Below are 288,358 nucleotides of genomic sequence, written 5' to 3'. Positions count from 1 at the left end.
AAGTTGGAGCTGCTCTTTGGACATCCTAATGGACCCTTCAGACCAGCAGTTGGGTGTGTGGGTCTGACTTCAGGGGGAAAAGGTTGGAGCTTAAGAATCATGAAGTGAGAATCATCAAGGTTTAGATGGGCCTTGAAGCCAAGGTGGGCTCAGCATGGAGTGCAAGGGGGAAAAGACAGAGGCCTGAGTCCTGGGGCACATTGGCATTTGGAGGTGGTGGGGGAGGAGGAATCACCAAAGGAAAAGAAGAAGGCATAGCCAGGAAGGAGGAGGAGAACCAGGGCATTGCGGGTCCTAAAAGACAAGAGAAGGGGGTGATCAACTATGTCAAATGCTGCCAATAACCTAAGACAAGGTTTGAGAATTGACTTCTGGATTTGCATTGTACTGGTCACGCAGGACCACTATCGAGTCCCTTTGAACAAATACTGGGAAGAAGGCGGCCCCTCCAGGGAGACCCGGCTACGCAGGCATACAAAAGGGAGACCCCTCAGTGTAAAGGAAAAGGTGTCTCTCTCCCGGCCACATGTGACTTTGTAGCAGGCACACAGCATGGCAAGAGGACAGCAGGCTGGATTTCAGCTCTCTCTCCACCCCTTTGTACCATGGGGGCCTTGTGCAGTGCCCAACCTGGACTTCTGTCCCCAGCAGCTATGCTGGTGACCTTGATGAGTGGTGTTGGTGGAGTGAGTGTTGATGAGAGGATGAGAGTTGGCTTGGAGTGTGCTCATGAGGGAATGGTAGAGGAACTGGAGAGCATGCACAGCTTTTTAAGGAGCTTTGCTGTAGCAGGCCAAAGAAAAGGGGACAGTGCTGGAAGGGGCTACAGGGATGAGCGGAACCTGCCAAGTGAGAGTGGGTGAAGGGGAATACATCCAAACCAGGGGACCCACATATACAAAGTGAGGTCATTAGGAGTGGTTGGGATGTAGCGGGATCCTAGAATGTCACATTTGAGGTGGCAGGTATCAGAAGAGGATGCTGGACTGGTGGGCTTAAGTCTCTGTCTTGGGGGCAGGGTTGGAGCACAGCTAGGTATACAGTAGGTGCTCACTGAGTGCCCTGGGATTTCTTGGGGAATCCCTTCCCAGTCTCTCCTCCAGGCCTCAGTCTCCCAGCTGGCAGATGGGACAGTTGGATGCTTCAAGTGTTCTATGAGCCAGGGCTAGACCCGAATGCCTTTCCCCAGTTGGTAGGTCTCAGGCCCTGGCCTCTTCTCCTCCCTGGATGCCACACCTTGTCCAGGCTGGGGAAGAGCAGGAGGCCCTCAGGCTGGAGGTCAGGTAGAGGCCTCGCAGTGGCAGAGGCTTTGGTGGGCTGGGTGGGCTGGGAACTGGGTCTCCTGCCCCATGCATCCTTTAGGAGCTGCCTTCCTGAGACTCCCACTCAGGAGGAGAGGGAGAAGTTGCTGATTCTTCCTTCCTAGAGGGATGTCAGGGAATACAGAGCATTTTGGCTGCTGGTTGGGGGGACGCTGACCTTGTTCTCTTTCAAGGTAAAAGTGGCTACAAGGAATAATAACAGTAACCCTCTCTCCATGCGCATGGCACCCAAAGCACTCTCAGAGCCCACCTGGGGCCTTGTGACTGTCCCTTGTAGCCCTTTGAGCTAGTCCCACTGAATGTGGGAAAATGAGGCTCAGGGAGAGGTTACAGCTGCCTGTGGCCACGCAGCCAGGAAGCAGCCATGGCCAGACTAGAACCTGGGTTTCCTGTCTCTGGCCAGCTCATGCCCCCTGCAGCAGGCACCCAGAGTTTGAAAGGTTGGGGAGCAGATTCCGCCCAGGGACTAGGTCCTGGTACCAATCTGGCCCAGATCAAGTGCAGAGACAGTGGGACCCTCCCTCTGTTTTCTCTTTTCACATGTAGTTATTAAGCCATACTGCGTATGAGGTGCTGAGGGTACACTGTGAACAAGGCAGACCTGTGTTCAAGGGGCTCAGAGTCTGTTTAGGTAGACAGAGATGAAATAATCCAATCCATGAGTCGTTCAGTCTCTCAGTTGTGTCTGACTCTTTGCAACCCCATGGACTGCAGCATGCCGGGCTACCTGTCCTTCACTATCTCCTGAAAGTTTCTTACTTTCTGTTAACATCTGTTTCTTTGCATGAGAAATAGAAATACTGATATCTATATTGCAAAACCACTGGGAGGGTTAGATGGGGAGTCACACAGGAGGCACCTAGCATCACAGTGCCGTCCGTGTTCCATAGACAGTGGCCAATGATTCTATCAACATGCTGTTGTTCAGTCTCGAAGTCATGTCTAACTCTTTGTAACTCCATGAACTTCAGTACAGCAGGCTTTCCTCTTAACTACTCAGCTGTGTCTATAGGATCAGACCTCCTGGCTTATGCTTTTGGAGTCTTATGTTTCCTCATCTGTAAAATAGGTTGTAGGACTGTTTTGAGGATGAACCATAACACGTGGAAAGCATGTAGTGTGGACTCTGGTACATGGGAGATGCACAGTTAATAGCAGAAGTGTCACCAGGTGGATGAAACCTCAGCTCCAGCTGTACCCCAGATGAAGCAGGAGGAGACTGATCGCAGCCCAGACTCTGTGCCTCTAATTGCTGGAAGCAGGGATTTGAGCATTGGGTAGGAGTTCGTTGAGCACAGTGGGATCAAGGCCAGAGGGTGGAATACTTGCAAAGATGTGGAGGTGGGAAGGAGTTGGGTGTAATGAACAGTCCTTGGGGGCTGGAGAGGAAGGAGAGGGGTGGAGAGTGACTTACTGTGGTAGGGCTGGACTATAATCTGATCTCCCTTCTCCATGGCACGGGGTCTGCTCACCCTCCCTGGCTTCTCACAGCTCCCGGCTCCCCAGATCCCTGTGGGGGGGCCTTTCTCACCCCTCTGAGAAGTGGAGTCTTGCTCTGCAGGAGGCTCACAGCCAGCATGTTCTTTTTAGTGTGTAGCCCAAGCACAATTCTGTCACCCACCTCCTCAGAGCTAGGGTCCTGGGCTGGGGGCGGGCTCCCCGGTGGTGACTAGCAGCGTCTGTGGGGCAGCACTGGGCTCCGGATTGGCACCGAGACTCTGCACTCCTCCCTCCCCCCAGCCCATCTCTCCCCTTTGTCCCTCTCCTGCACCCCTCCTCACTGCATTCCTTCCAGCTCTGTCGGGAGCCGCCTTCTTACCCCATACCCCAGGTCTGTCCGTCCCTCTGTCTGTCCCAGTAGGTCTGGAGGTAGGTAGGAAGGGCTCAGCCTCCCTCTCTCTGGGATCTTCCTCCTTGGTTCCTGCACTCCTCCTTCCTCTCTGTCCTTTGGGTCTCCCTGGGCATACGTGTGTGTGTGTGTGTGTGTTGTGTGTGTTGGGGGGTGTGGAGGGCGAGGAGTCAGGCCACAGACCAGGGGGGCGGGCAAGGACCCGCTCCCTCCTTCACCTCGAGGAGGGTGGATCCCCAGGGCTCGGGGTCTGGGGCCCCAGGGTCCTGCTGAGCGGCGGGTTGGCTCTGGCCGCCTGGCCGGGGTTAGCGGACCGCCGGAGCCGCCTGGGCTCGGAGGGGGCGGGACCTCGCCGCGCTCCCCTCCCCCGCTTTCTTAAAGGGCCGGCGCGGCTGGTGCGGGACGGGTCTGGCAGCCCCTTCGCAGCGGCGGGCCGGGTTGCGCGGTCCGGCCCTCGGTGCAGGGAGGCGGGCAGGCGGGCGGGCGGCCCGGGTGGCCGCTGTCGCGTCGCGGATCCGCTCCTCCCGCCCCCCGCCCGCAGTCCCCCCGCCCTTCCCCGCCCTTCCCGCTCCTCCCTCCCTCCTCCTCTCCTTCCTTCCCTCCCTCCTACCGTCCGTCCCCCCATCTCTGCTCTGCTTCTCCACGGCCTCGGCTCCGACACCTGAAGGGGTAGCAGTGAGCGCGGGAGCCCCGACAGGCGGTGGCGGAGCGGGACGGCCGGTCCGCGGTGGCCTCCTCATGGCCCCGCCGTGAGAGGCTGGACCCAGCGACCGGGAGCTGGAGCGGTGAGTGGGGCCGCGCGGGGCCACCTTGTCCCCAGGGCCGGCGTGTTCCCGGACCCCGCCCCTCCCGAAGCCGGGCTGGGGGCCGGGAGGGGCTGCTGGGGTTGGGGGGCTGCATGCTGGGTGGCGGCGCCGCCCTCCGCCCTCCGTGCCCGCCTGGGTCTGCTAACAAAGCTACATTGCGAGATCAATTCCGTGGCGGCTGGAGCATCCGAAGGATACGGTTGTCATGGAGATGGGGCCGAAAGAGGAAGCCCGGGATGGCAGAGTCTGGGCCAGGGAGAAAGGGCACCGCTAGAGAGCCCCAGGCCAGCCTGAAGGGAGGATTAGGGCCGTCAGTCCAATTGTCCCCTGATGCCCCCTCCCCATTTGTCTAATCCGAGTGTATATGTGTACCTTGATGGGGTGCCAGTGGGAGCTTGGTGGCCAGGGACCTGGGGTGTTCGGTGCCAGGCCTGCTGGCAGCCACCTTTACCACGGAGCAGCTTTGAGGATTTATTTCTGTTTCCAGTTTCCCAACTTTGACAGCCTGGCTTGGCGGCCAGGCCTCAGCGGCTCCCAGCTCTGCCTCTGGAGCAAGGCTTGTATGGGGGCGTGGCAGGCAGCAGCAGGCAAAGCCAGGAGGCACATAATGGCTATAGCAGCTGCAGGGAAGGAAGGGTCCTCGGAGTTGCTGGTGGGGCTGGGGTGGGGCAGGGAGTCCAGATGTGGGGACCCTCTGCTGGACACCCCCCCCTACACACACACCCCCAGAAGGACGTGTTCTAACTCTTGCTGTCCCTGGAGAACCTGGGGGCTCCCTGAGTCAGAACTGGGGGCATTGTCTATGCACCAGTCCAGGGGGCTGCTGCCTCAGCCCATTCCTTCATCTTAGGGCCATTGTGGGGGGCCCTGGGAGAGAACTGGGGGGCATCAGCCACAATGGAAGTGGGTCTGAGAATTCCTGGCAAGCTCTGGATAAACCAGGCTGAACTCGATGAGTGAGTGAATGAGGAGCAAGGAGAGGGCTCAGGGCTCGGCCAGGGTCAGTGGGCAGCCTGGGCTCGGGGAGAGGCATTTGGACTTTCCTGGGTTCTCCAGCTCCTTCTTTCAGACCTTGGAAACAAGAGCTGCTTAATGGAGGATACTCAGACAGCTCTAAGTAGAGTGGGGAAGGGGCATTGGGATCACCTCCAAGCCTAGTCTGTTGCCCTGGGCAGATATAGTCATTTTCCACCTCTTTCTTGAGAGGTTAGAAATACCGCCTCCCAACGACACTGCAAATTCTACGACCTGTGATCTCTGAATCAGCAAAATGGGCCAGATGCCCTCTTTACTCACCTCACATCTCTCACATCACACCCACTTTCCCTCTCAAGAGCCCCCTTTCCCCAGCCTGTGGTGAGACAGTGCCTTTTGAATGAGGCTACTGCAGAGTTTGGTCCTGGTGGAAGCAGGGCAGGTCCCCAGGTCATGGCTGAACCAGAGGGTTTCACACAGTGGGATGAGTGGGTGAGTGGTGGCCCAGCTCAAGAGACTAGGTTGACTGGGCCCTTGGAAGAACTCCCTTGCTGTTGCCTTTGCAGGGAGGGATTGAAACCGCAGTGCCTGGGTGGCTTGTGCCTTGTAGTCCCAGGAGTGCGCTATGGCAGCCCAAGGGGCTTCCCTCCTGCTGCTTGTCCTGGTCTGACAGCTATGGGTGTGTGCTCCCCAGCTGGTCTGACCCTGAGTGTTTCCTGAAGTGGGGGGTGGAGCAGTTAGCTGGAAAGAAGGACTTGCGGCTGCTCTTGACAGGACTGAGAGAGGGGTGGGGGGACATGATGTCACCCAGTTTCCATACTCGTGCATGGCCACGGTGCTCAATACTCTTATACACAGGGAAGAATGCCCATTGTTTCTGTTTCGTGGATACTTAGGCTCAGGAGGGCTTCCCAGGCGGCTCAGATGGTAAAAAATCTGTCTGCAGTTTAGGAGACTTGGGTTTGATCCCTGGGTTGGGAAGATCCCTTGGAGAAGGGAAAAGCTACTCACTCCAGTATCCTTGCCTGGAGAATTCCACAGACAGAGGAGCCTGGTGAGCTATAGTCACCTGGTGAGCTATAGTCCATGGGGTCACAAATAGTCAGCTCAGGAAAAGTTGCTTGTTCCAAGTCACCTAGTTAGTAAGTGACAGAATTAGGTTTTGCACTTGGGCGGAACTGATGGCTCAGTGGGTAGGGATTCCACCTTCAATGCAGGAGACACACAAGATGTGGGTTCTATACCTGGATGGGGAAGTGGTACCCTACTCCAGTATTCTTACATGGAAAATCCTATGGACAGAGGAGCCTGGCAGGTTACAGTCCATGGGGTTGCACAGAGTCAAAAACGGCTGAGCACAAGGCACACAGAACTGTTTGAAACTGGGACTTCTGTCCCTACTTTTCCTCTTCTTCCTTGGAGATGCAAGTTATGAGGGTTGTGGGACTGAACACTTTCTCTTCTGGAGCGAGGAGGTGAATTTGGAGAAAACTGAGGTGCTCAGGTGGGGTCTTCTAGAGAGCCAGGATTGAGGCATTCCCGTCCCGGACGACGTTGGCTTGCAGGAGAACGACACTGCCTCTCGCGACAGACGATGCTGTAGACATTCTGTGCCAGATGGTCTTTTCTAGGAAAATCTGTTTTGAGCGGCATCTTATGTCTGGGTTCCATATTTAGCCTGGCTCCTCACACAGGAGGATACACTCAGGCTGTTGCCCCTTGGGGGTTTTTTTTTGGGGGGGTGGGCCTGGGCCAGACCCAGCTCGTTGCTATGGCTCAGGCAGAGGTGGGTTAGGGCCCCTACTCAGGATAGCCTTGCCCCAGCTGAGGGCTGCCCTGCTAGTCTCCCTGGGCCCTGGTTGTTTCCCACAGGGCCTGTCCTTCTAAGCTTGTGTGCCCATATGTTAACTTGACCTCGTTTAGGGGGGTGAGTCGCTCCAGGACTGTGTCTGCTTGTCCCGGGTGACTCCAGCGTCCAGGCCGGGCCTGTGTCCAGTGTGCGGGCTACTGCGTGAAAACTGCCCTTTCCTGTGACCCCTGTCCCTCCACACTCAGCCCTGAGCTCCCCTCTTTAGAGTGTCCCCCTCCACTCCCTTCCTCCCCCGTAACTTTTTGTCTTGTCACACCTAATCATGCAGTGGACACTCACTGTATGAATATATATATTTACATCCGTATATACATACCCTTGCCTAGAGACCTCGATTTGTCAGTTATTGACATTTTGCCCACATTTGTTTCTCTCTCTCTGAAACTTGTGAAAGTAAGTTGCAGACATCATAGAACTTCAGCTTGAAGTACTCAGTATAAATTTCCTGAAACGACATTTTTCTACAATACATAATATTGTTGTTTAGTTGCTAAGTTGTGTCCAACTCTTGTGTGGCCCCATCGACTGTAGTCCCTCAGGATTCTCTGTCCATGGGATTTCCCAGGCAAGAATACTGGAGTGGGTTGCCATTTCCTTCTCCAGGGGATCTTCCCGACCCAGAGACTGAAGCTGTGTCTCCTGCATTGGCAGGAGGATTCTTTACCACTGAGCCACCAAGCAAGCCCAATACATAATGACTATGTTGTTAATCATATCCAAAAAATTTTAATGGTGCAATCTAAACTCATATAATTCCATATTCAAATCTCTCTAGTTGTCTCTGTAACGTCCTTTATAGGTTAAAAAAAATTTTTTTTATAAAGAATGGCACATTGCATTTAGTTATGTCTCTTTAGTCTCTCCTAACCTAGAACAACTGTCTGCTTTTTAAAATTTTTTTGAAGTCTCTTATGACAGTGTCAGTTTTAAAGAGCCCTGGTCAGTGTTCATGTAGAATGCCCCACATTCTGGATCTGTCTTACTGCTTCCTCATGAGCAGATTCAGGTTAAGCGTTTTGGGGTAAGAATATCCCATAGGTGATGTCGTGTCCTTCTTGTTGCCTCCCATCAGGAGGCACTTGTCATTAGCTATGCTATAATAGTGGTGCTAAGTTAGGTCACTTGGCTAAGGAGTCTCTTTGTTTCAATCCTGTTCCTTCCTCTTCCTTACCTCCAGAAGCTTCATCCACCTGGTTGTCTGCATTCAGACCATATGCTGGAGAAGGGTGCTTAGGCAGATGCTGACGGAGACTTCAAGGAGTTCACAGCCTCAGGGGTGTGGATGGGATGAGCCGCAGCTCAGGGCAGGTGCTGTCAGAGTGGGGAAGAAGCCCCAAAAAAGCAGCGAGGGGCACAGGCTGGAGGGACAGTGGAGAGCCTGGGGGGCAAGACAGGAAGAAAGGGAATGGGGCCTGGACCACTGCTGGCCTAGAATGTGGACCAACAGCTGGCTCTATCCCCAGGGTACCATGAGCTACTGAAGGGTTTTAAAGAGTGGAGCAAGGAGGCAGATGTGAGTGCTTGGAGAGGCACTTTGCAGAGGGTGGCGTGGATGGCAGGGCTGGCGTGGTGATAAAGATGGGCAGGAGGCCCTGACGTGGTCCAACACAAGATGTTGGTGCACTGATTTGAGGCTGCAGCGTGCATGGGGGGGTGGGGGGTTAGGGATTCGTGTGATGGCCCTGCTGGAATGGGGAGGGGGGTGGAAAAGAGATGGAGTAAGGAGAAGTTAAGAGGCAGAGTGATGAGCACTGGTGTTGGTGAGGGAGCAGTCATGGGATGGCTTGGGGAGGCTGTGGAGAATGCTGTTTTCAGTGTGTAAGGTCTGGGGTATTTTCCAGGTCAAAGGAACAGTGTGTGAAGAGCTCCCCAGATCTTGGTGGCCACCTGTTACTGCCCTCTTATGAGCTTGTTTGGGATGAGGGCGGAGGGAAGGCCACCCACAGCCCGCAGCAGGGGGCGGATAGTGGGGCTCTCAGGCACCAGCAGGGGTGGGCTTTTGAGGCGGGACAGGGCCGGCTCAGAGGCAGCTGCCACAATGAAAGTCAGGACAAACACTGCCTTGCAGGCCCCCCAAGTCCCTTACTTCAGTTTGCTTCCTCATACTTGTTGGCAGAGCCCCCACCCTGGTTAAATCCAATGCCTGGTCTGCCCTCCGCCCTCTGCACTGCTGAACAGGGCTAAGAAAATCCACTGCCCGACTGGGCTCACTTTTAGTTCAAATCCATGAACTTCAAGTGGTCCTTAGTGCTGCCGCCCAGTCCCACATGGATCCAGGCCCACCCTGGGCCCACACCTGGAGGAGTGAGGACTCCCTGCCTGGTAGCTGTTTCACTCTTTCTGTTCTGCCTTCAGCCCTAGCCTCTCTCCTGCAGTCCACCCTCAAAGCACAGGACATTGCCTCCTACTTCTTTGAGAAAGCAAAAGCAGTCTTCGGACTGCCAGTGCTGTGTTCATCCATCCATGGGCCTCTGCACCCATGGGTCTGCCTTTCCCCATCCCTGTGGTTGAAGGATCCCTGCTCCTGTTAGGACACCCTCTATTGTGCAAGAGATCCGGTCACCTTGTGGAGTAGAGGAGGACTTATAATGTGGGGGGCCCACACTACTCCAGCAAATGCCCCCTCCTGCTTTATAGGTTCCCCCTCGACTGGATCATTCCATCAGCAGATATCTTGTTATTATTTCTCCTGTCTTAAAAGATGACTCTCGTTTTCTTCAGCCAGCTATCCCTGCATCTCTGTGCTCCCCTTTACAGCAAAACGCCCCAGAATGGTTGTCCACTGACTGTTCTTCTCAAGGTCACCAGTGACCTCCGTGTTGTTGTATGTAGTGGCCTCAGTCCTCATCTATAGCATCTGACACCTTCAGTCTCTCCCTCTTCCCTGAAATGCATTTCTTGACCTCCAGGGCATCCCTTGTCCTGTTTTCCTCTGACCTCGTGGCTGCTCCTCCTCAGTGTCCTTCTCTCCCACTCCCACCTGATAACATTGGGGTGCCTGGGACTCAGCCCTTGAGTGGCTGCTCTTCCTCGTTTGCATTCATCTTGAGCTGACATCATCCAGTCCTGTGGCTTTACACACTGCCTATGTGCTCTCAGCTCCCAAATTTGTATCCCAAATCTTGATTTCTCTCCTGAGCTCCAATAGCTCACTCAGCATCTGGGCCGCCATGTCTGCTGGACACCTCAAACTCAACTTGTCCAGAACTGAGCTTTCTTCCTGATCTTCCTTCCCAAACTTGCTCCATCCAGTCTTCTCCATCTCGGGAATGGTGCCTCCATCCTTCCAGGTGCTTAGGCTCCAAACACTGGTGTCATTCCTGACTTCTCTTTTTCCCTCCTACCCTGTGGCCTGCCCGTCATAAGGTGAGGCTTTCATTAGCCCCCAGGTCTCCCATCGGTGGGCTCTGGCTGAATCGGAGGGTCAGTTTCAGAGATGGGGACAGGGAGGCGATCGTGCAATGGCCCAGCACAGACCCTTTCACACTTGCTGGCTTTGTACCACATGCTGCTTGTCCTCAGCTGGGCCCAAGGAGACCACAACCTTTGTCAGAGCCTGTGCCGAAGCCTGAAGCAGAGACAGGAGAGGACAGGAGAAGAGGGGAAGGAGGGGAGGAGGGGACTCAGCAAGGGAGGGGTTAAGTAGCGTGACATAGTTAGGTTGGGAGAGGGTGAGGAGGAAGGTCTCAGGGCAGAAGGCAGAGAAGAGGCAGGGTAGACAGAGAACAACACGAGGATCTGGAGGGTGTGGGCTAAGTGAAAATTGGGCAGGGAGAAGGGAGTTTCTTGGTTATCTCTTCTGGCTGTTGAATCAGACTGAGGGGAAGCTGCTCAGAGTTTGAGCCCCTGGAGTCTGCCCCGACCCAGCTTTTTAGCCAAGGCAGGACTTGTTGGGAGGACTTGCCCTTGGTCAGTCCACTGTAGCTTTTGGGGTTCAACTCTCAGTCTGCCGGCTCATGGCTCAAATGTGACTCAAGAAGCAGAGTGAGTTCCAGGTGCCCACAACTGAAGTTCCAGGAAGACAGGCAGCAGCCAACTTAACCAGAGCAGCCTTGTCCTCTGTTGCCCCTCATAACTGAGGGCTCACCCTGCAGGGAAAGTTGGCTGAGGGTGGAATCACCACCTATAAACATGATTTGGGGTATGACAGCAGGCGCTGTGAGGTTCATCAGTGTTGAGGGCTCTCCAACCAGCATGTAGATGTATGCAAATGCTAAGCAAATGAAGGTGCCAAGTGGCTGGAGGGTACAGAGTGAAGTAAGCTGGGGGATGTCAAAGAATGACCTTTGCAGAGCTGGGCCCAGGGGCTCCTAAAGTCCCAGCAGGCTGTGGGGCACATGCAAATAAGATGCAAATGTATACCAGCCCCAGGAACCTCTGCTTGCTGACCATGGGAAAGGGGGCCTTTTAGACCCCACAACCAAAGGCAAAGCTAGTTCCCCAGGGGCCAGGCTGAGAGGAGGAAAGCCGGGTGGTGCTGGGCTCCTGGTTAATCCCAGATTGACATCACCCGTAGGGGATGGGCACCTTTTAAGGGAGGTTCAGGCTTCTGGCCCTTACCCTGCACCCGATGTGGCTTTTGTGCCTTGAGATGGAAAGATTGGAGGGAGGCTGGCCTAGGGCCAGGACTGTAGGGTCCTCACCTGCCTCAGGAACGGGAGGGGCACCCTCTCTGTCCCACCCTCCTGGTCCCCCCAGGAGCCATTCCCCTGCTTTCACCATCAGGCTGTTTCTGATGCCGCTGCCTCAGTACCTGTTCTGACAGGCTGTCCAGGGCGAATGTCTGCTGGGATCCCTCGGTGTCCTGGACTGCTCTCCTGTGCATTCCGCCTCCAGCATGAGCAGCCAGCTTGCTTCCCTGCAGACCTGAGAGATGGTTCTGGAAGAGCAGTAGCTGCTGCCCATCCCCTGAGCGAGCGCTTGTGCCTGACTCTGAGCTGAGCCTTGCACCCACAGCATCTCCTCTGTCTTGCCTACAACCTTGAGAGGTGGATGTTATCACCCCACCCCCCATGTTGCTGAGGAGAGGTCTGAGGCTCAGAGAGGTGGGCAACTGTCCCGAAGTCACACAGCTTGTGGGATTTGAAGCTAGGTCTGTGTGACTGCAGGGTTAGGGCGCTGACCTACCCTCCTGGACTGTCCCTTCTGAGGCACTTGTTGCTGCACAAGGTGGTCCAAGCTGAGAAGACCAGGTAAGTAGAGGGATTAGGGTCACTTTGGGGAATAGAAGCAGAGCAGTTCTCAAGGCTCCTGGCTAGACGTGCCTATCCTGGACACCTATCCTGCCCTGGGCAGGTAGATCATGGAGGAAGCACACGCCCAGCTGACCTGTGCCTAGGAGTGTGCTCATAGCTTTGGGGCAACAGCAAGGACCAGGCCTCCAGACTCCTCAGCTGGCAGAAGTTATGGGGAAGCATGGTGAACTGTGTGATCCAGGGGCCCCCACCTCCCTGGTGCCTATGCTGTCAGCGGCTCCGCAGGTTCTTTTGGAGGCCTAGAGTGCACAGGGCTGGGCCGGCCCAAGCCCCGTGAGTGGTGTGGGGTGCAGCTGGCCAAGGTCTGTTCTGAGCCCTTACAGCACACCTCCCCTTTTCACTGATCACCTCATTTAACAGTCCTCGTGTGTGTGTGTGTGTGAGAAGATTCCGGCTCACGTGCTGGAATCTGGGTGAGCTGGGGAGTCAGTTAGTGTCACATAAATTTGGGGGAAGGGCAGTGGAACCACTGGGGGTGTTCGGCTTGGGTTCCCAGGAGGCAGAGAATAGAGCTGAGAATGAAAGTTTTCCAGCTTTTTTTTCTTTTCTTGCAAGTAGCCTTCAGGAAACTCTGAGTGGATGGTGTCAGAGGTGGAAGGTCCCTGGGGATTGTCCAGGTTGGGGTTCATGCCCAGTTTCTATGGATGGGCCATAGGGGTCCATGAGACTCTCAACACACACACAAATGTTGTGCACTGTATCAGTCTGTCTGGAGCAAGATCCAGAGCTCCTTCAGATGCTCAAGGAGGTCTCAGGCTGAGAAATGGTTGGGGATCTCTGATGCACACAGGGAAATGAGGCCAGAAAAGGGTTTCCTTTGCCCAAGCTCCCATAGCACCCCGAAGGGCAACACCTGAGTGCCTGGCTCCCAGCCCTGCTCTCTGGGACACTGTGATCTTACTGTTGCCTCTACACTGACATTCCAGAGTGATTTTCTCTGCTCCCGGCCCCCATATATATCCTGCCTTGGACATCCCACCCAGTCTTAGATTTGGCTTGTCCTGGGTAGTGCTCAGCACCACAGGTCCCCTATCCCAGCTCTGCCTCGTGTTCTTCCATTTCTATTAAGTGGGCCTGTACTCCCCCGTCTCCCAAATGCACTCAGCTGCCTGATGCCACCGGTGTGGCTGTGGTCACTGTGGGTGCCTGTCTTCCCCACCCCCTACTCTAGCCCGAAGCACGGGGTTGTCCCTTCCCTGCCCTGGCTTCTCCTAGAGCAGAATGGTTTCAACGCCAGCTGCCCAGTGATGTAGGTCTGACTGCCCTAGAGCTTGCCCCAAGCCCATGGACTCCTCATCCCACCTCACATTCCACTGGGGACCACCTTTTAAGTGGCTGCTGCCTCTCTCCGTGTGTGTTTTTGTGTCTCAGTGTGTGTGTGCGTGTGTGTTTGTGCCCACAAATGCTGTACCGTGTGCTTGCTCACAGACATGTGCACAGCTGCCTGCACCTTTGCATTTACCCTTTGTCTTATAGAACATGCTGGGTCCTCCAGCCCTTTTCTTGAGCTTCCCACATTCCCTGGCTTGGGTCCCAGCATGGAAGGCACTTTATGAAGTTATTCCTTTGACAGTTCTGTGTCATTCAAAACAGACACCAGCCTTGTCACTTTCCACCTTTGTGACCCTGAGCATGATCCTCAACCTCTCTCAGCCTCTGCCTATAGTGGGGATGATGGTAATCTCTAGGTTTTCATTTGCCAAATATTTAAAAAGTGACCACTGTTTCCCAGGCCCTGTTCTAGGCTCTGGGGGAGACAGCAGTAAACGTGACCTAGTTCCCACCCTCACTGAACTCACCAGCTAGTAAGGGAGATGGGCAGAAAATAAGGAAATAAATGGAAAATGGTGTTTCAGGTCTGCTAAGTGGTGCTTAGCAGACACAGTGCTCTATGAAGAAATGTGAAAGAGTGCTAGGTAATCAGGGAGGACCTCTCTGAAGAGACAGCATTGGAGTTAAGCCCTGAGTGACAGAAGAGGCAGTCATTTAAAGATCTAGGGAAGGAGCATTCTAGGTCAAGGGTACAGCTGGTGCAAAGGCCCTGAGGTGGGAATGAGCTCAGGGAGCAGAAAGAAGGCCAGTGTGGCTGCTGGGGTGGGGGATGGGCCGCGGGCCGTGAACCAGCTCAGGCAGAGCCTTTTTAGGCCATGCTGAGGAGGCCAGATTGGCGATGGGAGCCGATGGGGTTACCAGTGAGGGAGGGGGTGTGATGTAATTTGTGTTTTCACAACTCAATCCAGCTGCCATGGCGGGAGTGGGAAGGGGGCTAGGGTTGTCATAGGAACACCTGAGACCTGGCCCAGCCACAGTTCTATTACCATCCTGGGTCCCATCTTGGTTGGTGCTGAAAAAGAGGCTGCTCAGCCCAAGGTTATCCCAAGGGCAGTCCACAGAGCCACTGCCTGGAGTGGGACCTGGTTCTGGCTGAGGGAGGAAGCAGGGGATGTACCCACTGCCAGCCTGTCATTTGCAGGCATCTCCTTGGCATGGGTGCCCTGTGGCCCAGCTGTCCCCCATCCCCTGCTCTTGCCGACAGGGCTGGAAGTGGGCAGGGCCACTGCTTTGGGTAGATGCTTCTGGTGGAGGATTTGAGCCTGTGATCTCATGGGAGGGTCTGACGGAGAGTCTGGGAAATGGGGGCTCATCCTCTCATCCTGTACTCCCAGCCCATCCGGGTGCAGCGAGAAGTTGCTCTTGAGTCTCGAGGCAGCTACTCACCCTGTGACCTCAGGCAAACCCTTTCTTGGTTCCATGCCTTGGTCTCCCCATGTGTCAAATGCGGTAGTAGAGGGAGTGGGCTGTAGCTGCCTTTCTCCTTGACCTCTGTAGTGTGTTTGTTCTTCCTTGGATCTCAGCCCTCTCAGCACTCATGACCTTAAGTTCTCCCACCAGCCCTGGGGAAGGAGAGTGGAGGTGATGCCCCCCCATCTGCAGATGGGTTCATAAAGGTCATAAAGGTCAGACGGGAGAGTGATGAGTCCAAGGGCACATGGAGATTCAGAGGAAGGATTTGGGGCATCGTTTCACATTCTGCTCGGAAGAACCCCCTGTATGCACCCCTCCTTGGGTCCAGCAAGAGAGGGGCGGTCCTGGCTCAGCTCTTTCTGGACTCAGTTGGCCTTTAGCCCAGGCAAGGACTCTGGGCCCCTGCCCAAAGTGGAGCTCAATATGCCCCTTGTCTGTCCACCCCAGAAGCTGAGGACACGGCCCCGTGCCCGGTGTTGGCAGAACCTCCATCACGCTGTCAGCTGCAGGAGGACATGGCAGGGCAGGTAGGGCTAGAGCCAGCCTGAGGCAGCTGCTGGGAGTCGGGGGTGACACTGGGGCCTCCCAGAAGGTCCTTGATTTGTCCACAACCCTGGCTTTGGGGCTGGTGAAGACTGAGCACCAGGGGAAGCCATTTATGCTCTCGAATGTCAGGCTTCACTGGGAGCTCAGGCAGAGCCCTGGCCAAAGGGGAGGCACTGCACCCTGCTGGGCTTAGCCTCCCTGTGTGGCTATGGGAGCCTGAGGAATCCTGGTGGAATTAGGTTGATGCTCTGTACCCCAGATCCAGTGCTCACCCTTGCCTGTGGGCTAGAAAGCAGACCAGAGGACCAGAACTCAGGCAGCAGGCCCATAGACCTCGTTGTCCCTCCTCTTTCCTTTCTAAATGCTTCCCTTCCTGCAAGGAGTCTCAGCTGAGGAGATGACCTCCTGTTCTCCGTCCTCTGAGCACACAACCTGAGGGAATGGATTGAAATAGCAACTACAGCAAGGGATTTAGGGCAGACCAGAAAGAATCCCTCACTCAGTGCCAAGCCCCTTGGGGTCCCCAGCATCCTAGGATCAGGGCCCAGATAGTCTGGAGCCTGGCTCGTCACATTTTTTTTTTTAAGTCTGTGAAAGTTTTCTTTTTTTTAGAGTAAAAATCTTCTGCTCATACAGTCTTCAAAACTCTAGGAGGCGACACTCAGGGGTGGGTGGGCTGAGGCCCCAGATCCCCCATCAGTCCTGCTCTCTTCTCTATGTTTGAAAACCAAGGAGCACGTGAACCTTAAGTGGTCCTGTGGTGACAAACATCCCTCCAGTTGCTCAGGAGCCCCCAGAGTAGACTCACCTTTCTCTCTGGGCTCATCTCTATGCGGGAAGTTTCTCCTGGAGTCCAACACAGTGTTTTCCCAAACTTGCCGTATGATAAGAGTAACAGGTCACTATACCCATTCTCCAGAGACTCTGATTCAGGAGGCCTGGGGGAGGGCCTGTATTTAACAAGTTCCTCCAGGTAATGACCAGGTGAGTGTAGGAAGTGTGGGCCTTCCTTAAATCCCTGTTGCTTTACCCACAGCTTGTTCTGCTGCAGCTCAGAAGGCTGACCAGTCATTCTCCTCCTCCAGCCTCTTCTCCAGAGGAGAGTGGGGGTGCTGGGGGAAGCTGAGGCCCGAAGAAAGGAAGAAGGGAGTTCTTGGGAGGGGCTGGTCTGTGTCCTTGCTGGCAGAAGTCACTGGGGGTGGGGTGGGGCAGAAATGACCACAGACAGAGAGGGCTGAGGCACACAGCTCATCACTCCGCCTTCCCACCTGAGACTGGGCAGGAAGCCTCTGGGAAACTGAGCTGGTTCTGATGTGTTTTAAAAGGGATGGGGTGGAGGTGGCAGGTAAAATGGGTCTCCTCGTTTTACAGAGGAGAAACAGACCCGGAGCAGGTGGAGGGAAGGGGATGTTGGCCTGCGGGGCGCAGTGAGGAGTCCCAACCTGGACCCTCACGAGGTCACACAGTGAGTTGGGCTCCCCTGGAGGGCCCCATGGCAGCCTCCTCATGAGTCCCTCTTCAAGGCTGGGTGAGCTCTGGGGGCCAGGTGTCGACGGGAACCCCAGCTCTCCCCGCCCCCTCTCCACTTCCCTCTGGCACAGCCAGAGCGCTGGGCGCTGCGTGGTGGAGAAAGCCCCGCTCTCCGTTGAGTCTCCCGGGTGGCGCCGCCCCCGCTCAGCACCCTGGACAGCACCTCGTTCTGCGCCTCAGGATAGCCTCCTCCGGGCCTCACTTTGGCTTCTCTGGGATGGCCTCTGTTCTGATTGACGTCCTTGCCTCCTTTCTTAACTCTCCCTGTAAAGGCAGACCCTAATCCAGAGCTCTCCATGCACCACTTCTCTGGCTCCTGGACTGGCTCCTGGAGCCAGGGCCAGGGAACAAGGCAAAGTGGCTGCCTGCTGTCGGCCTGGGGTTTTGTTCCCTCACTCACCAGCAGGAAAGGAAGTGGTTTTGGAGGAGTCTTGGACCTTTCCCTAGTCCTTCCCAGCCCAGATATTCGTTAGAGGTTTTGGTGAATTCTGAAGGACACAGCAGAGATACATAAGAGGTAACAGGAAGGTAGGACTGGGGCACAGTGATGGCTGGGGGTGAGGGGAGAGGTGAGTAGGGCTGGCCTGAGCAAGGCAGTGAGACTCAGACTCCTCCAAGACTCTAGCTAAGATGGGAAGATCATCTGGGCCCACCTCTTTGTCCTCAGGCAGGCTGCCTGGTGCTGGCTCTACTGGGCATTCAACTCCCAGCACCTGTTCTTTCTGATCCACCCCCTTCTCTCTCCATCTGCTGCCAGGTCTAAAGGAGTCCCTAGAGTGGCCAGCAGGGGGAGAAGCAGTAGCTGCCATGGATGAGGATACGCTTCTGTCCTCACTGCCTGGGGAAGAAGGTGCCACTTGGGACCCCAGCCTGGAACCTGAGGAGGAACCTGGGGTCCAGAATGGAATGGCATCCAGTGAGGACCTGAACAGTAGCCACACCAGCCCAGGGCATGCAATGAGGGGCACCCTGGCAGGCACCGAGGGGCATACAAAAGGCCTGGACATGGCCCTCCATGGCCTCAGCCTTGGCCTCTCCCTCACCAATGGCCTAGCCCTGGGTCCAGACTCAAACATTCTGGAAGACTCTACAGAGCCCAGGCCCTGGAGGGCTGGTGGGCTGGCCGAGGGGGACGTTGCCTCCAGGAGCCTCTGTCCAGATACTGAGGATCCTCCACTGGGGTAAGTGGGAGTCTCGGAATGGGGGTCACCACATTTGCTCCAGTGCTGCATGGCCTGGGCCTTGCCACTTAGCCTTTCTGGTTCTTCTTTTCCTCATACATGAAATGGGAATTTGATGTCCCTGTTTTGGGAGGATAGAGCTATAAGAGAGATTTCAAAGGCCAACATGCCTGTTGTGTCCCCACTCTCAGTGCCCCTAATCACCAGGGGCTGTTTCTTTTAAAAGTTTAAAAACTTTTTTCTTTTCTTTTTCTTTTCCCTTATTGCTTATTACAGATATTGACTATAGTTCTCTGTGCTCTACAATAGGATGTTGTTGTTTGTCCATTCTATATAGAATGATTTGCATCTGTCATCCCAAACTCCCAGCCCATCCCTTCCTCACCTCCCCTTCCACCATGGGCTGTTTCTATGTAGAGCTGGAGGGCCACACTCCCTCCATCCCAGGCTGGGCATCAGAGTTCCAAAATGCCTTGATGTGGGAGGTCATCTGGCTAATCCCTCTGCTTCCTGGAGATGAGAATCTCCCAATTTCAAAACTGACCTAAAGAGAGTAGGCTTTGTAGGTTAATCTCTGTCAGCTATTCCTCCTTGAGTGCCATCTGGGAATTTGACGAGGTACTCCTACTTATTGGAGTAAGTCCTACTTCCTGGAGTTATAGCCCCATTTCTATTATCTCCAGCTGCAGGTGGAGAGGCTTGGCATCTTAGAGGTGCCAGTTGGACAAGGAGGGTAGGGGTGGTTCAGGGGAATGTTTAGAAGCCCCCAAGGTGAGCTGAGACAAGAAAGCATATAGAAGGTTTAGTGTGTCTTGCTGCAGGGGCTTCCCTGGTGGCACTAGTGGTAAAGAACCAGCCTGCCAATGCAGGAGACATAAGAGACACAGGTTCGATCCCTGGGTGGGGAAGATCCCTTGGAGTAGGGGATGGCAACCCACTCCAGTATTCTTGCCTTGAGAATTCCATGGACAGAGGAGCCTGGCGGGCTGTGGTCCATAGGGTTGCAAAGAGTCAGACACGACTGAAGGGACTTAGCCTGCACACACTGCTGTAGGCCCTGCTCTGGGCAGGAAGTGTGTAGGAGGTGTGTGAGCATGTGTGTGGGGGACATGCATGTGTATGCCTGGCCTGTGTACTGATGCGTGCATGACAGTGTGTGAACCTGTCGGTGTGCCTGGCCTGTGCATTAGGGGCACATTTGGGTGTGCATGTGGATGCATGGAGCTGGAGTGTGTCTAGGTCTCCAAGACAGGATCAGATGCCTGCATGTACTGGGCGTGCCATATGAGGGTTTCCACCTGGGCAGGACCTGGTGTGGTGTGGGGCCTCATGAGGTGTAGGCAGGGGGCTGGGACTTCTTGGAGCTGCTGTTTGTGTTTAGGTGGTATAGTTTTGGAGGCTGGCTGAAGGTGGGGCAGATGGGAGTCTGGAGACTGGGCTAATGGTTTTCAAGCCCTATCAAAACTGCCTCACAAGTGTGCTCATGTGCATGAGAAGGTGGGGTATGTGGGGGAACCATTCATAGTTCTGACATGGGATGAGCCTCCAAGGGCAGAACTCTGTCTTATTGTTCTAGGACCCCGTACAGGCCTGGCAGAGAGAGCTGCTGGGCAGATTTGGGGTGTCTGCCCTGGCGGCCAGGGCAGTGGCCCTTCTCTTCCCTCCCATCCTCCCAGAGGTCAGTAGAGGCAGCTTCCACCCCAGCCCCCTGCTGGGCAGCCTACTTGTGACCCAGTGTGACACTTTCCCCTACTTCCTTTTCTAAATGAGGCTGCCCTCTCAACTCCTGTGGGACTGGAGTGGGTGATGGCTGTGGTCTCAGCTTTTCACTCTCAGGTCAGTATTGCTCCAGGAAGCATGCAGGAATCAAATCTCAGGCATGGTGGAGGGGGGGAGCGGTGTCCAAGGAGTGCCTTGAGGGGGTGGAGCACTGCCCCATCCTCCTCATCCTACGACTCAGTCTCTGGGAGGCCGCAGGGGTTGGGGTGTAAGCAGGACATGGCCAGATCCTCCAGGGGACCAGGGTGTGCTTCTTTGCACATGGTGGGCCCTGATTTATCTGAAGTGGGCCGGGCTCAGCCTGCCTCTTTCTTTCGCTGTGTTTCTTCCTCGTCCTCTTCCTCTCTCTCTGTCTCTCTTTGTTTTCTGTGCTCTCTGTGTCTCTTTTCTGCCTCATGCTTGTCTCTTATTTCTCTGCTTTTCTCTCTCTCTCTCCTTGTGTCTATTTTGATTTCTTTTAGTCCCTTCCTCTCCTGACTTCCCTGCTTACTTGCGCATCTCCCCAGTGGGTAAGAGGCCTCGCTTCATCTATGTGCGTTGCTCTATTTTAGGTTCTGGAGATACATCAGTGAACAGAATATACAAAAACTCCTACTTTCATGGAGCATATGGTCTAGTGAGGAGACAGATAATAAATCATAAAAACAATAGATAATTACATAGCATGTTGGAAGGGGCAAGTACCTTGGAAAAAATGAAGTAAGAAAGAGGGATTGGGGGAGGGAGTAGGTCCCAGTTATAAATAGGGCAGTCAGGGTGAGAAAGGGATGTGGAAGGGAGGCTCCAGCTCGAGGGAAGTGCACTCTGGGCAGAGGAAACCACTGGTGCAAGGGCCTCTCTGGAGGGCAGCACAAGGCAGGGCTTAGGAAGCGGAGTGGGCCTCCAGGCTGACACGCATCTGCTCATTCACCCAGCGCACCATTTGGCAAGGCTTAGAGGATGAGAAGGAAATGGCAACCCACTCCAGTATTCTTGCCTGGAGAATCCCAGTGACGGGGGAGCCTGGTGGGCTGCCGTCTATGGGGTCGCACAGAGTCAGACACGACTGAAGCGACTTAGCTGCAGGAGCATCTGAGGATCTCCTATGTGCTGGGTGCTCCCCTGGCCTTGTGTGTGGCGGGGGAAACAGGTGTAAAGAGGGGAATAAACAGAAGGCTACAGGCTGAGAGAGGCTAGGAGGAGATAAAGGGGCACCCTGAAGATAGACACTAATGAGAGGCCACTGTGGTGGGTGGTCTGGACCTGCCTCCCTCAGTCTCTCTGAGGAGGTGACATTAAGGCAAGGCCTGGGCAGCCAAGCTAAGAACCATCCAGGCTGTGGGGACAGCAAAATTGTGACCCAGTGAGACACTAGCTGTGATGGGGAGCCTGGAAGGAGGAGCCCCCCTCCCCCTTTCCTGGGTCAGGCAGGAGCGAGAGTCTTACACTCATTCATTTAGATGAATGATGCCTACTGGGGGCCGGGCCTGGTGGGCACTGGGGATGGGCAGGACCATGCCTGTCCTTTCAAGCTGTACCCGAGTACCCAGCCCAGCATCTGGCACCTGTGCTCAGTAAGGGTTGGCTGAGAGAATAAACAGGACACGATCCCTGCCGGCTCCCCACACCCAGGGAGCTCCCAGACATGGATTGGTGCCATCCTAGCACCTGTAAAGGGCCATCTGGCAGGACGGTGACTGGTCCGCGCATCCCACAGGCCGGGTGGCCCCGGAGAGCCAGATGTGCGAGACGGCTTCAGCGCCACATTTGAGAAGATTGTGGAGTCGGAGCTGCTGCGGGGCACCCAGTACAGCAGCCTGGACTCCCTGGACGTGCTGAGCCTCACGGACGAGAGTGACAGCTGCGTCAGCTTCGAGGCCCCTCTCACGCCCCTCATCCAGCAGCGGGCCCGGGACAGCCCTGAGCTGGGCGTGGGCTTGGGCGCTGGGGACATGGGGTCGGAGGGGGACACGGGAGCAGCCGGTGGCAGCGCGCTCGGCAGCCCCCTGCGGCGCTCCATCTCCGGCAGCCGCTCCGAGAATGTCCTGAGCCGCCTGTCTCTCACGGCGGTGCCCAACGGCTTCCATGAAGACGAACCCCTGGGCCCACGCAGGGACGAGGAGGATGATGAGGAGGAGGAGGAGGAGGACACGGACAAGCTGCTGAACTCGGCCAGGTGAGGCAGGGCCCGGCCGAGAGCCGATAGAACCGTGGAGCAGATGGGGAAACTGAGACCCAGAGTGGGCAGAACAAGTCAGGATAAGCCAGGGCCCGGAGTGAACAGCCCTCTGCAAGGTCTCTGTGCCCGCCTTCTGCTCCCAGACCTCCCACCCCCAGCCTGAGGTTCCATCCTGCCCTTCCAGTTCTTTCCAGCCTGGGTGGGGTCAGGGAGCTGATCATCTAATGGTTTCCTCTGAGGGTTTTTCTGGAGGTCTAACTTGATTCTGTCCTGATGCAGTGGGGCTTCTTTCCTGGTCTTGGGAGACCTTCCAGCCCCTGCCCAGGGGTCTCTGACCCACTCATCCCCACCCCACCTTCCCTCTTCAGCGACCCCAGCCTGAAGGATGGCCTGTCGGACTCGGACTCAGAGCTGAGCAGCTCAGAGGGGCTGGAGTCTGGCAGCACAGACCCACTGGCCAACGGGGGCCAGGGTGTCAGTGAGGCTGCCCGCCGGCTGGCACGCCGGCTCTACCACCTGGAGGGCTTTCAGCGCTGCGACGTGGCCCGGCAGCTGGGCAAGAAGTGAGTTGCATCTCCATTCCCCACCCCAAGCAAACCCCGTATCTTCCTCAGCCCAAGGTGATGTGGTGACTTCCCTCAGGGGCACCTAGTGCTGGGGGCTCCCATCAGTCCCCAAGAACTGCTGCTGTCCTCATTCTGGGCCTTGCCCTAAATCCGTTTCCTTTCTGGGCTGCCTGGGCGAGGGCCCCTGTTCCTAGGGAGGGGAGGTAGGGTTGGGGGGCCCCTCGGGGCTGGGGAAGTGGCATGCCAGGCAGGGTCTCGTGGGTGAACTAATGGGGCCAGGGACGGAGGAGCACCTGGTCTGAACGGGGACCGCCTGGGACCCCACAGCTGGGGAAGGGGATCCTGACCCTCACTGAGCCCCACTCACTGTCTGTTGGGACCAGCTGAAGAGGGGGAGCTGCCTACATACAAGCCCCGGTCTTTGGACTCAGGGAAGGGAACTAGCCAGGTTGAAGTCCTGGGGGGTGGGGGACAGTTAGCTGTGAAGTCAGTCGGTGTGTCATGAGCAGGTCTGACCACCAGCACATCTGCCTGCCTTGTCTGCCTTGCCTTGTTCTCCAGAGGGGCCCCCACACCCACATAAGCCTTCAGGTTGCACAGAGGCAGGCCTGGCCTCCAGCAAGGGCTGCTCCCAGGCTAAGAGAGGCAGTCCAGACTCTAGACCCCAAGTTAGAGTTGACGGGGCCTTGGGCCGCAGGGAGGTCCTGAGGACCCCCACTTCTCCCCACTCCCGCCTCCTCCACCCTCTGTAGCCTCCACAGCACTCCTGCCTGGGCCTCCCCCTAAATCATGTTGCCCGCACCCTCACCTCTCTCACTGGACTACAGCTCCCCAACCTAATGACATCCTCCTTCATTAAAGTTGATCCCCACCCTCCCCTGTCTTTTCAACCACTCTGTCTTCATGAGTTTTCCCTTTAGCATTTAATTGTGCTTAACCCTCTTCCATCTGAAATAAAAATCCTTCCTCAAATGTACTTCCTCCCCCTGCCTCTTCACAGCCAAAATTCTGTCTTCTGCTCTGGGTGGCCTCTGTCCCCTCCCTTCTGCACAGTCAGCATCTCCAGGTTGGCTTCTTCCCCGTCCCCTGCTGCCCTGCACAAGCCCCTCTTGCTAGAGTCAGTAGCAGCCAGATCTCTTTGAATATGGTGACCTCAACTCTCTCCCCTTCAACAGCCTCGACACACCCGCCACTCCTTTCTTCTTCTTCAATTAAACTTTCAATGATGAAAATTTCAGGCATACACGAAAGCAGAGAAAGTAATACCTTAAACCTCCTTGTACCCATTATTCAGCTTCAAAGTTATCAACATTTTTCTATTCTTGTTTGATCTCTTCCCACCACAGCTTCCCCTCACACTTGCTGGAATATTTTAAACCATATTTCAGATTCTATCATATGATCCCTAAATGTTTAGTATGTGTCTCTAACTGACTAGGATTTTTTTTCAGTTCAGTTCAGTCACTCAGTCGTGTCCGACTCTTTGCGACCCCATGAATCACAGCACGCCAGGCCTCCCTGTCCATCACCAACTCCCGGAGTTCACTCAAACTCACGTCCATCGAGACGGTGATGCCATCCAGCCATCTCATTCTCTGTCGTCCCCTTCTCCTCCCGCCCCCAATCCCTCCCAGCATCAGAGTCTTTTCCAGTGAGTCAACTCGTCGCATGAGATGGCCAAAGTATTGGAGTTTCAGCTTTAGCATCAGTCCTTCCAATGGTCATAATTTCTGATAAAATTCCTTAGTATCTCTGACATTCAGTCAATGTTTAATTTGCTCTGGTTGTCTCAAAAATGTTTGTTCAAATCAGCACACAAATAAGGTCTTTGATTACATTTGGCCAGTGTTTCTTAGGTCCCTTGTAGCCAACAACTGTTGCCAGGCCCCCTCCTTTTGGTAATGCCATGTATTTGGTGAAGAAACAAAGCCATTTGATGATTCCATGTATTTGTTGATGAAACAGGAGGGAGAGCTTGGGGCTTGACTGGACTGAGGTAGAATTATGTTCTCTCTTTTGGCGAGAATTCATCACTCCAGTCTTGAAATTCTCTTCCTTGGCCTCCAGGACACCACAGCCTACGGCCGTGGCTACTGTCTGTCTCCTGCACTAGGTTTCTGTCTCTTCAGCCCACCCTGAGAGGGGCTCTCCTCAGGTCTCTGAGCTGGGTCTGCTGGCCTGTCGGAGCCCTTCCTCCAGGCTTGTCCCCCTTCCTACTCTTACCAGTTAGGGTCAGACAACTCTCAAGTAGGTGCTTCCAGACCCGCCTGTTGTCCTGGCCTCTGGGTACCACCCCAGGGGCTTCTTGGTCGTGTCCCACACCCACTCCATCCCTCCCCATGTCTTGTGGATTCTACCTTGGAAACATCCCTCTTCCCCACCCTTTCCGTCTCTCTCGTGGACTGCTCCTACAGCTCTCAGTAGGTCTCCATTCTGCAGGCAGTGTTCCAAATACAGATCTGACCCTCTCATTCACCTCCCGCTTCAAACTCTTCCAAATCAAATCTTGATCCTTGCCTTGGGCCAGGCCCAGATCCCTGCCTCATCTCTTGCTGCCCCCATTCCTGCTCTCCAGATCCTGACACATGGCCCTACTGGTAGCTTTCTGGACAGTGTCCTTTACTGGGGACACTGTATATTACCCCACATCCTTCACCTGGCTGGCTCTTACTTCCTGAAGGTATTTGATGAGACATCAGCTCCTCCAGGAAGCCTTATTGACCCTCTCACACCCTGGCCCACTGAAGAAGGAAGTGGAAACCTACTCTAGCATTCTTACCTGGAAAATCCCATGTACAGAGGAACCTGGTGGGCTATAGTCCATGGGGTTGCAAAGAGCTGGATACGACTGAGGGACTGAGCACAGCCTGGCCCAAGGTTGAACTGTCAGAGTCCAATTGGCCAGCAAGGGAGGCAGCAGAGTGATGAATGGACAGGTGTAGGTGGGTGGGTCAGGGTCCCCAGGGGTCCACTGCCCATGTGCCCCCACTGTTTGCTGTGCCCTGCTTCTAATGGACACCCCCTGCTCTCCTGGCAGCAACGAGTTCAGCAGACTGGTGGCTGGGGAGTACCTCAGCTTTTTTGACTTCTCGGGCCTGACTCTGGATCGAGCTCTCAGGTCAGTGTGGCTGGGCTGGGCGGTGCCCACAGGCGATCATCTGGATCCTCCTGCCAGCTCTAGTGTTGACTTGCCATGCAGCCTTGAGCAGGCCCTCTTGAGCCCTCTGGGGAGGCTGCGGGGAAGGGCCCATGAGAGCAGCACAGTGCAGAGACTCACTGAGTGCTGGCTCATGGGGGGCACTGCCAAGGTGAAGGTGGGAGTGCAGAGGTGACCCTTCCAGAGGCATAGCCTCGACACACCCTGCTGACGGCACCTTAGTGACACCCCTGTGAGGTGGGTGGCACTGTCCCATTTATAAGCGGAGAAAATGTGGGCCAGTTCCCCGAAATCACTGAGGGAGACATGGTCAAAAGGACATTGGACATGGTCAATTTGATCTCCTGTCCTGTTGGTGTTTGGACCCGGGGAGTAGCCCTCAGGAAGGGCAGGTGCAGGCCCAGGGAGCAGAGGCCAGGCAATGGGAGGATGAAGCCCGGTGCCAGTGGACCTGAGCCCAGGCCAGAGCCCTTGCAGGTAGGGATGGTGGACTCTGAGCCGAGGGATGGGTGGTCCATGTATGTTATATCTGTTTACCTCCCATGTGTCTCTCATCTTTTTAGAAACCGTATTTTCCCTTCATTTTCTCTGTTTCCGTTGGGATATTTTCTGCTGACCTGCTTCCAATTTACTTATTCTTCCTCTGTGTCTCATATACTGTTAAACCCATTTATAGAGTTTTTACTTTCTATTGTTTTCTTTTTCAGATCTAGAGATTATATTTTGTTAAAAAACTTTTTTGGTACGTTCTAAATCACTGCCTTATCGTGGTGAAGGGGCTTGCATAACTCAATGAAGCTATGAGCCATGCCTTACAGGGCCACCCAAGAAGGACGGGTCATAGTGGAGAGTTCTGACAAAACGTGGTCCATTGGAGGAAGAAATGGCAAGCCACTCCAGTGTTCTTGCCTTGAGAACCCCATGAACTGTATAAAAAGGCAAAAAGATATGACACTATCACCAATACAATGGACATGAAGTTGGGCAAACTCCAGGAGTTAGTGAGGGGCAGGGAGACCTGGCGTGCTGCGGTCCATGGGGTCACAAAGAATCGGACACGACTTAGTGGCTGAACAACTGCAACAATTCACTGGGGGGAGAAGTCCTCATCTTTTCATTTATTTTTACTTACTTTCTCCATCTTTCCCTCTCTTTTTGGGAACATATTAGTCACAGATAATATTTGAAAGTCCTTGTCTGCTTACCACGGTATCTGTGTCATCTGAATCATCTGTATCTGGTTCTATTGTTTTTCTCTTGGTTTTCCATCATCTATCCTATTTCTTTGTGTGCTCAGTAATTTTTTTATTAGATCCTGTACACTGTACATAGAGTTACAGCAGCTCTAGATCATTATGTGTTCCTCCAGGGGGTGTACCTTCTGCTTGTCTAGGCAGCTAGAGGAGAACAGGGTGGGTACTGTCCCAGTCTGTCCAGGGCTGAGCTGGGGAGCAGCTGCTCTGAAGTTTGGTAAGGCTCAGAGTTCAACCTGATCAGGGCAAGGGCTGCAGGGCTTTCCACTGGGAGCCTGGTGTGTTCACTGGGGCCTCTCTCTTTGGTGGGTCCTTAATTACAATTTTTTCACCTCAATGTGGCAAATCTGTGCAAAAACCAAATCCCTCTGCTTCTCAGAGAGGCTTTCTGCTTAGCTTTTCAGCGTACTGTCCCTTCCATCTTTAGACTTTGGTAAATATCTCACAGAGAAAACTGGCCACATGTTTATAGCCCCTGAAGTCTCTCCAGCTCTGTGAAGCCACTGAATGTTCTGCCTCAACCCTGTGTCCATAATAGGCAGTGTCCCCGGGGAGAACTGCAGATTGGCCCACCTCCCTGAGTTCTCTACCCCTTGGGATCTTGGTCCCATTGGTGTCTGTTGCATCAGCGGTTTTCTGATAGCTTAATAGATGTATTCTGTCTGGCATTTTTCACTGTTCTCAGTGGAAGTGTTTGTCGGCTGGCAAGCTGCTCTATCCTGAACTGAGTCAGGTTCACACTGGATGACCTGGCGGGGAAGGTGTTTGGTGGGTCGGCTTGCGATCAGAGGCCTGGGTGCTGGGCTGGAGGACCTTGAATATACAGCCCAATAGATTGAGGCTCGACTGCACAGGCCCTTGGGAGCCACAGCAGATCCTGGGTGTAAAACAGGGTTTTGGGAGGCAGTGGTGGCAACACTGTGTCGGTGGCCTTTGATCCAGAGGCTCCTGAAGAGGATCAGGTGGGAGAGGATGAGGCCTGAAGTTGGGCCACAGGGCTCGAGGAATGATTGGTGTGAGAAGTGCAGAGGATAGAACAGAAGGGCTGGTGATGCCAAGATGCAGAGAGAGAAGGGGGTGGGCAGCAGTAAGGCTGATCCTTGGGACAGCCTGAGAGTTTGGTTGGAGCTTGGTGAAGACCCCCAAGCTGGGATGCATGGCTGGCTCATAGGTCGGACAGGCTATGGTTGGGATGGGGGATGGTGTTAGTGGAGTGTGAGGAGAAGAGGGAGGGGCTGGATGCAAGGAAGAGAACAAGGAACAGGACGGACGGAGAAAGGAGGACCAGAAGGCAGATGGAATGTTTTTATATAGCTGTTGACTGACTGGGATTGAATCAGAGAGTGGTCTGCAGTTTTCCATGCTTTGGGAAACCTCTGAAGGTAAAGACTGGCCAAAATGGGGCTCATGGGTCCCAGGGTGCCTTAGAAGTAGTTTGAGAGAGGATAGAGCTAAGTGGGCATAACAGAAGCCAAGGGAACTGCAGCAAAATTGGGAACAAGCTAGTCTCATGAACCCAGGACAGATAGAGGCGCAAACGATCTCAGCCTCCTGTTTCCCCTCCCAAGGAGGAGTGTGCCTAGGCCCCAGGTGAGGGACCCCAGGCCCAACTCCCGGCCCCTCTGGTTTTGGTATTCTCTGCCAGGGACTGCTGAGTGCTGGTGACTTTTGACTTTTGGCCTTGAGGGGAACTCAGAGCTGCCCAGCAGAGGAGGCTCAGACTTGGGGTGGGGGAATAGAGGGGGCCAGGGTGGTTGGGCCTGGGGCCATCATGTGAGGGGTAGGGCATCAGGAAAGGGTGGAAAGAGCTGAGGGAGAGCGCTCCGGGGGAGCGGTGTGGGCGGTCTGGGCCTAGCCGTGGAGGAGGGAGTGGGGAGTAGAGCAGAGGCTGGCACTGAGGTGTTGGTCAGCCTTTGTTCTTCACAGTCTGCCCCCGTCTCCTTCCAAAAGCATCATGGAGGGTGATGAGGGTTGAAACTCCACACTCCAGAGGCTGTCAGGGGGCTCAGGGTTTCTTCCTGGGCCCAGATGCTGGGGCTCTGAGGGCTCAGCCCCCTCAGGCAGGCTTGGGTGGTGTGTGTGTGGGGTGGGGGCTCCTTTCTGGAGTGAGGATTCAGACGACTCAGGGGTCTGGGAAGCCCTCAGCACCCTTGCATCGCCCTCCAGAACTTTCCTGAAGGCCTTCCCGCTGATGGGGGAGACGCAGGAGCGTGAGCGGGTCCTGACGCACTTCTCCCGCCGGTACCGCCAGTGTAACCCTGATGACAGTACTTCGGAAGGTACGCCTCACCTGGCGCCCCGGACGCCTCGCCCCGCACCCCTGACGCCTCACCTCGTGCCCCTGACACCTCACCCCACGCCCCTGACGCCTCACCCTGTGCCCCTGCCCCCAAGTTGGGCACCTGCCACTTCTGTCCTGCTCGAGAAACAACAGTGAAGGCATGATGGCGTGTGGCAGGGGGACTGTCTGCTGGGAACGGTACCTCCCAACGGTCTGGCCTGTTGTCACTCCCTGCGCCTGAAGGTCCTCTGTGCCCTTGAGTCAGTCCTTTGTGTCCTTCTCCGTGGTTCCCTGTCACAGTGCTGATCGCTGGTGTGGTGGGAGTCCTGGGTCTGGCACCCTCTTGTCCCATGGGTGGACCTGGGTCCCAGGAACTGGGGGGCTAGGCTGGTTATTAGAGGAGACATGGGCCTTGGAAGGGTATAGCCTGGGACCCAGAGCCTTTCCTGGGTATGAGATTCAAGGTGAGTTTGGCCACAGGAGGCAGGAATCTCGGCTAGAACAGGCCCAGGGTGGTCAGGTCCCCCACTAAGGGAAGAGTGTTTCCTGACCTGGGGCGGGGGAGTGACTCTGATGCTGTAGAGGGGTGGGGCATGGAGTATCATGCAGGCCCTGGGCCCTGACATGCGGTTGGCAGGTGGCTGGCCTCTTCCAAGGCCTGGAAGCTGGCTCTGGCAGGAGATGAGTGGGTGGCTGCGGTTGAGAAAGAGTTGGGTGCTCACACTGGGGGTGCCTCTATCTCTGATCTAGATGGGATCCACACGCTCACCTGTGCCCTGATGCTGCTCAACACGGACCTGCACGGACATGTGAGTTGGGGAGGCTGAGCCGGGATGTGTTCTCTCACTGACTCATCCTGGGTTGTCCGAGGGCCAGCCCTTTCTCCAGCCTCCTTCCTGAGACCTCTCGCTTGCTGGCCCATGTTTCTTTAGCAGACCTGGGAGTCAGGCCACTTGGCTTCTAGACTTGGCCTTGCTCTAGTTTTATCCACTTGAGACCTGCCTGGGTCCTCACCCCCAAGCAGGGCCATAAGAACAACTGAAGTACATGGGAATTTAGGATGTGCTAAGTAAGATATGTGCCCCTAGCCGTATCCACGCTAGACATTGCTAAAAGATTACCTGCTCTTCCTACCCCTCATGCTGTAAGCCTGACTGCAGCCCTGCTGAAGGGCCATGCCCCAGGCAGCCCCTTCCCCTCAAATGGTAGGTTGCCATCAAGAGGCATTTTTGTCACCTCCATCCCCCACTAGGCAAACAGAGAAGTGATGGGGGGTACCCTGGGCTGTAAGCCTGTGCCTCTTCTGGGCCCTGGGCATCTCAGTGCTGCTTGTGGCTCAATAACTCCTTCTTCTTTCCTCTGTCTGCTCCGGGGACCCCCTCTCTGGGCTCTCTTGCCCTCCCTCAGGTGGTAAGTGTAGCTGGTGGTCTGCATGTCCTGTGAGCTTAGATCCCCCATCTCCATCCTCCCCTTCTGTGTCCCCCATCACCCCGTCTGGCCTCACTGATCACCGCCCCATCATTGCTCACCCTGGGATGGTCAGAGCACCTCTGCTGGATTGGGGATATTTCAGTGACTCATGGGAATAATAGGCCCATGAGAATGGTTCCAGAGGTCACCAGGTTCTGGTTCCGTCTCTTCTGGATGTAACCAGGAAAGTCCAGGACACTAAGGGTGGAAGAAGGAGCTGGGAGAGACCCAGCTTTGGATTCCACTCTTGCCTCCAGGTGGCACCTCTGTGACCCAGGGCAAAACTCCAGCACTCTGAGTCTCGGGTTCTACACCTGTGAGGTGTGAATGGTGATTTCCCCATAGTGTCCTGGGGAGGGCTGGGAGAGGTACCACCAAGTGCCAGGGTCTGGCACTTAGTAAGGATATTTATTATGAATAATATTATTACATAATCGTCACCATCATATTCATCATTAATATTAAAATTTAAATGATGGAGAGTCTGAAGGCCCAGCCTGCAGATCCCTGGAGGATCAAGAATATTAAGGACCTGCCCTGATGGCAACCTGAGCAGGCGTGGGCACACTGGGTGCCTGGCCTGGGGACAGCGAGAGCCTCGATGGCCTTGGCATGAAGAGTAGTTGTGTGACAGCTTCGGTTTTGTCTGCCAGGGCTGCCAGCCTGAGCATGGAACGGGAGAGAAGATGTGTGGACTCCATGGGAATGTCACCAGAGTTAATGCCCACTAGTGGGCTGATGCTCCCCCAAGACTGCTTACTGTTTGCAGAGAGCAGGTGTTGCTGGCGTACCCTAAAAGGAGCTTTAAGCACACATTCCTCTTCCCATCCCTACGCTCAGCAGGGCCGAGGGCCATCTCAGGACCCAGTCACTGCTGTGTTAAGCCCTGGGTGCCTCTTCCCCTGGTTGAGAGCTGCTAACAAGGGCAGCAGTCAGTAAACCCCAGGTCGAGAATATTCTTGAGCTTGGTGGGCACCACCTTCTGCCTGAAGTTGAAGAGAAACATTACTACCTTCATACATTAGATGTGGGTGCAGTAGGATTATTCATACTCGCAGCCAACAGACATTGAAGATCCATTTCTTTCTCAAGGTAGTATTGCAAAACACCCAAAGCATGATAGTGTGTGACCTGAGGTGAGTTACTGACTTCCCTGAACCTCAGCTTCCACATCAGAAAGTTCCTGTGAGATTCAAGGAGATAGCAGTTGTAGAGAGTTTAGCCCAGAACTGGGCCATTGCCATCACTGGGAGCTTTCCCAGAAGTGGCAATGCCTGCTTTGTGCTCACCCCATCCCTCTCTCTTCTCATGCTGCCCTTGTTCCACAGAGACTCAGTGCCTGGTGGAAGATGGGGATCTCAGGAGTGTGGGGCCTGCTAGGGCCCCCAGAAGTGGCTCTGGTCTGAGCGGGAGCCAGTACGGGGACTGGCAGAGGGAGTTGGTGCACAGTCCCAGATGGGCACAGCCTAGTGGGGGAATTGGGAAGGCTTCCTGTAGGAGGGGCATTTGGACTCTAGGGGCCGACACCTTCTGTGTTCCATAAATGAGAAGGAAAGAGAACCCCTGCCTGAGGGTGCCTGCTGCTGCTGCTGCTAAGTCGCTTCAGTCGTGTCCGACTCTGTGTGACCCCATAGACGGCAGCCCACCAGGCTCCCCCGTCCCTGGGATTCTCCAGGCAAGAACACTGGAGTGGGTTGCCATTTCCTTCTCCTTCTAGTTAAAGGAGATAGAAAATAAACAAGTCATCAAGTGATTGCAAATAGTGATAGGTCTAGTTAGTGGAGGGAATCAACAGGCAGGTGTGACGGTGGCTGGACTGGGGGTCAGGTAATGCCTTTCAGAGGATGCACAATTGGGGCAGAGACCTGCAGGATCAGCAGGAGCCAGTCACGGGAAGACCAGGGACCAAGTCTTCTAGGCAGAGGGACCAGTGGGACTGGTTTTCATCTTTTGGCTATTGTGAACAGTGCCTTTATCATTGGTATACAGGATTTTTAAATTTTCAAAATTATTTTTAAACTGAAAGATTGTTTAAATTCTATAGTGCTTACAATTTTCAGAAGTTTCCCATGCATGACTTCATGTAATTCCCTAATAACCCTTTTATCTTCCTACCCCTCTATTGCCCTCCCCCTTCTTGGTAACCACTAGTTTGTTCCGTGAGCCTGCTTCTTTTTTTGTTTTCTTCACTGGCTTGTTATATTTTTTAGGTTCCACGTCTAAGTGATATCGTATAGCGTTTGTCTTTCTCTTTCTGACTTGTTTTACGCAGCATAAGTTTTTGTTTGAGAACATGCTCTCAGTTCTTTTGAGTGTATACCTAGGAATGGATTGCTGGGTCCAATGGTATTTTTGCGTTTAACTTTTGGAGGACAGTAAAACTGTGTCATAGTGGCTGTTGAGTCCAGGAGGGAGGTGATGGTGGCTTGGGCTGACAGGGCAGTGAACATGGGTGGAAGGGACCGATGAGAGAGATCAGTAGAGGATGAGACGGGACTTGCTGATGGGCTGATCAGGGAGAGGAGGAAGGATGGCTTCAACATCTGGCTCGATGGGGGTGCTATTTCCTGAGATGAGAAGGGAAATTCTGTGGGTGGGTGGAAGGTGTGGTGAGTGGGAGAGCTGGGGCTCCAGTCCCATTTTTGACATATTGTGTTTGAGATGCCTATTGGACATGAACATGGGTGTTACCAAGGAGGTGGTGTTATAAATGAATCTGGGATGCCAGAGAGTGATGGGGTGACAAGGTCGCTGTCATCCTGATGGAATGAAAGCCACGGGACTGGCTGAGTGCCTCAGAGAGAGAGGCAGGTTGGTGACCTCGTTGTGGGTCATGGCATTATTTAGAGGTCAAGTACTTTTCACTTTCATGCATTGGAGAAGGGAATGGCAACCCATTTCAGTGTTCTTGCCTGGAGAATCCCTGGGACGGCAGAGCCTGGTGGGCTGCCGTCTACGGGGGTCACACAGAGTCGGACGCGACTGAAGTGACTTAGAAGTAGCAGCAGCAACAAGCAGAGCAGAAGGAGACACTTTGAAGCAGCCGTGGAGATGGGAGGAAGACCAGGAGTGTGTGGTGTCTCAGAAGCCAAGAGAAGAAAGTGTTTCAAGGAGAAAGAAGTGGCCAACTATATAAAAGGCTGTCATGAGGTCAAGAAAGACAATAACAGATAAATAGCCTTTGGGATTGGAATGGCCGTTGGTGGGTCATTGTCATTGGATGGTCAAGGTCATTGGAGCCCTTTACAAAAGTACTTTAGGTGGAGTGGGGAGGCCAAATGCCAGGATGGAGTAGGTGGAGGTGAGGATAGGAGGTGAGGAAGTGGAAGCTGTGGAGAATTATTTTGCAATATTTGGCTTTGAGTGGGATCCTGAAGTGAGCCACTGGCTGGAGGGGTCTAGCAGGGACTATTTTTTTTTTAAGTTGGAGTATAATTTCTTCACAATATTGTGTTAGTTTCTGTCGTATAATGAAGTGAATCAGCCATATGTGTATATATATCCTTTCCCTCTTGGTCCTCCCTCCTATCTCCCATCGCCTTCCTACCCATCAAGGTCATTGCAGAATACTGAGCTGATTCCCAGCAGCTATCTGTTTTACACATAGTAGTGTATGTTACTATGAGAAGGCAATGGCAAGCCACTCCAGTACTCTTGCCTAGAAAATCCCATGGACGGAGGAGCCTGGTGGGCTGCAGTCCATGGGGTCGCTACGAGTCAGACATGACTGAGCGACTTCACTTTCCCTTTTCACTTTCACACTTTAGAGAAGGAAATGGCAACCCACTCCAGTATTCTTGCCTGGAGAATCCCAGGGACGGGGGAGCCTGATGGGCTGCCGTCTATGGGGTCACACAGAGTCGGACACGACTGAAGTGACTTAGCAGCAGTGTATGTTAATACACTAGTAGTATAGGTCAATCCTAATCTCCCACTTCATCCCGCCCTTTCCTTCCCCCTCTGTGTCCACATGTCCATTCTCTATGTCTCTGTTCCTGCCCTGCAAACAGGTTCATCTGTATCATTTTTTTAGATTCTACATAATATGTGTTAAAATGCAATATTTGTTTTTAGGAGGGACTGTTTTAAATCTGACTAGGGTGTTGTGTATATGCTATTAGGATCTACTAGGCAGGCAAGGAGAAACTGATGATACAGGAGAGAGAAGGGAAAATCGAAGCTTTCCTTGAAATGAACAACAGGGCATAGATGGAGAATGGCCTCAGCTGGGAGTAGGGAAAGCTCATTCCTCATGACAGGGTGAACTGTAAGGGAAGGATGTCAGAGGAGGGTGAGCTTAGCCTCCAGACAAGAGAGGATGGGGGCTTGGGTTAGACTTGGAGATGGAGACAAGGAAAGAGATTATAAATATACTGTGCATGTGCAGTCACTAGCACTGGTTGATGGAGTCAGTGTCAAGGTGAGAGCAGGAGAAGTCTCTAGGATGAGGCCAGGAGAGGCGGGAGGAGACGGTGGGAGAAGCTGCGCTATGAACTTCCAAGCTGAAACAAAGATAAGTTGTTTTGCAAGAAAAGCTTAATTTCTCTCACACTTGGGCTGCTTGAGGTTTAGCAGTGGGAGTGCTGGGGATGTGGGTTGGGGCCGGATGGTGGAGGACTTGAGGGACAAATGCACGGGTCAGCATACTATTCTGAAGACCGGCAGCGGCGGGGAGGCCCTGCCCGTTCTCCGATGGTGAACAAGCCTCATATATTAGAGCTTGGAAGGAGCACTGAGTGCAACTCAGGTTTAGTCTAGATTTGCAAACAGTGATGAGGGTTTTCCTGCCCACGAGACTTTTGACTTGTCCCTTCCCTTGCTCTGAAGGATGACATCTACTTTCTTTCTGCCCGACCTGTTTCATTCTACTTTGAGAAGGGGGAAGACTTAAAGACAGGCTGGGATTGTTCTGACCTAAGGTAGGTCACACTGGACCTGCAGAGAAGGCCTTGGAATGGGGCTGTGGTTCGCCCAATCATAATTCTTTTCTGATTGGAGACAGAGGCTGTGGGAACAGATTTTCTGGTCAAGGACAGGCTTGGAGGCCCTTTTGATCCAAATGTTGGTGGGAGGAAGGGAGGAACTGAGAACTTGGAGGTCCCAAATCATCCACGTCAGTTTGGCTTTGGAGTGTTCTGGGCATGTCTCTCTTTCCATCTTTCTTTCTGTCCTCCCTCCCTCCCTCACTTCCTCCCTTTCTTTCCCTCTCCCCTCCCATTCCCTTCCCTTCTCTTCCATCTCTCTTTTCCCTTTCTGGTATATATCTTTTGGCCTGGTGGCTGTTTTTCATTTACCCGGTATGATTTTACTTCTTTGCAACTGATTGTCTTACTTTCCCATCCAGAGAGAGATTGATTTTAGTAGCTGTTTCATATAGACTTGAAAGTGTATTCTGCAGTTGTTTATTGTAATGTTCTATATGTGTTGATAAGGTCAAGCTTTTTAACTATGTTGTAAAAATCTTTTATATCCTTAATGATTTTTTTATCGTGGTAAAACGTGTAAGACATAAATTTACCCTTTTAACCAGTTTAAGTTGTGCGATTCAGTGGAATTAAGTACATTCACACAGTGTGCAACCATCACCGTTCTCTGGTTGCAGAACTTTTCATCACCCCAAAAGGAGACCTTGTACCCATTAGCAGTCACTTCCCATTCTCTCCTTCTTCCAGCCCCTGGCAACCACTCATTTGCTTTCTGTCTCTATGGATTTGCCTCTTCTGGGTATTTAATGTGAGTAGAATCATACAGTACATAGCCTTTCGTATCTGGCTTCTTTCACTTAGTGTAATGTTTACAAGGCTCATCCATATTATAGCATGCGCCACAATTTCATTTGTTTTTATGGCCAAATAATATTCCATTGAATGGAGATGCCACATTTCGTGTATCCATTTGTCCTTTAATGAATATTTGGATTATTTCCACCTCTTGGATATTGTGAATGTGTTACTCTGAACATTTGTGTACAAGTTTTTGTTTGAGCACCTGTTTTCAATTCCTAGGAAAAGACCAGCTGCATCATATGGTAATTCTATGTTTAACTTTTTGACGAACTGTGAAACTTCCTTAATGGCTGAACAATTTAGAAATCCCACTAGTAATGTATAAGGGTTTCAATTTCTTCACCTTGCCAACACTTCTTTTCATTCTTTTCTTTTTTAGTGATAGCTGTTCTAGTCAGTATGAAGTGGTAGCTCATTTTGGTTTTAATCTGCATCTCCCTAATGACTAATGATATTGAGCATATTTTCATGTGCTTGTGGCCATTTGTATATCTTCTCTGGTGAAATGTCTATGCAAGTACTTTGCCCACTTTGCGGGGGATATATAATTATTATTTAAAATTGTGGTAAAAATGTTAAAAATCATGGTAAAATATGCATAATATGAAATTTACCATCATTGCCATTTTTATGTATAGTTTACTTGTATTAAATCTATTTACATTGTTGTGCAACGAATCTCCAGAAATTTTTCATCTTCTTAAAAAGATTTAACTCTTTTTCTTTTTAATTTATTTTTTTATTGAAGGATAATTGCTTTACAGAATTTTGTTGTTTTCTGTCAAACCTCAGCATGAATCAGTCATAGGTATACATACATCCCCTCCCTTTTCAACCTTCCTCCATCTCCCTCCCCACCCACCCCTCTAGGTTGATACAGAGCCCCTGTTTGAGTTTCCTGAGCCATACAGCAAATTCCCATTGGCTATCTATTTTACATATGGTAATGTGAGTTTCCATGTTACTCCTTCCATACATCTCACCCTCTCCTCCCCTCTCCCTGTGTCCATAAGTCTATTCTCTATGTCTGTTTCTCTGTAAATAAGTTCTTCGGTACCATTTGTCTAGATTCTGTATATAAATACAATATTAATCTTTCTCTTTCTGACTCACTTCACTCTGTATAATAGATTCTAGGTTCATCCACCTCATCAGAACTGACTCAGATGCGTGCCTTTTTATGGCTGAGTAATATTCCATTGTGTATATGTACCACAGCTTCTTTGTCCATTCATCTGTTGATGGACACCTAGGTTGCTTCCATGTTCTAGCTATTATAAATAGTGCTGCAGTGAACAATGGGATACATGTGTCTTTTTCAATTTTGGTTTCCTCAGGGTATATGCCTAGAAGTGGGATTGCTGGATCATATGGTGGTTTTATTCCTAGTTTTTTAAGGAATCTCCAAACTGTCTTCCATAGTGGCTGTATCAATTTACATTCCCACCAACAGTGCAAGAGCATCCCGCTTTTCTCCACACTCTCTCCAGCATTTATTGTTTGTAGACTTTTTGATGATGGCCATTCTGACCGGTGTCTTTTGCTTTTCTTTAATTGGCCTGTTTGTGTTTTTGTTGTTGAGTTGTAAAGGTTATCTATTCTAGATACTATACTCTTATCAGATATACGGTTAGAAAAATTTTCCCTTTTTGCAGGGATCATGTGTTTTCTCCCTCTCTTCATTCTATTAATGTGGTGTATTATGTTGATAGATTTTTATATGTTGAATTACTCTTGTACTCCTGGGATACATTCCACTTGATCATGGTATATAATCCTTTTACTATGCTGCTATTTTGCTAGTATTTCATTGAGAGTTTTTACATTTATATTTATAGGGGATACTGTTCTATAGTTTTATTTTCTTGTGAATTCTTTGTCTGGTTTTTGTATCAGAGTAATGCTGGCTTTATAGAATGAGTGAGGAAGTATTCTCTCTTTTTCAGTTTTTGGATAAAGCTTAAGAAGTATTGTGTGCCCAGTTGCTCAATCTGTCTGACTCTTTGCGATCCTATGGACTGTAGCCTGCCAGGCTCCTCTGTTCATGGAGTCCTTCAAGCAAGAATACTGGAGTGGGTCGTCATTTCTTCCTCCAGGGAATCTTCCTGACTCAGGCACTGAACTTGCATCTCTTGTGTCTCCTGCATTGGCAGGCAGATTCTTTACCACTGCACCACCTGGGAAGCCCCAAGAAGTATTAAACATAAGTTGCCCAGTCACGTCCGACTCTATGACCACATGAACTGTAACCCGCCAGGCTCCTATGTCCATAGAATTCTCCATGCAAGAATACTGCAGTGAGTTGCCATTCCCTTTTCTAGGGGATCTTCCCAACCCAGGGATCAAACCTGGGTTTCCTGCATTGCAGACAGATTCTTTACCATCTGAGCCACCAGGGAAGTCGCAAGTATTGGTATTAATTTTTGTTTAAATGTTTGGTACGCTTCACTAGTGAAGCCATCTGTTCCTGGGCTTTTCTTTTGTGAGGTTTTTGATGGCTGAGTGTATGTCTACTTCTTTTTAGGTTTATTCAGGTTTCCTATTTATACTTGAGCCAGTTTTAGTAGTTTGTGTGTTTCTAGGAACTTGTTTATTTTATCTAGGTTATATAATTGGTTGGCATTAATTGACTGATATTAACAAACTAATTGCTTAGGATTCTTGTTCTTCTTGTTACCAAGAAAGCAGTGATAAAATTTCTAACCATGACAGTGAGTGTCTTTCTCTTTTTAGTTCAATTTTTGTCTTTTACTGTTTGAAACTATGTTATTAGGTACATACAAATTTAGAATGTTTATATCTTCTGGTAGATTGATCCTTTTATTATTATGAAATGTCTCTGTAGTAATGCTCCTTGCCTTCAAGTCTATTTGTCAGTTATTAGTGTAGTTATACTGGAGTTCTTTTGCTAGTATTTGTATGCATGTCTTTTCTATCCTTCCCCCAAGATTTCTGTCTCCTTATATTTAAGAGATGTCTATTAATCTTTGCCTTTTAATTTGATCATTTAATAAATTACTAATATATTTGAATTCAAATATATCAGGTTACTCTTCATTTTCTCTTTGACTCATCTGGGCTTTATTGCTTATTTTTTCTCCTTGCCTGCTTTTGGATTATCTAAGTATTTTTTTAGAATACCATTTTCCCGTTAGCTTGTCAGTTGTGAATTCTTTTAGAACTCATTTTGTGGTTTGCAATATATGTCTCTCACTTATTAAAGTACTTTAGCCATGGCCTAGGAAATGAAATAACCTTAAATGCCTTAATTTATTTGTTTTCTCAACTTACATACTACTATTATCATCCTTTTAACTGTTTGTATCTCTTTTTATATTTTATTCCCCAGAAAACTTTATTATTTTTATTTTTCACAGTCAGTAATCGTTTAGATTTATCTACCCTTTTTGTTGCTCTTCATTCCTTTCTGCTTCGCCAGGCTTCCATCTGGATAACTTTCCTTGTGTCTGAAGAATTTCCTTCCTTTCTTAATTTCAGGTTTTGGAGTGTGACTGGCATGTCCCCGGGGCCCCTTGTCATGGGTGGGCCCTGAGTTCCGGTTTTCACTTTCTAGTCCTTTTGACCACTCAGTTGCTCACTCTTTTGTCCACTGCTTGAGAACTGACAGATGCTTTGAAGAGGAAAGCTGCTGCTTGTCGGCCTCCCCTCTCCATGTTTCTCTTCTTTGTAGGACCTTTGCCCTTGAAGTCCTCATTGCTCTTATATTTCTCCAATGTCTTCGCCCAGATGTTTTATTAATACTTTGACCAGCAGTTGTTTCTGATGGGAAGGTTCATTTGCAACAAGAGAATCTGTTATTACTAGGATTAAAACTTTTGCCTGGTAATTTTTTGATTTTTGCACCCACCCCTTACTGATGGCTTGGGAATGTTCAGTGTGTGTGTGTAACTCAGACAGTATGATCAACATTGCCCTCATGTTCCTCAATTATGACTGTACACATAAATGACTGTATTCATATATACATACATACATGGATTTACATGTAAAATATGCACATAGACATATGAAACACATATTAAGGCATTTGTAGGATAATTTCTCCTTAACCCTTTGGAAAAGATGTAGAAAACTTTTGTTTCATCAGCTACTTATAAAACTTTCTATCATTGTTTTCTGAATTATTTCCTGTGGTGTGTGAATGTCCCACATAGTGTTAATAGAATCGTTGCTAAAATGGAGCAATTGAGAAACTACATGGAATCCTCTCCTTGGAGACTCTCAATACCACAGAAGCACACTGAAAGCTCTGAAACATATAAACTTATTTGATTATGAAATCCTTCAGGGGGAATTCCTATTCTCATCTGTAGGTGAATCTTGGGAAACACTGCCTTATAGCAAACCTAAATCCACCAAATCCTACACCAATAAATATCTAGTGTTCAAGGGACTTTGTCTTCTCAATGGTGAAGTGCTATCAGTGTTTCCTCAAACATGGACACTGCAAGGAGAATCTGAAAGTATGCACATCAGATGTTGGGTTTGGGGGGCTGGAGCCCCTCTTCTAATCATTGGTAAAAAGGCAGAAATTTGGGGTACAGTCGTTCCAGCTCTTTGTCTGTTAGTGCCTCCTAGAGTGAAACCATCTGCTCAGGTTCCCTTGGTCCCAGCGCAGCTCAGCATGGGGTACCCATGTGTGTTGGTGGAAATTGATTTTTGATTCTCTTAAGACCAAACTCTCCCTCACTTCACCTACCTCTTGGAGGTCTTGCCGCCCCTCTGTACAGGTGAGAGGGTGAGACAGTTGTGACGGAATACACAGAGCTTCTGCTCAGGAGTCAAGAGGCCTGGGTTCAAGTCCTGGTGCTGTGACCTTGGGAGAGTTAACCATGGAGTAGCGGGTGAGAGCACGGGCTTTGGTGTCAGAAACACTCAGCCCTTCTACTTCCTTGCTGTGTGATCATGGGCACGTCACTTCACCTTCATGCACCTCAATTTCCTTACCTTCGAGTGGGGATAATAATAGCACCCACCTAACCTTCTCTTTGTTGTGAGAAGGAAATAAGATAATGCATGTCGAGTATAATACCTGGAACGTGCTAGGCACCTGGCAAATGTCAGCTGTTATTTCATCTAACCTGACTCCTTCATCTGGGTTTGGGGAGAACCCCAACCTCTCATGATGCTTGAGGATCAAATAGAATCTTGAATGTGAAAAAGTTTTGTAAACTCTTGGAGAGACAAAGGGAAATTCAGGCAGTCTTTCTTCATTACTGCCCTTGATGCTGCCTCATCCCTTCTGGCCGGGCAGGGCAGGGTATGGGGATCATACCAGGCTCCATCCCTACTCTCAGGCAGAACCATTCCTCCATTACAGAACATTGGCAAGAAGATGTCCTGCCAGCAATTCATTGCCAACTTGGACCAGCTGAATGATGGCCAAGACTTTGCCAAAGACCTGCTGAAGGTATAACTTGCTAAGGGTCCCCATGCTCCCAGCTGTGTTCAGGGTGGGTGGGGAGGAGAGAGGTTTCTGCTCCACTAAATCCTGATGGTCCAAGTTCTTCATTCTGGGGTCAGGGTAATGAGGCTTTGGGACAGAAGTAGAGACCATCCAGCTCCACACACGACTAGTATGTGCTCCCTGAGTTAGGCAGAGGATAGGCTTTGTGAGTTTTGTTTCTAGTGCTCCACTATTATTATTTCTGTCAAGATAGTGCTCAACACTGCCACCCACTGTCACAGCTGCCACTGCCATCACCTTCACCTTATCATCCTTATCACCACCACTACCTTCACCACAATCATCAGTATCATCACCACAGGGAAAAGCTCACTCATTCCTTAAACATCACAAGGAATCTAGTTTTCTTTTGAAAACTTTTGAAAAGTTTCTTTTGAAAAACTCTGACTTTTCAAGTTTGGTCAGTTCTCCACCTTGGAGGAATAGGAGTGTGTTTTGGGGGATAGATGATGAGTTCAGTTTTAGAGGATGAGTTAGAGGGAACTGATGATATCAGGTGGGCAATTGGATAGTGAGTCTGGAGGTCAGAAAATAAACATTGCCTTCATCACTCTTCTTACCGTAATTATGTTCTTCACTGTCAGGAAGAACTAGTTAAAAGTGTATTTGTAAATAAAATGATCCCAGTCCCGTCACCTCCCTACTCTCCATCTACTCATCCACCCATATACCCATCCTCCCATATATCCATCCTTCCATCCACACACACACCCTGCAACTCAGTCATTCACCTGTCCCTACACCTACCCATTCATCCATCACCCACACATACTCTCCTACACAGCCCTCTATACACACCTATTTTTCGGCCCATTTACCTACTTACCAACTCACCTACCCACTCATCCTCAAGTCTATCCAGTCATCTAAACAATGCTCACCAACCCTCATTCATTCACTCACCCAATAAATAGGTGTTAAGCAAACACTCGCTTTGCCCCACTGGCTGAAAAGGTACTCCCTCACAGCATCCACATCGCTAGAGGTAGATGGACTCTGACTCTTCTTCGAACTCCTCTCTTTCCCCCTCTCCTAGACCCTTTACAACTCCATCAAGAATGAAAAACTGGAATGGGCCATGTGAGTAGTGCCCTTGAGCACAAATATGGGGAGAGAATTACCGGGAGTGGGGCGAGGGAGTGGCTGATGGTACAGGGAAGGCATGCTGGTTACTCTCCATGGTGCTGATTTCTCCCACCCAAGGCCCTGGTGACCCCTGACCAGCTGGCCAGCTCCTGCTGTTGAGTTCCCCTTTGGATTCATTTTCTGTCTTGATAAATAGTGTGCAGTTTTGCAGCTGTGGAATAGATTAAACTGTAACTTTAGTTTCATGATGTTCACAACAGGTTTTCTGTTCAGGGGATATTGCCACTATTTTCAGTGATGATATATATCTGTTTCCCCTTGGGGAGGTAGACAGGCATGAGTTCTGAGTCCCTTTGCAACTCTAGTAATATGACCAAATTTAAGTGGTGACTGCTCTTGGCAATGGGGAGAGGTGACTGCCCCCTAACTTCTTCCCCTGGGAGGGCAGTGAGACCTGGAGGTACCCAGCCATCTGGAAAGAGGTGTGGTGATCTTGCTGATTGGGGAGACTATAAGAGGCTCCTGGGGAAAGTTGCCACCCAACTCTGCTGTACTCCCCAGGGCAGCCTGTGTCTTGGGGTCCATGTGAAGGTCCCAGTCTGGGATCATTAGGAAGCCCAACCCAACTGGGGAGAGCTGGCATTTTTCTACCAGGGCTCCAGTGGGGAACCTAGACTTTAGGGGCCTGATCTACTGACCTTCTGTCCCTCACCATGTCTCTGGGACTTGGGCAGTCTGCCCATGGGTTACTTCTCCATAGGACTGGGCTTTCAGAGAGGTGAGGGAAGAGCAGGGGGTAAGTCTGAAGGTAGTAAGGTCTCCAACTTTGTGATCAAAGGTGAAGATTGGAGCTTGGAGGCCAAAAATCAAATTTCAGAGGACGAAGGTCAGAATTGGAGACTCAGGTCAAAGGTCTGGATCTATGGTTGGAGTTGAAACCCCCTTATCTCTGTTCCTCACCTCTAACTGGCTTCCAGAGGAGTGTTTTGTGGGGAGAGGGCATGTTGACATGGGGATGAGGCCTCTGTGAAGGTGGTACTCAGGCCTAGTACTTTCTCAGTGATGAAGATGAGCTGAGGAAATCACTGTCTGAGCTGGTGGATGACAAGTTTGGGACAGGCACAAAGAAGGTGACACGGATCCTGGATGGTAGCAACCCCTTCCTGGATGTCCCGCAAGCTCTCAGTGCCACCACCTACAAGCATGGTGTGCTGACCCGGAAGACTCACGCCGACATGGATGGCAAGAGGAGTGGGTGTCAGGCGGGGAAGGGGCATGGGGAGGGATGCTAGTCCAGAGAGGGTCTGCACCCCCTTGGCTGCTTCTCTGGGAATGCACATGCCAGCATACACGTAGGGGGACACAGGGGAGGAGATACTGGGATGGGTGTTATGGCCACACTACCCATGCCCCTCCTCCCTAGCGCCCCGTGGGAGGCGTGGCTGGAAGAAATTCTACGCGGTGCTCAAAGGGACCATTCTGTACCTGCAGAAGGTGAGAGATTCCCCCAGAATCTTTACCCAGGAAGGGCCAACTCAGCCCCTGCCTTCTGGTGCCTAGAGGGTCCTGGGAAAGGCCTAGGGCTTAGGCAGATCTTGGATCCTCCTAGGGCTTAGGCAAATCAAGGACCTGACTTTGGCTCACCGAGGGCTTTGGTGGTTTCAGAGAAGGGCCTTTTAAAGGGGGTTTCAGAGGAGTAAGGCCTGTTTAAGCTTCTGGGGCCAACTGGGGTGCTGGGAGGAGTGTGTGGTGATTCTTACTGGGGTGGGCATAGTATCAGAGTGGCAGCAGCTGAAAGATGTGTAGAGACAGAGAGAAGGAGAATGACAGGGAGGGACAGTGAGGGTGGAGGTATGGGTCAGTAAACCAGAGCCTGGTGATGACAGAGGCTTGCCCACCCCTGACCTGGCCTGTCCAGGATGAGTACAGGCCTGACAAAGCCCTGTCCGAGGGTGACTTGAAGAATGCCATCCGTGTGCACCACGCTCTGGCCACCAGGGCCTCTGACTACAGCAAAAAGTCCAATGTGCTCAAGCTGAAGACAGCTGACTGGAGGGTCTTCCTCTTCCAGGCACCGTAAGTAGGAGTGGGCGCCCCCTTGCTCCCACCCTGGGTTCAGGACCTGCCCCACATCCTTGCCTCATCTTCCTCAGGAGAGGTGCCCTTAGCTTACCTGGCACAGCAGCCATAAGCACGAGTGTAATTGTTTGGCACAAACCAACAGCTCAGGTCCGTCCTGACAGCAGTATTTCTCAAGCGTGATCCCTCAGCATCTCCTGGAAAACTTGTTAGAGGGACTTCTCTGGTGGTCAAGTGGTTAAGACTCTGCTCCCAATGCAGGGGGCACAGGTTTGATCCCTTGTTGGGAAACTAAGATCCTGCATGCTGCCCAGTGTGCTCAAAACTAGCCCCAAAACTCATTAGAAATACAATTTCTACGGTCCTACCTTAGACTTCCTGAATCAGAAACACTGGAGGTGGGCCAGCAGTTGTGTTTTAATAAGACCTCAAGGTGATTCTGATGTGCACTGAAGTCTTTAAATACAAGGCAGATGGACTCTTTGTAAATCATCCTCCACTTAAAGTTGGGGTGTTGGGTGTGGAAGACTCACCCTATGATTTCTCCATAAGGTCTTCTTTCTACGCCCCTGCACCTCATCCTTCTGTGACTTGAGGTTTGGGTTTCATGTGTCAGATGAACTTAAAAGGGGGGAGACTGGCAGGTGAACTCTGAGCATAGGAGTGGACGTGCCGGACCAGGCAGCGGGGCAGGGCCAAGAGGGTGGAGTCAGGGTGACCAGTTGCCCAGCTGCCTCTGATCTCCCCTGCTGGTCTCAGACTTACTAGCTCCAGGCCGTTAGCTCTGGACCTGGCTGGGCAGCTTTGTTTTCACACGAAAATCCAGGTCTTGTCTGGGAGCTGGGACAGAAGGGAACTCCCTACGCAGACATGACCAGGCCCATCAGCCCCCATCCTGCCACCCTCCCTCATCCCTTTGCCTGCCTACATGGAGGTCTTTGTGGCCTCTCTGTGCCTGGCTGTGCTGGGTGCTGGGTGGAGGATAGGGAGTCCTATTGTGAGAAGCCGGTGCGCCCTCCCCTCCCCTCCCCTCCCCAGGAGCAAAGAGGAAATGCTGTCCTGGATCCTGAGGATCAACCTGGTGGCTGCCATCTTCTCAGCGCCCTCCTTCCCCGCTGCTGTCAGCTCCATGAAGAAGTTCTGTCGGCCTCTGCTGCCCTCCTGCACCACTCGCCTCTGCCAGGTACAAGCTCCTGGGCTCATGACACCACCTCCCCCAGCCCCTCATTCAGCAGTGCCTACCTGGTGCCTGGTCCTGGGGTGAGAGACAAGCTGAAAGAACATTCTCTTCCATCCCCCCACCCACATCCCCACTTCCACATGGGGAGACTGAGGTCATACCCCACACAGTGACGTGAGTATGCCAATGGCAGCGTGTCCAGTGGATGTGGTGTGGTCTGTGGGTGTCCTGTGTGTCTGGGCATGAATGGTTGTGAGTGTGTGTGTCGTGGGGAGCGAGTGACAGGCGAGACTTGGAGAACCCTTCATCCAGCTGCTTCCCTCATCTACCCTTACATGTTTCTTTGTAATCCTTAAAAATCTGGGCTTCCCAGGTGGCTCAGTGGTAAAGAATCTGCCTGCCTGTGCAGGAGCCGCAGGAGACATGGTTTTGATCCCTGGGTTGGGAAGATCCCCTAGAGAAGGGAATGGCAAACCACACCAGTAGTCTTGCCTGGAAAATCCCATGGGCAGAGGAACCTGGTGGGCTACAGTCCACAGGGTTACAAAGAGTTGGACACGACTGATTGCACACACACACATCAATACTCCATTTTTCAGGGATTTTTTTGAGAGGAGAGGATAAATGCTGGGCTACTACTTGCACGCTGGAGAGTGGGTCAACGCCATGCTTTCCATCCTGTCAGGGCCCTTTCTTGATGGGCCAGTGTCTGGGGTCTTCTCTGTGGAGCCCCTGGGCTGCTGCTTATGTCCACAGCTGTGCCAGCACCATTGGTGCTGCCCACACAGGCACACTTACCATTTAAGTACATGCATGTTTGTGTGTATACACACACACATATGCAGCCCAGTGCCCATAAGGCACAAAGGGGTCTGGCTGTCTTGTGGCGGGTGGGGTGTACTGTTCACTTGTCTGGTAGTGACAGTGTCTCTGTCTGTCTGTGGGTGTGATCCTGAGTCTGTGGCCTTCAGATGTGTCTGGACATGAGTATGAGAGGCTGTGTGCATCGTATGAAGCCTGGGGAGCCAGGCTGAGTCTCGGTGATTGTGTGTCTATGTCAGGGAGTGTGCACACACAGGAGTCAGGGCCTCACATCTCCTGAGCCTGCTGGGGAGGCTCCCAGGGGAGCTGATGCCGATGGTGGGAGGGGACGAAGGAAGGCGGTGGAGGTGCACTCGTTCAGGCACAGACCTGGCTCTGCCCTTATGTGTTGGATGGCCCTGGCAAGGCCTTGGTTTCCCCTAGGGGAAGAAGCTCTCCTTTGGATGAGACCCACCCCTATGACCCCCTGAGTGTGGGACCTCACCGTCCATGACTTATCTTTGCAGGAGGAGCAGCTGCGCTCTCATGAGAATAAGCTGAGGCAGGTGACTGCAGAGCTGGCTGAGCACAAGTGTCACCCGGTCGAGCGGGGCATCAAGTCCAAGGAGGCTGAGGAGAACCGGCTGAAGGAGCATTATCTCACGTTTGAGGTGGGCCCATCACAGGAGGATTTGGAAGGACAGGGCTGGGGCAGGAGGAAGAGGCCAGCTTCTTCTTCCACAGCTTTCCACAGCCATCTTTCCTGCTTTGGGAGCATCCACTTTGGGGGCTCCCCTGAGGTCATGAACTGCAGTCACCTGTGGGCCAATCTCTGCACAGCCCAGCTGCACAGGCAACTGTGCCCTCACTTGTGTTTATACCAGAGACCTCCCTGGCCCTCTGCATCTTTCTTCAAGCCCCTGCCTCACCTCCAATTTCCGCATAGGCTCAGCTTTTCAGGAAGCTTCTACAACCAAACCACAGAGCTCACAAGCCCTCTGCACGTGACTTCCCCCACCTCCGACATCTCAGGTGCCTCTCTCAGTGGGTTTATCAAGCAGAGCACCTTGGTCTCTCCTTCTGAGCTCTCCCTTTCTTCTGTTTTGTCTCTGCCCCCTACTCTGCTTCTGCCCCACAGTGCTCTGCCTTCATTGTGTGAAGGATGAGGGTAGACTGAGAGGAGGAAGGCAGGAACCACTTGTCCATTTTGGACTGACCTGCACACGGGGGTGGACAGACACCAGAGGCCGAGACCAAGCCAGGAAGTCCCTGGAGTGGAGGGGCAGGGAATCGCCCATCTCAGTCTCTAGATTTCCACACTTTCTGTTGTGGTGTAGAGGAGAGAGGATAGATAAATCTGCCTTTTGGAAAAACATGATGCTTTGTAGCTTTTGGAAGCCTTCTCAGATCCACTGTCTCTGCAAGGTAAAAAATAACCATGCTGATTGCCAGGCATGATTCTCTTTACTTCCTTTATGTTGACTGATTTAATCCTCATATCAACTGTATGATGTGCGTTTGTTATCCCCATTTTACAGATGGGGAAATTGAGGCTTGGAAAGGTTGGATCATGTGCCTGTGGTGACACAGTTAAGTGCAGGAACCAGGATCCTAACCGGGCAACTGATTGTGCCTCCAAAGCCCTGGTCTTTCTCACCCCCAGCCTGGCTTAACTGGGGGGTGAAGTGGTAGGGCAGATGGACGGTAGGGGAGGTAGAGCCCAAAATGAAGAGCTTTTCAGTTTCTGTGGCAGAGCTGGGTGAGAACAGAATCTTATTACCCTTTGTCCCTGCTTTTCCTGGGACGATGGTGAGGGCCTGAAGCTCTGAGTCAAGACCTCAAACACTGCCAAACCTCCCTCCTAATTGTTTATCAATTTACAGTCCCTTTAATAGCTCATGAACACACCTCTCTCTCCATACCCTCACCAACACTGGACATAGTCTTTGTTAATCTGATAGGTTTAGCAAATGATGTCTTATTGATGTTTTAACTTGGTTTAAATTTTTCCAAAAAATTGTGATTTAAAAAGCATAGTGTAAGATTGATCATGGGTAAGGTTAAGGAACCATTTTAAGTATTATAGTTCAGTAATGTTAAGTCTTTTCATATTCTCGGGCAACTAATCTCCAGAACTTTTTCATCTTCCAAACTGAAACCCTGTAACTATTAAACAACAAACTCCTCAGCACCTTCCTCCTGGCCCTAGTCCTCGACTACCACAGTTCTACTTTCTGTCTCTATGAATGTGATTATTCTAAGTGCTTCATACAAGTGGAAACACAGAATTCATATTTTCGTGACTGGCCTGTGTCACATGACATAAGGTCTTCAAGCTTCATCCCTACCGTAGCATGTATCAGAATTTCTTTCCTTTTGCTCTTCTGTTGTATTTGGGCACCACGTTTTGTCTGTCCTTTCATCGGCCGATGCACGTTTGGGTTGCTTTGATCTTTCAGCTACTGTTAATAATGCTGCCATGAACATGGGTGTGCAAATGTTTCTTTGAGATCCTGCTTTCACTCCTGCTTTTATGTCCAGAAGTGGAATTGCTAAACTGTATGGTAATGTTATTTTCACTTTTCAAGAAATAACCATACTGTTTTCCATAGTAGCTGTATCAATTTACATTCCCACCAATAGTGTACTTGGATTCTAATTCTTCAACATCTTTATCAACGCACTTGTTACTTTATGTTTTATTTTTTTTTTTTGGATAATGGTTATTTTAATGCATGTGATGTGATAATCTCATTGTGGTTTCAATCTGTATTTTCCTGATGGATAATGATGTTGATGGAGAAGCTCTGTATAGTCAGCAAGAACAAAACCTGGTGCTGACTGAGGCTCAGATCATGAACTCCTTATTGCAAAGTTCAGGCTTAAATTGAAGAAAGTAGTGAAAACTACCAGGACATTCAGGTATGATCTAAATCAAATCCCTTATGATTATACAATGGAGGTGACAAATAGATTCAAGGGATAAGATCTGGTACACAGAGTGCTTGAAGAACTATGGACAGAGGCTCATAACATTGTACAGGAGGTGATAACCAAAGCCAGCACCCCCCAAAAGAAATGTGAGAATGCAAAGTGATTGTCTGAAGGGGTCTTACAAAAAGCTGAGGAAAGATAAATGAAAGGCAAGGGAGAAAAGGAAAGATACACCCAACTGAATGCAGAGTTCCAGAGAGTAGCAAGGAGAGATAAGAAGGCCCTCTTAAATGAACAGTGCGAAGAAATAGAGGAAAATAATAGAATGGGAAAGACTAGAGATCTCATCAAGAAAATTAGAGATACCAAGGGAACATTTCATTCATGTTGTGACATGACATTTCATGCAAAGATAGGTACAAAAAGGACAGAAATTGTAAGGACCTAACAGCAGAGGGAGAAGGCAATGGCAACCCACTCCAGTACTCTTGCCTGGAAAATCCCATGGGCGGAGGAGCCTGGTAGGCTGCAGTCCATGGGGTTGCTAAGAGTTGGACACGACTGAGTGACTTCACTTTTCACTTTCATGCATTGGAGAAGGAAATGGCAACCTACTCCAGTGTTCTTGCCTGGAGAATCCCATGGACGGGGGAGCCTGGTGGACTGCTGTAGGAAGCATTACTGTGAAAAAAGCTAGTAGAGATGACAGAATTCCAGCTGAGCTATTTCAACTCCTAAAAGATGTTGTTGGTAAGGTGCTGCACTCAATATGTCAGCAAATTTGGAAAACTAAGAGGTAACCACAAGACTGGAAAATGTCATTTTTCATTCCAATCCCAAAGAAGGGTAATGCCAAAAAACACTCAAACTACCATACAATTGCACTCATTTCACATGCTAGCAAGGTTATGCTCCAAATCCTGTAAGCTAGGCTTCAGCAGTATGTGAACTGAAAGTTTCCAGATATGCAAGCTGGGTTTTGAAGAGGCAGAGGAACCAGAGATCAAATTGCCAACATTTGCTGGATCATGGAGAAGGCAAGGGAGTTCCAGAAAAACATCTACTTCTGCTTCATTGACCATGCTAAATCCTTAGACTGTGTTCAGTTCAATTCAGTCGCTTAGTCGTGTCCGACTCTTTGTGACCCCATGAACTGCAGCATGCTAGGCCTCCCTGTCCATCACCAACTCCTGGAGTTTACCCAAACTCATGTCCTTGTGTCGGTGATGCCATCTAACCATCCCATTCTCTGTCGTCCCCTTCTCCTTCTGCCTTCAATCTTTCCCGACATCAGGGTCTTTTCAAATGAGTCAGCTCTTTGCATCAGGTGGCCAAAATATTGGAGTTTCAGCTTCAACATCAGTCCTTCCAATGAACACCCAGGACTGATTTCCTTTAGGATGGACTGGTTGGATCTCCTTGCAGTCCAAGGGACTCTCAAGAGTCTTCTCCAACACCACAGTTCAAAAGCATCAGTTTTTGGCACTCAGTTTTCTTTATAGTCCAACTCTAACGTCCATACATGACTACTGGAAAAACCATAGCCTTGACTAGATGGACCTTTGTTAGACTGTGTGGATCACAACAAACTGTGGAAAATTCTTAAAGAGAAAATTCTTACCTATCTCCTCAGAAACTGTATTCCAGTCAAGAAGATACAGTTAGAACCGGATATGGAACTGACTGGTTCCAAATTGGGAAAGGAGTATGGCAAGGCTGTATATTGCTTGTTTATTTAACTTATATGCAGAGTACATCATGTGAAGTGCCAGGCTGGGTGAATCACAAGGTGGAATCAAGAATTCCAGGAGAAATATCAACAACCTCAGATATTGGCATATATACATATGCCTCAGATATTCTACCACTCTAATGGCCAAAAGTGAAGAGGAACTAAAGAGCTTCTTGAGGAGGATGAAAGAGAAGAGTCAAAAAGCTGGCTTGAAACTCAACATTTAAAAGACTAAGATCATGGCATTCAATTGCATCACTTCACGGCAAATAGAAGGGGAAAAAGTGGAAGCAGTGACAGATTTTTTTTCTTGGGTTCCAAAATCACTGAAGATGTTGGCTGCAGCCATGACAAACCTTGACAGCATATTAAAAAGCAGAGACATCACTCTGCTGACAAAAGTCCGTATAATCAAAGCTGTGGTTTTTCTGGTAGTCACGTATGGATGTGAGTTGGACCATAAAGAAAGCTGAGTGCTGAAGAATTGATGCTTTTGACTTGTGGTGCTGGAGAAGACTCTTGAAAGTCCCTTGGACTGCAAGGAGATCAAACCAGTCAATCTTAAAGGAAATCAACCCCATATATTCACTGGAAGGACATTGCTGAAGCTGAAGCTCCAATACTTTGACCACCATTTATGAAGGGCCAACTCATTGAAAAAGACTCTGATGTTGGGAAAGATGGAAGGCTAAAGGAGAAGGGGGTGGCAGAGGATGAGATGGTTAGATAGCATCATTGATTCAATGAACATGAATTTGGGTAAACTCCAGGAGTTAGTAGAGGACAGAGGAGCCTGGTGTGCTGCAGTCCATGGGTTTCAAAAATTGGATGTGACTTAGCAACTGAACAACAGCAGCAAAATGATGCTGATCATCCTTTTTTGTGTTTATTGGTCATTAGTGTATCTTCTGTGGTGAAATGTCTATTCAAGTCCTTTATACATCTTGAAATTGGGCTGTGTTTTGTTGTTGAGTTCTAGGAGTTTTTTCCCCCTTTTAATATTCTGGATGCTAGACCCTTAGGAGATTAATGATTTGCAAATATTTTTCCCATTCTGTAGATTGCATTTTCACTCTGTTGATTGTGTTCTTTGATATAGAGGTGTTTTAAATTTTGATAAAATCCCATTTGTCTATTCTCACTCTCACTGCCTGTGCTTTTGCTATCATATCCAATAAGTCATTGCCAATTAATTTTGATTTTTAAAATTATGAGTTAAATTTCTCTGCATGCCCTTTGCCTATTTTTAAAATTGTTTATCTCCTTTTATTGATTGGTGAGAACTCTCTAAATATCAAGGAGATAGTCTTTTGTCATATAAGGTACAAATGTGATTTTTTTGCAATTTGTTGTTTATCTTTTGACTTTGTTTTTGGCCTTTCTCTGCTGTTTTCCCAGAAAAGCCGTTATGAGACCTATATCCACCTCCTGGCTGTGAAGATCAAAGTGGGCTCTGATGACCTGGAGCGGATTGAGGCCCGGTTGGCCACCCTGGAGGGGGATGACCCTTCACTCCGCAAGACACACTCAAGCCCTGCCCTCAGCCAGGGCCATGGAACTGTGACTGGCAGCAAAGCCCCGAGGGATACCACTGGGCCTGATACTTAGCTGGCAAGGATGGGCAGGCCTCAGAGGCAGGCAATGCCCCTGGTGGGGTCAGTGAGCACAATTCCAGCTAGGGGCCACTCAGACAAGCTGCGGACAGTTGTTAGGCAGCCAGAGGGGTGTGGAGAGCCTTGCGGGCTAAGGAGATGGAGATGCTATTCATGGTGTCAATCTTGCATCCTAGGGCTGCTCTGGGCCTTAGAGCCTGTCCCCAGCCCTCACCTCCTTCTCCACCCTGGAGCCTCAGTTTGTAGGTCAGTTGTGTGCATGCTCTAGACACCATCTCACTGGAGAAGCAGGAAGGGCGGTTGGCTTCCCAGGCTCTCCTCTTCTCACAAGTTCCTCCCCTCATCTCCCTTGTTTCTGAGGGCAGGTCTCAACCCCAAGTCTCAGTTTGGACTCCCACCCCTTCTACTCCTCCTTCCTCTGAGTTGACCAGCAGCAGGTCTGCAGACCACCAGCACTGTCCTCTTCCCCCTCTACTCAGCAGCGTTGGGAACTGCACCCTGTTCTCCTGCCTTGCCCGGCAATAACCCAGCTCTCAGGCCTATCCCTCAGTGCCAAGCTGTCTCCACTCAAGTCCACCTCATCTTCCATCCATCAAGACCACTACTGCTTTCTTTTATAATGACATAAATGTATATATATAGGAAATATATACATATATAAACTACCCCTTTAGAGATGGTTTTGGAACTGATAGCAGAGGATGAAATGAGGTATGGAAAACCTATCTCAGATACACTTGTTAGTGAGGAGGGCTGCTCTTTGGCCCCTGGAGGCTCTGACTCTCTGGAAGAGAAGATAGAGATAGTGTGACTTCCTCTCTGTTTCCCCTCTTCCGGCTGACCTGTGATTTAAATTGCTCTTACAGTTAATGCTTTGGAATAAATAGTGTGTGTGTGTGTGCTGCCCCGTCTGTCCCACAGGTGTCCTGGGGTGTGAGTGGGATGGGACCGTGGCCCTGCTTATATTTTGGTCTTCATGGTGGTGCTGCCAGGTCTCTTGGGCCCAGAGGTGACCTCTTGTACAGATCTACTACAGGAATAAAAGACACTCTGCCTTGCAAATAGCCACTTGTCAACAAACCCAAAGATGTTTGGTGGGGGAAGTTTATGGAAGCCATTAATTCTTGGTCTTGGGGAAATGTGGAATGACAAGTTGTTGATTGTTAGGCTGATATTTCTTACACTATTTGAGTGACTCAGAAATGCTAGTTAAGGACATGTCTGGAAAGGATAGTTTGCCACGTGATGATCACAGACTAGCATCTTTTAAACCCTGCATTCCTCAGACTGACAAGTGGTGGGGGTGATGACACCCTCAATGCAACTGTGATGAGTAAATCCTTTCTATTTTTTAAACAGATTACTGTAGTTCGGCCAGCAGTTTGACCTCAGTTGTATTATATTTAGATAATAAGATAAGCCAACCTTGCAACTAAGTACCCATTTTAAACACTAAGCCCACTCATGTTTGATGCAAGGGACCTGTGAATCTGTGGAGAGATGTAGTGATTTAAATCCAATTATTTAATTTGGATCAGCTGAGTGTATTTTATAACCAAACCATCTGGCACCTTCATTTTGCTGAGGGAAAGTTAATGTTCATTTAAGTGAAATTGAAAGAGCAATGTGGCAACATAAAAAGCTCTCTGTACTTTTTCTCTATGCTATCTCAAAGATCCTTTGAGTTTGGGGTCTGCTTCCCACCCTCCACCACTTAAGGGTGGGTGAGTGAAAGCAGAGGAGCAGGCTCCGTCCGCTGCAGACAGGTATGCTTCCCTGAGCACTAGGTGTGTCTCCCATCAGTTAAAAAAACTTTTAGTTCAGTTTCTTAATTGTATAATTATTTATTGTAAATTATATACATGTACTACTGTACTAAAATATTATGTACATTATAAAACATACACAAAATAGAAATTTTAAAAAGATGAGATGAAAATAAATCTAAAGCAAAGTTCTAATATTTTTTTTCTGCATTCCAATGGACCACATGTTCCCTCTGCGCCTAATATGTCCATTTTCCAGGACTGTCCAAATCCAGAGCCTTGGAGGACAGCAGGTGAGATGCAATAAGTGGTTTGCGCCACCTGGTGGTCCTGGGAAGTGGCTGCAGGCTCAGGGACCCCTGAGGGCTGACCCTTGAGGACAGCTTCTCTTGAGCCTCCATACACTCATTCAGTGAGATGAACAGCGCTGCACATTGTGCTGGGTGCTGGGGATACTATCGTGAGAAAAGGATTGACCAGATCCCTGTCCACACGGGGCTCACAGTCTAATGGGGAGGGAGATGGTCAGTCACCGTTCCCATCTGGGACTCTGGAAGGGCTGGGGAGACAAGACAAAAATGGCTGAGAATTGGAGGAGTGGGGAAGACTGACTCAGGAAGCCACCTGAATGTCCTAAGTGCTCCTGGGGGACAGGATGGTAGTAGTAAGGCCCTTCTTAGGGCTATACTTCTTCCTGTATGCCATACTGAAGATGCCCCAAAGTGGAACTGGAGAGGCAGAGTGAAAATGGGGCCTCTCTGGCCACCCCTGCTCCTAGGTTCCATTTCACACCTGTGAATGAACAGGTGGCTGATGAAGAGTCAAGGAAATTGATTAGGTTCTGGCCTTAGACTCTCAGCAGGTATTTTAGAATTAAGAGCAGATAATGAAGGTACCAAGTGGGATCATGTGAAGGTCAATGAGTTTATCACAAGGTTATTCAGAATTAATTGGGGTGACATAGAGACAGATGGATTTACTGCAATCATGGAGGTGGTTTCTGACTGAAAATTTAGAAGGTAAAAACTTAGGGCCCTCAGAAGGGTCAAGTGAGTGTACTAAGCTGGGTCATGAAAAGGGCAATGGGTTCATTGAGAGGTCATTCATAATTAGTTGAGGTCACAGAGAGGTCAGTGGGTTCACCAAGAGGTTGTTCACAATTGCTTGGGGTCATAGGTCAGTGTGCTCAGAGTTAGGGAAGTGGTTTCTGAGTCAAAATTTATAAAGTAGGTAATTTGGGCCCTCAGAAAGGTCAAATGAGGACACGAAGCTGGGTCATGAACAGGGCAATGGGTTCACTGAGAGGTCATTCATAATTACTTGGGGTCATAAAGAGGTCAGTGTGCGCACTGCAGTCAGCAAAGTGGTTTCTGGGTGAAAATTTAGAAGGTAGGTAACTCAGGCCCTCAGAAGGGTCAAATAAGGACATTAAACTGGGTCATGAAAAGGGCAATGGGCTCACCAAGAGGTTCATTCAGAATTATTCTGGGTTTTCATACAAATCAAATCACACAGATATTACTGGCTCTAACAAAATTTTTAAAGCCAATAGAAAACTCAGAGCCAGCACAAGGATCTGGATGAGATCATCAGATAGGGCTGGAGAAATCAATGATTTGCAGGTTTGTGTAGCACTTGGTTCATTACTTTTCTTTGTTTCTTTGTAGCAGGTCCTTATACCCCCCCCATTCCCCCACCCCCTTCCCCCACCCCCCATTTCCCCACATAAATACATGTCTAGTTCTTTACTTTTCTGTATCACCTCCCCTTCATCCAGTTTTTGCCACTCTGTGTGTGACTCAAGAATACAAAGCACAGGATATGGTCATCACCATCATCAAATTTGCCACTAATAGGCATTTATCACATGCCAGAAGCAATCCTGGGTGCTTTATATAATCTCTACAGCAATGCTTTGAGGTAGGTATTAGCATCACCATTTCCCAGCTGAGGAAACTGCAGCCTAGAGAAGTCACACAGCAGGGCTGGAATTTGTGAATTCAGGCCCTGTTGATACCCAAGCCGTTTCAACCCTAGGCCTCTCCATCCTTCCTATTGGTAGGTCTCTGAACTGACCTCACAAGTTCTGGGCTCGTTGCGTGCACCTTCACACATCAACCACCTGAACTCTGAATAGCTGACTCTTTTGTGTCTGGCTGGAATCTAATGGTTCCTAGTGCTGGATACTGACTTAGTAACATTAATCAATGAGGGAATAAGGCTCACCCTGGACCTCCAACTGCCTTTTCCATGCCTGAGATCATGTACTCTCCATCAGAGACTGCAAGTTTAGACAGGCCCCAGCTTTGAGGGGGTATAAAAAACCCCAGCACCTCCTGGAAGCTGAGGGTACCCATTATGCCATTTTCATGTCCAGACTTAGCCTGTGACATGCCTGAGGCCTGAAGGGTCATCTTGCCTCAGCTGCTCCAGTGCCAACCTTACAACCCTTCCCTTCTCACCCACCTAGGCCCGGAAACTCTTGCCTCATTTTGTCCCCTGGAGCTCCAGGGCAGGAACTGGGCCAGCGTTCTGAAGCTGAGCTCAAAGCAGAGTAATCTGCATCAGCCCCTTGGCCAGGTTCCCCAGAAGCCATGGGGTGGTAGGGGAGAGGCGTTGGGGGACAATTGGTGAATGTTCTCAGAACAGGGAGGAGGGATGGATCCCATTCTGGGAGCTGGAGCCAGCGAGATTGAAGGGAGACTCTCTTTCCCCGCAACTGTTTCAGACAGTAAAGAATCTGCCTGCAATGCTGGAGACCAGGGTTCAATCCCTGGGTCTGGAAGATCCCCTGGAGAAGAGAATGGCTACCCACTCCAGTATTCTTGCCTGGAGAATCCCATGGACAGAGGAGCCTGGCAGGCTACAGCCCATGTGGTCGCAAAGAAGACTGAGTGACTAACATACTTCCTCCCAGGAACTGCTCTGGCTCTCTCCAACCTCCACACCAACATCCATCCATCTCTATCACAGGTCTTCATCCTCTGTCTTCCCTCCTCACCTAGGGGCTAGGCACACACAGTCAAACATGAGTTATTTCTGATTTTATTTATAATATAAAAATGTTCAAGTGTCAACAGTCAGGTGTTTGGACATTTCAAGGGGCAGGGTTCCCATTTGTTTAGGATTTTTTTTTTTTAAACAATTACCTTTTTGACAAATTAGCAGTGGACCCAGTTTTGTGGGGTGGGGAGGTCAGGGCTGGAGAGGAAGTGGAAGTCATAGTTGGGCTGGGGGATGGGAGTCCGGCTGTGAGAAGGAAATGGTGTTACTTTATTGCTAAAAGGGGAATCAAATACACTGTTGAGTGGCTCTTCTCGGTCCCAGTGTGACCATGCATCCAATCTAAAGAATCTGAAATGCAAAGGACATGCATGCGTAAAATAGAAAAGACGACCTGTAAACGAAGGTGCTGCAGAGGACGGAGGGGTCCTGGAGGCCACAGGGGAGGAGGAGCCGCGAACACTGGGGCCCTGGCAGAGCTGCCCCCTCCCCCGCAGAGGCTGTTGGGAAGACCTCTTTCTCAGAGCCCCCTTCCTTAGCAGCTGTGAGGAGCGGGGAGGCCCCCTCCCCATTCTGGTTGCTGTCGCTGGGCCTTAGTCTCCCCCTGGACTTAACCTGATCCCAACTCTAGTTCCAAGCCTAGGATCCCCACCCACAGCTAAGGGGGACCAGAACTCCAGATCTTACGAGGGGGCAAAAGCTACTCCGGACCTCATTTTCTTCCTTGGGACCCCCCCTACCCTCGCCCCCACACGAACCCAAACACGTGGCCTCTTTTCTCTGCTTCCTCTTCAGCGCCCCCCACCCCTGCCCCCCGCCAGCTTGGGATCCTACATTCCCTCAACCCCACAACCCACACTTCTCCAGGAGCTCCAGATTAGCGTACAGCAAAAGGCACCACAATATAGGTTTCTATTAAAGAGTCAAAAAATTGGCCCATCTCTCTTTTTTTTTTGTTGTTTCTTTTTTTTTCCGAAGCTGTAAATCAGGATGTTACATATAAATAGTTTCCCTATAAAAACGTCTTTGCCGTTAGCTAATATTATAAGACAATTTTTGCTAAAATGAAAATAAAACATTTTGTTATACCTTTTTCCTTTTATAGAAAATAAAAATATTTTTATTTCTTTTTTTCCTCCTTTCTCTCTCCAGTCGGCGGTCTCTGTTCTCCTTAAAGACAGTGGGGCGGGCGAGGCGGAGGGAGCGGCGGGGGCCCTACAGAGGCCCCGAGTCCTGCTTGCCCCGTGGGGGCGGCCCGCGGCTGTGTCTGCTGCTGGCCCGCGTGCTGTGGCTGTCCAGGGAGTAGTAAGTCCTGCTGTCGGCCGCGGGGCACAGCGGCGGCGAGTCCGAGCGCAGCGCGTCGTGCGCCGCACGCAGGCCGAGGAAAGGCGTGCTCTCGGCAGCCAGCGCCCCGTCCGCGTCGTCCGCGTCGTCGTCTGAGGCCGAGGCCGAGCCGCCTCCTGAGCCGCTGCTCAGCGACAGCGAGTCCCGCGCCGCGCGTGCGCGTTGCGCCGCCAGCCCGTTGAGGCGCGAGCGGCGCCAGCGCCGAGGCCCCGCCGACGTCCTTCGGGACGCGCCGCGGGCGCGCGGCCGCGGCGGCGGCGGGGGCGCGCACTCCTGCGTGGTCTCGTACTCGTCGTCCTCGGGGATGCGGAAGGGGCTGGCGGGCAGGCTTCCCAGGCTGCCGCCCAGCGCGCAGGCCCCTCGCCGCGGCCCCGGCCCCGCTGTGGGGTAATAGTAGCTGTCGTAGCTGCGCTGCATGTCCGCGCTGGGCCCAGGCCCCGGTCCCGGGCCGGGGGGCGCCGGTTGCCGCAGGAGCGGCTGTTGCTCCGCCAGGCGATAATTGATGGGCGCGGCGGGAGGCAGCGACACGGCGTGCGCCGAGTTGGGGGACGTGATCTCAAAAGTCGGCACCTGCGTGGCCAGCGAGTAATGGAAGTCCACGGGAGAGAGGCGCGCGGGCGTGGTCAGGGCAGACACGTACCTGCGGGGAGAGGCAGACATGGGCCGGTTGCCAGGGGATGGGGCAGACCTGATGCAAAGCAGTATTCTAGCCCAGGATCCCTCCCGCAAGAGCCATGCTGGTATTCCTCAGTGACCCTAAGCAATTTCCTTAGTTTCTCTGAGCCTCAGTTTACTTATCTGTGAATCAGGAATAAACACAGCGGTCATTCCATAGCATTATTGGGTGATTCCATATACATATCAGTGGTCCTTGGTTGTGGGGGTGTTCACAGTCACCAGTGTTCCTGAATGGTTACTTTGGATCAGGCTTAGGCTGGGGCATTTTAACGTCTGTAAGAGGCTTCTGTTAATGCCATACTACTTCTTAGGAAACTGAGACTCAAAACATTGAAGTGACTTACTCAAGGTTCACACAGCCAGGAAATGGTCAAGCTGGGATGTGAACCCAGGCCATTCAGGTATGACCTAAATCAAATCCCTTATGATTATACAGTAGAAGTAACAAACAGATTCAAGGGATTAGATCTGATAGAGTGCCAAAGAATATGGAAAGAGGTTTGTAACACTGTACAAGAAGTGGTGACCGTAACCATCCCCAAGAAAAAGAAATGCAAGAAGGCAAACAGGTTGTCTGAGGAGGCCTTACAAATAGCTGAGAAAAGAAGTGAAAAGGAGACAAGAAAGGGAAAGATACACCTAACTGAAGGCAGAGTTCCAAAGAATAGCATGGAGATAAAAGAAAGCCTTCTTAAGTGAACAATGCAAAGAAATAGAGGAAAAATAACAGAATGGGAAAGACTAGAGATCTCTTCAAGAAAATTAGAGGTATCAAGGGAAAAATTTCATGCAAAGATGGGCACAATAAAGAACAGAAATGGTAAGGACCTAACAGAAGTAGAAGAGATGGCAAGAATACACAGAAGAACTGTATAAAAAAGGTGACCAGTGACCTGGATGACCACGATGGTGTGATCACTCACCATCACTCAGCCAGACATCCTGGAATGTGAAGTCAAGTGGGCCTTAGGAAGCATCACTATGAACAAAGCTAGAGGAGGTGATGGAATTCCAGCTGAGCTATTTCAAATCCTAAAAGAAGATGCTATTAAAGTGCTGCACTCATTATGCCAGCAAATTTGGAAAACTCAGCAGTGGCCACAGGACTGGAAAAGATCAGTTTTCATCCTAATCTCAAAGAAAGGCAATGCCAAAGAATATTCAAACTACTTCACAGTTGTGCTCATTTCACATGCTAGCAAGGTAATACTCAAAATCCTTCAAGCTAGGCTCCAACAGTAGGCGAACCGAGAACTTCCAGATATACAAGCTGGATTTAGAAAAGGCAGAGGAACCAGAGATCAAATTGCCATTTGTTGGGTCACAGAAAAAGCAAGAGAATTCCAGAAAAACTCTAGTCCTGTTTTATTGACTCTGCTAAGGCCTTTGACTGTGGATGGCAACAAACTGTGGACAATTCTTCAAGAGATGGGAATACCAGACCATCTTACCTGCCTCCTGAGAAACCTGTATGCAGGACAAGAAGCAACAGTTAGAACCAGACATGGAACAATGGACTGGTTCTAAATTGGGAAAGGAGTACATCATGGCTGTATATTGTCACCCTGCTTATTCAACTTATATGCAGAGTACATCATGCAAAATGCTGGACTGGACGAATCACAAGCTGGAATCAAGATTGCTGGGAGAAATATCAGTAACCTCAGATATGCAGATGATACCACCCTAATGGCAGAAAGTGAAGAGGAACTAAAGAATCTCATGATGAAAGTGAAAGAGGAGAGTGAAAAAGCTGGCTTAAAAGTCAACATTTAAAGGACTGAGATCGTGTGATCTGGTCCTATCACTTCATGGCAAATAGATGGGGAAACAATGGAAACAGTGACAGACTTTATTTTCTTAGGTTCCAAAATCACTGCGAATGGTGACTGCAGTCATGAAAAATAAAAGATGCTTGCTTCTTGGAAGAAAAGCTATGACAAACCTAGACAGAGAATTAAGAAGCAGAGACATCATTTTGCTAACAAAGGTCTGTCTAGTCAAAGCTATGATTTTTCCAGTAGTCGTGTATGGATGTGAGAGTTGGACCATAAAGAAGGTTGAGCACCAAATAATTGATGCTTTCAAACTGTGGGGCTGGAGAAGACTCTTGAGAGTCCCTTGGACAGCAAGGAGATCAAACCAGGCAATCGTAAAGGAAATCAGTCTTGAATATTCATTGGAAGGACTGATGCTGAAGCTCCAGTTTACTTCAGCCATCTGATTTGAAGAGCAGACTCACTGAAAAAAACCCTGATGGTGAGAAAGATTGAGGGCAGGAAGAGAAGGAGGAGACAGAAGATGAGTTGGTTGGATGGCATCATCAACTCAATGGATGTGAGTTTGAGGAAACTTTGGGAGATAGTGAAGGACAGGGAAGCCTGGTGTGCTGCAGTTCATAGGGCTGCAAAGAGTTGGACACAGTTGAGTGACTGAACAACAACAGGCAGAAACCAGGACTCACACTGCCCAATTCCTCATTCTAGTCCCTGCATTCAGCCACCCCTGTGACTTGGACTCCCCTTCCCTCAGGGACAGTTCATCCCTTGGCTGATGGCTACAGTGGGGAAATATTCCTTTTTAAGGTGAAGCTAAAATCTGCCTCAAGGAAGTGACTGCTCCTACCTCAAGTAGGAGCTCAGCCCAGAGCACAGTTACCAAGACCACACTGAAGCATCTCTGCTTGGAGCTAAAGAGCACCAGTTCCTTCAAAAGTTTGCCTTCCTAATATCTCCTAGTCTGGGTCCCAGGCACTAGTCCCTTTTCTTTCTCCACATTTCCCTTTCTGGGTAAACCAGCCTCTTGCCCAGCCATTGTCTACCTCAGGACAGGGACCCCCACCTCCTTGCCTCTTTCAAATGGTAGAGCTGGGCACCTGACTGCTTCCTCAAATCCCTATACTATCTTTCTGAATCATCTGACTCCTGGGTCTTCCCTCTTCCACATTTTCCACATGTATATCCATCAAGTCCTACCCATTCCCTTTCTCCTGGATCATACCCTCCACCCTGCCCTACTCCATCCTGGCACTGGATATTCACTCTGATCATGCCCCCACCCCAGGATCTCTCCTTGTTCAGCCTATGCACTTCCCAGAACAATCTTTTAAAGTCACATCTCTGCTTTAGGAGGCCCTTCCTGCTTACCCACCCAGGGCCACTGGCTGTCTGTCTAGCCCCAGCCTGCCTGCTTACGCCCAGCTCCCCTCTCCCCATACCTCGAGGCGCCTCACTCACCAGCTCTGTCCTTAGTGCCTCTGCTGGAACTGCTTGTGGTGTTCCCCTCACCCAGAAGTTCCTCCCAACCTTTCTACCTCCACCCTTCAAGGAGTCCTATTGCTCTTGTTACTGTTGATAACCACAGCTTCACCTAGTGAGCACCAGCTCCATGTCAGGTCTGAGACAAAGAGCTTTGTGCTTGATCTTAGGTAGCCTTCATAAGAGCCACGAGACAGGTGTAATGTTCACTGTTCTACAGCTGAGGAAACCAAACCACAGAGGTGATCAACGTGCCCCAAGTCACACGGGTGGTGGAACTGGGCTTGGAAAGGTTAGTATCAGAAAAACCTAGTTGCTTCTCAGAGCCTGCGGTCAGACTGGCTTTCTCTGACCTAGTGGGGTGATCTATGTTTAGCACTTTTCATGGGCAGCTGGGAGCTTCAGTGGTTTGTGCCCGTGGCTGGCATGGAATAGGCTGAGCTGAGCCTTCTCCACCCTAGCCTGGAGTTCCTTGTGAAAATGGAAGTGCTAGTCACTCAGTTGTGTCCGACTCTTTGCAACCCCATGGACTGTAGCCCTCCAGGTTTCTCTGTCCATGGAATTCTCCAGGCAAGAATACTAGAGCAGGTAGCCATTCCCTTCTCCAGGGGATCTCTCCTACCCAGGGATCAAACCCAGGTTGTCTGCATTGCAGGCAGATTCTTTACCATCTGAGGAGTTCCTAGTACCATGCCCCTTTTTCTGCTCTCCTCCCAGAGATCCTACTTGCCAAGGGGCCATTTAAGGGCGAGCAAGATGCAGCCTGGCCCCTGTGACTCCTGCCTGTGAGTCAGGGAAGAAGGGGATTTCCTGGTTCTCACTGCATTCACTGCTTGGGAACCCAGTGGCATCTTGATCCATGGGGGCCCAGTCACTGCTGCTTCCAGGGCTTCAGGCATTCTTGGCTCATTCCCATCCTGCACTGATCAGTTTCCTCACAGACAGCCTCTCTTCCCACTCTCTCATCTGTTTGATCTTGGTGTCTGTTTCTCCTAGGACATGGGGCCTCTAGGTGACACCAGCGTAGGGCAACCATATGTTCTGGTTTGTCCAGGACAGCCCCTGTTTGTTCCTGATGTTCCAGTGTGATTATTAATAACATTCTCTTCTATTCTGAAAAGTGTCCTAGTAGGACAATTAAATTAAATAGTCATAACACACCAGGGTCTACTGGCTGGAGTCCCAGCCTGTCATTAACATGTTAATGACCCTGAGCAGAACATTGAACTTTTCAGGGACCTTGCTTGCCCATCTGAAAAACGGGGATGAGGCTCTTTGGAGTGTTTCTGAGGTGACCACAGGATCGGCCCCAGGTCAGTGGTACCAGATGTCTGGCTGAGGTGGGCGCAGGTCACAGGGACTGACCTCTCACTGTGTGGGGAGTCACGCAGGGAGTCTATGGAGTCGTGGTAAGGTGGCACGGCAGCCCTGTGCCGCTCCTCCAGGCTGTAGGCCGCCGCCCGCCGTGCCCGGGCCTCCACACACGCTGGGCTGTTGCACTTGCTGGTGCCCACTGATGACAGCACGATGCCCGACTGGGAGTCAGAGGTCAGGCTCTCAGAACGGTCCAGGCTCCATGTGTGGCTCTCATGCCTGGAGAAGCCAGGTGCGAGTGACATGAGGGGACAGGAAGGGTCCCACGCCCACCCCTGCCCTGGTTCTTCACTCCTTCTCAGTCTCCCTTAGCTCACTGCCCTCTACTCTGGGCTGATGTGTAATGTCGAAAATGCTAAATCCCAATTTGGGGAGGAGGAGAGCTGAAAGCCTGTGGATGGGTGGGCTGCAGTTCACACAGCCGGCTGCAGTGCACACAGCCCTCTTCCTTTCCTCCCTGCAGCAACCTCCCCTTGGTCTCCTTGGCTGTGACCCCTTCCACTCCCGTGGTCCTGGGATACTTGCCGCAAGCACCCAGCCCCAGTGGCCAATATACAGGGACCCCACTCCCCAGAGGAGAAAGGGGTCAACCATATTCTTTTTAGAGCTATATGACTTTGTGCTTGTGTAGACAGGCCTCCCTACCTCTGGAGAGGAGGCTGAGGTGGATTAGGTTCACGTGGAAACCCCAGGAGAGGACATTGAATAGCTGTGGGTACTTGAGGGACCAGGCACTTTTTGCCAGAGGAAGTGGTGCTAATGACCTCCAAACAGAACTAAATGTTAGGTGGGAGCACAGTGATGCTGTTGCTTTTCTGGGGCTGGTTTAGACTAGAAAAGGGAATCCTGTTTCTTGACCTGGATGGACATTTGGTGGTGGATTCTGGTTTGAAGCCCCCCACCTCCATCCTCTGGCTCATTAGGACCCTTAATACAGAGACCAGCTTGGCTGGGAGTTGTGTGTGTCCCCAGGAAGGTGTGTGATGCGTGTGTGAGCGCCCTGTGGGTGTGAGCACAGGAGTCTGCAAGGATCTGCGGGCCTGGGGGGCGCCCACCTGTGGCTGGAGGTGGGCGTGGCTGTGGAGCAGTGGTGAGAAGGAGAGCAGGAGTGGCTCCCGGAGAAGGTGGTCTCCGTCTCCCTTCGGATGACGTGGTCTGTGGCTGGCACATTCTTGGAAATATACTGCAACGGAGAGTTTGAGGGGGGCAGTTAGCGACAGATGCCCAAGTTGGCCCTCTTCCTGGTGGGCTCGGGGAAATGAGACAGTAAGCTTCAGGTGGTGGGGATGGTCCACTGGATATGTGACTCAGTGTTAGGGCAGCAGTGGCCCCTGGAAGTCCAGCCCCTGACCTCCCTTGAGGAAGTGGGCCAAGCGAGGCTAAGTCGTCCTGGGGAGGCGAGGCCAGGCTACCAGGCAAGGCTGACCCCAGGATGGGCCGCTGCCTCCCTGGCGCATTCTTGCAGGGGGCATGAGAAGGCAGGCTCTACTGCGAGGGGTCAGAGTGCGGCCAGGGATCACCACTCACATCTGCCATCTGGATCTCCTCAGGGTCCAGTCGGGGGTGGCTGGGCCCGTTGGCCAAGCTCCGGTTCTGGTGGGCAGGGCACATGTTCTGTCGGAGGTGGTTGTGCATCTGCTTCCGCTGTTTCCTGCAGGAGAAGGTGCATTAGCCTTCTCCCCCATACCCCACGACACACACAAAGCATGAACTCCCCTAGCTGTCATTCCACGGAACTGGGCTTCCTATGCCCTGGACTGCCATGGCATCTCCTGCTACTGCTCTTCCTGGGCTCAGGCTGCCCTCAGCCAGGACCCCTACAATCAACCCCTACATCATCACTACCAGCCTGCATTCAGCAGTACCTGAGTGTAGTGGTAATGAGCTTTGGCTCTGCTGAGACAGTAGAACTCTACTTTCTAGCTGTGTAACTCTGGGCAAGTTACTTAAACTCTCTGTGCTCCACTTTCCTCATCTGTAAAATGGACTGATAATCTATCCATTTCAAAGACCACTGAGTATGAAGAGTAGATAAGATATTCAAGCACAGTGCTGACCCACTTGCTCTTTCATTCATTTATTTGGTATTGAATGGGTTTTTACTATGTGCCAGAACTCGCCTGCCAATGCAGAAGACGTGGGTTTGATCCCTGGGTTGGGAAGATCCCCTGAAGGAGGAAATGGCATTCCACTCCAGTATTCTTGCCTGGGAAATCCCAAGGACAGAGGAGCCTGGCAGGCTGCAGTCCATAGGGTCACAAGGAATCAGACGTGATTTAGTGACTGAACAAAGCAAAGAGGCAGTTTTGGAGCAGAGGAGACAGATATAGTTTCTGCCCTCATGAAGCTTGCAGGCCAGTAGGAGAGGCAGATGATAAACACATCATCTGCCTCTCCTAATAATAATAAAAATAAATAAACAAGTACTTTCAGTGAAGTGCTATAAAGAAAATAAAATAGGATGCTATGGTTAGGGAAACAAGACCTGTGGGGCCTCTTTCCTTTGGCACACGTTAAGAGCTATTGTCGGAGAAGGCAATGGCAAGCCACTCCAGTACTCTTGCCTGGAAAATCCCATGGACAGAGGAGCCTGGTAGGCTGCAGTCCATGGGGTCGACATGACTGAGCTTCACTTTCACACATTGGAGAAGGAAATGGCAGCTCACTCCAGTGTTCTTGCCTGGAGAATCCCAGGGATGGGGGAGCCTGGTGGGCTGCCGTCTATGGGGTCGCACAGAGTCGGACACGACTGAAGCGACTTAGCAGCAGCAGCAGCAGCAAGAGCTTTTGTAATCAACAAGTCTAATCATGTCACTTTCCTGCTACAAACCCTTCATGGGTCTTCAGCATCCTGTCCCTCTCCCTAGCACTGTCTCTCCACACCCCCACTCACTGCATCCTTGGAGGACTTGTTTCTGATCCGACACTGTGCCTCTCTGACCTCTGGGCCTTTGCATCTAATTGCAGCACATTCTATGCCCCTTCACCTGCTAACTTCTGCTCGACTCAGGCCCAGCTAAAATGAACCTTTTTCAGGGAAGTCCTTCCTGCCCTCCAGCTGAGGTTAGGCACCCCTGAAATATATCCCGTGATTCCGCACCTCTTGCTTAGAGCCCTGGCCATTTGCCTGGTGCAGGGCCTGGTGTCTGTTCAGCAGGCATTGAATGAAAGTTTGTTGAAATGAGTAAATGTAGTATAGGTTAGAACATGGTGCTTGTTTCCCCACCCCCGCCCCAGTTTTGGGCCTCGGTTTTCCTATGTGGGCTCAGTCTCCTCTCTGGGCTCTCTGAGCCCTAAATCTCAAGGTTGGCAAGGACTTTGATCTCATATATAGGGGCAGCAGTAACTAAGACCCCAGGGCTCAGCCTGCCAAATGATGGTCATGCCCAGATTCCTGCTTCCCAGATAAGAACAGATGTGACAATCCTCTTTCTGAACTACATCACTTTACAACCTGCAATGGCTTCCTACCATCTGTAGGATAAACCTAGGCTCCCTAGCTTGACATTCAAGGCCCTATGGTGCCATGCAGGCTCCAGCTGTTCTTTTAGACTCATGCACCTTATTTCTTGACCCCCACCCTTTGCTCCAACTAGCCTGGTCTGCACAAACTCCATGAACACAGTCAATACTCCCTGGCATTTGTCTTTTAGCTTGCTTTGTTCTGCTGGAATTGTCCAGCCCCATTCCTGCCCCTTGCTCCAAGGTTCTGATGTCACCTTTCCTCTACTCAGGGGTGCCCCAAACCCACCTTCTCTGTGTTGGAAAGTGTCTTGCCTGGACTGCTCCTAGGTGGGCCCAGGAAACTCCCTTTGAACTCTCTTTTTTCTCTGAGAAGGGGCCTCCCTCTCTGTGCTTCCCCACCCCCCACACTGCCCTAGTGTATGCCTACTTGACAGGGCAGATGCTCCCCGCAGGATGCTCTGAGGTACATATGAGGATCATGCCCATTTTACAGACGAGGACTCAGAGAGGTTTGTCAATTTCCATAGGGTTACAGGAAATGGAGAAGGAAATGGCAACCCACTCCAGTGTTCTTGCCTGGAGAATCCCAGGGATGGGGGAGCCTGGTGGGCTTCCGTCTTTGGGGTCACACAGAGTCGGACACGACTGAAGTGACTTAGAAGAAGAAGAAGAAGAAGACAGGAAATGGCAGAGTTGGATTTGAACCCAGATCTGTCTTCTTCCGATGCCTGTGCTTATGACCACTCTTGTTCAGTCCTCTGGGGTCTGTCTCTCCCACCCTCTGCTCCTGCTTCTTGGCTTGGCCCTTTGGCCCCATACCAGCTGCAGAAACCCCTAAGGGGCAGAGGGAAGAGCAAGGGGGAGGCCAGGCCAGGCATGTCGGAGTGGAGAGGAGAGCCTGTCCCCACAGAAGCAGCCCCTGGTTGGCCTGAGTGCCGACAACTCACTTGGTCTTGCAGTAGGCAACCACGCAGACGATGCCCACCACCAGCAGAGCCACGCAAATCCCAGTGATGGTCAGGACCCTCTTCTGGTACAGTTCCTCAGCTTCTGCAGGGGTAGAGGGTGTGAGGGGGCAGGCAGAGGGCAGACCCACAGAGGCAGGGGTGCAGACCCTCCCCTACCCCTCATACCTTGGGCTCCCATCCATCTCTTCCCTCCCTAGCCAGTTCCCTCCCTCCTGCTCTCCCGAACTCTACCCACCCACGGATCTGGTCACAAGTGACTACCCCTGAGTTCACTTTCCCAAACCCTGCACTCTACCCGATGAGTGGAAAATGCATGGGGGATGGAGGAGGTGGGATGAAGGTGAAGGTCCCAAGGTCATAGGGGAGGGCAACCCACTATGGCCTGGTGGCTGCCAAGAGCCTTGATTGGCTGGGGGAAACTAGTCTTCACAGCGGTGAACATGCAGGTCCTGGGCAGAGACCTGGCCACTTTGGCTTCCTGAGGAAGGTGGAAAGTGGCTTGTTCAGGGCTAGAGAACAAGCTTATTCTTGGGCTTGTTCTTGTTCTAGACACCAGGTCCAGAGCCTAGCCTTAGGAGGGGTGATGGGATCAGCGACAGAGCGGGCCAGGCCCGCAGAGGTGGGCATGGGGAAAAAGGCTTTGGTTTATCCCTTCGGCCTGGTCAGAGTTGTGGCTCTGGCCCACTCTGGCCCCCAGTCTCTGCCTGTGGGGAGCTCACAAGCGACAGCACAGCTCCCTAGGACAACCCTGTGCTCAGGAGTGACCTCTGCTCTTCTGAAGGAGCTGAGCTAGGCTGGGCCTCAGAGCCTTAAAAAAGACTCGACCAGACCCTCTACCCTCACTTTTTGGTGGGGCAGCCCCTACCCTTCTAGAACAGAGAAAGTCTGGAGGAAGAGAAGGAAAAAGGGGCTAGCACACAACATGGTCACCCTCACTCCCACTTGCATGGGCTGGCCGGCCCTTCCACATTGCTCCCTCCCAGCAGGACTGGGATAAGAGGGGACCGGACCCAACACCTTGGTGGAACCCTGGGCAATGTGCCTAGGCCGCCAGGCTTGCAGCACCTCCTGTGGCAAAGGTACACCCAGCAGCACAGACTGGGTACAGATGCCCAGACACACATACCTGGAGGACTACGCCTGGCTGACACACGGACCCTTCACAGGGATACAGGGATACACTCATGCACGTCCACCGTGCACGTGATCAGGCCCACGAACACACCATCATGCAGAGTCGTAAAACAAACAGCCCTTTACCCAAGATCCCCGCCTCTGGGCTCTGTGGTCCTCGTCCTGCCTGTGGTTCTCCTCCCCGGCCACCCCTCAGTCCTCTAGTCAGGCCTCTGTCTCCGTCACTCCTTTGAGACCACTCTGGTCATGGTCACCAACAACCCTCTGCTGCCAAACCTCTGGTCCACTCACTTCCCTCTCAGCGGACTCCGCCAGCTGGGCTCACTTCCCCAGCTGGTCTTCTCTCCTGGATTTCCTCCTCCTGCACTGGCTCATCTCTGTCTCAGTTGCTGCTCCCCACTCTTCCATGTGGGCTTCAGGGTAGAAAGGCCCAGAGCTCTCAGGCATCTTCCTCTCCCTACCTGCCCTCTCTCCCTCCATCATCTCACTCAGACTCACACTGCAAATACCACCTGTATGCGGCTAATCTCACATTTCTCTCTCTTGTACCAACTTCTCCCCTAGCTCCAGATTCCTACAGCCAAGGGCCATGGCCAAGCAGATGCACTGACCCCATCTGCCCACCCCCCCACACCTGCCCTCTGCCCTTCCCATCTCTAAGGTGGCAGCACCACTTTTCCTGCTGTACAGGCTCCAAGCCTCAGAATCATTCGTTCCTGATCTTCCCACCCACTCTGGTACCTGACCCATCAGCAGGTCTTCTCAGCTCTACCTCCCAAGTAGATCCCAGATCTGACCACTTCTTACCTCTTCTGGGGCTTCCAGCTTTGTCCAAGATGATGCCATCTCTCCCTGGACAGCTGTCCACCTTCTGACTGGTTTTTCTGATTCTATTCCTCCACATCCTGTCACCTTACCCAGTCTATTCTCTGCCCCAAAGCCACATTGATTTCCAATCATAAAGCAGATCATTTTACTCCTCATAAAGATCATAAAGCAGATCATTTTAAGGATGCTTAAAAACCCACACTGGCATCCCCCTGCAATTCAAATACAACCTAAAGCCTTACCGTGGCCCACAAGACCCAGGGTCACCCGGTCCCTTCCTTTAGATCCCATCTGTGGTCCTCCCCCGCAATATCTGCTGTGTTCCAGAGTCACTGGCAGTCCTTCCACCCACTGAACAAGGCAGGCCCGTCCACGTCTTCCCTAACTTGCTGTGTCCCCACCATAAACACTCCACCCCCACCTACTGTTTGCAGGGCTGGCTACTTTCTGTCAAGTTTTAGCCCAAACATCACCTCACTGGACAAGCCTTCTCTGATCACTTAGTTAGAGTCAGTCCCCACCCTGGCTTGCTGCTATCCCAGTCCCTTTTATTGGGCTGGTTAAAAAGTTAATTTGGGTTTTTCTATTACATCTTATGGAAAAATCCGAACAACCTTTTTGGCCAACTGGATATTTTCTGTATAGTGCTTACCACCACCTGATATCTTTCTTGTTTGCTTGTTCTGCCAGGAGGGCAGCAACTCTGCATGCTAGATCCCCAGGGTCTGGCCAACTCTGGGGCTCAGGAGATGTTTTTGAGTTGGTGAGTGAATGAATATACAGACCACCTTTACAGACAGTCACATTACAGATGCTCACACTTGCCTCCACACCCACTGCTCATGCTCAACTCTTAACAACAAAGATTGCACCCACTGCACCCCTCCGTGTGCTTACATCCTGCACTGAGAGACCCAACAAGGTGTAAACACGTCAGCTCCCCATAATAACACAGACACGCACACCTACAGATTCACTCTTGTGTCCCCTGGCAGGATCACACGGACACCAGATTTGACTCCTCTCCTCCCCACCCCATCACAGCAGACAGACAGACATACTCTTACACATAGACTTTCAGCTCCATTTTCTGAGAATAGCTGACGGTGGCTAGGTGGCAGGGGAACTAGGGCCTCCCCCAACCTGCCACAAGAACAGCTTTTTTTATAACTGCCAGCTCCACAAACATCTGAGGTCTGACTGCATCGAAGCCTCAACCCGTCTTGAGCTCCTGCTTCTCTTCAGCTATATAACATGTGTGGACCAGGGTGGAGGCTCCCAGCACAAAGCCAGAGAGTTGGAAAGATGGACCTCAGAGTCTCTTCCTGCCCAGGGCATCTTCCAGGGTCCAGAGGGCAGTCACGGGAGGGAGGTAAGGTTCTGAGCTGGGAGGCAGGAGGTACCAGCCCACCCTAGACCCTTGCTGGTGCTGCCCATAGACAAACACATGTGCCCTCGTGGAGACAGATCATGATAGGAGTAACAGCCTCAAGCAGATGGCAAAGCCTGGCAGACAAACACGAGGCAGGGGGCGGAGACAAATAGGTGTTATCAGCTGCCAGCCCGGTGCAGAATGAAAAGCAATGGAAATGGAAATGGGAAAAGGAAAGAGGATTAAAGTCAAATTGAAAGGGCTGCCTCTCTGCACAGTTCTCCAAAGCAAGATTCCGTGGCTTCTGGATACCCACTCTTCGAGGGACCTGGCTTTTTGGCCAACCCACTGGGCCACATACAGCTCACGGGGCCTGTTCCCCTGAGTACCATGGTGATCAGCCCCAGGCAAGGGGGTGCTGCTGTACACTGGGTACAGTCTGAACCCCAGGGCACCCTGCTGTGCATAGGCTTTTCTCATCTCTCCCACATCAGTGTAGTTTACTATAGGACATCCTGGCAGGGACGGGGGGATTTCTGAAATCCTCCCTTTTCCATTTTGGGGGAAAGGAAACTCAACATCCAGCACACATGGTGTCAGAGGCTGAGGAGAGGGGCTGTGTGGATGGTGCTGACCCATACATAGAGGCTCCGTACCCTTTAGTTCAAATCCAAGGTGCTCTGGCAGTGCGGGAGAGAGGAGGGTCAGAGGGGAAGGGATGGAGGGAGAGATACAGACAGAGATGGGGGAAGGGCGGGAGAGAGAGAGAGAGAGAAACGTTGGTCAGGACTCTTCAGACACCAGCAGCAGCCTGTGAGGTGAAAGCAGGTTAGTGGGGTCCCCTCCCGGCCTCCTGAGCCCCTTCCCTGGCACCCAGCCCCCAGGAGCCCTTGCTGGGGGGTAGGGAGAAGAAGGGTTAGGCTCAGCAGGCAGGGCGGGTTCTTTAGAGATGAGCTGTGGGGTTAGTACCTGGTGGGGAGGGGCAGAAGTCAGTTGGCAGATGTCCCCGGGGAGGAAAGTGAGTGGGGGGCAGGGGTCCAAGGCATCCCCATACTCCCCCTCCCAGCTCCGGCGCCAGCCCCTCCTGGAGACAGTCTGCTCTGCTTGAGCTCATTCACAGGGCCCATTTTTCTGTTCAGAATGAGTGCAGAGGGTACTCAGACTGGCCCTTTGTCCCTGTCCTGTCCCCTTAGGCCTCACTGGCCTGCCCACCTACTAGGAGCCTGGCATAGAGGCTCAGAGTCTGTGGGGAGCCGGGGTGGGGAGGGGAGCAGGTCACTTCTCCACCTGACACCCCCAACATCCTAGAAACTTGCAGGGTGAGGCCTTGGGGTGTCAGCCTACTTTCACTACTTAGGAAAGCAAACTTCAACTTGGACAAAGAAACAAGCGTGCCACCTGGAGAACACCTGTGCCCCCTGCATGGCAGCCAGTTGTGCTCTTTGAAGTGGGATCATGTTGTGAATGTGCAATTTCATGGCCCTTCAAGGTAGATGCCCAGGATATCGAAGGCTCGGATAAGAGGGCCTGACCAGGAATCAGCTCTGGCACTGACCTGTTGTGCGACCCGAGTTCCCTGCCTGTCTGGCTCTCCGTCTCTCATCTGTGGAGTGGGGATCAGGCCTGGCTACGGGATCCCTGGAAGGTCTGCAACCTGGCTGTGCTTCAGAATCATCCAGGCCAATGGAACCGGGCTCTGGGGTGGGAGCCCAGAAATCTCCCCAATGTTTTTGAAAAGTGCCTCTAGCATTCTGAGGTAGCAGCCGGCATCTGAGTGTGGGCTTCGAGTCTCTGTTTTGTCCCCAGTTTGCTGTGTGCGTGTGGGCAAGTCATAGTCTCCGTTTCCTCATGTGAGAAAGGTGCCTGTAGCCAGGGAGAGGAAGAGGCCAAGGTGGTGGGCCAGGGCCCTCTCCATCGCCTCCCCATGTGCAGAGCAAGCTTCCCCAGATCCCAGGAAGAGGTGGAGCTGTGTTCTGAGGGTCTCATCTCCTGTGGAGGGAGGGGAGCATGGGCACATGTGGATTTCTCCTTTGCTTCCTGACAGGGAGTCCAGAGGGCTCTGCCATTGGAAAAGGGCAAGCGAGCAGGATGGCTCTGACTGAAAGAGCCTTGAGGAAGATCCTGGGGCTCTGACCCCCCAATTCCATGCAGTGACCACACCCTTGAAGCATCAACCCCAGCTCTTCCAAACATGAACCTTTCTGGGCACTCCTGTTAAATTTGAGGTTGAGGGTGATCTCTTTGTGGTCTTACATGTACTGCTGGGAGGTAGGAGTCCTTAACACAGCGTGTCCTCTCCTCTCCTGGGACCTGCCTTGGCTGGCCAGCTGTGCTAAGCAAGCAGCACAAACTTGACAGACTCAAGGGGTCCTCAGGGGCAGCATTCACTAAGCGTCTAATCCTGTAGCCCCAGGGACCCTCCAGGCAGCTCGAGAGAGCTCACAGTGTTTGGATATGCACCCAGGCTCCCCAGAGAGAAGAGCCCACTTGGCCACAGCACCCCAGAGGCTGAGAGAACTATGGTTCACAGAGCTGGTTTGAGCTCTGCTTGTAATGGTGTTTGTAGTAGATGAGGCAGCTGGGGGCTGTGGTGCTAGGACACTTTCCCAAGGTCACACAGCAAATTTGGAGGCAGAAAGGAAGCTAGAGGCCAGGTCTGTGATCTCGTGGGGCTAAGCCACGGCTATTCCTGCCCATTGAGTCCCTGGGCAGGCCTGACTGGCTAGTCCTCAGGACAACATGACCACCTGAAGAAGTGAGCAGGGCTCCCAAAGTCATTTAAGAGTTTTCTCCTGCATCACTCACTCCTCTGGGAACCAAGCAGTACAGCAGCAGCTTTGAGGGCTCCTGACTGGCCTCCCCTTTGAGTCAAAGGCCAGTGCTGTATTGGATCGACAGTGGTAGCTGGCAGGACTGGTTATGTGACTGAGGGCTTGGCTGGTCACTAGAAGGAAGCCCTGCTTCCCTTGCCCCATGGGTGGATTCTGAGGGGCCTGCAGCTATGTCAGCTCCAGCAAAATAAAAACTAAACAAAAAACCAAAGTCTTCTGCTCGTCATATTCACTGATTGCCACTCAGCCAGCATAGAGTGACACCACTAAGTCACAGACAGGTCCTACTGGACAGAAACCTGCATACTGACCAGTAACCATGGTCACCTGCTGCTGAACTCCCAGCAAGGCCGGCTGATCAGACAACAGGCAAAGTCTCCATCCTGGACAGGCCCTGAGATACACGGTCTCAGGCTACTGGATGAGGAGGTCCTGATGTGGACCCTAGAGCATGTGCTCATGTGCTCGTGTGTGTGTGCCTGTGTGAGCAGGTGTCAGCACACGTCTGTGTTGGCGTGCGAGTGCAGGCATGTGCTCGTGTGTTCGTGAGTGTGTGCAGGTTTGTGCCCTTGTATGTGAGGGGTATCCAGGTGCACAAGTTTTGATTCTTGGGAAGTGGAGGGGCTGTCAGGGGAAGAAGGGGAAGTTACTGTGGCCGCAGGTCTAGAGGCTGTCTGGACAGAGGGGGAAGGTCAAACACTTTGCTCAGGATGTGCTGAGAGTCAGCCTCTGGGGGCCCTCACCCCCAGGCCAGCAGTAGCTGGGAGAAGAGCTTGGCTGTGTTCAAGCAACAACTGCAGGCCCTCGACTAAGCCTGTCGTGTGTCTCCCTTCGTTTCATCCTCACAGCAACCCTAAGGGCATAGATGCCATTATCCCCATTTTCAGATGAGAAAATCAGAGAGGTTAAATGAGGCCCCCAGAACAGTAAGCTTAGCAGCTGGCAATATTATTCAGGTCCCTGTGAATCCAAGCCTGAACACTTAAGTTAGCATTTTACACTCCCTTCTCAATAATTATCTGATAGAGCAGTGCATGGAGTGCTCTGGGCAAAGTGCTTGAAGAGTATAAATCCTCTACCAAAAGGTGCCAGCAAGAATTCCAATAACACCAGACAGAAAGGCTGCATTTCCAGAGTCTTTCCTGGGCTCCTGGGGCCTGGCTGACCCTCCCAGGAGATCTGAGCTGAAAGCTGAAGACGCCCAGCTGGCAGGGAAGCTTGGATGGCGGCCGAGTTCTGGAGGGTCCACTGCTCTGATTCAGGATGCACTGGGACTCCCTGTCCAGAACAGTCCTGTAAGCTAGGGAGGCCGAAGAGGGAGAAGGAAAAGGTCTTCTACTGTCTCTCTCCTGGTCCTCAGCCCTGCCTGGCTGCTATACCCTCCTGACTTGCAGTCCTCCAACAGGGCTGATCTGACTCTGCAGTTGGTCCTGGAGCCTGGGCTCAGGAGAATTCTGTTGGGCTGTGTGCCCACAGGTTCAGTTCCTATCCCCACGGCCTTCCTCCCTGGCCTCCAATGGGAGGAGCCTGGGGAGAGAGCTGCCCCCAACACTCTATTAAGATAGTTGACCATCTGGGCTGACCAGCCCCCACCTCCCTGGCGCCTCCACTCTCCTCTTCAAATCTTGGCTTCGAGGTTCCTGTTGGGGGGAACATCCAGGCTTTCGTGCTATGGACTGAGAATGGTGGGTAGGCTCCTTTCTCTACCCTGAGCCCCAAATCCCTTTTTTCCAAGGGCTGCCTAAGCAGCCCCCTGGGTCCTGCCCTCGGCCCCTTCATGCCAGCCACCATCAATCCAGTTCAAATTCCTCAGGGGGCCCATCTGTCCTCCCTGGAGAGGAGGAGGTGGGTAGTAGGTTGATCAGGGGCCTAGTATGCTCTGGAGGATGGGGGCCATGAACCGCTGGGCCCCAGATGGAGTCCACAGCCAGTCTGTGGCTTTCTGCTCTGCTCCACCGCCACCTGATAGCGCTTAAAGGAACTGCTCCCAGATAAAACTCGCCACAGTCATGGCCTCATCCCCCAGCTCCAGGGCTCACACTATTCTCAACACATTGTGCAAACCAGGAAGTTCCACCTTTAGAAGCAGAAGAGAGGAAGGGAATGAAGTCCTGGATGGGGACTCAGACCAGAGATGACCTGGAGAGAGAGTCGCCAGTTACCCCTCCATTCCTTATTCCATGTTTTAACAATCTTTGTTGTTTAGTTGCTATGTCATGTCCAGCTCTTTGCGACCCCATGGACTGTAGCCTGCCAGGCTCCTCTGTCCTTGAGATTTCCCAGGCAAGAATACTGGAGTTGGTTGCCCTTTCCTTCTCCAGTAGATCTTCCCAACCGAGGGATCGAACCCAAGTCTCCTGCATTACAGGTGGATTCTTTACTGCTGAGCCACTAGGGAAGCCCATGTTAAGCAACAAACAACCTCCTCCTCCTCCATCAACATTTAGCTGCATAGATATCTCTAGTCTCCATGAAAACCACTGCCCTGGGGCCTGTATTCCCTCAATCCTCCTTCCCCATTCTCCCCCATCTACCCAAATCAAGCCAAAACAAACTCTGGCCAGATCCCAGATTCAAAGGCAGGCTTGCTGAGAACTTGTTTCTCTCTCAAACACACAAGCACACACTCACTGCCTAGTCCCACGCCCCCCAACCCCCCCAACAGCCTGACATCCTCAAATAGGCTCTCAGAGGCAGGTGAGGGCTCTGCAAATGCTTCTTCCCATCCTGGCCAGGCTGCCTGACCCCTGGTGAGGAACAGACCTGAGCCTGGCTCTGCACAGCTGCAAAGAGAACCCAGTGTGACTGTGACCAAGCAGAGGAGGCAGGCACTGTATCAGTCTCCTCTGCATGAAACTGAGCAGGGCCCCAGGAATGACCCCCCAGTCACCCCTGCCTCTTGTTTGTAGAAAGGCTTTAGCCTCCCAGGCCTTTCTCATCGAGTTCCAAAGAGCACATTTAATCAGAGAAGTGAGAAAGTGCAGAAACCAAGGAAAACAATCAAACAAGACAAAATAATACGAGTTTAGCCATAAAACAAAGTCTGGGACCTCTGGTATACCCTTGAGTTGTTTTTCAGATACTAAAACCCCCAGCAGGTGATGACCACCCCTACGCAGGCCCCAGGCTGAGTGGAGCCAGAAGGTTGATGACTGAGATTCCTGAAGCATCACCCTGTTCCCTCACCAGCCAGTCAGAGACTGAGCATGAGCTGAACGCATACCTCGTGACCCCATCCGCCCACAGTCTTTCAAATCCCTTCCCTGGAGTTGCTCATGTCCTCTGCTTGTCGCCCTTGCAACAAACGCTATTCTTTCTTTCCCCTCAACCTGGTTTGGTAGGTTAGCTTTGCTGCATGTTGGGCGAGCAGACCCAAATTTGGTTCGGTAAGATGCACAGGTGTCTGATGAGGACTGGGAGAATACCCCTGGGTCCCCCTCCCCCAATCTCTGAAAGTAAGGTGGGGGGTGGGGGTGGGGAAGAACTGTCAGTTAGCAGGGAAGGAAAGAAATAGAAGAAAGAGACATACTGGAGAAGTTGACCATTGCGAACTGCTGACACCTGTCCCCGGTGTATCCCACAGGACACCTACCAAAAGAAAGAAAACCAGAAAGAGAGAGCCAGGATAGCAAGACACAGGCATTGCAACACCCCGGCACGGGCTCCTGCCAATGCCAGTTGGGTTCCTTGCCACTGTTAACCATTTGTACCGGCCTCACCACACTGCCCCTTACCTGCAGCCCTGAACTTTAAACCCAAGGATTAGGCCAAAAATGAAAAAGCAAAACAAAAGAACTAACAAACCAAAAATACAAAAAGGAAACCAAAAACAGCCAAAGATCAAACAACCAGCACCCCTGGCCCTATGTCCTACAATGGGGGGGAGTGGGGGGGACTGCACCCAGAAGCTTTCTAAGGAGCAGGGACTTGTGTTTGTATCTTCAAACATACTTTGCTTAGGATCTGGCATGTACAATCGCAAAGGCAGTTTCTCCAAACATCTCTGTCCGAAGAATCCGTTTGGACATCTGGAGAAGGAAAAGGGGAAAAATCACAGAACAAACTGGCATCATCCGCGAGGCTTAGGTTAGAAATCAAAGTGCACAGTGATGAATGAGAAAACCAAGTCGAGCGCTGGGGCACACTCGTTGCTGGAGGGGCTGGAGTCGGGGCTGGGTGGAGGGCTCAGAAGTCTCCTTTAAAATCTCTCTAATAGATGCAGCTCCAGGTGGTGGGAAAGCAGGGGTGGGGGTAGGGAAAAGATGGTTTGGGGAAGCTGGGTGGGGGAAATTGGGAACTTACTGCCTAAAGGTCCTAATGGTCCTTGAGACTTCCCTCCTGACCTGCCTGGGGACCCTTGGTGCCAGGCAGTCAGCAGGTGGGGTGTGGGTGGGGGGAGAGGGTTGGGAGGCTGGGAGCTTTCTGGAATACCAAGTTCTGGGGAGCCATTCCTTCCAGGCCCTACCAAAGGGTTCTCTCCAGGGCCCTGGGTGGGATTTCTCATCCATGTAGCAGCCTCCAGAAAGCTCAAAGGAGAATGGGGATGCTGTTCCTACATTGTGTGCCCACAACAAAAGGGGCCTTGGAAATGTCTCATCTGTTCTCTCAGAGGGGTTCTGTGGCCAAACAAGTTGAGGAAATCCATTGCCGGATTTCCTGGTAGAGGTGCGGTGCATGTTAGCAAATGAAAGGCCATGAGGAATTTTTTAGGAGGAAAGAGCTGAACTTTCCAGTTTGTTCCAAATTTATCTGACCTTGGAAGTCGTTTCTCTGAGGAATCCTTGTGAACATGCAGTTTGGGGAAGGCTGCTCTGGAGCAGTATATATGGGGAAAGCTGGGGGCGGGGGGTGGACAAGAGAGGGTGGAGAGGAGCCTGAATTACCAGCATCCCAAAGCTGGTGGGCCCAGGGTGGGTGTGGGGCATCTGGTCTCAGGTGGCAAGAATCATGATGCAGGGGGACTAAAGCAGGCTCCCTGGAGACCCCAAAGCCTCTTCCACATCAGGGGGCCAACAGGCTGCCTGGGACGCCTGCCTTCTCCCCATGACCTGCTCCTCCGTCAACCTGGCTCTGGAAGGAGTTCGTTCTCCCTGGTTGCCTCCTTCAGAGAACCACCCACTCCCATCTCCCTGACCTCGCCCTTACCCCTAAGGTCCACTTCCTTCTGCTCCCTAGCTGCCTCTCTCCCTCCTGTCTTGCAGATTTCTGGAAGACATGCCCAGCCCTGTATGCTCTTCTGAACCCCAGCAAGGCCAGGTTCTTAAGGGAAGCTTACAGACAGGGCCAGACTGACCCCCCATCCCCAGCCCCCTACTCAAAGATGAGTCTATGCTCTTCTGCCTCTTTAATTTAGGAAATTAGGTAAGCCCATCACCAGTGTCCCCTTAGTAACAGGTCAATACAGTTCATCAGTAAACTTCCCCAAGAGGTGAATGTACTATATACCTCTCAGCATTTTAGTGTATACCAACCATCAGTAGCCCCTTGAACTTACAGGGGGTGATGGCCATTGGCTGTAAGGACCCTCACAAAAACCCTGTGGCCTCCAGTCTAGCCTGGAGGATTGGAAGCGGTTGATGAGCAGACAGCTGGAGTCTCTGTGGGCCTTAGGTGAGGCAGGAGGCTGGTCCTTGTAGTAGGGGCAGTGTGTATGCAGGTATGTCTGGCCAAAGAGCGGTAGTAGAGGAGGGGCTGTCTGGAGAAGGGAGGAGGGAAGCCTGCCAGGGAAGCTGACGCATGCTCATCCTGTTGAACAGGGTGCTTTGCAAGAGGAAGCTACAACTTTGTCAGTACATCCTTTTCTGACCCCCTTCCCCTCATTCCCAATCATCCCAGCCCAGGAGAATGGAGGCAGTGGCTAAGGTTTTCCATTCAGCTTGTGTCAGGCTCAGCTTTCCTTTCTCAACTCTCAGAAACTGATTTCACTTGGGAATGGGAGGAGAGGTGTAGAAGTGATTTTTTCCCAAAGTGGAAGCACCTTTGGGGGTGGAAGATATAGACCCAGGGAGTTGCTAAAATGACTCTTGGAATCCTCAAAGGAATAAGAGAGAGGCTTGCCTGTGTCCCATGTCTGAGATTAGCCCGACTCTGGAGACAGGGGAAACCTGTGTGTGTGTGTGTGCGTGCGTGTGTATGTGCGCACATCTGTGTAAGAGAGAGAATGGGGAGTGCAGGAGCAGGAGGGGACAGAGGGGAATTTATTCCCATTGCGGAGAGCCAGCATGCTTTCCTGCGGCTCTTGGAGATGGGGGTAGTTAAGTACGTCCCTGTGTTCCTGGCCCTATACCCAGCCTGGACTACCCCAACCGTATCCTCCTCTTTTTCATGGCCACAGAGTTGCACAACTCCAGGTGGCACCGTGGACACTGTCGACAACGCAGAAAAGCCCTCTGCAGTTGTGCAATGTAGTCCTACCCTTCCTACCCTGGGAAAGCGTGTTCCCTGCTGGCTGAACAAAGGAGAAGGCGGTGGGAGGTGGGCACCTTACGGGGTAGTGCCCTGGCTCCTTTCATTAGCCTTACTTGTTGAGGATGAACCACGTCCGGGAGGCTGGGGGCATCCCTGGAGAAGGCTCTGGGGGTGGCCAACAGCCTTGCCACCCTGCTCCCAGGACCTGGTAACAGGGAACAGGCTACATTAGCCTGTCAACCTGGAGCAGGGGCTGAATTTGGTGTGGCTGGCTGGTAGTGGGTAAGTTCCCACTCAGACAGGGATTGACTCCCTGAATTTCAGGGACATGGGGTACAGGCTTCCTGGCCCTTAGCCCCACGCCATTATCCTTGACTCCGGGAAGGTTTGTGCTCAGGGCTGGAGAAGAGCAGGGGTGAGAGGGGCAGAGAGGAGAGCCCGCGGGCTGCACCATGACAGAGAGGTTGGGACGCTGCCTCCCTGGTTTCCCACCCCACCTCCCGGGCCTCAGTTTCTCCTTTTGGTAGCCTGGGGATAATGCCATGTGTGCTGCCCTCACCCAGGGGAAGGGGAGGATGAGGGATGAGGGTGTGCCCCGGGCACTGGAGGGAGTGAAGGGTCTCTGGCCTCATGAGCGGGGGGTGGGGGTGGGGGTGGTGGTGGAGAGGATGAGCAGGCAGATGGGGATGGGATGAGGGATCACCTGGACATGGGAGCGGGGGATGGGGGGACGGGCTGATGGCAAGGAGAGGCATGCCACTGGTATGTGCACAGGGCTGGAAAGAGAGTCTTGTTCTGTCATCATCCCCTGAACCAGTCCCCAAGAGTCACGCACCAACCGTGCTCTATAAAAACACGGAGAGAAGAGGAGAAAGCAGCAAGAGGAAGTGCAGAGGCCCCTGTCTGGCCCAGACAGGAGGCGGTCACTGTGATTTGGACCCCCGTTTTCAAATCCCCCTAAGTTTTCCTTTTTAAAACAAAATTCAGTATCAGTGACACTGTTTCTTTTGGCTCTGAATTCTAGAAAAACAGGAGGGATGGAGTGTGCCCACTTTCCAACACTCCCTGCAGGGCTCGGAACCAATACACAACAACAAGTGTCAGAAAACCAGGAAGGAAAACTGATTTTTGTCGAAACTGGAATGAAACTGACCAGTTTAGTTTCATTATCCAAGCTAAGCGGAAATGCAAAAAAATCAAAATAAAAAAGTAAACAAACAGCACAAATGGTACGACGTGAGTTCCGTTTCCTATGTTCTCTCCTTTTTATTCCATCCATTCCATTCAGGGTGTCATCAGGAACCCCAAAAGGCCTGCCCCCATTCCCTCCCGGCTCACCCACCCTCAGAATGGCCTCTGGGTTCTGCCCTGCCCCCCTCCCCCCTGCCCTTCTCCAGCACAGCTCTGAGGACCTGCCCTCCTGATTGCCATCCCCACCAGGGTTTCCCCTCTCCTGGGGGTCCAGGGTGTCAGGGAAGTTGGTTCCAAGAGCCCTGGCTGGGGTTAAGCTGGGGAGGTGGCAGTTCTGGGTACTGAGCTCAGGTTCTAAGCAGTGAACCCCAGCTGTCCTGGTTGGGGGTGATAGGACAGCATCTTCACAATGGCTCAGGCTCCTGTACCCTGCTCCTCTCAGATTCAGCTGGGTGGAACCCAGAGGGTCCTAGTGGTACAGCCTTGCTGGCAGGGCTCCTCAGGAACCCTACAGCTCACTGTTCTCTTTTCCACACTAAGCTCTAGCACTGGAGTCCTGGGCTCCACAGCCCTCCCCAGCCCCAGCATCTATCCTGGTTGGCTGCAACCTTTCCTGTCTGGAGCCAGGGCTGATCACTGACAATTCTGGGTCCTTTCAAGGGTCTGGGGGTCCAAGGGGCTAGAGAAGATGAGAGGCCTGGTGTGTGTGTGCTGCAGGGGATCAGAGGAGGGGGTCCAGGGCTGGGCCATCTCTGTAAGGTATTCCAGAATGCTTACACATTTCTATAGATCTATTCCTAAGTGCTCAGAGCATTTTCAAGGCTAGAATGTTCCCAGGGTCTGTGACACTGTCCTAGAGGCAGAAAGAGAGGATGAGGGGCTGAGTCTGGACCGAGACCTTCCCAGAGGACCTGCTCTTTCCTTGGGGACTGTCCCTTGAGATCCAGGATGGGGGAGGCTGGAAGGTAGATGGCAGCAGGTAGAAGGTGGACCAAGACGAATGCTGGCAGAGGAGGCCGTCCACTGAGGGGAGAGCGTGAAGGAGGCGTGGCCCCCGTTATCACGCTGTGAGGTGGGGGCGCCTTTGGCCAAGGTCATAATCAGGAGGGAGCTGGAGGCCAGAGGCAGGAGAGCTGGGAGCAGTGACTGGACCTTGTTTGTGGGGCTGGCAAATGCCTCCCCCTGAATTTTCATCAATGCCCTGCTGACCTGTGCCCAGATGCTATGGGGAACGGGGCAGCTTCGGCACCTCACTAGAGCCCAAGACTGCTTTGAAACCCAGAGTTGCTAACTAGGCCTCCCTCCCTCTGCTCCTCTGGCTCGGAGGGTAAAGAATCTGCCTGCAATGCAGGAGAGCTGGGTTCAGTCCCTAGGTTGGAAAGATCCCCTGGAGGAGGGCATGGCAACCCACTCCAGTATTCTTGTCTGGAGAATCCCCATGGATAGAGGAGCCTGGAGGGCTACAGTCCATGCGGTCACAGAGAGTCAGACATGACTGAGTGACTAAGCACCGCACCCTCTGCTCCTCAGATCAGGCCAGAACCTGTGCTGCCCTCACAAGCTCCCCTACCTGTTCCTGGCTCGCCCACCAGAGGATCTGTCAAGGGGCAGTAGGTGCCAGCTCCCAGAAGACCTGGCTGGGCCCCAACAAGCCCTCCCTGATCACTGTGCTCACACCAGCCCCATTGGCTAAGGATGGGAGCAGGGGTCCTCAGCTCCTGGGAGGTCCTACGAGGCAGCCCTTGGGGAGGCAGAGTCCCAACATGAGCTTTCTCCTCAGCCCTGACCTCGCCCACTCGGCCACACCTGAGTAATGTCCTTGCTGGTGGCCCCTCACACCCGAGAGAGGGACTAGGGACTGAAGTGGCATGGACAGAAGCCACGGCGTATCTGGGCACTGGCTTCCTGCTGGCAGGGAGAACAGAGCAGACCTCAGCTAGCATGGGCTCTGGGACGTGTGCCGGGTTCTCACTGCTGGGAAGATGCGATCCAGGCAGTGTTCATCAGAATAAAGTTTGGAAAGTTGCTGAGAGATGGGAAGGGCAAGAAAGAGAGAGAGAGAGAATCCAGTGCCCACTGCCCAGGGCAGAGACTGGTCTCGCCATCTCCCTAGAAGGTGTCGGTGAAAGCGGGGACACTGGAAGATTGGGTGGGTAGGGGCCTGGGACACTGGGACTGCAGAAGCCCTGAGCCCTTTGGAGCTTACATCTCCCTGTATTCCAGAAAAGGGCTAGGAAGTGGGGCAAACCTCCCTGACTACACCCCCTTGGAGACCCCTTATCAGTGGCTTGAAGCCCACTTTTTCCTAGAGCCCTCCACTTCCGCCCCGGCCTCTCTCCCCCTGCTCCTGCCCCCATGCCCACCCCCACTGGTCACTTACTTGCAGGAGAGCTGATTGATGCCCTCGATGTAGTAGCAGACACCTCCGTTGACACAGTAGGACTTGGCTGTCTCGTTGCACTTCCGAGCGTGCCCCGACCAGGACGATAGAGTGGTGCTCACTGGAGGTATGAGAGATACGTGCTGGTGACCCACGGAGACCACGGCTGGGCCCCAGGAATCACCTTCTTCATGGTCCTTCATGGCCCATCTCAGAGCTGGATTATTGGAGGCTTTAGGAATGGCTGGGAGTCCCTCAAGTCACCAAACAAGGCCAAGGGGAGGCCACTGTGAGCTCTGATCATCTATCCAGCACCACAGTGCACTCACGCTCTGGGCAAACCTCCAAAGGCTGGGAAGATTTTCTTTTTTGAAGGGGAGGAGAGGCTGGCGAAACTGCTCTGTTTTCTGAAATAAGGGCCCACCTCCACTGCCTCCCCGCATGTCTGCCTTTCTGGGGGCGCCCGGGCAGGTGGGATGAGGCACCATGTCTTATGTCGGGGGCAAGTCACAGGGTGCAGGGAGGAGACACGTACATCCATCTGCACCACTGGGGCTCTCATGGACCCGGGTGTGAATGGAGGAAACTGGAAACTGTGTGGAGAATGGCACCTTTTTGGACACTAATTATCTAAGATCTTGGGAGATGTAGGGAGATCCCTAGCTCCCCTCTCTTCTTCCTTTGTCCCAGGGTGGGGACAAGCCTCCCAGAAACGCCACAAAGGCCACTATATCTCCAGAAGCATCCAGGGCCTTCATGTCCACTCTTGCCAGGCAGCTCCCCCACTTCTGCTCCCTAGAGGGAGCCCCCAGGCCTTGAGTAGCCAGGGCTATAAATCAGGGCTTTAGGTTGTTGGGGATAGGGCTAGGGGACAGCTGAGATGTGGAAACTAGGTGAGAACAAGCCTGGGTTCAAGGCTGTTAACCCAGACTGCACATCTCTGATGGATCAGATTAATCTGATAAATGAAAATCCCAAAAGCTGGGCTCCTCAGTGGGATGGCAACCAGAAGCCTGGTTTCAAGTGGAAATTCCTGCCCCCAATTTCAGTTTTTATCTGCTAGCTAACCCCTCAGGCTGTGTATCCATACTGGCCATCAATGAGTTCCTGCTCTCCCCAGTCTCTGGGGCTGGGAGGGCCTCTCCTGCCCGCTCAACAGCAACCTCCTGACAGGTGGCCCATCCTACCTTGGCCAGTTCTGTCTCCTCAGGGGTACTGAGTCTGCACCATCCCCTGCAGTAAGTGGGGGGACAAGAGGAGGAGGAGGAGGGCAAGCACTTGGCGCCCTGAGTGTTTAGACGTGTGGAGAGACAGATGGAGCGCAGGAACAGGAGTGTATACACAGCTCTGCCTCTGTATATGTCTGAGGAGCTCGCTGATAAAACCCAGCGGGCAAGGCCGACTCCCACCTTCCCAGCATACCGTGCCTGCTGCTGGTCTGGCATTCTTGAGCCCCACCCCTGCTGACGTCTCCCACCTCTGTGCAACCCCACACCCGTCTGGGACCCACATGCTTCTAGGTCAGTGAGACCCAGGGAATAGAGAAAGGGACAGAGAAGAGAAACAGCTGAGATGACCACGCCTGTGAGCTGTAAAATCTCAGTGCTGGGAGAACCCTAAAGGTTGTCCTGCCCTTTGATTGCATTGCCAAGGAAGAGTGAGGAAAGAGAGCAGAGAAGAGCCTTCCGGAGTCCAGGGTGTGTTGTAACAAAGCCTCAGGGCTCCTGATGTCTGACTGCATGTTCTCACCAGGCACCTGGTCCATCCTGGAAGAACACGTCAGCACCAAGGCTTGACAGATGGATGCAAACACGATGTGGACCACAGACCTGGGTCCTCTCCGGGGCCCTGACCAAGCCAGGGAAACCTCAGGCCATCTTGATGCCCTCTGCGATCAGGGGTGGCAGAACCTGCCTAATGCTGGGCAGGAGCGTGGATGGTGGTGGGACCACAGCCGCACACTTGGGTCTGCCCCCATGCACGTCTGCACGCACTCAGGACTTGGAAGGCAGTGGATGACTCCTGAAGGAAGGAAGATGGGGCCCTGGCTGGGATCTATGGCCTGGGGCTTCCAGAACTGTGTCACAGTGGGGACTAGGCTGGGGCCCTGGAAAGGCAAAAAGGGAGGGCAGTGGGGGAGCTGGTTGCAGAAGGTGTGGGGGAAAGGCCTTTGCACCTCAGAAAGTAGTACCTGGAGGCTGGCCCTGTAATTGCAGGGTCCTCCCAAGTCACCAACTGTGTTGGTGTTCACGCCAGGAAGATTTCCACATGGAAGATGTGCAGTCATCCTCTTCCAGCACACTTGGGCTCTGAGGGCAATGTCTCACACTCCCTTCATATTTCTTCACTGTGTTCTCCCATGTTTGGGGAGGTGAAGATGACCAATGACCTCCAAGTGAGAGAATCTGGCCGCTCCCTAGACACCACCCCAGGGACAGTGCTAGGCTACCCAAACGCAGCTCCCGCTCCTGTGCCCTGCCACCTGCTCCTCTACCTTTGCTCACTTCTGTGACTAAAGAGCATGAACCAAAGGCTTAGAGGCAGTCTCTGATTTTTGGTTCCCCAGCTGTCTCTTGCTGAGGCCTGCCTCCATACCTCCTGGGGCTCTGCCACGTCTTACTACTGCCTCCCTTCCACCCCACAGGCCTCTGTGGTCTCTTTCTTGGATGGCCACAGTTGCCTCCTCGTAGGTCTTCCTGTCCTCACTCTTGCCTTCATCTCTAATCTTTCTGCTTTGTGGCTGCAGCCAGAGTGGTCTTTAAAATATGTAAATTGATCAGTCGCTTCCAGTATCAAAACCCTCCAACGGTTTTGTACTCAGCCCTCCCCAAGTCTAATCTGGGCCTCACCACCTGTCCTGCTTCTTGTCTTGTCCCCATCTTGCAGTATATTCAGACTCCACTGGCTTAGTTCAGCTCCTCTAAGAGGCCAAGTGACTCCTTGCCCAGGACTTTCAAAATATCAGTGTCTCAGAGAAGCTGCTCAGGTCTCCTCCCTTACTCTTTCTCTTAGTTTTGTACTTAAACTTATAGCATTTATTCTAACAATTAAAGGACTAGTTGTGCAATTACTAGCTGTCTAAAGCCTGAAAGTTGCTCAGTCATGTCTGACTCTTTGTAACCCCATGGCCTATACAGTCCATAGAATTCTCCAGGCCAGAATACTAGAGTGGATAGCTTTTCCCTTCTCCAGGGGATCTTCCAAACCCAGGGACCGAACCCAGGTCTTCTGCATTGCAGGCAGATTCTTTACCAGCTGAGCCACAAAGGAAGCCCAAGAATACTGGAGTGGGTAACCTATCCCTTCTCCAGCAGATCTTCCTGACCCAGGAATCACCCGGGTCTCCTGCACTGCAGGTGGATTCTTTACCAGCTGAGCTACCTCCAATAGAAGGTAAGCTCCATCTGGGCAGAGGCTGTCTGCTTCACTGGTGAACGAACTCCAGTGTCTAGCACAGCACTGGGCATGTAATGGGTGCTTAATGAATACTGACAAATATCTCTACCAAGCAATTAAAGACATCTGATTCTTTAGAGAAAGGTACATTCTACTACCATCCCAGAGTCTAGTCTGGTCTCCTTGGCTGCTGCTGATATCAGCATTAACGTATTAATTCAAGTATTATCTCTTAGAAAATACAAATACTCATGAAAAGTCATTAGGGAAATGAAAATAAAAACCACAGAGGTACCACTTGACACCCCCTCAGATGGCTGTATTAAAAAAGGATGGATAATAACAAGTGGTGGTGAAGATGTGTGGAAATGGGAACCCCCCTACTTTGCTGGTGGAAATGCTAAATGGTACAGCCACTTTGAAACACAGCTGGTAGTTCCTCAAAAAATTAAACATAGTTACCATATGACCAAGCAAGTCAACTCCTAGGCATATACCCAAGAGAACTGAAATATATGTCCACACAAAAACTTGGACACAAATGTTATAGCTGCATTATTCATAACAGCCCAAATGTGGAAAGGACTATAATGATGCAACAACCCCAGCTGATGCATATATAAACAAAACGTGGTAGACCCATGCACATACTGCAACATCTATGAACCTTGGAAACATTATTTTAAGTGGAAAAAGCCAGTCTTGAAAGGCCATGGACTCTGATTGTATTTCTGTGAAATGTCCAGAATAGGTGAATCCACAGAAGCAGAAAGTAGATTCTGGTTGCCAGGGGCTGGGGGGCATTTAAAGAAAACACTTAGGGAGGTAAACCTAGGAGATCTCTATTAGGCCTCAGTGTCTTGGGGTGAGTGAATGTACTGGGGTCCTGAGGAGACAAGGGCCGGAAGGGAGCTCACGCTGTGGAGATGTTTTCCCTGCCGCCAGCTACTGCAACTGCTGCCCTCTTATCCCTTGCTCATGGACAAAACTTCTCATCTTCAAGGTTGTGCCGATGCCCCTTGAGCAGCCGCTGCTCCCTGGCGGCCCTCCCATGCCCTCTTCTGGCGGCCCCACCCCTGTAGCCCTGGTTTCCCTGGGGCCCAGGCGGGCCCAGTCAACCCACCCTGGAATGAGTCAGAGAGGGGCAGGCACAGTCGCCCGCTACCCGCCCTCCACCCCCTCCTCAGGGTGGGGCTGCTGCAAGTCTTCCAGGTTGCATGGGTAAACAGGAGCCTGAGCATCTCTACCTGGGTAAACGTTCCCCACGGGACCTCCTGGTCCCCTCCAGGTGCTCTGTCCACCTCCCCACATGAAGGTAGGCTCTTGCCTGCCTGGACTGAAGGGCAGCTGAAGAGATGTGGTGTGAGGGTGTACATGTGTGGTGGTGGTGGTGGCTAGGTGTACAGGATGTCAGCCTCGACACAAAAAACCCTGAGAATCCCAGAATTTTAGGGAGAAGGGGCTTAGGGATCATCTGACTCAAACTCAGATGGGAAAACCGAAGACTCGGGAGGTGGAGCGACTCACTCAGGTTTGTACAACAGAATTGGAATGAGACCAAAGCTCTGGACTCTGTCCATAGCTCGGCTGCCCCACCATCCTGCCTGCTGGAGTGACGAGAGGCACAGACCCCTGAGGGCCCAGCCAAAAGCGCCACTGTCTGATCCCTGACTGACCAGAACCCAGGCTACTGAGGGCTCATAGAAGCCCACAGGAGGGGTGGGGCTGCAGCTTATCTGAAGGATCTCACAACAGAACCCCGCCTGAGGCCCCAAGCCCTGTGCAGGAGAGAGGACATTACTGTGGTTTCCTTCATGGCATGGCAGCCTTTCTTCTTCCTCCACATCCCACCCACCCCCCCGCCCCCCGCCTCTGATGGAGTTCTAGCAGGGATGTCACTCATGGTGCTCTGCCCCTCAGGACCCCTTCGTGCACACACACGGGCCTGCCAGGATGGCATCCCACCCTGCCAAGTGCATAACTGGGCCGAGCGGGGCACAGGACAAGAATCCATTCCTGTGACAATGTAAATGGAGACAGACAGACCAAGCTATCTCTTTTTCCTGGGTGGTGCTGTGATGATGTAAACCCGGAGCTGTCTGAGGCCATGGCCTCCTCTTCTCAATCCTTTCCCTAAACATGGGGGAAGCCCATTTTACAGGAGGAGAAAAAGAGGCCAACACATAGTGGGAGGGAGCGCCCCAACCCCTGCTCTGAGGTCCAGGACTCTGTCGGGTCTAAGGTCAGTCCTACCTCTGGACTTCTCAGTTTTAAAAACCAATAAATTCCTCAACATAGTTTTATGTTGGGTTCTTATCAGTTCTAACCAAGAAAGTCTTAAAATGTAAAACAGGAAAACTCAAATCCCCAGTGGATCTGAGAATGCCTGCCCACTCTGGCTGTAGGGGACGATGCCGGGCCCCAGCATGGTCCCCTTTCCCAGGCTTGAGACAGGCTGGGAGGGACAGGAGGGCACGGGTGCCCCCACTGCTGCCATCCGCAGGCTGGGCCTCGGGGAGTCAGGAGAGGCCCTGAAGCAGGGTCTGTGGTCCTTCTGTGTTTACCAGGTGCTGACTCAAGACTGGTGCTGTGGTGGGCCCTGGGGCTGGAGGGGTAAACAGGCTAGACATGGCCCCATGGAGCTTGGGGGCTCTGTGTTTGCCAACATCTTTTACATCATGTAGGTCTACCTGCTTGACTCTGGGCAGAATATGTAACCTCTCTCAGCTTCAATCTCCTAATCCATGAACTACACCATGGCGTTGAGTCAGGGCTCCAGAGGGAATATGGAGAGACCATTTGGGTCAGACTTGTGTAAGCTGGGCTGTGGGGCCAAGTTCTTGTTCTGTGGCTCCAAGGGCAGGGGCATGATGGGGTTAAAGCGCCTTCAGAGGTCACTGCTCTGGCCCAGGTGAGCAGGGTTGAAACCTGGGCCAGAGGTGCCCTCCAGGTGGGGCTGGAATGAAAAGAAAAGATGTGAGCGAGAGATCCAGGAAGAAGACTGACTGGGACTTGAAGACTCAGACCTATGCGATCCACTGGCAAGTGGAGGAGCAGAGAGGCTGGCAAGAGAGGGAATCCCTCAGAACACCGGGCACACCGGGTCTGAGCCGGGTTCTCCTCTGAAGGTGCAAGGCCAGGGTTGTTGTTAGACCGCACCGGGTGTGGGGAGTACCAGAAGGCTGTGTGGTGGAAACACAGGCAATGCAGGCAGATGGAGGACTGGACTCTGTGATGTGCAGGACTGGAAGCAAACCCAACAACCAGGTAACAAGTGGTACCTACAGGCCGGGTGTCAGGAGGAGGAACGAGAGCTGTGGGGCTCAGAGGAGGGGCGAGAGTGGAGAGGGCGTGACCTGAGGACAGATAGGCTTGGTGACTTCCCAGTCAAGGGCAACAACCAGAGGATGGCCCAGCAGGGAGGCTGCTTCTGTGGCGAGAGGCAGCTAAGGGTGCCATGGGCTCCTGACCTTGTACATTTCCCAGGGAGGGGATGACCTGTGGGACAGGGGCTGGTCAACCCTGAGCAGAGGCTGCCCCCAGGGGTCCAGGGCACTCAGGCCTCCCCACTGTGGCCCCGCAGAGCGGGCTGCCTCCACTCGGGCGCCCAGCAAAGCCGTGGGCCGGCGGCTCACACACACCCTGTGCCTGCCTCTCTCCGGAGCCCCGCTCCTGGCAGCCCAGCCTCCATAATTGCCTTCTAAAAATATCCTTCTCCCACCCCCTACCTCTTGATTTCAAAATATTTAGTTTTCAGGGTATTTAAAATGAGAGCTGGCGGCTCTTCCAGGTCCAGATAACAAAGCTAAACATTTATGCTTCGACTGCGTTTCCCTGAATCGGCTCAGATCTCGGGCCTTGATATGGCAGCAGTGGGAGGGAGGGGAGTCAAGTGCAAGATGGATCATGTGTGGGCCTCTTCTCCAGGGCTGGGGGCAGGGTGACAGGCTCCCACCACAGGACCCCTCTAGGACCCTTCCCTTGGTTGGGGGACCACCTACCGCTGTTGACGAAGAGCCGACCCCTGACGGTGTCCTTCCCGAGGATGTTCTCAGCCTCACAGACGTATTCCCCAGCGTCCTCCAACTTCACCTTGTTGAACTGGAGTCGTGAGTTCTTTCTGGTTAGGGAGGGGATAAGAGGGGAAGAGCATGAGCTCCCCAGCGGTCATGGCTCCCCAGCGGTCACCCAGCGGTCACCTCTCCCTGCATGGCCACAGTGTCTGCGCAGGTGGATGGGAAGTAGACTCCCGCAGACCAGCCAGTGCTGGGGTCTGGGTGGAATGCACAGTCTCTGGAGCTGGAAGGAGACCTGCATACTCAGGAGAAACATGAGTTCTAAGTCTATGGATCCTCACATCCATCCCTTTTCCAGAACTGGACCTTCTTTGTAACCACTTTTCCAGGGCAGGAAACTGGCCTCCTTTGGGAAGTCACAAGGACTTTAGTGCCCTTCTCCCCAGCCCAGTGTTTCCCCCACCCGCTTCCAGCAGAGCAGCCACTAACTCACAGCCACCTCAGCCTTCCCTGAGAAGCAGCAGCCCCACCGCTCTGGATAGATAAGGCCTGTCCCAGGGACCCAGGAAGGCCAATGAGCTATCAGGTTTCCATGGCAACTGCGCCCAGCCTCCCAGTCCTCACCTGTGGCTCTCCCCTGCCTTGATGCTAGCCCTGCCACTAAGGGGCACTCTGTGGCCTCTTCAAAAAGTTTCCCTTCATTTGCTTAACAGATGTTTACTGAGTGCCCTCCGTGTGCTGGGGGCTTAGATATCTCAGGGAACAAAAAAGGCTCATCTTCAAGGCCTGACTTGACTCTCACGGCTGATCTGGAGGGGGACCAGGCAGGACTGATGGGAAAACTGAGTCCTTGAGGGGCTTCTGGACTTGTCTAAGAATGCCTGCCAACAGGGCAAAGGCAGAGGTGACTGAGGAGCTGGAGCTGGTGAGGACATGGGCCCCAGGCAGCTCATGGACTGTCTCTTGGAGCTTGATGCTTAGGCTAACACCTCTGTGGAGGGCTTCGCACCCAGCCCTGCGTGCCCAGAGCCGTGGGGCCAGGCCTGGGCAGGGATTCCAGTGCTGTGTGTGACTCCAGGGCACCTGGCCTGGCCTGGCCTCTTCTTTCTGAAGACCATGCCAAACCTTTCCTCCTTTCCGTCGGCTTCCCTGCACTTGCCCGCAGGTGCCTGGGCTCCACAGGATCTGTTCATGCCTCTCACCCCTCCCTCTGCCCCAGTGCTCTTTGGGGCCAGCCTAAGCTCCGGATAAAACCCTGGGGACCCCAGGGGGAAACAAGAAGTAGCATGAAAATTTCTTAACATGATGTAACTTCCTCCTCTTAGTCCTGAGTTAAAAAAACTCAGATTTCCAGAACATGCCTAGTGGGTTGGGGAGTGGTGGAATGGGAGCCAGGGTAGCAGAGCTGTCACGGCCCTGAAACCAGGGCTGGAGAAACAGAGCCTTGAAGCTGATGGGGAAGGAGGGCAGTGAGCAGACAGGCTGCACCAGGGATGGAGGAAGATGGCAAAATGACCCACATCCCTCCCTGCGCTGTGCTTTGGGGACCAGTCTCCTGAGCTCCTCCTCAGCCCCTGATGCTGGGCTCTTCCCGGACCTCCTAACTCTGGGATCCCCCAAACCAGCCTCCACGAGCCTGTCTAGTCAAAAGGCCTCGTTTCTGTGATGATGTCCACACTGATGATATGGTGACAGCTGCCCGACTTCCTTCCACCCCTCCCGGCTCATGCCGCTCTCTGTCTCCTTGGCCTGTGTCTGTTTACAACCCTCTTCTGTCAATTTGAGTTTCTTCTCTTCATTAAACAGACCCCTGGAGGCCCCTCTGGCTACGACAGCATCTCCTTTCTGGCTCTTGCCTAATTAGATGCCATGGAGCCCAGCTGCTCCAGGACCAGGCTTCTCCAGCTTCCTAGCCACCAGCTCTTCCTTAACACTAGATGAGCAGGGCAGGGGCTCACCTGGGGGTCTCAGGGTCAAGAAGGCATAGGGGAGAAGACGTGCAGAAATGGCACCTTGCAAGAAGAAAGAAAAGAAGGAAAAACGGGCCATCAGCCTCGGCCCTCAGGTGGCTGAAGGAGAAAACGTGTTTGGTGTGTGCCACGTCTTTGCACCCTTCCGTGATACTTCTGTCCACATCATGGATCTTTCTGGCCAGGGTAACTGAGGGGAGGAAGGTGAAAGCTGACCGAAGTGAGCTTACTCCATAGGCTGCCATGTTGGCTGCCCCGAATGTAGCCCAGAGATGCAAGGAGCTGGGCATCACTGCCCTTCACATCAAAATCCGGGTCACAGGAGGAAACGGGACAAGAGTCCTGGACAGGGGGCCCAGTCAGCCTTCAGAGCCCTTGCCCCAGGGATGAAGATTGGGCAAACTGAGGAAGTCACCCTCACCCCTCCCAATAGCACCCACAGGAAGGGGGTTCACTATCTGTGAACAGGACTCCTCAGATTATTGTGTTAATAAATTTCCCTGATGTAAAAAAAAAAAGAAGGTATAGGGGACACAGAGATGGACCCTCCTTGTCACCCACTCACAGTGAATTCAAACGAGCGTCCCTTACACCACATCAAATGCAGGAGAATAAGATGGAGCCAGGCTCACAGTTAACCTGGAGGGATGGAATCTAAAACCAGAAGGAAAGGCTTCCCGCATGGAGGGGTGTGAGGTCTGTGGAAAGGCGGGGGTGCAGGGAGAGTCCCTCCCCTTTGAGGAACCAGAAAGGGGCTAGGGGACAGAAACCAGGGCCCCAGGTTTGCTGACTGCAGGCACCTTGGTTTACCAGCTGTGTGATGATCGCCCCAGTTCCAGGAAGGTGGCCCCAGCCTGGCACAAAAGGTTCTGGGGTCAGAGCTGAAGGGAGGGGCTCTGCAGCTAAGGAGCGGGGGCCCCCACATTCTCAAGTGTTCACTCCTAGCTCCATCAGAAGCCCCAAGCACTCAGGAACCCCCTCCCATCTCCCTGGCAGGCCTGGCGCCCCCTTGCCAGGCTGACCCAGGTCTGACCCTGTGAGGGGCACCCTCCTCGCCTTCCTCAGCCAGTTTGCTGCTGGCAGGGACCAGGGGTCTGGGCGGCCGCCTCCGCCACCCGTCCCCACGCTTTCCCCAGCGCCTACCTCCTGCTGCCTGCCCGAGGGGCCTGTTCCAGCCTGCCCCTCATAAACAGGGGAACACGCGGTTCTGCCGGGGAAGGGCTCCGTGCCCAGGGCTGGGAAAGGGGGCGGTCTTCTCTGCGCACAGGAAGGCCGGGCTCAGCAGGACTGCCCGGAGACAGGCGGCGCCCAGCGGGAGGGGCGTCTCCATAGACCCAGCGTGATATTAAGACAGTGTGGCCTGGGCAGAATGGAGCCCTGGGAGGGCTAGAGTGTGCGCTGCAGTGTGGGCAGAGGAAAGATGATTTTGCCAGAAAGGAGACTCCTGCCCCCAGCCCCCAGCCCCCATGCCAGGTGAAGTGTATGTGTAAAGGTGGCGGTGCCACAGTGAGGGAATGGGAAGTGACAGGCACTCTCCATCACGGCCTACTCCTCCAGCCTATCGACTCACTGCAGGGAGCAGCCCCGGGCCGGATGGGTGGAGCCAGGCAGTTTCTGAAATGCGGCCAATGGCCAAAGGGACAGGGTCCTGACAGAAAGGGGGCAGGGGGCACACTCAGGCTGTCAGGGAGCCTTAGTACCCAGGAGGAGACCCAGAGGATACATCCAAGCCTTGGGTGGGGACTGGGTGCCCCATCTATCTGCTGACACCAGGGCCTGACCAGGACAGTCACTTGTTTGAAGGCAAGGTCAATGCATCAGGTGTCCTGCCCAATCCTACGTCCCCTGCACCCAGGAGAGGTAAGCAGATCCTGCAAGATCCTTGTCAGTTCACGTGGAAAGCAGATGACCTCCGCCAGGCTAAACAGGAGACAGGGTGTGTCTGGGGGTGGTCTCAGAGGCTCTCACGCTGGGAGAAACAGCTCCCACCGCGCCCGCGAAGCTGTGTCTAAGGCACCAAGGGAGGAGATGTGAGAGCTTGCTGGGGAAGGTCAGGAGGGTGACCCAGAGGGTGTGACATTTAAGCTAGGCCTTGGAGATTTTTGCAAAGGACAAGGTGAGAGGAGGGGGTGCTGCCAGCACAGTGAACAGTCTGGGCCCAAGCCTAGGAGTCAGGAGCACTGGAGGGGAGAACAGCGAGACGGTGAGTTATAGGCCAGGAAGGGGAGCGTTAGACGGGCCCCACGGCCGACGCTGTCCGTGGCATACGGCAGACTCTCAAGATCCACCAAGTAAACGAATGAATGATCAGATATGTGCCCTGTTAGAAAGACCATCCCCTGTCAGAGTCACCGGGGTCAGTGAACCTGTGGACTTCTCGAACTGCAAACAAAACCAGGCATACATTTTCTGAAGAAAGGGTCTTTACTAGACCCTCCACTAAAGCTACACGAGAAACTCTGTGAAGGTGGGGACCATGTCTGCTCCAATCCTTGGTGCATTTCCGGCCTCTGGTAGAGTCCCCGGCACAAAACTGATGCTCAGCACACAAACGGATGAAACAGAAATGAATTCACAAAGGGGCCTATGGCCTAGAAAAGGTGGGGAATGGGCAAGAGTGAGACAGAGGAGGACAAGAGGCAGGGAGAGCAGAAGTGGGAGGGGAGGAGGAGGCCTCCTTTCTGAGACGCGGTGGCCACCTGGAGGGGATGGCATGAGGGCAGGCACTGGGCAGCGGGCAGTCTGGTTTTGCCACAGCCGAGAGGGAAGTGCAGTGGGGCAAGGCAGGGCCAGAGAGGACAGGCGGAGAGGCAAGACCAGGGCGTTCTGGATTAGAGATGTCTGGGGCTTTTCCAGTAAGCAGCGGAGGTGACCTCTAAAAATAGTTTGCAATTCATTTGACCCAGAAATTCCCACAAAATCATGCAAATCAAGAAGCTCCAATGTTTGTGTTCATTTTAAGAACACTCGTGAAGCCACCTAGGCTGTTAAGGGTATGCATATCCGAGAAGCCATCAAGTATCAGAAGGATGTCACTTTAAAGAAGCTTTGTGTGCCATGCCATTGTTACAGCAGTGGAGTGGGTAGGTGTGCATAGGCCAAACAGCAGGGCTGGATGCAGGGTCAGTGGCGCAAAAACAGCACTGAATTTTTACTGCACATGCTCAAAAACGCAGAGAGTAGTGCTGAACTTAAGGGCTCAGAGCACATCCAGGTGAACAAAGCCTCCAGCCTGTGTGGCAGGACTTGGATAGCTCACCGTCAGATCAACCCATACATGAACCTTCCCAGGCACACGGAGATGGTCCTCACTGGAAAAGAACAGGTTGTTCCTAAACCAGAAGAGGAGGTTGCATGGAAGAAAAAGATATCCCAGAAGAAACTGAAGAAACAAAAACATATGGCCCAGGAATACAAATTGCCAAAAAAAAAAGCAAACAAAAGTGGAAAAAAAAAAAAAGATAAGCATGGGGAACCTCAGGGGTGGCACCTAGCTGGCAGTATGGATTTGGAACTCATGAAAGGGAAAAAAAGCCATCAGACTAGAGATGGAGACTTGGGGTCATCAGATATGAGAGGGTGAATTCACCTATGGGTGGAGAGCTCTGGGTGAAGAGCGAAGCCCCAGACACAGGAAAGTTCCAGCATTCATGATGCCTGAGAGAAGGGGCTCAGAGGCACAAGAGGATGAGGAGGAGGAGCACAGGGGCAAGGAAGCAGGTGGCACACGTGCCAACAGCTGATGAGGGGCCTGGCAGCCGGGAGGCCCTGGGAGGGTTAGGGTTAGAGCTGCAGCTGAAGAGTGTTGGGGTTGTGTTTACAGGGAGGACGAGCCAGTGTGGAGTCAGTGGGCAAGAAACTTCCTCTGCGTGGTGGTGAAGGGCAGGAGCAAGATGGGCAACAGTCAGGGGAGGAGGAACAGGAGACGGCAACGTGGAGAGAGAGCTTCTAGAGGAGGCGGCGTTAGTGGTTCGTTGGGAGAGAGGGAGAATTCACCAGAGAGAGGAGTTTGTTGGTGGCCCAAGGGCTCTGAGGGTGCGTGTGCAGGAGGGTGCGGGTGAATGTGAGGGTCATGTGTGGATCAGGAATGGGGGTGAAGATTGGCCACGTTGTGGACTGTTTGAGAGTAATGTGGATGGCAAGCAGCACCCCCTCTCCTGACTTCTGCTGTCTCAGGGAAGTGGGGGTAGGCCACCTTCCAGAAAGACAGAACAGGAGGGAGACGGGCCCCAACAGCCTGGGAAGCCAGCCCACTCTTCTCTCCAGCTTGGAGCCAGGCATGGTGGGGCAGCAGGAAGGGGTGAGGGGGCCTCAGAAGGTGACTTGATGGGCAACCTGAATTTCTTGCTAACTCCATAGACTGGTGACATCCCAGAAACCCTCCTCCCAATTTCCCTCAGGAAGCAGTGCTTTTTTTTAGCTGTAAACCTTTGATCTGAACTAAAACCTTCTTAAATCACTTTCTATTTTCTGCCTGGACCACTTTCCAGGGTGACGGGTCCTGTCTTTGCTCTCTGCTCATGGAAAGAGGGTCAGAAAACAGCAAGCATCGCCCAGACCCCGACCCCTTCCCTTCACAGGTTCAGACACTAAGGCCAGAGGGCAGGATGTGTACATCCAGGGCCTCCCAGCAAATCAGGAGCAGCCTAAGCCCAGACATTTTTTCCATCACTTTTGGCTGTGGGGCAGGTTGGAGGGTCCTCTAAAATCATTTGCATTTTGGGGGGTGAAGAGGGAATGACAGCCCCTGGGGAGGAGCAGGAAATGCTGGGGTGCCCGTCAGCCAGAGAGGGAAGCCTACTGTACCCTCAGAATCCACAGAGTGGAGGTCAAGCTTGTTCTGCCTTCTGACAGCCCCTCAGGGGCCGTGAGAGGCAGGAGAGAGGTGAGGAGATGCCCTTGGATCCTTGGCTTCTCTGTGCCTGCAGCCCCCTGTCTGACCAAGATGGAAGAGAGACCACCTTCCATAGCCCAGAGACCCTAGACCTTCTGATTCTCTTCCCTGGAGCCTTGACTCAAAGACTGAAGACAATTTCCAAGTCACGGGGGAGCTGTCTGAGATTCCTCTGACACCAGTCAAAGCCATGGGCCCCTCCCCTCACCTGGCTCCCAGCCCAGTGACCGCTTGCTGAGCTGAGGAACTGGTGCATCATCACCCATGACCTCCTAGACACATAGATCAGAGTCCTTCATCAAAGACTTCCCAGTGGTGGGCTCCAGACCCTGCGAGTCCTTTGAAAAGTTTTATGGACAAGATAGGACTTCACAGTTAAATCTGACTTTGACAATCAAATGGCCTTCAACCATCCAGGGATGTTAATTAAGTGATTACCGTCTGCAAGACACTGGGGCAGCAAGCCAGAGCTGAAAGGAGAAACTGGGAGCCACAAAAAAGGGAGACGGGAACTGGTTCTGTGCAGGAAGGAGGCAGGGCGGCTGGGAGACGGAGGGAGGGATGTTGCTTACCTGCCATTGCCATACTTGATGCGGATGTCCCGGCTGCGGTTGAGCTCCTTGCCGTCCTTGAACCAGCGGTAGGAAGGCAGAGGGTTACCGGCTGCTGCCTCACACTTCAGCGATTGCTTCTCACCCAGCTGTCCCGTCTGGCTCTTCATCTTCTTCAGCTTGGGCCGAGTGGCTGTGGGGGTACAAGGCAGGAAGTGAGTGTGGAGGTGGTGAGACAGTGCCAAGCATGCACAGTGGGGAAAGGGCCACTGTTCTGGGGAGGTGGGGTTTGATCCTGGGGAACCACCCTTCCTGGTGCCGTTTCCTTGTTCAAATCAACAAGCCTTCACCAAGGGTCTGTGATGCTGTCAGGCGGGTACCACCGATGGAGAGCTTTCCTTCATGCCTGGAATGGTCTTCAGATCTTTATACATATTAACTGATGAAAACAACCCTGTGAGTTCACTGCAAGGATGAAATCCACTTACAGATGGGGGAAGGGGGAAACTTAGGCTCAGAGTGAAGTTACTTCCCCAAGGGGATGAAGCTGGAATTCAAACCCAGGTCTCCTGGACTTCGGTGCTCATGATCTAATTCTAGTCCCAGACCCGCAGGTCAATGGTGGACCCAGAGGAGACAGGTGGACCAGAATGACAGATACAACTCCTGCCCTCAGGAAGTTCAGTCTGTCAGAGAAGCTGGAACCTGGCATCATAGCAATCATGGAGGCTTTGGGGTGCTGAAGCCCAGAGGTGTGACCCCAAGGCAGGCTGGGGAACAACTAACTCAGCTAAAAACCAAAGGATGAGGGAGCTGGAAGGGAGGGAGGTGGTCCAGGCTGTGGTTTATCAGAATCGCAATGGTCGGTGAGGTGAGCTGACCTGCATGTATGAAGTGGCATGGCTGTGTGTGGGGTGGGGCCGGGGGCTACACTGGGAGGCACGGGCCCAACCAGGGCTGCAAATGTCAAACTAAAAGCCTTCTCCTATTTGTCTTGAACACCATTCTATTTCCACATGCCCCAGTCTCCCATGTTTCATCTCCTTGCTCCCCTCCCTCTAACAACCTATTAAAAAAAGAAAAGAAAAAAGTACTCTGTTCTTAGGAAGGTGATGGCAAGCCCATGTTCCCTGCTGGGGTGTGTAATAATTCCACTGGGACAGCCCTTGACAGGACACCAATGCCTTTGTGTGTGCTCTCATTTGGTCACTGAGCTCTGTAAGGCAAGTGTCATGCTGACTCAAAGGGTGATGATGACATTCAGGTTAAGAAACTTGGCTAAGGTCACAGAGCCAGGCAGCCCAGAGCTGGGACCGAAGCCCAGGTGCCTGGATGCGCAATGTATCAGGGCTGCATCTGGCTGCTGTCTGATTCTGTAGCCTCAGTATCTCTGTTTGAGGAACCTGGTTGAAGATAGGGTCTGCTAGGGCCAGAGAGCTGTCTAGTGACAGACAGACCCCATCTAGGCCATTGGTCTGTCCCCCACCACCTCAGAGCCACAGCTTGATCTGGCCCTGGATAAAGAGAGATGAGAGGGCCTGGCTATAGATGGGGGTCTCTCAGTGAACCTAACCCTGGGCTGCTGCTTTCAGTATGGAGTAGACGAGAGTGGGGGCTTTCCTGGTGGCTCAGCAGTAAGAATCTACCTGCAATGAAGGAGACACAGGAGATGTGGTTTCGATCCCTGGATTAGGAAGATTCCCTGAAGGAGGGCATGGAAACCCACTCCAGTATTTTCGCTTGGAGAATCTCATGGACAGACGAGTCTGCCAGGCTACAGTCCCTGGGGTGGCAAAAAAGCCAGACATGACTGAAGCTACTGAGCACGCACACACAGATAATGGGGTGCATGGAAAGAAAGGGATCCCAAAGCCTTAAGAAATATAGTAAGTGAAAGTGAAGTGAAGTCGCTCAGTCGTGTCTGATTCTTTGCGACCCCGTGGACTGTATCCCACCAGGCTCCTCCATCCATGGGATTCTCCAGGCAAGAATACCGGAGTGGGTTGCCATTTCCTTCTCCAGGGGATCTTCCCGACCCAGGGATCGAACCCAGGTCTCCTGTATTGCAGGCAGATGCTTTAACCTCTGAACCACCAGGAAAGCCCCCAAAAATGGTGCCTGTGAAATGATTTTGTTCATTTTTGAAAATTAAAAAATACAAACGGATAAAAGAAGAAACTAAAACCATCCATTATCCTAGAACTCATAAGCAAAACACACACATACCCACCTACAGATTGATTTTTAAACACAGTGGGACCAGTGCCAGTAACATGTTTCTTTCATTTAATGAAATACTGTAAGCCTTTCACCTTGGCATTAAGTATTAATAACAAATAATTCCCAAATAATAACAAATAATTCCCCAATTATAAGGCAGTCATCTCCAGAGAGAGGATAAGAGATATTACTTAAGAAAATGGTTCCATGAGCAACTCAGTTTGGGAAACCTCCATGTAAACATTAAAGAAGTCTCTTCATCAGCTTCAATATGATTCCAGAAGTAAGAGTTCTGGAGCTTTTTGGGGAACCCTTAATAGTATCTCAAGGAAGTAAAGTTATGTGGAATAAGTTCTATAACGTAACTTGTATGTGCGTATGTATTTATAGGTATTTAAATATTTTAATAAATATTACATTCACCTGATTTAAAATTCAAGAAGTGAAAAATGGTATATGACTTAAACAAGTCTTCTTCTGATTTCTGGCCATGGCCACACAGTTGCCTTTCTAGGAGGGAATCAATTCTATCAGCTCCTTTTATATCCTTTCAGAGATCTTTTAAGCACAAACAAAACCCCCTAGGATTCACACACAGTTTTTTCTGTAGCACCATTTTCAAGGTTACATAATATTCCCATATGGGTATACCATAATGTCAGCAGTTCCTATTGTGGGGGAATTTAACATACCGTCTCCCCTGCCTCACTACACCTCATCACAAACAAGCCCAGTGGAATATTCTTGCAGCTGTATCCAGTGAATACATTCAGTGCACATCATCCTTTGTATTGATCCATATCCAGTGTATTCTGCTGTACAGGCAGTGAGGCTCCTGACTCAGACTGCCTGGAGTCAAATCCAGGCTTTGCAACTTGTTAGTTCGATATCCTCTGTTGTTGTCGTTGTTGAGTTGCTAAGTTGGGTCCGACTCTTTTGTGACCCCATGGACTATACAGCCTGCCAGGCTCCTCTGTCCACGGGATTTCCCAGGCAAGAATACTGGAATGGGTTGCCATTTCCTTCTCCAGGGGATCTTCCGGACTGAGGGATGGAACCTGCATTTCTTGCATTAGCAGGTGAGTTCTTTGCCATCTGAGCCACTAGAAGTCCTCAGGCCATTGTCTTAATCCTTTTGGGCCTCAGTTTCCTCAGAAGTGATAAAAACAGCTCCTACCTCATGGGATGATGACTGGGAGGATTATATGAGATAAGGCATGTAAAGCCTGGCATGCACAGAGCATTTAAGAAAGGTTGGCTGTTATTGTTATTATTATCCACAATTATTTCCTAAGGCAATCTTCCTAAAAGTGGAATTGCTGCGTCAGAAAGGGGTGCGATCTTCCTCAGTTTTACATGTTGCCAAATTGTGTTCTGGAAAGGCTGCACCAGTTTGCTCTCCCACCAGTGAATGACGGTGCCTGTTTTCTCCACACCCTCACCAACACTAGGAATTATCGTGTATTTAATCTCTGCCAATTAGCTAGGCAAAAGATGATGCCTCTTTGTTGTTTGATTTGCATTTTTTGATTCCCCCTGGTGAAGCTGACCGCTTTTCCTGAGTGTACTGGCTCATTGTATTTCTTCTCTGTGAATTGCCTGTTCTTGTCCGTACTTTGTTTTTCTATCGGGTGCTCATCTTCTTACTAATCTGTGAGAGTTCTTTATAAATATTAAGGCTATTCATCTTTTGCTACAATATTTTCCTCTAATTGCCTGCTCCTTACATTTTAAAATGCTAGTTTATTGTTTTGGGTTTTGTTTTTGTTTGAGGTTTTGTGTGTTTTTTGTGTGTGTGTTTCAATCTGTGGGACTTTCTGGAACTTCATTATTCTAATGTGACTGAAGCCCTGCCTCAGCACCCATCCCCCTTGCCTACACCCCAGCATCCTCCTACTGCTTGCTCTGGGGACCCCAGTCACTCTTTATCAATAATTGTCAACCCTAGATACTAATGAGAACCAAATGGTAGTAGTAGTAGTGAAAGTCGCTCAGTCATGTTCGACTCTCTGCGACCCCATGGACTCTACAGTCCATGGGATTCTCCAGGCCAGGACACTGGAGTGGGCAGCCTTTCCCTTCTCCAGGGGATCTTCCCAACCCAGGGATCGAACCCAGGTCTCCCGCATTGCAGGTGGATTCTTTACCAGCTGAGCTCCAAGGGAAGTCCGAGAATACTGATGTGGGTAGCCTATCCCTTCTCCAGCAGATCTTCTCAACCAAGGAATCGAACCGGTGTTTCCTGCATTGCAGGCGGATTCTTTACTAACTGAGCTATCAAGAACCAAATAGGAAGCTTTAAAAAGTATGCTGGTGCCTGGGACGTTTTCCTGGACATTCTGAAGCAGGGCCTGTGAGAGGGGGTCCAGGTATGCAGGTTTAAAAGTACATAATAAATATGTAACATACTCTAAGCAAAAGCACATAAATGTGGAGCTCAGTGTCTGCCTGCAAGATGAACACATCTTTACCGGTGGCTTGACTCCAAGGTTGGTTTGGCAGCTAGTGATCTAACCTCTTGGTCACCTGGTAACCTGGTCACCTACAACTAGGCTCCACCCCCTCCTCATGAACTGAGGACACAGAGAGCTCTTCTCAGGTTCTAAGGTGCCTCCTTTCCTTGCCTGGAGAGTGTTGATATTCCCTGCAGTTCTGAGACGAGGGAACCCCCTGACCCTGCCGTCCTGACCCAGGCCCCCTTCCTCCGAGTGAGCCAGGGTGGGGATGGGGGATAATCTGGTGGGAAGAGGCGGTGCTTCCTGACAGGAGTCCTGGTGCAGTACTGTGCCCTGAGCCCGTGCCTACTGTTTCACAGTGGCAGTGATGGTGGCACAGAGACTGATCCAGAGACAGCAGGCATGACCCCAATTCAGAGGACCCAGGGATCAGGGGGCTTCAAGGTTGTTCCCTGCCACCATGGGAAACCCAGGACGGCATTTCAGATCGTAAGGAGCCACCCCATCTAGTGAAACCCTTCTGTCATTCAGCTACTTCTTGACAGTCTTCTTACTTCAGAACAACCTCATCTGGTTCGCTTGTTCCCCATTCATTCATTCACCCTATTACATGCCAGGCACTTCCTGGGTCCTGAGTGTATAGTAGTGAACAAGGCAGATAAACTTCCTGCTCTTAGGGAGCCTGCATTAGAGGGAGGAGAATATATAATAGCAAACAATCTCAGGAAACATGAGGCCAGAAGGAGCTCCCAGATACAGGCCTTGAGGGGGGAATGAGCTTAGTGAATTTAAGGGATAATAGAGGCCTAGGTGGCTAAAAGATTCTGGAAGACAGGGGAGCCTTGAGAGTAGGCCTGGTGACTGACACGAAACTGTGTGAGTGAGGATGAGAAGTCTGAGTTTGTTTTGCCTCCCCACCCCCGACTTCCTATGTGCCTACTAGAAAATTTTAAATTACCTATGTAGATCATATTATATTCCTATTAGCACTGTTCTAAAGAATGACAAAATAAAAACAAGCACACATTTGAATCATGCTGTGTTCTTTATGAAGAATCTTCTTTTATGCCTCTTAGCGATTCCCCACAAGCATCTTCTGAAATACTGAAAACTATGTCTCCTGCTCTAGCAGAGTCCAGTCCTGGTCCCTGTTCTCAGACATCTTAGTTCACGACTCTTTGAAAGTCAAGGATGGGTGTTTTGAAAGGAAGAGGACTGTAAGAACAGGCTGTACTTTTTTGCTTCAGGCAAGTCCCTTGGAGAGCCCGGCCGCACTGGAAACAATGCCCAGGGGACCCCTGCACCCTCACTCCTGGGCCTGGAGCCCTGTCAGACTTTCTGCCACGAGGAGTGTGGACAACCTGGCCAATACGGCCCTGGAGCTTTGTAGATGTGATGGAAGGTATCAGAACTTACAGGCTGAGGAACGATATGGTCTTACTTTCCTTTCTGCATTTCAAGCTTGTTCTAATCCTGAGCTCCCATTGCTTCTCCCACTGCATCCCATGGATTCAGTACCAGATGCTGGGGACACCTGGGACAAGGCTAAGAGGCTGTGGACACAGCAGATCTTTGAAGGGCTGAAGATGGAACTTACGGGGCATCAGACATGAGGGGGCCAGCTCCAGCCTTGGCCTGGGCACCCTCTCTGAGTGGGGTCTGGCATTGTTTGGATGTCTTTTATGGCCCAGAGCCCAGAGGGCAATGCTAGTTTGTGGTATGGGGACCATTGCACTGTGCCCCTACAGTGTCTTGGGGTGAGAGCGGAACCAAGCAAAGAAACAGACTTCCTGGGGTGGATTGGATCTGTCAGGACAAAAGCTGAGGCAACCCAACTGCGTTCATGGAGTGCTGTGTGCCAGACAGAATTGACCTAGCCTCTTGTGGAGTAACCACTCCTACCCATCAAGGAGTTTAGCTTTCCCTCCCTGGTACTGTTTTGTTACATAAGAAATACATTTTTGTTGTAGAAAAATTATACAATACAAGGAAAAAGAAAAGCACATTTAGATCCATTCAGTTACCATCAGAGAGAAAACCACTGACAACATTTTCAAATACCTCCTGCAAGATTTTTCTCTTGAAAACATTTTATATCCTAGTTTTCTTGGTTAGCATATTATAAATCCCCAAATCTCAAAATACAGATCTAAATTATTTTTAAGGCTCCATAATATTTCATTGTTCAGATGAATCTGTTTGTCTCCAACGTTCTGCTGATATTAACAATACTGTCATAAACTTCTCTATAAATTCAGCTTTGCGGTCAAAGGGAGGGGGTGTCACAGTCCTGAGAGTCTGAATATTTCCCCACAAAGAGAGCGGATCCTCAAAGGCCCAGCACGCAGGAAAGTGGACAGATGAGAGGCATTAGGTAGAACAAGAGGAAAATCTGTGCTCAAAAGAAGGGAATGGAGATTCCCCACACCCTGCTTCCCCAGAGCTGTGCCTTCCCCACGGGGGAGAAGCGGGCAGCATGCTGATGGTCCTTGGGTGTTGGTCAGCCTGCCCTTCATGCCCCTAATGTCTCCTCTGCAGACCAAGCCCTGAGCGCCCATCCTCCTTGAGGGTTTACTTTGTTCACTTCCTAGTCCTGCCACTTACGGACCACCTAAACAGCAGGATTTGGGCTTCCCAGGTGGCTCAGTGGTAAAGAATCTGCCTGTTAATACAGGAGACACTGGTTTGATCCCTGAGTCAAGAAGATCCCCTGCAGAAGGGCATGGCAACCCACTTCAGTATTTTTGCCTGGAGAATCCCATGGACAGAGGACCCTGGCAGGCTACAGTCAATGGGATGGAAAGAGTCAGATACAGTTGAGCTACTGAACAACAACCAAACAGCAGGACTAGGGCTCTCAGGGCGTAGGGGTACGGGGAGAGCTCCTCTGGCAGTTTTCTAACAAGAGGAAAGTCTCTCAAGAATGACCCATGGGTGTATAAGTCACTTCAGTTGTGTATGACTCTTTGCGACCCTGTGGACTGTAGCCTGCCAGTCCTTTGTCCATGGGATTCTCCAGGCAAGAATTTTGGAGTGGGTTGCCACGCCCTTCTCCAGGGGATCTTTCTGACCCAGGGATCTAACTCATGTCTCCTGCATTGGCAGGCTGGTTCTTTACCACTAGCGCCACCTGGAAAGCCTCAGGTCTCTACAAAAAGACCTCCCTTGAGGAGGGGTCCTGTAAAACCTTCAGGCACAGCTCAGTTGCCACAGTTGGGCCATAGTTATCTGGGGGCTTCTGCTTTCTCATAACCTGATGCCAAGCCAGGCATCTGGCCCACATCTGTGTGACAGGGAGTCCCCAGAAAGAATCTCCCTGAAGATAACAACATCAGTAAGGACTACCAGGGGTGCTCCTTTCCCACATCCCAGCCCCGAGGCCAGGTGGGACCGCTGCTGCCAGCAGCTTGACCTCATTCCTCTCAGCAGTGGGCGGTGGGTGCGGAGCCTGCAGAGATCTGAGAGCAAGACAGACGCCCGGGACAGGGCCAGGCAGCCCAGCCAGGAGGACCTGGCCCGGCTTTCCTCCTGACAACCAGGGGGCAGGGGCAGCAGGCTCTTAAAAGGGTTAATGATCCTCACCTCATGACTAAGGCTGAGCAGTCCCCTTTGCGGGGCAACACCTAGAGACAATGCGGCCAGCCTGCCTGGCATCAAAGTCTCCCACTGGCCTGCTGCTGGCGGACTGTGGGCCAGCCCCCTCCCCACCCCTCTCCCACCCAAAGAGTGACTGCAACCTACGGGAGGTTAATTACAGACTCCAAGTTCAAATGAGGAAGAAAGAAGAAACAACAACAACTGAAAACACAGCCGGTTTAAGGGGGCGCGGAGCGCCTGCCCTGAAACAGGCCGTCAGGTGTGTCTCCCCGGGGCTGGCGGCAGAGCCATTTGGTGCCCACAGGCCAGGCTTCACAAGGGGAATGCGACTCGCTGGGCCTCTTGGCTTTCCCTGAGCCATCTTTCCTCAGCCAACCACGCCCAGCCTGGTACCTGGGCTTGGCTTGTCCTCTTCTCACACCATTCAGCAAATGTCCACCTCAGTCCCTGTGATGTACCAGGCACCTACCAGCCATCAGGGACATGGTGCTGAGCAAGGGAACGTGGCCGCTGCTGTCGGGCACCACTGAAGCTGGAGGGGGGCAGAGCCTCCCTGGGTGCGCCCGTGAAAGCCAGACCAGACCCAATGGGCTGTTATCCAGGGGCCTGGCACCTCAGCTATAAAGCGAAGAAGAGGGGCCAGGGCTGGCTGGGGATGGCGCTAGAGCAGGGAGGCAGAGGCTGGTCCATGAGTGAGGGTAAGAAGAAGGGGAGGGCATGAGGCTTGGCAGTTCTAAGACCAGCAGGATGGTTCCTGCCTGAAAGCCTCCTCTGCCCATACAGAAGTGCCCACCCACTGATGCCCAACCTGACAGTGTGGCGGCAGGGTGAGAACAGGCCCGGCCCGACCCCCAGGGCCAACACTGTGTCCATCCCATCCGCCAGCCTCCTCTGCCAGAAGCCTGGCAGCCTCACAGGAACGCCACCTCCTGGGGACCCTCCCAAGACAGGGATGCCTAGCCCTGGGAGGCAGGAGGGTATACCCTGAGGTTCCTCACCTAGACCCAGGGCTGAGACATGGAGACACGAGCAGCAGAGATGGAGGGCTGCGGGGGACGTCCCCTGTGTCGGGGGAGACTGCACACGTTCACACAACAGAGGCACCACTTCCTGGGGCTGTATACAGCTACCCAGCGTGGATGTACAGAGTCCCTGGTTCTTACCTGTGCTTGGGGTACAGGCCAGACACCTAGAGTTGGCACAGAGAAGGCCATGCTAACAGAGGAGAGAGTGGTAACCCAAGACACCACACATCTCCCAATTTTCCAGCTGTCTGCCTGTAAGTAAGTAGTTTAGCCTTTCTGGGTCTCAGTTAACTCATCTATAAACCACACTCTGCCTGTTTTAGAGGCTGGGGTAAGAGAACGTTCTCTATGCTGCTGTTGCTAAGTCGCTTCAGTCGTGTCTGACTCTGTGCGACCCCATAGATAGCAGCCCACCAGGCTCCCCTGTCCCTGGGATTCTCCATGCAAGAATACTTGAGCGGTTTGCCATTTCCTTCTCCAGTGCACGAAAGTGAAAAGTGAAAGTGAAGTCGCTCAGTTGTGTTCGACTCTTCGCGACTGCAGCCTACCAGGCTCCTCCATCCATGAGATTTCCCAGGCAAGAGTACTGGAGTGGGTTGCCATTGCTTTCTCCGAACGCTGTCTGTGGAGGGATAGAAGAGACTACCATCTCTCTGGCTTCTGGAGGCAGAGGGAGGGACAAAGCAGAGATGACAGTCTGGGGAGGCCTTTACCAATTGCCCAACTCTGTTTAATCTCCTCACTGGAAAAGTGAGGGGCCCTGGCCTCAGAGAACCCTCTGGAGAAGGCCTGCTGCTAAGGGACTAGGCCATCCCTTGCTCGAGGAAGCCAGAGAAAGAAAGAGAGAGAGAAAGAGAGCTGAGAAAGGGATCCTGGAGCCTTGTTCCCCTCTGGGACAGGTCTGCACTTCCCACCTCATCAGCCTGGCTGGAGAAAGTTGTTCCTGAGGCTCCAAGTCAGGGGAAAATGAAGTGGGGGTGGAGAAAGGGGAGTTACTTTACACACCAGACAAGACTGGCTTCTCAAATTGGGTTGCAATGCAAAGCCGCATGATGACCTCAGGGCCTCTTTCTCAAGGGTTTGCCAAGCTCATTAGTAAGGACAAGCAGCATCTTTGTATTAAAACAAACAGACCTATGATGGAGTACAATGTCAAGTTCATGTGGAACCTTAAGATAAAATAAAAATACAGGAAATCAGAGCAATGCTGGGGTTTGGGGAAAGGTCTTAGTTAGCCTTATACAGGTAAAGCCTGTGTGTGCCCCAAATGCAGGTGCCTCAGTGGGTGTGGGGGGCCCATGTTGCCAAAGGCCTGGCCACCCTCCCCGCAAGTTATCCTTGGAGAGTCTTGGCCTCTGGAGTCTGGGAGAGCTAAGATGCAGTCCTTGTGGTCCAGATTAGTGAGACAGAGTGGGACTGGAAAGAACTTACCCTAAAACAAATGCTGCCTAGATCTTCAGTCACTAGCTTATGCACAGCGTGTGGAAAACCAGTTTCTCCATTTTTTTTTTTCTCCAGAGACTGTTCTTTATCCTAGGTTCCCTCTTTCAATCACCTTGTCCTCTGTGACAACTCTGTGTTTCTCTTGACCTTCCCCACTGGTGGAGACCAATCACCTTCCACCAAACCTCACACTCATAACCCTCCATTGTCTGGGGTTCAGGTTACGCTGCTCCTCAGCCCCCACCACCACTCCACTAGCAGTGGACACGGGGAAGATTCACCTCTGCGTGCCTCTCCAACATTCAGAAACCTTCTTTGGCTTCTTGATGTCTGTAGAAGGGAGCTGCTGGTCTGCCTTGGCTGGAAGCCAGGGCCTTCAGAGGGAGCTTGCTCAGTCAGTGAATGGACCCCTTCCCATACACCTCTGTGCTTCCCCCAACCCATCCCTGTAGGAATTGTATATTCCAGGCTGATTCCCAAAAGAACTTGCTCTGTATTCTGCCTGCCCCCACGCCCTCTGTGCATGCCCCCCGACCAAGTCCTTCCCCACAGAAGAACAGTTGAGAGTGTCAGAGGCTGGGGATCAGACTGGTCTCAGCTTACATTCTGGCCTGCCCAGTGTCCTGTATAACTAGACAAGTTACTTAACCTCTCTGAGACTTTAGTTCCTTGTCTGTAAAATAAGAGATAATTCACCCACCTCTTAAGATTGTGGTGTGAATTGAATGGGGATAATGAATGTCAAGAACTTAGCACAGTGCCTGGAAAAGAGAGACAGCTCAACAACTGGTGGTTCTTCTTAATCTAAATCCCTTGAGATCACCTCAGATGCCACCGCCTTCTCTAATCCACCCAGCCAGGCGCAGCCTCCACCTCGCACAGACTCTCTGCCCTACAGGGTGGCTTTCTGCCTTGGAGGAACCTGGGTTCTTATCTTTCTAGACTATGGGGCCCTTGGGGAGGGGACATGTGGAAACATAGCTAGATTCCTGGTGTCTGGCACCAAGCAGGCACTCGCTCACTGATCACTGGCCCAACAGATGAATTAATGATGTAAGGCTGGGCTGTGACAGATGAGGAGGCCTCACAGTGGTCCAGATCAAGACTGCTGCCAGCACTTGGGAGGGTAGAGTCCTTTGATGGCTAATCCCAGGGCCCTTTCCCACCCAATGCTCCTCCACAACTCGGTCCTTGCCTTCCCGCCCCTCGGCCAAACAGGGATCTGCCCTAGGACCACAGAGCAGATGGTGCAATCGAGGCCTCCCTGAAAGACTATGCACTCAGCCTGCCAGGCTGCTTGAGTGCTGAGGGGCTCGTGGCCATGGGGAGGGGGCTCAGTCAGGGCAGCCTCTTCCCATAAGACTGCGCCTTCTTAAATCGGAGAAGGTGCCAGAGGTGTGCATGTACAGGGGTGAAAGAGCTTGTTAACAGCCTCCTTCATGGGTTCACTCAACCATGTACCAGGTATTCACTTCAGGAGCTGAGGGTCATGTAACACAGTCTCCCTGGTGGGGATTCTGGCTGAGTGGGGGCACTGTGGTGGGAGGGGCATTGGGGGCATGGGGACACAGACATACACCTCCCTCTTCACCCTGAGGGCCAGGAAAGGCTCTGCAGAGGAAACAAAGCCTGTGCTGGGCCTGAAGGGCAACTGAGAGGAAGGAGACAGTGTTCCAGGCAAATGGTTCAAATGCTGGCCAGGGCAGCAGACCACGTGGCCCTCGGGGAACTGAGACATGAGGCATGGTGGGCGGGAGAAGGGGTTGCGTCTTAGGAGCTGTTGTTCTTTCTCTGGCCTGTCTGTGTCTGTGCTCAGTTGCTCAGTTGTGTCCAACTTGTTGTGATCCCATGGACTGTAGCCTTCTAGGATCCTTTGTCCATGGGATTCTCCAGGCAAGAATACTGGAGTGGATTGCCATGTCCTCCTCCAGGGGATCTTCCCATCCCAGAGATCGAAACCAGGTCTCCTGAATTGCAGGCAGATTCTTTACCATCTGAGCCAACAAGGAAGTTCTCTGGCCTGGTAGCTGCCAAACTTTTTATCTCATTGGTTTGTGAACTTCTCTGGGCCTCAGTTTCCCCATTTGCACAGGGAAGGGACTAGCCCACAAGCTCAGATCCAGCCTTGCCCAGCTGCACCAGAAGTCACAGACCTCTGGCTAGACCCAAACTCCAGCCAGAATCCTTCTAGAGTGCTGCCAGCTGGTGAGCTGCCCAGAGGCAAAGCCTGCATGCCCTCCACCCACCATCACCATGCCCATGTCCTGACTGATTGGCTGGGAAGTGGAAGGAGCCCTGGGTGTCCCCTCTCCTTGTCACTCCTTCCACAAACTGGTGGTGGCTGACATGCCTCAAGAGCGGCTCAGGGAGACCAGGTCGGTCTCCTGATCAGAACTCTTCGCTCTATGCGGTTTCAGAGAAGTCTGAACTCACCAGCCTGACACTCAGAAAACCTGTTTGACTCTGCAGGTTTCTCTCTCTTACACACCATGTTTAGCAGTGTATCTTTGGGATTGCACTTTATTTCCCAAATACCCTCTGTTGCCCCCTTCTTTAAAATTATTTATTGCTTTGGCTATGCCAGGTCTTAGCTGCGGCATGTGGACTCTAGTTTCCCAACCAGGGATCGAACCCCAGGCCCCTGCCTTAGGAGTTCAGAGTCCTGGACTACCAGGGAAGTCCCTACTGCTCCCTTCTCAGCCCACAAGGATTGTGACGCCATTCCCCATTCCCCTCACAGCCCCCCAGCATGGTGCCTGGCACAGGCGCTGTGGGGCTGGCTCTGGCTTGGGAGGCTGGGCCACAGCTTAACCAGCAGTTCTCATGCTTCAGCATGCATCATAGTCAACCAGAGGGCTTGCTGAAACATACATGCTGGCCCCCATCCCCATGGTTTTTTATTTAGAAGGTCAGGGGGTGGGGCCCAAGAATTTGCATTATTAGCAAGTTCTAAGTTTATGCTTTCCACCAGGTCCCCATGGACAGAGACATTCACCTTTTGCACAAGGGGTGCCAAAAAAATAAAAAGGACCTGAAAACTGCCCAGACTGATGCTAGATCCCACTGGGCTCTCCGGATCCCGAGCTTGGTTTCTGGCTGGACTACTCGACATTAATACCCTCAGGCTTCCCAGGAGCTCCTGACTATTGGTGCTGCTGCAGGGCCCTGGGCTGCCCTTTGGGTCAGTACTCCCCTGTTCCTGCTCACACCTTGCTGCCATAGTCACACTGCAAGCTTTCTGTGAAGGCAGGGACTCAACCTGCTCATCTCTGCATCCTTCAACCCCGCCCCAGAACCCAGGAAGTAAATATTTGACCAGCTGTTTGATAGGAAGGACCTGCTCCAACAAGTAGACCAACAAACAGAGCCACCTATGACCCTTACTGGTTTTTGTTGGGGGCCCAGACTGTGGAAGAGCCCGGAGTCAAGTGTACTATGCATGGCAATGCAGGGCAGGGGGCAGATCTGAGCCTACAATCCCATGCTGCCACTAGGTCATGCTGGGTCACAGGCAAGTCATGGACTCTCACTCTGCCTCAGTTTTTTCATCTGTAAAGTGGGGATGATAAAATAGTACCTAAACTTCAAAGAATCAGGACTGACATGTAGTGAGTGCTCAGTAAATGACAGCTGCCTCTTTTCTTCCTGCTCCTCTCCCACCACCCAGCTGTAAGCAAGTTGGGCATGAAATGTTCCTACCTCTTGGAAGGCCCTTTCTCACCCTGGTGAATTCCGGCTCACCATCCAGGCTCAGCTCAAACATCACTTTCTCTGTAAAGCCCTCCCTACACCCTGCCTCCCTTTCCTCATCATACACCGCATGTATCTCTGGCTTTACACTTGGTTCCAACCACAGGTATTTGTGTAAAGCTCTGTCTGAGCTTCTTGAGGGCAGGGGCTCTGGTTTACTCACACAGGAGGAACTCCGTGAATGTTTGCAGAACTGAACACACTACAGGAATGAAGGCACATGCCATTTGTATAGTTCCCGCATGGCCAGGACCTGGAGGTATTGGCGAATGGATGGGTGGCAGGGCCAGGCCTGGGCTGGAGGAAGACGGGGAGCATATGCTTCACTCGCCTCTGCAAAGTTATAAATGCTGTGCTGCAGGCTCAGACACGGTGGGAAAACATAACGGCCATGGTTCTGATGGGTCCCAGGTTTCAGGTTTTGGCAGTGCTTTGCCAGCATTAAAAAAAACAAGAACAAAACAAATCTCTTCCCAATACCAACTGTCCATCAGACCAGCCTTGTGGGCCTGAATGCAGGACCAGGCGTGGTAGCCCCACTGGAGACCCCACCCCCAAGGCCAGGGCGAAGGCCTGCCCATGCTGGGCCAGCACTTTTTCCTCCATATATCCTCACTCTGACACCACCCTAAGGTCATCCAGCCCTGAAGCACCCAGCACCAAGGGCAGAAGCGGGGATCACTTAGGGATCTTCATCAATATCCAAGTCCAAGGTCTTCTGTTCCCAAGAAGCTGCTGCTGCTTCTCCAGCAACTCACAGAGCACACAGACCAGACGGCCTGAGAGAAAGAAGGGCCCAGCTCACAGTCTCTTAAGGGGGACTCTCCCCTTTGTTTGCAGCCTGAAGCCCTCAGTCCAGTTTTACTTCTGTCCCAGACTGACTGGCCACCTGATTTCCCACCATAGATCACTCCCTGTTTGCTCCCAGCCCCATTGCTGTCCCATCTGGAAAAGCTAGGGCTCTCCATCCCATCGCCCCCATCGCTGGGTGCCTGGGACCTGGGCTGAGGACCGATGAGTCTTGGTGTGTGAACTGCTTTGAGCTCTCAGGATGAAAGCCTGCTGGGCAGTACAAAGTCACTCTCTGCTTGTTGTTCTTGTTCCTAATGAACCCCGAGGTGCCAGGGAGCCAGAGCGGAGCGTGAGGCACAGGCTGAGCCCCAGAGGGCCGGGAGGACAGCTCCAGGTGCCCGGCACAGCGGGGTCAGCCAGGGGCCAAGGCCAGAGGCGGCAGCTGCCAGAAACAACTGCCAGATGTGGCTTAGCCACGTGCACACAGGCAGGCACATGACCACCTCTGACCTGACCCTGGACAGGAGTTTATCCTAGGAGTCTGGGCGCTATCTTCACCAAAGGCAGGAGATGGAAAAGATGAAAGAGAATGATCTTGCAAGGATTTTTTTGCACCCACTCAAATGATCCGTGTCCAGAGTGCTCAGCTAGTGATGCTAATCCACCTTCATACTCCTCTGAAGACCAAAGCCTGCCCCTGCCCTGCTGTGGGCAGACACAGAGTCCAGTTCACACAGGAGCTCCAACAGAGGGATGCTTTCCATCAAACCCTGACTGGCCTTCCAGGGGGCACACGAAAAAGGCCAGTGACTTAGAATCAAATTCCAAAGTCACTCTTCAAAACAACACAGCACTTTCAGGGATTATCAGTTTCTTTGGGGCCAGCTTTCCCTCTCCTCCCATCCTAATCCACAGCTCTCCCCTTCTCGGGATTCTCAGGGACACAGGGCCTGAGGGCTGAGGCTCTGCCCTGGAGAACTTGAGAGCTGAGAGCATAACACATCTTCCGAGGCCCAGAGAGAGCAGCGCCTGGGACACACAGAGGCTGAACCCCAGAGACCGGAGTGAATTTATTATCCACCCCTCCCCACAAACACTGCTGCCATGGCTGGCAAGGCTAACCAGCCACCCCTACCCCAGTCCCTGGGGATCAGGGAAGATGGGAGGTGAGGGGAACCCAGTCCCAGATAGGGACACCAGGCATCGGCCCCACCATCTCTCAATGAGTCATGGAGCAGAGCGCATACCTGCAGTTCAGCCCCGCTCGTGCTCCTGAGTTGAGGCAGAGGAAAAGTCCATTTCCCCACGCTGACCTGGGTCTGTTGAGTACAGGGGAATCCCTTCTGTTATTTGCCAAGGAGCAGATGGGGGCTGCTGGACGTGTGGTCAGGGACAGGGGAGCCAATTAATTAATGTTCCCTCCTTTCCCCCTGCCACTCTCCAGATAGCCTCCCTTGTCTAAGCTGAAGATTTTAATGATAACTTGCTCACACTCTCCATATCTTTACCTCCCAATCTTTCAACCAGATGTGGCCCTGCCCTGCCTAAGACCCCTCTCCAGCTGCCCAGTGTCTGTTTGCTCTGGCGGAGGCGCTCTAAACATGAAAGAGGAGGACCCTGCAGCCTCAGATGAGCCTGGAGGGCAGTTGTGAGGGAGGCGGCCAGCTCTGAACACCACTGTTGACTTAAGCACTCATCCTCTGGGGTTGGAAATTAGACCCCCGCCCTACTCAGTGACATAGCAAGGATTTAAGACTGTTGCTTCTTGCCAACATGGTTTCTTCTGATATCTTGTTTCAGAGCATGACCCTCCCCCAAGATCTCCCTGTTCCAGAGTGTCCTAGGTCTCCAAAATTCCTCTAGCTCAGGCCTTGGGTCTGTTTGGTATCTGCTGACCAGCCAATTTCTTCAAAGAAGCCTTCTGAAGAATTACCACTGGGAAGCAGGAAACAAGAGAAGAAAAGACAGCAGGAGAGATTACAGTTAGACATCAAGAAAGACTTTCTCACGGGAGTAGAGGATGCTGGAAGAGATCATTGAGAGGCTTGCAACATCTCCTGTTGATAGCTCTCTGTCACCTCTGCCCCAATGCTTGGTCCATGCTTGCATGCTCCACACTCTGCAGCTGCTTGGTTTCTGGAACTACTGATTCCCACCTGCTAAAGCCCATGTGGCTTGCTACCAGCTCAGCTCCTGCAACCCTCACACTGCCCTTATGTAGCCAGCCTTCCAAGGGGCCCACACTAGGATGTGAACGGTAGGTGGGGAGAAGTGGGGTGGCTCAGTGAGTCAAATCCATGAATTCTGATCCTGAAAATAGGCACCCTGAATTCCTTCGGATCTCAGATGGGAGCTCATCCCACACAACATGCACTGAGCTTAAGCTGCCTCACATTAGTACCATTAGGGCAGACCCACAATGTCCATTACCTTACGGAGGACTCCCAGACACAGTTGTCCAGCAGAAATGGGCCAAGAGGCTTTGTTCAAGAGAACACAGACAGGGCTTTAACTTCCCTTAGTTTCTTTGTTCAAGAGAACACAGACAGGGCTTTAACTTCCCTTAGTTTCTTCTCTCTTGGAGAAGGAAATGGCAACCCACTCCAGTGTTCTTGCCTGGAGAATCCCAGGGATGGCAGAGCCTGGTGGGCTGCCGTCTATGGGGTCGCACAGAGTCGAACACGACTGTAGCGACTTAGCAGCAGCAGCAGCAGTTTCTTCTCTCTACTGGGCTGAAGGCAGTATTTAACTCCTAGACTCTTCCCAATAAGAGACCTCAGAAGGTACCTTGCTGCCCCTTCTCCTTCATTACACAGAAATTCAGAAAAGGAAAGTAATTTGGCCAAATTCTCAACCACAGTTGAAGCTTCCCATCTCCCAATCCAGCGCTCTTTTGATGACAGTTTTATGTTGTAGCTCTGGCAGGAACCCAGTGAGGGACAGAGATCCAGTAAAATGGGCATCATGGTTCAGGAATGCTGATTTGAAGCCCAAGACCTTTCTTTGGAACTTACTTTGTGACTCCAACCTCAATAAGCCTCAGTTGCTCCCTCTGTAAAATGGGGCTAGGATCACCCACCCCCAGGCTCATCATGAGGAGTCAATGGAGATGAACCATTTGAATACACCTGGCCTGCTGACTAGTACAACATAGGCATTAATAAAATGCTGGCCTGAAGAACCAAAAATGAAGCGAGAATCCGAGGTTTCCCAACAGCGCCCCAATAATGCAAGCCTAATCCTGGAGGGAAGGATGTGCACACCTTAAGCCCAGCCCTGAGAAGCCCAAGACCAGTCACTGAATGGGCCCCTCCTTCACCCTGCAGCTGCCCAGGGAGGCCACCAACATGGGTCTCAGCACAGGCTCTGCTGAGAGCACCTTCTCACCTCCCAGAAACCAAGGCAGTCACTCTCCTGAAGGCTAAAGGGGCACAACTGCCTGATGCCTGGTCCAAATCTAAAGGAAAATTCCTGTCACAGAAGCAGTGGCTCTCTATTCCCTGGGGCTCTGCCGGACAGGGCATCCCTTCTCAAGAGCTGGCAGGCGCAGCTGCCCCTGCTCCAATGGCTGAGCAGAACTCCTGGAGGTGTGGCACATGGGTGGGAGCTAGCCCTGAGCACACTTTGAGGACGGGAAGGCAGTGACAGCTCCCTGAGCGCTGCAGCCGGGCCAGCCCCGTCAGCGGCTGCCAGTCCGCGGTCTTTCGGCCATCGGCCATCGCTCCCAGCCCCACTTTGCTCGCTGCGGGCTTCTCCCCTGCAGGCCGGTCCGCGCGAGTCGTGCCTCCTTCCCGCCCCCTCCGTCAAGACCCCGCGGCCGGCGGACAGGCGCTCCCAGGCACCGACCGGTTCCGGCGCGCAGTCCCTTGCCTGCCCAGCCGCAGAGACCCGCGTGCACGCGGGCAGGGTGCCTGTCACCTCAGCGGCCGCTCGTCCAGTCCCGGACTCGCGAGTGGCGCTGCGGGCGGGTGAGCGGGCGGCAGGTTTCTCCCAGGGAAATGGGGTGTCTGGGTGCGCCGAGGTAGTGCCCTACCTTCCTCCCCGGGTAGGAGCTCCTGCTTGCGCTCCCGCTTCCTCCCCTCTCGGTGCTTAGGGTCTCGGCCTCGGCCCCTCCTCTTGGACTCCGACATTCTGTCCCGGGTCCCGGCCAGTGGGACCGCTGTGAGGCGTGCGAGGCGCGGGAGGCGGGGACTGCCAGAGCTCTCCGCAGCCGCGCTGCGCCCCCGCCGCCTGCAGCCCCAGCGCCGAGCGCGGCGCCCTTCTTATAGGCGGTCACACCCTCCCGGGGAGGGGAGCGGCGAGCCTTAACTCTTCCCCTCCCGCGCCCAACGCCCTCATCCGCCCCCTCCAACCCGCCCCGGCTGCGGGGGGCTGTAGGCAGTCGGGTCTGGCCCTGGACCCCTCCCGGGGCCCACCGCGGGAGGCAGGACCGGCGCCCAAAGGAAGCACCACGACCTCCTCGCCAGGAGAGAGGGCTGGAGCTGGGCTGGGGGCCTGAGCCAGGACTGAGGAGGGGGAGTAGAGATCCCCCAGCGAGGGCCAGGCTGAGGACAGCATGGGGGTGGGGAGACAGCGAGAGCAGGGCCCAGGAAGGGACCGAAATGAAGCCCGCTGGCCAGCCCCGCGGAGTCGGAAGAGCTCCTGCTTTTTGCAGTCTGTCTCCACTGCTTCAGTGCCCCCCACCGGCCCGCTCTCCCACCCCACCTGAAGGGCAGTTTGCCTGTGCCTCCCCATCACTGAAGGTATGGTTGTAAGCCCCTAGGACACCACCAGAGTAGGGGAAGACCTTTTATGGAGCTACCATTTGTGCCTGGCTGCAGGGGTCTGTGGCCCAGGGGCAGGCTGCAGTCAGAGAAACCTGGGTGTCCCAGGTGGCTAGTAGCGTCCCCTCCCACACATACTGACAGCCCAGACTGCCGGCACCAGCTGGCTTTTTTTTTCAAGTCCAGAAACAGTGAATTCAGACACTGGAATCCCCACTCCCTGGCAGCACACCTCTCCCAAGCCAAAGTTCGAGAGCTGTCAGAAAGGACAGCGTCCTGCCTCCTGCCTGGGCGTGGTGCTGAAAGGGTTACATAGCAGAGGCTCTCCCTCTTCTGGCTCCCAGAAAGCCTGAGCCTGCGGTTTGCCTCGCTCTGCCTGAGGTGTCCCCTTACAGCCATCCCAACTGGAATCCGAGTCAAAGATCATCTCAGCCAGTCCTCTGCCTCCTCAGGAGAGGGTCCCAAGGCTTCCCTGGACAGTGTCCTCCTTAGGATAGCCTGGAGCAGGCTAGGACTCTGGGTCAAGGCCAGAGACTCTGAGGCTCCAGGGCTGCCTGGGGGCCTGACCAGACCTTGAGGCCAAATGGGGAGGGGGGGCGGCATTGGGGGAGTGGGAGGGGGTGGACATAGAAAGAGAGAAGATGCAGGCAGTGCCCACGCAGATGGCTGATGTCCTAGGGCTCTTGGGAACTCAAGCCTGTCCCATTGGGAGCCAGCTCTGGGAAGACCAAATGTATGAGATCTCCCTCCTTCCACATCCCACCTGAGGTTCAGGGAACACTCACTTCAATTCAGGGAGAACTGCTCTCTGAGACGTGGGCAGCCTGGGGTTTGGGGCAGAGCCAGAGTCCAGGTCTCACTCCTGCTCTAAACCCCGACCCATTCATTCAGCTTCCAAGGTGGCATTTACACCCATCCCTCCCCAGCCACCTGGTTACTGACTCAGTTTACTCTCTCCTCCTGTCCCACAGACTCTGGTCTCTTTTCTCGAAGTCTTGCTCTTTCAGTTCTGACCTCGTCAAGGCCATCAGAGTGAGCCTGCTAAAACACAAACCAGATCACTTCGCTTTCTATTGCCTCTGGGTTAAACCTAAGCTCGTGATTGATATACAAAGCCCAATTCCATTGGGCCACAGCTCAAAGCCTTCTAGCCTCTAATCCTGCACCCCAGCCACATTTACTTACAAGTCAAACACACCATATTGTCTCCTCTCCATATCTTTGCATGGACTAATCTCTCTTCCAAGAATGGCCTTCCCCCCTTCCTCCCTGCCTGCCCTGGCCTGGCCAACCCCTCTATTCAATCATTTAGCAAATATGTAGTAAGGCTTATTGTGTTTCAGGCCCAGGGTGATGTGCTGGAGATTGGCTGTGAGCAAACCAAACATGGGCCTACCTACATGAAGATTACAGTCTTGGTGAGGATGGACAAACAACTAATTACACAAATAATGAATTAATTAAAATTTGTGTTAAATACTGAGGAGCCACTGGGTCAACAAATATTTCTACATGTTGACCTACTGGTTGATAGAGGAAACAGATTGTAGTGAGGGAAGTCTTTCCCTAGGAAATATTTAAACTGGGATTCAAGGAATGAGTGGAGTTGGCTGGACTAAAGGGAGGTGGGAAAGAGCATTCCTGGCAGAAGCAGCAGTACATCCACTGGTTGTGGGGCAGGAAGGAGCTTTTGTACCTTTGCGAAACCAAGAGACAGTCAGTGTGCTGACAGGTGTGTATGAGCATGTGTATGGTTGTACGCGTTGGAGTGTGTGCATAGGGTGTGTGTATCTGCACGAAAGGCAAGTGTGTGTGTACACAGGGAGTGTGGGGGTGACACATGTGTAGAAGGAGCCTGGGGAGGAGGCAAGCAGGGGTCAGATCGAACAGGGTACTGCAGACCCAGTAATGGCACCAGGGTTTATTCTAAGAGCAATGGTCCGTTTCCGAAAGTTTGTAAGCACAGTTTGTGAGGGGTGGGAGAGGGCAGTCATTCGATTCTCTGCTTCCTAGTGCTTTCTGTGTATCTCTGGAAGAGCACATCACTTTGTATTGTTTTCAGTTTCTACCTGTCTCCCCAGCTAGAGTTGGGCTCCTTTAGGGCTGCAAGCCCAGGACCTAGTCCATGGGAAGAGGTGGGTGCCTCCCTGGGGGTCAGATGAGTGACCCCCTCCCATTAGTGAACAAAGGCCAAAGGCAGCAGCAAGACAATGTGCCTCCAAGTGGGAGCCTGCAGCCAGAGCTCTCATGGCTCGGTATGGATGCGTGACAGAGTCAGCAATGCCACGGCAACGGCAAGAGGCATGAGCACTCTTCACAGGCTGGGGTATCCATGTGTGCTGCTGAGGGAAGTGGGGTTTGAAGAAGGTCTTCCAAGGTGGGGAGATTTCAATGGGCTGCAGGTAAGGGGTTCCAATGGGTGAGATATGGCAAAGACTTAAGGGAAGCAGTCTCCAGGCACCGTGACCAGACCAGGTTGATGTGAGCTACGAGTCATGAATACAGCAAACACCGGGCACCTAGTGTACACCAGAGCTCACAGCGTTATGCACGTTATTTCTTGTAATCTCCACCACGCTCCCAGTGAGGTAGGTTCAGTCATTATCCCTGCTTTACAGTAGACAGAACAAAGACCAGGAATGATGAGATTACTCATTCCAAGTCATGTGACTGGGACGCTGCACAGCAAGGACTCAGAGCCCCTTTCATAGGGGCTTGTGCTCCTCCCCATTCCACTACCCTGCTTGTGCGCTCAGGCCAGAGATGCGCCCTGACTGCCGGACTGAAGTTTTTGTAAAGAAGAGAGGAATTCACTGACAAAGAAAATTTTTTTGAGATAATGTGAATTAGAGAAATTAATCTGAATGGAGTGTGCAGGATGGATGGACAGGGGAAGGGAATGGAGACAAGGGAACCTGTTAAGCAGGTCAACCATTAACTACCTTTATTATATAGAGCCAGCTAGACCAACGGAGAAGGCAATGGCAAGCCACTCCAGTACTATTGCCTAGAAAATCCCATGGATGGAGGAGCCTGGTAGGCTGCAGTCTGTGGGGTCGCTAAGGGTCGGACACGACTGAGCGACTTCACTTTCACTTTTCACTTTCACACATTGGAGAAGGAAATGGCAACCCACTCCAGTGTTCTTGCCTGGAGAATCCCAGGGACAGGGGAGCCTGGTGGGCTTCCGTCTATGGGGTCACACAGAGTCGGACACGACTGAAGTGACTTAGCAGCAGCAGCAGCAGCTAGACTAAGTGTCAGGCTCTAAATATTGTGAGGGTTAGGTAAGGGGTGGGCTTCCCTGGTGGCTCAGAGGTTAGAGCATCTGCCTCCAATGCGGGAGACCCGGGTTCGATCCCTGGGTTGGGAAGATCCCCTGGAGAAGGAAACGGTAACCCACTCCAGTATTCTTGCCTGGAGAATCCCATGGACGGAGAAGCCTGGTAGGCTACAGACCACGGGGTCGCAAAGAGTCGGACACGACTGAGCGACGGAACGGAACGGAGGTAAGGGGTGGGGGGCTTGACCCAGGGGGCAAAGGCAGTGAAAGGAGCAGTAGTAAGAATAGCTAAATTTACAGTACCAACTCACTTAATCCTTCACAACAACACTATGAAGTAAGTCTACCATTATCTCCATTTTGCAGAGGAACACCACTCCCCGCCACCTTCATCTGGACCAGGGCTCCTGCCAGGAGCCTGAACATGACCCTGGGAGCCAGACCTGTTGCCATGGGAACTCCTTCCTCTTACCACAGGTTGTGCAATGCCCAGTACAACCTCATGTGGGAGCGAGCCGAACCTGGGGATGGGCCGAGAGACCAATCACCCAGCGAAGAAGCCTTTCCCCCACCCTGGTTTCACAATGGGACACTAATAGTAACATAACAAGTTAATTCAATTCCTTTAAGGAGCAACAACACAATGTTTAACTGGCTTACAAACTTTTTTTTTCTTTTTAACATTTTCCCCTCCACTTTGAGGCTGTGCCATGGGCAAACTTTGAAGTTCAGCAAAGTTTAGACTTGTTTGAGTCATGTGCAAAAATGCCTTTGAGTGAAAAGGGGGGAAAAATACTACCCCTTCCTCCACCTGAGACTTTGGGGCTCCAAAAGGATTACCGGTAGCGTTCTCTTGAAGCGGGGTCTCAGTGGGGACTGAGACCCCTCCCCTTGGACTCAATGCTTGGCAGGTTGTCCAGTGATCTCAGGCCATGGAGAGCCTGCTGCACTTCCTTAAGGCCACCTCCAGCCCTAGAAAGGGCGCCCCTGAGCCAGCCCTGAGCTTGCATGGGAGTTAAAAGTCCTTGGAGAAGATGAAGCTACCCTTACTCTCAGCCACCCCTATGTTAGTGCCTCAAAGTCACGAGGCTCCTCTCACTCACTCCCCACCCAGTGAGGCTGCCAGAGGAGGAAACAGATCAATATGCCACTCCCTGCAGGACCGGAGAGTTTCCCAGTCACCCGGGAGGCGAGCCCGTTACCCCATGACTTTGAGAGACAGTGGGATCCTGACTGGAGCCAGGTGTGCCCTGAGGAATGCCGGGGACCCAGTCCCAGCCCACCAAGCCCAGTGAGTGCCTCTCTCAGAAGCTGCACTGGGCCTGCAGCTTCAGCATCTCTGTAAACCACAACCGATTTCTTCTCTCACATACAAGCTCACTCATGCCTCCACCTCTCTAACAGCCTGCAGAGAACTAGGCAGCCAAAGAGAAGAGCTTCATGGTCTGGACAAAAGGGCCTGGGTCAGAGGTTAGGACACCTGAACTTGGGCTCAGTTTTGCCCCGAGATTAGGTTCCTCTAAGCAGGTCAGTTTCCAGATCACCAGGGACTCAGGCTACAAAATGGGAAGAAGTGCCCCCAGATCTCACCACCATACCCCTACTCCCAGTCTGGGAAAACCACTAGAACCTGGGAGATGGAGGGATTAAGAGACCCAAGAAAAGTGCAGAAAAGCACTCCATTGCCAGGTAAGAATGCCTCTGGAGCCATACACATACAGGGTTTACAGCCCTGTAAACCCTGGCTATTCCCCTCTGAATTGTGCCTGCCCACTCAGCACACTGGGGCTTCCCTGGTGGCTCAGTGGTAAAGAATCCACCTGCCAATGCAGGAGATATGAGTTTGACCTCTGGGTTGGGAAGATCCCCTGGAGTAGGAAATGGCAACCCACTCAAGTATTCTTGTCTGGAAAAGCCCATGGGCAGAGAAGCCAGGCAGGCCAGAGTCCATGGGGTCGCAAAGAGTTGGACACAATTTAGTGACTAAACCACAACTCAGCACACACACTTAGATCTACACCGATGTACATGAGCTCTTCTGAGCCCCAGTACTGCAGAGAGATTGAAATCAGTCTTCAATCCCACCCAGGCTCCAAACCAGTCCTCTTACACTGTGATGTTCTGAACAAGAGTTGGTTTCTGCTCAGAAAAAAAAAAAAAGGCCCACAGGCCTTTCTCACAGAGATTCTACTAAGTGGATGAGGAAATTCATTTCTGACCTAGAAATGAGGACATTTGTAAAGGGCCCAGCCTTTCCACAGCTCCTGAGGCTCAAAGGCCGGCGCCAATGGTGCCAAGGTACAAGGCCACGCCTCCCATCATGCCCTTGTGACCTGTCCCCTTGCCCTCAGCCCCTGGGGGGACCACAGGTCAGCTGTTCCAGAGCCTGAGCTGGGCCTGGCTGTGGCGGCTTCTGGGTGGGTACCTCTGCTTCTACTCCCATCATTTAGAAGCCGCTTCCTGCCTCAGCCCACCCAGTCCCAAAGCCAGGAGAGAGTTCATGCTCCCTGCCCAGGAGTTCATCCTTCCTTTCAACCCCTCTTGAGAGAGGAGGCAGAAGGAAAGGGGCAAGCCCAACCCAGGAGGAGTCCCAGGACAAGCTGGGAGGGCCCAGGAGAGGGAAGAAAGCACTGGCCAAAGAGAGGGTGGGGAGACTCCCCTGGCTCCAGGGGCCGGGAGAAGAAAGACGAGGCAGCAATGGGAGAGTAAACCAGGGGAGAGGTGAGGCGACAGGCAGGCCTGGGCAGGGCTCGGAGCAGGATGGAGAGAGGAAGTAAGAAACTGGAGCAGCCCAGTGATGAGGGGGGTAGCGGGGGGAGGGTGACCAAGACGATGAAGAAGCATGGGGCTGCAGGGAGGCCAGCCAGCTGCCACTTCCAGTGTCCCCTGGGGACCTCCTGGGGTGCCCCTGGGCAGGTCTCTTTCCCTCTCTGGCCTGTCTTCCCATCTGGATGGCAGGAGATTGGACTAGATGATCTTGAGAGGTCCCCTGAGTGAGGAACCTAAGGGTTCCATGCTTGCCAGCAAGAGGGGAGTGGCTGGTAGCAGACAGGTGAGTGGCACCAGTCTGATGATAGGGAAGGGAGGTAACTGGTCACAGGCCCTTCTCCCAACTGCACACTGTCCCTCAGCCCTTTCCTTCTGTGTCCTCTTGGCCTGGCAGAAGCCCTGAGTTGTTAACTGTAGCCCCTCCATTCTGCTGTGGAGGGAGTCGTGGGCGAGCACAAAGCCTGGGGTATGGGTATCAGGCCCTACGGCGGGAGGTCGGGAGGTCCTGGATTCCTACTGTCAGCCTCTTCCAGGGCACAGCCTGGGGGCAAATTGCCTGTTTGCCTGGAAACACCTGGGAGACTCTGGTGCTTCATCTCATGTGACCCAGAGCCACACTTCTCCCAGGGGTGAAATGGGGGAGCTTGTCTACCGTTCCCAGGGTGTGTGTGTGGGGGGTGATTCAGTCCTTCCGCTTGCCTCCTTCTTCAAGCTAACTGTGTAATTACACAGCAATAATAATAACTGGCACTTACACACCGAGGCCTGTGAATGTACAAAGTTTATTTATATAATGACATAATGGTTCACCTGCTGGCCTGGGGACTGTGGAGACCATGCACAAGGGCTTAGCTGCTGTCTACACCATCTGGGGGACACGATGACTGTGTGGATCAGCAGCCAATGAGAGTAAGTACTCCCAGAAGTAATTGTCCCGACCCTGCAGATCCTGTTCTGGTGCAGCACGGGTAATGAATGAGGAGCCAGCCTTCTTAGATAGAATAGGTTCACGTGTCTCTGTCTCCTCTGGGAGGTCAGGCTGGAGGAGCCAGAGACTATTCCCAGGCCCTTGAGGACTGAGAGGGCTCATCTAGAAAGTTGCAGTCCCTTTCTAGGTTGAGGGAGACAATCTGAGCCAGGCTAGTAAATTTGGAGAGGCTCCTGGTCACCACCCAAGGAAACAAGAGGCCTTGCCCAATATAGGCATTTATGAGCCTGGAGGCAAAAAATTCTCTTCTCTCTCTTAGCCCTGCCTAACCTAGCCCTGCCCAGCCTAGCTCTGCCACCCCAAACCTAGCTGCTGTTGGGACCACAGCCCAGCCTCCCTGCTCTGGTCTGGGTGCTGTTTTGCATGTCAGATTCAGCCCTCTTGGGGATTCCCAAAGGACAGCTTCACAGATGCTAATTTCACAGTGGCTGTGGTGGGTCTCAAGGATCCTGAAGACACAACACTGGCCCTGTCCTCTTTCTTCTTCCTATCCCAAATCACCCTTTTCCTTCTCCTCAGAGCCCCTGGTCACAGCTTATGGAAGTCCTCACACTAACCATAAAAACAATGAAAACGTCTAGGCTCTTCTTGACCCTTGGAGCACCCTGTGAATACCATAATTCACTCAGAAGCAAGGTCTACAAATTCCAAGTAGATGCGATGTCAAGAGAAGGCCAGGAAACCTGAGTTCTCTTTTCAGCCTGACCAGTTTTCTTCCTGGTGGCCCCAGGAAAAGTCATATTTACCTTTTGGGCCTCAATGTCTGCTTGTCTGTGGAATGGAAGTCAAAATGCTCTCCAAGGGCCATTCTAGCAATAAACCTTCAGAGAAGAGCTAAGTCTCCAGATATGTTCCCATCCCTGGGAACTTCATTCCTTGTCCCTACAGCAGCCTCCCTCCTATCTTCAGAAGATCAACCATTGGCTGCTGGAAAATTCTACTCTTGTAAGCCCAGCCCATGGGTGTATATAGGGATCCCCATGGGAACCAGTGCGCACCTGCATGGCCTCAGGAGCTCTGAGCACCTGCCCAGGCCATTGCTTGCCGCAGAATTCCTTGCAGTCTTCCTAAGACTGCAGACCACAGCACTGACTCACCCTCATCCTCCCACCACCACGACAATGACAACCATGAGGAGGAAGGTGTGCTTCAGTAGCCCTCTTGCGCCCATCCTCACCCCCGAATCTGTTTCTGACGGCCTGTCCCAGTCACACCCAGGCTTCTGATAAATCTGACTCCTTCTCCCACCATCTCTGAGGCGGTGGCTTCTGAAAACTGTGGTCAGTGAACTGCCTACCGCAAGCCTTTGTCTAATTACCTACATTGTTCTGGGTTCTGAATGATGTCCAGCCAAGAGCTTCCTTTATGTCATTTTATACACAGTCTGCCCCCCAAATCAGCCCAACAGCACCCACTCAGCCCCTAGTCTCTGGGGTTCACCTTGTGGCCAGTGGCTTCAATAGCTCGGCCGCCTAAGGGGGTCTCCACCAGAGCCTTTGTGTCTCTGCTGCTTTGTGTCTGTCTGCTCCCTGGAGTCAGACATTGCTTGCTCAGCACCTGCTCTGTGGCAGGCACGGTACTGGTCACCACAGGACACAAAGGACCTGGCCTTATGGGTTCGCAGTCTAGAGGGAAGATAACACTTTCACAGACGGACAAAAATCACAGCGTAGGACAGCAGCATGGATAGTCTCCTACGAGAGGATCAGACAAATTCCTGGAATTTCCTTGGGGAAAGTCAGTGTGACTTGGGGTGGTCAGTCTAGGCAGGCACTTCCGATAAAGGAAGGGAAAGATTCCAATTAGTAGAAAGGATTGGAAGTGGGATGTGACCGGGGGATAGGAGGATAGATGTTGATGTATAAAGGAAGCCAGGATACTTCACACCCTCCACCCCTACCTGGGCCCTCTGGCCATTTCCCTGTCCCTACCACTTCAGGATCAGGGACCCCACACATGTGGAGTGGCCTTGAGGCCACTGTGGACCGGGAACTCCATGCCACTTAGAGCTGCCTTCTTCTAGCTGCCTTCCAGGGATCCACAGAGAATGATTCCCCCTCCCCAAAATGCACATGTCCACACGTGCACACCCACCCTAAAGACAACAGCTTGATGAGCGTTTCTGTCAGATCCCCCGGGATCCTCCTGTGGATTCATCCTCATCTCTCTCCCTCATTCACTCCAATCTGTGTATATCATGCCTCGCAGCCTCACCCCTGCTCGCACAGTCCTCCCATCATTACATAACTCTGTTTGGGATTATTTTTGCCCAGAGGTATGAGTTGCATTTCTGCATATTTAAGCTGTCCTTGATTCATTCCTGCCCGTTTCTTAGTTCTGTTTGCCCAGGTGCCCGCCCCACCCACAGGCTCTGAGGCCCCTGGGAACATGCCCACGACGGGCTCAGCTTGCTGCTCAGCGGCTGCTCCACTCCGGCCCATGAGAGCAGACCCCACGACAGAGCCATCCGGGGCAGCACTCAGGTGGGCGCTAGGCCAGGGTAGGTCTTGAAGCTGTTACACCAGTCACAAAGACTCTGATGCCTTTCATTGCTCTCCCTGTCTCCCTCCCAGCGAGCCTTGGTCCTTGTATCTCCTAATGTTTTCCACCCCCATGGGTAGCACTCCCAGTCTCTGGTCCCAGGGCGAGGCCCCAATAACTCAAGGGGAAAGGGACAGTGGGAGGAAAGACAAAATGCTAATTAATGGTTTGTTTCCTATTAGCTTCTCACAAATAGAATGGCTTAATGTAATTACTGAAATGGTTACAAGGGGGCTCTTGTTGCACTGTAAAATAATTATCTGACAATCATTTTATTTTTAAGAGCTCATTACCAAATCGACTGGAACCCGCTCTCCAGCCTTCTCTCTCTTGCTGCGGGATGAGGTGACTGGGTGGGCAATAGGGTGGGGGGACTTTTTGCTCAAGGTCACCAGTTGAGATGAGGATTCAACCCAGCAGTTTCCAGACATTGGGAGCAGCTGATGCCAGCTGAGCTGCCAAGGCTTGTTGGGCTTGGTGATGGCCAGGACCCCCCCAGGTCCTATCCATATGACAGTGACTCCTGCATGCCCCTGATGGCTGGGTCACCAGGGAGGACACTGAACTCCTCAGGAGAGTCTGTCACCTGGAGTTTGCTCCTCACAGGCAAACTTGCCTCCAGACCTGTATCCTATGCTTGGGGGCTCTGCTCCAACGCTCCCTGCATAGTGGCTTTGCTCCTCCCAAATGCCAGGCTGTGCCAATGGATCTGCACATGTCCCTTATAACACTTTGAGTGTCGTTATCTGATTGACAGGCAGCAGAATGACAGCCTAAAAGTTTGTGAAAGGTTATGTGGTGAATTTCAGATGACTGGCCAGTTAAAATGAAAGACTCATAGTAATGTGTGTACTGCAAAGATGTGATGGAAGTATAGGAAAGGCTTTTCTGGAACATGGGACAGCCTGGACAGAGGCACTGAGCAGGAACTGGAAGAATGGGTTCAGAGAATGATGACCATCCCAATGTGGCTGACATCAAAGACACACTTGGGGAATCAGGAGAGAGAAGGCTGGGAAAAGTGGGTGGGGACCAGGCAGCCCAGAGCTATTGGAGAACATGCCAAGGGAATGGGAAAACATAGAGGGTTTCTGGGCAAGGAGGTGACCCAACCTCAGTGCTCCTTTTGGAGGCTCATCTGGTAGCAATGTGCAGGGCAGAATGGAGCAGGAGGAGTCTGGAGGCAGCAGGATGGATCACAGCAGCACTTTTCCAGGATGGATCACAGCAGCACTTTTCCACAATGGGCTGTGGCCACCTGCTACAGCCTCCCTGGGGTGCTTCCTACAAACTGGAGTACTGATCCCATCCAATACATTCTGAATTACAGTCTCGGGGGTGGAGCCAGGCTTGGTATTTGTAGCTATTCTGATGCAGATGGCATATGAAACACACTTGGAGAAAATTGGCCCTAGAGAATCCAGTCACCACTCCACAGTTTGGCATTTAGAGTTTTCTGCAACCTGTCCCCACCACTAATTTTTCTTCCTTACAACTATATTTTTTAAAAGTTAATTGAGGGATTTCCCCATTGGCTCAGTGGTAAAGAATTCACTTGCTAATGCAGGAGACATAGGTTCAAACGCTAGTCTGGGAAGAGTCCACATGCTGAGGAGCAGCTAAGCCCACATGCCACAATGACTAGGCCTGTGCTCCGAGCCTGTGAACTGTAACTACTGAGGCCCGCGTGCTCTGGAGCCCAGGCACTGTGACTGGAGACGGGCCTGTGCAGCAATGAAGATATAGCACAGCCCAAAATAAGGAAATAAACAAATTTTTTAAAAAAGTTAATTGGGACAATTCACATACCATACAAATGACCCATTTAAAGTACAAATTTCACTGTTTGCGGTCGGGGGTGTATATTCACAGAATTCTGTAACCATCAGTACAATTAGTATCAGAGCACTTTCATCACCCCCAAAGAAACCCTGTACTCTTTAGCACCCCTCTTCCCCATCCTCTGAAACCCTCTGAAGCCCAGGCAATCACTGATCAACCTTCTATTCTAGACATTTCATATAAATGGAATAATACAACATGTGGTCTTTTGTAACTGGCTTCTTTCACCTAGTATATTGTTTTTCAAGGCTCATACGTGTTATAGCATGTATCCGTACTTCATTCTTTTTATGATTGAATAATATTCCACTGTATAAATATACTACACTTTTTAATGTATTCATTGATGAAGGAATGATGGTCATTTGGGGTTTTTTCTACTTTCTGGCTATTGTGAATAGTATTTCTATGAACATTTGTGTATATGCTTTTGTGTGAATGTATGTTTTAATTTCTCTTGGGTATATACGTATCTGGGAGTGGGACTGCTGGGACATGTGGTAGCTCTGTCTAACCTTTTGAGTAAATACCAGACTGTTTTCCAAAGCATCTTTACCATTATACATGCTCACCAGCATTTATGAAATTTCCAATTTCTCTATCTTTGTCAACACTTGCTATTATCTGACTTTTTGATGTTAGCTGTCCTAGTAGGTGTGAAGCTCTATTATTTTTTTTAAAGTAGCTTCATTGAGATATAATTCATATATCTTACAACTCACCTACTTATACATTTCAATGGGAACATTACATTATTTCATTGCGGTTTTTATTTGCATTTCCCTGATGCATAACGGGGGCTTCCCTGGTGGCTCAGAAGGTAAAGCGTCTGCCTACAATGTGGGAGACCTGGTACTGAGCATCTTTTCTGGTGCTTATTGGCCATTTGTTTAACTTCTTTGGAGAAATGTCTATTCAGATTCTGTGCTCATTTTTAATTGGGTCATTTATCTTTTTATAATTGAGTTGTAAGAGTTCTTTATATATTACAGATATGCATCCCTTATCAGATACATGACTTGCAAAAATTTTCTCCTAACAGTGGGTTGTCTTTCACTTTCTTGATGGTGTCTTTGAAGTACAAAGTTGTAATTTTGATGAATTCCAATGTATCATTTTTTTCTTTGGTTGCTTGTGCTTTAGGTACCCCCCCTTTAAAAAAAAAAAACAACCATTACCTAATTCAAGGTTACAAAGATTTATGCCTATTTTTTCTTGTAAGAGTTTTGTATTTTTAGCTCTTACATTTTTATCTTTGATCCATGCTAATTTTTGTATATAGTATAACGTATTCTCTCCAATTGGAGAAGAAAATGGCAACCTACTCCAGTATTCTTGCCTAGTAAATCCCATGGAGAGAGGAGTTTGGTGGGTCACAGTCCATGGGGTCGCCAAGAGTTGGACATGACCGAGTGACTAAGCACATACATTCTTTCCCATGTGGATAGCCAGTTGTCCCAGTGCCCTTGTTAGAGTGACTATAATTGCATTTTTCATCATTTCCTCTCAGTGATTCTTATGTGGGCTGCATGCAGTCTGAGAACCACTGAATTAAACAATACAGAACTAGGCTAGGCAATGGGTGACAGGGTTTAAACTTTGGTGGTCATATTAAGAACTGAGATAAAAGGATGGATGAGAGATACAAAGATGAAGGAAATGGTAATACAAGGTGACAGAGTGATTGTAGTGACCCACAACAAGCTGAAGATGACAATACTATGATTACACCTTTTCTCTGTACTCTTTTACAGCTTGAAACATGTTCCCACAAACCTTGTTTTATACTGTCCTCTAAGTGAGGTAGAGAGGGCATTACCACCTCCAGAAAACAGGTGAGGAAACTGAGGGTCCAAGATGGGGTTAGTGAGCAGCGAAGACAAACCCCGAGATTATGAACATCAGAGACTATCATGCTGATGGAAGTGGGGAAACAGGGCAAGAGTTGCTTGATCTGCTTCGACAGGCTGGATTTAGTCTGCCAGCAGGACGTGCCTAGCAGACATCCGAAAACGCAGCACCAGAATGGGCTCAAGAGGTCAGCGCTGAAGATAGAGTTTGAGGAGTCACTGTTGAAAAGTCTCGTTTAGCCACTATGGAGAACAGTGTGGAGATTCCTCAAAAAACTGGAAATAGAACTGCCATATGATCCAGCAATCACACTCCTGGGCATACACACCGAGGAAACCAGAATTGAAAGAGACACATGTACTCCAATGTTCATTGCAGCACTGTTTATAATAGCCAGGACATGGAAGCAACCTAGATGTTCATCTGCAGATGAATGGATAAGAAAGCTTTGGTACATATACACAATGGAGTATTTTTCAGCCATCAAAAAGAATGCATTTGAATCAGTTCTAATGAGGTGGATGAAATTGGAGCCTATTATACAGAGTGAAGTAAGCCAGAAAGAAAAACACCAATACAGTATACTAACACATATATATGGAATTTAGAAAGATGGTAACCTTAACCCTGTATACGAGACTGCAAAAGAGACATAGGTATATAGAACAGTCTTTGGGACTCTGCGGGAGAGGGTGAAGGTGGGATGATTTGGGAGAATGGCATTGTAGCATGTATATTATCACATGTGAAATGAATCACCAGTCCAGGTTCGACGTATGATACAGGATGCTTGGGGCTGGTGCACAGGGATGACCTGGAGAGAGGATATGGGGAAGAGGGAGGTGGGAGGGGGGTTCAAGAAAGGGAACACATGTACACCCGGGGTGGATTCATGTCAATGTATGGCAAAACCAACCAATATATTAATGTAAGGTAATTTGCCTCCAATAAAATAAGAAAATAAAAAAAAGAAAAGTATCATTTAAAGAAATAGGGGCAGGCAAGCCTTCTAGGGAAAAAGTGTAGACAGAAAAGAGGAAGCCTGAAGCAGGCACTTGTGAGAAGAGACCTATATTTAGAGGCTGGAAAGAAATCACCAAGGTAAGAGCCCATGAAGGATCAAAACAGTAGATGGGAAAAGAGCGAGGAGAAAGATTTCCTGCGAATAAGAGGATAGCAGGGTGGGTCAACCAGTAGCAAACACTGAATAAATAGCTAGAAGGGAAAAAAGAAAACTTACAAAAGGCAAGTTGGGGAAAGGCTGGAGGGGACTGGAGGAAGTGTCACAGATCATTGTTTTAAAGAGTTGGCCAATGAATCACATACTTCAGTGCTTGATGGGACTGTGTTACTGGAAGGAAATGCTTTGTGAATAATTTTGTAAAGCAAATAATCAGTGTAACCAACCAGTGTCTGTCAGCTTATCTATCTCAGAAAATTTTCACATAAAAGTTTTGCTTAAAGTTAGCTATTTCTGCCTGTGGAAGGGATCACAATGTGTTTCTGAAATGATTACTTTCAGGGGCAGAGGAGCCAGGCCAGGTTTCTACAGGATGAGTACAGATTAAGCAAGCAGTTCTGTATTTCGAGCTTGTATTCAAAGTCATGTACAGGGAAGAGAAATGGCAGGCATGGGGCCACTAACCCTCCCTTCCCCAAACCCCGCTGATCAACGACATGGCCCTGTGTTACTAAGAGCAAGAAGCACTTGCCAGGACCTGGTCCTTATGTTTAGCTTGTATGCATTAGCTAGCTGCCTGAGAAAACAGTCCTCAAGGTTCCCTGAATCTCTGTAACTAAATAATACTCTGGAGAGAGGAGGGACCATGGGAGGAGACAAGATGAGAGATACAATGTTAGCGACATCAAGCATCTGGAGAAGGGTACTGCTGCTGCTGCTGCTGCTAAGTCACTTCAGTCGTGTCCGACTCTGTGTGACCCCACAGATGGAAGCCCACCAGGCTCCCCCGTCCCTGGGATTCTCCAGGCAAGAACACTGGAGTGGGTTGCCATTTCCTTCTCCAATGTGTGAAAGTGAAAAGTATACTCTCTTATTCCACGTCTTAGACCTTATGGGTTTAGTTCGTATCAGGGTAGAGGTGGGGGGTGTTACATGGCTAAATGCCTGGCTTTGTGATAGTTGGATTCAACTGAGCAGGGCATCTAGTACAAGCAAGCTAAGCACAGTGGGGAAGACAGTGATTCTGAAGACAAGCTGGTCTCAGGAGTTCACAGTTACCACAATAACAGACAAGAGACGTGATCTCTTGCACATATTTGACAGCAAATATTTGTGAAAACAAAACTGAATTAAAGTATACAGTGAAAGTGAAAGTGAAGTTGCTCAGTTGTGTTCAACTTTTTGTGATCTCATGGACTGTAGCCCACCAGGCTCCTCCATCCATGGGATTCTCCAGGCAAGAGTACTGGAGTGGGTTGCCATTTCCTTCTCCAGGGGATCTTCCCAACCCAGGGATCGAACCCAGGTTTCCCAAATTGTAGGCAGACGCTTTACCATCTGAGCCACCAGGGAAGTCCCAAAATATACAATACAGGGCTCTAAAAGAGAAGCAATGAATGTATACCATAGAATACTTGGTAACCACTTCAATGACAAATATGTTGGCTATGTCAATGTACGAAGATTGTAAATAAAATATAGCAATTGAACAGGGCAGAGACATCAGAGACATCTATGCAAGGCTCTCAACCAAAATCAGAGAGACTACAGAGGGCAGTAAGGATTTACCTGTCTAGTGTTCCATAAGTTTTCTTCCTATAAACTGTCTTCAGTTCATAATAAAAATGAGTGGTCTGGAAAACAAGTGCTATAGAACCGTGGAGGATGGAGTGGTCATGGAAGAATGAGACTACAGCTGGGCTTGATGGATGGATAAAGTTCTCCCAAGTCAAAGAGGGTAGGGAACGTTCTGAACAAGAAGAACAACATTCACAAGGGTTCAGAGGCAAGAACGTGCAGACTGTAACAAGGCATAGTGAGCAAACCAGCTTAGCTTGGAAAAGCAGATGTAGACCCCAGTGTCGAAAGCTTACATGCCAACCTAAGGTGTCTGGAGTCTATTTTATAAGCTGAGGAGAGTTCCTGAGGGTATTGGGCACTAATTCTCAATCTTCACATTTGTGAGGATTAAACGAGTTAGTCTAGGTAAACTCCTTATATCAGAGCTAAATGCTTGTTTATTATTACTATAATTTTTGTGGTTTGTCTTTCAAGCAAATTGTAAGTCTCTTGAGGGCAGGGATTCTATCTTCCACAGAAGGAGGGAGGTGGGGGGAAGGGTGATGAGCTAACCCAGGTTCGTAGCGTCAGAGAAGGCTTCCCAGCATAAAACATGACTTCTCTGGGACCTTAAAGACATTAATCAGGTATGAAGGAAGGTATACCTGGAGTGGAGATTGAAGGGAAAGAAAGGAGATTGTTTTGGACGAGGAAACAGCATACAGGAAACTCCAAAGGAGAGAAAGTACATGAAACTAAAAAAGTTTAGCTACCAAACTCTGAGAAGGTTTCTGCTTTAAAAGCAAATGACAAAGAAGTTATAGCATAGTTGTAGGATTCAAGGTTAATGTACAAAAGTCAGTCACTTTCTTATGTATCAGCAATGAACAAGTGGAATTTGGAATTAAAAATTCATTACAATTTACATAAGCATCCCCCTTAAATGAAATACATCGATATAAATCTAACAAAATGTATACAAAATGTATAAAACTCTGATGAAAGCTATCAAAGAACTAAGTAAATGGAGAGACACTCCATGTTCATGATTAGGAAGGACTCAATGTTGTCAGGATGTCAGTTCTTCCCAACTTGATCTACGTGTTTAACACAACCCAATCAGGATCCTAGCAATTTATTTTGTGGATACTGACAGACTGATTCTAAAGTTTATATGGAGAGGCAAAAGACCCAGAATAGCTAATTCAACATTAAAAAAAAAGAACAAAGTTAGAGGATCAAGATTACTCAACTTCAAGATTTATTGTAAAGCTACAGTAATCAAGACAGTGTGGTATTGCAAAAGAATAGACAAACAGATCAATGAAAGAGAGCCCACATAAACATTGTCAACTGGTCTGAAAAAAAGAACAAAGACAATACAATGGAGCAGAGATGGCTTTCTCAATAAACGGTGCCGGAAAAACTGAACATCCACATGCAAAACAATCAATTACATCCTTCACAACAATTAACTCAAAATAAATTAGAGATCTAAATGTAAAATGCAAAACTATAGAATTCCTAGAAGATAACGTAGGAGAAAATCCAGACAACCTTGGGTTTGGCAATGACTTTCAAGATACATACCAAAGCCACAAGCCTTAAAATAAATAACTGATAAACCAGACTTCCATTAAAATTGAAAATCTCTGAATGTTCCCACCACAAAAAAGAAATGATAATTATATGATATGATAGAGGTGTGAGTTAAAACTATGATGGTAATTATATCATAAATGTGTCAAAGCAACACTGCTGAATTTCTTAAACTGACACAATCTTGTATGTCAATTGTATCTTAATTTAAAAAACAACAACTAAAAACTTTTGCTCTGTGAAAGACAATGTCAAGAGAATGAGAAGACAAGCCACAGACTGGGAGAAAATATTTGTGAAAGACACATCTGGTAAAGTACTATCATCCAAAATAAACACAGAACTATTAAAACTCAACAGTTTGAAAATGATCACCTTGATTTAAAAATAGGCAAAAGGCATGAACAGATACTTTACCCAAGAAGTTATACAGATGGCAAGCAAGTATATGAAGATATTCAATATCATATATCATTCAGTTCAGTTCAGTTGCTCAGTCGTGTCCAACTCTTTGAGACCCCATGAATCACAGCACACCAGGCCGCCCTGTCCATCACCAGCTCCCGGAGTTCACTCAAACTCACCTCCATCGAGTCGGTGATGCCATCCAGCCATCTCATCCACTGTCGTCCCCTTCTCCTCCTTCCCCCAATCCCTCCCAGCATCAGGGTCTTTTCCAATGAATCAATTCTTTACATGAGGTGGCCAGTATATTGGAGTTTCAGCCTCAGCATCAGTCCTTCCAATGAACACCCAGGACTGGTCTCCTTTAGGATGGACTGGTTGGATCTCCTTGCAGTCCAAGGGACTCTCAAGAGTCTTCTCGAACACCACAGTTCAAAAGCATCAATTCTCTGGGGCTCAGTTTTCTCCACAGTCCAACTCTCACATCCATACATATATCATTAAGGAATTACAAATTAAAACAATGAGGTACCACTCCACACCTATGGCCAAAATGGCTAAAATCTAGAACTTGACAACACCAAATGCTAGTAAGGATATGGAGCAATAGGAACTCTCTTATTCATTGCTGATGGAAATATAAAGTGGTATAGCCACTTTGGAAGACAGTTCAGCAGTTTCTTATAAAACAAAGCATACTCGCGGAGAGTCGGACACGACTGAGTGACTGAACTGAACTCTTTCCATATGACCCAGAATTTATGCTCCTTAGCCAAGTAAACTGAATACCTGTGTCCACAAAAAAGTCTGCACAAGGATATTTATAGCAGCTTTATTCATAATAGCCAAAACTTGGAAGCATCCAAGAAGTCCTTCAGTAGATGAATGGATAAATAAACCGTGGGACATCCAGATAATGGAATATTATTCAGTGTTAAATAGAAATGACCTACCAAACCATGAAAAAACATGGAGGAACCTTAAATTCATTATTACCAAGTGAAAGAAGTCAATCTGAAAAGGCTACTTACTGTATTATTCCAACCATATGACATTCTGAAAAGGCAAAACTACAGAGACAATAAAAAAGATCAGTGGTTGTCAGGGGATATGGGGAAGGAAGAGATGAATAGACAGACTACATAGGATTTTGGGGCAGAGAAACTACTCTTTATGATGCCACAATGAGGGATACATGTCATTACACACTTGTCAAAACCCGCTAAGTGAACAACAATAATGAAACCTTATGTAAACTATGGACTTTGGGGGACAGTAGTGTGTCAGTGTAGGTTCACTGATTGCAACAAGTAGACCATTGTGGTGGGACATGTCTGTCGATAGGCTGTGGATGTGTGAATGAGGGTATGAGGGAATTCTATACTTCCTGCTTAATTTTGCTGTGCACCTAAAACTGCTCTAAAAAAATAAAATTTATTAACAACAACAAAGCAAAAGACAATTATGAAACAATTTGTGCCACATGATCTCCCAGTAAAATGAATCTTGTGTTCTTCAGAGGTCTCCTAGATGTGTCTGTGGTAGACAGCCATGAAATAGAAAGAGCGCAGGGAGTATAGTGCGGAAGTGAGCTCCCAGGACTTGCTAAGAAACCTTGGTCTCTGTCCTGCTCAGTGACTAATTAGCTCTGTGGCCTCAGATGGGTCTCAGGCTCTCCCTCCCTCTGGGGTCCAGTCTCCTCCTCTCCAACAAAGAGTTTAGGTGGACTACCCCCTTGGTGAGGTCTCTTCCAGCTCTAGTGTCCTGTGTCTGTGCCAAAGAACTTGGGAGCTCTGGTTCTCTGGTTCTAAACTAAAGAAAAAGCCCTTAGGAATCAACCTCCAAGGGCTCAGCCAAACCCAGAGCCCCAGTTGTAATTCATAAACTCTGAGGGTTGATGGGATTAATTTGGCCTCCCAGGGACAGCCATGCGTGGGACCTCTAAGCTCCATGAAAGGGGACAGCGGCTCAGATATGTGAGCTACACACAAACTAGTGGTTCTCAGGCCACTATGACCAGGTCTGTGTGCTCCAGCGGCAGTCCTGTTGATCATTTCCCTCTCATGCAGGCTGCCCACAGGGCTCGCCAAAAAGATGGGCACCGACAGGTTCAGGGAGCATATCTTGGGTCCAATACTCCCAACTTCAGGATGGCCAGGGGAAGCAGAGAAGAGAAAGATGGTGAGCACCCCGGGTCTGGTCCAGCCCTGCCCAGAATCACTGGGATGGATGTGTGAGCCTTGTCCCATCTCTGCTGCCACCTTCCAAAGCTCTGCAGGTTAGACACTGAAAGCATCTTTGAGGGGCCTCTCGTCTTGGATGGGGGAATGGCCCTGGCTGCCTGGGCTCCAGCATTCCCATCGCTGTGGATCTCCATGTCTCCTGATCGCCCTCGTGCTAAATCAATTAGGTTTTGACAAGAATACATCTTTTTGGTTTGCAAGACAATATCAAAAGTGCAGAATTTCTGGTAAACGAGAAGAAGAAAAAAACCCTGAATATTTTTTCTTGAGGGCGATGAATTATGCCTTCCTTGTTGTGTCCTACAGAAGGAATTACTCAACCAGCTTGTTCTGTTTTAATTAACCCAGCTAATAACTTCCCTGCTGGATTCCCTTGTTCATAACTTCTTGGTTTCACATAATAACGTGTTTGTTTCTTCCTTTGTGTTCTAATGAAATGATAATAACCTTCCCTGGCATTCATTTCATCCTTAATATCCGGAGATTTCATTAATATAAACCCTCTTTCCATCTGCTCCTGCTCCCTTTTAAAGGAAATATTTCTGTGTTCTCTTTACTTGTCTTCTTTGGGGAGGCTCAGCTAATCTCCTCTTTCCTCCAGAAAGAATCTTTCCGTAAGGCTTCCCTGGGCCGATGGGGCTTGGCACAGACTCCATCGGCCACCTCCCTTTCCAGGGCCTCACTGATGTCTCTTTATTGCTGCTTCTGGGACAGAGACAGTGGCTCACTTGGAGTCAGTGCTTGGAGGAAGGCAATGGCACTGAGTTGCTAACACCTTTGGGGGCAGGGCAGAGGTAAAAGAGTAAAAATGACCTGAGAAGAGGTGGTGACCACTGCCCCAGGGCTTGCCTGAATCTTGGGTCCATGGACAGTAGGAGATGTCAGGACTAGGAGCAGCCCATAGGGAGGACACAGGGAGGCAAGAGACAAGAGGAGAGCCCAAGGTCAAGGAAGGTGTGAGTTTAACCAAGGTACTGGGATAAAGTAGGGATGGCATAATCTGTTGGTTTATCATCAATGACTTCCGCTGTCTGATTGTCCATCTCCTTTCTTGTTTTCTTGCTTAGGAGCTAAATCCTGACTACAAACTAGTGTCAAGGTAGAAAAATCCCTATAGAGTGAAAGTCCTGCGTTTGTGATGCCACACTGAAGAACCTGCTGGGTGACCACCTGCACTGCGCAGACTCGGCTCTTTGTATGAGGGCTTCTCCTGCTGTTGCCACTGTGCTGGGCTGGGGGAACCCACCTCTGTCCTCAGTAGTTTCTATGCTGATGGGAAACTGAGTTGAAGCTCCCCAAAGCACTAGCAATTCCAGGGGCTGGGTGTGGGGCCTGTGCCCACCCTGAAGGTTACTGGAAGGGAAACCTGAAGCCAATCAGCTGGGCAAGGCCTCCTCTCTTTCTTGGTGACTTTTTCTTGATTGCTGCTCCAATGCAGACTAGCTGCCTCTCCAGAGGTCCTCCTACTCTGTAGGTCATTGGGACCCCTGGAGTGGGGGGTGCCACTGGGAGTTGAGGCCTGTGAGCCAACCTATGAGGGGAAAGGCCCAGGCCCTGCAGCTAATCCAAGCCATGGAGACAGCGCGCTGGCAGAGACTGCGGGCAGACGCCTGCAGTAAAGCTCCTGAGGCCTGGAGAGGGCTCTGCGGTGGCCAAGAGCTTGAGGGATGAGGAAGGGCATGGTTCTGGTACCATCTTTCGTCAGCTGTCTGGCCCCCACAGCCCAGCAGGCCCCACCACTGCATCCACTCCACGGGGTCCTCTAAGCAGCCACCCATGGATACAGGAGGCTGCACCCGCCTGCTGGCAGGGCCCAGCCTTTCTGCCCCAGGTGCCTTCACCTTGTTTCCTTTCACCTCAGCCCCTGTCACACACACCCAGCAGGCACAGCAAATGTGGCATTGTGGCCCCTGAGTCATCCCATCACCCCTAACCTAACATGGCTGCAGGGGGTGGGGACAGCCAGAATTTTCTTCCTTCTGAAGAGTTTAGAGAAGAACCTCGACCATCCACAAGAGAGTGACTTCTCCAGGGCCCAGGTGACAATATGCCATGTCACACATGCTCTGGCTGCCATGCTGGGATCAGTATGCACTGGTGTGGGCATGTTGGCTTTCTGCATTTAACAGTTGCCTCTGCTCAGATGGTAAAGAATCTGCCTGCAACACAGGAGGCTCAGGTTCAATCTCTGGATCAGGAAGATTCCCTGGGGAAGGGAATGGCTACCCACGCCAGGATTCTTGCCTGGGAAATCCCATGGACAGAGGAGCCTGGCGGGCTACAAGGTCACAAAAGAGTCGGGCACAACTGAGAGACTATTTTATTTTCCTGCACTTTCTGAGCTGGGCATAGGTGCCCACCAGGGATGACACTACAGAGGCAGCACTAGGGCATGAGTGCTCTGCAGGGAGCAGTGCACACAGGACAGGTGTGGTCATGCTGAGTCACATATGATTGTACAAGCCTGGCTCTCAATGAGCTTCCGAAGTAGCTTCCCCTGTCTGATTTCCTCCTGCTTCCCAGACCCCAGGTTGGTTGTGACAAGTGATGGTGCTGGGCTTTCGGCCTTAGCAGCCTGCCCCCTGCCTGTGCAGTCTGTCCAGAGGACAGGGACATGGCCTCCATCAAGTGTACCACTGAGCAGGAATGAGCATGGCTCCTGTGCAGAGGTATGTCTGGGGAGGAAAACCATCTAACTGTGCTTTCTTCCTTATTGCATTAGCCTAGAAGTGGTCAGCCTCCAGGTTCTGGGCTCAAGCAAGGCTGCCTTCAGCCCAAAGGTAAGAAGTGAATGCTCAGTAAGTCCCTCCAGGGTTGGAACTCCCTCTCCATCTTCCTTGGGAGGTCTGATCAAAGTGGAAGCAGTGGGCCCCATCCATGACATCACCTGAGCTCACCTGCCAAGCATGTTCCTTCCAGAACTTTCTCCAGGCAGTTGGACACAGCATCTTCTGTGACCATGGAAGGAAAAAAAGCTTCCTGGCTCCTGAGGGGATGGAGCTCAGGGTCCGGGCTGGCCCCCTCTACCATGACTCCATGTTAGGATGTCCCCAACCTTTGTGTCTTGCACAGAGTCAAGCTTCTCATACAGCCCTGTTGTAAGAAGCCAAGGAGAGCCTAATAAAAAGAAGTGGTACCTGGCAAGGGTCACAGCTGCCTATCCAGGAGACCATACTGGGAGAGTTTGCAGTGAGGGTAGTGGCCTGTCCACCTCTCCCCTCCCCGCCCTGGTTATTCTTGGTTCACTCTGGGCCCAGGCGCTTCACCCCTGCCCTGTAGTCCCATCCTATTTGGGGCCTTCACTGCAGGGAGTTGGTAGCTACTCTCTCCCTCCCTCCCCTCATCCCACTTTTACTCTCCCTTCTGTACCTGAAGCCCTCAAGATTCCTGCTTAGAGGCTGTGGGTTTGTTCCTTAAAGAAAACAGCAGACAGGAAAATAAAAGTTATAGAAAAGAAATCTGGCAAAACCTACAGGACAAGTTTTGAATATTCTCTGGCCTCACTCTCCCCTTATCTCACATCCAAAGAAAACCATCCCTAGAATTACTCCCCTGACCTCTGAAGGGATGGACACCAGCTCACAGCTTTGTCTACCCTCTCTCTGGGAGGTCAAGAAGTGGTCTTCACAAAGATGGGTTGCTATGTCCCTATTCTGCCCCTTGCCCTAGGAAAAGCCATCTCAATCCTCATATTGTCACCCCACTGCATGCTCTGTAGTCTCCACCACTGGGCAAAGGCAAGAGACAAAGAGGAACTCCCTCACCATCACTCACCGCCCCCCCCCCCAATATTCCTGTGACTGGAGCAGGCATCATGACAAAACAGGGAAGATAACAAGATGAGCATGAGTGTCTGGGCCCTGAGTCCTGTCACCAGCATGAGCTATGGGACTTGCCCAGTTCATACCAATGTAGCCAGCTGTCTTGACAGCTTCCCGGGATCTCCATTTTTTGCAACAATGAGCACTGTGGGTCATCTCCTTCCCGAAAGTCTCCCTTTCTTCCTTTCTCAGGGCTCCTCTCTCTCCTGGTTCTCCCAGGTCTCTAAGGCTGCTCCTCTCTCTCCTTCAATGATAAGCCATTCTTTTTTCTCTCACTCAGTACACGTGAGGACGTCTCAGGATTCTGTCCTTGACTCATTCAACTATTCATTATTTCTCTCTTCCACAAAGATATGAGAGCTGCTCTGGGCCAGGTATCAGACTGCACATTGGCCATTTACTTCTCACTCGCCTCCCAAGGACTTCCACAACCCTCACAGCAATAACTGTGGCTTCTCCGAGGACAACCCAAGTGTGTTTTCAATGCTGGCTCTTCTGATGGTCAATCCTGTGTTCTTAACTTCAGCTGCGAACTGGAAGATAAAGTCCAGACACTGCAAATAGGACTTAATATCTCCTCCCTCAGCCTGCTCCTCCTTCCTCTGACTCTGACTTCTATTACCTGACTCCAAATTTTCTTGGCTACTGGCGCTGACCTCCGGGAGTGGTCTCTAACTCGCATTCAGTCACCGGCTGTATCTGGATAATTCTGCCAGCACAATGTTTGTCTAACCCCTCTGCCCCTTCCTCTCTACCCTTTCTCATCACTACCACCACAGTCAAGCCTTTCAGAGTCCCCCAGCCTCTCTTCTTCATCCTGACTCTTCAGTCCACTCCCTCCCTCCAAAAAAGTCCCACATAAAGTTGCTGGATGAATCCTTCCAAATAGCTTTTATCTTGTCACCCCTCTGTTCAAAGCCCTTTGAGTTCTCCATCAAGTCTTCAGTTCAGTTCAGTTCAGTCGCTCAGTCGTGTCCGACTCTTTGCGACCCCATGAATCACAGCACGCCAGGCCTCCCTATCACCAACTCCCGGAGTTCACTCAAACTCACCTCCATCGAGTCGGTGATGCCATCCAGCCATCTCGTTCTCTGTCATCCCCTTCTCCTCCCACCCCCAGTCCCTCCCAGCATCAGAGTCTTTTCCAGTGAGTCAACTCGTCGCATGAAGTAGCCAAAGTATTGGAGTTTCAGCTTTAGCATCAGTCCTTCCAATGAACACCCAGGACTGATCTCCTTTAGAATGGACTGGTTGGATCTCCTTGCAGTCCAAGGGACTCTCAAGAGTCTTCTCCAGCACCACAGTTCAAAAGAATCAATCAAGTCTTGCTGCTGCTGCTGCTAAGTCACTCCAGTTGTGTCTGATTCTGTGCGACCCCATAGATGGAAGCCCACCAGGCTCCCCCGTCCCTGGGATTCTCCAGGCAAGAACACTGGAGTGGGTTGCCATTTCCTTCTCCAATGTGTGAAAGTGAAAAGGGAAAGTGAAGGCCCTTAGTCGTGTCCGACTCTTAGCGACCCCATGGACTGCAGCCTACCAGGCTCCCCCGTCCATGGGATTTTCCAGGCAATTGTACTGGAGTGGGTTGCCATTGCCTTCTCCACAATCAAGTATCAGTAGTGTCCAAATCCTCCATCCATATCGTGTCTTTTCTCATTGCTCTGGTCACCTGGTTCTCAAACACACCCTGCTCCTTCCCAAGAATGCTTACTCTGGCTCCTAGACGCTTTATGCCAACTCTTATTTCTAAACCCACCATCCCTAAAGAACCGGATCAAATATTGCTTCTCTCCAATGAAACATGCCATGCCTTCTACCGCAATGATTCCTGTAGCCTCACTGGCCTCACTTGACCATCATCTTCAGCTCACAGGGACCTTTTCTCCTTCTTCACTGCCATCCCAGTCCCTAACACAGTGTGTGTTCCTAGTGTTTGTCAGATGAATGAAAATTTAATTCTTGCTTCCTGGGGAAGGCAGGAGAATAAATGGAGATCAGGTTGGGCTAGGAGTTCCTCAGAAGGAAGGTGTGAATTATGGTCACATCTTCCAGTAGATGTGCCAAGCAGAGAAGCCACACTTCCATCTGAGTACCAAGGAAATGGCACCCTCCAGGAAGCTACTTGTAGATTTTTCTTGAAATACTTTTAACTGCAGGATTGCTTCTCCTCTTTACCAAAACATTGGATATTATTACTTCTCAAGGACACTTCCAGCGCTCAGACTGCTTCTTCTGATAGGGCTTGGCATCTCATAAGTCCCTCATACAACAACCCTCCCTCCCGTTAGCTGCTGGGTAATTCTGTTAGTGAAAGAATTGCCTCCATATTCCAGATAATTATAATTCTACCTTGAGGACAAAGGCAAAAAACCACCAACAGGGACACATTCATTTGTTTGAATACATGACGGCACTCACTATGAGCCATTTCAACATAGTTCTTAACCCAAGACACCCCCTTCAGCTTCAGAGAGGGTTTCTGTACCAACACGTTAACATGGTTATTTGTGGGACAAACCAGGATTAGAGTATTTTCCCATAGCATCCTCCCCCTCTTTCCAAAAATTTTCCCACTCCAAGTCAGAACTGAATTTATTCCCTCTCAGACCTAATCAAAGAACCAGCTTAAAGCAAAATTGGATTCTTTCTATAAATCTACTGTTTCATGCCTTCCCTGGGGAAAGGGAAGTAAATGAATCTTAAAAAAAGTTTTCATTTCCAGTTTGTGGATCCTGGGGTAAACCAAAGGACTTGACTGGGTAGTGCAGAGGTGACCATGTCTATAAGGCACTGAAAGCAAGATGTTTCATAAAGAATCCCTGCAAAGAGATGGCTTGTGTTTGATCTGTTTTTGCCATGTGTATGGGTATGTTTGAAAAAGGTTTCAACAAAGAGAACCAAACCGCTCCAGGTCTCAGAGACAGAAAAGGAGCAAGAGTTAAGTTCAAACTTTTACACAGGTTCCCTTTGGTTTGTGTTTCTTCTCCTGGCAGGAGGTCTGCTTTCCATCTCTGCAGAACACACTCCTGCTTCTGATGATGAAGTGCATGCCTCACTGGCTTCCATATACTCACTGTCTGTGCTGGCCTTGTTCAGGGCCCCACCTGGCAAAGATGGCTAGAGTAAACCCATTAGGGGACAACAAAGGCCATGTGGGCTACCAAGTAGAGATTCCGGGAGTGGCAGCCCATGGGTGGATCCTGATAAAAAGTGTAGTCTATGCTACAGCAGACAAGCAGGCCATGGGCTTCTATCTACAGTGACAAGAGGTTTAAAGAGAATGATGAGCCACTAGATACCATCCAAAGAACAAACAGATTTATCTGAGTCTGTTTCACATGGTGACAGTTGGACTGCTGCTGCTAAGTCACTTCAGTAGTGTCCGACTCTGTGTGACCCCGTAGACGGAAGCCCACCAGGCTCCCCCGTCCCTGGGATTCTCCAGGCAAGAACACTGGAGTGGGTTGCCATTTCCTTCTCCAATGTGTGAAAGTGAAAAGTGAAAGTGAAGTCACTCAGTCACGTCCGACCCATAGCGACCCCACGGACTGCAGCCTACCAGGCTCCTCCATCCATGGGATTTTCTAGGCAAGAGTACTGGAGTGGCTTGCCATTGCCTTCTCCGACAGTTGGACTAGTGGCCAGCAAAAAGAAAGAGATTACAAGTTCAACTAGAATTAAAAAGCTGAGGGTACACGGGCTTTGAGTCAGATGGATTTAAGTTTGAATGCCAGCCCAGTGATTCAGTCTCATTAGCTGATACCTTTGGATTCACCATCTAACCATGCTGAGCCTTGTTTCCTCATAGGTAAAATGAGGAAAATAATACCTACCCTTCTAAGGCTGCTGTAAAGATGAGATGAAATGATAATATAAAATGCCCAAGATAAGACTTGACATGCAGAAGGAACTCAACTTGCTGATACTATAGACAGGGAAAGATAATCCTAATCCTGAAGGAGTTTATAATCTAGTTAGTAATACAAATTATATGAACATTAGCAAACAAACAGGATATGATCAATCATTAGATTGTGGGGTATAACTATGTAATGTTATATATGTTAATGTAGCTGTTCAGAGATTAATAAGATCAACAGGGAAGTCAATCTGGAGAAGGAGGGATGAGAGTAGGTCCTTGAGAACAGGGTATGAAGGCAAGAAGTAGAGAAGTGGCCTTCCCCTACTCCCATGCCATAGGGGAAATACTAGAGCCAAGTTTAAAGAATGAAGTCCAAAGGGCCAAGTATGAGTAAGTCATTTTGAAGATTGCCAAGGTAGGGGAAGACAATGTTTGTGGCCTTATGTCAGGTGCTGGGAGTATAGTGATGAATGATGATTCTTATGCAGGAAGCAAGCCATGTAATAGGTGCTATGATAGCTTTCATAAACTGCTGGTGAAATGTAAATTGTTGTTGTTGCTTGATTGCTAAGCCATGTCTGACTCTCGTGACCCCATGGATTCTAGCCCACCAGGCTCCTCTGTCCCTGGGATTTTCCAGGCAAGAATACTGGAGTAGGTTGCCATTCCCTTCTCCAGGGGATCTTCCTGACCCAGGGATCAAACCCAGGCCTCCTGTATTGCAGGCATTGGCAAAGCAGATTCTTTACTGCTGAGCCACCAGGGAAGCAACCCATATAGAGGGACATTGGGTTAAACCAAAAATTTAAATACACATAACCTTTGATGAGCTAGTGGTAAAGAACCTTTTTGCCAATGCAGGAGACACAGGAGATGTGGGTTCGATCCCTGGGTCAGGAAGATACCCTGGAAGAGGGCATGGCAACTCACTCCAGTATTCTTGCCTGGAGAATCCCATGGACAAAGCAGCTTGGTGGGCTACAGCCCATAGGGTCACAAAGAATTGGACACAACTGAAGCAACTTAGCACACACACTCAAACTTTGATGAACCAATTTTCATTTATAGGAATTAATAATATTTTAACAGCAAAAAACTGGAAATAACTATCCACTAGAACAAAACCAAAATAATCCTAATTAACATTCATGGAACACTCCAGTGAACAACAACAGATCACATGCTAGGCCACAAAACAAGTCTAAATAAATTTAAGAATACTGAAATTATATCAAGCATCTTTTCTGACCACAACAGTATCAGACTAGAAGTCAATTATAGGAAAAAGATCCCTGAAGTAAAAGAAAGCAAATCAGTGATTACCCAGGGCATGAGGAAACTTTTTGAGGTAATGGAAATATTCTATGAGAGTGTCAGTGTTTTACATGGCTATATACATTTGTCAAAACTCATAGACTTGTACCCTTAAAATTAGGAATTTTATTAGTATGTAAATTCTATCCCAAGTTTTAAAAAAGCATGAGGCAACTCTACCTGATACATATGGAATAAACTCTAAAGTTTCCACTTCAATGAAAGTGGGGAAAACAAAACAAAACTAGGTGCAGAACTATGTATATAGTATGCTATCATTTGTAGGAAGGGGAAATATATATGTATATCTCATATAGGCAGAAAATAACTCTAGAAGATACCCAAGAAAATGTAATAGCAATAGCCTCTAAAAAGAAGAATTGGCAGATGTCATTATCTATTATGCATTCCTGGACTTTCTGTAATGTACAGTTTTAAAAAGATTACTGATACAGGAAAGGTATAGGATGCTGTGGAATTTCACAGAAGGGATAGCTAACTTACATTGGTGAGGGGTGTTGGAAAATACTTTCTTTAAAAAGTTATACCTAAGCTTAGACTGAAGTACAATGAGGAGTCAGTCAATGGAAGTGGGGAAGAAGAGGAAAAGCATTCCACGCAGAAGGAATAGCATGTGCAAAAGTCCCAAGAAAAGAAAGAATGTGAATTAGGTAAACAGATAGCAGCCAGGTTTTTATCATATAACTTAGAGGTCAGGAAACTTTTTCCATAGAAAGCCAGATAGTAAATATTTTAGACTTTGTGAACCAAGAGGCAAAATCCAGGATATATGGTAGGTACTTATATGAGAAGGGAAAAAAATAATATCCACAATTTTATCGATAAAATTAAAAATATAATAATTGAGGACAACATTTTGTAAAACAGGTCTACTAATGAAAGTAATGGAAATTTTTCAGCAGGGGGAGGAATAACATTTCACTTAACTGGATGCAAAGTTAGTGTTTCCTATCATAGAAATTGATTGCAAATGTTCACCTATTAATACTGATCTGTAATGAGATTATATGTATTTCATCTTTGAAAATATCTTTTCACAAGCATAAGTACTAACAAATACTGCTAGCAGTTCATGAGCACGTGATTTTAATTGAGTATATTCATCACTTGGAAAGTATTTATAGAATTCTATCAGATTCTTCTCTTGATATTTGCCTTTTAGACTGTCATTACATTGCAGATTAATCACTTTCAATTGAAAGTTAGGTGGAAGCTCCTCAACTGCACATTTAAATTAATTTTGAAATATGGAAATTTACTTTGCACTTGCATCAATGTTGGAAAAAACATGATGGAACTACAGTTTGAGCTCAAAAAATACTTCACTGCAAATATCTGTGGGAATGGAGATGCTGCTTCTTGTTTCAACTTCTGACAGAGTGGGAAGTTTATATATAAAGCAGATTGACATTACTTGTGATTCAAACAACATAAGTTGTAGTTGAGATTATTTTACTACAATATAAATTTCAAAAATAAGCATTATTTTTGCCTTGTAATCTTAAGTTTAATTCATTAATAAATATCAAGTCTGCAGCAAAAGTTAAATTCTAAAGCTATCCAGGGTTTGAGTAGTAGAGAACAGTTTTTGTTATTCAGAAAAATTTCTGTCTCAGCTCTGAGCTCAAAAAATCACAATAAAACTTTACTACTATTAAGCTATCAAAGTGCTATATAGTAGGAGAAGTTAATATATTCAGCTCTTATATCTGACAAAAAGTTACAGAAATATCAATAAAGTTTCCAAGAATGCATGTATCATATCTGGATCTATATCTAAATAAATAGAGATATAAAGTTTACTGCTGTCACTACACAGCAGTGTTGAACAACACATGATAGATTAAAATAGTTTTCTCAAAGTATCTGCCAACAAATAATGCAAAGAAAAATGATATGCTTTAAACACCTTATACATTTTTAAAAGTTTTGTAAGTTTGTCCAAGTAAGGTTTTTTCTGTTTTACATGTGTTTTTGCCATCATTAGTTATCTTCATAACACATTTTAGCAGATTCCACTTTCAGTTCAGTTCAGTTCAGTCGCTCAGTCGTGTCCGACTCCCCGCGACCCCATGAATCACAACACGCCAGGCCTCCCTGTCCATCACCAACTCCCAGAGTTCACTCAAACTCATGTCCACAGAGTCGGTGATGCCATCCAGCCATCTCATTCTCTGTCGTCCCCTTCTCCTCCCACCCCCAATCCCTCCTAGCATCAGACTCTTTTCCAGTGAGTCAATTCGTCGCATGAGGTGGCCAAAGTATTGCAGTTTCAGCTTTAGCATCAGTCCTTCCAATGAACACCCAGGATTGGTGGTTCATGGATAAAGCAAGAGAGTTCCAGAAAAACATCTATTTCTGCTTCATTGACTATGCCAAAGCCTTTGACTGTGTGGATCACAATAAACTGTGGAACATTCTGAAAGAGATGGGAATACCAGAGCACCTGACCTGCCTCTTGAGAAACCTGTATGCAGGTCAGGAAGCAACAGTCAGAACTGTACATGGAACAACAGACTGGTTCCAAATAGGAAAAGGAGTACGTCAAGGTTGTATATTGTCACCTTGCTTATTTAACTTCTATGCAGAGTACATCATGAGGAACGCTGGGCTGGAAGAAGCACAAGCTAGAATCAAGATTGCTGGGAGAAATATCAATAACCTCAGATATGCAGATGACACTACCCTTATGGCAGAAAGTGAAGAGAAACTCAAAAGCCTCTTGATGAAAGTGAAAGAGGAGAGTGAAAAGGTTGGCTTGAAGCTCAACATTCAGAAAACAAAGATCATGGCATCTGGTCCCATCACTTCATGGGAAATAGATGGAAAAACAGTGGAAACAGTGTCAGACTTTATTTTTTTGGGCTCCGAAATCACTGCAGATGCTGACTGCAGCCATGAAATTAAAAGACGCTTACTCCTTGGAAGGAAAGTTATGACCAACCTTGAAAGTATATTAAAAAGCAGAGACATTACTTTGCCAACCAAGGTCCGTCTAGTCAAGGCTATGGTTTTTCCCATGGTCATGTATGGATGTGAGAGTTGGACTGTGAAGAAAGCTGATTGCCAAAGAATTGATGCTTTTGAACTGTGGTGTTGGAGAAGATTCTTGAGAGTCCCTTGGACTGCAAGGAGATCCAACCAGTCCATTCTAAAGGAGATTCCACTTTAGGTTGTACTAAATTAGTGTTTTCTCACCTATTCTCACCTATAGTTGCTTTATGTAGACTATAGTTAGAGGCTAATTTTCAGTCACTTCAAACTTGGCATCCATTCCTTGAATAAACAATAACTGGCCAGTATCATTAACATCTGTCAACTCATCCAGAGCCAAGGAAAACCACTTGAAATCATTTGCCTTGTCTTTTAGTTTATGATTTACATTGCTCCTAATGTCCTCAGCTCTCTGAATGACTGTTTTTGCCTAAAGGCTAATAGTCTTTGAGTGAGTTTATTTTCTCTGGACACATTCTTCAGTTGCTACAATCAAATCCAATTTAATTAACTCACCATTTGTAAACAGCTTTCTTTGCTTTGCTAACAAATGAACCACTTGGAAACTTACTTTGGTTGATTTTCATTTTTTATTTTTGTGAAGAATTCTGTAATGAGATATTCCATTTTAAATTTTTTAATTTTTCTAACCATTGCTCTCCTGTGAATTGAAAACACTGAGATGAAAAGTTGTTTGGTAATATTGATGTATATTGTATTTTTTAGCCTGGCTATAATGTTACACAATAAATAATTTGTTATTTAATCTGATAACAAAATAATCCACAGTATACTGTGGCCTCAGAAGTATGACATTCAAAGTTCACTTTTCTGTTCTTTTCTCTTTTTTGACCCCAAAATTATTTGCACTGGTAATAAAAAATAACATGTCGCAGGACAGTGATACACATGTCACTTGAAACACTGACAAGTTATAAGTGAATCATGGTTTATAATGGAGCAAAGTGATGGCAGCATCATATATGGTCTTTACTGCAGTTACTCACCTCTGCCATTGAAGTGTAATAACAGCTATATGTAAACAAGTGGGCATGGCCGTATATTCCAAAGAAACTTTATGGGCATTAAAATTTGAATTTCATAAAATTTTCACATGTCACAGATACTGTTTTTTTATTTTTTTTTATTTTTTTCAGCAAATATGTAGATAAGAAAATTAAATGAAAGCCATCCAGATTGGAAAGGAAGTAGTCAACTATATTTATAGATGACATTATCCTATATGTAGAAAATCCTAAGGAATCCACTAAAAAAATCCAAAACTATTAGAATAAACAAGTTTAGCAAAGTTACATTATACAAGAAACATATACTTTATAATTGCAAGAATAATGAAATATATATCATATTGTAATCAACATTCTATGTTATATATTATAAAATATATAGTATTTCTAGACATTTGAATGAATGATCAAAAATGAAATTAAGAAAACAATTTCATTTATAATAACATCAAAAAAAATGCAAGGAAAATTTAACAAATGAAGTGCAAAACTTAAACTCTCAAAATTACAAAATACTTTGTTGAAATAAAGTAAGGAAGATCTAAATAAAACAAAATACATCTTACGCTCATAAATCAGAAGGCTTAATATTGTCAAGATGACAATACTCCCCAAATACCTAAAGAATGCTTACAATTCAATAATTAAAAAAAAAACCAACTATTTTTAAATGGGCAAAGGACAACTCAACAACAACAAAAAACAATCTAATTAAAAAATAGGCAAAACCAATTAAAATTTGTTTAAATGGGCAAAAGATTTGAATAGCCATTTTGCCAAAGAAGATATACAAATTGCCAGCAAGCAAGTGAAGAGACGGTCAACATCATTAGCCATTGCTAATTGCTCAGTTGTGTATGACTCTTTGCAACCCTATGTACTGTATGTAGCCCATCAGGCTGCTCTGTCAAGGGATTATTCTGGCAAGAATACTGGAGTGGGTTGCCATTTCTTCCTCCAGGAGATCTTCCCAACCCAGGGATCAAACCTGGGCTTCCTGCATTGCAGGCGGATTCTTTACTATCCAAGCCACCAGGGAAGCCCTTAAGGATATGCAAATCCTTAGCCAGTAAGGCAATGCAAATCAGAATCATGAGATGCCTGGAACGACATAGGCAACAGAAGCAAAAACAGACAAACAGGACTACACCAAACTTTAAAACTTCTGAGCATCTAAGGACATAGTTATTAATAAAATAAAAAGGCAAACTATGGAATGGGAGAAAATACTTGCAAATCATATACTGATAAAAAATTAATACCCAGAGTATTCGAAGAGCTCTTACAACCCAACAGCAAAAAAAAAAAAAAAAAAAAAAAATCAAATAACCTGATTAAAAAATGGACAAAGAAATTGAATGAGCATTTATCCAAAGATGATACACATGTTGGCCAACAAGCATATGAAAAGATGCCCAGCATCACTAATAATCAGAGAAAGGCAAATCAAAATCACAATGACATATTACCTCACACCATTACAATGACTACGATTCAAGAAAACAACACAGAAAATAACAAGTGTTGGTAAAATGGTGCAACCACCGTGGAAAACAGTATGATGGTTCCTCAAAAAATTGAAACTAGAACTACCATTTGATCCAACAGTCTTACTTCTGGTAGTATTTGCATACCCGTGTTCACAGCAGAACTTTTCACAATAACCAAGAGGTGGAAGCAGCCCAAATATCCATCAATGGGTTAATGGATAAATAAAAATGTGGTATACACATACAATGGAATATTATTTGGCCTTAAAAAGGAAGGAAATTCTGACACATGCTATGACATAGATACCTTGAGGACATTCTGCTAAGCAAAATGAGCCAGTCACAACAAAACCACTACTGTATGATTCTACTTGTTGGGTACCTGCTGCTGCTGCTGCTGCTAAGTCACTTCAGTCGTGTCCGACTCTGTGTGACCCCACAGACGGAAGCCCACCAGGCTCCCCCGTCCCTGGGATTCTCCAGGCAAGAACACTGGAGTGGGTTGCCATTTCCTTCTCCAATGTGTGAAAGTGAAAAGTGAAAGTGAAGTCGCTCAGTCGTGTCCGACCCATAGCGACCCCACGGACTGCAGCCTACCAGGCTCCTCCATCCATGGGATTTTCTAGGCAATAATACTGGAGTGGCTTGCCATTGCCTTCTCCGTGTTGGGTACCTAGAGTAGTCTAATTCATAGAAACAAAGTGGAACAGTGGTTACCAGGGGCTGGGGGTTAGAGTTAGGGTTAGGGGTTAGGGTTAGGGTTTGGGGGGAGGTGGGGAATGAAACTTGTTTAATGTGTATAGACTTTCAGATCTGAAAGATGAAAATGTTCTGTTTCACAACAGATCTGTGTAAATCTATTTATAGTTAAACCATACACTTAAAAATGATTAAGATGGTAAATTTTGTTGTATGTTTTTAGTCACAATTTTTTTAGAAAAAGTCATCACTGACAAGTGACAAGACAGCTTAAAATGGGGAAGGATGAATGTGAATTTGAGTTTCAAAGAAGCAGAATCCAACTACAGCTACATCAGGGAAGTTAAGGAGACTTTTTGAATATCAATCAGTTCAGTTCAGTTCAGTTCAGTTGCTCAGTCGTGTCCGACTCTCCGCGACCCCATGAATCACAGCACGCCAGGCCTCCCTGTCCATCACCAACTCCCGGAGTACACTCAAACTCATGTCCACAGAGTCAGATACCAATCCTTTATTTACATGTGACAACCTCTGCTGTCCTTGTGGACTTCTGAGGCCTAAGACTAAAGTCCTGAAGTAACAAAGTCCATGTGTATGTTCTAGGGAGGAGTTTTGTTGCTGAGAGGCTCAATGTTAAAGTTTAAATTTAGCAGCGATTGATACCAGTCAAGAATTAATGCCGTGTATCCAAGTGTTTATTTCTTAAAATCTTGCATTATTACAGATCACACATTTAAATGTAATGAGTTATAATTTATGTTAATACTTGTGTCAAGTTAATCTAATAAAGAGCTCTACATTAAAAAAAAAAACATAAGACACTACTTCACATCCACTAGGATGGTTAGAATAGAAGACAGGTAATAACGAATATTGGTGAAGATACAGAGAAACTGGAATTCTCATACTGCTGCTGGGAAAGTAAAATCGTACAACTGCTTTAGAAAACAGTACGGCAGTTCCTCAAAAGGTTAAACTCAGAGTTACCATATGGCCTAGCAATGCCTCTCCCAGGTGTATAAATGTACACTCAAGAGAAATGAAAACATCTGTCCATACAAAACTGATACACAAATGTTCATTGAAGTATTGCTCATAACAACCAAAAGTAGAAATAACCCAAATATCCTTCAACTGGTTAATGGATAAATAAAATGTAGTATATATACATATGGGCTTCCCTGGTGGCTCAGATGGTAAAGAATCTGCCTGCAACGCAGGAGACCTGAGTTCAATCCCTGGGTTGGGAAGATCCCCTGGAGAAGGGAATAGCTGCCCACTCCAGTATTCTTGCCTGGATAATTCCATAGAGAGAGGAACCTGGCAGGCTACTACAGTCCATGGGGTCGCAAAGAATTTACACACAATGGACTATTATTAGGTAATAAAATGTAATGAACTACTGATATAGTTACAACATGGATAAACTTTGAAAACATTAAGCTAAGTGAAAAAAAGTTTATAAAAGACCACATAATGTGTACCTCCATATATACCATGTGTATGAAATGTCCAGAAAAGGCAAATCTATAGTGACAGAAGGCTGATTTGTAATTGACTATGGCTAGGGGGTGGTAGAAAATCACATGGACAGAGAAGCCTGGTGGGCTGCAGTCCATGGGGTCGCTACTAATCGGACACGACTGAGCGACTTCACTTTCACTTTTCACTTTCACACACTGGAGAAAGAAATGGCAACCCACTCCAGTGTTCTTGCCTGGAGAATCCCAGGGACGGCGGAGCCTGGTGGGCTTCCGTCTACGGGGTCACACAGAGTCGGACACGACTGAAGCGACTTAGCAGCAGCAGCAGCAGTAGCAGCAGCAGGGGGTGGTAAGTGGCTAGAGTATAGGGACTTTTTTTGGTGTGATAAAAATGCTCTAAAATTGACAGCAGTGATGGTTGTACAACTCCATGAATATATTAAAAACCATTGGTCTAGTGGTTAAGAATCTTGCAATGCAGGGGTCACAGGTTTGATCCCTGATCAGGGATCTAAGATCCCACATGCTGAGGAACACCTAAGCCAGCACCACGCCTAGAGTTCATGTACCACAATAGAAGATCCTGTGTACTGCAACTAAGACTCGACACAGCCAAATACATTTTTTTTAATTAAACAAACAAACATAGAACTGTATACTTTACATGAGTGAATTGTGTGGTATGTAAATTACATCTCAATAAAACTGTTAGCCACCCTCTCACTCCACCCAATGGACAAAATCTAGCTTACTGGACCATACGAAAACAGGCAGCAGGCTCCTTTCCTGGGGGAATTGAACAACCTGAATTGAACCAGGGCCCACACAATCTCATTTCACATGACAGCTGCTCACACCCAACCACAGGGCTCCCACCTACAGAGCCCTTTCATTCCAGTGGTGGGAGAGAGTTTTAGCTGTGGACTTCCTAAGAGAACTAACCTAAATGTACCATCAGTTCAGTTCAGTTCAGTCGCTCAGTCGTGTCCGACTTTTTACTTGTCTCAAAAACAGGTCCACTTCACAAATCATTGTTACCATCACTTTGATTTTCACTGCCACCATTATGATCCATCATCTCAGCCCCTATGCAGCCAGTATCACAGTTGCATTCCAGCTACTAGCATAGCCAGTATCCTGTCCATTGCTGCCAGTAGGAGCTCCCATTTATTGGGTACCTCGTATGTTGCACCTAATCATCATTGCAAACCTGCATACCAAGAAGATTCTGGACTTTATCCTGAGTGCTGTGGGAAGCTACTGGATGGTTTTCGACAGTATAATAATAAGATCATATTTGCATGTTAAACGGCCATTTACTCTGGCCAAAGCCTGAAGAATAGATGAAAGACTGGATGTTAGACCAGGTAGCAGGCTGTTGTAGTAATTCCAGGTGAGAAAGGATAGTGACTGTGAGGATGAAGAGAACTGGTAGGATTGAGAGATTCTTAGGAGAGAGAATTTCTAGAATGTAATTGCAGATTGGACAAGAAGAATAAGACAGAGGCTAGAGTCAAGATTCCCTGAGCACAGGTAAGCTCAGCAATCAAGGGGAGCCATTTCCCATTAACTATCAAAGTCTTTGAGACTCAACGACCCTGAGGCTCCTAAGACCAGTCAAGTCTCTATCAACAGGGTTCCCCAAAGAGTTGGACATGACTCAGCAACTGAACAACACAACAACAAAGATATTACAAACATGTTAGCCTATGTCTTACTAGGCTCTTATGGTATCTTTTTTTTCTCTGTTTTATCTTAACTAGGGAATTGACATTTTACATAAGAAGGATGTCTTAGGCTAAGGATTGACCCCAGTAAAGCTGCTATATGGGACAAAGAACTTTCCTCAAGTCCTTAAACATCACATCTCTCAGGTTTTCACATAGGTGGTTGCTTCCGTGTGAGACCCTGCTGGGTGGGTATCTTGCCGGAGTCAGTTCAGTTCAGTCGCTCAGTCATGTCTGACTCTTTGCGACCCCATGGACTGCAGCATGCCAGGTTTCCCCATCCATCACCAACTTCCAAAGCTTGCTCAAACTCATGTCCATTGAGTTGGTGATGCCATCCAACCATCTCATCCTCCGTTGTTCCCTTCCCCTCTGGCCTTCAATCTTTCCCAGCATCAGGGGCTTTTCAAATGAGTCAGTTTTTCATATCAGGTGGCCAAAGTATTGGAGCTTCAGCTTTAGCATCAGTCCTTCCAATGAATATTCAGGACTGATTTCTTTTAGGATTGACTGGTTTGATGTCCTTGTAGTCCCAGGGACTCTCAAGAGTCTTCTCCAACATCACAGTTCAAAATATCAGTTCTTTGGTGCTCAGCTTTCTTTATGGTCCAACTCTCACATCCATATATGACTACTGGAAAAACCATAACTTTGACTATACGGACCTTTGTCAGTAATGTCTCTGCTTTTTAATATGTTGTCTTGGTTTGTCATAGCTTTTCTCCCAAGGAGCAAGCATCTTCTAATTTCATGGCTGCAGTCACCATCTGCAGTGATTTTGGAGCGCAAGAAATTAAAGTCTGTCACTGTTTCCATTGTTTCTCCATCTATTTGCCATGAAGTGATGGGACCAGATGCCATAATCTTAGTTTTTTGAATGTTGAGTTTTAAGCCAGCTTTTTCATTCTCCTCTTTCACTTTCATCAAGAGGCTCTTTAGTTTCTCTTCACTTTCTGCCATAAGGGTGATGTCATCTGTATATCTGAGTTTACAGATATTTTTCCTTGCAATCTTGATTCCAGCTTGTGCTTCATCTAGTCTGGCATTTTGCACGATGCACTCTGCATATAAGTTTTTTTTTCTCTAAAAATTTTTACTAGAGAACTGAAATTTACAATGTGTTTATATCACTCACTGAGTACATAGCATTTAAAAACAACATCATTAAAGAAAGATAACAAAAATACAAAGTCTTAAAACCTACGGGATATGGAAAACATTATCCACTGAGGCCTTAAATGTAGTAGACTTTACATAAAAAGGAAAAGCAATGAGTATACAAGTATACAGCCAGTTTAAGAAGTTAGCAAGATAAGCAGAATAAAAGCACCTAATACATACCAGGTATTAATGCAATAAAAAAAAAATAAAATTGAGAAGCTCAACAGAGTCAAAGCTGCCTTAAAAAGCTTCTCTAAAAAGGGAAACATCAGGTAACAATAATCAACAAGAAAAATCTTGCAAATGCACAATATTCAAAATGGGAATTATTCATAGAAGCATTAAGAATATAAATAATAGAAACAACTTTATGCCTATACATTTGAAAATTAGTTGTCTCATATACAGGGTTATCATTACCGTCTTTCTAAATTCCATATATATGTGTTAGTATACCGTATTGGAGTTTTTCTTTCTGGCTTATTTCACTCTGTATAATGGGCTCCAGTTTCATCCACCTCATTAGAACTAATTCAAATGTGTTCTTTTTAATTGCTGAGTAATACTCCATTGTGTATATGTACCACAGCTTATAAGTTAAATAAGCAAGGTGGCAATATATAGCCTTGACATACTCCTTTCTCAATTTGGAACCAGTCCACTGTTCCATGTCTGGTTCTAACTGTTGCTTCTTGACCTGCATACAGATTTCTCAGGAGGCAAGTAAGGTGGTCTGGTATTTCCATCTCTTGAAGAATTTTCCACGGTTTGTTGTGATCCACACAGTCAAAGGCTTTAGCCAAGTCAATGAAATAGAAGTAGATGTTTTTCTGAAATGTCTTTGTTGTATGATCCAGTGAATGTTGGCAATTTGATCTCTGGTCCCTCTGCCTTTTCTAAATCCAGCTTGAACATCTGGAAGTGCTCAGTTCATGTACTGTTGAAGCCTGCTGCTGCTGCTGCTAAGTCACTTCAGTCGTGTCCGACTCTGTGCGACCCCATAGACGACAGCCCAGCAGGCTCCCCCATCTCTGGGATTTTCCAGGCAAGAACACTGGAGTGGGTTGTTGAAGCCTAGCTTGGAGAATTTTGAGCATTACTTTGCTAGCATGTGAGATGAGTGCAATTGTGCGGTAGTCTGAACATTCTTTGGCATTGCCTTTCTTTGGGATTGGAATGAAAACTACATTTTCCAGTCCTGTGGTCACTGCTGAGTTTTCCAAATTTGCTGGCATAGTGAATGCAACCCTTTAACAGCATCATCTTTTAGGATTTTAAATAGCTCAATGGGAATTCCATCACCTTCATTAGCTTTGTTTGTAGTGATGCTTCCTAAGGCCCACTTGACTTTGCACTCCAGGAGTCTGGCTCTAGGTGAGTGATCACACCATCGTGGTTATCTGGATCATTAAGATCTTTCTTGTACAGTTCTTCTGTGTATTCTTGCCAGGGTAGGTATCCATATTCACCAGCTCCCTCTATACAAGCCCTGTCCACCATGGTTTAGGAGACTAAGGAAAGGGAAGTAAGAGATACCTTCAAAGGCAGGTTAGGGGGTGAGGTCTCCCAGAGGGCAGCTAGAATTGCTACATTCTCTGCATGGCTCCTGTCCCTGTCTAAGTGGCAAATTGCTGCTAGAACAGGCCTGTCTATAACAAAGAGACCAGTGAAAATGTGTTAAGAGAGTGGTGTCGCAGACTCTTCCTAGAGGAAACCTGATTAAAAGGATTATTTCAAAGGCTTATTAGTAGAAAAAGAATTTCTGGCTCCCCAGGGTAAAGCTACTTTGAGTCAGGCTGTTTCAACACTTCTAACTTGCCCCTCAAAAGGTCAGCTGGAGTGAGCCACACAGCAGAGAAAAGACTCCCAATGCCAGGGACACAGATGGTCCACACCAGCTCATCCCCAACTGGTTGGACCTTCCTGACACACCCCAGGGGAGAGCTGAAGGGTCTGCCCATCCCCAGGGAACTGCAATGCAGCATTATAAGTTCTAAGACTTGCCCCACACCCTGGGGTATAATGTGCCATCTGGAGAACATTTAGCTTCTTCCAAAGTAAACCTCTCCTGATGCTGAGAGAGCTGAAGTCTGTCCTTGCACTGAAACCTAAGAGCACCTTCCCAGTCCCACCTCTTTGAAAAGGTGCTAGTCCTAAGGCTGTGTGATGACCTGCTTTTTCCCAGGGATGTAGGGAAGAGGTGGTTTAGGCCATCCCCAGGCCGACATTCTTTCTGCAGAGGCCTAGACTCACAGCAGACTCCTTCCCTGGGGAAAAGCTCTCACAGCCAGAACTAAACCAGGGTCTACACAGCCTCACTGCACCTGACATCTTATCATATCACATCCAACCCCAGGGCTCTCACATATAGAGTCCTTTTTTCCAACGCAGGTAAAGAAGTTCCTCTCTGGACTTCCTGAGAGACTTAAGCTGAATGGACCACTTTGCCCCCCAAACAGAGGTTCCCTTCACCAATCATTGTTGTCATCACTTGATGATCATTGCCACCACTCCAGCCCAGCATCTCAGCCCCTGTGCCAGCCAGCATCCTAGCTGCATCCCACCTACTAGCATAGACAGTATCCCAGCCACTGATGCTGGTTGTTTTTCTTGTATAGTTACTCAATTGTGTCTGACTCTTTTGTGATGTTATGGACTGTAGCCTGTCAGTCTCTTCTGTCCATGGGATTTCTGAGGCAAGAATACCAGCGTGCATTGCCATTTCTTATTCCAGCGGATCTTCCTGACCCAGGGGTTGAACCCGCGTCTCCTGCATTGGCAGGTGGATTCTTTATCACTGAGCCATGAAGGAAGCCCTTGGCTGCCAGTAGCAGCTCCCATTTGTTGAACGCCTGCTACATTGTCTTTAATCCTCACTGTGAGCTTAGAAGTTCACTGAAGAGGAAACTGTGGCTTCAAGAGGTTGAGTCACAGCACAGAGAAGAGGCATTGCTGGATTTTCAATCTAGTCTGGATGATTCCCCCAACTGGTACTGTTCCCACTGCCCCGTGCTGCCTCACTATGGTGGGCCGAGCTCTGGATGCACACTGAGAAGGAAAACATACCCGCGTGCCAGCTGTGATTTTGGACAGGCCACTTACCCTCTTGGTGCTTTAGTTTCGTATCCACAGTGACAGGATTGTATGCGGGCATAGATACGGAACAGTGTTTGTGAGTGTCTGTGGGCAGGAAAGGAGCTGGTTGTGTGTGTCTGTGGCTATGTACTGGGATCAGGTGAGGTGAGGTTGGGGCCATTGTTCCTGCTCTTTAGGCCCAGGGAGGCCAAATAAGTACTAGAACTGCCATGGGGACCTAGTTGGTCATGACCAAGCTGGAGGGTGCCTGTTCACCCCCCTGCTGCCTCTCAAGGATGCCACACCCTGTGGTCAGGAAGAGGGGTTCCAGGAGTGCCACTGGAATGTGCCATCTGCTGGGAGTCCTTGGAGAGCTGATGGATAAGGTGACAATAGCATCCTGGGTTCTACAGCTCCCTTCTCTCCCTCTTATGAGGTTCCTTCTGTCCTGTAGCCATGGAAAGCTCCCAAGTTCCCCCAGATGCCTCCTTGGCCCATCTGCCTACCTTTCATCCTATGCCACCCAGTTTTCCCAACTTCTAATTCTGTTTCTGAGGCCTTAATGGCTGTGCCCTTGACCAACCATGCAGAAAAGCCACTGGTTACAACACTGCAACTTCAGCCCAGCAACCCCCTCTCTGTGCCCCCTACCCCTCCCTGGCTTAACCCAACAGTCCTGTCTGGCCTGGCAAGGAGGCCAAAGCTCACAGCCTCTGGGTCTCAGCTCTGGAAGATACAGAGAATACAGTGGCCAGGAAGGAGGACCTGCGGATGCGTACAGGCGCTCACCAGCTAAGTTGCCAAGGAGACAGCACGGCATAAAGGCATACAATTTGTAGTCAAACAGACAAGGTTTAGAGTTCTGGCTCTGCCTCTTCCAGGGCATGTGACCTTGGGCAAGAGATTTAACCTTTCTGAGCCATGCTTTCCTCATGTGTAAAACAAAGATAATAATAGCTACCTTGCAGGGTGGTTGCAAGGATTAACCAAGATAATATATTCAAAGCACCTAGCTCAGTGCCTGACACATATTTGGCACCCAATAAATACCAGTTTCCTTTCCCTCCCCGATCCCCCTGCTTGGTCTCTGCCAACACCAATGGGCAAACAAAGTTGGCAGGTCACCTCTCAATTATTTGAGGGTCCAGAGCTCAGCCTCAGCACCTTTCACACTCCACAAGCTGTGGATTACCAAAGGCAGGAAAGAGGAAGACGAGACAAGGTGGGAAGGAGGTGGGTGGGTGGGTGGCCGAAGAGTGGGTGCAGAGGGAAGTCTCTGCGTGAGACGGGAGAGCTTAAGACCTGGAGCATCTCAAAATAAGTGCACAAGAAACTTGTTAAGAGCAGCTGGCCCCTGGGGAGGGTGGGGGTCGGCTCCAAACTCAGAGCCTGGTTTCTAGCGGGTCCTTCCCACCAGCCTGTCTGGGCTGGAAGCAGGGAACCTGATATTTACATACCTCTGCAGATGTGTCCCAACAGCCTGCCTGCCCTACCACGGAGCAGCAGGAATGATCCACCAAGGCCGAGAGCTCCAAGCTCCCCACAGAGAGCCGGATGACCTCAGTGCTTCGGAGATCCAAACAGAGGGGGTGGGCTGGGGTGTGCATGCGTGTGTCTGTGTGTGTGCATGCGGCTCTAGCCCCTAGCAGACAAGGCTGCAGGCCGGGGTTCACGGGGATGCAACATCTGGCCAGCTGTGAGCCTGAGCCAGATGCACGCCGGCCAGATGTAGGGCAAGCTCCCCTGGGTGGGGGCTGCACAGGAGGGAGTCATAACCTCATTGTGCGGCCTAATCCCGAACATATTACTCTGGAATATGTGCACCATCAACGGTATCGCCATAAAAAAAAAAAAAAGGCCTCAATAAAGAGAGAAGAAGAAAGAGCAAGGCCTCAAGAGTCCCAGCGGCCTCTGACACACTTTCTGGGGGAGGGGACAAGTGCAGAGAGAGTCTGGACAGCACTTACCCTGGGCCCCAGCAGTGCAGGAGCTGGGGAGGAGTGGAGGGTTGAGCCAGGAGGTGTATCTCCCACCCTGTGGTGAGAGCTACTGAAAGCTCAAGGCCACAAAGAGCCTTTGCAACTGAGGTTTAAGGGTTAATGGATCTGGGGGAAGGGGGCGCCTGAGTCTGGGAAGTGCTGGAAGAAGTGAGCCAGAGAACAGCTCTGGGCCTCTTTCCCTGGCCTTCCTGAAACTAGGTATTCTGGATGCTTCCAGCAGGGAAAGCACTAGAATGAATGTGCTCCTCCCCTCTCCACGGTCCCCACTCCCATCTGTACTCCACCCCCTCACCCCCCACCCCCCAACCTGAGTGAACCAGCCAGACAAGCCACAAAAGACACAAAGCCAGGATATCAGGGCTGGGCTGCCTTGCCACCTGGGGGCATTGGGCCTGGGCCCAGCCAGCTTGTTCTGGAACAATGACAAGGTGGGGTGGTCACAGCAGGCTTCCTGGAGGATGCAGGGTCTCAAAAGATAAGAAGGATTTGGCTAGATGATGAGATGAGGACAGAACGTGTCCTGTGCAGCTAAGGAGGGCCTCAGGGCCCTGAAAAGCCGAGGTGGAGACGGAAACAACCGAGAAAGGAACAGTGTAAGAGAAAAATCATGTGAGAACCAGGAGGAACTTAGTGCTCCTGGGCTCCAGCCCTTTACCTGACAACAGGGAGAAAAAGAAGGCAGAGGCATGGAGAGTAGGAGTAGGCTATCAGAGGGGTCTTAAGCCATAGGCTTGCAGGCACTTGGTGAACTTTCACCCTAGGAGCTTTCCTGCCCTGGCAACCCCAAGAGAGCCAGAAAGAATTGACAGAGTTTAGGGCAGGTAAGTCTACCTGGACAGTGGTCCAACAGGCTGTTAGGGGAGGTGGTGGCTGGAAGCTGATGAGGAAAAAGACCCAGGGAGGGTGGGAGTCATGCAAGAGCTAGTGAAGGACTGCCCTGGGTTTTCTCTCTCTACCTCCTACGTGTTTGAGGCAAGCACAACTGCTTCTCATTAGCAAAAGTGACCGTGGAGGAGAAGTCCAGCCCACCCCAGGTCATGGTCACAGCCCTGAGCAGCCAGCTTCAGTCAAGCCAGAGTGGAACAGGCAGGGGCCCAGGGGACCTGCAGCTGCTGTCCAGCCCTGGGGTCCCCAGGCCACCATGTCAGTGCTGTTGTGGGCAGCGCTGAGAGGGAAGAATGAAAACGGCTGGAGGAGCAGGGAGGGAGGGAGAGTTATGCCAACACCCTCCTTCTGGCTGTCTTGCTTGTTTTCTTCCTCCTAATTCATTCATCAACATCAAGGCCAAATCTGACCCCACCAATCTCCCACTGAGAAAGCGGCAATGGCTTCCCAACGCCTAAATCAAGACAAACTTCTGAGCCCAGATATAAAAATTCTCAGATTTGGCTCCCCTGGACCTCATCAATCCTCACTGCCGTGCTCCTGAACCAAGCTCTCCACTCCGGCTACTCTTCGAAAAGGTCCCTTCGTGTCTCCTGCCAAGTCCTTCTGTATCTTTACTCTCGCAGTTTTCTTGCAGCAAATGCCTTTTTGTTTGTACCAACTCATTATTATTCTCCTTTTACATTCCACTCATCTGTAAAATTGGGAGAGTAATAATGCCCACCTCACAGGGTTTTTGTAAGGATAAAATTAGAAAGTGCTTGGAACTGAGCCTGGCGCAAAGTAAACGTTTGCTACTCAGATTGTTCTGTTCATTCTCCTTCCAGTCCAGACTTCAAGTTCAACCTTCTCTGCTGAGCACCATCTCCCTGACCTGCCCACTTGTGATTGTTATCACCCTCCTTCTTGCATTTACAAGCTCAACTCACTTGTGCTCAAAGAATGTGTTGGGCACCCTACCCCATGGTAGGCAGCAGGGAAGAAACGCAGACAAAGATAGTTATCATCCTGCCCTCAAAGAGCTTACAGCCTGGAGGGAACCAAATAAGCAAAAGATTGTTAAAAGAGGCATGCATTTGCGAGTGGTGGACTACCTACTCACACAGTACTATGGGAGGCCAGAGGTAAGACTAGCACTGAAGATCAGGGAAGGCTTCTCAGAGGAGGTGACAAATGGGCATCTGTAAGCCGAACAGGAGTTAGCAGGGGAGAGGGAGGAAGAGGTGTTGCAAACAGTAGGAACAGCATGAGAGGAGGAAGAGGGTGACGAGTTTGGAAAGTGCAGTGAGCTCAGTAGGGTTAAGCATGGGCCGTGAGGAGGAACGGTGAAAGCTGAGGCTAGAGAAGTTTGGCAGGAGCGAGATCTGGAAAGGCTGTGCAAGCTGAACTAGGACGCTGGGGCTGAGGTCTGTGGGCAACGGGGAATCATGGGAGGGGCTGTGCTGCTCACTTTGGCCCTTACCATATGTGTCTGAAACTATTTTAACTGTTTCATGTCTGTTAGAATTGTCTCCCAGGAAGTTACAACCTGGCACCTTTGCACATGCCTTTTTTTGGAATTCTCCAGGGAAGAATATTGGAGTGGGTAGCCATTCCCTTCTCCAGGGGATCTTCCCGACCCAGGGATCGAACCCATGTCTCCTGAATTGCAGAAACAAATGTGTCCCTCTCAGCAACTTTCCCAACCCATCCATGGTGTTCTCTCTGTCCACTTCTCTCTCTCTCCAGCTTGTGGGAATCACTGTTGACCTAGAAGCTGCCTAATTGCCCTTTCCCCAATACATCATGCAGTACCTGGGGACCTGAAACAGGTTAGCCACTTCTGGGCTGTCCCTGTCCTGACCAGTTAGCACCTCCTCCAGGAAGCCTTCCCTGACTCCCAACTCACAGTACTCCCTCCCTTCTCTGACTTTCTGCACTTCCAGACAGCACCATTCATGAAGTCCATGACTGAGAATTCCTTCTAAGGGTTATCAGATCTCACAGGCTCCTCCCACCCTCAAGATTCTAAGCTCCTTGAGGGCAGGATCTGGCTGCTGCCTCTCCAGCAACTCCATGGTCCTCAGCATAGGCCTCCCAAAGATGTTGGGTTGCTGGTTCCTGCTCCTTCCTTTCTGAAGCAGAGGAAAAGGATCTGAGGGTCCAGATGGACCAGAGCTGGGTCCCAGGGATGGAGAAGGGGAGAAAAGTGGCCTCTCCTGACGTACATCCCCTCCGCTTTCACCAGGCGAGGGTCATCAGCAGGGAGCAACAGTCATGTAACTGTCTGATGGAAAAGCTCAAGCAGCTGGGCAATAACTGTCGAAATCCCAATCGGCAGGACATGAAAGTTCCAGAAGACATGGTGATGGGGCAAGGTGGGGAGGCCAACAGCTTCCCAGCAAGAAATTTAAATGCACTGTGAGCTCCAGTGGGGGACCATGGGTCTAAGGCAAGGCCCTCCAGGTAGCTGCTCCCAACCCCTCCCCAGTTTCATAGTACACTGGGTATGTCCAGGAAAGCACAGCTGAAAAGTGGGCTGCCATCTGGAGAAGATGACAGGGTCTGGAAGACAGTGTCACCAAAAGGCCTTCTCCCTGAGGCAGTTGGGGCAGGCCTCATCAGCTTTTTGCAATGAGCATCTGGCTGGTTCCAGATGTGGAACCAGATGGCAGAAAATGACATCCTGGCACTGACTGGTAGAGAAGTTCAGGGTCCATCCTCCATCCTCTCAGCTGGCAGAGCCTTCTCAAGCTCTTTCTGCCCATGCCCCTGCCTGCATACCTTCCTTGGTCTCATATCGCCTGGGCTGCAAGAGTCTCATGGTTGTTCAAGTGGCTCCTCATGTCTGGCTTTGGTCTGCCTCATAATCAGTTTATTGCCTTGTTCCATGGAGATGAGAACTAGCTGGTCACCGTCCCCCAGTCAAAAACATGGTGTGTGTGTGTGCACATGTAAATACATATGTGTGTGCACATTCACATAAAGAATCCTGAGAACACAAGGTCAAGTCAGATCCCTGGCCATGAAAGGGGCATAGGAGAAGATGTAGCCTGTGCCCTTGTTATTCAGGTAAGGAAGCCAAAAAGAAGGGAGGATTGCCACGTAGGAAGAGGGAGTGGATCTAGTAGACTTAGAGCTCAGGCATCGGTTTCCACAAGTCTCCTCGCACTGACACCTCCCCCCGTCCACCCCCCCCTGCAATCCACCCCCTAAACAGGTTCAGCTCCAATCACTGTCTTGATCTGCAGAGTGAAGAGGGCCTGTTTCCTGGGGTTGAGTCTCTCACTGCCAACAGTTGCCAGTGTTGATGTGCAAATGTCAGAGGGAGAAGGAGCAATCGAAGGATGAAATGTCCTCTGCCAAGGGTGAAACAAGTGGGATTAAGAAGAGCTTAAAAGAAGCCAAGATGGATTTGGGAGAGGGGGCAGATGATAGAAGAGAGCCCCTGGACAACGGTTTCTGAGGGATGAAGCTCAGGGAGTGTAGCCTCAGAGGGGACGGCTCCCTTGTTCAGCCAAGGGAGAGCCCCTCATCTCTTCTGGATGCTTTACCACGTCTATGCAGACCCCTGGTGGGTCCTGGGACTCCAGCGTCAATGATTGCTGTAGACTAAAAAGTGTCTCCTGGAAGTTTCCTGGGACAAGGACCTCAAACATAAGCTTTCCAAAGACAGGCCTGACTCCAACTTTGCTCAGGCTCAGCCTCTTAGGCTGCAAACTAGGCAAAGACCACCCAGAGTGGGAAAGGAAACAGCATCTTTAGGTTGAAGACATGGTCACCTCACTCCTGAATCACCTGACGTGAGCTACAGTTTGAGACTGGGGGTCTACCCTGGCTTTATTGAGAGGGGGCTGCTGTGGAGGGGTGAGGGGCCAGCAATCAGGAAAAGAATGCAGAGCTTTTTCAAGCATCAATGACTTTCTGAATTTGAAACTTTTTCCCAAAGTTTGCAGAGCACATACTGTACAGTCCCCTTCATTAAGGATTAATTACTAGCCAAGGTCTGAAGTCTTTGGAGTTGTTTGGAGTTATTTGAGCTGAAAAAGAAAACATAACTATGTTGTTGTTTCTTCTAAATGGAAAACGAATATTTTTTTGTGGGTGTTTGCAATGCTTACAAACAGCTGAAGGGGTTTTTACTCTATCTTTCCAAAAATCCTTGCTCCAGGCCATGACCAAATATGGAAAAATGACAAAAAAAAAAATCCACAAACCATGAACTTTTCAGAAAGTTACAAATAGCTGAGTAGAAGCATGTAACAGAAAAGGCCAATGGCTTTGCCTAGCACAATTTCCCAGTATTTCCTGGCCACCCTCTTATCCTCATCCACTCACCTGCCTTTTTAAGTCTGAGAAGTACCCAGGCACCTCTCAAGAGACTTTCCCTTCTAGGCATCCAAGAACCAAGAAGCCAGGCGCACAACTGAGTGCTGGGGAAAACCTCAGCACTGGATTAACATTCCCATTTCACAGGTGAGGAAACTGAAGCCCATCAAAGGACAGAAGTGACTTGGCTTAGGCCCCACAGCAAGCTACAGCAGAACCAGATTGCCAAGGTGACTTTTCCCTGGCTGTCACCCCAGCCATGTTGCAGGGCAGACCAGGGAAGGGTCTCCAGTCCTTGGGGAAGCCAGGACAAGGAGCCATCTGTGGTTGCACTTAGGCCCTGCACGTCTCTGAGAGTAAGGTGGGCATTGTAGAGGAGAGCGTGGGGACAGAGACTTCTTTCCTGTCTTAGAAATGGGGATGGTGGGCTCTCAAGAAGAATACACTGATTGTGTTAGCCACTGTCCCAGGTAGCTCCAGATCCCCAACCCGACCCCCTCCCAAGCTCCTGGAGACACCTGGCATAAAGGAAACAGTGAGGAGGGGTTGGTGATGCCGCACCCCTTTCCCTGGAACCCAGGCTCTGATTCACTAGAAATTATTCCAAATCAGAAATCTCTCCACAGCACCCCTCTAACCAAGGCCCAGGCCAAGGCTCTGTCATTCCCCAGACTTATTTCCTCCACGGAGGAAGAGAGGGGCCAGGGCTTCTCCTTTCCTCAGGACTGAGGTTGGAGTTCTGACTTGGCACAAAGGGTCTGTCCTAGGTACAATCCAGAATGGCAATCAAATTTTGAGGTTGAAACTCTGGCACCAGACTGCTGGGGTTTAAATCCTGACACTGTCACTTCCCCACTGCCTGAACCTGAAAGCTGCCCGTCTCCATGATTCCGTTTCCTCATCTGTAAAGGAAAATAATTCTAGCACCTCCATCCTCTGGTTCCCAGTACAGGCAAGTTGTAGCTAGTATTAGTGTTGTTCTCTGCTCAGTATCAGCCACTTAGGGGAGCGAGAATAAACAAGTGGATCCTTAAGAACCCAGAACCCATTTCCTAGAGGGACAGAACCTGCCCCTTCCCAGCTCCTCCACAAACCCGGAAAAAGTTGCTAGGCTCGTCTGGGCCTTGGTTTCTCCATTAGTAATTTGGGGATAATAGAGCCCTTTGCTGTTCTCTCAAGTTCTTTGAGAGGCTTGGATAAAAGGCATCTGCATCGGGGTGAGATGCTGCTATTACAGCTAATGACAGAACCAACACGCTCATAAGCTGCTGCCCAGCTCTGACTCAGGCTGTTTACGGTTCTGGGTCTTGCTTGTCGGGGAGCCAAGTGGGTCTGTGGTTGGGGGTGATAGGGTGGGGGGGCCCTGGCTGGTGCCCTCACCTACCCTACTGTATTCGTGCATCTGCTGTGATCTAGCTTCCTGCAGGCTTCCTCTCCCTGGGTTGAACCCCTCCTGCCTGGTCTCCCTGAGAATTCCAGCAGTCCTCACCCCATCGCCCATCCTCTCCCTTCCTGCCAGGACTCAGGCTCCTGCCCTGCGTGTGACACATCGCTCCAAAGGACAATCAAGCCTGTTTAGAAACATGTGGAAGCCATGGTCTTAGGCTGCTGGAGCCAGAAGAATGAGACATTCCCCAAGGCCAGGCCCTCCCTCTCCCACCAGCCCAGGGACAGTGAGTGACCCAGAAGGGGATGCTCAGCATAGAGTTGGACTCCCTCTGTGACCTCCACATCTGGTCAGATTCTGCAGGTCCCTCCCTCCCCCAGGAAGCTTCTAATGGGAGGCTGACCAGGGAAGGGAGGTTTTTGTAAATAAGACCCCCTCCAGAAGGCCCTGCCGAGCACTCCTGTTACACATCACCAGTTCAGTTTCTAGAATGGCAGATGGCCCCCTGATGCCTTCTGAGAACTGAAACTGAAAGGGGGCTTGGTAAAGCCATAGATAGCAGATATTAGGCCATTTCCAGCCCCTAAAGGAAGAGCAGCAGCCAAGCACAGTCCAGGAGACCTACACAATAGCCTCTGTCCTAAACTAAGCACTGCTCTGAGGACATGCCAACTCAGCTCACAGGGACCCCAGGGTAACGGGGGGTCAAGGCAGCCCTGAACAAACATCCCTTGGCTGTCCAAAGTGTGTGCTCCTCACCAAAACTCTTGCTTTCCTGACAAATCCAAAAAAGCAACATGTCACTGGACAGACAGATGGCCAAATGGCAGGAAGCACAAAGTAGCAAGGGTCACCAGCATGCCTCTTCCAATCGAGCTATCTCTCTGGCCCCAAGAACTAGTCCTTGAACCCCTAGCATCCTTTCCCCTTCACCACGCTCCCTCAGGCTCCCGTTACTCCCAAGACTAGCCCCTGATAGTCCTCCCTTCCACCGATGCTGCTAAGCCCCAGTGGCAGACCATGTGTGGCAGACACGGAGTTGGGCTCTGCCAAAGCCAGCATTGAAAAAGGAACGTCATACCGGAGGCAAGCTCTGGAGGATGGTGAACGGAGGAAACTGAACTTCCAATGGGAGAAGGGCTGATTAGAAACCAGCAGGCTTGAAACAGTCAGGACAGAATGGGATCCACTGGGAGAAAACTGGCGAGAGGATTCTAGGCAGGGGTAATGGCACCAGCAAGAAATTGGGTGGGGGGGGTGTCACTTGGGATCTCCAGGAGAATCAGCTCCTACAGGGTACACAGTTTTGGGGGAAATGGAGAGTGACCCCCGGATTATGCTTTCGGGATCCTGGGCAGTGAAGGAAGTGTATAGACTGGGGGGTAGGGTGGGGGTGTAGCCAGGGAAGTCAGCTCAGACTATCTCCACAGAAACTCCCTGGAATTAAAAGATAGGGATCTCTTCTTCGGAAATCAAAGCGATGTTACGGAAGTGGGCTCCTCTCCCTGCCCAAGCCTTGGAAGGCAGGGAGGAGCCATAAAGAAACACTCCTGTCACAGTTTAACAGAGAGGGAAACTGAGGTTCATTAGTACTGAGTCATCTGCCCAAGGTCTTAGAGTAAGTCAGCATCCAAGCGAGTGGAATATTCTAGACGCCTGGGCGTGGATGGGTCCTCAAGAGGTCACCTACTCCACCACTTGCCCCAGGCAGGCCGGATCCCAACAAATGGGGCTTCTGACCATGCTTAACCATGTCAGGAAGCCTTTTTAACTTTTTTGTTTTTTAATATCAGTGCCAAGTATTTGTTGAATTCAAATCTAGCCTGAATCCTTCCTGCTGAGGTTTTCAATGTACACCTTCTCTGGTTCAGGCAAGACGGAGCTCTCTCTGGACTTGAAGGTTATATTTGGGCTTCACCTCAGTTTTCTCTTGTCCAGAGTCAATCTCAATGGTTTTTTTTCTCTCTGGGCCCAAGCCTCCCATAAGTGACGTGACATACATGCTACATGCTCAGTTCAGTTCAGTCTCAGTCATGTCCGGCTCTTTGCGACCCCATGAATCACAGCACGCCAGGCCTCCCTGTCCATCACCAACCCCCGGAGTTCACTCAAACTCATGTCCATCAAGTCGGTGATGCCATCCAGCCATCTCATTCTCTGTCGTCCCCTTCTCCTCCCGCCCTCAATCCCTCCCAGCATCAGAGTCTTTTCCAGTGAGTCACCTCGTCGCATGAGGTGGCCAAAGTATTGGAGTTTCAGCTTTAGCATCAGTCCTTCCAATGAACACCCAGGATTGATCTCCTTTAGAATGGACTGGTTGTAACTATCAAATAATTGGATGGTGAGTAAATGAACAAACGAACCAATAATTTCCAGACAAGCACAAGGACCTCCATGAAATAGATCTCCTAACACCCCTAAATTCGCTTAACAACCTGACACAGTACACGTACAGTCACTCCCAGGGTAGTCTGGAGATATTCTTAGGCCATATTCTTACCTTAAAAACATAGCAGGGGGGATAAATCAGGAATTTGGGATCAACAGATACACACTACTATATATAACATAGGTAAAAAACAAGAACCTACTGTATCACACAGGGAATTCTACCCAATATCTTGTATAACCTGTACAACTTGTATTACTGTATATATATATATATATATATATGCTTATATGTATGTATATATATAACTGAATCACTTTGCTCTACACCAGAAACTAACACAATATTGTACATTAATTACAGTTTGATTAAAAATTTTTTAAACTAAGTTAAATAAAACCATGGGTCCCTTCCCTCCTTATCTACCAAAGTGCTTTTCCACTTTCAGAGCCTTTGCTGGGCTGGGGCAACACATTTTCTCATTGTCTTCTAAGCTCCACAACACACGCACACGCACAACACACATGCACATACATACACAAGTGCTTATGTGTATGAATAAAGCATAGACACTGTCCCTGTGGGCAAATCCATCCCCATTTTAACTAGGCTGGCATCTCTACTGGGGTCTTTTGATACAGAAGGTTACCTCTGCAGACAGCTAAGACCTATGTGGGCTTCCAAGGTGACTCAGTGGTAAAGAACCTACCTGCCAATGCAGGAGATGTGGGTTCAATCCCTGGGCTGGGAAGATCCTCTAGAGGAGGAAATGACAGTCCAGTGCTGTTGCCTAGAAAACTCCACAGACAGAAGAGCCTGGCAGACCGCAGTCCACGGGGTCACACAGAGTTGGACACCACCGAGCACAGATGCTAGACCCGTATCCCTACAAATCCCCCTTATCTTCACCCTCAGGATGCTGATACATGGAAAAAGCCAAGTCCTATGCCTGTGTCATTTATGCTCATCATTGCCAGGCACTGTGCCCAGCACTGTGTATATATTTTCTCACTTGGTTCCCAAACCACCATATAGATTGTAGAAGAGGAAATGGAGGCCCAGAGAGGTGAAGTTTGAATAGTAAATAACAGAGGCAGGCTTGGACTCCGGTCTGCCTGACTCCAGAGCCCTCTCATACCTCATTTGCTGTCCTGCCCCCACCCAGGCCTGGTGGTGAAGGGGAACTTGGATGTCCCCCGTTGCACCCTGCCCTACCCCCACCCCAGCACACAGAACCACATCTAAGTAAGAACACTGCATCGCAACAGGGACGGGGGAGGTAGGGGGAGTTGTTCACGTCCAGTCACTTGTCTTTGTTCAAACTGGTTCCTTTTCTGGTTGTTTCCTTTTCTCCTAATCTCAGATTGAAGACTTATTATTTCCAAGCCAGGAAAAAAGAACAAGGGGAAAAAAAAGGGACCTCTGTTCCAGGAACTGTAACATCTCTGTCTGCGCTCTGCCCAGTTTCTCACTTCTCTGACTCTCGGACAAGCCCAGCCATGCCTGGCCCCCAAGTCTGGCAGGACCATTGGTCACAAAGCCTTTTTAGGGTCTTCTCTTCCCCCAGAAACCTCCAGGATAGGACTAGGATGAAAGAACAGGAAGGAGAGCAAGGAAAGGGACTGGAAAGTAAGACGTTCTAGCTCCCAGCTGGGCCTTCTGACGTGTATCCTACTCTCTTGGAACTCTACTCTGTACCCCCTTTCTGGCCTAGAGAAGTAGCTCTAGAGAAGATGTGTGGTTAGTCACACACACACATGCACGCACGCACGTGGATGCCCACACCAGAATGGCAGACTATTATAAACACGCATCCCAGCCTGGTCTTATTCACAGAGGCACTCAGAGCCTCAAGAGACCCAAGTCCCCCTGAGGCTAAGACACATAATCGTGAGCACATGCGCTCCAAGTCACATGTTTCCAGCACTGCCATAAACATGGCCTTTCTCTTAAGCACAAACATTGTCACATGCACGCTCAGGGTGTGCAGACCAGGTCTTTCGGCACAGGCCTTTGTGGACAGGCCCAAAGAACACAGGAGGCTGGAGCTAGACCCTTGAATCAGAGGGGTTCCCAAAGTTCATGGGCCTCTCTTTCTCGGCCCAACTCCATTCATCTCTGAAGTTCATGGATTGGCTGGGTCTCATCCAACCCAGGGAAGGGGGAGGATCTTTTCCAACTCTCCCCGTGGCTCCCACCCCAAAGCATGGCCCGTCTACCCTGAGCTAATAGAAGCCAGGCTTCTACTGGGAGGGACTGCTTGTGGCTGAATGTCAAGAGACGCCACTGTGTCTCCCTGGGAGAGCAGAGCTTCTGGCCTCGGGCCACCAGGAGCCTCTAACCTGCAGCTGGAATCCACACTCCCAGCTGAAGAAGAAACAAAGGTGCCTTGATGCAAGGGTGCTATGACACTAGACGCCACAAGTCAGCACCGCCTGGAGCAGGAACTGCCAGCACCCTGTTAACCCTGCAGAGTCAGGTGGGCTCTCCAGCCTCCCCACCCAGCTCCACAAAGCCACCCCCTCTTGCTCTGGATACCAGTTGGCAACATTCCCCTCCTCCTCCAAGAGTCAATATGAGTGACCCAGAGCGGAGATGGGCGGGGGAGACGGGAACATCTAGACAGCTTCCTATGTTCCAGGTTGGGTCAGGGGAGGGTACCCCAGAGGGACACACCAACTCTTTCAACGCGAGGTCACCCAGAACATAGCCTTTCAAGATGGCAAACAGCTATTCAGAGGAGAAAGCAGCGCAGGCCAGCGCAGCTGCCAAGAGAGCTGGAGGCAGTGCATTGTCCAGACCAGGTCAAGGAGCAGAGTGATACAGTCTTCATGCGCAGCACGGGCGCCTGCCACGGGAAGAGATGGCTTCCACGCCACCCACGCAAGTCCCACTGATGAGCCAGTGCATCACCAGGAAGTGAACATTGCCTGCCACCAGACCTCAGATAGAAGAAGTCTGTCACTCCTGTTGAGGAATCTGGGCCCTCCTGAAGGCCTCCCCAGCTGCAGAAAGCCAGGGGCTTCCCTTTCTGGCCAGACACATCTCTTTCCCACCCTAGAGATCCCTTCATTCCAGATGTAGTCAGCGCTAGAATGGAAAGTTCCCAGGGGCGCTTATCAGGATGACTTTCACTGAGAATGTGACTCTGAAGTAAATCCAGCAGAGGTGGGAATGTGGGGCTTAAGGTCTCTGCAGAGAAAACACATGCCACCCCAGCGGGAGAGAGGATGGTGTGGGCACAGCCGCTTCTTTCATTCTGTCACAGCACCCACATCAACCCATTCGCTTCCTTTCCAGGACAGATCACACAATGGAATGGTGTTATTTTCATATTTGCTTCCTTACTGTTGGTTTCCTCCTCTAGGATATAAGCTCCATGAGGTTAGGGACCATGTTGTCTGTCTTATTCACTGCTGCATTCCAGTGTCAGCCCAGTGCTGGGCACACAGGAGGGGCTCAGGAATATTTATTGAATGAATAAGTGGTCTCTGCCCACAGAATCTCTGCCCACTGAGTTCCATCACCCAGAAACACAGGAGTGAAGTATGTAAAAACTCAGAGAATCCAGATCAGAAATGGCAGGAAGTGCTTCAAGGAAGGCCCTTCTGCTCCCCCCATCCAAATTTGGCAGGACCCAATCTATTCCAAGCACCTTATTATATGACATGGGAGCTGAGGATACTCCATGGGATTAAAAAATAGAAACAACACCTCAAGAAACCTGGCCCCTTCCCTTAAGGAGACAATGCCACCTTGGTAAGGACGGCTGATCAGGAAAAAACAACTCAGTCTGACAGGGGCCATCAGAGAGGTAAGAAGAGAGGTCCTAGCCCAGTCTTTGGGAGCTGGAGGGTTTCCTGGAGGAGAGACATCTAAGATGAGCTCTAAGGAGTGGTATGAATTAATCAGCAACACTTGGGGTTGGGGAGGAAAAGGAATTCATAAAAAGTGATTAGTATGTGCAAGAGTCCAGAAGGGATAGAGAGTGTGGTTTAAACAGAGAGAGAAGGGAGTTCCGTGTGGCCAGTGATGGTGAGGAAATGAAAAGAGAGGGGGCTGACATGATCCTGGAGGGTCTGAAAAACAGTGGGGAAGCTGCTGAAGGACTGTAAGCAGGAAAGGAAAAGAGTCTAAGCTTGCAATGTAGATAATTGCCTAAGTCCTCAGAAAGGGAAGTACAGAGCATGTTGGCCAGGCAAATAGTGGGTGGTCCTCCCTCCAACTCTAATGGATGGTCAGGAAAGTGTGAGAGCTGCTCAAAAAGAGGCCTTGGAGGAGACAAGGTCGCGCAGGGTGCCCAGCCTTCCCCAGCAGCTCAGTCAATAGATCCTCCCTTGCACCTTGCTTCGAGAGGTAACCCCTGGGGGACAGCAGGAGACCTGAAATGCCAGTCATGTGGGAATCATGTGTGAGGGGGCCCTGCTATATGGCCCATGGGAGCAGGGTGAAAGGAAGAGCCTGGAGAGGAAGAAGGGTCACAGAGTCATGCTGGGGCCACGGACCATGGCAGTCACACGAGCTACTGAGAGTCAGACTCCTCCCTAGGTCCCATGTACCTTCAGAGACCAGTGCCACCAATCTCACAATCTGCTCAGCCCAAGGCTCGAAGCCGAGGCCTGCGAAGTGCTTCTTGTGGGCAGAGGAAGAAAAAACCCACTCAGGCATTCTCAGGATACATCACTCCCCTTCCCTGAGAGTCCTGCTCCTGAAAAACCAGCCCCTGCCCTTCCTTCCACCTCCCACAGCCCACAAAGGCCACAGGTGGTCAAATGTGCCCTCCCACAGGTCAGAGCAAAAGCTGATGAAGATCCCACTGCCATGTATGAGGTGGGCCTGGAAGAAGAGAGTTGGTCACCCAGTATGGAGAGAAGTAGAAACACATATAACCAGAGGCTGAGAACTCAAGGCCTCATCAGAGACGTAGAAGGCCTGACTCTAGTCAGAGATCCATCACCAACCTGTCGTGTAACTCTGGAAATTTTTTCAACCTTGAGTCTCAATTTTCTTACTGATAAAAGGAGAGCTGGACCATGTGATCCTTCAAGTCCTTCCAGTACCATGATCAAGGGGAGAAAAGGCTGTGTGGATCCCCAAGGCTGAGGGAAATGCCTTGTGGCTTCCTAATGGGCAGGGGCAGCCTCCTGTCAGACCTTTCTATCTTGACAAAATATCAAGGCGGGGCCCCCAGTCATCATGTCTACTGTGTGAGAAGGGGTTAGAACAGAGGATATGAAAGCAAGCAGCAGCTGTTGACAGAATACAAAAAGAAAGAGACTGTATCAGCTTGGGCCCTCAGCTGAGAGGGGCTGGGTGAGTGGGAGCTGGGGTCTGGAGCCTCAGTAGTTGAGGAGCAGGCCCAGGATTTGAACGGGGTTTCCCAAGTGGTTCAGTGGTAAAAGAATCTGCCTGCCAATGCAGGAGACACAGAAGAGGTGGATTCCATCCCTGGGTGGGGAAGATCTCTTGGAGGGGGAAATGGTAACCCACTCCAGTATTCTTGCCTGTAAAACCCCATGGACAGAGAAACCTGGCAGGCTACAGTCCATAGGGTCGCAAAGAGTTGGACACAACTGAGTATGCAGGCATCAGGATTTGAACAACCTACCCACAAAGAGGCCATAGAACACATACCTTAGCCAGTTCTGCAAGCCATCCCCAGGCCTGGCAGTTCTCCTAGTTGTGTGAAAGGAGGAACATAGTAGATCATCAGAGGAGGGGGGAGGAGGGGCAGTGAGACAACAACAGCTTTGCCCCAAGAACTGCAGGGACTTGGATGGGAAGAAGGCAGGCTGGAAAGGGCAGGAGAGGGGCTCCTGAGCTGGTGCATCCATCAGCCTTCTACCTGGGAATCACCATCCCAGTAAGTGCGCTGAGGGCCTGATCCTGGCAGGCTGCATCCTAGACACCACTCCGGTGAGCCACAAGGTCACTTCCCTACTGGGGAAGTCCCTGCAGGACTCAGACAGCAGGGCCACCAAGAGCCGGGTTCCACCACCCCCAAGTGACAGCAGAGGCATCACCAGCCCTAAACAGGGAGGGAAGCTGGAGATCTCCAGAAGCACCTACAGCCAGGTTAGGCTCTCCAGGTAGCCTTGGCCCAGGAGGAGGCCCCCCCTCCAGAGGGCAGTGCGGCATCTGAGACACAGCCTGCCCCGCCACCTGGTGGAGAGAAGAGGAAGGTGCTGGAGACGGTGCTCAGACAGGTAGTGCCCTGCCACCTGGTGGAAAGCTGGGAGGGTTCTGGGGCTCCCAAAATGGGCCAGCGGCTGACCACCTCGAATCACTCAGCCCTGCAGAAACCTGTGGTGCCAGGCTAGAGGAGTAAGGACGCAGCCTTCTGGGGCGTGACCCTGGCCCTTACGTCATTTGAGAAGAGGCAGAGCTCATTTACCTGAAAGATTAGACAGTACAATTATATACGCTCAGTCTTTCAGTTCAGCTCATTCGCCCGTCTAACTGCCCATTCATCTATCTAGACAGTCAAATACTTTAGAATCTCTTACTAGATGTAAGGTACTGTGGTGATTATGCAGGGGAATAAATTACCAGACTTGATTCCGGCCCTCAGGGAGCTTAAGCTCTATTATCCTTATCCAAACAAGGCTTTTTTTTTTTTTTCTCTCTCTCTAGGACTTTTTCCCCAAAGACTTTCACATATATCATCTCTCTTAATCTTTGCAAAACCCAGAGAGATATATATTTTTATTCCCATCTTTCACATGAAAACACTCAAGTTCCAAGGAATTAAATGATATGTTCAGAGTTTCACAACTGTTAGGTGGCAGATCCTAAATAGAAACTCAGGGTTTTTCATTTTTTTAAACAAACATTCCTCCAGTGCCTGACATATGGCAGGCACTGTGACAACAAAAATGATTGAGGAATGACCCTTCCACAAGGGGTACTCACAGTCTGGTGAATGACAACAAGACACTAAGAAATACAGACAGAGTTTGGGCAGAGCTAAAACAGAATTTAATACAGAATTCTCTCTACAGCATGAGCAAGAAAAGTTAACAGTTTTAATGAGGATAATAACAGCTAACATTTATTTAGTATATTCAGTATATGTGAGGCACTGTGGTGAGTGGTTTATATGCAGTAACTCATTTAAGCCCTTATGAGTTGGGACAAGGGGTATTAATCCTACTTTGCAAGTAAGGAAACTGACAGAGAGAAAGGTTAAATAACTAACTGACAGAGGCCAAGGTGCAAACCTAGGCATTCTGGCTGCAGAGCCTGCAGCCTTGACCACTGTGCTATACAGCCCCAAGGTGATGGCTGCAAATGATCAGCACACGCTGCTGGACTGATCCGGGGGAAGAGGAGGGGAACTCGCCAGAGCTCAGAGGCTGTGTCACAGGCTTCTGACCCTGGCAGCAGACTCTGGCTCTGAGGCAGTGCTGGGAAAGGATCATTCTGATTTAACCCTCCAAGATCAGGACTAACATGTTTGACTTTTAATGACCTGTGAAGACTCTGACACAGCCTCCTACAGCTGTTCTGAAGTGAGTTCTGGATCTGGCAGAGGAAGTAAGGAATGAGAGCTATCTTCAAAGGGACAGACATAAGACTAGAGGGTGGAAGTTAAGGGGAACAGGCACAGCAGGATCACTATCTGGTGGAGATGCTAGAAGGGGATGTTAGTGTCACTTCCAATGCTGAGATGTCATGCTGGCTTCTCCCTCTCTCTTTCTCCCTTTCTTTATAAACATGCATTGATTCAACCCTATGCTAGACAACGGAGATTTCAGAGGTGACACAACACTTGCCTTCAAAGACTTTAGAGTTTAGTCTAATGAGCCTCTAGACCCATCCCAAATGACATATGACGACCTTTAGCTTCCCACATTTACCTCTCTAACAGGAAGGGAGAGGGACATATGTGCCCTTTCTATCCTTCTTGGGACAACTGTATACCTTCGGTTAACATGTGAAATTAAATAATACTGAAAATCAGGTATGCTATCATGACCTAAGAATAGTGATATAAATAATAACATTAAAAACACTGACATCATTTTACTGTGAACAAGGCCGTGCACACCTCCCATAAGAAGTATCATTTTTACTTAGATGTGCTGGCTAAAGTTCAAAGGAAAACTTAATAATCCTCCAATATCCTAAAGGGCTCTACCAAAAAAGAGTGTCTGTCTGCATTCCACATTCTTTAAGTTATTTGATGGGAAAATGGTTTTATATTGCAAGGCTGTAAAATAGAACATTCTGGGAACAAGATAGCCCAAAACACTGGAATAAAATACCAAACAAGGTGGTGGTGTTTCCTTCTTTGGAAGACTTGTAAAAGTACATGGATTTCCATCTAGCTCTAGTGGTAAAAGGATAGGAATAGAGGGAATGATCTGGTTTGGATAAGGTCTGAGCACATGGCCAAATCTTTAAGACCTGGTTGATAAAAGTCTACATAATAAGGAGGTGGCCTTCATAGGACCACCAAGTCTAGAGCAATGTCCCCACCTTGACTGGAAGGACACTCAGAGTGAGGCACCAGACAATGCAGGCAAGGTTTATTTGGGTCCTGCCCTGAATAAGACCGACCACCGAGCCCTAAACTCCAAGTCCCATTCCAGCCTGCCACGTTCATATCCATGCCCACGGGCCCCCTGCTTCCCCTCCATCCGTGTCTCTCCCTGACTGTTACAATCCTGTTTCCCTCTGCTAGGATAATCTTTTCTGGCATACTTCCGGGGCCACCTTCTCCTCCAGCTTTCAACTCCAGCAGGGAGCAAGGAAAAGTGGGGATGCTGTGGCAGGGAATGGTGGAAAGGTGGAAGGGTTGGGAGGTTGTGCATCACTGGGAAGCAACCCTAAGTGCTAAAATGCAAAGAGAAACTGCAGAGTGAATCTGTTCATTCAACCAAAGTAGATGGAGCAAAACCTGATGTGACTCCTTAGTCTCCATGGGACTCCTACTTTCCATGACATCTTTTCAAATGTGTTTGCTTCAGACTTAACAGTCAGCCCAGTTTCCATAACCAGTTTTCATTTTTTGGCCCTGGAGTTTTGAAGGTTAATGCATCTTTCTCCTCCTTAGAAGGAGCATACAGCCACAACATCACCATCCTGAGATTTGTTTGACCCTAGTTTCTCTAACATGGGGAGAAAAGAAGTTGATCCAGACCTGTCTTGGGGCCACAGTAAGGTCAACCCCAGATGCCTTCAGCCACCCCAGACACCAAGCGTATGGCACATATACAGCTTCCTGAGAGGTCCCAGGGGTGGCACCAAATTTAATCTAAACACGCTACATCCCCCATGATCTCTCCACCTGCCTCCCTGGATGGTAAGTTTCCCAGCATCCAGATCGCTGGGCCTGGAGTAGGAAAAGAGCTAGGCAAGCATCTGTTCCACAACACGTCCATCCTTGGGAGGCAGCTGACAGGGAGCAGACTGTGCCTGCCATTCTTTCCCCAATCCGCATGCCACCGCCACCAGGGATGGCAGGGAGGAGCTATGGCCCCAATCCAGAAGGAAATTAAATAGCCTCAAATTAGGTCAAACATGCTTTTGGCACCAAAGGAAAAACTGAAAGATAGCATGTTTCCCTTCTAGTTATAAAACCAATGTATAAAAATCAAGTTCTTTCCTGTATATGAACAAAACACAACTAGAAAATACAGCAACAAAAAAATCCCATTAACAATGTCTATGAAAACATAAAACGATAGGAATAAAGTCAGTAAAAACATACAAGATCTACCAATAGAAAGCTGTACTCTAATTATATTAAAAGAAAGAAAGAAACCAAAAGATACAAATTTATAGAAAAGTGCAGTACTTTACAATATAAATCTTCCCAAGTTAATCTCTAAATTTAACACTATTCCAATCAAAATCCTGAGCATAGCTGATTCTCAAATTCATCTGAAAGAATAAACATACAAGCATAGACAAGAAAAATATCAACACAGAAAAAAGAACAAAAAAGGAACTTGTATTGTCAGATATTAAAATGTACTATAAAGCTACAATAATTTAAAATCTGTGGATCAGGCATCAGAATAGATTGATCCATAGAACACATTATAAAGGTGAGAAACAATTGCAATGTCTAACAAAAGCTTCATGAAGGGTGCCAGTGCTTACATAAAATGTAATATTATAAATACATGAAGGATGAAAGTGACATTTCATATTGTCTAGTAACTCTTCCGGGGTAGTAAGTTAACTAAAATTTTAAAATACCATGCTTATAATACATAAAAATAAGCTGTGGATGGTTAAAAGATTTAAATGTTAAATAAAACACTAGAACATTTACGTGGATGTTTATGTAACATAAGAGTAGAAAAGTCTTTCAAAGCTTCATCAAAAGGCAGTCCAAAAATAAATACTGATATGCTTACTACATTAAAAAATGTAAATCTTCTGTATCAAAGATGTCACAAAACTAAAAGCAAATAACAAAGTGGAAAACTTTGATAAAACAATGTTTATCAAATAAAATAAAGGTAATATTCTTGATATAAAAAGAACTTTGTAAAAAGATAAATACCTCAACAGAAGACTGGGCAAAGACATCATTGAAACACAAAATGCTAATAAGCATATTAAAGTGTTCAGCCTTTAGGAAGCAAAGTAAAATAACATTCTTCCATTGCATGACATCCCTTATCAGTTCAGTTCAGTCGCTTAGTCGTGTCCGACTCTTTGCGACCCCATGAACCACAGCACGCCAGGCATCCCTTATACCTGGAGCCTAAAAAGAAATGATACAAAAGAACTTACTTACAAAACAGAAAGACTCACAGACTTGGAAGAAGAGTTTGTGCTTACCAGGGGAAAGGAATAGTTAGGGACTTTGGGATCAAGTGTGCACACTGATATTTATTTAAAGTGGATAACCAACAGGGAACTCTGCATATGTGGCAACCCGGATGGGAGGGGAGTTCAGAGGAGAATGGATACATGTATATGGATGGCTGAATCACCCTGCTGTACACCTGAAACTATCACAACATTGCTAATTGGCTGTACTCCAATATAAAATAAAAAGTTAAAACAAAAATTCTAAGTATCAATATGGAAAAAGCACATTGGTGAGGGCATGCAGAAATGGGCTGGTAAATACTGGTGGTAAAGGTAAACGGATATCATCTTTTTGAATTATAATTTAGTAAGAGGTATCAAAAGCCTTAAAATGTACATAACTTTAGTCCCTACAGTTTCATCCTAAAACTTTAAAGTTCAAGCTTTATCAAGAAGCATAAATATAAAATAAAAAACTGAAAGCAAAGTTAATTTCTAATTATAAATAACTGATAAAATAAATCACAGTTGTATTTATAAAATGAAAAATGATGTGACCTTTTAAAATAGCACAAAAATACAACTATTTGCCATGGAAAGATGTGTCTAATATACTTTTAACTTAAAAAAAAAAGGAAAATTACGAAACAACAGGTAGAATATGATCCCATTTTTAGAACAATTTTTTACACATAGCATAAGGTCTGGAGAAATTTACTCCAAAATGTTTAGTTTTGTTGGTATTGGTGAGATTTTGAGTATTTGTTTTTATTTTCTTCTTTTTGGCACTTTATGTGTAATTTTTAAATTAAAAAAAAAAAGAAAAATTAGGAGCCCCTGGCAATTCCTAGATATCCAGCACTCTGAGAGATAAAAAGGCTTCATTAAGGAGAAAGATGCCATGGCTCAGAAATATATACCCCCCACCCCGAATCATTTCATACCAATTCCTCACTTGGGTTCCTTCACATCAAAAGAACTGCCGCAAAGGTTATAACACAAGGACTCAGCCTTTCCCCTTTACCTCTGCCCCTCCCCCGAATTCCCACAGTAGGGACACACTCATCTTTGGGTCCTCTGCAAGGCATGAACCACACAGGTCATTCCACACCAGAGGAAGGGGAGGAGATCCTGGGCCAGCAAAGAAGGGCTCTGGGTTCGATTGGCAGCACACAAATCTGAGGGTTATGAGCGGCCACCTTGACCATAAAACAGCAAGTGGGGAGGCAGCAGAGATCAGGGCTCCCTAAGGGCTGGGGACAGAAGCAAGGCAATCCCACACTCAGCTGGGTCATAATTATATACTTTTCATAGAGTAATTTACCAATAACTTTTTGCTATCAGTAAGAGCCTAAATTAAACATTTCACAATCCAGCCTCCTCCTCTTCCCCAGCTGTCACCACCCCCGACTTCTCTTCTGCACACCAGTCTCAGAAATGGCCTAATCCTTGTTCCGGACCTCAGGACCAGCCATTCTCAGCACCACGGCTGGGGACAGCGGCTCTCTGAATGAGCCCTCACTGAGGGCTCCTCCCCTTAGAGGGCCTGGGCTGCCAGGCCACAAGTCCAGGCCTCTTCCTCCCTAAAGCCAGAGGAGGCAGGCCCACAGAACGACTCCTCAGATGCGGTTAGTGTTCCCTGGATGTGGAAAACCCATTTCCTGGTCTACATGTGGGCTAAGGGCCTCCTAAGTGGGCTGGCAGCCAACTCACCTCTGGAAAAAAGGTTTCTTGATTGCAGATACACCAGCGCCTCACACGCGTGTCACACATGTCTATCAATCATGTGCACCACCGAGGTACGGACATCCTGGCCACCCTGTATGTCAGGAATGTCCGCGAACCTCCCCATTCTTAAATCTCTTGGCATCATTCAGCCAGTTCTAACTCCAGGCAACAGTGGACTTGGAATCCAAATTAAGTCCAGCTTCTCTGATGCTATGCCTTCCAGTAAGGATGGCGGGGAGCAGGAAGTAAGGGGAAAAAAAAGAACCTGGTTTAAACACCTTCCCCAGCACTGCAAGAACTCACAGTGAGCTCCCTGTCTCTATTCTGCTAGGGAGAGGCCCCGATGGGAGCCCCCTGCCAGAGGAGTTGACCCATCTGTGTGGCACAGCTAGGCCTCTCCTTCCACCCTGCTCCTCTCTCGTGGAGGGCCTGCTCTCAATCACCCTGGTAAGCCTGGGATCCAGGACCCCAAGCTGGTACTCAGCACTCAAGTCTGTCTGTGGAGAGCCAAAGAGGCCCACACAGAGCCAGGTGCCAGGTCTAGGAGGTGCCCTGCAGGGGAGCCCTGGAGGTGGTCCTCCTTCTCTCACTACACAGTGGAGGGCCCCTCCAGAGCCCAAGGGCCATCTGCAGGTGGAAAAGTGAGGGCTGGGCTAGGTTTGTCCTGCCAATGCTACAGGATTCCTTTGCAGCTGGTGGAGAAGGAACTAGAGGGAGAAGCTCAACACACTCCTCCCTCAACCTCAACACGTTAGAGCGAAGTCCTTCATCTCCTAGGGCTGCCCTGCTTCTCAGTAACGGGTACCTTCTGGCTACTTGGAACTCCAATAGGGCAACACACCTCAGAGTCAAAGAAAGAATCATTGTTCGAGCTGGAATTAAAGTTGGTCTACTATTCAAACAAATCCTAAAAATAACTACCGTTTGCTAAGTATTTATTTTGGGTTTAATGTTTACATAAATTATTACATTTCATCCTCAGAACAACTCCATGAGGTAGCTATCCTTCTATTTTCCCCATGTTACAAACGTGGAAATGGAGACACAGAGAGATTGAGAGCCCTGTCCAAGGTCACCAGCTCATAAGAGGCAGGTCAGATCTATGTGACAGTCAAGCCCATGTTCTTCCCCACTTGGAGACACTGCCTCTGGGGCCCTGACAAGCCACCCTGTCGATGAACAAATTCTTGGTGCAGTGTTTGTCCTCCTCAAAGAGCAGATGACTTTTATGTTTCAGAAAAAAAAAAATTACTCAGAGTAACTTCCCTAGAGGCCTTATTCCTGAAGGTCCTGGACCAGTTAAGGGCAATGGCCTCAAACACAAAGCTTTGGGCTCTTCACTTCATGGACAGCCAGGTGGCTGGGTCTTATACAGTGATAGATCTATCACACCCACTGATGCCAGTGGCACTCCATGCTTGGGAAGTAGAACCCACCTCCTTCCCAACTTTCCCACCAGCAGCCCTCAGATCTTCTGGACAAGAGCTCTGGGATAGATCCACAGGGTCATTAATCTAACCCCTATCAGCCCACAGATGAGAAAGCTGAGACTAAAGGAAGAGTTCCTGAAACACAGTCTCCTGGTATCCTCTTATCTTCCCCATAAACTTAAGCCCTACAAACAGGGCCAGATGTTCATGCTTACGTGTATAATTCCCTTCATAGAAGCCGGAGTCGGAGGATGAGAGAGAGGAAGAGATACATAAATAGTTGAGGGCATGACATCGGGGTGAGGGAGACCACAGTTCAAATGTTTACTTGGCTTCTGTACAGCTCTGTGATCTTGTCAAGTTACTTAATCTCTGTGACTCACTTTCCTCTTTTGTCAAAAAAAAAAAAAAAAGAGAGAGAGAATAATAGTGCCAACCTCATAGCATTGGTCTGAGAATTAATTAATGTATAGTCCAGTGCCTGACTCAGTTAAATAGGAGTATTAAGGAATTCTGAATAAAAGATAGACTTCAGTTAATGATAATGTGTCAATATTGGTTCATTAATTGTAACAAATGTACCATACTAATATAAGAACTTCAGTTCAGTCGCTCAGTCGTGTCCGACTCTTTGCGACCCCATGAATCACAGCATGCCAGGCCTCCCTATCCATCACCAACTCCCGGAGTTCACTCAAACTCATGTCCTTAGTAATAAGGAAAACTGGGTTAGGATATATGGAAACTCTCTGGCCTATCTTAGGGCTTCCCTCCTAACTAAGTTGGTAAAGAATTTGCCTGCAATGCAGGAGACCTGGGTTTGATGCCTGGATCGGGAAGATTCCCTGGAGAAGGAAATGGCAACCCACTCCAGTATTCTGGCCTGGAGAATCTCCATGGACAGAGATGCCTGGTGGACTACAGTCCATGGGGTCACAAAGAGTCGGACACAACTGAGCGACTAAGCACATTGGCCTATCTTCACAACTTTTCTGTAAACCTAAAACTTCTGAAGATTTACTTAAAAAAATAAAAAGGAGTACAGTAGAAGTTGTGATTGTTATAGAAGAGAATGATGGTGAGCTATTTCCCTGAGAATCTGCAAATGACCAGAAAGAATCAAGCAGGAAATCTACCAGCATCAAAGTCCCTAATAGCCAGTCAACTCAAGTCTGCTCCAGCTCGTAACTGTGGGCAGTGGGTATGACAGGCATCTAGGCAACAGAGAAACATACTAGATCTGAAGTCAGACAAACACCAAGATTCAAATTCTAATCTACCACTTGGTACCTCTGTGATCCTGGGCAGATGCCCTCCCTCTCTGGAGCTCCTTTTCCTGCTCACTTGTGGCCTATTTCTCCTTGTTGAGAGCATGGAGTGGTTGTAAGGCTGAAATGAGAGACGCAGCAGCCAGCTTCTACTAATCCCGACCTCCTGCTATTCATGCCCTTGTGTATTATTCTATCCTTGGGTGTGGGCTGAATTTACTGACCCGCCTCTAACAAACAGGCATTGGTAAATGACAGGATGTTGTATCTGAGACGAGGGTATGAAAACACTATGGCTTCCCTCTTGGATCATGTGTCCTGGGGAAAGCAGGCTGCCATGCTGTAAGGGAGCCCCGTGAAGAGGCTCCTATGAGGGAGCTAGGAAGCAGGTCTTCTGAAACCTGCCAGTAATACGTGAATGAGCTGAGAAGAAGATCCTTCGGCCCCAGTTGGACCTCGAGATGAAAGCAGTCCTGGATGACAGCTGCGCTGCAATCTCAGGAGTGCCTTGAGCCAGAAGCATGCAGCTTAGTCACACCTGGATTCTCAAAACACAGAAACTGAGAGATAACAAATGTTTGTTGTTTTAAACCACTGAGTTTTAAGGCCATTTTCTAAAAAATGGAGGTATAGATAACTAACAGAGGGACTATCTGTGAAAATACTTTGTTGGAAACTAAGAAATTTGGTAAAGCCAGAAACAAAACAAAACCCTAAGGCTCATCAGATTCTGAGGATATGGTCACATTCACGGCATTTCTGAGGATCACTGTCTCTTTGTTCCCCTCCCTCCCTGAACATCTGGAGGCAGATGAATTTGGAGATGACAGCCCATGAGATTCTCTCAGCCATTCTGTAGGCCAGAACCTCAGGTGAGGCAGCCCAGCTTTCCCCTGACTCCAGGCAGGTGCTCCACCTCAGATCAAGACAAACGATTGTCCCAAAGTTATTCAGCCCCACTCTTCCAGGGGATTCCTCTTGTTAATTCACAGGATATTCAATGCATCACCAAAATACCCAAATTCTCCCTTCCTTCTACCTCGTTTTTAACCCTTTGAGGCTGTCCTTAGGATAAAGAGCCCAACCCTTAGAAGTGCAAGAATGTCTAGGCGAAGGAGCTCAAATCCGCTCCCAGTGCACATCTGTTTCAGAGTGTCTTCTCTGGGACAGACACCCTACTTCTATGCCCAGGCAGATGTCCTTAAAAGATGAGGAACAGGCAGATCATCTGCCTTCCAAGGAGAGTCCAAGCCCTCCAGAGGCTCTTTAGCGCCCCAATTCCACTGAGCTCTGGGGAAGGAATAGCCTGGAAAGGATGGCCGCCTCTCTGGAGAGACCCATTTGTTCAGATGTGATGGATTCTGCCTGACACCAACCCAATCTCCATAATCATTTGGCTCCAGTACAGAATCCACCCCCAGTCTCTTTCTCTGTCCTTTCCCTCTACCACTCCAAATCCAGCCCCAATCCCAAACCAGGCATCTCTTTTTCCCTAGGGAATCTCCCTCCTATTTTTCTTTCCCAAGTGGCTGAAATCTATGCATTTCTTACTTGATTACCCCCTATGAGGAGCCTGGTTGTGCAAAGAGGTTTCTGCAGAGGCTTCTCTGTGGGTGCAGGAGTGGCATGGAGACTAAGTCGCAGCTCCCCGGGTGCAGCTGTGGCTGCAAAGAGCTGGCAAGAGCATCAACAGTGGCAGCAGCTCCCCACCATGGGGCACAGAAGGGCTTCCTGTGGTGTGACTGATCTGGAAATGAGAGCCCGGAATATAAGCAGCAGGATTCAGGCGGGGCTCCCCGCGGGTGCTGTGGCCTGAGAGAGCGTGCTGCCCATGGGGCCAGTCTGAACTTGGCCCCCGCCTGAGAGGGCAGCTTATCTCAGCCTGGGCCCCACCCCCAACTGTCCTGTTCCTCCAACAGCCCCTTTCCCAGAAGGGGGCCTGAGTCATTTTTCCCACATCAAAAGCTAGAGTTCAAGGCAGGTAAATGGAGCCTACCCACCTACAGAGCCACTAGGGAGGGGGCCAGCATTTCCAGCAGCTGCTTCCCTCCCTGCTCAGCCTCTCCCTTGTGTGAGCACACCATGCTGGCCAAGGTCAGCATGCCTGTGGCCATGCCTCTGTAGCCTTCCCCCTTCTCTGAACACAGGGGGACCAATCCAGAGAGTCCGGGAGCTGGTAGAACCTGGCTGAAGCTCTGCTTCTAAACCACGTCCCTCAAGAGTAAGGAGGTTAAGAATTGAAAAAGATCCGTGTACCCCAATGTCCATCGCAGTGCTGTTTACAATAGCCAGGACGTGGAAGCAACCTAGACGTCCATCAGCAGACGAATGGATAAGAAAGCTGTGGTACATATACACAATGGAGTATTATTCAGGTCTTAAAAAGAATACATTTGAATCAGTTCTAATGAGGTGGATGAAACTGGAGCCTATTAAACAGAGTGAAGTAAGTCAGAAAGAAAAACACCAATGCAGTATACTAATGCATATATATGGAATTTAGAAAGATGGTAACGATGACCCTATATGTGAAACAACAAAAGAGACACAGATGTATAGAACAGACTTTTGGACTCTCTGGGAGAAGGCGAGGGTGGGATTATTTGCGAGAATAGCATTGAAACGTGTATTATCATATGTGAAACAGATCGCCAGTCCAGGTTTGATGCATGAGACAGGGTGCTCAGGGCTGGTGCACTGGGATGACCCTGAGGGATGGGATGGGGAAGGAGGTGGGAGGGGGGTTCAGGATGGGGAACACATGTACACCCATGGCTGTCAATGTATGGTAAAACCACTACAATATTGTAAAGTAATTAGCCTCCAATTAAAATAAATTAATTAATTTAAAAAAATAATAAGGAGGTTAAAAATATAAAAAAGAATAAGGAAGTAGTGGAATGTCCCTAGTTGTCCACTACTTCTCTGTTTCCATTGCAGGGGGCACAGGTTCAATCCCTGGTCAGAAAACTAAGATCTCACATTTGGCACGGTGGGGCCAAAAAGTTTAAAAACAAAATAAGGAAGTAGTAAAGGAGCAGGTCCCAGAACTTCCAGAACGTCACCTAGGATGCCCTGGTTCCAGGATGCTGCCTTCCTTACAGCTCCGAAGGCTTCAGGAAGCCTAAAGGGAACCACTCGTCAAGCTCTGCATGAGGCTGGGTCCTGTTCATGTCTGCTCAGCATAGAGTTGAGCTCCAAGCAAGCACCCAGTACGTCTGCCCTCCCTTCTGCCCCCGATGCTGACAAACCTTAGCCTGCCAACCTCGAGCCAGGAGTGCAGGAAAGAGTTCAGGGAGCCATCTATAGAGGTGCTGCTAGAGAAGGAGGGGCTTGTGCCCACCCCCAAGGTCATGCAGGCCCAGTACAGCTTGGCTCTCAGAGGATGCTTCCATGGCTTGGGGGAGCTGGGAAGCGTCGATGAGGGCAAAACGAATTACTTCCGTGGGAGTAATCAGCAAGGCATGGCTTTCTACACTTCCTCACAATCGGGATACTTCCTACTCTCTATTTGCTATAAAGCGAAGACTAAACTCCTCTGCCTAAAATTCAAAGCAGTCTACAATCTGGCTGCCTCCCCCGCCCTCCCACTGCTCCCCAACCCCAAGCTTCCCCACACAAGCCTGGGTACCAGGCGGACCGGCCTCATCAGCTTCCTTACTATCCGGGGATGCTCCCATCTTCACTAACACCGCTCCCTTCTTCCTCCCTCCCTCTTTACAACAGATCTCAACCTTCAAGCATTGGGCCTTGGCCCTGCTCTCTCTGAAGCCTGTTCTGATCCCTTCAGCCCACGCAGATCTTTGCCTTTTCTGAACTCCTACAGCACTCCTAGCCTGCACCACATGACTGAGTGCATTTATAGTGTCTCCAGTTGCTCATTAGATGCTTTTCTAGAAATTGTAGTCAGCCAGCACAGAGAAGTGGCACAATGAGCAGCAGATGACCGCCAAGACTGGAGAGCCAGGTTAAAGCGCTTTGAGGGTTGGGACATGTGCTTCTGTGTCTTTCCCAGCTCAGGATGGGCTCAGTGAATGCTGGTAATTCTTTCCAGTTCATAGGTTCTACCTTCCTCCCACCTCCCTACAAGGTGCCTGCTTTCCCTCAGGACAGAGAGCTGGGAGGACAGCCTTTGAAGACCAGCCCTTCTGTCTACAGATTCTCAGCTGGCTAAGAAGCAGCCACACCCAGGGGTGACTTTTATGAGCTGCCTTAACAGGGGTACATACCATCCACTCTGCATCCATGTCCTCCCATGGCTCCCCTTCATCAGGCTTTATCAGCCCCATTCCCATCTTTGCCAGGCCAGGCCTTGACGTCTGGGGGATTAACTGGCCCAACTGCTCAGTACCACCACCTCTGTTTATGACACTCGGTATCTGGCCGATGAGGGTGAGGAGTGTTGCACATTCCTGCGGACAGGGAGGAACCATCTTACCCAAGATATTCTGGGATGATTCTCCCAGATTCTGTGCTTGAGGTAAGCAGATGGATCAGAGTGGCCTCCCTGCCCCATTCCCACAGCCTACGACCCAGCCTATCTTAAGATTTGAAAGAGAAGGTGGCTGTGAGTTTGACCAGACAAGCCACTAAAACTGCCTTCCAGAGGGTGGAACCCCAAGGCACCGAGGGACAAATGAGGAGGGTCCCTGTTTCTTGCGATGCATCAGTGCTTTCAGCTGGGAGTGGTTCCCCAGGGCAGAGCTGACCCAGGGCAAGGCCCAGCCTAAAGGGGCCCTGGCCCATCCTAGTGCTGCTCCTTCTCAGGGAGATCCTACGCCGGGCCTCGAGCACGCTCCCTGTGAGGCTTTCCAGCCTCGCTTCCCCCTGAGTCCCTCAGAAACTGGCCTTCTTTGCCTCTGTTTCTCCTCCTCTCACCAGCCGGTCATCTCATTATAAAAGATGGTGAAATAACCTTTCCTACACTGTTACACCTTCAGTGAGCGCACACAATTTCATGATATCTTCACAACATTCCTTCATATCAGATAGGTTCTGTCTCCCCAAGCCCCAGAAATAATGTGACCTGCTTGTGTTATTAACAATTTATGTAGGGTGTGGACTGGAACCCACAGTTTCAAACACTTAGGCGAGAGTTTGTTTGTTCGTTCCTTTTTTAATGATGCTTTGCCTGAACTCCCTGCCTTCTCATACTGAAAAGTTTCTTACCATAAATGATTTGTTTTTCTGGCATAAGACAATTCTAAAAAAGAGAAAAATAGGCACTAGCTCTATTGCAAAATTCTACCCCTACCCCTATCTCCCCACCAGGATCATGGACATATTCACCTCATATATACAGAAATGCCTATTGCAATGGGTGTATAAGGATATACATTCACGATGAATGTATTCATCCATTCTCATCAATGCCTTGCAGTTGTATCATTACATATATAAATATATATATAATATTTAACAATTTACTATAAAGAAAGAGAGATGAATCTATGATTTAACTATAAGATTGTTCAACACAGCATTTTGTTGTTGTTGTTTGTTTTCTTTTTTTTTTTTTTTTTCGCTACACCATGCATCTTGTAGGGTCTCAGTTCCCTGACCAGGAATTGAACCCAAACCACAGCAGCAAAAGCCCAGAATCAATCATAACCACTAGGCCACCAGGGAACTCCCAACATGGCATTCTTTATAATAATGAAATATTTAGAAGCTGTTTATAAGTGGCCTATACTTGGGGATTTGTTAAATAAAGTTTGGCTGTTTCAGATGATGAAACATCAGCCTTTAAAAAATCAGGTTTCTGAAGAATAATTAATGACTTGGGTAAATAAGCACATTGTGATAATGAGGGAGAAAAGCAGTATATAAAAGTATATGAACGTTAAGATCTAATGAGGAAGAAAAATATATATACATGAAAAAATGACTTGGAAGGAAAATTACTAAGGCTTCATAAGAGGACGTATTTCAGCATGGTGAAACTGTGAATGATTTTTTCTTTTTTTCATGACATGTTTCTGAGCTTTCCATATTTCCTACCATGAGCATATATTAGCTTTAAAATGAGAAAGCACAACAAATGCTAATTTATATTAAATTCATTTTCATTTTTCAAAACAGCCACTGTCAGTATCAGGGAAGAGGAAGTTAGCCTTTCTTTTTTCTGGCTATGTGGCATGTGGGATCTTAATCCCCTGACCAGGGATTGAACCCGCGCCCCACTGGAGATATAGCATCTTAACCGCTGGACTGCCAGGGAAGTCCCCAAGTTAGCCCATTTTATAGACGGCATAATAAGCACAGAGAAGCTAAGTGACAACCAATGTCACGAAGTGACTGATTTAAGGTCAATATCAGAATTATGACCCAGGTGCCCTCAGACAGCCTAACAGCCTTTCTGCTTCCCCAAATGGCTTCCTCAGATGACTGTTTTCACTGGTGCGTGCACTCCTGCCTTGTCTTCTGGGGTGTGCACACATAGATAAAATCCTAATTGGGGGCCAAATATCTGGAAGGATCAGACCTTAGGGGTAGGAGATGAGAGATAAAAATGAGCCAAAAAGCATCTCAATTCCACCCCAGGGGCCTGACGGTCCTGGGTCATTGGTACAGACTCATTAAATACTTGCTGGCCCTTCTGCATGGGTTGTTCTAAGAGCTTCACTCAGCAGAGCTGCTCCCTGAGCTCTGGGGAAGCCTGGTCCTCACTGTTCCTCCCCAGGCAGGAAGGGCAGCTCCTTCCCTCAGCACCCAGTAGGGCCAAGCAGTCAGACCTCCGAAGGCTGTGATTTAGAACCTCTTGACGGTTAACTTAACCCTCTGAGAATATGATGAAAATATGGACCCTCCATAGAAAAATGCATGCACACTTGTACCCACATACTCTCGTTTATAATTCAAGGAAGTGTACAGATCTTCTGAAGCTAACAGATCCCAGGCTTCCAGATCTCAGCAGAGAGCTCTCCTGGGCAGTGTGAACACTGGACCCCTCCTCTGAACCCTCGCTAGTTTCGCTCCTTCTGTCATCCTTTTGGCCTGCCACCTCTCTGCCTCAGTGAGCCCTAATTATCTCTTCTCTGGGAGGTGACTCAGGGCCATGATCCTCCCCTCACTCCTGATGACCCATTAAGAGGAGAGGGGAAGTGACTTACATAGAGTCATATCATGAGTCAGTGCACAAGCCAAGACTTGAATGTGGCATCTGGTGCTCCCAGGCCTATATTTAGGCCATTGGGAAGGGCTGCTTCTTATAGCGGAGTTTGAATATATGCAGAGTATGGACATGGTCAGAGGTTGTGCACAGCTCTAGGGCTGTAAAAGGATAGAACCTGGAGCTTCATCACCCCTAAGCACTCCTTTCTTGCATCTTAGGATGCAGCTTCATCCCCACCCTGCACAGGAAGAAACTGAGGAAACAGAAAGGAAGGAATTTCTGGCTCCAGTCCAACATTCTTCCTTAGGACCAGTGCAAACCTTGGAGAAACCTCAGGCTGTTTGCACATCAGGCACAGCCCCCATGGGATTTCCCTTCTAGGACCTTGCCCTGAAGGAAAAGGGCTTTGGCTTGGTTTGGTCAATGTCATGAACTGGTCATCAAGGTTTTTCTTATAAAATACGCATAACCACAGGTCTTAAGACATAACGGTAGTAGAACTGGAGTCCCTTGTTCAGGGCCAGTGCGGGAAAGGTAAAAAGAACCTAGATGTGATAAGAACCTATTTCTGGATCTGCAAAGAGAAACCTAGCAAGTCATATTGGTTTATACCAATAACTTTCACCCACTCTCACTGACCATCCCAACCCTGCACCTAAAAGGACCACTGGGAATATTTCCTGAGTAACCCAACTTCAGCAGTGCCAGCCAATAGAACTTACTGTGGCTATGGAAATGTTCCATGTTTGTGTTGTCCAGTATGGTGGTCATAGCCACATGTGGCTACTGAGCACTTGAAATGTGATTAGTGTAACTGAGACTCTGAATGGTAAAATTTTATTTACTTTTGAGTATTTAAAATTCCAATTTAAATTGTGTCTAATGGCTACTGCATTGGACAGCACAACTCCAGAGGCTCTGTGGGGACGTGAATTTTAGTCATTGATTGATTACTTATTTTGCATGCCTGCTTAAGCTTTACCTGAGTGAGTCAGAAAAACTCCCAGATTTGTTAGAAATCCTCAAGGGTCTTGAAGGGATGGGGACGGGCAGAGTCTGAATGGAAGACTTTTGCAGAAAAGAAGGGAAGGGATCTCTCTGAGCCACATGTTATGAGCCTTTCCCAAGGAGAGGGAGATGAAGTCATCTCACATCCTGGACTGCATGCTCCAAAGAAGGACCCCTTGCAGGAGTCCAAAGCTCTAAGAATGTCCACTGCAGGAAGCAGGGAATGCTCTCTGAATGTTAAGGATCCTGGCCAAAGGGAGAACAAACAAACACACAAAAATTATCTCTGGGGAAATTACTAGGAAGATACACATGCCTTTAGCTGCAGTGAGACCATTCTGAACACAGAGCTTTTGAAGGAAAAAAGGATGGAACAACCCTCCCCAGTGGGTAGCGCTTCATACTGCTAGTAGGAGCTACAACAGCATAACCTTTCAGGAAGGTAATTTGGCAACAGGTATCAAAAGCCTTATTAAATGCACATATCCTTTGGTATAACAATTTCACTTCTGGAAGTTGAATTTAAGAAATTAATTCAAGACAAAAAAAGAGAAATCAATTCAAGATGTATGAAGATTAAGTTACAAGGATATTAATTTTAGACATGTCTGGGGGCAAAAAAAAATTGTAAACAATCTAGACTACATGAGCAGCTTGTTAAATAAATGATGGAGCTTCATGGAATAGATTATGCCTTACTTCCCACATCTAAGTCGGTAGAGCAAGTCCTCCCTTACCTCCCAAATCTGTTCTGATTTTGTCCATTATTTTCAAACTATCTGGGTTCAAAGCACCCCCTTCCCCCAGACTACTCTGTAGCCTCCTAACTGGTTACCTTGCTTCTACTTTTACCCGCTTCAACCATACAGCAGCCAGGGCTGGCTAGCTTGATGATTGGCTACCTAGGTAACTGTTTTTGTTTTAACATAACAAGCACTCATAAACCCACCACCTAATGTAAAAGCTAGGACCTTGACAACCACCTGCATCTAATCATTACCAGACAGCTGTCATCCTGAATCCTCATTCCCTTTTTAAATTTTGTATATATTGTTATTGCATCTATAAAATTCCTAAACATGTATATTTTATTATTTTTTATTTAACAAAAAAAACATGTGACATGCATTATCTTTTGAACGTCACTATAGTTCATTCATTTAAACTGCTGCCTAATATTCCATTGTGTTTATAGACCTAGTCTCTCACTAATGGGCATTTAGGGGTGGGAACACTGGGCTGGAAGAAGCACCAGCTGGAATCAAGATTGCCAGGAGAAATATCAATAACCTCAGCTATGCAGATGACACCACCCTTATGGCAGAAAGTGAAGAAGAACTAAAGAGCCTCTTGATGAAACTGAAAGAGGAGAGTGAAAAGGTTGGCTTGAAGATCAACATTCAGAAAACTAAGATCATGGCATCTGGTCCCATCACTTCATGGGAAATAGATGGGGAAACAGTGGAAACAATGTCAGACTTTATTTTTTTGGGGCTCCAAAATCACTGCAGATGCTGATTGCAGCCAGGAAATTAAAAGACGCTTACTCCTTGGAAGGAAAGTTATGACCAACCTTGATAGCATATTAAAAAGCAGAGACATTACTTTGCCAACCAAGGTCTGTCTAGTCAAGGCTATGGTTTTTCCAGTGGTCATGTATGGATGTGAGAGTTGGACTGTGAAGAAAGCTGATCGCCGAAGGATTGATGCTTTTGAACGGTGGTGTTGGAGAAGACTCTTGAGAGTCCCTTGTACCGCAAGGAGATCCAACCAGTCCATTCTAAAGGAGATCAGTCCTGGGTGTTCATTGGAAGGACTGATGCTAAAGCTAAAATTCCAATACTTTGGCCACCTCATGCGATGAGTAGACTCACTGGAAAAGACTCTGATGCTGGGAGGGATTGGGGGCAGGAGGAGAAGGGGAAGACAGAGAATGAGATGGTTGGATGGCATCACTGACTCAATGGACATGAGTCTGAGTGAACTCCAGGAGTTGGTGATGGACAGGGAGGCCTGGCGTGCTGTGATTCACGGGGTCGCAAAGAGTCGGACATGACTGAGAGATTGAACTGAACTGAGGGGTTTTTCCTAAATTATTATTATAGTAAATAATGCTTCCATGAACATTCTGGTCCACTTATTGGATACATGCAAGAGATTGGCATTTTAGGGTATGTGAATGTTAAACTTTAATTGTTTTCCAAATTGTTCACTAATTTACACTCCCATCAGCAGTTTTGAAGAGACTGTGGATCTGCCTCCTTTCTGACACTTAATATCACAAAACTTAAAAAATTTTACCAATCAAACGGGTGCTAAAATTTATCTAATTGCAGTCTTAATTTGCACTTCTCTGATTACAGATGACGTTGAACATCTCTTCATATTTTTATGGATCTTAAGTGTTTCCTGTTCTGTGAAATGCTTTACATCATTCATCCATTTTTTTCTCTTTTTTTCATTTGGGTTGCTTTTTGTACTTTCTAGGAGTTGTTTTTATGTATTTCTTATTCATTTATTTGGCTGTGCCGGGTCTTAGTTGCAGCATGTGGGATCTAGTTCCCTGATCAGAGATCAAACCTGGGTCCCCTGCGTTGGGAGTATGGAGTCTTAGCCACTGGCCCACCATGGAAGTCCCTGTTTTTATGTATTTCTAACACTAACCCTTTGCTGATTGTGTGTGTTGCAAAAACCTATTCCCAGTCTGTAAATTATCTTTTCACGTTCTTTAAAATGTTTTTTGATATATAAAAATTCTTAATAGTAATATGGTTACATGTATCTATTTTTCTTTTGTAGTTGACATTTTTGTGTTTTATTTAAAAATATTTCCCTACTCAAATTCTAAAAGACAATCACCCATATTTTCTACTAATAGTTTTAAAGTTGTAGGTTTTTTTTTTCACATTTCAATCCTTAAACCATCTGGAGTTAATGGTTTTTATATGGTGTGAGGAAGGGATCCAATTTTACCTTTTAGCACATGAGTATTTTCAACCTCCATTTATTTATATTTCCTTATTTCCCTGCTGATTTGGCACTCTACTTCTATCATATACCAAAGTTCCATATCTATTTGAGCCTGTTTCTGAACTCTTGTTTTGGTCAGTTTGTGTACCCTTGTGCCAATACCACATACTATCTTAGTTATCTTAGTTTCATAATAAGCCCTGATATCTGGCAGGGCAAGTCTTCCCTCCCACTTCTCTTTTTTGGGGATTTCAGAAACCCTATCAAGTAACATGAAAAACCCTGTTGGGGTTTTAATTTGAATCTGCAGATCAAATAGGGAAGAACTGGCGGATTGACATCTTTATGATATTAAAATTTCCTATCTATAAGTATGATATCTCCCTCTACTTATTTAGTTCTCCTTTTAATCCCTCTTAATGAAACTGCAACTTTTTTTTTTCCTGTAGAAGACTTGTACACCTTTTGTTATATTAATTCTTACATATTTCATTTTGTCTAATCACACTTTTAATTCTTCTCTCTTTTGTAGCTTGTTTTTAGTGTATGAAACAAATTAGTTTTCCAGATTAATCTTATATCAAGCTAACTGGCTAAATTCTATTATTTCTAGTAATTTGTATACTGTTTGGGATTTTCTGTACAAATAACACATAATGCACATAAGGACTATTTCATTTCTCCCTTTCTAATTTGTATGCTTCTCACTTCTTTTTCTTGTATTTTTGCACTACTGATAAAGGGAACCTTTGTTTCTTTCCTGATTTTAAAGTGAATACTTCTAACATTTCCCCACTTAAATTGTTAAGGCTTTCCTGGTGGCTCAGTGGTAAAGACTCTGCCTGCCAATGCAGGAGACACAGGTTCAATCCCTGATTCAGGAAGATCCCACATCCCTTGGGACAACTAAGCCTGTGTATCACAACTACGGAGCCTGTGCTCTAGAGCCCATGTGCTACAACTACTGAAGCTCTCGAGCCCTAGAGTTCATGCTCCACAGCAAAAGAAGCCACAACGAGAAACCTGCTCACAAAAAAGAGTAGCCCCTGTGTGTCACATCTAGAGAAGAGCCCATGCAGCAGTGAAGACCCAGCACAGCCACAACTAACTAAAACTGCAAACCCTACCATTAAAAGAAAAAAGAAACTGTTTGCACTAGTATTTTTATAGTCACTCTTATCTGGTGAGGAAATTCCCCTTCATTCTATTTTATCAAGAATGGTTATTGACTTTTTAGAACTTTTTTTAACAGCTAAAATAACACAAATGTAGAAAACAGTACAAAACAAATATATAGTTTAATTATTATAAGACTAGCATTTCAGCAAAGTCTTTCCTTGGTTCTGAAACAAAGAGAGTGAGCAAGACACTAACAGCTCTGTAAACAACATCCATGAAAGAAGGCAAAGCCAGCCACCCCAGAAGCCTCACTTGGGTCCATTCCCTTATAAGCCCCTTCCTCCTCCTACCTAAGAGTAACTGCTCTGTTGACTTTTTGGTAATCACCTCCTTATTTGGGGAGGTAGTTTTATCACCCAAAAATGAATCTCTAAACCCTATGGTTTGCTGCTGCTAAGTCACTTCAGTCGTGTCCGACTCTGTGTGACCCCATAGACGGCAGCCCACCAGGCTCCGCCATCCTTGGGATTCTCCAGGCAAGAACACTGGAGTGGGTTGCCATTTCCTTCTCCAATATGTGAAAGTGAAAAGTGAAAGTGAAGTCGCTCAGTCGTGTCCGACCCTTAGCATTGCCTAATTTGTCTTTTTTAAAAAAAATAATTAAGACTCCTTTTAAAAAATTATACAAATGAACTCATTTACAGAACAGACTCAGGGACTTAGAAAACAAACTTGTGGTTGTCAGTGGGGAAGGGTGGGGAGGAGGGATAGTTTGGGAGTTTGGCATTGACATGTACACACTGCTGTATTTAAAATAGATAACCAGCAGAGACCTACTGTAGAGCACAGGAAACTGCTCAATATTTTTATAACACCTAAATGGGAAAAGGGTTTGAAAAAGAATAGATACATGTATATGTATAACTGAATCACTTTGCTGTGTCTAAAACTAACACAACATTGTTCATCAACTATACTCCAATATAAAATAAATTTTTTTTAAGTTTAAAGTAATAGAAGTACTTTTTTAAAAAAACCTTTTTTTTAAGAGCTTTTTAGGTTCACAGCAAAATTGAGGGGAAGCTACAGAGATTTCTCATATACCCTGCCCCCATACATGTATGACATCCCCCAATATTATCAACCCCCACAAGAGCGGTACATTTGTTACAACTGATGGATATGTTGCCATATCATAATATTTTTGACACATCATAATCACCCAAAGTCCACAGTTTACATTATAGCTGACTCTTGGTGTTGTACATTCTATGAATTTGAACAAATATACCAAAATGATGACAGTATCCATTGCTGTGGTGTCATACAGAGAATTTTAATTGCCCTAGAAATCCTCCATGCTCTCCCTATTCAGTCTTCTCTCTGCTCCAACCCCTAGCAAACAATGATCTTTCTACTGTCTCCATTGTTTCGCCTTTTGTAGAATGTCATATAGTTGGATTCATGCAATATGGAGACTTTTCAGATCGACTTCTTTCACTTAGTGATAAGCATTTATCTAATTCTTAAATCTCCTTTTTTCCCCTCTTGTAATCTACTTGGTGAAGACACCAGATTGTTGTGTGGTGTTTTCCTCTTTTGGGTGTTGATTTTTATCAAAGTTTTCTCTGAATCTAATGAGATAATGAGGTAGGGATTTCGTCTCTCTTTAATCTGTTAATGAGATGAATTGCATTTATGGAGGTCAATCTTCCTGAAACAAATCTAATCATCCCAGTTTCCTCCAACAGTTTCTCACTGACCTTAGAATAAAATCCAATCTTGACCAGGTCTTACAAGGCCCAATAGGACCCTATAAAAAGTCTCATCTACACCCACCTCTGACTTAATACACAATTTTCCCCTCTTCCTCGCTCTCTTAGCCACAGTGACCTTCTCATAGTTCCTCAAACATGCCAAGCTTATTCCCAAGCTTTGGTCCTTTATTAGCTGCTCTTTTTTTCTGAAATGTTCTTTCCCCTGATCTCTACATGGTAGCTTCTCAGCATCATTAAGATCTCAGTCCAATATTTCCTTCTTCAAAGAGACTTTCCTGGACCATCTGATCTAAAGTAGTGCCCCAGACAGCCTCACATCACTTGTTCTTAATAACCCTTGTCAGCATCTGGAATTATTCTGTTCATTCATTCATTTTATTAGCATCTCCTCTAACCCCAACCCATAATGTAAACTTCAAGAAAGCTTTCTTCACTGTTTTATTCCTAACATCTAAATTGGTGCCTGCCACAGTGTTGTTGTTGTTTAGTTGCTATGTTGTGTTCAACTCTATTAAGATTCCATGGACTGTAGCCCACCAGGCTCCTTTGTCCATGGGATTTCCCAGGCAAGAATACTGGAGTAGGATGCACTTCCTTCTCTAGGGAATCTTTCTGACCTAGGGATTGAATCCACATCTCCTGCATTGGAAGGCAGATTCTTTACCACTGAGCCACCAGCGGAGCCCCTACCACACACAGTGTAGGTCTTTAATAAACATTTGCTGTATCAAAATTATACTATAGAAATTTGCCTATTGACAGGTAAAAATATTTAAACCATACTACACAAAGAGTCGGACACGACTGAGCGACTGAACTGAACTGAACTGACTGACACTAATAAAAGGAGTATGTATCCACGGTAGGATTTTACTTTTGTTTAAAAATGCATCTGCATATGTGTCCGAGTCTGAAGAGTCAAGTATCTGGAAGGACAGAGCACAGAGTGAAGAGCAGTTACCTCTGGGTGCGTGAGACTGCATCAGCTACTGGTATTCATGTTCCTTTGCTTGTCTGTATTTTCTGCTCTGCTTTCTTATTTCTCGGACAAGCACACACTGTGTTTATTATAAAACAAAATAATAAGAGTAACCTTGTTATGAAGAAAGAACAGACAAGGTTCTTTCTTTTAAAATAATTCACAGTCCAGTTAGGAGCACATAAAGAGCCCTCAAATAGCGCAAGGACACATTCACATCAGCACATGCAGTTACCGAATAACACATGGTAAGTGGATGCCTAGCTTTATCCTGAGTGTCATAGGGAGGCCAGGGACTAAATTTATTTAGTATTTATTTAGTATTCCGCCTTGCTCCAAACAGAAATTGTTGTGGTTCATAGGAAGAGGCCTCCCAGATCATCTATTTAAGGAGATGAGATATACAAAAATGACACAGCAAATTCTTCTTTCACAACAACTGTGAATGCTTCGTGTTTGATGGCTGTGTCTCCTCTAGCTTCGGATTCCCCTGGACCCTACTGAGGACTTACCTGGAACACTGGAGCTCACTGAATACTACTTGAAATAAATGGTTCAGCATTTATGATATCACAACAGGATCCCTGATAAAATGCCAAGTAAAGCAAAATGGGGTATAGAGTTTCAGTTTTGCAAGATGAAAAACTCTAGAGATCTGTAACACAACAATGTGAGTGAACTTAACACTCCTGAGCTGCACACTTAAAAATGGTTAAGACGGTGGGACTTCTCTGGTGGTCCAGTGATTAAGACTTCACCTTCTAACACAGGAGGTGGGGAGCTAAGATCCCACATGTCTCGTGGCCAAAAAAACAAAACATAAGATAGAAGCAACACTGTACCAAGTTCAACACAGACTTTAAAAATGAAGCACACCAAAAAAAAAAAAAAAAAACTTTTAAAAATGGTTAAGGTGGTAATTTTTCTGTTATATGGTTTTTACCCCAGTTTTTAAAAATGCTAAATAGAGTGGTACAGACAGTAAAGCATTTAGCCCAGGAGGGATCACTGTAGGAAAAAGCTGAGCTGGCCTAGGAAAGAAGAGTAAAACTGACAAGGAGAAGGGGGACACACAGAAGTCTGCATGCAAATGTATTGGGGGCCAGAAATAAACGGAAGGGCTCTGATGAACTACAGAGGGTTAAAGGAGGCCAGCAGTGAGAATAAGGGTGTGGAGCAAGGGTAGGTTAGGATGTGGAAGGCCTGAGATGCCAGGCTGGGGAATCTGGACTCAAGCCTAGAGGCAACGAGGAGAGACGGAAGGTTTTAGATTTGGGAAATGATGTGATAAAAGGGGTATTTTAAAAATACTAATTAGCATTCAAATTAGGATACTGTACACATTAATCTCGAACCTGTTGGAAGGGAAGAAAATGCAAGCACCCAAATCTCCGAACGTGACATTCACATGACAGCCACTGCAGACACAGCATCCAGACCAAACAGGTTATCAGAATGAGCTTTTCAGGAACAGAGACGCTATCTCCCACCTCTACTGCCGAAAGGTGGATTCTATCCCCCCTGGTCTTGTAAACTCAGAGTTTGGAATCTCAAAAGCACCTTTTTCTTCCCAGCACTGTAATTAGCTAGACAGTGGGCAGCACTGATGCCCTGACTAGAATACAAAGTATGAAGAAGGCTGGATTGAAAACACAGGGCTCCCACATACGCCAACAGGAGCCACTCAGCTCCAGCTGCCACACACTGAGGGAAGATGCAGGTTCCCACAACTAGAAGGAGCACTTAGAGGCTTTCTCTCAGGCACTGCTCTCTGGCCCAGAAATGAGCAGACTACCCAGCACCTCCCATCTCTGTCAGGAACCAAAGTCCAGAGTGAACTAAGGGCAATCATCCCCACAGAATAAGGGATAGGTGACTCCACTGGACCAGTCCACCCAAAATTGTTACAGAACATTACAACTCTTTTATTGAAACAGAGGGAAAACATCAGAAATTATTTACTGAATAGTCAATGGACATGCAGCAAAAACAGAAAATGGATAAGCCAAAAAATTAACAAAACCATCATGTTCTAGCATGTTACTATGTTAACAAATACAAATTTGTATTTGTCCTACTGGACATAGTATTTTGAAACCTGATATATTTTTTGTCACTGACCAATCTATTGCGAATATTTTTTAATGTCAATTAGTGAATTTCTGCAAAAATGATGTGTGATGGTTGCATGGTTGTTCTACAATATGGTTACTATGGGAGGCCATAGGCTAGTGAACTCATGTCTCATTGATGGATATTTAGGTTGTCTTTGGCATTATAAACAATGCTCTGATGAACATCTAGAAACTAAATAACCTCATCCCTAGGATTCTGACATTGGTGATGATGAACGTGTTAAAAAATGTGCAATAAAGACCTATTCCGAAGGGAGACTGCTATAACACCTACTGCAAGAAAATCTCATGCCCTTCAGGGACCTGACTCAAATCTCATTTCTCCCACGAAGGCTTCTCTTGACTAGATCTATCCATAGTGCTTTCTTTCCCTCCTGAGAACTCTGATCTGCTTAGCAGGCGTGCCCTTCCTTTGGCACTAAAAACCTGCCTGGTCTGGCCTCTACCACATGTCCCCTGTCTCTCCAATTATACCGGAAGCTGCCTGATGACAGAGATCACTTTGAGACTGCTTTGAAGTCCCAAAATAATGGCACATGTGATTAGCACCCAATAAATATTTGCTCAATTATCTCATTTAAAAGCCCGAGGGGAAACTGTAGGAAAACCCTCAAATTTTAATTTGAGGAATGAAGAACTAAAACATAAAAACGACCCCCCCGCCGCCTTTCCTTTGCCCCTCCAAAGGCACTGCTAGAGCTCAGTCCCTGCCTTTGACTTCTTTCAACTTTCGAGTCCTAAACATTCAAATTTCTGACAACTCAAAGAACAGAGGGAATAAATGGAATGATCTTCTAAAGATCATCAGACACATAGTCGAGCAACACTGCTCTGAGGGGTTATGCAGTGAGCTGACTCAGTCTCCAAACAGCATTTCCCAGGCTCTTTGGTGAGGGAGATGGGAGAGCAAAGGTCAACAAAACAGACCTGCTGCAGAAGTTAAGGGAAGGTACCACTCACTCCCTAATCCCTGGTGAAGGACAGACACAACAGAGCTACTCGGCCATATGGGGTGGCGTCTGCCACAGAGCAGAAATAGATGAAGGTATCCCCTGGAGCACAGGCTTAGTGGTCCTAAAGAAGATGCCCCCCCCTCCCCCCGCCCAGCCAGAAACCAGCCCTAGGATGGAGAAAATTTCCAGGAAAAGTAAGCAGATAATCTTTGTTTATGAAGAACTGCCAAGCCTGCTGTCTGCAGGCCAAGGTCTGCCACACAGAAACACAGGTCCGCTCTGAAGGGGTCAGGGTCCCACCTGGGGAGGGGCCGAAGTTAATCCTTCCTGGCACTCAGCTACTCTGAGCATTGTCCTTCCAGGGAAACCAGGACACTTTCGCTGAACATCTTCTCTGCCTAGACCTGAGCTGAGAGTGGTGAGGGATGTGGGGAAGAAAGCCTGGGCCCGCTCTGTATAGTGCTACGACCTGGCTAGAGGTCTGAAGTTAGAGATAGAACAAGACAGGTGTGGGGGCAGGGTGAGGGGCGGATATTGTTTCTGTGTCCTTGGCTGATGGGTGGGGATGGGAGGTGGAAAGTCAGGAACTGAAAGTCAGAAGTCAGGAGGCCTGGCTTCAGCGCCCTCTGCCACCAGTGACAAGCGACACAGTTATGAGTGAGTCACTTAACCTCTCTAGGCTTCTAATTTCTACTCTAGAAAAATGAGACCAATCCTAATACAGTCCCCAAAAACTTACACGTCAGAATACTGTTCTGAAAAAAACCACAAAGGTCGCAGAAAGGCCTTTAGCATGGTCAATACTTACATATTTAGACCAAACCAGAAGCTCAGAAAGCCCTGGCGGACCACCTATGGCTCCATCTCAGGCACACACAGGTAAGCCTGTGCTGGGGTCTCCTGGCAGAACAAGCCCAGACCAGCGCCACAGCAGATTACCTCTATACCCGAATCAGAACCCTACCCAGTCAGGGGGCTGCAGCTCAAGAGAACCTGCCTCTCCTCTTCTCAACCCTGTCACATTTGAGTCTATCTCGACCGGTGATGTGGCAAGAAGTGCAGAACTCAAAATCATGTGAGGTAGACAATCTGGCTTCTCAAGAGGCCCAGTGCTTGCTCCTGAGCAGGCTGAAATCACAATCTTGAGCTAAAGATTTCAGAATTGGGGAGTTGGCTGAAAACAAACAACACCTACCATTCAGAGTCAGAGAAACATTCTGTCACTCGAAATAGGGGATAAGAGCAGAGAATTGTAGGAATAAGGGAAGAGAGGAGGAGGAGTTAAGACAGGGGAAAGAGTTTGCTCAAATCAGCAACACCAAGAAGGGTTCTGAAGGGTGCGAGTCCTAGCAGAGCCTCTGTCTGATGCCCCATGTCACTTTCCCTGGCCCACCTGACGTCACTGCACAGCTGTTCTGTGTGAGCTCAGGCCCATCCCTGCAGACAGGGTCATACCTCAAGCACACAGCCCCATGGGGCCATTTCTGACACGTGAGGATGCTGCTTAGTCAATGGGGAGTGGGAGCAAGTGGATAAAAGCTCCAGGCTCGCATCTTGCCAGCAGACAATTCCGCAGGGCACTCTGTGCAATTCTCAGGAATTCCTGGCAGAAAGGAGTCCCCACTGTCCACAGTAGGCACCTTAATGCTACCCATCTTGTATTAGCTCCCCCTCCTCCCCTGCCTCATTCCCATGCACGCTGTTTCCTCATTCCTGCCTCCTGGGATTTCTTCCCAAATAAACTGTACCCATGTCCTCATAGCAGATTCTGCTTTCAGGTGAACCCAAACTAAAAACATCAGCAGAGAACCTGCAGCTTACAAGCTGGTTAGAAAAGCCTATGGTGACTTGGTATCTTTCTTCAAGAGATGCCCCATTACTCTGAAAAGCTTTCTTGGTAATGCCCATGGCTCTCTGCTCATCCACCATGGCTGGGTACTCAGCTCGAGGGCAAGTCTAGCTTGTCATTTTCCCATCCAGCAAGGCTCACGGAAAAAGGAAAGGTACTGAAAGTTCTCTCCTGGTACCCTGTGGCTCTCTGGAATCGAAATGTTCAGGGGGAAAGATTATCATAGCACTGCAATTTCTCCTTCCCCACTGCACACTGTCCCATGCTGAGTGTTTCCGAACATCACCCCGTCCTAAAAAAAAAAAAATTAGCAGTCTTTTACAAGAAGCATGATTTCATTTTTGAAAAAGGAGGAGAGTCGTAGGAGGGAAACCACCCAAACTACATGGGAAATACACTCTGAGTGAGAACACTTTGAAGTGGAGGGAGTATGCAGCGATGTTCTAAACCCACCCAGAGGGAGTGAGCCTAGGCAAAGATGACATGCACGCACACACACACAAGTCTATGCACACCCTGAAAAATATACACATACATGAGCAGAAAAAAAAAATCAATGTATTGGCCAGAGTTCCCTTTGAATAATGGGATTATTTTATTCTTTTCATTATACTCTTGTGTATTTCTACCATGAATGTATAATACTCAGGTTTTTCATTTTAAAAGAACGACACTTGTCCCTTCCACATGATGTCTGTAGGGCCTTAAACATGACCTATAAATGCCCAAAGATTTAGCTAGGACAACAGCAGATCTTGTGTCTGAAGGTTCTTAGATGAGCTGTGGAAACACAAAACATTATCATTAGCAGGCATTTTCTCCCTCAGTAATTTGGTCTTTCAGAGGAAGTGAAGCAGAGAAACACAAGTCAATTGCCTACACACCTCTGTGCCTGAACTCTGACACTTCCCATTACCACCTCTCTTAGGTTCCAGGTTCTGTACCACCCTTTTGGCTTCCTCTGTTGAAGAGCCATGCAGGGAGCCAGTCTAGCAACCTGGCCACTCTGCTGAACATTGAGGGGACCGAAAGGCAGCACTCAGTGAGCTCGGGAGCCCCTGAACCCAGCCAGTTGTTAAGTAGGCGTGAGAATCCATCAGCTGGAAACACTGAAGGCGGGCAGGCAGGCGGAATGATTCTGGGTGAAGGAACATTGTAAATGTTGTCACCCAAAATAGAGCTGAGCTGAACTTGGCTCCCAGGCACTGCAAGCCTCCTTTCTGCTTCCTGTTGGCTCCCCTCTGGGCCCTTGGAGATGCTCCTCAGGCACCACACCTCCTCCTCCCTACTGTCGGAATTGGCCTGGTCTGCACTGCTCCTTGATGCTGCAGGTAGTGGGCAGAGGAGCGGCTGTGACTTGAAGCTCCAGGAGTCAGCCCTGGGGACAGGCTCAACCCCTCCTGGCCCTGCCACTATTCATATTCTAAAGGTGGACATCAGGGAACTCAATGAGGTCAAAGGCAGACCTACCAGGACAATTTCCAGGCAAGGATAAATGCCATGGACAGAGGAGCCTGGTGGGCTACAGTCCACGGGGTAGCAAAGAGTTGGACACGACTGAGTGACTTCACTTTCACCAGGGTAATAACAGGGACCGCCTATCTCTGCCATCACCTCTACCCTCCCTACTCCTGCCACTCAACTCAGGCCACGCTCTCCTTTCTCTGTTCTATGAACCGTCCAGTCACCCAGGTCAGAAACCACAGCATTATCTTCAGCAAACCCTCCTCCCCGACCCTCCGAGTAATCACTCGCCTTGATGCGCTGACTCTCCCTGCACACTCTCTCCAGTCCATCACCTTCCTGCCCTTTCCATGGCTCCTGTTGTACTTCAGGCCTTTGTCATGTTTCACCTGAATTAGCATAGGAACTTCCTAACCACTCTGGGACTTCAGTCCTTCCTGACGTACCGTCAGGTCTAAGCTAACATCACACATGATCACTTCAATCCACTCTTCAGAAGTTTTTCAGGGGGCTCCTCCCCACCCACAGAACATAGTGCAAACTCTTCAGTAGGACTGAAGGTCCTTCACCAGCTCTGTGATCCACTTTGCCAGCCTCATCTTCCCTCTTCCCTACCCTCACACCCCATGTTCTAGCCACACCAGACCTCTCAGAGTTCCCTGGGTTTTCCAGACCCCAGGTGTTAAGGTGAATCCTGCCGCCTCTGGCCCCTCTGATGAACCCCTCCCACCTGATCTCCCATCAGCATCTGTACCAATTATTGGGCACTTGCTCATCCAGTTGGTATAACTTACTTTCCTTTGTGTGATCACAATTAGCCTAGAAGAGCTTGAAAGAAGGAACTGTACTTTCATATTCATTTGTCCCTAGTACCTGCCACTGTGCCCTCTATGTGACAAATTTTAATATACCTTGCAGCTTATAGTGATGGAACCATTAGTTATCTTCTCACATGGGTGTCTTTTACCAACCAAATTATAAGCAACTTAAAGATACAGGCCACATCTTAAATTTCTTTTTATCTGTCTAAACATGGTGCCTTGTATACCTCATCAAGAAATTGATAAATACACAGCTCAATGATAAAAGCACATACTCATTCATTTCACAAATATTTCTGGAGCATCTGCTATTTCCAGGCACTATTTTAAATACAAGATATATGACAGAGAGCAAAAAAGACAAAAATCCTTGTCTTCTTGGAATCCATAATTCTAGTGGAAGAAGACAGACAACATTTATAAGTCAGTCAAATATATTGTTAGGTAATAATAAGCAGTGAGGTGAAAAATAAAATGGCAAGAGGAATAAGAAGTAATGGGAGTTGCAATTTTAGGTAGGATGGCCCAAGAAGTCCTCCTTGAGGTCACACCAAGGAGGGAACATTGATGAGGTGAAGGCACCAAGGGAACAAGCTGTGCAGAGTTACAGGTGACGCATATTCCAAATATTAAACAGAACAAACTATACCTACAAAGGTCCAAAGGCAGGAACACAGCTGGCAGTTTCAGAAGATGGCAAGGACTAGGAGGGGTAAAATGGGGGGATATGGTAGGAGCTGGGGTCAGAGAAGTAGCAGAAGAGAACATACAAGGAGGCCTTTAGTCATCTAAAGTGAGGAAGAAGGCCAGATGCGGCTTTGTGCAGAAGAACCATGGGCTAACTTAGCTTTCACTTTGGGTTAATCTGGCTGCTGTGTTCACAATGGATTGAAGAGGGGCGAGTGTGGAAGCAGAGAGACCAATCTGAAGGCTATTAAAACAAGAGATAATGGTGGCTTGGATCAAGTGGATAATTGTGAAGGTGATGAGAAAAGGAGTTTCTCAGTTAATGGATAAAACTGCCTGGCTAGCTCTAGTAATCATTGTCAGCCTCCACAATGGCAAGGCCAGTTGTTCAGGTCAAAAATCGTGGAGCCATCCTGCACTCCCCATCTCCTCTCTCAATCCACATCCAATCCTTTTGCAAATTCAGTACATGCTACTTTCAAAATGTATCCAAAACCCAACCACTTCTCATCACCTCCCCAATTATCCACTTGACCCAAGCTACCATTATCTCTTGCCTAGTTATTTTTATAGCCTTCATATAAACTAGGTAATTTCCTACTTTTGATAATAATACCATGGTTATGTAACATGTTACTATTAGGGGAGGCTGGGGAAAGGGTGTATGGAAATCCTTTGTACTATTTTTGCAAGTTTTCTGTGAGCACAAACAGGACTAATAGAGGCCTAAGGAGATAAATATATTTTTAAAAGAGTTATTGCTCTCAAATAAAAAGAGAATAATAGAAAATAAGGAATAATATATTTCATCAAGATTATGTCTCTACACAGACGAAGAGAACAGACATATGGACACTAAGGGGATGGGAAATTGGGAGACCGGGACTGACACATATAACACTGCTATGTGAAAACAGGCAACTAATGAGAATCTCCGGAATAGCACAAGGGAAAAAAGATGGTACAATGTTTGTAGGACATATATTAACATTAAAAATGCATTCCAATATATAGTTGTTGTTTAGTCACTAAGTTGTGTCCAATCTTTGTGATCCCATGGACTATAGACCACCAAGCTCCTCTGTCCATGAGATTTCCCTAGCAACAATAGTGGATTGGGTTGCCATTTCCTCCTCCAGATGATCTTTCCAACCAAGGGATAAAACCCGTGTCACCTGCTTGGCAGGCAGATTTTTCACCCCTGAGCCACCTGGAAAGCCCCCAAATATATACAGTAGGTGCAGATACTATTTGACTCCACTTATTCCAGGTACCTAGAATAGTCAAATTCCAGAGTCAGAAAGTACATTGGTATTAATAGATGCCTGGGGCTGGGGTATGGGGAAGGGGAATAGAGACATAGTCTTTAATGAGGTCAGAGTTTCAGTTTAGGAAAGTGAAAAACTTGAAAAATGGATGACGGTGAGAGTTTCACAACAATGTGAATGTACTTAGTGCCACTGAACTGTACAGTTAAATATGGTTAAAATAGTATGCTTTATATTATGTGACTTTTAAACAATAAAAAAGCACATTAAAAAAGATTATGTCTGTAACTCTACCTTAGATACAAAATAATACTCTACAATTAGTAAATGTAGAAAGAACAGAGGAAATAGAAACCATCAGGCATACATGGCAAACAATTGTTGCAAATAGAATCCACCAATGGATGCTAGGACTAGTGGTCAAAAGTCAGAAGAGAAAAAGTTTACATAGTTTCAAAGTATATATTCCAAGATATTTGTTAATTACAAAGAGAGAGATAGCAACTTTACAATGGAGCAGTTGGGCAGACACCCAGGGGATCAAGGTTATCACCAGAAAGATGTAGTTGGAAGGAGACAACCTCATTTCTGTGGAAATTTTGTCAAAAAGGCATAATCGCATTTCAATAATGATAAAACATTAGATAAATCCAAACTGTGGTTCATTCTTCAAAACAACTGATCAACACTCTTCAGAAGTGTCAAGATCTGAAAGACAAGGAAAGACTGAAAAAATTTTACAGATTATAGAGGGAATGGAAGAGGAATAACAACAAAATACAATGTGGGATCCTAGGTAAGCTGGTGGATCAGAAATGGGACATGAGTAGGAAACTGCTGAAATTCAAATAAGGTCAATAGTTTAGTTAATAGTACTGCACTGGTGTTAATTTCCTAGTCTTGATGATTTTACTATGGTTATGCAAGATGTTAATATTAGAGGAAGTTGGGTGAGGGGGATGCAGGAACTCTGTCCTATTTTTGTAGATTTTCCGAGTCTAAAATTACTTCAAAATTAAAAATTGAAAAAGAAAGATTATGTCTCTAGATTAAACATCACCCCACAATTCCAGTCACCTTTTCCTCAATTCTACCTGAAAAATAAGATGAACCTGCTATCCTCTAGGAAATGGATCACTGAGTGGGTCTCTCTGAAAAAGTATCTATCAGGCCTTGAGCTCTCTAGGGTCAAAATCAAGGATTTGAAAGGAAAGATCCCCAAAGCTTTAAATACCTCTCTTTGATGTATAAGAACTCCTCCTGTGAACATCAAAGGACCTGACAACATATCTGAAATTGCCATTAATGAGCACCAGTTAGCAGTTCACCAGAGATCTCTACCCTCAGTTCCACTGGCCAGAGAAAGGTGGTCAGGGACTAGAAGCTGGTGCTCCCCTAGACACAGTCACCACAGTAGCACAGCAGGGCCAACACTGCCCCCATTTGGTTGTCTCATACACTGCTGACATGAAATGGCACAACCATTCTGAAAGATAACTAAATAACATGTATCCAAAGTCTTAAAAATGTTCCCACCCTTTGACCTAGCAATTCCACTTCTAGAAATTATCCCAAAGAAATCAAAGTTGCACACAAAGGTTGCCATCCCAGTATAAACTCCAGCAGTAAGAAACTGGCTACAGTAAACACTACACAACCCAAAGTTGATTAAATAAAATACAGGACATCCATAAGATGGTCTTCTGTGTCCATTTTTTTAAAAAATCACATTTTTCAAGAACAGTTTGCTGTATATGGGCTTCCCTGGTGGCTCAAAGGGTAAAGATTCTGCCTGCAATGTGGGAGACCCAGGTTCGATCCCTGGGTCAGGAAGATACCCTAGAGAAGGAAATGGCAACCCACTCCAGTATTCTTGCCTGGAGAATCCCCATGGACAGAGGAGCCTGGTGGGCTACAGTACATAGGGTCGCAAAGAGTTGAACACAACTGAGCGACTTCACTTTTTCAAGAACAGTTTGCTGTATGTATATTATGACATGATCCTGACCTGGTGTGTATGTGGTATGGGAGAGGACAGATATGCAAATTTAAAATGCAGGGGGAAAAATATGCCTTAATTAACAGCAATTATCTCTAGGTGAGGCGAAATGCTGACAAACCTTTAAATTTTCTTCTTTATACTTTTCTGTTGCTTCTAAATTTTATCCAACAAACATATATTACTATTCTAATAAGGAAAACAGCCCCTCCCCATCTTGCAGGTGAACAAACAGAGTTACAGAGAACCTCATTAACTTGCCCTGGGTTCTTCAGTGAGTCAGAAGTGAAACCAAAAATAAAGACTCTGGTTCTCAAAAGCCTCGCTCATCTCACAAGCTGTCAGCATGTGTGCAGCGGTAGTTCAGGGACAGTGGTTCTTAACTGGGACGACTTTGCCCCCTAGGGGACAGTTGGCATGTCTAGAGACATTTTTGTTTGTTGTAACTCAGGGAGGGGGCACTACCACTGCTAAGCATCTTCCGTCACACAAGGATAACAGGGTAACATTTGGCTCAAAATGCCAAGAGAGCTACTGATAGAAGCCCTGTTCTAGGAGAAGGCAGCCACAAATGTATATCTTCCCGCCCCCCTCCTCCCCACACTGGCCTTTGGAAGAGCTCAGGTGGCTCAAAAGTACATCAGGAACCTCCACCTGCTTTACATCCTGTGCGAGCTGTGGTACCTTCTGTTTCAAAGAGGATCTGACTTGGCAGTTAACATGTCCCACGGTGTAAGCACCAAGGACTTTATTACTCACATTAAGCAACCTTCCTCTTCCAACTGGAGAAAAATAAATTGCTCATTTCACACAAGAGTAACAGACACAAAGAGAACACAGCTTCAGATGGAGTTCAACTACCAGAGTTAGGCCAATGCAAGGAGGAGAGTCATCCTGATGTCACGATGCCAGTCAGACTGAGGGGCAGGAGGCCTGTCTGCATGTGTTTCCCCTGCATTTTCACTTCTGAGACCTCAGGAGTCCTGGGCGACCATGCCAGGCTTACCTTCCTTCCAAGTATTTTTAGAGAAGGGGAAAAGGAAAGAGCCCCAACCAAACCCTGAGAGGGATTCTTTCCCCTCTCAGGAAACTCTCTCCTCTATGAAAGGGGCCACCCGCTTAGACTTCTCCATGGGTTTCAAGGGGACAGAGACATCATGCCAGCGTTTCCTGTGCCCTTGGGTCCAACTTACAATTCCCGTACTCGAGAGCCGGCAAGACTGCAGATATTAAGAACATAAACTTATGGCTGTTAGGGGTGTCAAGGGGTGGAGGGATAAATTGGGAAACTGGGGTTTACATATGCACACTGCTATATATAACACAGACCACCAATGAGCACAGGGAACTCTATTATACTCTGTAAATACTCTTCCCTTACAGGAAAAGAATCTTTAAAAGAGTGGATATATGTATGTGTGTCACTGATTCACTTTGCTGTACACCTGAAACTGATACAACTTTGTAAATCTACTCTAATAAAAATTCTTTAAAAAAAAAAAAGAGCTGGAAAAAATGTTGGCCAATGCACCCCCTCCCTTTACAGATCAGGCAACAAGTCCCAGAGGATCTAAGGATCAAGCCCAAGTCACACAGCTATGACAGAGTCAACTCCTGATCCCAGACCTCCCATTCTCTCTCCTTTAATAGCATCTCAGCCACCAAGAGGTCCAGGGCTGTAGGACCACAGACACCAGCCCTGTCGGAGGAAGCATCAGTCACACATGAGCGGTCCCGTAACAGGCATGAATCTCCAGTGTTGCTACTGCCATATCATTCAAATATCCTGATTTTAGCCAAAACAATAGGGTTCTGTTCCCACTGGGGCTGTCGCTGGCTGCTTTCCCTTGATAGTTGACTATACAACTGTTGGCTTTGTCTATTCAACAAATATTTATTGAGCACCTATTTTATGCTGGAAACCAAGCCATTTGGATCTGATCTAGTCTCTCTAAGGTCCAGTCCAGGTCAGGCCCCATTCATGGATTGCTTTGCAATCCCAAACTCCTCCCAGGGTAAGCTCATCTTTACCGGAACTAGCTTCGGAGAATCTAACTCTGGCTTGTGACCAAAGAGCACTACTAAAATCAAGTGAAATGTACATATACTCAAGGATCCCATCTGGGTCAGCACTTAGACGCCAACTTCAAACCCAGCAGGAAAAAGAAAAGCCTATTCACCCCAGCGGTGGAGGGAAAACAATCTTCTGACAAATGAATATGTTCAGAGACAAGAGTAATGGGCTCAAAAAATAAATAAATAAAGCATGAAGACAGGGGAGGGGGGCTAATATGGTAACACAGGCTCTGAAGTCAGACAGGTCTGCCTCTACTTCTAACCAACCGTGTGTGTGTGTGTTAGTCGCTCAGTCATATCTGACTCTTTGCAACCCCATGGACTGTAGCCCACCAGGCTCCTCTGTCCATGGAATTCTCCAGGCAAGGATACTGGAGTGGGTTGCAACTTCCCTCTCCTTCAGCATATTACTTAACCTCTCTGAGTCTCACTTTCCCATATGAAAATGGGATAATATGGCAACAGCACCACCTTCCTAGGGTTATTGTGAGGACTAAGTGAGAACAACAGGAACAACAGACTGGTTCCAAATAGGAAAAGGTGTACGTCAAGGTTGTATATTGTCACCTTGCTTATTTAACTTCTATGCAGAGTACATCATGAGGAACGCTGGGCTGGAAGAAGCACAAGCTGGAATCAAGATTGCTGGGAGAAATATCAATAACCTCAGATATGCAGATGACACTACCCTTATGGCAGAAAGTGAAGAGGAACTCAAAAGCCTCTTGATGAAAGTGAAAGAGGAGAGTGAAAAGGTTGGCTTGAAGCTCAACATTCAGAAAACAAAGATCATGGCATCTGGTCACATCACTTCATGGGAAATAGATGGGGAAACAGTGGAAACAGTGTCAGACTTTATTTTTTTGGGCTCCAAAATCACTTCGGATGCTGATTGCAGCCACGAAATTAAAAGACGCTTGCTCCTTGGAAGGAAAGTTATGACCAACCTTGATAGTATATTAAAAAGCAGAGACATTACTTTGCCAACCAAGGTCCGTCTAGTCAAGGCAATGGTTTTTCCCGTGGTCATGTATGGATGTGAGAGTTGGACTGTGAAGAAAGCTGATCGCCGAAGAATCGATGCTTTTGAACTGTGGTGTTGGAGAAGACTCTTGAGAGTCCCTTATACTGCAAGGAGATCCAACCAGTCCATTCTAAAGGAGATCAATCCTGGATGTTCATTGGAGGGACTGATGCTAAAGCTGAAACTGCAATACTTTGGCTACCTCATGCGACGAGTTGACTCACTGGAAAAGACTCTGATGCTGGGAAAGGTTGGGGCGGGAGGAGAAGGGGACGACGGAGAATGAGATGGCTGGATGGCATCACCGACTCTGTGGACATGAGTTTGAGTGTACTCCGGGAGTTGGTGATGGACAGGGAGGCCTGGCGTGCTGTAATTCATGGGGTCACAGAGAGTCGGACACGACTGAGCGACTGAACTGAACTGAAGTGAGAACAATGTGCCAAACTATAACACGACACTGGTACCTATTCAGTAGCCATTATTTCTGGTTCTTAGGAGCAACTTAGCTCTCACATCAAACAGTAACTTAGATGGCACCACAAATCTCCCTGGGGCATGTGGTTCACTGCCCTATGGATTAGTGCCACCGTATCTCTCCGCCCTTTCAGGAGCCAAATGTCAACTTGCAGCCCAGAACCCTCTCGGGGTAAACCAGACTGACCCACAAGTCCCGGGAGGCTGGTCTGGAAAGTGGTAAGGAGAGGAGGAAAACCTTTGCCTCACCAACACGAGCGGAAGCTCAGCGGCCTGGCTACACTGTAAGGATTCACCACTCGTCAAAGACCCATGGAGAAATCAACATCTCAGAGCACTGCTGCTGTGGCAGGAAAGGGGACACTGAAGCACCGCACCTGCCCTGCCTCACAGTGCCAATGTCCTCAGAGTGCCAGTGGCCTAAATCGAAACCAGATTTCTTTCCCAGAACTAGGCTGAAGGTTCTTCAAGAGTAGAGTCTTGTACTCTGAATTTCCCATAACACTCTAAATAGGATTCTATGCACAGGAGGCACTTTTTAAAACGCTCTGAACTAAAAACTCCTTTACTGTTATCAAACAGAACCAGGGATGTGTTCCTAAGTTCCCAAGTGAAGGCCAAGTATGCCAGGGCTGTTTCCCTCTCCCATTTACAAGGAGCAGTGTCTTAGTTGCAGCCAGAACCCTCAGTGTTCTAGGAGGAGAACTCCTAAAGCATCCGATAGATGGGTGCTCTTCCAGGAGGTTCTCTGCTGCTGCTGCTGCTGCTGCTGCTGAGTCACTTCAGTCATGTCCGACTCTGTGTGACCCCACAGACGGAAGCCCACCAGGCTCCCCCGTCCCTGGGATTCTCCAGGCAAGAACACTGGAGTGGGTTGCCATTTCCTTCTCCAATGTGTGAAAGTGAAAAGTGAAAGTGAAGTCGCTCAGTCGTGTCCGACCCTTAGCGACCCCAAGGACTGCAGCCTACCAGGCTCCTCCATCCATGGGATTTTCTAGGCAATAGTACTGGAGTGGCTTGCCATTGCCTTCTCCAAGGAGGTTCTCTAAGACTTGTTAATTATTGTCTCAATATCCTTGGAATCTGGCCCCACTTCACAAAGTCCACTGCCTTGGTTCAGGCCCTTCTGTCCACTGGAGGGTGCTGTCACCCACTCCCCCTCCCCCTACTCCCATTTGTCCCACACACAGCCATCAGAGACCAAAAACTAATCAGGTCACTTTCCTATACAAAAGCCTTCAAGGGACTTTTTCCCTGGGACAAAGAGCAAAGACCAAACTTCTCAGAGTAGCACATAAGACCCTTTCCAGCGGACCACTGTCTATAACTTGGCAGCAGTATCCTCCACCACTCTGGACATAGTGCACTGCAGGCCTTCACATCATTGCCCATGTTACTTCCTTTTCCTTAAAGATCTTCTGTACCATCTTCTCCTAGTCAGTCATTCCTCATTTCTTCTGGCAAACTCCTTAGTCTCCTTCAGGACTGTGGGAAGCAAGCAGCATCTGAGTTGGTTCCTAAAGATCTTGCCTCCTAATTTCCCTGCTCCTAAGCAGTATCTTCCCTTGGAGGATGGACTGGGCCTAAAGACTCACTTCTGATAAATATAATCCAGCAAAAGAGATGAGATGTCACTTCTGTAGCTGAGTTATAGAAAGACTGTGTCTTCAATCTTGTTTGCTCCCTCTTACTCTCTTCCTTGCTTGCTTGAGGGTAAGTCAGCTGCCATGTCATGAACCACCCTATGGTGAGATCCATGTGGTCAGGAATGGATGTCTCTGGCCAATAGCCAGTGAGGACCTGAAGCCTGTCAATGACCATGTGAGTGAGCTTGAAAGACCCTTGTTGAGTCTTGAGAGGACTGCAGCCCTGGCTGACTCTTAGTTGTAACCTGATGAAAGTCTGTAGGCCTGAGGACTCCATCAAATCCCATCTGGATTCCTGACCCACAAAAATAGAAAGCTTGTTGTGAGAAAATAGAAGTCTTGTCTTAAGCCACTAACTTTTGGAGTAATTTGTTACATAGTCATAGACAGCTGATATAAGGGCCAACTCAAATGTCACTCATTTATTAAGCACTTCTAACACACTCTTCCAGGTGAATCACTCACCTGGAACCAGACATCTTGGAATGTGAAGTCAAGTGGGCCTTAGAGAGCATCACGATGAACAAAGCTAGTGGAGGTGATGGAATTCCAATTGAGCTATTTCAAATCCTGAAAGATGATTCTGTGAAAGTGCTGCACTCAATATGCCAGCAAATTTGGAAAACTCAGCAATGGCCACAGGACTGGAAAAAGTCAGTCTTCATTCCAATCCCAAAGAAAGGGAATGCCAAAGAATGCTCAAACTACCGCACAATTGCACTCATCTCACACGCTAGTAAAGTCATGCTCAAAATTCTCCAAGCTAGGCTTTAGCAATATCCGAATCGTGAACTTCCAGATGTTCAAGCAGGTTTCAGAAAAGGCAGAGGCACCAGAGATCAAATTGCCAACATCTGTTGGATCATGGAGAAAGCAAGAGAGTTCCAGAAAAACATCTATTTCTGCTTCATTGACTATGCCAAAGCCTTTGACTGTGTGGATCACAATAAACTGTGGAACATTTTGAAAGAGATGGGAATCCCAGACCACCTGACCTGCCTCTTGAGAAACCTGTATGCAGGTCAGGAAGCAACAGTTAGAACTGGACATGGAACAACAGACTGGTTCCAAATAGGAAAAGGAGTACGTCAAGGTTGTATATTGTCACCCTGCTTATTTAACTTCTATGCAGGGTACATCATGAGGAACGCTGGGCTGGAAGAAGCACAAGCTGGAATCAAGATTGCCGGGAGAAATATCAATAACCTCAGATATGCAGATGACACCACCCGTATGGCAGAAAGTGAAGAGGAACTCAAAAGCCTCTTGATGAAAGTGAAAGAGGAGAGTGAAAAGGTTGGCTTGAAGCTCAACATTCAGAAAACAAAGATCATGGCATCTGGTCACATCACTTCATGGGAAATAGATGGGGAAACAGTGGAAACAGTGTCAAACTTTATTTTTTTGGGCTCCAAAATTACTTCGGATGCTGATTGCAGCCATGAAATTAAAAGACGCTTGCTCCTTGGAAGGAAAGTTATGACCAGCCTAGATAGCATATTAAAAAGCAGAGACATTACTTTGCCAACAAAGGTCCATCTAGTCAAGGCTCTGGTTTTTCCCGTGATCATGTATGGATGTGAGAGTTGGACTGTGAAGAAAGCTGGTCTCCGAGAATTGATGCTTTTGAACTGTGGTGCTGGAGAAGACTCTTGAGAGTCCCTTGGACTGCAAGGAGATCCAACCAGTCCATTCTAAAAGAGATCAATCCGGGGTGTTCATTGGAAGGACTGATGCTAAAGCTGAAACTGCAATACTTTGGCCACCTCATGCGACGAGTTGACTCACTGGAAAAGACTCTGATGCTAGGAGGGATTGGGGGTAGGAGGAGACGGGGACGGCAGAGAATGAGATGGCTGGATGGCATCACCGACTCGATGGACATGAGTTTGAGTGTACTCCGGGAGTTGGTGATGGACAGGGAGGCCTGGCGTGCTGTGGTTCATGGGGTCGCAAAGAGTCGGACACGACTAAGCGACTGAACTGAACTGAACACACTCTTCTATCCCCTAGTTCATCTTCACCTCTCCCGTTCCTCATGGGATTGATCCAAACTTCTTAATATAGCCCTCAAGGCCCTACATAATGATTCAATTCAACCCACCTTGCCAAACTCATCTATCACCACTACACATGGCACGTGGGGTAAATGATCTTCTTTAAACCACTCCAACATACCCCAATCTCACCTTTATCCCTTTGCACATACTATTCCCACTTTCTGAAATACTTCTTCCCTCTTTCTTTACCTAGTTCATTTGCATTTGTTCTTCGAAATCCCAGCTCATATCTTTTTCCTCCAGGAAGAAACAACTTTCAAGGCTGGGTTTAGGTATCTTCCATTTGTGCCAATGCCTTTCCCTGTACTTTTCTACTTAGACCAGTTATCACTTCGTGCTGTCAGGGCCTTTGACTCAATCTTCTGGCCTGGACTGCAAGCTCTTTGAGGGCAAGACACCTCTCTGTCATTCATTCATGTGTGTATGCTGCTGCTGCTGCTGCTGCTAAGTCACTTCAGTCGTGTCTGACTCTGTGTGACCCCATAGACGGCAGCCCACCAGGCTCCCCTGTCCCTGGGATTCTCCAGGCAAGAACACTGGAGTGGGTTGCCATTTCCTTCTCCAATGCGTGAAAGTGAAGTCGCTCAGTCATGTCTGACTTGTAGCGACCCCATGGACTGCAGCCTACCAGGCTCCTCCATCCATGGGATTTTCTAGACAAGAGTACTGGAGTGGCTTGCCATTGCTTTCTCCGGTGTGTGTGCTAGTCCTGTCTTAACTTGTAGTTAGTTAAATACACTTGCACCCATGCAATTGAATGTAGCTGGAGAAAAGCACACAGCCACATACTCTGATCTCACTTTAATTCATGACCATGAACCAAAGATAGGCCCTTAAAGATCCATGATAATACTGTCCCTCCCTAGCTTATTCTATTCACTCACCTACTCTCCTTGATGACTGCTTCACACCTTTCTTCTTAAACTTCTCACACTCCACCCTCACACTCTCAGCTGATGACTTTGTTTTCTACTTCACCGAGAAAACTAAAATCAGAAGAGGATTTCCAGACTCCCACCACATTTATGTACCTATCATCATCCATCCACACTAACTTTGCCTTTCCTGCTATTACTAAAGATGAACTATCCATGGTCCCAGAGCCAAAACTTCTATTTGTGAACCAGACCTCACCCCTCCCCTACTCTAGAATATCATTCCAACAATCTCCCCTCACACTCCAACAGCATTCCTTTCCCTCTCTCACCCAGACTGTTCCCACCAGCATGTAAACATACTGTTACTTCTCTCATATTAAAGAACAACAATAGAGTTTCAGTTTGAGAAGATGAAGAAGTCCTTGAGATGGATGGTGGTGATGGTTACATGTGAATATAATTTACGCCACTAAGTGTACTCTGAAAAATGGTTAAAATGATCATTTTTATGTGGCTTTTAGCACAATAAAATAAGAAAATAAAAACCCTCCTGATTCCACTCCCCCTACCAGCTATCTCCCTGTTACAGTTTCCCTCTGCACTGAACTTGCAATAAATTCCTTCTCTTTCATTTTCTGTTAAAGCCACTCAAATAAAGCTCTAACCTCCATTACTACACTGAAACTGCTGGTCAAGATCCTCGTTGACATGCACATTGCCAAACCCCATGGTGAATTCTCATTCCTCATCTTCCTTGACTGATCAGTAGCATTGGAACCAATCCATCTCTCCCCACCAACATGGTGCATTTTCCTCTCTTGGCTTCAGGATCACCACACTCACTTGGCTTTCTTCCTGTCTCACTGGTCACTTCTTCTCAGTCTTCTTTGCTGACTCCTTCCTTCCCTATCGCTTCTTTTTTTTTTTTTTTTACCACACCACATGGTATGTGGGGTCTTAGTTCCCAACCAGGGATCAAACCCACATCCTCTGCAGTGGAAGCACACAGTCTGAACCACCAGACCGCCAGGGAAGCCCCTCCTCCTAACCTCTTACCACTGCAGTGTTCAGGACTCACTTTGGTCCTTGCTCTTCTTTTCTGCTCTACCCATATTCAGTCCTCTGTGATCTCATTGGGAAAGACTAGAGATCTCTTCAAAATAATTAGAGATACTAAGGGAACATTTCATGTAAAGATGGGCACAATAAAGGACAGAAGTGGTAAAACAGAAGCAGAAGATATTAAGAAGAAGTGGCGAGAATCCATAGAAGAACTATACAAAAAGCATCTTAATGACCCAGATAACCATGATGGTGTGATCATTCACCTAGAGCCAGACATCCTGGAATGTGAAGTCAAGTGGGCCTTAGGAAGTATCTCTACAAACTAAGCTAGTGGAGGTGATGGAATTCCAGCTGAGCTATTTCAGATCCTAAAAGATGATGCTATGAAAGTGCTGCACTCAATATGTCAGCAAATTGGAAAACTCAGCAGTGGCTACAGGACTGGAAAAGGTCAATTTTCATTCCAATCCCAAAGAAAGACAATGCACAATTGCACTCATCTCACATGCTAGCAAAGTAATGCTCCAAGTTAGGCTTCAACAGTACGTGAACTGAGAACTTCCAAATGTCCAAGCTGGGTTTAGAAAAGGCAGAGGAACCAGAGATCAAATTGCCAACATCCGTTGGATCACAGAAAAAGCAAGAGAATTCCAGAAAAACATTTACTTCTGCTTTATTGACTCAGCTAAAGCATTTGACTGCATGGATTACAACAAACTGTGGAAAATTCTTAAAGTGATGGGAATACCAAACCACTTTACCTGACTCTTGAGAAATCTGTATGCAGGACAAGAAGCAAAAGTTAGAACCGGACATGGAACAACAGACTGGTTCTAAATTGGGAAAGAAGTACATCAAGGCTACATATTGTCACCTTGCTTACTTAACTTATATGCAGAGTACATTATGCAAAATGCTGGACTGGAAGAAGCACAAGCTGGAATCAAGATTTCTAGGAGAAATAACAGTAACCTCAGATATACAGATGACAACATCTTTATGGCAGTAAGTGAACAGGTATTAAAGAGCCTCTTGATAAAAGTGAAAGAGGAGAGTGAAAAAGCTGACTTAAAACTCAACTTTCAAAAAACTAAAATCATGGCATCCGGCCCCATCACTTCATGCCAAATAGATGGGGAAACTATGGAAACAGTGACAAACTATCTTTTCTTGGGCTCCAAAATCACTGCAGATGGTGACTGCAGCCATGAAATTCAAAGATGCGTATTCCTTGGAAGAAAAGCTATGACCAACCTAGACAACATATTAAAAAACAGAGACATTACTTTGCCAACAAAGGTCTGTCTAGTCAAAGCTATGATTTTTCCAGTAGTCATGTATGGATGTGACAGTTGGACCATAAAGAAAGCTGAGTGCTGAAGAATTGATGCTTTTGAACTGTGGTGTTGGAGAAGACTCTTGAGAGTCCCTTGGACTGTAAGGAGATCAAACCAGTCGATTCTAAAGGAAATCAGTTCTGAATATTCTTTGGAAGGATTGATGCTGAAGCTGAAGCTCCAATACTTTGGCCACCTGATGTGAAGAACTGCTTCATTGGAAAGACCCTAATGCTGGGAAAGATTGAAGGCAGGAGAAGAAGGGGACAACAGAGGATGAGATGGCTGGATGGCATCACCGACTCAATGGACATGACTTTGAGTAAGCTCCGGGAGTTGGTGATCGACAGGGGAGCCTGGCGTGCTGCAGTCCATGGGGTCGCAAAGAGTTGGACACGACTGAGTGACTGAACTGAACCAAAGTAATACTACCTGTATAATTAGATGATTCCCATAGTTATATCTCCTGCCCAAATTTGACTCTCCACTTAACACATGAAGAAGATCTAAAACCTTATCTCCTCCTAAAGGCTGATCCACTCACAGTCTTCTCCAACTCAATAGCAATATCACATTTCCAATTGCTCAGGATAAAAGCTTAGAATCACTTTTCACTCTTCTTTTTCTCTCCCACCCTATATGCTATCCATCAGGAAATCCTTTGGGCTCTATCTTTTAAAAAATATCCAGAATCCAGCCTTTTCTCACTCCCTCCTTTACCTCTGCAATACTTCAAGCCACCATCTCTTACCTAGTCTATAATGGCCTCCTTATTCATTTCTCTCGTCACCCTTGCTCCTGCAAGTCTATTCCTGACACAACAGACTTTGTGATCCCTTTCAAATATAAGTCAGATAATAAGATCCCTCTACTCAAAACCCTTAAGTAGATCCTTTTTTTTCACAGAAAGAAAAAGCCAGTTCTTCACAATGGCCTACAAGGCCCTACATGATCTGACGCCCATTGCTTCTCTTACCTCAGTTCATTCCATTTCAGACATATGGGCCTTTTTGCTGTTCCCCAAACACGCCAGGCATGCATCCACTTGAGGTGGAATTCCCTCTGTGTGAAATTCCTCTCCCCAGGCTATCCATATGTTTAACTTCCTCACCTCCTTCAAGTCTCTGCTCTTACATCACTTTGTAAATTAGGTCTGTCAAAACCACCCTGTATAAATTGCAAACCACATCCCCCTGTATCCCTTTCACCCCTTTCCATCCTTTTTCTTTCCCTTTTCATAGTATTTACCACTTCTAAACATTACTTAATCTACTTATTTTTTATGTACATTCCATATTATTAGTCTCAACCAATAGAGAGCTAATTCCACAAGGGCAGAGACTTTTGTTTGCTCAAATAATTCCAAGTACCTAGAAGTCTTGATATATAGGGGGAATTCTGATATTGTTGAAGGACTAAATGAATAAGCCCAGCACAATACCTAGAGCATAATAGATGACTTCCAAATACTCAGTAAATGAGTGACTGAATAAATGAATGGTCCATCTATCACTAAGCTGTGAGCTTTTCATGGGCACAGAAACGACTTATTTATCTTTGTTTCCTCATTACCCAGGACAGTAATAGAGATTCAATAAATGATGGCTAAATAAAAGAGAAAAAAAAACAACCTGAACATGGGTGAGGTGAGACTGGAAATGTGAGGTGCCAGCATGCTGAGGTTATATGCTAAATATCCTGTTTCTTCCATGGCCACTCCCAGGTTGGTGTGTTCCACTTCTGGATCTTTCAGGACATAATTCTCAATGACTAGGATGAAGAGATCAAGTAAGTGTGGTAGAGGAAGGCAACCTTACTGAAGAAGGGCTTTCCTGTAGGTCCAAACTAAGGCATCACCATTGGACCACTCATGCAGGTTGGGTGCACTGTGAGTCCAAAAGTAATGGATGCAAACCAGGCTCCTTCAATGTCAGGCTTCCAGGTCCCAAATTCTGATAATCTGGAAACTGGAAAATCAAGTTACTTCAACAAACACATGCCTTGTATTCCTCCTTTCAGGGCTCACATCTCAATGGTGAAGGCTGGCATCAGTTCAGATACCTTTGCAACACATCATTCATTTCTAACAAGGGGAGGAGGGGGGTGAAATGACTCCTTATATACCATCATAGGGTCGGCTGATCCTACCTGCCACACCCTCCAGTCAAGAAGGAAGCAATCGACCTTCCAGAGCCCTGCTTGCTCTGGAGAACACAGAGGCAGAGGACGCAGGAAGGGGGTGGTGCTGAAGGAGAACTGGTGCCAACCTGGAAGTCAGGTGGGAGGAGTGAGGATTCTGTTCCTGCCCCATTCTATGACCTTGGGTGAGTGAGTTCACTCTCTAGGCCTTAGTCTCCTCATATGTAAAACTAAAAATTTAAGCCAGGTAATCTAACTATTTGCTTGTTATAAAAATTTGAACTATTATTAACCACTCTAATTTGACCATTTGACAGGACAACATTGTCTGCATATACCTCCCAGCAAATTCATCTTAATCTCCTCATCCTCAGCTCAGCTGTCATTTACTCATAAAACTAAACAATCCTGGTGCCAACTATCTGCCAGGCATTGTGCTAGGCCTGGGTGTACAGCTGTGAATATGACAGACACAGTCTCTGCCCTTAAGAGTCTTGGGTCTAGCAGGGAGTAGATATTTGACCTCCAACGATGTTTCAGTCACTGCCATGAATAAATTTGAGAGAGAGTGGAAGTGACTGTGGTGGTGCTAGAGATGGAGCAGAGTTATGTCTAGTCTGGGGTACAGAAAATCTTCCTGAAGGAAGTAACTTCTGAGCTGAGCTCAAGACAGGCAGGAATGAACTAGAGGAAAAGAAAGGGCATTTGAGAGACAGAAAAGAGCCCATACAGGTGCCCTGAGGAAGGAGTCATATCTTGTCAAGGCCAGTGTGGCCCAACTGCAGAGTGAGGACCAGATGGGCAGAGAAATGGACTAGAAGAAGTCTTGATATACAGGAGGAGCTCCAATATTGTTGAAGGAATGAGTCAGCCCAGCACAATGGGCCACATAGGCAAAAGTGAGCCCACATGAGGCCTTACAAGAGAAATGTGGCTTTTAACAACTTTTTAAAACACTCATTATTATCATTGATTTTTTTGCCTTATGGTACAGCCTGCAGGATCTTAGTTCCCTGACCAGGGATCAAATCCACATCCCTTGCATTGAAAGTGTGGAATCTTAACCACTGAATCAGCAGGAAAGTTCTAGATGTTGTCTTAAAATGTGTTAAAGTTAGTGAAAGAGGCTGAAGCAGAGTAGGGGCAGTGGAGTGAAATGTGATCAGACAAATGGAGAGAGCAGCACGGAAACATACACCACCATGTGTAAAATAGATAGCCAGTGGGAATTCGCTCTGTGACTTAGGGAGCTCAAACCAGTGCTCTGTGATAACCTGGAGGGGTGGGATAGGGTGGAAGGTGGGAGGGAGGGCCACGAGGGAGGGGACATATGTATACCTATGGCTGATTCATGTTGATGTATAGCGGAAACCAACACGTTACTATAAAGCAATTATCCTTCAATTAAAAATTATTGAATTTTTTTTAAAAAAAGCTCGCTATGTGGAGAATAAACTCAAAGGGGCACAAGTTAACACAAAAAAGCCAGTAATGAAGCAACTGCAGTGAAACAGATAGAAAATGATCAGTGTTTGATATGGGTGATATCAGTGGAAAAACAGATAAATTCAGGAGAGATTTAGGAGGAAAAAGTGATAAGATGAGAGGAGCTGTGAGGGGCAGGTGATAAAGAAGAAAGTACCAAAATGCAACCTAAGTGGTTAAGTTAGGAAACACTATCAGAGGACCAAGTTTGGAAAGGGGGTGATACTATTAGTTCAATTTGGGACATCCTGAGTTTAGGCCTGCTGTGAGATACCATGTAGAGAAGATGAGTAAGAAGGTAAATACATACATCTGGAGCTCAAAGGTCTCCAACTACAAAATTAAAGGTGTGAATTTGAGAGTCCTCATAGACACAATAAGTGAAGGCATAAAAACAGCATATGGAGACAGTGTAAGAGACATAAAGAAATAAGGGCTTCCCTGGTGGTCCAGTGGTTAAGAATCTGCCTTGACAGCGGTTCAATCCCTGGTCCAGGAGGATCCCACATGCTGCAAGGCAACTAAGCCTGCATGCCACAACTATTGAGCCCATGCTCTAAAGCCCATGAGTGGCAAGCCTTTATCCCCTAGAGCCTGTGCTCCACAACCAGAGAATAGCCCCTGTTCATCCCGATTAGAGAAAGCCAGCACATAGCAACAAAGACCAGCACAGCACCCAACCCCAAAAAAGGAAAGAAAGAGAACCAAGGATGGAGACTTGAGAAAACCTCACATTTAAAACCTGAATAGAGAAGAAAGAGCTAAAACATAAAAAATAAAAATAAAAAAGAGAGAGAGAATACGAAGGAAGGGCCAGAGACAGGAGGAAAACTAAGATTTGACATCACAGTAGCCAAGGGAACAACATATTTCAAGAAGCCAGGATTAGTTAATCCTATGAAAGTGCTGAGAGATGAACTTAGAAGGGGAATTGGTGAAGAAGCCAAAGTGGTGTGAGAGGAGAGGTCATGAAATAGAGACAAGATATTAAATATAGACTGTTCTTGCCTCTGTGAAAGAGGAGAGAATGATAGGCTGTAGTTGAAGAGGGGAGATATTTGAATATATTGAGAAATGGATAGAAATTATTCAGCAAAGAAGAAGACAGAGGAGTGACAGTGGAGAGAAAGAAAAGTCAACAGTATCAGGAGCCTGAGAAGGTGACAAGGGCTAGACTATAGGGCAGGGCTGGAGGACTGGCCTCAGATGACAAGACAGCTCCTCTGTGCATCAGAAGGGAGGGGGACAATGTTCATAGCTGCATTGCTTACAATTGGCAAGGTATGAAGCAACATAAGTGTCCACCAGCAGATAAATGGATAAAGAATATGTGGTATGTATGTGTGTATATATCTATCTATATAGATAGATAGATATATAATGGAATACTAGATATATAGACATATAGAGATATATAATAGAATACTACTCGAGCATAAAAAAAGAATAAAATTTTGCCATTTGTAGCAACATGGATGGACCTGAAGGGCATTTTGCTAAGTGAAATAAGTCAGATAGAGAAAGACAAATATTCCATTCTATCACTTATATGTGGAATCTAAAAAATAAAACAAAAAAGAATCATACTCACAGAGAACAAACTGTTGGTTACTAGTGGGGAGAAGGAAGGGGAGGAGGGGCAACACAAGGACAGGGAGGAAAGGGTTATTATAGGATTAAATGAAATCACGTGTGTGAAACTTTTGAAAATTGTAAAGAACTACAGAATTCAAAGAATCATTCAATTAACAAAAGAAGAAGGGATGGGGAAAGGAAAAGAGAGTATGAAGGTCAGTGTATACTCATCCCTCCAAACACACAGTTATAAAGCCAGCTCTGCTAATGTTTTCCAGAGAAAACCTCAAAGTCTACAGGCCCTCATACTCTCGGTGAGCGCTGTAGATCACAGGAAGCAAATAACCCCTGTGGGCCCTGTCTTGACACCTCATACAAATCACACTGCCTCCTCTGCCCTGCTCATGAGTCAGAACAAGGCCAAATGGGAGCTGCTATCAGCCCTGAGGTCCACGGATGATGTGATAGGATCTCTGCAAGAAGGCCCAGGTGTAACCAGATCAAACCTGGGGACATGACTGAAAACATCAGTGAAGAAGAGACGTTGCAAAGTGCCAGCCATGTTGACAAGGAATCAGGTGGGTGTGTTAAGAGGGAAAAACAGCCCCGTTCTTTCATGCAGTGACTTTGGAAGGGGCAGAGGCTGCCCAGCTGCCTAGCAGACTAAGCTCTTGTTTTGCACCCTGTGGTCCTTAGGGAGCTGCCTCCCATGTCACTGCCCAGGCACCTAACCTACCACTCCCCCAAGCCTGGAATCTAGAGGAGTTTCTCCAGCTCACTGTCCCATAACCATAACTGTGACTCTAGGACAAGAATTCAATCAGCATCTTTTAGCCCAAAGTGCAGAAACAGCACTAGGACACAAAGGTTTAAGAGGACCAGCACTTACCAAGGTCACGGGAAGGAGAAATCCAACACACAGAGGCTGCCAGATCCCTGGCCAGCACTTGACCCCTGCAGACCAAAACCAACACTCCCCACCCTCTGCCATCCAGGCCCTGCTCCCCCAATCTGCTGTCTTTCCAACCCTTTGGACACTCCTTCCATGAACTGTAGAGAGAATACTTGTTTACAGCGCCAGTGCTTCTAACAAAAGCTCATTGCTCAGGGAAAATCAACACAAAAGCTTAATTCCACACGAAGAACTGTAGCAGGAACCTACTTAAGAATGCTGCCTCTTAAGTCCCTGTCACCCAGAGTCTCCAAAGCACTGGGGGGAAAGACAGAAGGAGAAGAAAAGGCAGGGAATCACGGGGAGATGATAACTGACACTTAGCCGACTGTCTATAATAAGCAAATGACATAATAGAAATAAACACAGCTTTGGGGAGAGATGCTGCAAACATGGCCCTAGCAGGTCCAGGGGCTCCGGGGAGTCACGCTGGGCTAGAAACCCGGTTATTTCTAGGGCACCAAGCAGCATCTGACCTGAATCAGGAGCCTCTGGAAGCAGGGCCAGAGGGCCAATCAGAGGCTGAGAAATACAGCACAGCTCCAGCCAGGGGCCTTGGTCACCGGCCTACATCCAAGGTTGTGCATGCGTGCTCAATTGTGTCTGACTCTTTGTGACCCCATGGACTGTAGCCCACTAGGCTCTTCTGTCCATGGAATTTTCCAGGCAAGAATACTGGAGTGGGTTGCCATTTCCTTCTTCAGGGGATCTTCCCAACCCAAGGATCAAACCTGAGTTTCCTGCATTGGCACTTGGATTCTTTACCACTGTGCCACCTGGGCAGCCCTTTTCCCAACCCAGGGATCAAACCCACGTCTTCCGCATTGCAGGTGGATTCTTTACCAGCTGAGCTACAAGGGAAGCCCAAGAATATTGGAGTGGGTAGCCTATCCCTTCCCAGAGGATCTTCCCAACCCAGGAATCAAACTGGGGTCTCCTGCATTGCAGGCAGATTCTTTACCAACTGAGCTATCAGGGAAGCCCCAAGTTTGGGCAGGGGGGAAAAAAAAAGAATTCCTCAAATAACTCCATTCAGTGATGTCTTGAGTCTCCTCATCAGCCAGGAAGAAATGCCCAGATAATCAGTAAGAGCAAGTAAATCCCCTTATCGTTCCTCTTTGTTTCCAGACTGGCTCTGCCTAGAAAGCATGGTTCAGACAAGCATCATCACTTAGAACCAGTGCGGCCAGCTTGGAACACAAGTCAGTGTTTCATTCCTAGACATAGGGTAGGGAAGGGAAAGTCCACTTTTGTAGGTTGTTGTGAGAGTCAGATGAAATCATGTCTGCTTGGAAAATGTTAATGCCTCTTCCTTACCCCTCTTTACCTGAGGATTTACATTCACAACCACACATTCTCAGTCTACATTCCCTGAACCTACAGCAGAGGACAAGGCAGAAGGGGGTTGGGGGTGGGGGAAGTGGCTCAGAAGGCTCTTTGCCATTCAACTTAAAAGATGGAAAGTCCAGGAACTTCCCTGGTGGTCTAGTGGTTAAGACTCAAGCTTCCACTGCAGGGGGTGCAGATTCGATCCCTGGTTGGGGAACTAAGATCACACATGCTGCACCGCGTAGCCAAGAAAAAAAAAGGGTGGAAAAGTCCACACTCAGATGCTCAAGAAGATATTGAAGTAAGAACTGGTATTAATAAAGAAGCTCAGAATTTGCAGTTGAGTCCAAAGAGCTTTCAAAAGGAAAAAGAAAACAAGAATAGAATTTATTTTATTTTATTTTTTTATTTTTTATTTTTTTCTTATGTAATTAATTTATTTTTTATTGGAGGCAAATTATTTTACAATATTATATTGGTTGGTTTTGCCATACATTGATATGAATTTGCCCCGGGTTTACATAAGTTCCCCCTCCTGAACCCCCCTCCCACCTCCCTCCTCCCTTTATCCTCCCTCTGGATCATCCCCGCATGCCAGCCCCGAGCATCCTATAACATGCATTGACCCTGAACTAGTGATTCGTTTCACATATGACAACATACGTGTTTCAATGCCATTCTCCCAAATCATCCCACCCTCACCCTCTCCCATAGAGAATTTATTTTAAAGAGAAGCTTCACAGACAGTGTATTGGTGGTCCTGTCACTTAGAGGGTTTATGTTAGAGGTTTACAAGACAGGGATAGGAGACCCAGCTCCCCACCTTCTAACACCCCAGGGTCCAAAACAGTCAAATCCAGGGTAATATAAAGTATCCATGAACCAAAATGCATCTCACCTTCCACTTCTAGGTAGAAGCAGAAAATGACAACAAAATTGTCACTAGAGATTTTTTCTTTAATCAACAGGCAGGAAAGGTCCTAAGATCAGGACATATATATTCAAACCAAACTTTTGCTTGCAGAGATCTGTGCAATGAGAAAAGATGATGACATATGACAAGATATTCAAGGACAGACAGCATTCTATAATCACTGAGACAGCAAAGTGTCCCAGTGTATTTTAGCAAGATCTTCTCTAGTAAAGGTTGAGAGAAAAGTTTTTCATGTAGAAAAAAAATTTGTATTAGTGGCCCACCTAGTTCCCAGAAAAGAATTAGCTGGTTTCATCACATCTGCTATGCTGTCAGTTGCAAGACATGGCCAAATTTCAGGGATGTTAATGTATGGAATGGGGGGAAGTACGTCAGAGAGGCAATGAAACAGGATATACCTGCCGGAGGAAACAGTCTATGTTGCGAATCATACTTCCACTCTGTGGCCTTGCCCTGTAAGTCCTTGGCAGAGGGACCATGAAGAGGTTATGCAAAAGGCACTCTCAGAGCATTAATCTTTAAGAGTTAGCAAACTGGTTAGTCATTGTAATAATAACAGCACACTCTGATACAGCACCTTGCAACCTCAAAGCACTTTCACAGACATTATTTCCTCTAAGCCTCACAATATCCCTGCTAGGAAAGAAAAGCAAATATCACTAACTTTCTTTTTCAGTTAAAAATAAAACAGATGCCCAAAGTTCAGATCTCGTAAGTGGCAAACTGAAGTTTAAAGCACCATCTGTCTCCTAGGACTGTGCTCTGCGTTATGAGATGAAGTCTGAGGTTAGGACCATTTCTGCATGTCCACTGAAAAAGTCAAAGAGTAACATCTGACCTCTGCACTTTGAAGTTCCATCTCTACTCAACACTTGCCCTAAGAATGATGCTTAAAGGCCTAAGGGGGCCTTCCCTGGTGGTCCAGTGGTTAAGAATCCACCTTGCAATGCAGGGGACACTGGTTCAATCCCTGCTCCAGGAAGACCCCATATGCTGCAGAGCAACTAAGGCCATGTGCCAAAACTACCGGGCTGTAGAGCCTGGGAGCTGCAACTACTCAGCCCACATGCCTCGAACCCATGCTTTGCAATGAAAAGTCGCCTCAATGAGAAGTCTGAGCACCACAGCAAAGAGTAGTCCCTGTTCACCTCAACTAGAGAAAGCCTGCACCAAGCAATGAAGACCCAGTGCAGTCAAAAATACATTAAAAAATTATTTAAAGGCCTAAGGGGTATGGAATACTAGAGTGGACCATGCTTTGACTCTCCACTGGGGGTCACCATCCATGATGCCTTGGTCTAAGAGAGCAATCTCCACGACTCAGGTATCCCATCACACAGGGAATCCCCGAGATAATCATCTCTGCACCCATAACATGAATGTGGTCTCGTGTCTTGTCAATTTCTCCTTTAGTCCAGGCAGAAGGGTCTCAGGACTCCTGTCTTTATCTACTTAGGGAACAAAGACCATAAGAACTTTATTTACCCCTGCCCAGGGAATGGTCGGAGAAGGCAATGGCAAGCCACTCCAGTACTCTTGCCTAGAAAATCACATGGACAGAGGAGCCTGGTAGGCTGCAGTCCATGGGGTCGCTACTAGTTGGACACGACTGAGTGACTTCACTTTCACTTTTCACTTTCACACATTGGAGAAGGAAATGGCAACCCACTCCAGTGTTCCTGCCTGGAGAATCCCAGGGACGGGGGAGCCTGGTGGGCTGCCGTCTATGGGGTCGCACAGAGTCAGACACGACTGAAGCGACTTAGCAGCAGCAGCAGCAGCAGGGAATGGTAGCAGGGGGGCATGGGGCTGGGAGACCCTTGAGCAAAGTCAGAATGGTCTCCCCATCTAGGAGAGGAACAACCACAGCCCACAAGCCAACAGGCCTTATTTTAGGAATTATTTAGGTTCATCCCCAAGTAGCCTAGATGTATGTACACACGAAACAAACGGGCTCTCTCCTCTGCCCTCCACCCCTCCCTTCCCATAGTCTTCCACCCAAGAGTCCTCTACTCTTCCAGCATCAGCTATGCATCCCTCAGCCACGGACCTGGGATTCAACCTCTCCAGTCCGATCTTCTCACTTGGGCTCCAGACCTCCACCACGGAAATGTCAGCCTTCTCTGCTACTGTTTCTCCAACTCATGCTTTATGTTGCAACCTAACAAACTACTTCCCATCCTAGTTCAGGTCAAACAATTACTGAGTTACATCCTATGCCATGTGCTGATCCCAAAAGATGTTTTGAATTTTCTTTCTTCCACGACTTTATCCAAGCTTTTGTCTCTACCAGGAATGACCTTCCTTCCCCTACCACCAACAACCAAAGTCCAACCCATCTCCCAAGCTCCTTCTCCTTTGAGTCTTTTCTCAGGTCTCTAACCAGACATGTCTCTAATAAATATGGATTTATGATACATGTATTTATCTCCCCTATTATTTATGTGCTGCCCTGTCCTGTAGCACAGAATCTAGTATTCTTAACAACAATTTGACCATATGCCATTCCCTCACTAGAACTTCATAAGCTCTTTGATGGTATATCCATGTCACACACATTTTTACATTTCCTGCAAAGACTTCTGCCCTAAGAAAGCACCCAATAAATGTTTGGCTTTCTATTGTCTATTGTATTTTCTAGTTGGGTCTCCCATAAACTGGAGGAAGCCCAGAATAATGGTCTGGATTCAAAATCCTGGCTCTGCCATTTATTTATAGCTTCATGACCTTGGGCAAGTTAGTTCAGCTCTCTTTATGCTTGTGTTTTCCCCTTTGTAATAAAGAGGATAATAACAGTATTTATTTCACACTGTTATGATGAGAACTAAATGAGTTAACATTTATAAAATGGTTAGCACAGTGCCAAGTACATCGTAAGTGTCAAATAAGTGTTCATTAAGTAAATAAAATCACTACCAGACTCATCATTTTCCTCCATAAAATTACTTTTCCTCACAAGTTCTCCATTTTTGCTAATGGCACTATGATTTTCCCCAGTTTTCCAAGATTAAACCTTGACCCCTTTCATGCCTGCTACCCAGTCCCTCACCACATCTCACAGAGTCTGGGAGGAAATAGGATAATTCACCTGCCTCTTCTCCCAGGTTCCATGCTTCAGAGACTCTATAATTCTCTCCTTGATCTCTCAAGCATCTGTCTCTCCCAAGACCCAGTCCACTCTGAATTGTGTAGACAAAGTATTTGCAAACATTCCTCTCATATCATATCTCTGCACCAGTACCTACAATGGCGCCATATCACCTCCAGACCCAAGTCCAAACTCCTCAGCCAGTCTCTGGAGACCCTCCTTAATCCAGTCCTGCCCTCCTGTCCTAATCTTATCTCTCCTATGTCTCTACCCCATTAATCTCTTCATGGTTCTGGAAAGACTTTTTGCTTCTCTCTGCCTCTGCTCATATTGTTCTTTTGGCCTAAAAACATTTCCCTTATCCTCCTAAATCCCCTAAACCTATTCATTCTTCAAAACTAACTTTTAACCCTGGACTTCCCTGATGGCACAGAGGATAAGAGTCTGCTTGCCAATGCAGGGGACACGGGTTTGATTCCTGGTCTGGAAAGATTCCACATGCCATGGAACAACTAAGCCTGTGCACCGCAAATACTGATCTCACGTGCAGCAACTACTGAAGCCCACGCCTAGAGCCTGTGCTCTTCAACAAGAGAAGTCACCACAATGAGAAGCCTGGGTCCCACAACAAAGAGTAGCCCCCCACTCACTACAGCTAAAGAAAGCCTGCACAAAGCAAGGAAGACCTAGTGGCCAAAAATAAATAAAATAAAACGCTGATTAAAAAAAATTAACCTTCAGATCGAACACCATCCTAGAAAATTTCAGCCCTCATCAATCTGATTGAATCATCTTTGAATTCTACAATCTATTTTCCCTTTTGCAATTATTATATACTTTTGCTTTATATCACTTTTTATTGATTCATGTAAATCTGATATCCCCAAGTAGACTGTAACCTCTCCAGAACAAGATACATGACTACTAGACGTCCCCAGCATCCTTCAAAGAAAAGAACAATGGAGGAGCTAAAAATACAGATCTATTAGCCAACATTTGATGATGAACTTGCCTCTCCCTTTTCTTTGGGAGGCAGGGAGAGGAAAAGAATGGGACCGCTTACCCATCCAGCTGATCCTATATGCTGTATTCACAGATGGTGTGGGCAACCCTACCTGGGGAATTTGCTATAGCCAAAAAGCCTTCTCTCTCTGTTGACAAACGCCAACAATCACTGTAATCTAGGCTGCCATATGGTTCACCCAGCTCTGTAGCAAAATCAGTTTCTTGGGGATATGAAGAGACCAAGCAGGCTAGCTCTCTGATCTATGGCATGGAGGGAGGTCACCTTGAGCCAGCCCCACCACAAACAGGAAGGCATAGAGTGTCCAGGGCAAGTCAAAGCTCAAGAAGATGCAAAACCCGCATTCCTGAGACCCCTGTCAACTGCACCTATTCCTGGCCTGGAATCCTGCAACCTGAGCCCAACAATTCCCCTCTCACAAGACTCTTGAGACTCCCCAAGAGAAATCCACATGTGGGCAAGGGCAGACAGAAGATGTGGCCCTGCTCCCACTGTCTAGAGAGAGTGGCCCAAAGTTGTAGTTTAATTTCTGTCTTCCTAGCATCTGGTCCTGAGGGCCATTAACAGAGTAAGATAATTTCATCCCTGAGCCAGCTGTCTTAATTTAGGAGGGACACTCCCCATTTTTTGATCAACTATTCATCATTTTCCCCATTTTCCCTCCTTTGTGGATTTCAAAGGCAGGAAGAGGTCAGGCCTCATCATCTTCCTAAATTGCCCTTACCCCTCCCATCTAATTATCACAATCATAGACTTGGGGAGACTGTTTGCATTTGATACTCAGAATGGAATATAGGGCAAGTCCAGCTTTAAGAAAGCAATTTCGCACTCCAGGCATCCATACGGTCCCTCAGCCCAGGATTTGCTAGAATTTTCAAAGTAAAACTATAAACCCAGACAGGCTCTATTTTGAGGGCATGACTTACCCAGTTGGCTTGAAACAACACTCTCTCCACCCCACTTCTCACAGCTGAAGAAGAAAGCCCCATTTGTCAGCTCAAAACAAAGCCCAGGGTAAAAGAACAGCCGGCACAAGGTCATACAGAAAGCTGTGGGCTGAGACTGAACCGGGGAGGCTGATTTCAAGGAAGGACGCTCATCATTTGAAAACAAAACAACAAAAACACCTGACAAAGCCTGAATAGTCTCCTCTTCTTTAACTAGGGACACCGCCCAGATTCTCCTCCTGGCCACCTAAAAGAAGCTCCTGTCACTTTTGACTGCTTGATTCAGATTGCAATTTTGCCACCCACTTGTCCCGAGTCACCCTGTCTACATCCTAAAGTCTTAAGCTCCTACTCTTCTGTGGCAAAGCAGAAAGCTCTAGGTACAAAGAGGACCCTGGATAAATGACTTGCCTTCTCTTAACTTGAGCTAATTTTGAACCAGCTCTCCTAGCCATGCTCCTTGGGTATAGCACATGTAGGTAGCTAGAATCACATAGGAGTAGAAATCATTTCTTCACTCATTTCCCCCTCAATTAATATTTATTGAGCTCCTATAGCATGCCAAGAACCATGAAAGCAATAAGGATACAGTGATACACAAAACAGTGAAATTCTTCTATCCCTGGATAATCTTCCTAAGATACTTCCCATAGAGGGTAACAAAACCCAGACTCCAATCCATACATCAGGAATGTGGTATTTTTTGTTATAAACAGCAGCAACGATGATGGTGTAAGAATCCAGTGTAGCACTTTGTAACTAAACCTGCCCTCCCAATGTCATCTGAAGTGGCTGCCTCAGTTTACCATGTTCATACCTCTACCAACATATTACATACTTAGACCAATCTCCTTCCATGCACCAGAGGTTTATTCCCAATTGCCAGTTCTAATCCCAAGGTAAGATCCATTCTCTTAAGTCACCAAGCAGTTATTAGTCAGTAACTTATATCAGTTCATAAGTCACCAAAAAATAAGTGAGATATAGCCTTTGCTAAGTTCCATATTGTACTCAAGAAGCTCACCATCCAGAGGACCTTACACACATACTCTTTCCCCAACCAATTGCGCTAAGCAGTAGGATAGACCATTATGATCACAGAAGGAGTATGAACTGCTGCAGAAACATGCCACAGTCCATTTGGACTGAGGGGATCAGAAAAATTGTTGAGGAGAAGTGAGACCTGAGCTCAACCTTGAAGAAGCAGGAGGTTAGCAACTGACAGAGAAGGAAAGGAAGAGCATACCACACCAGAAAACATAATGTGCAAAAGCACCAAGGAAGAAAAATATAAGAGGTGTTCAAAATTTTTAAAATAGTACATTTTGGCTATAGCAAAGAGTAAGTGTGGAATAGTGGGCTAAAGGCTTAATGGCAGGTAGAGGTTAATTGTGGAAGGAGTTTTCTCTTTATTCTATTTATTGAAGATTTCTGGGTTGGACAGTGAGAATTACTTTGTTTTAGAAAGCAAATTTCATCAATAGATGGAAGAGAGCAGAGATTCTGAAAATTGGAAATTCCATTTAGCAGCCACTGTGGCAGCCTAAGTGAGATTTAAGTACCCAACTAGAGCCTACTGAATGAAAAGAATTAGATTGAAGATACCTGCAATAGTAAAAATTGTCACCACTTGACAGTGTATTATATACAGAGGATGGAAAGGAACCAAAGATGATTTTGCAGATTCATTTTTTTTTTAAGATTTTTTTTATGATGATAATTTTTAAAGTCCTTACTGAATATGTTATAATAGTGCTTCTGTTTTATATTTTGGTTTTTTGGTCGTGGGGCATATGGGATATCAGTTTCCTGACCAGGGACCAAACCCACACCCTCTGCATTGAAAGGTGAAGTATTAACCACTGGACCGCCAGGGAAGTCCTAAGTTTGCAGTTTCTAATGACTTGGAAGAGTAGATGGATTGTTGTTATCTAAGACAGGAGTGTCCTAGACAGAACAGGATATAGTAAGGAGACTATAATGAGCTTAATTTGAGATGTGAATTGTATCCTTTGTTAAGACCTCAGAAAGGTCAAAGACAATGCCTCAAATAATCTCTGGGACTTGTTTCTGAGACCAGTCCCTTTCCATTAAAGAACTCCTTTAGCCTGAAGAAGAGTGTCCTGCAGCAGCCTACAGGAAGCTCACAGTAGAGAAGTGCTTCTCTTGATAAGATTTGTTGGTATGGCTTTTGTCTAATGTAAGGAACCTTGATAAGATTCACAAGCAAACCACAGATTTTTAAAAAGACGTATACTATAGGAGTACCACCATAAGCTTAGACTAAAAGGGACCAAACAGAACAAAATGAAAAGCTTTTGGGCCCCAAAATATCTACAAGTAGGAATCAAGCTGAGTGTACTGTTCAAATTTTTATTTTCTATGTATTATGATGTTTTGACATCTTAAAAAACCATTTCCAGCTGGAGAGGGATTGCCCCTTCTAGGGCTACCCAATTCTTAGAAACAGCAAAGCACTCAGCCAGGAGCACGCCTTTGATGTATAAACTAACCAGTCCAGAGCCCTGCCTCCTCCATCTGCCCTGTAATCATTTCAGGGCCAGGTACCAGGAAACCAGGGACCACCCCTATAACTTAGAGCCCACCAAAATCATTCAAACTAGCCAGTGCTAATCTGTTCACCCTGCCCTGACTTCCACTCTCCAAGGAAACTCCAATAAATTTCACCCTAATGTTTTGCTCTCTTTCCAGTCTTCTGCCACCTGACCAAAACTTGGTAATTCCCCTGTGACCCTGTGTGGCATGCAGTGACCCCCATCTCTAGGAGCAATGAGTACAGTAAACTTGTTTTTCTGTGTGCCTCTCCTAAGTCTCCTCCTCTTGTGGACACATTTGACTAGATACCACCTAAAAGAATACAGAACTGAGAAAACTGCTTAGCTGCAAACACAGACTACATTTTATGGAAAAGGAATGATAATTAGAGGGCAACACCATGAGCCCATTGGGTAAATCCAAAAGCAGTGGACACTCATCCCCAGGCAACAGGACTGAGCCCTACTTGTGTGCCAGGTTGGATTTCAGAACTGCTATGGACCACAACTGCTGGTCCTTCTCTTTCTAAATGAGAACATCTACCCAGATAGAAGACTAAGGAGATATAACAACTAAATGTGATGTGGGATCCTAGACTGGATCCTGTATCAAGTAAAAGCCATTAATAAGACAACTGGCAAATTTTCAACAAGATCTAGAGATGAGTTAATAACATTACATCAATAGTATTAATTTCCTGGGTTTGATCATTTTATAGCTGTCTAATTTGGGGAAGCTGAAGAAAGAGGATCCTTTATAATTTTGTAACTTTCTTATAGATTAATTTACTTAAAATTTCAAAATTTTAAGTAAAAAATAAAGTCATTTAAAAACATTCAAGTATTCAGTTCAGTTCAGTTCAGTCGCTCAGTCGTGTCCGACTCTCCACGACCCCATGAATCACAGCACGCCAGGCCTCCCTGTCCATCACCAACTCCCGGAGTTCACTCAAACTCATGTCCACGGAGTCGGTGATGCCATCCAGCCATCGCATTCTCCGTCGTCCCCTTCTCCTCCCGCCCCCAACCTTTCCCAGCATCAGAGTCTTTTCCAGTGAGTCAACTCGTCGCATGAGGTGGCCAAAGTATTGCAGTTTCAGCTTTAGCATCAGTCCCTCCAATGAACATCCAGGATTGATCTCCTTTAGAATGGACTGGTTGGATCTCCTTGCAGTCCAAGGGACTCGCAAGAGTCTTCTCCAACACCACAGTTCAAAAGCATCGATTCTTCGGCGATCAGCTTTCTTCACAGTCCAACTCTCACATCCATACAGGACCACGGGAAAAACCATTGCCTTGACTAGATGGACCTTGGTTGGCAAAGTAATGTCTCTGCTTTTTAATATACTTTCAAGGTTGGTCATAACTTTCCTTCCAAGGAGCAAGCGTCTTTTAATTTCAAGGCTGCAATCAGCATCTGCAGTGATTTTGGAGCCCAAAAAAATTAAGTCTGACACTGTTTCCACTGTTTCCCCATCTATTTCCCATGAAGTGATGGGACCAGATGCCATGATCTTTGTTTTCTGAATGTTGAGCTTCAAGCCAACCTTTTCACTCTCCTCTTTCACTTTCATCAAGAGGCTTTTGAGTTCCTCTTCACTTTCTGCCATAAGGGTAGTGTCATCTGCATATCTGAGCTTATTGATATTTCTCCCAGCAATCTTGATTCCAGCTTGTGCTTCTTCCAGCCCAGCGTTCCTCATGATGTACTCTGCATAGAAGTTAAATAAGCAAGGTGACAATATACAACCTTGATGTACTCCTTTTCCTATTTGGAACCAGTCTGTTGTTCCATGTCCAGTTCTAACTGTTGCTTCCTGACCTGCATACAGGTTTCTCAAGAGGCAGGTCAGGTGGTCTGGGATTCCCATCTCTTTCAGAATGTTCCACAGTTTATGGTGATCGACACAGTCAAAGGCTTTGGTATAGTCAATGAAGCACAAATAGATGTTTTTCTGAAACTCTCTTGCTTTCTCCATGATCCAGCGGTATTACTAGTTTTTAAAAGGAAGCATCTGTAGCAGTTATCCTGTGTCTATACCAGCATTGTATTGGAGGGCAGATGATTTATCTCTTTAATTGACAGTCTTCAGGTCAAGAGGAACAGCATTTGAATTGCTGTCCCCAAAGAACCTCATGAAAGGAGTCTCATCTGCACCCAGATCTAATCTGGATGATGGGACCCTGGCTCTTGAGCCTGAACTTGATGCCATATAGATGAGACTTTTTTAGGGAGGAGGGTCTCAGTGAGGATGAGTTTTGTTTTGTTTTAATAAGTAAATATGCTACTACAATGGACTGTGAATGCAGTGGCCAGGATGAGCATATTTTTCATGTGCAAGGAATAGAAATAATTTGTGACCAGAGGGCAGACTGTAATGGTTTGAAAACATGTCCACAAATTCTTTGACAATCCTTCCATCAAGATGTAAAGTCTAATTCTCCTCCCTTTGTATCTGGTCAAGCCTTGATAAACTCCCTTCCAAGAAACAGAATGTGGTAGAAGTGATACTAGTCACCTCTGAGGCTAGATCATAAAAGACAGTACAGCTTTTGCCTGGCAATCTCATGGGATGCTCACTTATGGACTTTGCCACTGTGTTGTGAGGAAACCCAGGCAAGGTTGGTCCCTAGCCTTCATTCCCAACTAAGCTCCCAGAAGAGAACCAACCAGCATCAGTTGCTAGACACGTTAGAGAGGAAAACGGGAAATGACCCAGTCTCACCTACTGTTTGACTGCTCAGCTACCATCTGACCAAAAAATACATGAAAGACACTAAACCTCCTAGCTGAGCCCAGTCAATTCCCAGAACTCTGAATAACAATAACGAATAAAGATTGCTATTTGAAGCCACTGTATTTTAGGTTGGTTTGTTATGCTGCAATGGATAACTGAAACAACATGCCATTGGCAGTTGGAAACTGGAACTCAGCAAAATTAAGGGACTTTTTTCAAGTTCACATTGCTGGAAAGGAAGAGTCAGGATTTTAAGAAAATATCAGTCTGAATCCAAAGCCATTCTTTTCAACTAACAATAAATATGACAATAATAGTAATTGTAGCTTGTCTGCATTGAATGTTTTCAATCTAAGCAGCCACCAATCTAAGCACTTTACATAAAGTAAATTTAAAGTAAAAGTAACTCACTTAATCTTTATCACAATTCTATGAGATAGGTATTAAAATTAGCCCCACTTTACAGTTGAGGAACCTGAGACACAAAATGGTCAATCAACTTGCCTAAGGTTATATAGGGCTTCCCTTGCAGGTCAGATGGTAAAGAATCCACCTGCAATGTGGGAGACCGGGGTTCGATCCCTGGGTTGGGAAGATCCCCTGGATGAGGGCATGGCAACCCACTGCAGTTTTCTTGCCTGGAGAATCCTCATGGACAGAGGAGACTGGCAGGGCTCCATAGGTGACAGTCCATGGGGTCACAAAGAGTCGGTCACGATTGAACGACTAAGCACACACATATATATAGCTAATAAGTCATAGAGACAAGATTCACTCTTCACAGTTGGCTCCAGAACATTCAGCCTTAACCACTACACTATATGGAGCTGAAACTTCAAAATGGATTATGTAAATTGAGAAGAGAACCAAGGACGATCTGTTAGGAAACATAACAAAGTGCTGAAAAGAAAGAGAGTCAGTGATGGAAGGATCTGAGAAGGAAGCGGAAGAGGAAAGAACCAAACATTATATCTCCAAAATACTGGAGGAACCACAGCAGGATCCACAAACCAGTTCAGTCTTTACGGCTGGACAGTCAGACACGAATGAGCACACACGCATGCAGGCAGAGCAGCACTACCAGCCCTTTCTACTCTTCCTCTCACAGAAGCGATGCTCACCCCTACTCTGGAATTATGAGGCTGTTTTTTAACTTCAGAGATGAGAAAAGTAAACTCTTATACGTTCTTTAAAAAACATGGTTCATGACCTTAGCCCGCTGAAGACCATCAAACCCACTGGACATGTGTGCATGTGTGCTAAGTCACTAAGTTGTGTCTGACTCTTTGCGATCCCATGGACTGTACCCTGCCAGGCTCCTCTATCCATGGAATTTTCCAGGGAAGAAACTAGAGTGGGTTGCCATTTCCTACTCCAGGGAATCTTCCCAACCCGGGTATTTTACCCCATCTCCTACAATGGCAGGTTGATCCATCAACAGGGAAGTCCAAACCCACTAGGAACCTTTATCAGCTTGATGTTTTCTTCCAGATACAGCACAAAGTTTCAAGTGATCCCTTCATAGAACTAATGTAAAACCAAATGCTTTAATTCTTACTTCTGTACAACAAGCTCTGGGCCTGGTACAGACCCTTCACCAGAGGCCCTGAGGCTGTGACACCGCACAAAAGAAGCACAAAGTCCATCTTCTGTGTGGGCAAAGGCAGAAGTTGGGGTAAAACTGGCCAAGGTGAAAACAGTATTCCCAAGGGAAACAGACTCAGCTCCAGCTCCCATATGCCCTCTCAGTTAGCTGAGTGCAAACCACGAACAGTGGAAACCTACTAAGAAACAAAGACAGCAAACTCCCAATCTGAGGGCCACCCATGTGCCTCCCTTCATCCTACAAATTACATTCTTTCCCAGCAGCAAGGAGTGTCTCTCAGAGGTGGTTAAATCTTGCTCTGTCTAAAGTATTTTACGAGGCTCCATATCCTAGGATTTTCCCAGTATTGACCAGAATCACTTGGGCCGAGCCCCAGAGGTGCCATCTGAAAGGGTTTATTGTCAGTACTTGGCCAAGACAATTTAATCTAAATGTTACTAAGAGGCCAGTGAACGCTACTAGCCTTTTTGGAGAGAGCATTTTCTTTTGAAAATGAGACCTAAAAATATGGGAGTTTTTCTTTGAAAAGCCCCACATTTTGTCTAAAAGAACTGGACCTAAGAGAAATTTAGACCAAGTTGTTAGGTATAGTTCCACCTGCATAGGTACCTATCTCTTGCCTTGTTCCTATTTTCTCACTAGGTCCATCAGACATAAAGTCCAAGGAAAGACTGGGAACTTTGTACTAGAAATTTCTGGAAACTTCTCTGCTTCTTGGCTGAGGGATGGCTGTTACATTTATGACATAGCAAGTATGACAGCAGTCCTAAGTAGAAAGGCTGGAGCAAGATGGGATATGGTGGGAGGGGTAGAACACCAGGTAAGAGGGTCTCAGAAGTGAAACCCATCTAACAGAATGAAAAGGAAACCCTTTATGAGGGAGCAGTCATATAGACAGCCTTTGGAAGCCCCAGTGTCCTTTGAAAGAAACTCTTCCTTTGTGATTCTTGGTTTCACTCTGTAATAAATAAATCATGTCATGGTGTGAGACTCCATTCTTCCTTTTAAAAACATTCTTCTCCTTCAAATTTTTATTATTTTTCTCTGAAAAACAATCAACCAATGACAATGTTGGGAAAGCTGCCCTGGACATGGCCCTACTGTTACTTTATTTCTCACTCAGAAACAGGAATTCAGACACGGCAGATCATCTACTTAATCCACCTGTTCTGTCCTGACTGCTAAATAAACTCTCTTCTCTAAAGTCATATAAAATTATTCCAGAGAAGAGCCATCAACTGGGTAGTGCTTGTGAAATTCATTAGCGGCTTAAGCAATATGGTGAGGAGCTATACTGAGATTATATATACGGCCACAGGTACTAGTGAAAAGGACTCTGTCTTGAGGAAGCTGAGGGCCACAGCCTTCGACAAAGTGATGACTGAGAGCCCTTAGGAACCCTGAACTGGAAAAGAACTCGCTCTAGAGAGGACCCTCCCACCCCCACTCAGTAATTTAGCAAAGCAGATGTGGCAGAAAATGCCTCGTTTTAAGGAAAAGGCCAAAGAATGAACATGCTAAAAGAGAGATGTGAAGAAACACTGGGCTTCTACTCCATACACTTTCAGAAAAAAAGAGTGATCCAAGAACCTGTACTGGCCTCCAGAAGTCCCCAAGCTGCCTAAAGGCAAAGAGGTACAACCACTCCCAATTTTCCATCTCAGTTTACTACAGCCTGAAGCATGAACTGGCCAGAGTAACAGAATCCAATTGGCCATTCCAGTGAGAGACCAGGAGACGGAATATCCAAAAAGCTCATATGGCAAGTAAAACTGAAGAATTTTGCAGAATGCAAACTAACTAAAAGACAGGAATGAAACACAAGCAAAAATATTGACATGTATGAGGAAAACCATCTAGAGATAATTCTAAAGCTCAAGAACAGAAAATTACTCACGAGAAGAAACTATGGACTATCAAGGGAAAAAACAAAACAAAACCCTGAAACATAACAGAGCAGCAAAATTCTGCCTTTTATCCAAATGTCTGAAGACATTTCCCATAGCTAGTCTAGTCCCTTAGCCTGAACTGACATTTGAGGACTCTCAAAATCTGTCTAGGACAAAGTTATCTTACTTTGTGATCTAAAGCAAAGGTCTAACTGCTCCCTTACTTAGCAATAGCCAATAATCAAATATTTACAAAACCAAGTCTTAAGTTTCAGGCCCCAAAGATCTTATAATCAGGAGAAGGAGCTAAGACACCGACCCGTAGCAAGATAATTAGCAGTTCATGGCATTAAATGATGTGTCATACAAGTGGTAGAGGCCATAAACACTCAAAGTCCAAGAATAAGAAAAAACAGTACTTCTTGAGGTCAAGAATGTGTGGCCAGTCTAGGATCTGAGGGGTAATAATACCCAACAGATATTTAGAGGAAGAATCCAAAGCAGAGTCTTTGTTCTAAAACATTTAAAGAGCAAAGCTTCATATTTGCACTGGGTTCCAACGGGTGCCACACATCAATTAATTAATTAAACCCCACAAGCTCCCCAAATGCCACCTGTTACATGCCACCACCTGTACCCTCTCTGACCCAAGAGAGCCATCAGACCCAGCCCAGCCCAGTGCAGAAACAAGGAAAGAAAGAGTATGAATGATTCAGTGTAAACCCATCCCCAACTCTGGAAACCCCCAAATCAAAGCAGGATGAATCAGGGACCTGCTTTCTTTGAAAGAAAAAAGGACGCTTTCAGCCATTTTCCAGGGACTTTCAGCAACTCCTCCTAACAACAATACAATGTAAGATAAGACCTGCAGAAGTAAAAGAGCAGCCTGGCAGGACTCTTGAATGTGAACCCTTGGGTGACCCCACAAGCATGATGAAGTTTTGAAAGGGTCAATTTGGAGTCTGAGTCTTAGTCCTCCCATTGGTGAAACAGAGAAAAGCAGTTTCTATCCATGGGCTTCTCAAAAGATTGACCACATAGACCCATGGACACACTAAAATTTGTAGCTTACTTGGGACCTCCATAGGACCAGCATTCATATCCTGGACTCTCAAGGGCTTCCCTACAATGAGACCACAGATATAATACAGTTGTCACTAAAAATTTCTCCCCTTGTCTGCCTCCAGTCCTCCAGAACTTAGTATTTTCACTTACTAGTTGCTCACGTTGGTCTAAGTTAAGAAGATTTTGTTAATAACACTTATTGAGCAAATGCTGTATTATTTTACATGCATTATCTCATTTAATACTCATAGCAATCCTATTATGAGCAATCACTATCACCATTTATAGAAAACTAAGATACAGAATGTAATATGCCCAACATCACCTAGTCACAAAATGTAGAGGATGGTTTCTGAACTCAGGTTCACTTGGATGTAGAGCACAAACTCTCAGTCATTACACTATATTTAGCAGACTTTTTTTTAAAGATGGGCATCTATGAAAAACCTTCAGTTAACATCATACTTAATAGTGAAAGTCTATAAATGTTTTCCCCCAAAGAACAGGACAAGGATGTTCATTTTCATTACACTTATTCAACATTATACTTGGCAGTTCCAGCCAGTGGAATAAGGCAAGAAAAAGAAATAAAGGCAAACAGATTAGAAAGGAAAAAGCAAAGCTGTCTCTTTTTTTCACTGACAATATAGTCATGTACATAGAAAAAAATCCTTAGTAAATCTACCTCCCCAAAAAGGGTTATTCAAATGAATAAGTGAATTTATTAAGGTCACAGGATACAAAGTCAATATTTTAAAAATTGTTTTTCTATATGCTAGCAATGAATAAGTGGAAAACAAAATTAAACAAAAATGCCATTTACAAAAGCATCCAGAAAACATGAAGTACTAAGGAAAAATATGTAAAAGACTCATTTACTGAAAACTACAACACATTACTGAGCTGCTTTTAACCTAAGCCTTCAAGTACTACTTCCATAATTACAAATAAACTCATCAGTCTAGCACTCAAGGTGGGTGGAAATATCATCCTAATTTACCTCTCTAGATCCTTTGCCCATTTGTCCCTTTCTTCCTGGTTACTTTGTATACTACAAACATGCCCCTCTGCTACTGAGAATGCTATTCTGTTTATAGGAAGTGATTTAATCAATTAGTTCATCTCTATCCATAAACCACCTCCACCTCATCTGTCTGACTCTTAAAATCCCATCTCAAATTACTTATCAAGGAAACTTTAATCCTCTAACCAGATCTTTCTTTTATGACTCTTGCCCTCCTTCCAAAAGCACTACATTGGTATATCTTATAGCATTTATCATATGCTAGATTGAATTACTGTTACATCTTTATACTTTTAGATTATAAACTCCTTGGTGACAGGGACTGTGTCTGATGCAGCTCCCCCAAAGTACCTAGTTCTTTACACAGAGCACACATTCCAATACTTGTTGAAGCAAACACTTCAAAGATGGAAATGAAAGGAAGTTCTTTTAGTAATAATACAACTTCTAGGATACCAAATTGCATCACTGTCACAAATTAATGATGTCCTGACTTTCCCATGGGCTGGACCAGGTATTTAGCCATGTGGTAACCTTACTTTCTTTCGATCCTGCTGCTGCTGCTGCTGCTGCTAAGTCACTTCAGTCGTGTCCGACTCTGTGTGACCCCATAGACGGACGCCCACCAGGCTCCCCGTCCCTGGGATTCTCCAGGCAAGAACACTGGAGTGTCTTTCGATCCTAAGTAATGTTAATTCAGCTTTGCTTCTGTTAGTTGGACCAACATCAAGATCAAGACCAAGTAAAACATCCTAGCCTAAAGGACAGATCCTCAATCTGTACAAACAGACGAGGGAGGGAAGGAGGTGGGGAAGCCAAAGTCCTAAGTACAAGGCAGGAAACAAAGGAAAAAGAGAACCATTAAAGATTCTGTTTCAGAAGAGAGAATAAAAAGAAACCTGAACATCACATCTTGGGGGTCTGTGTTGCTAGTGGAATAAGGAAACTCTCTAGGATACCTGTGCCTCGGCTACTCTGGAAACATCTTCAAGGGCAAATGGAATGTTAACCATCTCCAGCCCCACCCCAGGAGGCAAGCAGCACAATCAGGTTCTGAGCTGAGGCGCAGAGAAGAGCTACAGGCTCTGTCCCAGAGACAGTCCCTGGAGAGGCTGTTTGGATCTCACTGCATGTACAAAGCAGGAAGGGAATGTTACTTTAGAATGGAGCTTGCATGCCACAATCTGCCAGCAGCAACTAGCCAGAGCAAGAAGGCTCCTTGACTCAATCTCATTTCATAATTACCAAAAACATCACAGCTGATTAGCAGCAAAAGCTCTCAGTCAGAGTGACTGTCTTTTGACCCCAGGTTGGCAAAAGCTTCCCAGCTCTTGATCTGGGTACAGCACATCCTCTTTCATGTCATACTAAAGCCTTTTAATCATCCTCCAGGTTTGCTTCAGTTCCTACAGCTTGCTTGAAACGCTGCTCACCAAGATCATCCGTGTGTACTGTTGTTTTTAAAGGAATCTACTTAAATTTCACATGACAGTCATTTTTTCAAACTTTTCATAATGCCCAATGTTCATTTACTGTCCCAATTTTCTAAAGTTTCCTATATCATCTCTTGAAATTCAATGTACATATTCCAATAAGTAAGTGGGAAGGATTAATTCACAGGAAACAAGTAAGACAAAAATCCCCATTTCACACACATTCATCCAAACTCAAAATTTGGAGGGAAATTCCCTCCTTTACTTTTAGTGTAACTTACACTAACACCACCTCAGATCCTGAAAAGAAAGTCCCAAGAACAAGTGTCAAAGACTACACAGGGGAAAATTCATTGATACTGAGATCATCACTCCTTTGTTGATCACAAGTCAATGACATCACAAGTCAATGTTCAAAACTGCCACATGCCACTAAGCCAATAGGCTTCAGAGGGTTAAGAATGCCCACTGTTTAGGTTTGCATATTTGCTTTAACCCTACTTATCCAAATGGCAATTCTTTGATCCTCTGAAAATTTAATACTACATTCACGTCAGTTACCTTAATGTACTTCAAAATTGTGTTCAAGTGGCCAATTCCCTGTGGATTCCTACCAGCTGTACACGAATATGATCAAAATCAAATTCTTTGTCAGCAACTGGGGTCTTTGGCTTCTAAGTGAGAATTAAAGCAATCAGGCACTGAGGAGTTTTCTCTTCCCATATATGGGATCATATCATGTGATTTCCCACATGGACACTATTGTGAGATGACCTACCAAGAGTGTAAACAGCAGCAACTGCTGTGTGAGTAGAGCTGCTGCCCTAAAGCTCAGAGACAAACCTTTGCATCTTCTTTCGAGCATCTCAATTAAGACTCACTCATAAAATGCACTGTCATGGAAAACTTCTTAATGGCAAAGTATCTGAAAAATAAGTTGGTATTTTTATTCCTTACCCTAGGGTTATATTTGTAAGGCAGGATACTGGTTGAGATCTTGGATTAGGTTTTAAAAAAAGTTATATATATACTACTGGGGAAGAATTTACCATAACATTGACTTAATAGAAAAATTAACATTCTCCATCTGTTAAGAAAAAATATAAGATTACTTTGAAAAATATTTTGCTTTTAGGGAAATACACATTTCAAGAATATGTAATAATTGCCTAAGATCTAGGTAGCTGAGGACAGGGGTAAGAAGGCAACTTTTCACTGTATATTCTTGTGTGCCTTCTAAATTTTGAGCCATATGAAGGTTTTACATATTCAAAATATAAATACAATCTTATAAGGGAAAAGTTAATGACATGTTTCCTATTAGAAACTGAAATTAAAATATCCCAGATAATAAAAGATAGTTAAGAGCACTGGGACCAAGAAGAAGTTAGTCATCTACTTAGTTAATATACCACTCCCTCTAGCTCCCAGATCTTTTGTTAATTCAAGCTGATAGTTATTTTTGTTCAGACATGGGAGTTGGGGGAGGTGATAAACTGCCCTCTAAAAAAAGGGGGGGGTCTTCTCCAACAAGATGTAGATTCTCCACAAATCCCATTAACACTAATCAGCATAATGATTAAGCACATTGTGGTTAAGTACTCTAGTTGATAACAACTCCTTCAGAAAAAAAGGTTCCCATAGCGACAGGTAAGGGCTTATCATCAAACTCAGCTTTTCAGCACCAGACTTGATGTCACTGATAGGAGAAATAAGACTGGTTTAGTATTAATCTGGAGACCTGCTTTTTGAACTTCACTTGACTTCATCCATTCAAAAGACACCAATGAGAATCCCTCTGTAAACCAGGGGCAGTACCAAACACTGAAGGGCAGGAAAGCTAGGAGAAAGACCTCAAAGATAAGATATGGTTCCTGCCCCAAGAATCCCTATGGGCTGAGAAACTGCAAGAAATAATGACATTATAATGATAATTCTACCCTTAAATCTATAACCAAGCTTGTCCTCACTACTAGGACTGGTCAGTTTCTAATCTACTTTCACTTTCCCATCTTCTAGCTGCAGCACAGCTGGGTTTCCAGCTGGCTGGGGAAGAAAAGATTCTTTAAATAAACAGCATTTTAAAAATATGCGGTTGCTTTTGCTATACTGAATTTTGTGGACCACCTTGCTCTAATATGTGAATCTGAGTGCCATATTAATTTAAACTATTCTAAAGAACATAAAGATCCCCAGGAATACACCTTTTCTATCTTTAACAACAAAGTACACTATACATTGGAAGAAAAAGCCAAATCAGAAAGCCCCAAATGAAGAATGATCTTTCTTAAAAAAAGAAAATTATATTTATTGCATCTATTCAATAATGAAACAATTTAAAAGCCATATACATATAGGAGAGCAACAAGAAAGGGTGTGATTAAGCCAAAATATATGCAACCATCATTAAAAATGTAGGACTATTTGCAGAACAGGATGCTTTATAGCATTGTACAGAATTTCTAACCCCTGAGAGTCCTTTTCAAATCTTTTTCCTGTCCTTCCCTCAAAAGGCACAGAAAACACATCCATGTATGTAGTCTTCTGAGAAATGCAAAGATTTTACTCCACTCTTTACCACCAGAGGTAGTAATTTGGGATGAATGATACACATTAGATCTATAAAAAAGGCCTCTCGCAAATACTGCTATTCCAGGAGGACTTCACAGGCTTCAAGTCAACATTTCATACTTGTGGTAAAATTACTCACTTACGAAGACCTTTATCTCTCCACAGGGCACCTTGTCCCCAAGTCCTGGCCCACCAAAATACAGCTTTCTGAAAGATCTCCCTAGGAACCATCTCTCTCAGAACCCAGACAGTTCAGAGCTGAAACTGGCTAAACAAAGTAACAATTCAACCACAGTTGCTCAATATAACGGCCATGATGACAGTTTCCAGGTGCCAGTTTCCCTATTTTGCAATGGGCAGATCTGCTCCAAGGAGAAAATGTTCCCAATGACCCTTTGGCCCAGAGGGCTTTCTTTAGACATAGAAAACAGAAAATGAATTTGTTAGTTATTTCCTGCTGAACACAAGGAAGGTGTTGTGGTTAGTTAAAAAGATTTGCTTCCTTATTTAATATGCCATTACTAGTGCATGTTTTCTTTAAAAACATTGTAGAAAATAAGAAAATGCAGTTTATGCTCAAGTTTTCTCGAGAAAATGTCCTTTAATTTCTAATCTCCTTAGATAAAGCCCCCCAAAACTGATGTGTATCTATTTACCATCAATCCAAAGCAAAAATTTTTGTATTCTAAAATGTTTACTCCCATACATGTTCCTGCCCCTTGATAATCTGTGATGTGAGGGCCTTCCCATTAGCAGTGTTTGCAGCCCTAAATTTATCTTTCTAGAACTACATTACACATGCTATGTTTACAAGATGATCACAACCTAAAAGTGAACTATATTTCTGACCCCTAGGTCTTTCATGATCTCCACATTCAACTATTAAGCTATTAAACACTCACTAAAACCAACAAGATATAACTGAGGGAAGAAGGGGGAACAGAGGAGCAAGACAGGGGATGATGGCCACTGGGGCTTGGTGCACCAGACTGGGGATCAGGCAGTGATGCACACAACGCACACTCAGGAGCAACTCCCTGAAACCAAAACAGAAGCTGTCCTTGGACAAGGTTCAGTAAATGTTTTTACTATCTATTTCTCGCTGCATAATACAGTTCCACAGCTCCCCCAAGGAATCTCAGGGAAAAAGAAATCACTTAACAGAATAAAAAATCAGAAATTCTTAACTGGTCTCAACTTATCATAAAATGTTTCAGAGCATAAAATCAACATTAAAGAGCAGTCAACAATATTGCTCAGAACAATGTCAGAGAGATAAACTGCTGTTATCACCAAAAGTTTCTTTCTTCCTTATTAAGACACTGCAAGATTCTTCTGATTAAAGTGATCACAGTTTAACATAATACCTAGATATACTCCCACCACAAACTAAAATTTGTCTTCTGAAGGACAGGGGCAGGGAGCGGGCGGGGGACGTGCGGTAGAAAGGAAGCTTCCAAAAGTCAAAGGCATTGATCTAGAAAGATGAGGACAGCAAAACTTCCTCTGAGCTGTTACACATTCTTTGCTACTCAGAGTCTTATTTACACTACTCAGAAGCAGTTGGCACACTAGTAAATATACCAACTTCTATGACAGACCAGGGTATCTATCACAGTTCAGTGACTGCACAGCTCGGACACACACTGCAAACATCAAATTCAGCCTTAGTTGGGACAAAATGAAACTCCAATATGAATAAGCACAAGACAGGCTAACACCAAACACTCCAGTCTGGCCACAGTTTGGTTTGAAATAGCTTCCTGAGAAGTAATTACTGGATTCAGGGACAAGGTGGAAAAGATCTTAAACTGACGTTTCTTTGACTTTTGACATGGGAGACTCCATTCCCAGCTGCACAGATCGACAGACTTCAGTGTTGTGTTTCTCATCACCTGCATTCCTGTGCAGCACCCAATATCATGAAGATGAGATATGCAATCAACACATCCTGCGAGGTAAGATGTCAGAGCTGAACTTCACAGCATTCAGGAGAAGTTACTCTATTTCACCCGTCATCACAAGCAACAGACCTAGGAAGATCTCCCAGAAACAGCCAAAAGAGCTGTCTGCTTACTAGTACTGGAGGTTAAGAGAGGGCTGTGCAACCAGCTCAGCAAAGACAAGCGATCACGATGGAGGAAACAAAACAAAACAAAACCCTGAACCACATGGGGGACAGAGAACAGTAGCAGAAAAAGTCCAACTCTGCCTGCGCCAGCGGTGTGGATGAGCTGAGCCCGAAGCCCTGGAGAGGAAGGAGGGGGCGGGGGCCATCATTCCCTAGGAGAACTTGTAAGCGGAGGCCTTCACAGCCTGGGAGTCTGCCCAGCTGCTCCTGCAGACCCTGCCAGCCTGGGCAAGGCAGGCCCTTGGGAGCAGAGCGGGCAAGGCCTCCGAGGGTCACTCCTGACTCACTGAGCTTCGGGCCAGCAACACGCGGACCTCTCCGTTTTTCCTGCCGCTACTGGGCTATGATGGCAGCTTTCCAGCCCCACATGCCATACATCAGCCGCATATCCCTGCTGGCACAGGCCAGCGCGTCCCCCCGCCCCCCAGCCCTGGCACACTTCGAGCCTAATCTTCTTTCTCTCCAACACCAACCCCCTCACCCACCACGCCAAGCGCCCTGCCCAGGGGCAGCCCCACCACCCGTTCTCCCGCCACCCCCCACCCCCACCCCTCACCAGCGGCCCCGGGCGCTGCCAGGCCCGGGCACCTGCAGATACCTCTCGCCCCACCCCCATCTTCCACCGCCTCGCCCCTCCCCCCTTTCTCCAGCAGAGAGAGGGGGCTACTCACCGCAGTCAGTGCACAGGATCTTGCCCACCTCTTTCTTGAGGTTTTTGCCGTTGGTGTTGAGAGGGGCAAAGGCTGTCTTAAAGACCAAGGGCTGCTCCGTGGGCTCCAGGAAAAAGATGTAGCGCTGGTTCCTTTCGAGCGGCGCACAGGAGCCCACGCTGATCACCTGCTCGCGCTGCAGTCCCCCGCTCCGGAGCGGCCACTTGTCCAGCACCTTCACCAGCGCCACCCGACCCGAGGCGGGCGGCTCGCGGGTGCTGTTGGAGCTGGAGCCGCCGCCGGCCGGGGCCAGCCCCTGTACCTTGCCCTCCACCACCACGGGCGCCTTGTACGCCTGGTCCTGCACCGACTTGAGGCTAGGCGAGTAGCAGGCGAGCGACACACCGAAGAGCAGCATAGAGAAGCCGGGGGCCGGGTCGCGCCTCATGCCTCCGGCGGCTGCGGCTCGCGAGCGGGCGGCGGCTCTCCGGGCTGCGAGGCTGCGGGGCTGCGGCTGTTGCGGCGGCCGCGGCTTTGGGGGCGCAGCGGGACGAGAGATGCTGCTGCTGTTGATGTGGCTGCTGCTGCTCCTGCCGCTCTCGCCGCTGCTGCCGCTGCCGCTGCTGCTCCTGTCGCTGCTGCTGCTGTCGCTGTAGCTGCTGCACCGAGCCTTCTCCACTGGCGGCGGCGGCGGCGGCAGCGCTAAGCAGCAAACCTGCCGCATCTGGCCAGGCCATTTGGGGGGCTCCGCCGCTCCGCCGCCGCCGCCGCTGCCGCCTTGGGAGGGGAAACCAGAGCCCGCTGGAAAACCGGAAACAGCGTAACGTTAGCGCCCAGTAGCCCTCCACCGGCGGCCCGGGGAGGTGGCCCAGCTAGGGCAGGGGGGCAGGCTGCGAGCGGGCCGAGATGCGCAGCGCGGAGCGGCGCAGCGCTCCCACCCTGCGCGCCGGGACCGGGAGGAGGATGCGGAGGATGGGACGTCCTCCCACTTGCTCTCTCGCGCCCCCTTTACCCCCGAAGCGAGTAGGGAGCGCGGCTTCTGCAGGGGAAGCTTGGGACTGCACTGCTTTAGTGCCCAGCCTCAGGCCCCGCAGGGAAGCGGGAGGAATCGTGCTACCCTGTGCTTTGGGGATTTATGGGCACGACAGTGGGGGTAGTGCGTGAGCAGAGGGCGGAGTAGAGGTAGCAGATTCTGGTACCGTCTTTTGAAGGTGGGAGTGGGACACAGGGTGAGCCCTGCCTTTGGATATCGGCTGTGGGAGCCCGGAGATGCCACGGCCCGGGAGACTGACCTGCCTCCTGGGTTGTATATTCCCTTCCCCGGCAGGACCCAAGGGGCCAGTCCCTAATTTAGCCCACGGGCTTGGCCCTCCACCACCAGGTGAGTGGCTGGAGATTCGAGTCAGCTGGGGAGGATCCCAGCCCCGTCATTTGGGGAAAGAGTTGGGGCTACCCAACCAGGGGTGGTGGTTAAGAGAGGGTCCAGCCTCCAGGTCTCTGGGCTTTCTCCAGCAGTCAGGTAGAACCAGGCTGCATGCTACACAACCTCATCACCTCCTCCTTCTTTTTTCCCCCTTAAAGCCGCTCCCTAAGGAGGTGGGGGCTTCTTGGGAGCCAACCTGAGAGTCAGAGACGGTCAGGGCCAGAGCTACCCCACAGGAAATGGTTTCTTTCTCAAAGATTGATGCTTGCAAGAGTCAGGAGAGTTTGCTCCACTGAAGCTAGCTTCTGATTTTAAAAGGCAAGTTAAGGATCCTTTCTCACTCTATCATTAAGGAACCGGAGAGTTTTTATTACCCAGCTTATGTCCTTGAAGGATATGGAGCTCAGGAATTCCAGTAAGGTCTTGTAGAATCTTATCCTTGACTGAGGACTGCAGGAAACCAGCCGGAGGACGGAGGACGTCTGACTTGAGCTGGGAGTGCTATTCTGGAAAGGGAGGAGGGAGCTAGAGCTTTCCCTCCTGGCTAAGAGACATCCCAAACTTAACATACTCAAAGACAACATCATTATTTCTCCCACTCAACTCCAAATTCCATGTAATTTTTAAGGGAACCATTTTATACTTGGCCAGCCAACCCAGCCCAATAAGACCCTCAGTCTCATTTTATTATCCCTTATCCAACCAACCTTCAAGTCGTTTGCCTCTACCTTTTAAAAAAATCCCCAGCTTTTAAAAAATCCCCAATTTATCTAGTTCCTTTGCAACTCTGTGTGAATACCTGAGGTGCAGGTGTTCCTCATCTCTTACCTGACCACTGCAAAGCCTTCTAACAGATTTCCCCACCTTTCACCTCATCACCCTCCTCCAGTCCTACCACTACCAGAGTGATCTTCTAAAAATAAAATATAAATATGATTTGGCCATGTCACTGCCCTCAGGAGTCCAAACTCTCCAGCATGGCTCTTCATGGGTTCCTTCTACATAGTCAGCTCAATCCTCTGGGAGCCAAGCCTCTACCCTAGCAATCCTCAGCACATTGTGCTGGTTCTGGGTGTGCTTCTGGACATGATGTCTTTTATACCCAAGAAGTCACACCTCTGCCTTGTCCACCTGGAAAACTATTCTAGCTCTAAGGCCCAGCTCAGCAGTGTGCCTCATCCCTCCCTTGCTATGTATGAACCACCGTCCCCACCACCATAAACACACAAAGTGAAGTCGCTCAGTCGTGTCCGACTCTTTGCGACCCTGTGGACTGTAGCCTACCAGGCTCCTCAGACCATGGGATTCTCCAGACAAGAATACTGGAGTGGGTTGCCATTTCCTTCTCCAGGGATCTTCCCAACCCAGGGATCGAACCTGGGTCTCCCGCATTGGAGACAGACGCTTTACCCTCTGAGCCACCAGGGAAGTCCATACACACACAAAAGAGGAAGCTAATCCCTTCCTCGTCTGCATTACCAAGTGCCATGTACATGTTACTATTATGGCAAAGACCTGTACTGTACTTCAAGCAGCTATTAATAGGTCTGCTTTAGACCCACCAAGCTGAGCACCTTAATGGTAGGGACTATATCCTATTAGTCTTTGGATGCCAAAGGGGCCCTCAACACAGTGCCTGGCATAGAATAAAGATCAGCAAATCCTCAGAAGGAAGGAAGGTAGGAATTATTGAATAGAAACTCAGCTCTCTTAAAGGAATCAAGCCCATCTTGTTGACCCCTTCAGTGTCTCCTTTTCTGTTTTCATCCATCATAGCTATAAGGAAGATTACTAACTCCACCCTCTCATTTTTTTCAATGGAAGAGACACTCCTAGGGAGGAGGAGATTACTCAAGATCACAGGCAGCCAAGATTGTACTCAATCTTCTGTTTCTGAGACCAGAGTAGTCAGATTAGACCAGCAAAGAGTTTGCGTTCTAGGGTCAAGCAGTGCTGGGTTTCATACCAATTTTGTACATTACTAACTTGGGCTTGACTCAATTTCCCTCTCTAGGGCTTAGCTTCTTTATTCATATCATAGGGATCATATTGAGGTCTACCTCACAAATTGTTTTTTGCTCATTATGTACTTAATTCAATAAATATCTGGCTGAATGTCTCTTCTGTTCCAGGCACTGAAGCCTAGGACTAGTCAGTGGAAATACTGGTCAGTGGAACCAAACTGACACTGTCCCCACCCCCAAAGCTCTTACTGCATATGGGGAGACAACAGTAAACAAGCAGGTGAGTAGGTAACTGTCCTGATGAAAAAAAAAAAAACAAGTTGAGATAATAAGAAATGATGGAAAAAGGGGAGAAGATAGGTCTACTTGGATAAGGGAAGGCTTCTCTGAGGAGATAACATTTAAACTGGGATTAGAAGGCTTTGAAGGATGTGGATTATGTGAGATAATAAGTGTAAAGTGCTTAGAACAATATCTGGTGTAGAGTAAGGGCCAAAATTAATGCTGAATGTTATTGATATTTTACTTATACCAGAGTATAGGTAATCTCAGAGCTGAGACTCCCTATGTGGTATGTAGTTATTGCACACTAGGACTATTCTGTATATTAAAAATGCAATGAAATTTTGCAATACTAGATGCCAGTGTAATGAATAAAAATACATATTCTATCTCTTTTTTTCACATATCAATTTTCAAGTATAACATGACATGGTTAAGTATGCAGAGCTATCATTTGGTCTTTTCTTAAAGGACAAATAATTGAAAAAAATTAATAAAAAATAAATACATAAATATTTGTAGATTCTAGATTACCTTTGAGTGGACACAGCAGAAATGGAAACAATAGTATTTTTCTGGAGAAGGGCAATGGAGGAATGGTGTGAAAGAATACTTTTCATGATGTTCCCTTTTGTACCTTGTGAATTTTTTATCACATTCATATAACACCTATTTCAAAAACTGTTAGAAGATCTTCTAATCATTTTTAGTGGTGCTTATTTTTTTGTCATGTATTTTCTCAATCAAAAACTACTGAAAGTAGAACTATTGTTATATGGAATTTCTTAAATTTTTTTTTAACTTTAAAATAAGATTATGGTGCTAAAAAATGGTGGTTGGGAATTACTGCACTATAATCTTATCTTCTTTAGAATACAAAAATGTTTTGAGATCCCAACAATCCACTAGAATTCCTGCAGCCATAGAGGGTGGAGACTTAGGCAGAGATTTCTAAAATGAAGAGATGTCCTTGTCCAGATTTCCCCAAGGTGTGGTGTGTGTGAGCTTTCAGAGTTAACATCAGCCGTTTAGTAAAGAAGATCAGGGTGTCTGATTTGCTAGGACAGTTCAATTCTCTTCTGGCTTTTCCTTAGGGATCAAAGTGAATTGGTACACAGTCTTCAAAAGTAAAGCTTGATATTCTGAACATGCTAGCTCTTCAGTGTAATTCAATAATTGCTTGTGAAAATAATAATAGCTACCATATTTAAATGCACCCTGTGGGACTTCCCTGGTGGTCCAGTGGCTAAGACTCTGAGCTCCCAATGCAGGGGGTCCAGGTTCTACCCCTGGTCAGGGAACTAGATTGCATATGCCACAACTAAGAACTGGTGCAGCCAAATAAATGATCTTTTAATAAAAAAATTTTTTTAATTTAAATGGTCCCCTGTATGTTAGGAACTTTGTGTTTCCTAAAGCCATGCCCCAATGACTTTGCATTTCAGAAACTGAAGAAATTTACAGAGGTTTCATAACTTGCCCAAGTGGTAAGCAGTGTTGGGATGCCCATTCAGGCTTGCTTAGTGTTCAACACCACCATGTCTCTCTGAGGAAAGGAGTCTTACAGCCTCCCTTTCACTGTCATCTGAGAGGTCACCAGTCTCTCTAAAATACTTCCACCAATGTCAGACTATCTGAAATGTATGACACTGGAGAGCAGATGGTTTAAGCATCAGTTAAAAAAAAAAAAATGAGGAAAACTGAGACTCTGAGAGAACCTGTGACTGTCCCAGGATCACAAGTGACAGATAGGGCCAAGGTTTCTCACAAATGCAAGCTCACATTTTGAGGCTTTTTTTTGGGGGGGGGGTAGTTTTCTTGTTTTTTCTTCTGTACTTATTTTTCTTTATTGATATATTTGACAAAATTATAATATATTTAAAGTGTACCATATGATACTATGATACATGTATACATTGTGAAAGGATTCCTACAAGTGAGTTAATTAGCATTTCCATCACCTTTTATATTCCCCCCCTTTTTTATGAGAACATTAAGTTCTACTGTCTTAAGCAAATTTCAACTATAGAATAATTATTAACTATAGTCACCATGGTATACATTATATCCTAAGAGCACATTCATTTTATAACTGAAAGTTTATACTCTTTCCTACCAACTTCTCCCCATCTTCCCTCACTCCTCAGTCCCTGGCAACCACCATTTTATTCTCTGTTTCTATGGGTTTTTTTTTTGTTTGTTTGTTCTAGATTTCACATATAAATGATACCACACAGTAATTGTCTTTCTCTGCCAGGCTTATTTTACTTAGCATAGTACCCTCCATGTTCATCCATGTTGTCACAAATGGCAGGATTTCTTTCTTTTTTCAGGCTGAATAATATTCCATTATATATATATATGTGATATATATTTATCACATTTATCCATTCACCCATTGATGGACACTTCAGTTGCTTTCTGTACCTTGGTTACTGTGAATAATGCTGCAATGAAATGGGAGTTCAGGTATCTTTTGGAGAGAATGATTTTGTTTCCTATGGATCAAATTAATACTTTTAAATAGAACCAGACAGAGAAATGGAAGGCAGACATGTTCACTATACAGGCTCCCCATAGACTTGTGAAAAAACTGGTTCATGGTAGCTGTGGGCTGTGTCACTACATAATAATCACTGAGAACAAAAACAGAAGTAGACAGAATGGTATAGACATACTGAATCCAAGATAGAACACCCACATGAAAAATTTGGCTTCTTCTCCCAGATCCCTCCCACACGAGATGGATTTCTTCCAGTTTTAGCCGATTCAGTGGCCAGAAAGGGCCACTGAACCAGGTTACATGACTTATTACATCCAGGAGAACTGGGCCATCAAAGTGATGAGCATGGCCTGTCTGGGGTCACTGGGGCTCACAAATCAAGCCAAATAATTTGCAGGACAGTCTCATTTTCTAAATAAAGATATTTTGTAAACCATTTTTTCTCCTTTTGAGATCTGTTTTCTAAATTTGGCTTCCAGAGTCACTTTCAGGTTCTGTGTGGTTCATATCTTTTCCTCCAAGGATTTTCTAAACAAGGGACTAAATAGAAAACAGATATTGAAAATCTGAGGATATTAGCATTGAGAAGGAATCAATGTCAGTGTAGCCCGATGGCCTCCTTTCACAGAGGAAGACATAGAGACCATGGGGACTCTTTGATTTGCTCAAGGTCACACAGCCCAGTTAGTGGCAGAAACAGCCCTAAAACCCCAATTGCAAAATCCTCGGCTCCACCTGTACTTGGGAGCTTGGGCAAGTCACTTCACCTTTCTATTCCTTACTGTCCGCCCCAAATAAAATCAGGATAATAATACCTCAAGGGGTTTTGTGAGGATTTGGTGACACAGTACATGCAAAATGCTTCAAGTATCTGGCACAGTACCTGAAGCTCCAATACTTGGGCCACCTGATGGGAAGAGCCGACTCATTGGAAAAGACTGTGATGCTGGGAAAGATTGAAGGCAAAAGAAGAAGAGGGCAACAGAGGATGAGATTGTTAGATAGCATCACTGACTCAATGGGTATGAGTTTGAGCAAACTGTGGGAAACAGTGAAGGACAGGGAAGCCTGGCATGCTGCAGTCTGTGGGTCACAAAGAGTCGGATATGACTTATCAACTGAACAACAAAAACCTGGCACAGAGTAACTGTCTAACTGCATGTGCAGTGGACTCAGGCTGCCTACATTCAAGTCCCAGCCCTGCCACTTACTTGCCTTTCTTTTTAAATTAATTTTTCCTGTGCTGGGTCTCCATTGCTGCACACTCAGGCTTTCTCTAGTTGCGGCTCATAAGCCCTAGGGTTGCGGGCTCAGTAGTTGCAATGCACAGACTTAGCTGCCCCACAGTATCTGGGATCTTAGCTCCCAGACCAGGGATCGAACCCGTGTCCCCTACATTGGCAGGGGGATTTTTAACCACTGGACCACCAGGGAAATCTCATGCCACTCACTTAACTGACATGTTGATCTAGTTACTTCTCTGGGTCTCAATGGTAAATGCCTAAAGTGATAATAGTTCCTACCTCATTAAAATTGATGTGAGTCTTATAGTCAAAAAAATTATATAGCAAATTTAAACATTGCTAAGAAAGTAAATCTGAACAGTTCTCATCATAAGAAAAAATGTTTTGTAGCTTTGTGTGGTGACAGATGGTAACTAGACGTTGTGGTGATCATTTTTCAATGTATACAAATGTCGAATTATGGTGCACACCTGAAACTAATATAATGTCACATGTCAGTTATACTTCAATTAAGAAATTGTTGCCAGTATTAAATAAAAGAGTATATATAGCACACTTAGAATAATGCTTGCATGCTAAGTTGCTTCAGTTGAGTCCAACTCTTTGTGACTCCATGGGCTGTAGCCCGCCAGGCTCCTCCATCCATGGGCTTCTCCAGGGAATAATACTGGAATGGGTTGCCATGACTTCCTCCAGAGAATCTGCCCAAACCAGGGATCGAACCCACATTCTCCTGCATTAGCCAGGTAGGTTCTTTACCACTTGTACTCCCTGGGAGCCCCAGACTAATGCTTAGCACACATTAACTAGTATTAGTCAGACTAGAAAAAGCATTTTCTTACTTTCAGTAGCTATATTTTGCCCCAAATTCAACAGTTTTAAAACCACTCATTTTCATATTTTTGAACACATGCTAAAATTCTTAAACATAGAGCCTGATGTTCTACCACATTTATTTATTTATTTAAAAGTCACATCATTGGTAGTCCCAGCTCCCAATCAAGAGAGGACATGATTTAATAATTTATAGCCTAGGGCGGCATCAGGAGTCCAAGGGTTTATACTTTCCAGTTTGCTGAAGAGGTCAGCAGCCCCTCTGTCTGCATTGTTCCATCTGGGATAATAATACTTATTTCTTTGCAAAGTGCTTTGAGACCTTTGAATGAAAAGCGCTATGTGAGCACAAATTATTATCTCTTTTCCAGATATCAATTTTAGATTCAAATCCAGAAGCTCCCTAAAATAGACCACAGCATAAGCACAATCTGGACACAGATATATCTATCCTGTATCTTTGTGATCAAATAATACACTCGTGATTCACACCAGCATTTGTTTTCTTTTCTGCATCATAGCCTTTCTAATTTTGATTGAGAAAATGTGAGATGTCTTTCAAACTGAATGTTTTTGCTGTTTAACAATCAAAGATTTTCCTCTCTGTTTTCCTGATTTGTGTATTTGGAGTTCTCTCCTGAGGTCAACAGGAACTCAGGTTGATTCAACTCTGGGGGTGTGAAGCAGGTTGAGAAGAAATTAGCCTCTTACTCCCAAATCCTCAGGCTAGTGTACCTTTGAGTGTTCAGTCCAAGGTCAGAAATTTTAAGAGTTCACTTTTTCTGAGTTTTCTTTAAAATTCATAAATTTATTTATTGTACAAAAAAATATTTATGGAAAACTGACTATGCATACTGACCTAGATGCAAAGAAATAATACCCATTGTTGATGCTAGAGTTAAAATCTAGGCAATATTAGAATCAGGATCTATTATCTGTTGAGCTACCACCTACCTAGGCCTCCCCCAACCCCTGTACTTCTCTTCTTTAATGTCATCCCTTTGCCTCTCAGGCTCAGTGTCCCACTGTTCACTCAGCTCTCCCAGTTCTGAGGGCATAGAGAGTAGGCTTTGCAAATGCTAGGTCTTCAATATATTCTGAACATGAAAAATTCAATCACACTAAAGGATTAATACCTACTAAGACCCAAGGCATAGCTCCTTAAGTTATGCCTTAGTTTCTAAATCATTCCATATTATTCACCCTAAAATGAATCTTTTTATTCCCCCAAATAGTTTTCTTAATTCATTCTTTTCATCAATCTATTTGATTAAATATTAATTTTGCAATATATCACTCAAAACTATTTTTTGTGTCTACTCTGGACCAAGCTTCATACCAGATGCTGAGAATGCAGATACAAATAAGACCCACAAGGTTCCTGCTCTTCAAGAGCTTATACTCTTCAAGGGAGAGAGACACTAGAAAGGAAACAAATACAGAAAATATTTCTGAAAGAGAAAAAAAGAGGAAGGAAGAGAGAGAGTGTGTGATATGCTTAGATTGAAAGTGACTAGGACAGAATACTACTTGCAAGGATGGTCTCTCTAAGCAGGCAATATTTGAGCTGAGAACTTTAGGATGGAGAGAAGTCAGCCACAAAAAATTCTGGGAGTAGAGCATTTGAGGAAGGGCCTGAGGTGATAGCCAACTTGACATGATCAAAGTCTGGAAGGAAGGCCAATGAGGCTGGAGGTTGCTATAAGAAGGGGAAAGAGTAGCATGGAATGAGGTTAGAGAGATAAGTAAGGATCAGACTTATACTGGGCTTTGCCAGCTATGGTAGGTTGGATTTTACTCTAAGTACAGTAAGAAGTCATGAACAACTTAAGTAGAGATATATCATGATCTAATTTATATTTAAAAGAGATCATTCTGAGATATGAAGCAGAGACTGTATTGGGGAAAGAGTGGAACGTATTAGAGCAGTTATGAAGCTGTTATAGTGGTCTGGGTGGGAGATGACAGTGGCTTACACTCGGGTAGCGGCAGTAAAGATGAAGAAAAATGGACGGAATTCAAAACTTTTTGAAGGTGGAACCAGAAAGACTTGTTGGAAGATTAGATGAAGTGGGTACACAAAATAGAGTGATCAAAGATGACTCAATTTTGGTTTGAACAACTGGACAGATGGTGGCACCATTGATTGAGACACTAAACAGCAGGGAATATAATAGGGCTGGAGAAAAGAGAAAATTTCATTTTTGACATATTAATATTGAGATCCCTTTAGACAGTCAAATGGAAATTCAATTATCAGCTGATATGGAAGTCTGGACTTCAAATGAGAGGTCAGAGTTAGAAGTCTAAATTTGGGAGTCAACGTACAGATGGAATTTAAAGCTATGGCACTAGATAAGATGATGAAAAGAGGTTGATAGGGGAAGAGGATCTAGAGCATGGCCCAATAAAATATATGTGAGCAACACATGTAATTTTTGACTTTTCTAGTGAAAGTGGAAATGAAATTGCTCAGTCGTGTCTGACTCTTTGTGACCCCATGGACTGTAGCCTACCAGTCTCCTCAGTCTATGGAATTTTCCAGGCAAGAATACTGGAGTGGGTTGCCGTTTCCTTCTCCAGGGAATCTTCCCGACCCAGGGATCAAACCCGGGTCTCCCGCATTGCCGGCAGACGCTTTACCATCTGAGCCACCAGGGAAGAATTTTCTAGTAGCCACATTAAAAAAAGTAAAAAGAAACAGATAAAATTAATTTTATTAAGTCCAATATACCTAAGCTATTATTTCAACATGCACTCATATAAAAATTATTAGATATTTTACATATATTTTCATGCCAAATCTTTGAAACTTAGGAGGTATTTTATGCTTACAGCATGTCTCATTTCACACTAGTCATATTTCAGGTACTCAACAGCCACATGTGCATAATGCAAGTTTAGAACTTAGCCCTGGGGCAACTCAACATTTAGAGGTTGAACAGGGAGGAGACAGGAAAGAAGACTGAGATAATGGTGCCGTGGAAGTCAAGAGAAGAAAGTTGTTTTTTTCTTTTTTAAGAGACTGGTTAACTGTATCCAATGTTTATAAGAGTCTGAGTAAGATGAGAAAGAGCCAAAGAATTCAGCAACATGGAGGTCACTGATGACCTTGACTAAAGCTGTTTCAGTGGAGTGATGGCTTCCTGGAAGGAAGCCAGAATGGAGTCAGTGAAAGGTAAGGAAGTGGTGACAGCCAGTATAAACAACTTTTTCAAAACGTTCTGCTGTGCAGACAAGCAGAAAAAATGAAGCACTGGTTGGAGGAGGATGTAGAGTCGAGGGAGGGTTTTTCTAAACCAGGAGATGCTAGAGCACACTTGCAAGCTAATAGGAATGTTCCAATAAGGAGGAAGAAATTGTTGTGGGGGCAAAGGGGGTAACTGAAGAGGGAAGCCCTTCAGAAGACAAACGAGGATGAACATAACTGCATAAGAAGAGGGGCTGCTCTTGGACAGAAAAAGTGATTGTTCAATTATAATGGACACGAGTTAGAACAAACTCCAGGAGATAGTGAAGGATAGGCAAGCCTGGCATGCTGCAGTCCATGGGCTTGCAAAGAGTCAGACATGACTTAGCGACTAAACAGCAACAACAAGAAAAGCTATTACAATAGGAAGGAAGTTAGAATATGGGTAACATATCAGAGTAGAGATATAGATTTTTTTTTAAAGATCTGGGTAATAGGCAACTTCATTTTAATACAGAGCTGAAGCCATAAGCACAAAAAGAAAGATACATATATGCAAAATGCTAGCCAGTAAGAAAAAAGATAGTGTGTTGTAGTAGAAGTGGAAAGGTGGGTAACTGTATTCTTTTTCTTTTCATGATTAATATAAGCGAAGACTCTACTTTTTTCAGGGTCTGGATTATTGGTTGTCCACTCTCCAGGTTATCCTTTTCTCTGGATCAAGTTATCTGGGAAACCAGTTTAGTAATCGCAAGGTCTCTTGATGATCAGAGTCGCAGGGCAAAGGTAATGGATAATCCTAGGTCATTTCATTCAAACTGTAAAAAGGGTTTGAGGAACCATCTCTGAAACATGTAACAGGGTACACACATTTGTCACATTCAGAGTCGCTCTATCCAGAATAATCTTGGAAACAAAGGATAAAATCTTCTGATCCAATTTGCAGGACAGTCTGCCTGAGGCCTATTTAATCTTATCCCTGTTTGAATGTCCAGGCCTCTTCTATGCCTTTAAAAGTTCCGAAAGACTTTTAAAGGGGAAATGTATCAGGCAGGGTCCCAAGCAAGAAATAACATTCTACTCAAAAGAGTTCATTGAAAATAATTTTCTAAAAGGCCTGTTCACAAAGATGTGGGCAGTTCAGGATATAGCAAGTATGTAGAGGCAACCAGGGACGCGAAGAGTTTGCTAAAACCTTCCCCCTCCTAGACATGCAGGGGCAAGGTAGAGAAAGTGTTTTGGGAGCCCAGTGAATGCTGGAGCCATGTAGGAGAGGCTGTCAGGCAGCTACTGCAAGAACATAGCACCAAAGGAGGGAGAAAGATGGGAGAAGAAATATCCTGATCTCTCTTTCTTCCTCTCTTCTTCCTACTCCTGTGCCAAGTTTCTGCTCAACCCATTTGAAGCCAGAGTGCAGGGGAACCCAGGTGATGTAACCCATAGAGGTCAGTGCTGCATCATTCAAGCCAGGATAGGGAAGGATGGAGAATGAATCTAGGAATGGGAATGGGTCTGGGGCAAGCAGGGTGCAACTAGCACAGGAACATAAGATCCTTACCTGAAACAATTAAAGAAACAACTGTTAGAAAAACATATCAACATTAGGAATATCAACTAAATAGTACTACCTGGCGGTGGTGGTTTAGTCACTAAGACTCTTGAGACCATATGGAGCCTCGAGGGCTCCTCTGTCCATGAAATTTCCTGGCAAGAATACCAGAGTGGGTTGCCATTTCCTTCTCCAGAGATATTCCCAACCCAGGGATCAAACACACATCTCCTGCATTGCAGGTGCATTTTTTACCACTGAGCCACCAGGGAAGCCCAAACAGGACCATGTATAGAGCACAAGATGGGGAAATAGATGGGGAAACAATGGAAACAGTGACAGACTTTATTTTGGGGGGCTTCAAAATCACTCCAGATGATGACTGCAGCCATGAAATTAAAAGACGCTTCCTGCTTGCAGAAAAGTTATGACCAACCTAGACAGCATATTAAAAAACAAAGACATTACTTTTCCAACAAAGGTCCATCTAGTCAAAGCTATGGTTTTTCCAGTAGTCACGTATGGATGTGAAAGTTGGACTATAAAGAAAGCTGAGCGCCAAAGAATTGATGCTTCTGAACTGTGGTGTTGGAGAAGACTCTTGAGAGTCCCTTGGACTGCAAGGAGATCCAACCAGTCCATCCTAAAGGAAATCAGTCCTGAATTCCTTGGAGGACTGATGCTGAAACTCCAGTACTTTGGCCACTTGATGTGAAGAACTGATTCATTTGAAAAGACCCTGATGTTGGCAAAGATTGAAGGTGGGAGGAGAAGGGGATGACAGAGGATGAGATGGTTAGATGGCATCACCAACTCATTGGACATGAGTCTGAGTAAGCTCTGGGAGTTGGTGATGGACAGGGAAGCCCGGCGTGCTGCGGTCCATGGGGTCGCAAAGAGTCAGACACAACTGAGCGACTGAACTGAACTGAACTAATAGAGCACTAAATATGTGATAGAGATGAAGGGAGGGGAGAGGGAAAGCTGAATAAAACTAGTTGATTCAAAAAAAGACAATAGTAACTTTTAGCTTTCATTGATCTTTCTTAACAGACCAGAGGTTTGGAGAAGGAGGGGGGAGGATTGACTATTTTGTATTTTTTTTTATCAAAGGAAAGGCTTTATTTTCCCTTTATTATGTACAAGGCAGAAAATCCTAGAGGCAGAAATATTTGTCTGGCTTTTGGAGAAAAGGGATCCTGTGTAGATTTTCATATCTTCTTATCCCAGTCTCTCTCCACCTACACCACTGGAAAGAGACCTAAACCTCCAGGAGACAGTGGCTTACTAAAGCTTAAATGTAGACAAGAGCCTGATGCAGACATCTGAGGTCATTAAGCTTCTGTCACCAGATGGACACAATCAAACAGAAAGCAATACGGCATTGTGGTTAAGAAGGTAAGCTCTGAAGTCAGATTGCTTAGATTTAATGCTTGCTCTACTACTTACTAGCTGTATGGCCTTGAGCAAGGTACTCCTATTTTCCTCCATGCCATCTGTAAAATGGGAATAATAATAGTATTTATTCCACAGAGTCATTTTAAGGGAATAATATAAAACACAAAAGCGCTTAGGATACTGTCTGGCATTTAGTGGGTATTTTAGATTAGTGCAAACGTAATTGTGGTTTATGACTGTGAATTTAAAATCATTATAACTAGGCTCAAACACATTCTATTAATCAAAATAGGAACCATTAAAGTCACCATATTATTGCCAATGAGAAATGTTTGTTTATTCTTGTAGCATAAAAATCTGTGCTTTAGGATTTGGCAAACTCTTGGAAAGCATTTTCTGCCTTCTGCTGGTTGTGGAAGTGTTTTCCCTGCAAAAAGTTGTCAAGATGCTTGAAGAAACAAAAGTAGGTTGACGAGAGGTCAGGTGAATATGGTGGATGAGCCAAACCTTTTAGCCCAATTTGTTCAACTTTTAGCATTGGTTGTGTGATATGCAGTTGAGAGTTGTCATGGAGAGGAATTGGACCCTTTATGTTGATCAATGCCAGCTGCAGGCATTGCAGTTTTTCAGTGCATCTCATCCATTTACTGACTATACTTCTCAGATGTAATGGTTTTGCCGGGATTCAGAAAACTGTTGTGGATCAGATCGGCAGCAGACCACCAAACAGTAACCTTGATCATTTTTTTGGTGCTTTCTTTGGAACTTCTTCTCGGGCCAACCACTGAGTTGATCGTTGCTGGTTGTCAGTATAAAATCCACTTTTCATTGCATGTCACAATTCTATGGAGAAATGGTTTGTTGTTGTTGTATAGGATAAGAGAAGATTATACTTCAAGACGATGAGTTTTTTGATTTTTGGTCAGCTCATGCGGCACCCACTTACTGAGCTTTTTCACCTTTCCAATTTACTTAAAATGCTGAATGACCTGAGAATGGTCAATGTTGAGATATTCAGCAACTTCTCATGTAGTTGTAAGAGAATTAGCTTCAGTGATTCTCTTGGTTAGTCGTTGTCAACTTCCGAAGGCCAGCCACTATGCTCCTCATCTTCAAGGCTCTCATCTCCTTTGCAAAACTTCTTGAACCACCACTGCACTGTACGATTACTAGCAGTTCCTGGGCCAAATGCGTTGTTAATGTTGTGAGTTGTCTCCCTTGCTTTATGACCCATTTTAAACTCAAGTAAGAAAATCTCTTGAATTTGCTTTTTGTCTAACATCATTTCCATGGTCTCAAATAACTACAAAATAAGCAGCAAGGAATGTCATTAGCAAAAAAACATAAAGTGAAAAATGTGCATTAAAATGATGTATAATATAGCCACATTATTTAAGAATGTATTCCCATATCAAATAGCAAACCTCAACAATGCAAAACTGCAGTTACATTTTCACCAACCTAATACTGAAGGTATTATAAGATCATGGCAACTGGTCCCATCACTTCATGGCAAATAGATGGGGAAACAGTGGAAACAGTGTCAGACTTTATTTTGGGGGGCTCCAAAATCACTGCAGATGGTGATTACAGCCATGTAATTAAAAGATGCTTACTCCTTGGAAGGAAAGTTATGACCAACCTAGACAGCATATTAAAAAGCAGAGACATTACTTTGCCAACAAAGGTCCATCTAGTCAAGGCTATGGTTTTTCCAGTAGTCATGTATGGATGTGAGAGTTGGACTGTGAAGAAAGCTGATCGCCGAAGAATTGATGCTTTTGAACTGTGGTGCTGGAGAAGACTCTTGAGAGCCCCTTGGACTGCAAGGAGATCCAATCAGTCCATTCTAAAGGAGATGAGTCCTGGGTGTTCACTGGAAGGACTGATGCTAAAGCTGAAACTGCAATACTTTGGCCACCTCATGCGAAGAGTTGACTCACTGGAAAAGACTCTGATGCTGGGAGGGATTGGGGGCAGGAGGAGAAGGGGACAACAGAGAATGAGATGGCTGGATGGCATCACTGACTTGATGGGCATGAGTTTGAGTGAACTCCGGGAGTTGGTGATGGACAGGGAGGCCTGGCGTGCTGTGATTCATGGGGTCGTGCAGAGTCAGACACGACTGAGCGACTGAACTGAACTGAACTGAACACTGAAAGATAGGTCAATGATAGGATTATTAGCAAATCATGATATTCTGTTCTGTTCTGTTCCGTCGCTCAGTCGTGTCTGACTCTATATTACAGCTTGATTTTTTCAGTTTATAGAGAAAAGGAGGTGGGCTTCTGTGCTATGTGATCCAGCAGGGGAGCCACTACCCATGTGTGGCAGTTTACATTTTCATTGTAAGCAATGAATATTAATAAATAAATTTAAAAATCTGTCCCTCATTTGTCCTTGCCACATTTCAAGTGCTCAAGTACCACATGCGACTAGAGGCTACTGTATTAAACAGTGAAAATACAGATTTCCTGTAGAAAAAATGTGCAAAATGCATTAATAGGCAATTCACAAAGAGATATATAGTTTTTAAACATATAGAAACCTATCCAACTTCATTCATAATAAGAGCAAAGTCAATTATTAAAGCATATTGAGATATCAGTTTTTGTTCGAGTCACAAAACAATCAAAAGCTTGACAGTGCACTTTGTTGGGTGCAATAAAAAAGATACTCTCATGCATTGCTGGAGGGAATATGGCAAAACTACATGCAAATTAACCCTTTAACATAGCAATCCCACTTGCAGAAATTTATCCTGAAGTCACACCTCTGATAAAAACACACACGAACAAGATTATACATTATAGAATTACTTGTAATTTCAAGATATTGGAAACTCCTTAAATATCTAAGTGAAGGAACTTGTTTAAATAAATGATAATACACCCATACAATGCAGCTGTAAAGAATGAGCAAGATCTCTAGAAGAACTGGCATGAAATGATTTCCAGGAGATATTATATGAAAAAAGCAAAATGCAAAAGAGCACATATAATATGTTTTGTGTAAGAAAAAAGGGAAAAACAAGAAAAAATGTATTATCATCACAAAAAGAAACATATGAAAGATAAACCAAAAAACAACAAAGTATATTTCCTATAAGGAATAAGGGTGAGGGAAATAAATAGAAAGGAGTCACCCTTCTCTGAGAGTAAATTTTTATATAGTTTTGACTTTTGAAAGCATGTTAATATCCTACACACTCAAAAATAAATCAATGAAAAGGGAGGAAAAACTAAAACCAAAAGCCGGTCAAGCAAATGAACACAATTTATTTCAAATGAATACCTCAATCACACTAAATGGGAATAAAATTTTAAAAATAACTAATAAAAATTTAAAAATAACTTATGGACACAGTTTATCCTAAGTTTTGAAGAGGGGGAGAGAGAGAAAAGTGCAAACAAATCTTGAATTCTTTTTAGTAGGATTGTTAATTATAGTGGTGTAAGCAAAGCAATTCTGAAATTATTTTAGATATAACCTAAGATTGAACAAATTATTGGGAACCAAGTTTCTCACTGTGGAAGATGGGATATGTAAGTATAGAATAGGGAAGGCAAGAATCCTGTGGAGATAGGTTAGGATTAGAGAAACTGGTGTGAACTCATTATTACAAACATGAATATGTGTGTATACATGTTTATGTCCATTCCCTGGATACACACACACACACACAAATATATAGGTGTGTATATGTGCGTGCATACATGCTCAGTTGCTCAGTTGAGTCCGATTCTTTGCAACCCTATGGACTGTAGCCTGCCAGGCTTTTCTGGAGGGAATTCTCAGGATTTCTCAGGAAGTCCACAGGATTTCCCAGGAAGAATACTTGAGTGGGTTGCCATGCCCATCTCCATGGAATCTTCCCGACCCAGGGATCTAACCCACTGGATGGATCGAACCCATCCAGCACCAAACTAAGTAAACACAATAATGCAGGATCAAGCCCTGCATTAGTGGGTGGATTCTTTACCACTGAGCCACTTGGGAAGCCCTGTATGTATCTATGCTGCTGCTGCTGCTGCTAAGTCGCTTCAGTCGTGTCCGACTGTGCAACCCCATAGATGGCAGCTCACCAGGCTCCTTCATCCCTGGGATTCTCCAGGCAAGAATACTGGAGTGGGTTGTCATTTCCTTCTCCAATGCATGCATGCATGCTAAGTTGCTTCAGTTGTGTCCAACTCTGTGCAACTCCATGGACAGCAGCCCACCAGGCTCCTCTGTCCACAGAATTCTCTATATTTCCTAGCTCTGGCTGTTCAAAAGGAAAAATAGCCAAAGAAATAAATACAGCCCTAGAAATGAGCATGTCTGGTTCCCAGATTTTGGTTTCTAATACCATTCCCCACTGAAAAGAACCTGAACTCCTTTGAGAAAAGACTAATGCCAGGGCTGGGGCAATGTAGGTATTAATACAATTGGAGCATTTTGTTATGCCAGATAGTAAGTGCTAGAAGGTTATAGGAACACTTTGCAAGGACATGATGGCCAACTTGAAGAAGTTCCCATGGACCAAATTTGGGACAATTTGGTTGTCCCAAATGGTTAAGCTGAAGAACTGTAGAACCATATCACCTAAATCCAAGTCTCAGCTCTGTGCTTTACTCAATTCCCTCAAGTCAGACATAACAGTATTTACAGAGATGCTGTGAATATTAGATGACATGCTCATGTAAAGAACTTACAGTGGTGCCTAACACATAGTAAGCACTCAACAGATATTAGCTTTTGTGTAATTTTTGTGTATTCAGCTATTTTTGTTTAGGGAGAAATCTTTTGCAATATTAATAGTTTAATATAAAGGCAATACTGATATTTAGGAATATGCAAAAAGATGCATAATATAGACACAATAATGGAAATATTGTGAACAACGAAACCAATCCTTGCTTTCTTTAATTTTTTTTTAAAGTGTGAGTTCATCTAATAAACAAAATCACATCTTCTGCTAATCCTAAAGTACACCACTAGATGGCAGTATAACCAATTAATTGACAATATTAATTTAAGTAAATTTCAAACTCAAATTTACAAATTCCCAAAATAGAAACAGGTTCTTTGAAAAGAAGTGTGGTCACAGCAGATACATTAAATCTATGACTGGTGAATCAGTTGAGGTACATCTGTCCCAGTACCTCACTAGGTGTTAGGTTGGCCAGACATCTCTGAACTGATTTCATCTTTCCTCTGAACCATTTCCACCCAGCTTTTAAAAATATTTCAGGCTTTCCCATCTCAGTAATGGCACTATTGCCATCTATCTATGTGCTTAAGGCAGAAACTAAAAGTCACTCTATTGTGGGGTGGGGGACTTTTTGTTATTGATTTTCTAGTTTTGTTATAGTAAAAAAAGAATGTAGTCCATATGATGTCAGTTATTTTGCTATTTCTCTGCAGAAATAGCAGAGACTGGCTTTGCAGTTAAATGTTGTAAGTTTTCCATGTGTACTTAAAAAGAGCATGTAATATCTGTTAGGTAAAGGATTCTGACTATATCCATGAAATCAATCTTGCTAGGTGTTATTCATGTCCTCTATATCCTTATTAATATTTTGTCTGCTACTTCTGTTCTGTAGGAAATGTAGTTTTAAAAAACAACTATCCCACTGTAATTTAAAATTTACTTCTTAAAATTCTGTCAATGATATTTTTGCTTTGTATCTGTTGAAGATAAATTGGAAGTTCACATATAGATTCAGAATTGCTATATCTCCTTGGTAAGTTATTTTTTATTACTTTTTAAATCGGTTTATTCTTAACAATACTTTCTACCTTAAAGTCTATTCTGTCTGGCATTAATATCACTGCACTAGCATTCTTTTGGGAAATATCTGCCCATCATGTATTTTTTCCACTCATTGGCTTTCAACATTTCTATGCCTTTATGTTTTAAATGGCTGGATGGCATCACCGACTCTGTGGACATGAGTCTGAGTGAACTCCGAGAGTTGGTGATGGACAGGGAGGCCTGGCGTGCTGTGATTCATGGGGTCGCCAAGAGTCAGACACGACTGAGCGACTGAACTGAACTGAACTGAACTGAGGGAAGCCTGGCGTGCTACAGTTCATGGGGTTGCAGAGTCGGACAGGACTGAGTGACTGAACTGAACTGAACTGAATGGCAAATACATACAGGTAGATTTTTTTCCTTGTTATCTAATATAAGTAGTTCTGATTTTAACCGACAAGATTAATGTATATATGAACTGAACTTAAATTATTGACATATTTGGACTTACTTCTACAATTCTATGGTGTGTTTTTTATTTATAATGCATTTTAACTCTTTTTTTTTCCTCCTTGCATGCCTTTTATTGGATAGTTCCAGTTTTATTTATTCCTCTTTCTTTACCTTTATTGATTTCAGTTCAGTTCAGTTCGGTCGCTCAGTCGTGCCCGACTCTTTGCGACCCCATGAATCACAGCACGCCAGGCCTCCCTGTCCATCACCAACTCCTGGAGTTCACTCAAACTCATGTCCATCGAGTCGGTGATGCCATCCAGCCATCTCATTCTCTGTCGTCCCCGTCTCCTCCCACCCCCAATCCCTCCTAGCATCAGACTCTTTTCCAGTGAGTCAACTCTTCGCATGAGGTGGCCAAAGTATTGGAGTTTATATTTCTATCCTTTGGCTAATTATTCTTATGTTTTTAACAGGAACATTAGAAAGTCTAAAACTTTATCTCCAATGACTTTTCCTCCTATTCTGCTCACTGTTGCTATCTAGTATTTTAGTTTTAACATCTTCTCAATCTAGACTTTAATATCATGGTTAATGTTGTTTACTATAAGTGCTTAGTTAGATATGCTCACATGTTTAACAATTTTCTTGCTTACCGTTACTTCCCGATAAAAACTCTTCAGTAGCTTCACATTAGAAGGAATAATATCCAAATCCTTTGCCAACACTTCACATGATCTGGTCCCTGCCTGCTTCCCTAACCTCCTATCTGTCACTCTTCCCCCTTACTCACTGCCCTTCAGCTATAATCATCTTTGCTCAGTTTCTGGAACATGCTATCATTGAACTCCAATTTTTTCCCGTACCTCAAATCCTATGCATGTTCTTTTCCTTCAGTTCAGTATGGTCTCCTTTCTATTCTCCCTATTGCTGGCTCGCTCTCATTCTTCTTGGCTTAATTGTTATCTTCTCAAGGAAGTGCTCATTTGCCATTCTACATGGATTAGGTCCTCCCCATCCCATAATTCTCTGCAACATCCCTGTTTATATTTCCTCTATGTTCTTAGCTCAGGTCATAATTACATATTTGAATATGTGTTTTCTTGTTTGGTATCTACCTCTCTGATTATATTTGACTGTATAAGAACAGCAGTGGGAGTTTTAAAAAAAATGTGAGTGAGAATTATTTCAAAAGAAGGACTGAACATTTTTTAGATCAAATTAGATGAGAGGGCAAATAGAAGGAGATGTTAAATGTAATTAGGTTTTCCTTTTGGAAGACTATAAGATAGAGATACCACTTGACAGAAATAGAATAATTGGGAGAATAATTCAATTTGAATGAAATTGAGGAGGGAGAAAATTACTTCTGCTTAGAAATATATATTAAGGCTAAAATAACAGTGGGTCATCTCTGTGAAGATATCACATAGACAGTCTGAATTATGGTAGTAGAACATAGGTATGAGGTCAGAAATGGAGACATAATTTTGGGAGTAACTTTCATATTTTTCATCGCTTATCAATTTAGTATTCAATTTCTCCTTGAGCCGTTCCAAACCTTCTGCTTTATATTATTCAATAAACATTTTTCCTGGCTCTGTGCTAAACATAAGGACACAATAATTAACTAAGATGGATGCTGTTTCTGCTGTCAGAGTTTACAGACCAAAAGGGGAGAAGCGATTAAATAAGCAATTGCAATAGAGTGTGATGTACTACACGCCACAGGGATTCGATAAGCATGTTACTAGGAACTCATAACAGGAAAAGTTAACCTAGTCTTGGGGTCAGGGAAGGTTTTCTGGGGGCAGGGAAGTGATGCTTTACTGAAACGCAAAGGAGAATAAGGAGTTACTCAGGAAAAGAAGGAAAAAGGGAGGCTCCTTATGTGAAGGAAGCAAGTATGCAAATCTTGAAAGCAAGAAAAACCGTGCAGCTCAAGTATTCCTACTTTCGCCCAGAAACTATTCTCTACCCAGCCATTTAAATTTGTTTTTCAAGTTGAGATATAATTTATATATAGTAAAATTCATCCTTTTGTGATATAAGGTTCTATGAATTTTTGAAAACTTGTGCTGTCATGTAACAATTACAACAATCAAGATACATCATATTTCTATCACCCTAAAAAGTTCTGTCCCACTTCTTTGTACCTCCACTACTTCAGCCCCCTTGCCACTGCTGATTGCATTTCCATCCCTATAGTTTCCCTTTTTCCAAATGTTGTATAAGTGAAATCATACAATATGTAGTCTTTCGAATCTGGCTTCTTTCACTGAGTGTAATAATGGTGCTGCATGTATCAGTAGTTTGTTCCTCTTTTATTGCTAAACAGAATCCATTGTACAGGTGTACCACAATCTGTTTCATGTTAATGGACATTTGGCATGTTTCCAGCTTTTGTAAAATATGGACAAAACTGCTATAAATATCTCCTTAGAGTTATTTTTTTACTGAAGTATAATTGGTTTATAATACTGTATTAGTTTCAGGTATACAGAAAAGTGATTCAGCTCTCTCTCTCTCTCTATATATATATATATATATATTTCAGATTCCCATAGAGTTTTTTCTGTGGATGTAAGTCTTCATTTCTTTTGAATAAATACCTCGGAATGGGACTGTTATGTCATAGAATATATGCATGTTTATCTTTATAGGAAATTACCAGAGTGGCTGTACCATTTTGCATTCCCAAAACCAATATATGAGAGTTCCAGTTATTTTGCATCCCTACCAGCATTTGCCATCGGTTGTTCATTTCATTTTATTTATTTTTTAAGCCATTCTACTAGGCATGTAGTGATGTCTCATTGTCATTTTAGTTTCCATTCCATTCCATCGCTCAGTCGTGTCCGACTCTTTGCGACCCCGTGAACTGTAGCCTAACCAGGCTTCTCCGTCCATGGGATTCTCAAGGCAAGAATACTGGAGTGGGTTACCGTTTCCTTCTCCAGGGGATCTTCCCGACCCAGGGATCGAACCCGGGTCTCCCTCATTGGAGGCAGACGCATTAACCTCTGAGCCACCAGGGAAGCCCATCATTTTAGTTTGCAGTTTCCTAATGACTAATTGTCTCGAGCATCTTTTCATGTACTTGTTTGCCATCTGTATATCTTCTCCTGTAAAGTGTCTGTTTAAATCTGCTGCCCATTTTTTTTCCTTTTTTGTATTGTTTTCTTATTATTGAGTTTAGTGAGTCTTTTACATATTCAGTTTACCAATACTTTATCAGATCTGCAGTTTGCAAATGCTTCTTCCTACTGTGTGCCTTGTCTTCTCATTTTTTTAGACTGTCTTTTAAAGAGCAGAATTTTGTCTCTCTTATAAAGTCTAATTTATTAATTTCCCCATTTCTACCCAGTATTTTAATCCTATTCCTTTCTAGACCAATCTTTTCTGCCTACCATCATGCAGAAGTCTCCCACTTTTTGCAAAAATCTTCATTTACTTCCCTGGTGGTTCAGACGGTAAAGCGTCTGCCTACAATGTGGGAGACCTGAGTTCAATCCCTGAGTCAGGAAGATCTCCTGGAGAAGGAAATGGCAAACCACTCCAGTATTCTTGCTTGGAAAATCCCATGGACAGATGAGCCTGGGAAGCTACAGTCCATGGGGTCGCAAAGAGTCAGACACCAACTGAGCGACTTCACTTCACTTCACTTGCCATTATTGTCCATCCCCCATCATCACTATCCTTTTTCTCCTTCATTCCCCTGCCAAATATTTGGAATGTATGTTCTCTAGAATGCTCCATTTATTTACTACTTAGTCATTCCTGAAAATCCCTGAAAATTTGCTTCCATCCATACCACACTACCAGAGCTAACCTCTGGATGTCACCAAAAACCTCTTAAGTGTCGATTCCAATTCCTAGACCCTAATTCTCTACTTTCTTTTAGCTTAATCCTTCCTTCCAAAAATTATTTTTTAACCTCTTACTTTCAACGTTCCCAAAAAGTCAATCTAAGTTTGTATAGTAGAGGGCTTCCCATGTGGCTCAGCTGGTGAAGAATTTTCCTGCAATGCAGGAGACCTGGGTTCAATTCCTGGCTTGGAAAGATCCCCCGGAGAAGATAAAGGTTACCCACTCCAGTATTCAGGCCTGGAGAATTCCATGGACTGTATAGTCCATGGGGTCACAAAGAGTCAGACATGACTAAGTAACTTTCATGATCACTTTTCATAGTAGCCCCTTAGGGGTTAATTCAGTTGTGGAATGCCATATAAACAAGGGTTTCTTTACTGAATAAATTCAACTTTTTTTTGGCCTGAATTCAGACAGAAGCAGTAAATATGTAATCAGTTCAGTTCAGTTCAGTAGCTCAGTCATGTCCAACTCTTTGCGATCCCATGAATCACAGCACGCCAGGCCTCCCTGTTCATCACCAACTCCCAGAGTTCACTCAAACTCATGTCCATCGAGTCGGTGATGCCATCCAGCCATCTCATTCTCTGTCGTCCCCTTCTCCTCCCACCCCCAATCCCTCCCAGCATCAGAGTCTTTTCCAGTGAGTCAACTCGTGGCATGAGGTGGCCAAAGTATTGCAGTTTCAGCTTTAGCATCAGTCCTTCCAATGAACACCCAGGATTGATCTCCTTTAGAATGGACTGGTTGGATCTCTTTGCAGTCCAAGGGACTCTCAAGAGTCTTCTCCAGCACCACAGTTCAAAAGCATCAATTCTTCGGCGATCAGCTTTCTTCACAGTCCAACTCTCACATCTATACATGACCACTGGAAAAACCATAGCCTTGACTAGACGGTATTCCTTCTGAAAGAGATGGGAATACCAGAGAATACCAGACCACCTGACCTGCCTCTTGAGAAACCTGTATGCAGTTCAGGGAGCAACAGTCAGAACTGTACATAGAACAACAGACTGGTTCCAAATAGGAAAAGGAGTACGTCAAGGCTGTATATTGTCACCTTGCTTATTTAACTTCTATGCAGAGTACATCATGAGGAACGCTGGGCTGGAAGAAGCACAAGCTGGAATCAAGATTGCTGGGAGAAATATCAATAACCTCAGATATGCAGATGACACTACCCTTACGGCAGAAAGTGAAGAGGAACTCAAAAGCCTCTTGATGAAAGTGAAAGAGGAGAGTGAAAAGGTTGGCTTGAAGCTCAACATTCAGAAAACAAAGATCATGGCATCTGGTCACATCACTTCATGGGAAATAGATGGAAAAACAGTGGAAACAGTGTCAGACTTTTTTTGGGGGGGCTCCAAAATCACTGCAGATGGTGATTGCAGCCATGAAATTAAAAGACTCTTACTCCTTGGAAGGAAAGTTATGACCAACCTTGACAATATATTAAAAAGCAGAGACATTACTTTGCCAACCAAGGTCCGTCTAGTCAAGGCTATGGTTTTTCCCGTGGTCATGTATGGATGTGAGAGTTGGACTGTGAAGAAAGCTGATCGCCGAAGAATTGATGCTTTTGAACTGTGGTGCTGGAGAAGACTCTTGAGAGTCCCTTGTACCGCAAGGAAATCCAACCAGTCCATTCTAAGGGAGATCGATCCTGGGTGTTCATTGGAAGGACTGATGCTAAAGCTGTAACTGCAATACTTTGGCCACCTCATGCGACGAGTTGACTCACTGGAAAAGACTCTGATGCTAGGAAAGGTTGGGGCGGGAGGAGTAGGGGACGACTGAGAATGAGATGGCTGGATGGCATCACCGACTCTGTGGACAGGAGTTTGAGTGAACTCCAGGAGTTGGTGATGGACAGGGAAGCCTGGCGTGCTGTGATTCATGGGGTCGCAGAGAGTCAGACATGACTGAGCAACTGAACTGAACTGAACTGACTAGACGGACCTTTGTTGGCAAAGTAATGTCTCTGCTTTTTAATATACTATCTAGGTTGGTCATAACGTGTTACATTATTTACAGGTAATTAATTCTCTTAAATGAGTTGACTATCACCACTTGCAGTTTTCAATGACTTCATTGTCTTTTTAAAAATCTGTACTCCCAATAACATAAATTTCAGCGCAACCCATGACTGATTTTTTTAAAATAAATTCTGAATTTAGATCTGTATGAGTGAAATTTGACTCTAGCTATTATATTATATATGTTCATTTATATTCTGTATTTGGAAGAAATATAATCCAGGAACAATCTCCAAGCACAGGGAAAGAAGTAGTTATAAAATTGTAAAGTTTGTTTCTAATATTTATTCAGTAGAGAAGCTGAAATACAGTAAAATAATTTTCCCCCTAAAGTAAAGTCATAACGAGGCAGTGCAAAGAAGTTTCGGTTTTGGTTTTACCTCATTGGAACCATAAATAGCAAACAGTTTATTTCTCTCAGGTATTCCCCTAACCACCACTCTTTCCTTTCCATTTGCCTTCTCTTTCTTTTTTATTTCCTCTAATTAGCATAATGACCAGACTATATGACTAAATTAAATCATTCCATTTCTCTCCACTCTAGGTCAAGGTAATTACTTCTGGTTACCCTATTTTCTGCTGGCTTCCTTTTACCTGCTCAACAGTCTGCTTTCAGATGGACAGCTCCTGCTTTATTCTTGGACAGAGCAAAGGCTGAAATTTTCCTGAAGCTGATTCGTGTCATAAGGCCAGGCTCAGGAAATCAGTGGTCTGAGGTCTTGAATGTTTGTAGCTTGAGAATATCAATACACTCTGAGCATACTGGGAGGCAGCATCATATAGTGGACACAACTTTGGTGTTAGAAAGATCTCAATTCAAATTAATCTTGACTGGTAAATAAAGTCAATAGATCCTCTGGAGGATATTTCTTCATCTCTGAAAGAAGGATTAATAATATCCACTTTAACAGGAAACATGAGTAAAGAATCTGATACTTAGTAAGCACTCGATACAATTTGGTCCCTTCCTTTCCTCTTCAACAAGTTCTTTTAATTGAAAATGACTTTTTAAAATGTCATCCTTTCATGGTCCACTGATGCAAGGCCAATCCTTTGGCTCTTTCCGTAGGATACACTGACATGATAGGGAGATGAGGGGATATACTGTCTCCTGAATAGATTTGTATTTTAAGAAGGACTTTCAGGAAAGGAATTTTGATGTAGCAAAGGCAGTGCTAGTGGCAATTTCAGTATTACGTTCTGGGAAATCTACAAGTTCTAAGAAGCTTCTCTGAAAACATGAAAATAGGAAACATTTCATTTCTGCCTGCTTTATGATCTATCAGTTCAGTTCAGTCGCTGAGTTGTGTCCGACTCTTTGCAACCCCATGAATCACAGCACACCAGGCCTCCCTGTCCATCACCAACTCCTGGAGTTCACTCAAACTCATGTCCATCGAGTTGGTAATGCCATCCAGCCATCTCATTCTCTGTCGTCCCCATCTCCTCCCACCCCCAATCTCTCCCAGCATCAGACTCTTTTCCAGTGAGTCAACTCGTTGCATGAGGTGGCATACCAGAGAAGGCAATGGCAAGCCACTCCAGTACTCTTGCCTAGAAAATCCCATGGATGGAGGAGCCTGGTAGGCTGCAGTCCGTTGGGTCGCTAAGGATCGGACACGACTGAGCGACTTCACTTTCACACATTGGAGAAGGAAATGGCAGCCCGCTCTGGTGTTCTTGCCTGGAGAATCCCACGGACCGGGGAGCCTGGTGGACTTCCGTCTATGGGGTCACACGGAGTCGGACACAACTGAAGTGACTTAGCAGCAGCAGCAGCAACAACAACAATAGATACGGAAAAGGCAATGGCAACCCATTCCAGTACTCTTGCCTGGAAAATCCCATGGACAGAAGAGCCTGGTGGGCTGCAGTCCGTGGGGTCGCTAAGGGTCGGACACGACTAAGCGACTTCACTTTCACTTTTCACTTTGATGCACTGGAGAAGGAAATGGCAACCCACTTCAGTATTCTTGCCTGGAGAATCCCACGGATGGGGGAGCCTGGTGGGCTGCCATCTATGGGGTCGCACAGAGTCAGACACGACTGAAGCGACTTAGCAGCAGCAGCAACAATAGATACATTGGTCATCAGCATTCAATTGTACTACTTGGCATAGAAGGAGCTTAACAGGGTTCTATGAAGATCGCACAGGAAACACAAGTCTATAAAGTTTAAAGCACCTTATAGATCTTTATTTTGTCCCGAAATATTTTGTATTTATTATATGAAATAAATTACACACTAACATTAATTTGAAATTATTTTTGTCAGATTAAGAGTACACACGATCTTTGACTTAATTATACTTCTAGGAATCTCTCCTAGAATATACTCATATGTGTGTACAAATATGCATGCAGAACCATATTTACTTCAGCGTATTTGTACCAACAAAGAGTAGTAAGAATTGCTTAAGTATTATAGAATAGTCATATAATAGAATACTACGAATCCATTAAATGATAAACAATTATTGATCAGATAGCAACTACATGCTCAGAACGTTATTGAATGCTGAAGGAGAATAAAAAGAACTGTATGTCATGATTCTTATCCTGGAGGAGTTTATGACTTGGTTGAGAAGGGTCCAAGATGCACAGATACCCGGCTTAAAATTGTATGTCTTCATGCTTGCTTCAGCAGCATATATACTAAAATTGAAATGATACAGAGATTAGCATGGCCCCCTAGGCAAGGATGACATGCAAATTCGTGAAGTGTTCCATATTTTTTAAAAAATAAAAGAATAAACTGAAAAAAAGATGTCTGCTACGTGAGTCAACTTTTTGGTTTGTGTTCTTGAAGAAGAATCTTCTGGACCAGAGGATGGCAAACTACAGCCCATCAGCCAAATCCAACTCCTTGCCTATTTTTGTAAATAAAATATAATTAGAACACAGACATGCCCATTCCTTTATCTATTGTCTAGTTTACTTTCCTTTAAAAAAATGTTTATTTATTTACCTGGGTGCAGCAACTGCTGGGTCTTAGTTGCGGCACTGGGGATCTTGAATCTTTGTTGCAGCATGCGGGATTTTGAGTGGTGGCATGCAAACTCTTAGTTGTGGCATGTGGGATCTAGTTCTCTGAGCAGAGATGGAACCCAGGCCCCCTGCATTGGGAGCGTGGAGTCTTAGCCACTGGACCACCAGGGAAAGTCCCTAGGCTACTTTCCTTATACAGAGTTGAACAGTTGCAACAAAGATCTTATAGTCCACAAAGCCAAAAATATTTACTAACTGGTCCTTTACAGGAAAAGTTTAATCCTCTTGTAGGCCTTAAAAAAAAAACACCCCTTAAAAAGGGGGTTGGTGGTGCGCTGTGACTACCTAAAGGGATGGGGGACAGTGGGAGATAGGCTCAAGAGGGAGGGGACATACATGTACTTATGGTTGATTCACATTATTGTATGGCAGAAACCAATGCAACACTGTAAAGCAATTATCCTCCAATTAAAAACAAATTTTAAAAAAGTCCAAGATTCACAGGGAAAAAAATGGATTGGAATTAACGATGGTGGTTTTAAAATATATCCATACATTCTTCGATATGTTTTCCTTTACTAGATGAAGCTGAGTCTCTGGGGCACCTGTGTGTGGGCAATTTGTGCTTGCTGGTGGTGGCCGCATTGCTTTCTGATAGAGGTGTGGAATTGGTGGCTGTGGCCTCTGGCTGGAATGAACCACAGTCTCTGAGGAGGCAGAGGAGCTGAGCTGGAACTATGGCCAATATAGTGGTAGCAGTTAGACTGACCATTGTGCAGGTCGTTATGTTTTGCAAGCCGTGAGGCATATGGACTCTCAAATAAAACAGATTTTTCACAGTATATCCAAGTCTGCCTTCACTAGTGACCATTACAGAGATGGGTTTGAATGCAAAGTGACAAAATGGAAAGCAGCATTAATACAAGGTTTAAGTCCTACTGCCAATAAAGAAAAAATAAGAGATGCTCATCGATGAATTGTACATTTAAATCACCCAGACAAGACAGGATCTCCTTAGATAGCAGTCAAAATCAATGAAGCTAAAGATTTACTCAAGCTAGAAAATGAAGTAAATGTATGATGAATTTTAAGTTCTTATTCATTTGTATACCTGGGTACCAGTTTTTTATCATAAAATACCTCAAAGCTCCAAAAAATAAATAAAAATAAACGATGAAGCTTAATTCTCCTCTGAGTATGGACTGAATTTAGTAACTTCCTTCTAATAAATAGAATAATGTGCAAATAAGGGTGTGTGAAGCCTGACACTAGATCATAAAAGATGTTACAGATCACTTGCTGAAAGAAAGTTGATTGCTATGTTGTGAGGACACTCAAGTAACCCTGTACAGAGGTCCACGTGGCAAGGAACTGATACCTCCTGCCAGTGACTAGCAAGGAACCAGGCCTTCTACTAACGGCCACGTGAGGAGCCTTCAGCTCCAGTCAAGCCTTCAGATCGCTGGAGTCTTGGCTGATGTCTTAACTACAACTTCATGAGAAACCCTGACTCAGAACCACCCCGTTAAAACCACTCCTGAATTCTTGACCCACAGATACTGGGAAATAATATCTCTTGCCTTAACCTGCTGAATTTTGGGGTAATTTGTTATTTGACAATAAATAA

General features: G+C 47.6%; 2 protein-coding genes, 1 non-coding gene and 1 pseudogene across 4 annotated transcripts; 3 read left to right on the top strand and 1 right to left on the bottom strand.

The window, feature by feature from the left end:
- Positions 1-17,689: 17,689 nt before the first annotated feature.
- On the top strand, positions 17,690-54,213 carry PSD2 (pleckstrin and Sec7 domain containing 2). Its single transcript, XM_055429535.2, has 14 exons — positions 17,690-18,079; positions 21,555-22,013; positions 22,385-22,579; positions 25,620-25,700; positions 29,159-29,271; positions 30,024-30,082; positions 41,871-41,960; positions 43,054-43,097; positions 44,164-44,354; positions 44,527-44,597; positions 45,022-45,179; positions 46,221-46,365; positions 47,691-47,834; positions 53,228-54,213. Exons 1-14 carry the CDS (start codon positions 17,706-17,708, stop codon positions 53,435-53,437), a joined length of 2,334 nt encoding a protein of 777 aa, XP_055285510.2. The 5' UTR covers positions 17,690-17,705; the 3' UTR covers positions 53,438-54,213.
- Positions 54,214-56,938: 2,725 nt separating this feature from the next.
- Positions 56,939-258,134, bottom strand: NRG2 (neuregulin 2). Of its 2 annotated transcripts, none has more exons than XM_088838631.1 (10): positions 257,283-258,134; positions 100,290-100,461; positions 92,839-92,957; positions 85,442-85,562; positions 79,414-79,490; positions 69,277-69,379; positions 66,392-66,515; positions 65,920-66,047; positions 64,856-65,083; positions 56,939-60,195 (listed from the first exon to the last, which is right to left on the bottom strand). In XM_088838631.1, the coding sequence occupies exons 1-10, from the start codon at positions 257,983-257,985 to the stop codon at positions 59,427-59,429; spliced, it is 2,544 nt and encodes an 847-aa protein (XP_088694757.1). In that variant the 5' UTR covers positions 257,986-258,134; the 3' UTR covers positions 56,939-59,426. The 2 variants fall into 2 exon arrangements, with proteins under 2 accessions (XP_088694757.1, XP_088694758.1); XM_088838632.1 differs by lacking the exon at positions 257,283-258,134 and adding an exon at positions 119,585-119,774.
- On the top strand, positions 94,850-95,287 carry LOC148777075 (small ribosomal subunit protein uS11 pseudogene; annotated as a pseudogene).
- Positions 258,135-286,374: 28,240 nt separating the features above from the next.
- LOC129559625 (U6 spliceosomal RNA) lies at positions 286,375-286,479 on the top strand. Its single transcript, XR_008686579.1, has one exon. It is a non-coding gene; the product is annotated as a U6 spliceosomal RNA (small nuclear RNA).
- The last annotated feature ends 1,879 nt before the right edge of the window (positions 286,480-288,358 follow it).

This window comes from Moschus berezovskii, chromosome 8 (assembly GCF_049115385.1).
Source record: "Moschus berezovskii isolate FMDL1 chromosome 8, NW_MosBer_1.0, whole genome shotgun sequence".
NCBI lineage: Eukaryota > Metazoa > Chordata > Mammalia > Artiodactyla > Moschidae > Moschus > Moschus berezovskii.
Note: the sequence above shows the minus strand (reverse complement) of the source record. Positions and strands in the feature narration are given on the sequence as shown.

Coding starts and splice junctions, on each gene's coding strand:
- PSD2 (XM_055429535.2), top strand. CDS start 17,706: ATGGATGAGGATACGCTTCTGTCCTCACTGCCTGGGGAAGAAGGTGCC. Junction 30,083..41,870: donor ACACGGACCTGCACGGACAT/GTGAGTTGGGGA, acceptor CCTCCATTACAG/AACATTGGCAAGAAGATGTC. Junction 43,098..44,163: donor GAAAAACTGGAATGGGCCAT/GTGAGTAGTGCC, acceptor GTACTTTCTCAG/TGATGAAGATGAGCTGAGGA.
- NRG2 (XM_088838631.1), bottom strand. CDS start 257,985: ATGCGGCAGGTTTGCTGCTTAGCGCTGCCGCCGCCGCCGCCGCCAGTG. Junction 92,958..100,289: donor ATCAAGTATGGCAATGGCAG/GTAAGCAACATC, acceptor CTCCCTAACCAG/AAAGAACTCACGACTCCAGT. Junction 60,196..64,855: donor GACTCCCCACACAGTGAGAG/GTCAGTCCCTGT, acceptor CTCTCCCCGCAG/GTACGTGTCTGCCCTGACCA.